The sequence below is a fragment of the Thalassophryne amazonica genome, chromosome 10, assembly GCF_902500255.1.
Source record: "Thalassophryne amazonica chromosome 10, fThaAma1.1, whole genome shotgun sequence".
NCBI lineage: Eukaryota > Metazoa > Chordata > Actinopteri > Batrachoidiformes > Batrachoididae > Thalassophryne > Thalassophryne amazonica.
The window spans coordinates 23,074,842-23,321,074 of NC_047112.1; the positions used below are offsets into that span (position 1 = coordinate 23,074,842).

The 246,233-nt window shown below is 41.0% G+C and overlaps 1 protein-coding gene and 2 long non-coding RNA genes across 4 annotated transcripts; 2 read left to right on the forward strand and 1 right to left on the reverse strand.

Annotated features, from left to right (window-relative positions):
* The first annotated feature begins 35,084 nt into the window (after positions 1-35,084).
* On the forward strand, positions 35,085-238,164 carry cachd1 (cache domain containing 1). Of its 2 annotated transcripts, none has more exons than XM_034179556.1 (27): positions 35,085-35,681; positions 132,140-132,202; positions 136,841-136,989; positions 155,507-155,613; positions 171,275-171,401; positions 177,217-177,361; positions 177,531-177,747; positions 179,519-179,668; positions 185,136-185,420; positions 185,538-185,687; positions 187,766-187,889; positions 188,159-188,276; positions 189,744-189,912; positions 191,567-191,709; positions 203,048-203,229; positions 204,027-204,137; positions 207,597-207,719; positions 215,010-215,109; positions 217,012-217,128; positions 217,704-217,864; positions 218,057-218,143; positions 218,681-218,797; positions 223,707-223,858; positions 224,286-224,450; positions 225,540-225,617; positions 226,492-226,593; positions 232,000-238,164. In XM_034179556.1, exons 1-27 carry the CDS (start codon positions 35,430-35,432, stop codon positions 232,242-232,244), a joined length of 3,939 nt encoding a protein of 1,312 aa, XP_034035447.1. In that variant the 5' UTR covers positions 35,085-35,429; the 3' UTR covers positions 232,245-238,164. The 2 variants fall into 2 exon arrangements, with proteins under 2 accessions (XP_034035447.1, XP_034035448.1); XM_034179557.1 differs by having other exon boundaries at positions 224,289-224,450.
* LOC117518437 lies at positions 58,344-62,848 on the forward strand. Its single transcript, XR_004562985.1, has 3 exons — positions 58,344-58,356; positions 62,113-62,118; positions 62,733-62,848. It is a non-coding gene; the product is annotated as an uncharacterized LOC117518437 (long non-coding RNA).
* Positions 206,442-224,781, reverse strand: LOC117518438. Its single transcript, XR_004562986.1, has 3 exons — positions 224,702-224,781; positions 211,688-211,693; positions 206,442-206,453 (listed from the first exon to the last, which is right to left on the reverse strand). It is a non-coding gene; the product is annotated as an uncharacterized LOC117518438 (long non-coding RNA).
* Positions 238,165-246,233: the final 8,069 nt, after the last annotated feature.

Sequence of the window (246,233 nt, forward strand, 5' to 3'; positions counted from 1 at the left end):
ATTATTGGTTGAGTTAATAGAATCCAATGGACGCCGACATTGTTTGACATTTACTTTGCAGACCAAACATTCACCACTGTCAAAACAATTCCATTTATTAATCCCTGTAGCTCAAATAATTTGCACCACTTTTTACCAAAATTGGAGCAACTTTAACTTTTGACCCCTGTACAAACTGAAATTGACCTTTGTCACAATTCTAGCTGTTTTCACTCCATAACATTCAGTCACAGATGGTCCAAACTATACCTTTTTGAAATATTTCTGAACAAACAAATGTGGTATAGTCTTTTAATTTTGACTCCTACCTGGCTGCCGATTGAAAATTCAAGTGGCCAAATGGGTTTTTCAAAAGAGTAAAGTCTAAGGAGTATTTTTGCCAAATTTGGTGCTTGTTTCACAATTTGCAGGATTGTCAGTTATCTTCTGCACTAATGATGGATAACTTGGGTCTTAACTTGTAGAAAAGCTGCAACATTGAGGTTGTCCTGTCTTTCTGCACCAGGTAACTATCCTCAGGCATTGGAAGACTTCCAGGAGTGCCTTGCCCTTCAGTTGAAGCACCTGCCTCCCCACAGTCGTCTGCTGGCTGAAACTCATTACCAGGTGGCCACGACCCTGTGCTACATGGATCAGTACAGCCAGGCCATCCAGCACTACAACAGCTCCACAAAAGGTCATCGAGACCCACCTGGGTAAGCCTGGGCTTTCCTCCCACTGTAGACCAGAGTTTTCAGCAAATATATTTTGTGCTGCTTTCATTTTAATGAGATGGCATGACTTCTGTAAAACCCACTTTGTCTGAAACACTGTTACATGACTGCTGCGTCCCTCACGAGCCCTACTGCAGAAGGCAATGAAGGGAGCAGACGTCACAGCCATGAGCTGTGAGGTGGCAGTCAAAGAAGACCAGTTTAAAATAGAGAAGACAGCCCAGGAAGACCAGCACAGGAAAGAGCTGGAACAGAAGGAGGAAATAATTAGAGAAACAGATCAAAAACGCAGATGGAAGGTAAACTGAATGATTTCACAAAAGAAAGTGCAGCCAAAGAAGATCAGTTTCAAAAAGAGAAGTTGGTCCAGGAAGATTGGCACAGCAAAGAGATGGAACACAAAGAGGGAATATGTAGAGAAAAAGAAAGATCCAAAACAGAGCTGGAAGGTAAACAGGCTGATTTCCAGAAAGAGCTGGCAACCAAATGAGACCAGTATAAGAAACAGCTGGAGGCCCAGAAGAACAGTTCTGTATGGAGCTGGAAGCCAATAAAAACTGGCTTCAGAAAGAGTTTGAAGCCAACAACAAGCTGCATGAGGAGGAACTGGAAGCACAGCAGGAAGACTTCCATCTGGAGCTTGAAGCCAAGGACAGAAAGAGCTGGAGGCCCGGGAGGCAAATGTCTGTGAAGAACTTCACATCAAGGAGGACAGTGATGCAAAGTCACTGTCCAGCCAGAAGAACAATGTTCTTATATTGTTGGTGGCATTTTGTATTGTGCTCAGCTCTTGACAGCAAGGTACCTGATAGAGGAGGATGGATGAGAAGCTGGGGGACTTAGAGGAAGAATTCTGTTTTGGGGTTTGAAGCCAAGAACTGGCTTCAGAAAGAGCCCGAGGCCTGGGAGGAACATGAAAAAAATTCAAAAAGCTGAGGAGATCATAAAGGGCTTTGGTAGATTGTGAAAAAAAATGAATAAAATTAAAAAATACAAACATTTGCCCTGCATGTTTTTGCTTGTATTTATCTTATTTTCCATCTTTTTTTCATCTTTCATGATAAAAATTTGAATGTAAGAAATATACAGTGGTGCCTGAATGTCTGTGAAACCTTGAACTATTACATATCGATACCGGTACTGATACTTTTTCATATTTAAGCTTCATAGGATAGAATTTCGCCAAACATTGTACGTGACAACAAAATACTTTATCACAATCAACATTTTTGTTAAAAAAAAAAAAAATCACTCAACACAACTTAAAACAAAATCTGCTGAGGTAGAGGGCTGACAAACCACAATACAACAAAATTAACATACCACAACAAAATTGGCTGGCGCCGCTGAGCCACATGACGGCGCAACAACAAAAGACCAGAGGGGGGAGGGTGCGCTGCTCACTGCTAGCTAGCTGATTCCTGATTTGGTTGTGATTATCATTTTAGCCATTTTGTTCCTGCTGTGTTTTTATTATTACTATTATTATTTTTTGGGTGTGTCCAGCACTTTGGGCAGTTTTTCTGTATTAAATTTGCTATATAAATAAATTTGACATTGACATTGACATTGCTCTGTGTTGTGTGACACAGCGCAGCACTGCTCTTACAGAGAGCAGACTTTGATGAATCTGCGTGCGCAGCGGTCAGTGCGTGCGGGAGAGAAAAAAGCTTGAGTATCGATTTTTTTACACAAGGATTGTTCAATATCAATACCAGCGTTGGTGTTGATATTATCGATATTAGGATCAATCTGCCCACCTCTACTATCTATGACTGAATGTTATGGAGTTATGGGGTAAAAACAGCAAGAATTAGACTATTTGTCCTGAATTTGTTGCTTCTATCACCATTTGCAGGATTGTTTCAGTTATCTGCTGCACTATTATCAGAACTGTGTTGAGTCTGCTGTAGTTCACTGTTAGCTGGAATAGGGTCAGTAGGTTCAGGTTCATTACCACTGGTTGTGAGGAAAGAGCTACACGCGTGGAGGGGTTTTTGTTGTTGCTGTTGTTGTTGTTTAAGTCAGAACATGGGCATCTTAAGAACAAACACATCAGAAATCATATTTGATTTCTTTATGAAATTTTGAATGAAATTTTGGAAACACAAATGGTCAAAAATATGTCTCATTTCTTCTTTCTGGCTCAGGCTCTCTCAAAAAAGAGATGACGTCCCTTTTCAAACTGTAGTTGGTGTAATTAATCACAGTTTTTGGCCATCATCAGTGGACAACACTTTGTTTTACCCTTCATGCTGGTTGCTATGGCATATGTGAATGTTGGAAGACAAGTCGCCTTTTTTCTTTTTTTTTTTTTTTAAAGAAAATATCAAATATGTAATGTCAAAACTGCCTGGTAAGCCTGAGCTGGATGTATCGCTGACAGCTGAAAGTGCTTGTTGTAGAAAAAGCATTCAGCTGATTCAAACATAACTGCTTGTCTGTTGTCCCACAGATACGGACACAGACTGAAAGACACGGCGAGAACAACAGATTCAAATACAGATCCACGTCCCTTTTCTCTGCTTTTCAGGTTTGGAATCATGTGACCCCTCACAAAAAAAAAGGCTCATTGTGCTATGATAACTCTTGCGACATCATCTTAAGTTAAAAATAACTTGTTTGATCAGTGCAAAGAATGATCATTGTTTGCACATTACAGTAAAGACAGTTGGCTCGACATAACTATCCTCAGTCAGTCATGCGATATTTCACTTGTGAGCAAGATCACTTCAGCTGTACTGGCCTGATTTTCACCAAACTTGGTATATGCATGAGGCATCCTGACCCCGAGAAGCCTCTTGACTGTGGGGTCAAAGGTCAAGGTCGCTGTACAGTGAATTTTCCAAACATTTTGTGTGAGCACAATAACTTCTTTCCCAATTGCCCAACTCTTTGCAAATGTGGAATGTTTGCCAGGCATGGTGTCTCCAAGAAACCTATTGATTTTTGGGAGTCAAAAGGTCAGAATCACTGAACTGTACTTTGTAAATGCCCTCTGCCTCACTTGTCTTACTTATCTGTGGTTGGCTTATCAACATTTTTCCAGAGTGCCACGGGTTGGCACAGACAATGCATTTGTTATATCTGAAAAACTGTTTTGTTTTGTTTGTTTGTTTTGGTTGGTACCCTAACCTCGATACCTTCTCTCAGGGAACACACGTTATATGATCAACTAAAGCTACAGGTTCAGAAAGGTAAATAATGGACTCGAATAAATTCCAACTTAGCAAGTTAATCAAGTGTAACACAGGAACAAATTTTGCTAGCCACGCCAAGGTCCTGAAACGAAGACACGGTGAAGAGCAAAAAGATTCTGAGCACTGTAGAGACGAGGAAGGCCCTGACAGGTGTGTCGAGAGGTTCTTCGGGTCAATCTCATAAGTATGCAAGTCCCCATAATGATGTGCTGGACCTTGTTCCTCTGGGAACATAGGTTACATGCGTAACCACCAGTTTCTTTCTGGTCCTCCCTTTTCTTCTATCTATTCTTATCCCTTTTCTCCTTTGTCCCTCTCTTCGGAATGAAGCTGCGTATCTAATAATCTGGCATGTAGGTCTAATGCGTTCCATCTGTGGAGCACAGCAGTAAGACTCCAAGTGCAACGTCTCGTACTCTGTTCACCTCCTCTCCTCTTCCACTCCTTATAAAGTATTTAAAAAGCAGCCTCAGCCCTAAAATCTAATGTCCTGTCCAACATTTACAGTAATCTTTGTCTTTCACAGATTCGTTGCTTTCTCACATACACATTATGCACACGTACATTCAGTGCTTGCTGAAAATCCACAGCAACTCATAAAATCCTGTGTATTTCTAGGAGTGTAACTATGGTCCTGGCTTCCTCCTCGGGTGGGCGTGGTCTGTAGTGTGCTTATTTGTTTGCCCGCACGTCCTTGTTGGCTTCTTTGTTGTTGTCTTTGTCACCTGTCACCTGTCTTTGATTTATCGTCATGTTCCCCTGTCTCTCTGCTGTGTACAGCCTCCTGGTGTGTGCGCTTGCTCTGTATATTCCTCTGTCCCATGTCTTCCGTGTTCCGAGTCTTCTTGCCCTTGAGTTCCTGCGTGTTGACCGTAGTGTTCATGTTTTATTTTGCCCCTGTTAGCACTGTGTCCACTTTTGTTCAGTGTGATTGTTACTTGTGTTTCCGGTATTTATTTTCTATGAATGTGTTGTATTATTTTCTGATAGTATTCATCTTGTAAGATAAGATAAACTTTATTGATCTCACAGAGGAGATTGTATTAGTTCTGGTATTCCTGTCTCGGTTCCACTCTTACACTCTTGTTCCATATTAGTTTCTGTAGGCTTGCACTTGGAGTTATATGGTTTTTGTTATTGCCTCTGTTGTTACCTCCGCCAAGTAGGTTATGTTTTCGGTCGCGTCCGTTTCTTGGTTGGTTGGTTGGTTGGTTTGTTAGCAGGATTACTCAAAAAAAAAATCCTCAACAGATTTCAATGACATTTTTTACCAGGGGTGTATCTTGGCCTAACTTAGAAGTCATTAAATTTTGGTAATGATCCGGAACACGATCCGGATCCAGTAATTTTTTAAAGGATTCTCTATCATTGCAAGATAGGGCCAATTTCAACATTTTTGCATCTAACTTCATGAAGACGGGTCACATAGGCTGAACAAAAATTAAGTTACGACACAACAATAATTTAGCATTTGTTTCTCCTCACTGAATAAACTTGTTATTAGAAAATAAAAAACTTGTGTAGTTCATGCAGTTTCTCTTTATAAATACATTTGCAGAAGATCTAAATCCTCTGGGGTCGACGCCATCGTATACGACGGCTGAGACCAAGCTTTATTAAATTATAAATAACTGTTTAATGATATGAGACAGAAGCTTACTTTTTTTTTTTTTTTTTTTGCTGAAAAGACTTTCAAGTCACTGTCCACCATCTTTGTACTCCTCATAGAAGCTGTGTGATGACATGACCAATGTGAGTGTCCAGTCAGAATTGGTTCGCTGTTACATGGTTTTCCAAAATCCAATTGTAGGGCAGATTCACCTCACGTGACACACCAAAGATTGTTTTTAGGAGTGATGTGTTACTAGTTCATTATAGTTTGCTATGTGTTTTGAATAAATGTGTGTGGAAAATTATTTTCCGCTTTACTTCTTCCTTTCTTATTTCTGATTGTAAACCTTTATTACACTTATAAAACACAACTATAGCATATATATTTTGAAAGTACAGGTTGTCCTGAAAAAAAAAGAGACATAAAACATGATTGTGGGATGCAGGGAGAGCTGTTAACAGCAATAATAAAACATTTATGCCAGGCGAGTGAACTGTCCAAAAAATGCCCTCAGACCCCAGAGAGTTAACCACTGAATCTGAAACATGAGGGTAGATGCATGAAACAACGTGGAATAAGTCTCTTTGCCAAAGGGTATTCCATGTTACATCAGTGACGGCCTTGGCGGAGGTTTGCGGTCTCCAAGTGCTTCTAGTTACTTTTCTGTTGGTGTTTATTGTTTTGTTTTATTACTCGAGTTCGGGTTTTGCTTTCAGTCACCTTATGTTCAGTTAGATTCACGTGTATTCTTCTGTCCCCATTTTCCTGAGTTGTTGCACCTGCCTCTGATTACTTTGTTTGTGTATTCCGGAGGCAAAAGGTTGAGTCCAAGAAGTCATTGAAAGACTAGATCTTAGCCTTGATCCAGGACCATCATGAACCTAGACGTTCCGATTCAAGTGCTGCAGTTATATATCATCTTTGCAGTAAAACTTAGTTTTCCACTTCATGACTGACACTTTGTAAAAATGTAAATGCTGTTTTCACTTGTGTTGATCTACAGCTGAAACATCAAACAGTTTTGGCTTAGCAGAGCTATTATTTTTAACTGTGTTTCTGAGCCAAAGACTTAAAAGCCACTCAAACAGAAAATAATCTGAAAATGAGTGATTCCTCTCAGTGAGACTAGACATTACAAGAGAAGGATGGCTGCGATGGTGATCTTTAAGGAAGACTAATTACACAGCGGACCGCCCAAACTCTGCAGAGTTTATGGCATAATGACTCTTTTCATATGATAGGAATGTGCCGGTAACTTTGAAGGTATAGTTCACCCTAAAACTGAATAACACATTGATGTTATTTATCTGATTTTGGACAGTTCAGCAAAACTTTGATCAGACTTTTGAAGTTTTCTTTGACAGCAGCGGCTCCAGATGTTTTTTTTTTTTTTTTTTTTTTTTTTGGGTGGGGTTAGGTGGGGGTTTTTATTGCTAGGTTGACAAAATCTTTTAGTAATTGTGTGAATAATGTATACAAAAATTCCAATGACCACACAAAGGTGCCAGTACCACGTTCCACACAACTGCTGCTCGATGGGCATCTTCTCTTTTTTTGGACCATTCCCTGTAAACCCTGGAGATGGTTGTGCATGAAAATCCCAGTAGATCAGCAGTTTCTGAAATACTCAGATCAGCCCATCTGGCATCACCAACCATGCCAAGTTCGAAGTCACTTAAATCACCTTTCTTCCCCCATTCTGATGCTTGGTTTGAACTTCAGCAAGCCATCTTCACCACGTCTAGATGGCTAAATCCACTGAGTTGCTGTCATGTGACTGTTGTGAAAGTGTAGGAACACGGACCCACAACAGGGGGCGTTAAATGAATGGGCAATGGATAAGCCAAACAGTAACAATTTAATGTTGTGAAGTGCACAACGGAATACAGTTCTTGGTACTACAAACAATTATATGTTGAGTGACGTGTGGGCAGGCTTGAGGATAGGAGACGTCCGTCTAGAACCGAGCCGGATCCCACACGGCCCTCACCGCCAACGGATCTGAAGAACACCGGAGCAGCCAAGTCCTGGATCCCCAGGTGGCCACTGTCTCCAGCTGTCAGACCTGGTAATGCTGGCAGAGAACAGAAACAGAGTTGATGAGTGTGAGTTCGCAAACTCAGTAATCCCACAGTCTGTGTTCTTTTGGGAGGGAGCACCTCCACCTCCAATCACACACTCGTGCAGCTCCTGTCTAACCACTTATCTGGTTGGAGTGTGAAGCGAAGCCGTCGATGGTCACACCTAACGCCAATCCCTCAGATAAGGCAAACCACAGGAAAACGGCTGCAAAGAAGTTCAGACAATAAGTCAGGGTTCAGACACAGCAGAGAATATTACCTCTTATGGTAGCTGATTTCTCGGCGAGGAGGTGGAGTTGCAGTCCGGCCTTTATGGTGATGGTGATGAGTTGTATGAGTGACAGCTGGTTCTGATAATGAGTGACAGCTGTCACTCCCAGTGGCTCAGACGCCCTCTCATGCTTGAAGCCCGCACTTCAAGCAGGGCGCCATCTGGTGGTGGTGGGCCAGCAGTACCTCCTCTTCAGCGGCCCACACAACAGGGACTGGCTGATTACACCCCTGTAGTCTGTGAGGAGGAAGCGTAGCCCTAAACAGAAGCCCCGTGTACACTGCCAACCCGTTCACATTTCTAACCATTTTTCCCCACTCGGCGACACACCCGCCGAGGATCAAACTCTGGTTATTGGCGACTCTGTTTTGAGAAATGTGAAGTTAGCGACACCAGCAACCATAGTCAATTGTCTTCCGGGGGCCAGAGCAGGCGACATTGAAGGAAATTTGAAACTGCTGGCTAAGGCTAAGCGTAAATTTGATAAGACTGTAATTCACGTCGGCAGTAATGACACCCGGTTACGCCAATCGGAGGTCACTAAAATTAACATTGAATCTGTGTGTAACTTTGCAAAAACAATGTCAGACTCTGTAGTTTTCTCTGGGCCCCTCCCCAATCGGACCGGGAGTGACATGTTTAGCCGCATGTTCTCCTTGAATTGCTGGCTGTCTGAGTGGTGTCCAAAAAATGAGGTGGGCTTCATAGATAATTGGCAAAGCTTCTGGGGAAAACCTGGTCTTGTTAGGAGAGACGGCATCCATCCCACTTTGGATGGAGCAGCTCTCATTTCTAGAAATCTGTCCAATTTTCTTAAATCCTCCAAACCGTGACTATCCAGGGTTGGGACCAGGAAGCAGAGTTGTAGTCTTACACACCTCTCTGCAGCTTCTCTCCCCCTGCCATCCCCTCATTACCCCATTCCCGTAGAGACGGTGCCTGCTCCCAGACCACCAATAACCAGTTAAAATCTATTTAAGCATAAAAATTCAAAAGGAAAAAATAATATAGCACCTTTAACTGCACCACAGACTAAAACAGTTAAATGTGGTCTATTAAACATTAGGTCTCTCTCTTCTAAGTCCCTGTTAGTAAATGATATAATAATTGATCAACATATTGATTTATTCTGCCTAACAGAAACCTGGTTACAGCAGGATCAATATGTTAGTTTAAATGAGTCAACACCCCCGAGTCACACTAACTGCCAGAACGCTCGTAGCACGGGCCAAGGCGGAGGATTAGCAGCAATCTTCCATTCCAGTTTATTAATTAATCAAAAACCCAGACAGAGCTTTAATTCATTTGAAAGCTTGACTCTTAGTCTTGTCCATCCAAATTGGAAGTCCCAAAAACCAGTTTTATTTGTTATTATCTATCGTCCTCCTGGTCGTTACTGTGAGTTTCTCTGTGAATTTTCAGACCTTTTGTCTGACTTAGTGCTTAGCTCAGATAAGATAATTATAGTGGGCGATTTTAACATCCACACAGATGCTGAGAATGACAGCCTCAACACTGCATTTAATCTATTATTAGACTCAATTGGCTTTGCTCAAAATGTAAATGAGTCCACCCACCACTTTAATCATATCTTAGATCTTGTTCTGACTTATGGTATGGAAATTGAAGACTTAACAGTATTCCCTGAAAACTCCCTTCTGTCTGATCATTTCTTAATAACATTTACATTTACTCTGATGGACTACCCAGCAGTGGGGAATAAGTTTCATTACACTAGAAGTCTTTCAGAAAGCGCTGTAACTACGTTTAAGGATATGATTCCTTCTTTATGTTCTCTAATGCCATATACCAACACAGTGCAGAGTAGCTACCTAAACTCTGTGAGTGAGATAGAGTATCTCCTCAATAGTTTTACATCCTCATTGAAGACAACTTTGGATGCTGTAGCTCCTCTGAAAAAGAGAGCCTTAAATCAGAAGTGCCTGACTCCGTGGTATAACTCACAAACTCGCAGCTTAAAGCAGATAACCCATAAGTTGGAGAGGAAATGGCGTCTCACTAATTTAGAAGACCTTCACTTAGCCTGGAAAAAGAGTCTGTTGCTCTATAAAAAAGAACAGAGAAGAATAATAACAACCCCAGGTTTCTTTTCAGCACTGTAGCCAGGCTGACAAAGAGTCAGAGCTCTATTGAGCCGAGTATTCCTTTAACTTTAACTAGTAATGACTTCATGACTTTCTTTGCTAATAAAATTCTAACTATTAGAGAAAAAACTACTCATAACCATCCCAAAGACGTATCGTTATCTTTGGCTGCTTTCAGTGATGCCGGTATTTGGTTAGACTCTTTCTCTCCGATTGTTCTGTCTGAGTTATTTTCATTAGTTACTTCATCCAAACCATCAACATGTTTATTAGACCCCATTCCTACCAGGCTGCTCAAGGAAGCCCTACCATTATTTAATGCTTCGATCTTAAATATGATCAATCTATCTTTGTTAGTTGGCTATGTACCACAGGCTTTTAAGGTGGCATTAATTAAACCATTACTTAAAAAGCCATCACTTGACCCAGCTATCTTAGCTAATTATAGGCCAATCTCCAACCTTCCTTTTCTCTCAAAAATTCTTGAAAGGGTAGTTGTAAAACAGCTAACTGATCATCTGCAGAGGAATGGTCTATTTGAAGAGTTTCAGTCAGGTTTTAGAATTCATCATAGTACAGAAACAGCATTAGTGAAGGTTACAAATGATCTTCTTATGGCCTCGGACAGTGGACTCATCTCTGTGCTTGTTCTGTTAGACCTCAGTGCTGCTTTTGATACTGTTGACCATAAAATTTTATTACAGAGATTAGAGCATGCCATAGGTATTAAAGGCACTGCGCTGCGGTGGTTTGAATCATATTTGTCTAATAGATTACAATTTGTTCATGTAAATGGGGAATCTTCTTCACAGACTAAAGTTAATTATGGAGTTCCACAAGGTTCTGTGCTAGGACCAATTTTATTCACTTTATACATGCTTCCCTTAGGCAGTATTATTAGACGGTATTGCTTAAATTTTCATTGTTACGCAGATGATACCCAGCTTTATCTATCCATGAAGCCAGAGGACACACACCAATTAGCTAAACTGCAGGATTGTCTTACAGACATAAAGACATGGATGACCTCTAATTTCCTGCTTTTAAACTCAGATAAAACTGAAGTTATTGTACTTGGCCCCACAAATCTTAGAAACATGGTGTCTAACCAGATCCTTACTCTGGATGGCATTACCCTGAGCTCTAGTAATACTGTGAGAAATCTTGGAGTCATTTTTGATCAGGATATGTCATTCAAAGCGCATATTAAACAAATATGTAGGACTGCTTTTTTGCATTTACGCAATATCTCTAAAATCAGAAAGGTCTTGTCTCAGAGTGATGCTGAAAAACTAATTCATGCATTTATTTCCTCTAGGCTGGACTATTGTAATTCATTATTATCAGGTTGTCCTAAAAGTTCCCTAAAAAGCCTTCAGTTAATTCAAAATGCTGCAGCTAGAGTACTGACGGGGACTAGAAGGAGAGAGCATATCTCACCCATATTGGCCTCTCTTCATTGGCTTCCTGTTAATTCTAGAATAGAATTTAAAATTCTTCTTCTTACTTATAAGGTTTTGAATAATCAGGTCCCATCTTATCTTAGGGACCTCGTAGTACCATATCACCCCAATAGAGCGCTTCGCTCTCAGACTGCAGGCTTACTTGTAGTTCCTAGGGTTTGTAAGAGTAGAATGGGAGGCAGAGCCTTCAGCTTTCAGGCTCTTCTCCTGTGGAACCAGCTCCCAATTCAGATCAGGGAGACAGACACCCTCTCTACTTTTAAGATTAGGCTTAAAACTTTCCTTTTTGCTAAAGCTTATAGTTAGGGCTGGATCAGGTGACCCTGAACCATCCCTTAGTTATGCTGCTATAGACGTAGACTGCTGGGGGGTTCCCATGATGCACTGTTTCTTTCTCTTTTTGCTCTGTATGCACCACTCTGCATTTAATCATTAGTGATCGATCTCTGCTCCCCTCCACAGCATGTCTTTTTCCTGGTTCTCTCCCTCAGCCCCAACCAGTCCCAGCAGAAGACTGCCCCTCCCTGAGCCTGGTTCTGCTGGAGGTTTCTTCCTGTTAAAAGGGAGTTTTTCCTTCCCACTGTAGCCAAGTGCTTGCTCACAGGGGGTCGTTTTGACCGTTGGGGTTTTACATAATTATTGTATGGCCTTGCCTTACAATATAAAGCGCCTTGGGGCAACTGTTTGTTGTGATTTGGCGCTATATAAAAAAATTGATTGATTGATTGATCTTATCTTAGGGACCTCATAGTACCATATCACCCCAATAGAGCGCTTCGCTCTCAGACTGCAGGCTTACTTGTAGTTCCTAGGGTTTGTAAGAGTAGAATGGGAGGCAGAGCCTTCAGCTTTCAGGCTCCTCTCCTGTGGAACCAGCTCCCAATTCAGATCAGGGAGACAGACACCCTCTCTACTTTTAAGATTAGGCTTAAAACTTTCCTTTTTGCTAAAGCTTATAGTTAGGGCTGGATCAGGTGACCCTGAACCATCCCTTAGTTATGCTGCTATAGACTTAGACTGCTGGGGGGTTCCCATGATGCACTGAGTGTTTCTTTCTCTTTTTGCTCTGTATGCATTTAATCATTAGTGATTGATCTCTGCTCTCTTCCACAGCATGTCTTTTTCCTGGTTCTCTCCCTCAGCCCCAACCAGTCCCAGCAGAAGACTGCCTCCCCCTGAGCCTGGTTCTGCTGGAGGTTTCTTCCTGTTAAAAGGGAGTTTTTCCTTCCCACTGTCGCCAAGTGCTTGCTCACAGGGGTCGTTTTGACCATTAGGATTTTTCCGTAATTATTGTATGGCCTTGCCTTACAATATAAAGCGCCTTGGGGCAGCTGTTTGTTGTGATTTGGCGCTATATAAATAAAGTTGATTTGATTTGATTAGCTATTTGTTTTAACAAACAATTGAATAGGTGTACCTAATAAAGTGGCCGGTGAATGTACATGTTAATTATCATGTGCAATATACAACTAACAACGGCAATTGTTTAAAAATTATGATCACATTTCTTATAGGATACACATGCATTTTTTTTTCCTAATTTTGGAAACTTACAGGCAGAACAACTACACTCAACAAAAAATATAAACGCAACACTTTTGGTTTTGCTCCCATTTTGTATGAGATGAACTCAAAGATATAAAACTTTTTCCACATACACAATATCACCATTTCCCTCAAACTGTTCACAAACCAGTCTAAATCTGTGATAGTGAGCACTTCTCCTTTGCTGAGATAATCCATCCCACCTCACAGGTGTGCCATATCAAGATGCTGATTAGACAGCATGATTAGTGCACAGGTGTGCCTTAGACTGCCCACAATAAAAGGCCACTCTGAAAGGTGAGTTTTATCACACAGCACAATGCCACAGATGTCGCAAGATTTGAGGGAGTGTGCAATTTGCATGCTGACAGCAGGAATGTCAACCAGAGCTGTTGCTCGTGTATTGAATGTTCATTTCTCTACCATAAGCCGTCTCCAAAGGCGTTTCAGAGAATTTGGCAGTACATCCAACCAGCCTCACAACCGCAGACCACGTGTAACCACACCAGCCCAGGACCTCCACATCCAGCATGTTCACCTCCAAGATCGTCTGAGACCAGCCACTCGGACAGCTGCTGAAACAATCGGTTTGCATAACCAAAGAATTTCTGCACAAACTGTCAGAAACCGTCTCAGGGAAGCTCATCTGCATGCTCGTCGTCCTCATCGGGGTCTCGACCTGACTCCAGTTCGTCGTCGTAACCGACTTGAGTGGGCAAATGTTCACATTCGCTGGGGTTTGGCACCCTGGAGAGGTGTTCTCTTCACGGATGAATCCTGGTTCACACTGTTCAGGGCAGATGGCAGACAGCGTGTGTGGCGTCGTGTGGGTGAGCGGTTTTCTGATGTCAATGTTGTGGATCGAGTGGCCCATGGTGGCGGTGGGGTTATGGTATGGGCAGGCGTCTGTTATGGATAAAAAACACAGGTGAATTTTATTGATGGCATATGAATGCACAGAGATACTGTGAGGAGATCCTGAGGCCCATTGTTGTGCCATACATCCAAGAACATCACCTCATGTTGCAGCAGGATAATGCACGGCCCCATGTTGCAAGGATCTGTACACAATTCTTGGAAGCTGAAAATGTCCCAGTTCTTGCATGGCCGGCATACTCACCGGACATGTCACCCATTGAGCATGTTTGGGATGCTCTGGACCGGCGTATACGACAGCGTGTACCAGTTCCTGCCAATATCCAGCAACTTCGCACAGCCATTGAAGAGGAGTGGACCAACATTCCACAGGCCACAATTGACAACCTGATCAACTCTATGCGAGGGAGATGTGTTGCACTGCATGAGGCAAATGGTGGTCACACCAGATACTGACTGGTATCCCCCCCAGTAAAACAAAACTGCACCTTTCCGAGTGGCCTTTTATTGTGGACAGTCTAAGGCACACCTGTGCACTAATCATGGTGTCTAATCAGCATCTTGGTATGGCACACCTGTGAGGTGGGATGGATTATCTCAGCAAAGGAGAAGTGCTCGCTATCACAGATTTAGACTGGTTTGTAAACAATATTTGAGGGAAATGGTGATATTGTGTATGTGGAAAAAGTTTTAGATCTTTGAGTTCATCTCATACAAAATGGGAGCAAAACCAAAAGTGTTGCGTTTATATTTTTGTTGAGTGTACATTGCAGCTGCCTTTAGGTGGCGTTATTCTCCTTCCAGTTGCTATGGAGAGTTGTTTAAAGTTTAAATCACTAGTAAATAAGATATCAAATGAGTTGACTATTCTAAATAAATAAAGAATTATGAAAAAATTGATGTATTACCTTTTATTTTTGGTGCTATATGCCCAGAGAAATTAAGTCATTAACACGGGGAATCGAACCTGATTTTACCTGCTGATGATAAAAGCTCAGAAATATGAACCTCTGTCATATGGTGGCACCCCTTTGAGGGCCTCTGTTGAAATGAAAGGGGGGAAAACTGACTTTTTTACAGTGTGAAATTAGTATTTTTTGTGGACTTAAGCAGAAATGAGGCGATACTTGGTGACACTTTGAAATGACCGATGAGCAGTGAACACATCAGCTTGCAGCTCGTGTCGCTGCGAAGCTCTGATCGCTTCCTCTGTCTCTTATGATGAATTAATGCTGAATTTATGTGGAAATGATTGTTGTACAAAAGCTTCAGATATCGGTCGCTGAGATAGATGATGACTGAAGTGCAGTCATAAGCAGAAATGAGGTGATAAGCGGTGAACCACGGCTAAGGAGGCATGTGTAGTGAAGGCAGAGCGGACCGATTTTTAGGGGGGACCGTTCAGTCGGCGATACCAGCAAGTCTGGAGAAAGCTGACTGAGGAACTTTGTTCTGTGGACAAAAGACAGCGACACACAGTGGAACAATAATTCTACATGGCTCTGTGTGTGAATACAGCAGGAGTGAAATCAGAGACACAACTTTCATGGTATGTAATCATTATTATTAGTCTTATTGAGACGTATGCAATGTTGTTTTTGTTTTGTGAATACACCACAGGTTACAAAGATGTGGAAACGGGCATATGTTGATCGCAAAATACAAGAATTTGATTTGAAAGCCAAATTAAAGCCATGTTAAAACCATATTACATTTGTAGACAAAAAACACAAGCGAACGTAAGACTCAAATATTGACAGGAGACAGACTTAAAAAAACAGATGCTGTATTAAAGACATGCCCACATTGAACAAGAGCCCTGACATACTCTCACGAGTGCCACTAGCTTAGCTTATGGCAAGCTAAAAGTGGACGCTCTCGTTTTGGCCGAACAACTATACAGTTTTTGTATATTCTGTGTTAGTACGTGCCCGCGGCCGATGTGCTTGATGAATTCCTGCGCAAAAACTAGTTCCCAAACAATGCTGTATTTGCGATGACAGTGCGTCTTCAAAAACATCAGGAGTGTATTTGGCACAAGAACTTGTGTGTTTTTACGCCTAAATGATCGCGTAAGTCAATACTGACACCCATCCAGCAGCATCTTCTCATATCGGCAAATTCAGCGCTGGGTCAGGCAAAAGTAGTCTGGTGAGCTATCCCACGATGCCAAAATAGCAGAGATGTTGCTCCAACGAGAGTGGCACGCTGAGCAGGGTGGAGCCCTGACCTTTGGGCTCCCCTGCTTTTTAAGCCTGCGCTCGGCCAACCTCCAAGTGGGTGGGCCTTCCCTACTGGGTGGATCAGTGGAGCTAGTGTTTGTGTTTGACACTGATATGTGGTGACTGCTCGTGTTGTTATCTGAAAGGTATATCTAAAAGTAAAACTGTGTTTTGTCTGTGTAGCGTGTTAAGCAAAGAACAGTATGCATCATGGCCTTCCAGCAGCATGTATCAGGGCCTTCCAGAGGAGATTGGAAGTTAGCCCAAGAACAGGGCCATGAGACATGCTGCCAGTGTTCCAGAGGAGATATGAAGTTATCAAAATAGACCAAGAACATGACTCTGAGACATACTGCTGTCCCCTGTCCCCAAAGCCAGGGGACAGCAGTATGTCTGTCCCCTGTCAGACATACTGCTGACAGGGGACAGACATACAGGGGACAGGTGACAAAGACAACTTTATTTTTTATCAGCTACATCAGGACTCACACAAGTTAAAGAGTTGGAAATTATGATTCATAATGTGGTATATCATTTTTTTAAAAGATGGTGTTGATAGGAGTGAGATATGCCCTCTAACAAGGAAGCAATCCAGTTTTAATCATGCCAGTATACCAATTTAAAAGGAATGATGGAAAAAAAAAATTTAAATTTCAGTTCAATTTTTCTATTTATTTTCATTTATATAGTGCCAAATCACAACAGAGTTGCCTCAAGGTGTTTTACACATGTAAGGTCTAATCTTACTAACCCCCAGAGCAACAGTGGTAAGGAAAAACTCCGTCTGAGGAAGAAACCTCAAGCAGACCAGACTCAAAGCAGACCCTCTGCTTGGGCCATGCTACAGACACAAATTACAGAACAATTCACAAAACGAATATACAGGAAATGCTGTTGGTGCACAGGACAGGAGGGTCTCAAGCACAAATATAACTCCCATCTCTGAATGGAGCTGCACCTTAAACAGAGAGAAAAAAATACAATCAGAGAGAGAAAAGAAGAATCCATCTTGCGCTGTGAAATTGGTCGGTTGAGCATTGTGCCTAAACAATATCTTATGGTACCATAGAAATTGTGGGCATTATAGTGGCAAATCATTTCTGGGTGGCAAGTGTAAATTTTGTGGTGGAGAGGTGGTGTTTTTTGCTTTCTTTTGTTTTGGGTTTTTTTTGCAAAAAGGGGGGACAGCCCCATAAAGTCACTCCCTAGAGCCGCCCATATTCTTACACCAGAACTGGAAACAAAGTATGCAAGACTTCAGGGCTTTTGTTAAATAATCATTCATTTACTTGTACAATTATTATTTGTGGGTGGACGTAAAATGCAACATATGGTTTGAGGAAGATACATTTTGAGCTCTCATCTATTGAAAACTGTGGTCTTATTAATAATAATAACAGTAATAATTGATTTATTTATTTGAATAAAGCTCTGCAGCAGACACCATGAACATTAATTGGAGTAAGTGGGAATAGAAAATGGATGAATAAAACTTGGAATAGTTGATGTAGTAGAACCTTTTTCTTATCTTTTTTGTTTTGTTTCTTCATTGTGCAAATTCTTATTAACCTCAAATATATAATTCTGGTTAATTATGGTCTGCAAGCACTGTGGCGTGAGCTGCACATTTGAATTAATATTTCATTTTGACCTGGATGGAACATGATGTCACAAAATGAGCACGGTGTAGGACAGAGCCCCCGATTGTCCTCTTTCCTCTCATCATCTCCTGTTTCTCACCTCTTTTTGGTTTCTTTCACCCTTTGTGTTTGCACTCAAATGCAACACACAGGATGAATCATTTGTCATCGTCGCTCTCAAACAGCCTGCAGCTTTCTCATCCTGCTCTTTAAGTTTGTTGTGCTGCAAATGTGAACGGAGGTGCACAGTCTGTGTATTTGCACTAAAAAGTGCATGCACCCCTCTCTCACACACACACACACACACACACACACACACACACACACACACACACACACACACACACACACACACACACACACACACACACACAGATGTTAAACTCGGCACTGCACAGAGCCACAGTGCTGCTCTTGAATAGATCCAGAAATAGCATTGGGGTTTGACTTGGAATCATCTTTGTCTTCAAAGAGAAAAATCTGATGGAGCAAAGGGAGGGAGAAGGCAGCACATCTATCTGGTTCTTACATCCAGCGGTAAAAGAGGGCAAAACTTCAAAGAATCATGTTGCTATAGCAACTGTATGGTGCCTGTTTTAAAGCCCCACCCCATCCCACCCCCTGCTCAGACCCACTAATACGAAATGTGTTCAAAGTGATGGCAGCAGACGAGTGGAATCAGCAGTGGGTCCACATTTGATGATGACGTCTGTGGCCTACGGCCAAAAAAGCATTACTGCAGATGGAGAGAAATATAAGAAGGAATGGAGGGCACTCAGAGAGAGCGCACGGCTTCACCAAGACCCAACAGTGTTCTCTGTATTTGGGTTGCGTATTTGGATGAGCTGTTTCATTAAAGTGCACGACAAAACACTGCATTAAAATCGATCTCTGAGCTACGAGTGTGGTGGACCCAGGTGGGGCGCTGGCCTGCTCTCTCTGTGTGGTTTTGGATTTTGTCTGCTTGCTTCCCCTTTGGCTGACCTAGTAGAGTCTTGGTCTCGGGTTCGAGCAATCCGGTGTTCGAATCCCACCGCCATCCCTGTCACAAAAAATAAGACATCCAGCCACAAACTGGCGTTGTTGGCAGGATGTGGCAGTTGACTGGGTAGTCACAGAACATGCTTAAATGCACCCGTGACTTCGGGACAAAGTCAGAAATGGTGGGGAAATATGTAGCAAGGTGAAGTCCGGACTGAAAAGATGTTCCTGCTAGCTTGGCTAGTGGGGAATTGGTTGGTTTTGAGTTTGGTTTTGAGTGCGAGCAAGCTGTTATTCAAATCCCACCGCCGTCCCTGCCACAAAAATAAGTCATCTGGTCACATTTGGTAGGGTAGCTCCACTGTGGTCTCTGTGGTCACCTCTTGTCTCCTGGTGGCACGGGGTAATAATCCTCTCCTGGTGCAGGTCCTACCTTCTGGGGGTCTGTGGTGCCTGTCTTCTTCTCAGATTGTGGACAGTGATAAACTCCTCACGATCATTCAAGTTGTCACACATATCTATTTTCATCTTGCACACTCTGCACATAGATTCATTGCTTTCTCACATTCATGTGCACATGTATGTTCACGTAACACTTCTCTTATATAAAATTTTGCATATTTCAATGATCAATGCTGTTATCATGACCACCTCAGTTGAACATGGTTGGTTGGTTTCTGTTTGCTTTTTATTACATCCCCCAAGGCTGTAATAAAATCATCGGCATTTATTTATTTGTATATCTGTCTGGACAGGATTACGTCAAAACTACTCAACGGATTTTGACGACAATTTCACCACAGATAGATATTACGCCATAGAAGAATCCATTACATTTTGGAGGTGATCCGGATCCGGATTGTGGATCAAATTTCACTTTATATAGACTTTGAAGGATTACTATTAGCAGGATTATGTCAAAACTACTACACGGATTTTGACAAAATTTTCACCACACCTACAGAGTAAAGTTTGTAGTGTTAAATTAACTCTGCATCAAGTGCATATAGTACTATCACATTAAGCTGATCAAAACTAATGGAGATAATTTACACAAAGAGTTAATTTAAGCCTGGGTCCCACTGAATAATGAGCCATGCAGCATGTTTTCTTTGCTACGAGAGGGTTTCTTCAACTATACGGACGAGACAAAAAAAAAAAAAAAAATGAAAGTCCATAAATTATTCTTTTTGCAGCTACAATTGATAGAGCATGAAAAAACAAAGAAATTGACACCAAGATTGTCAAGATTGGTTAAGAAATAAGGAGGTTCTGGTAATTTTAGTCTGTATCTGTATATTTTTTCCTATCGATCACGGCCATTTTCGCATTCTCAAAGACCACATTCTCAATATTGTTAATTTTATAGCCTGAAAACTCACCCAAATCCTTTATTATATTTACCAAGTTAGGAATTGTTTTTTTGAGGGGTTTTTTTTATAGGTAAGAAGAATATAATATCATCAGCAAATAATGAAATCAAGTGATTTATTTTTCCAATATTGATTCCAGCTACCCCCTCATGGCTTTTCACTGCCATGGCCAGTGGTTCCAAGGCTAATGTGAAAAGCAAAGGGGACAAAGGGCGCCCTTGTCTGGTTGAGCGTTCTAGATTAAATATTTTAGATATATTATTATTGGTTAAAATTTGTGCAGTGGGATTTGTATACAACAACTGAATCCATTGTATAAATGTTTCTCCTAGACCGTACCTTGGAAACAGTTCCATAAGATACCGCCATTCTATTCTGTCAAATGCTTGACTTGCATCCACAGCTAGCACTGCAGTGTCTCTTGTATCCTGTTTTTCATATAAAATATTTAAAACCCGCCTAATGTTATGGTACGCTTGTCTCTTTTTAATGAAACCTTGTTGATCGTCAACTATTAATTTTGGCAAATACTTTTCTAATCTTTTGGATAAAGCCTTACATAATATTTTCGTATCACAGCTCATGAGACTAATTCCTCTATATGACGAGCATTCTGTGGATGGTTTGTTTGGTTTCAGAATTAATGTAATTGTAGCTAATCTCAGTGTGTCTGGAAGGACACCTAAATCAAGAGATTCTCTTTACATATTAAGGAGAGGCTGTGTCAACTTATTCTTAAATGTTTTATAAAATTCAACAGGTAACCCATCCGGTCCGGGTGTTTTGCCAATATTCAATTCCCCTATGGCTTCTCCTATATCATGACCTGTGAGTGGGCTGTTAAGTATTGCCCTGTCTTCTTCTGATAATGTTTGAAACTGTAATTTGTTGCAAAATTTATTTTGGGCTTCCTCAGTTGAATTACATTCTGATTGATACAGTAATTTATAAAATGACCTAAAGCTTTCATTTATCTCTTTAGGATCAGTGGTTAATTTCCCTGTAGTTGATTTATTGCTTATAATGGATATGTCAGCTTTTTTTATTTTCCAGGCCAATAATTTGCCTGCCTTTTCTCCTTGGTCATAAAATGCCTGTTTCATCCACATCAAACTTTTAGCAATTTTGTCTGTTGTTAATTTGTCATATTTAGCTCTCATAATCTGTAGTGTCTGTAATTTTTCTGGTTTGTTGCTTTCAGAATATTCATTTTCTAATTCCTTAATTTGTCACTCCATCAATATGAGTTCTTGATTGTGTTTTTCTGCCTTGGTTACTTGTGTAACCAATAATCTCTCCTCTTATACAACCCCTGGCAATAATTATGGAATAACCGGCCTCGGAGGATGTTCATTCAGTTGTTTAATTTTGTAGAAAAAAGCAGATCACAGACATGACACAAAACTAAAGTCATTTCAAATGGCAACTTTCTGGCTTTAAGAAACACTATAAGAAATCAAGAAAAAAAAAAACATTTTGGCAGTCAGTAACGGTTACTTTTTTAGACCAAGCAGAGGGGAAAAAAATATGGACTCACTCAATTCTGAGGAATAAATTATGGAATCACCCTGTAAATTTTCATCCCCAAAACTAACACCTGCATCAAATCAGATCTGCTCATTAGTCTGCATCTAAAAAGGAGTGATCACACCTTGGAGAGCTGTTGCACCAAATGGACTGACATGAATCATGGCTCCAACACGAGAGATGTCAATTGAAACAAAGGAGAGGATTATCAAACTCTTAAAAGAGGGTAAATTATCACGCAATGTTGCAAAAGATGTTGGTTGTTCACAGTCAGCTGTGTCTAAACTCTGGACCAAATACAAACAACATGGGAAGGTTGTTAAAGGCAAACATACTGGTAGACCAAGGAAGACATCAAAGCGTCAAGACAGAAAACTTAAAGCAATATGTCTCAAAAATCAAAAATGCACAACAAAACAAATGAGGAACGAATGGGAGGAAACTGGAGTCAACGTCTGTGACCAAACTGTAAGAAACCGCCTAAAGGAAATGGGATTTACATAGAGAATTATAAAGATGACTGCCTGAAGAGAACATGTAAATTTCCACAGTCATTGATGATATGGGGCTGCATGTCAGGTAAAGGCACTGGGGAGATGGCTGTCATTACATCATCAATAAATGCACAAGTTTACGTTGATATTTTGGACACTTTTCTTATCCCATCAATTGAAATGATGTTTGGGGATGATGAAATCATTTTTCAAGATGATAATGCATCTTGCCATAGAGCAAAAACTGTGTAAACATTCCTTGCAAAAAGACACATAGGGTCCATGTCATGGCCTGCAAATAGTCCGGATCTTAATCCAATTGAAAATCTTTGGTGGAAGTTGAAGAAAATGGTCCATGACAAGGCTCCAACCTGCAAAGCTGATCTGGCAACAGCAATCAAAGTTGGAGCCAGACTGATGAAGAGTACTTTTTGTCACTCATTAAGTCCATGCCTCAGAGACTGCAAGCTGTTAGAAAAGCCAGAGGTGGTGCAACAATACTAGTGATGTATTGGAGCATTCTTTTGTTTTTCATGATTCCATAATTTTTTCCTCAGAATTGAGTGATTCCATATTTTTTTCCCTCTTCTTGGTCTAAAAAAGTAACCATTACTGACTGCCACAATTTGTTTTTCCTGATTTCTTATAGTGTTTCTTAAAGCCAGAAAGTTGCCATTTGAAATTACTTTAGTTTTGTGTCATGTCTGTGATCTGCTTTTTTTCTACAAAATTAAACAACTGAATGAACATCCTCCGAGGCTGGTGATTCCATAATTTTTGTCAGGGGTTGTATAAGCCTTAAAAGCTTCCCATCTTATATACTAGCTGAAGTTTCTTCCTTGTTGCACTCAAAGTAATTTTCTATACATGTTTCAACAAACTTAACAAAATCTGAGTCTCTTAACAAATAAGTTTGGAGTCTCCATCTCTTTGGACATCTTTCCATTTTACCAAATTGAATCTTCATTGAGATTGGTGCATGATCACTTAACACAATGCTGCTGTACCAACATTCTTTTACCTTTGACTGTAGTTCTATTGAGATAAAAAAAAAAAAAAAAAAAAATCAATATGAGAGTGGGTTTTATGTATACTTGAGAAACAAGAATATTGTCTGCTGTCTGGATTAAAGCTCCTCCATACGTCACATATCCTAAATTCCTGAATATATTGATTAAATAGCTTTCTAGTTTTGACATATGTAGTATCCTTTTGAGATGATCTATCCTTTACTGGATCCAAGGTACAGTTAAAATCTCCTCCCATAACATACAGACCTTCTAAGTTAGAAATATTCAAAAATAATTTTTCGAAGAAAGATGGTGAATCCTCATTAGGCCCATACACATTTATAAAATGTATTTTTTGTGATAAAATATTCCCCTGGACAATAATGACTCTCCCCCCGGGTCTGTGATAAGTTTTGATTTTTGGAATGGTATTGATTTGTGTATTAGAATAACAATCCCTCTAGCATGACTCAGAATTGAGTGATTCCATATTTTTTTCTCTCTGCTTGGTCTAAAAAAGTAACCGTTACTGGCTGCCACAATTTTTTTTATAGTATTTCTTAAAGCCTGAAAGTTGCCATTTGAAATGACTTTAGTTTTGTGTCATGTCTGTGATCTGCTTTTTTTCTACATAATTAAACAACTGAATGAACATCTTCCGAGGCCGGTGATTCCATAATTTTTGCCAGGGGTATATGCCCGAGGGTATTTTAGCGTTGCATTATATTTTATGTTATGATGTATATAATTTAAAAATAAACCCAACAAGCAGCGCTGTGAGAGGTGAGGTACCTCCACCAAGACATAGTACATATCTCATATTTAGGGGTAGAGCCAGGATTTGTTTTGTTTTTTTTATTACACTTTTGACATGGAAAGTTGTTTTTTCATATATTTTTCATGTACACACTTATTTAAATTCATTCATTTTCACATTTGTTCATTTCAGTTATTTGTTCTTTCTTTTGTGTAAGTGGGAGAGCCAAGGAATCTGTGATATGAGAGTGGTGCAGAGGATTTTGTCTAATATCCTGACCAAGATTGTGTAATTCAAGTTTTGTAAAACTGTAGCTGACTCGACTGGTTGCACTTGTCCATAAATGGTATTCCTCTCTTGGAGCATATAAATTTTGGACATGTTGTGTCCAAGGGAGGGTCGTGGTGGGTGTCGTTGTCTTTTTAGTCTTTTTTTTTTTAATCTTTTCTTATGTGGTGAAAGTCTGAGTGATTAAAAAAGACCACAAAGAGACCACAGTTTACTTGTGTCTTTCCTGAATCCTGTATTCATCAATGAAAATTTAAAACAGCATTTTTCAACATGTTGAAACATGCTCTATCTCACAGTGTTAAGGAAAGTGGGACATCCTGGATCTCTTAACCTAAAATCACACGTGCTCCAAATGTTAATGGTTTCTTCTTTGGTCCATACCCCACCCTTTCACCAAGTTTCAAGAAAATCCATTTAGTAGTTTTTGCATAATCCTAAAACACAAACTGCACAGATAAACATATAACATTTTTGTGCATTGTGTGACTTCTACATATTCCATCCTTTAAAACCAAATTAAAACAGGGAAATCTGGTAATACCTACAGATGTTCTAGGTATTGTGTTGATGGACTTTGGGATTTTCTTGCAATCGGATCCAAACAGCGGTTAGATGTAGCTTCACATGCCACATCTAACCACTCAACAATCATCCGTGTGTGAAGTGTCTGAAAGCATCTGACTGCCGTGCAAACATCTGATGGAATCTGCAGCCAAAAGATGTAGACAAATGAGCCATTCAAGAGCAAAGCAGGCCTGCAAAGCTGTGTTCATCAACAACATTATGCACGCTTCCAATTCAGTAGCATAGCAATCCATGAAGGGGAAAAAAATGTGTGAACTGAAAATGCACCACTGGTTACTACAATATCCATTTTTATGACTCTGCATTTGGCAGACTCTGCATTTTTATGACTCTGCATAAGGCAAAATAATAATAATAATAATAATAAGGAATGTGTTCTACTGAGTGCCCCCCTAGTTCTGATTATGTGACACGTCTGCTAATAGCTGAAAGGTTTCTTCCAAAATGTTAATAACTTCTCTCGACTGTGGCGATTATTTATCAGCGGCTGAATTGTTCAAGATTGTGAAGAAATTGAACTCAGTTATTGCATAAATGACAAGCAGAGCTCGATATTTTCAATTCTGCTAATTTATACAGCTCCAAATCACAACAGAAGTCACTATAATGTCCCATAAACAAGTAAGGTTTCAACCTTACCCCATGAGTTTCTGTGAAGGCTTTCAGTTGTCCAGGTGGTTTCCATAGTAGAGAAGCTTGAATCTTGAATCAAACATTTTTTTTTTGATTGGAGGTAGAAACCTCAAGCAGGCCATACTCAGTGGGGTGGCCATCTGCTTTGGCCATACTAACAACAAATATGCAAAATGAATAAATAAAATAGTCACAACAAGCAGTGATGAAATGTTGCAGCTAAACAATCATACTACATAGTTCAGTGTTTACAGTGACAGACAGATGGTCTGAATGGGCAACCTGGTGCCAACCACTGGCATCCTGGCCAAACAGATGGCATTAGTTAATCATTGATTACATCAATATCAGATCTGTCATTGAAATGAAAGCATTTCCCGATTCTAACCCCAACCCAATGTAGTGCCAAACCACCTGGTGCCTTGTTACTATGGCCAGCAGTTTTAGACAGGTTGTAGTCATGCAGCAAAGTAGACGAAAATCCCACCTGAGTTCTTTGTATGTGATGTTCCCAAAAAGAATGTTTAAACTGGAGGTACACCAATATCTCTGATCAGTATCGGTCTGATAATGGACAAAATTACTGGGTCGGATATCGGGGGGAGGGGGCAAAGATCTGATCCTAGTCCTCGGTTCCACATCTGAAGCATATTGTGGACTATGTCTATTTCCCTTCAGGGAGTAGAATAGTTGTTTCACAATTTGAGTTTTGTTAGATGCTACGTTGGCAAAGTACAGTAGTGTTCAGAATAATAGTATTGCTATGTGACTAAAAAGATTAATCCAGGTTTTGAGTATATTTCTTATTGTTACACTCAACAAAAATATAAATGCAACACTTTTGGTTTTGCTCCCATTTTGTATGAGATGAACTCAAAGATCTAAAACTTTTTCCACATACACAATATCACCATTTCCCTCAAATATTGTTCACAAACCAGTCTAAATCTGTGATAGTGAGCACATCGCCTTTGCTGAGATAATCCGTCCCACCTCACAGGTGTGCCATATCAAGATGCTGATTAGACACCATGATTAGTGCACAGGTGTGCCTTAGACTCCCCACAATAAAAGGCCACTCTGAAAGGTGCAGTTTTATCACACAGCACAATGCCACAGATGTCTCAAGATTTGAGGGAGCGTGCAACTGGCATGCTGTCAGCAGGAATGTCAACCAGAGCTGTTGCTCGTGTATTGAATGTTCATTTCTCTACCATAAGCTGTCTCCAAAGGCGTTTCAGAGAATTTGGCAGTACATCCAACCAGCCTCACAACCGCAGACCACGTGTAACCACACCAGCCCAGGACCTCCACATCCAGCATGTTCACCTCCAAGATCATCTGAGACCAGCCACTCGGACAGCTGCTGAAACAATCGGTTTGCATAACCAAAGAATTTCAGCACAAACTGTCAGAAACCGTCTCAGGGAAGCTCATCTGCATGCTTGTCGTCCTCATCGGGGTCTCGACCTGACTCCAGTTCATCATCGTAGCAGACTTGAGTGAGCAAATGCTCACATTCGCTGGCATTTGGCATGTTGGAGAGGTGTTCTCCTCACGGATGAATCCCGCTTCACACTGTCCAGGGCAGATGGCAGACAGTGTGTGTGGCGTTGTGTGGGTGAGCGGTTTTCTGATGTGTGTTGTGGATCGAGTGGCCCATGGTGGCGGTGGGGTTATGGTATGGGCAGGTGTCTGTTATGGACGAAGAACACAGGTGCATTTTATTGATGGCATTTTGAATGCACAGAGATACCGTGACGAGATCCTGAGGCCCATTGTTGTGCCATACATCCAAGAACATCACCTCATGTTGCAGCAGGATAATGCACGGCCCCATGTTGCAAGGATCTGTACACAATTCTTGGAAGCTGAAAATGTTCCAGTTCTTGCATGGCCGGCATACTCACCGGACATGTCACCCATTGAGCATGTTTGGGATGCTCTGGACCGGCGTATACGACAGCGTGTACCAGTTCCTGCCAATATCCAGCAACTTCGCACAGCCATTGAAGAGGAGTGGACCAACATTCCACAGGCCACAATTGACAACCTGATCAACTCTATGCGAAGGAGATGTGTTGCACTGCATGAGGCAAATGGTGGTCACACCAGATACTGACTGGTATCCCCCCCAATAAAACAAAACTGCACCTTTCAGAGTGGCCTTTTATTGTGGACAGTCTAAGGCACACCTGTGCACTAATCATGGTGTCTAATCAGCATCCTGGTATGGCACACCTGTGAGGTGGGATGGATTATCTCAGCAAAGGAGAAGTGCTCACTATCACAGACTTAGACTGGTTTGTGAACAATATTTGAGGGAAATGATGATATTGTGTATGTGGAAAAAGTTTTAGATCTTTGAGTTCATCTCATACAAAATGGGAGCAAAACCAAAAGTGTTGCGTTTATATTTTTGTTGAGTACATGGGAAACAAGGTACCAGTAGATTCAGTAGATTCTCACAAATCCAACAAGACCAAGCATTCATGATATGCACACTCTTAAGGCTATGAAATTGGGCTATTAGTAAAAAGTGTGTTCACTTGCCTATTTACTTGCACATTGAAAATGCACATGAAAACATTTCACATTCGTAAATATTTTGCCCAGTTAGAAAATGCCGGCTCACTCTCGATGAAGGAACATTCACGTTAGACATCCAGCGCTGCCACCGCGGACTCTTCTACGGTACTCATACATGGCCCTGTGTTGTTGATCACCTCCTTCATTGGTCTGTCTGCCTGTTTCTGACCAGCTGGATTAGTTGGAAAGTAATAATTTTTGTGCAACTTAGTGAAATTTGAGTGATAATGAAGATCTCAGTACAGATTCTGGAGATATCTGAATCTACTGAATCTACTGGTACCTTGTTTCCCATGTAACAATAAGAAATATACTCAAAACTTGGATTAATCTTTTTAGTCACATAGCACTACTATTATTCTGAACACTACTGTACATTCAAACACTCACTCACTCATCTTCAACCGCTTACTCCAATTAAGGGTTGCGGGGGGCTATAGCCTATCCTAGCAGTCATAGAGTGTGAGGCAGGGTACACCCTGGACAGGACATCAGTCTATCGTAGGGCCACATACAGACAAACACATTCACACCCACACACACACCTACGGAAAATTTAAGGTTTCCAATCCACCTAACCTGCATGTCTTTGGACGTGGGAGGAAGCCGGAGCACCCGAAGGGAACCCATGCAAACACAGGGACAACATGCAAACTCCACACAGAAGGGCCACAGGTGCGAATCAAACCCATGACCTTCTTGCTCTGAGACAACAGTGCTAACCACTAATCCACTGCGCTGCCCTACATTCAAACAAATATATTTTATTAACAGATTGGTTGTTTTGAGATGGGAAAAGGGTATTATTGGATGGGTATTGGCAGGTGAGAAAAAAAATTATTGGCCCAGAACTTGTGATTCTTACATAAACTCGGGAATAGTGTTAATTTTAGCACGGTGTGAGTTGAATTAAATGTGAGGATTTTGCTTTGCGATGCTGAATCATCTGAATTTCTGAAAACAGTCAACTTGGATATACAGATATTTGCTCCGTGAATGTCAGGCAAAAACGGGCACTTTCTGAATGGGCTTTGATGTAAATCGACTGCAGTTCTATGATGTTTTTCATCCGATATAGACACTCAAAATGCTTCACAAAAGTGCTTCACTGCAGACCAAGCTCAACTTGGGGATTAAAGACCTTGGCCAAGGGACCTTGGTCTGATGAAGAATTGAACTGAGGATTCTCTGGTCTGTTGGAAACAGTTTGTACAAAAAGCGGTGATTAAAGTATCTATGTGGGTTTTTCTTGCAATTCTAAGACATACAGGTTGTCTGAGTCGCTGAGTGAGTGTACTAAATTTGGGCTGTTGTGGCCTTTCCAGGATGGACCTCATCAATCACGCTGAGATAGACTCCAACCCACCGCAAACCTCAATAGGGTAAGCAGAAGACAATAGATGGATGGATGCCATGGATAAACAATCTCCCACAAATGACAGGAAGTGGTGGTGCCTTGATGGGCCAGTGCATGGTGAGCTGGAGTTCTCTCACACGTCAGATCCTTAGATTATCAGCGCTGCTGACAAGAAATTGAACAAATCTGTTGAGTATTTTGACTTCTGCAATCAGATATGAAATGTCTGAATGCAGAAGACTATTTTTTTCTTTAGAGTTTTGCCGCAGCAGATTGAAACACTGGAAAAACAGGAAGTGGATTCTTTCTGGAGTGGAGTCTGCTGCAACTCTGTGCCGACTTCTGAGTTACACCAAAACACTCAAAAAGCTCAACTGTGCTAGTTTTTTTTCTTGATGGGTTTGTATGGGTTCTAAAGATGCACTAGCTCAACAGCAGAAAGAATGAGTAATAATAATGATTTGGTTATTTCATTATATAATTTTGGGACAGGATTACAAGGCACAGTTGGGCACTGGAGTGTGTCTAGATTGGTGACCTCAGTATTGCATCTCTGCTTTTTGCGGATGATGTGGTTCTGTTTGCTTAATCACACTGTGACCTCTGATGTGTCCTATACGGGTTTGAGGGTGAGTGTGAAGTGACTGAGATGAGGATCAGCACCTCCAAATCTGAAACCATGGTCCTCTGTCAGAAAAGGGAGGACTGTCCCCTTTGGGTCAGGGGAGCGTTCTTGCCGCAAGTAGAGGAGTTCAAGTATCTAGAGGTCTTGTTCATCTGATAATCTGGGGATGCTGTGAAGGAAAAAACTGAGATAAAAGATGAGACTCTTAATTTACCTGTTAATTTTTCCTATCCTATCACCTCTATCCTCACCTACTATATGGTCATGAATTTTGGGTAATGACTGCAAGAACAAGGTTGCAGAAATAAGTGGTGGAAATCAGGAGCCTTAGTCGTATCCGGGCTTACACTCAGGGACAGGGTGAGAAGCTTGTGTATTTGGGAGGATTTCAGAGTAGAGCTGCTGCTTCTTCCCAATGAAAAGAGCCACCTGAAGTGGTCTGGACATTTTGTGAGGATGCCCCCTGGCTGTTTCCCTAGGGAGGTCTTCCACTGTTTGAGTGTGGTGTACAGCTTTCTAACATTGTTCTAGCAATGAAAGACTTCTGTTCTCTGATATACTTTTTAGAAAGTAAACAATTTTCATGATTTTCTATGTTAAAAGTTCATGTGACAATAGTTTTTAATTTTCTGTTGTACTGCCTCTCTTGGCCGAGGTGTATTGGAGTTTTCCAAGCTAATGTGGGTTCAACAGCCACATGAATGCCAAACTTTGAATGTTTGAATGTAAATTGCATTTTTCAAGCTTGGATTTTCAACAGCGATATAAGAACCGGAGGGGACAGAGGGAACTCCCCCCACCTCCACCCCACCTACACACACACTTATAATAAATACTTATAATAAATCGTATATTACTTTTGTGATGTTTTATGTAATAAATAGCAATCATCATAATAATTAAGGAAAAGGCCATTTGGACAGTACAGATATCCACTGAGACCACCTATCCACTATTCCATGATATGTGTTTCTGGACATATTTGTCATCATGCAGTGCTTGCACTACAGTAAGATCACCTGCTTAAAAAAATGTTCTTCTGCATCTGAACGTTTCTCTGAATCTGCACTAAATCACTCTAAATCGTGAACAATCACAACAAATATATCTGCTTTTTTTTGTAGCAGCAGCATGATTTCATGTAAATTCTTGAGAAATTCATAAAAATTCAAACAAATCTTAGAGTGTTAAAAAATATGATTTTTTATTTTCCTTTTTAATAGCATTATTTCTATTATTAACATTATTATTACATTTGTGCATTACTGATGCTTACACTATCTTGGGAAAGGTGCTTGATATGTGATCGTCTTTCATAAATTTTTGCTGTGCATCTTGTTTATTTTATTATGCAAATCATTTCTTAACAAGATAAGCTAATTTGTCACCAGGCACTGAGACACAAAACTTTTTAGTTTTTCCTGAGAAACAATTTTATTTATTTATTGTTATTGCTCACACAAAGCTGGTTTAACCCACTTACTCAGTCATTACTCAACCAACTACTTTTTTACTGTGCAAACCCTACACTATTTTCAACAAAAATACACTGACCTTGACATAGTTCAGATGATTTGCACATTAATTTACAAATTATGTTTTAAAAAAAGTAGCTAGCACAACTTCTATACTGTTATTTTGATGTAACTCGCCCTATTTTGTAAACTAATTTTAAAAGCTTAAAAAAAATTGCACACACAGTTGGTGGAGTATTGCACACACATACTTGATTGCTAAAAAAATTTAAGCATTACAAAGGAAAAGTTAACGTTTCCTTTAAAGCTACAGTGTGCAGGATGTAGCGTCATCTAGTGGTGAGTTTGCAGATTGCATTATGCTGTTGCTGGTCATGATTTTGTTACCTTCACATTTTCCCATCTTTGGTCACAGGGATTCATACTCCCTTGTTTTCTCTTGTGATGAGGGTTCCCGAACGTGTTCATCTCCATTAGCAACCAGCAGACCGTGCTTTTGTCTTCTGGAATTCACTGCATAATAAAAAAAGATGGAGCATACATGTCACTTTTGGACTAAATCTATAATTCAACTGCACCCTTCCATTTGAAGCAGGTGCTCAAAGTACTTTACAATGATGCCTCACATTCAGCACACTGTGATCAATTTGGGGATTAAAGACCTTGCCCATGTACCCTGAGTGAGTTTCCAGTCTGACAGGTTACCAGACTAAGGATCCTCTGGTCACAAAACGTCTTCTTTACTACTCCGACTGTACTTACATGGTGGTGCAACATGGCAACCACCATGAGGGGGCCCACTCCCGTGTACGTGTGAGGAGCTCATTCTGAGATCACGAAAACACCTCAGTTCATTCTTGCAGGTAATTATAACTACTAACTATGAATTCTTCTTTGTCTTTCGGCTGTTCCCGTTAGGGGTCACCACAGCAGATCAATCGTTTCCATCTCACCCTGTCCTCTGTATCTTCCTCTGTCACACCAACCACCTGCATGTCCTCTCTCAGCACATCCATAAACCTCCTCTTTGGCCTCCCTCTTCTCCTCCTGCCTGGTGGCTCCATCCTCAGCAGCCTTCTCCCTATATACCCTGGGTCCCTCCTCTGCACATGTCCAAACCATCTCAATCTCGCCTCTCTGACTTTGTCTCCAAACCGTCCTACCTGAGCTGTCCCTCTGATATGTTCATTCCTAATCTTGTCCATTCTTGTCACTCCCAAAGAGAATCTCAACATCTTCAGCTCTGCCACCTCCAGCTCTGCCTCCTGTCTTTTTGTTAGTGCCACCGTCTCTAAGCCGTACAACATAGCTGGTCTCACTACTGTCTTGTAAAATTTCCCCTTCACTCTTGCTGATATTTTTCGGTCACAAATCACTCCTGCCACCTTTCTCCACCCACTCCACCCTGCCTGCACTCTCTTCTTCACCTCTCTACCACACTCTCCATTACTTTGAACAGTTGACCCCAAATATTTAAACTCATCTACTTTTGCCACTTCTACTCCTTGTAACTGCACTATTCCACTGGGCTCCCTCCCATTCACACACATGTACTCAGTCTTGCTTCTACTGACTTTCATTCCCCTTCTCTCCAAAGCATATCTCCACCTCTCCAGACTCAACTTGCTCTCTACTCTCACTACAGATCACAATGTCATCTGCAAACATCATAGTCCATGGGGACTCCTGTCTGATCTCATCCGTCAACCTATCCATCACCACTGCAAACAAGAAAGGGCTCAGAGCTGATCCTTGGTGTAATCCCACCTCCACCTTGAATGAGTCTGTCATTCCGACTGCGCATCTCACCGCTGTCACACTATTCTTGTACATGTCCTGCACTACCCTAACATACTTCTCTGCCACTCCAGACTTCCTCATACAATACCACAGCTCTTCTCTTGGCACCCTATCATAAGCTTTTTCTAAGTCCACAAACTCACAATGTAACATCTTTCTGGCCTTCTCTGTACTTCTCCAACAGTATTCTCAGAGCAAACATTGCATCTGTAGTGCTCTTTCTCGGCATGAAACCATATTGCTGCTCACAGATCTTCACCTGTTTTCTAAGCATAGCTTCTACTACTCTTTCCCATAACTTCATGCTGTGGCTGATGAACTTTATACCTCTGTAGTTACTGCAGCTCTGCACATCACCCTTGTTCTTGAAAATAGGAACCAGCACATTTCGTCTCCACTCCTCAGGCATCCTCTCACTTTCCAAGATTTTATTAAACAATCTTGTTAGAAACTCTACTGCCGTCTCTCCTAGACATTTCCATGCCTCCACTGGAATGTCATCTGGACCAACTGCCTTTCCACTCTTCATCCTCTTCATAGCAGCCCTCACTTCTTCCTTACTAATCTCTTGTACTTCCTGATTTACTCTCACCACATCATCCAGCCTTTTCTCTCACTTATTTTCTGCATTCATCAGGACTTCAAAATATTCCCTCCACCTTCTCAGCACACACTCCTCACTTGTCAGCACATTACCATGTGCATCATTTACCACTCTAACCTGCTGCACATCCTTTCCAGCTCTGTCCGTTTGTCTGGCCAATAAGGTACAAGTCCTTTTCTTCTTCCTTACTATTTAACTTCTTGTACAGCTTGCAATATGCCTTTTCCTTCACTTTTGCCACTTCTCTTTTCGCCTTACGCCGCATCTCCTTGTACTCCTGTCTACTTTCTTCATCTCTCCGGCTATCCCAAAACTTATTTGCCAACCTCTTTCTCCTTATGCTTTCCTGGACCTCTTTAGTCCACCACCAAGTCTCCTTGTCTTCCTTCCACTGTCCAGATGTCATACCCAGTACTGCCCTAGCTGTCTCCCTCACTACATCTGCAGTACTTTTGCAGTTGTCAAAAATTGCTTCCCCTCTAATCAGTGCTTCTCTCACCTGCTCGCTAAATTTCACACAACAGTCTTCCTCCTCAGCTTCCACCATCTGATCCTTTGTTGAGCTCACTCTCTTCTTCTTCTTTACCTTTAAAGTCATCCTACAAACAACCATCCTATGCTGTCTAGTGACACTCTTTCCTGCCACCACCTTACAGTCTCTGATTTCTTTTAGCTTGCATCTCCTATAAAAAATGTAGTCCACCTGTGTGCACCTTCCTCCACTCTTATATGTTACCCTGTGCTCCTCCCTTTTCTTAAAGTAGGTATTCACCACAGCCATTTCCATCCTTTTTGCAAAATCAACTACCATCTGTCCTTCCCCATTCCTATCCTTGATACCATATCTACCCATTACTTCCTCATCACCTCTGTTCCCTTCACCAACATGCCCATTGAAGTCTGCTCCTATCACCACTCTTTCATGCTTGGGCACACTCTCCACCACCTCATCTAACACACTCCAGAAATCTTCTTTCTCCTTCATCTCACAACCTACCTGTGGGGCATATGCACTGATGATATTCATCATCACCCCTTCAATTTCCAACTTCGCGCTCATCACCCTGTGACTACTAACATAACTATTAACTATGAATACTATATTTAATTTCTGCTGACAAACGCCCCTAAATCCTACATAGTCTAATTTTATAATCGCTTACATGGCCATGAATTTAAGTGAGTATTTTTCCAAGCAGCACCTGAAGGCATCACGTAATCCAGCTCCACAGATCCGGACTCTGTTTCCACGCCTCCTACTTTCACCTCCATTGTGGCGACTCCTGCTCAAACACTTTACAGACTTCTAGGAGTTGTAGCGGATGTTCGAGGACTGAACGGAGACACCACACAAGTCTGTTATTTTTTATTATTATTGTTTTATTCTGACTTCTTGGCATGGATTTGCTTACTCACTCTGGAGCTCACCGATGTGGAATAGTTCCTGCCGCGGGGGATTTTGGGATTTTATACAGAAGAGACAGAGGACACGGACCCAGCACTGTAAAGTTGTAAAAGTAGTTTTTTTTTTCTTCCCTTTCAAGTTTATTTTAGTTTACTTTAATTTTGTGTTTGTTCGGCGTGTCGACCTGCAGTCATCATGGCGAAGGGGGCAGCGGCGGCGCTCGCGCCTCTGACGCCGCGTTCAGGCGCTGCTCTCCGGGACGAAGCCGTCGAGTGTAGCCGCGGCCGCCGCCGGGCTTTGTCGTGGTACTTCGTTTTAATCTTTTCGACTTTTTCTTGTGGATATTGCAAAGCTGAGACAGAGTTTTCCATCCTGGAAGAAGCGCAAGTGTTGGCCGAGCAAATGAAAAAACTGTCCTCACAGGAGCTGGGAGTGTTTACTATGCAGGTAAACAAACAAACAAACAAACAAACAAAAAATGGTATTCACTGTCCCCAATTTTTTATTTAATTTTTTTAACACGCAGAAAAATAAACGGAAACTTTACCGTGAACGTTATGTTTTTACAAAACAAGCGTGTTGCCAGTGTTGCAGACAGTGCAACAAGATGCGCTTCAAAGTTATTTTGTACAAACACGCTGCAGCTTTGCTTTATTTTCACGTTATTTCTGATGTTTTTTGGTTTTGCTATTGTCTCTGCCCTGATGCAGTGGTGGTATTTAAAAAAAAACTCCCCTATCTTCACTATTTGCATGATTTTGATTTGATTTCTTCGGACTGCACTACAAAATCAGGTCATATGAACATGTTCCACTCTGCAGATAAAAAGCTAGTAATTGTGTGGCTTCGTCTTTTACCTTTATGTGGATACTGAATATTGAATATGATGCAGTAAATCAGGGTCGTGCAAATATTCTGCTTTTTCTGTTTTACATCATTGTAAACTGCAGCTATTTTGGTTGTTGGCTGTTAATTGAATGCTGCAGCAAATTTCAGTTATTCCTGTGGCATTTTCAGTTGAATGTAGTATTACAAAGGACTGCTGCTCTGGTATTGGATTAAGAGAGCTCATATTTGGTGTTTGCGTTTCTCGAGATATTTTATTTTGTTCAATCTGGAGTTCCAGTACTGAGCGAGACATTCAGAAATGTGTAGAGATGTTGCATGATTCTGAAAATGGCCAGATAAAAATGTTGGAAGTTTTTCAAATTTTAGGACTTTTTGTGCATTTCCCAGAAATTAAACCTTAATTGTTACTGCAGGGTTGGTCTTCTTTAGGAGTTTAGAAATGTGCAGCACCGTTTTGCAAGTGCCGGCCAGTTTCACTGTTGAAACGATGTCGTCCACCTTTTGATACTGTACAGAACAGACCCACCCTAACTGCTTGACTGCCATTAAAATCTGCATCTGCACCAGGACCGAGACATGCAGGTAAATGGCTGCCTCTACATACAGCCTCTGAGCATTTAAACAGGAAAATCATATGCATATCTAATCTCCTATCTGTGGGATAGGAGTTCCACTCCCAAAATGTAGACCTAGGTTTGAGTCCCAGTGTATACTTGTACCTGTCTGTGTCATTGGACAAGACACATACTGTGCTTTGCAGCAGTCCACCCAGCTAAAATGGGTCCTAAGTTTGGTTTGGGAAGTGAACTGTGTCAGACTGGTGTCGTGACTATGGGGAACTCAAGACTGATGGGTATTAGGGCTTGTATAGGTCTTATATCAGGAGAAATGTATGTTATACAGTTATACTCACCAAAGCCTGATCGTTATATATCAGTTAGTTGACAATATTGGTTAATTTGAACCTTTTACAAACATATAATATAGCCTTTATTGTCATTGTACATATACACACCAAAATTTATCCTCTGCATTTAACCCATCCCAGTTACAGTTAAACACCATCCAGTTACTAGGAGCAGTGGGCAGCCACAGTCCGGTGCCTGGGGGCCAACTCCAGATGTAGAGATATTGCCTTGGTCAGGGGCAGAGATAGGAGCAGACCCTAAATAAGCATGGTTTGATTGTGGGAGGAAACTGGAGTCCTCAAAATAAATCCACACAGACACAGGGAGAACATGCAGACTCCACACAGAAAGGATGGGAAGCGATCCCACGACTTTCTTACTGTGAGGCACCAGTGCTAACCATTAAGTCACCATCCCTCCAAAAACCTGAGGCTTGAACTCACGACCTTCAGGTTATGAGACTGACGCGTTGCCAAACTGCGCCAGCGAGGCTCATGTTGACTCACTGTTAAAAATTTAAACTTCACAGAACTGAAGGGTGGATTTGCTGTAATAATTCAGACCCTGAGTAGAGAGTAAGAGTAGAATGGGAGGCAGAGCCTTCAGCTTTCAGGCTCCTCTCCTGTGGAACCAGCTCCCAATTCAGATCAGGGAGACAGACACCCTCTCTACTTTTAAGATTAGGCTTAAAACTTTCCTTTTTGCTAAAGCTTATAGTTAGGGCTGGATCAGGTGACCCTGAACCATCCCTTAGTTATGCTGCTATAGACGTAGACTGCTGGGGGGTTCCCATGATGCACTGTTTCTTTCTCTTTTTGCTCTGTATGCACCACTCTGCATTTAATCATTAGTGATCGATCTCTGCTCCCCTCCACAGCATGTCTTTTTCCTGGTTCTCTCCCTCAGCCCCAACCAGTCCCAGCAGAAGACTGCCCCTCCCTGAGCCTGGTTCTGCTGGAGGTTTCTTCCTGTTAAAAGGGAGTTTTTTCCTTCCCACTGTAGCCAAGTGCTTGCTCACAGGGGGTCGTTTTGACCGTTGGGGTTTTACATAATTATTGTATGGCCTTGCCTTACAATATAAAGCGCCTTGGGGCAACTGTTTGTTGTGATTTGGCGCTATATAAAAAGATTGATTGATTGATTGATTGACCCTGATTGATTATCAGTTCTTGTATTACCACCTCTGTGAGTGCAATGACGTGACTCAAACATATCCATCTGCGCAGAGCTGCGTTGAGTCACCAAATGGCAGGAGGTGCCATGGGGTGTGAGCGTGGTGTTTAGCACTTAAGAGGCAGGCGCTCACAAGCCCCCTAACACAGAGGCGAGACAGCGGTTGGGGGCCGACTCCAAATGGTTTTTCATCTTTTTTGCTTCCACACTGAGCCGCCTTCATCCGAGCCCTGGGAGTGGGCTTTGAGGGACGCCTCTGATCCACCTTTGTCACAGCTAATCTCTCACTGAGCTGCAGTTTGTGCGCCTTCACTGTCACTCCTGTTCTTCCATCATTGTCTTTGTATTTTATTTTGGTCGTCTTCTTCTTTATTGTTTGCTTGTAACCACACACATTTTAAAACGATCTTCTCTCTTTTGCTGCTTCTTTCTCATTATTGTTGTCTTCACACCATTGTTTATGCCCCACACTCCCTCGCAAACTTAAATTTGGATGTTTATTTAAGCTCTTGTCTGCTCAACTCTTAATCTGTTTGGTGCATTTCAGTGACACTTTACATAGCTGTAGCACACCATATGAAGATTTGCATGAAGGAAAATAATGCCAGTAGGACATTGTCAAGGGGAGATAACTGGAATTTTGGGTTTGGTGCATCTTGTGATATTCAGTTTTGTAACTGCAACTCCTCTTCAACCACTTTATGGATTTCAGTGAAACTTCACACAACGGCAGCACACCATATGAAGATATGCATGAAGAAAAATAATTACAGTCTGGCTTTTTTTCAAAGGAAATGATTGCATTTTTATTGCGTTATGCATAATTGTTTTCAGTTACATTTGCAATGGTTGACCAGTTTATTTTAGGTGCTTCATCACAAAAGTGTTACCACCATGCATGCAATTAAATAGCATGGTGGGCGTTTAGAGGTCAATTTAGTGATCGCGTTCACTGATGTCTGGTTGTTGTTATTCTGTCTTTAGCCATTCGGCGTTTCCCATGATGCCCCTGGCGGCTGCCTGCGCTTCACAGAATGCACCGCAGTGCCAGCAGAGTTCCACTGTCTCAAAGCGCATGTAAACAGTAGCAAAGCAAGAATGTGGATGGCGTTAATTTTGTGAGTTCACGGGCGATTATGATGATTATACGCTCTCCCAAGTTGAGAGGGTTATCTAGAGGAGGTGTAGCACCTGTGATGGACTTCTGCTGTGCCCCGATGTTGTTTTGTTGTCCATACTTCACAAGATGTGTTTACACTGTGAGTGCTGAGCTCCTGACATGGAACTCTGCTGAAACTGAGCTCTCGTGTGAGTCACGGACTGTGAAGCGACGTGAAATTCACAACAGCGAAACACCGAATAATGCAGCAGTATTGCTTTTAGTGATTTACACTTTACACAAGGTACTAGAATTTAACTCTTCTTTCACATCAATCAGATCTCAGTCACGATCAAGAGCCTCGATATTTATTAGAGCCTGACTGATATGTTTTTTTTTGTTGTTGTTTTTTTTTATTTGGGTGGTGGTGGGGGGGGGGGGGCTGATACAATGTAGATATTAGGGAGTAAAAAATTTCAGATATCATAACTGTTGATTATATACATAAAACATGGCAGTGTTTCCTAATATTTTATTATCAAACCCTTATGACAAAGAAATGTAAGTGAGGCATTATGTTTTACACTTTAAAAATGAACTTCATTCCAAATAGCTATAAATATAATCAACGTGCATCATGCTGCCTTCAATCGATTCAATCACTTTCTGTTACGGATCAGCATTTACCTAAAATAGTCTTCTTATCTCCTTTGGCCCACACAGCTGGCAACGTAGTGACTTCCTGTCTTCTTGTTGCTGTGAAACGCCCACTCTGATTGAAAATGAATGGCACCTGGTCAGTTTTGATATTTGTTTTTATTTATTTGATTAAAATGCTTTTCGAAAGAAACTTTCCTTTCAATGTTTTTGACTTCTTATTTATGGTGAAATTTCAGATTGCAGATGAAAGAATTCTTATCTTAATTCTATTTTTAAACCAGGGTGGTTATATTTTCCATTGGCTTTTTTTGTGTCTGTTTAGCTGTCATCAAAGAAATTCTGAACACATGATGCTAATAAAACTGCATCTCCTTCAAAATCTAATCACATCCAGTGTTTACTTTTTACCCTGAGGATTCACCCCAAGATACAGATTCCACGGTAATTTAAAGTTGAAGCATTTGTTTGAGAAACTCTCAAAAGCCAACTGGAACAAATCAACAATATGTCCTTTTCAGAGGCTTTTACATTCCTTTATGAACATATAATATTCAAATTGAACCTTGTGCTTCTCACACATGCAAAAAAAAAAAAAAAAAAAAAAAAATGATGCAGGACTTGTTTATATGTAATGCATGTGATTGCATTGTTAATGGTTTTATGTAGCAGGTAGTGAGGGCGTGCAATAGTTTCATAGTATTTGTGATACTACCAAAGCATATTTGTGATTACCAACACGAGGGCATAGTTTTAGGATTGACAGCTTTGTGGTTAACGCATGAAGAGTTCAGTGATGTGATGTGCACCTTGCTGTTATTTATGGTATGTTAATCTTACATAAACAGGATTTTTGTTCAGTGAGATGGAATGATTAGGGGAAAGAATTTGGATAAGCACACTAATTACCTACAACAACAGATGAGCAGAACTGATCGACCCAGCTCTTACCTGACTTTTAGTGTACTTTCTCAAAATTTCAGTCCGGGCAGCCTGCAGCTTTGCTCCGGAAACCCTTTGGGCCAACAGGGCTTGAAATAGTACGTGCATGTGCTAGTTTGTGCACGTATTATTTAGGGCTGAAACGATTCATCGAGTAATTCGATTACAAAAAATGTTCGAGGCAATTCTTGCCTCGAGACTTCGTTTAAAGCTGTAGTACATATGCCAGGCCTGTATGTGGTGCTGTAGCGCTCCCACAAAAACCACAGAAGAAGACCATCGCGCTAATCAATGTAGCAGGCGATGCTACAAGTTTACAAAGCCACACGCTGAGTAAAATAAAGCCTTTTACGAGAAAGAGTCCGCGCAGATCGTCTGAAACTGACTTATTGGGCATTTATAAATGAGTGCCGAACTCTTTACTTAACTTGCCAGCGAGCAATGCTCACACGTTTATTCTGCAAGAGACAAATGTGGGTGTTACAACACAGAATGACGTGTAATTATGTACAATAGCTATACAGTGACCCATTAACAGATATTTATCAGTAACATGTACTACAACTATATTCCTATAATTTAAAGTGAAGCAGTGTGTTTGTATATATTATTTAAAAAAAACATGTTTTGCTCCACTAGCCGTTCTCCACGTCCGCAGATGAAGCGAAAGGACGCGCACTTTAAATGAGTCATATTTAATGATTTAAAAGGCTGTGTTATTCGCCAAGTATCCACAGAAAACAAAGAATTTGACGTTGGTTTGAGCTACACTCTGTACAGCATGTATAAATATACACTAAACACTGAATAAATCACAGTAATAAAAAGTGCAAATGAAATATGCAATAAGAAGGAAAAAAGAATGCACACTGAAGATTTCAAAGACTGCCTGGGCTTATGGTTTGGCAAAGCTCTAAAACTCTTAATATGAAAAAATTAATAACCCGGCAAAACAGAGAGAGGGAACACCCTAAACTTAAAAATCTGCATGATGGCACAGCAACATTGTGCCACTGCTTTAGGGAGAGCCCTTCCACTACTGATATTATTTAAAAACACAAAGGTACTTTTTATCCGATTACTATAATATTCGATAATCGATAGAATATTCGATTCCAAAAATATTCGATAGCTGCAGCCCTAGTATTATTCAAGCGGTGCATGTAATTTTATACTGCACTTGCACTGGTGCAAGTAACTTTATCCAAGTTTTATCAACTATAAGACCAGTAGAACAAACCAATAAAGGAATAAATAAGGAAAAAAAAACAATTTCCAGTGTGTTGTCTTCATCTTCCCTGCGTTTTATGACTCTCACACACGGAGTGAGTTGCTGTGCTCTATTTGTTGTGGAAAGCCGACAAACGTCGCAAGCGGTGCGCATGTGAAAAACAAAAAACAAAAACTGGCTGCCGCTGTGGTTCCTTTACGGAACCCGGGAGAGGTCACTTAGTGATATTTTTTTCTGGCCATGATAATTTGTATGCACGTTTTCCTTTAATTGAGCCCATGAATTAATAAAACATGCTCTCAAATTAATAAAATGTGCGCACGTTTTCTGGCCGTGATAATTCGTGCTCGCGTTTTGATGGCCGTGATCATTTGTGCGCACGTTTTCCTTTAATTGAGCCCTCGAATTAATAAAAGGTGAGCACGTTTTCCTTTCATTCAAAATGAACTCCATAATATGACCTAAATTGTCATCCTCACGATGGGGAGACGCTTCACCCTCAGCATTCTTTTTAATGTGCTTAAACTCCAGATGATGCCATGCTGGGCAGCTGGAGTTCTTGTGGCCTTGTGTGCCCAAACCATGATACACCCTGACCAGATCCATTTCTAATGGGGAAATGTATTACACTGTCTGCTGGTTTGTTGACTAATAGTCAACATTTATGTGTCAAGACAATATTGAATAATTGAGTGCACGTTTTACAAATTGTGGCCATGTTTAAGTAGATCGTGCCCTTGTTTTACTCAAACGATGCTTAAAACATGCGCACAATATAATAAAATGTGTGCACAATATAATAAAATGAGCGCACAATATAATAAAACGTGTGCACATTCTCTCCACATGCAAAACATTTTGCGATGACACTTCCAGGGCTCTGTAGTTCCTTGCTCTCTCTCCCCTCAAACTCATAATTGTGGTATAAACCAGTCACTAATAATCTTCATGGACGATTCGTTCGCACGCGCACGTGGAAAAAAAAAACTGTCTGCCACCGCTGCTGCTGCTCTCCCCTCAAACTCTCCCCAGAGAGGAAGAGTCTGACACATCAGAGGAGGAGTTTTAAGGTTGATATAAGACTGACTTTTGTTTTTTTTGTGCAAGTAATTTTGTTACTAGCACCAGTGCACGTAGGTTAAAAAATGTATTTCGACCCATCCATCCATCCATTTTCTTCCGCTTTATCCGGAATTGGGTCGCGGGGGCAGCAGCTCAAGCAAAGCCGCCCAGACCTCCCGATCCACACACACACACCTCCCCCAGCTCCTCCGGGGGAACCCCAAGGCGTTCCCAAACCAGCCGAGAGATGTAGTCCCTCCAGCGTGTCCTGGGTCTTCCCCGGGGCCTCCTCCCAGTGGGACGTGCCAGGAACACCTCTCCAGCGAGGCGTCCAGGGGGCATCCAGAAAAGATGCCCGAGCCACCTCAACTGACTCCTTTCGACGTGGAGGAGCAGCGGCTCGACTCCGGCTCCTCCCGAGTGACCGAGCTCCTCACCCTATCTCTAAGGGAGCGCCCAGCCACCCTGCGGAGGAAACTCATCTCGGCCGCTTGTACTCGCGATCTCGTTCTTTCGGTCATGAGCCAAATCTCATGACCATAGGTGAGGATCGGAACGTAGATCGATCGGTAAATCGAGAGCCTTGCCCCCCCTACTCAGCTCTCTCTTCACCACGACGGTCCGATACAGCGACCGCATCACTGCAGATGCTGCACCGATCCGTCTATCGATCTCACGCTCCATCCGTCCCTCACTCGTGAACAAGACCCCGAGATACTTAAACTCCTCCACTTGAGGCAAGGACACTCCACCGACCTGAAGAGGGCAAAGCACCTTTTTCCGGTCGAGAACCATGGCCTCGGATTTGGAGGTGCTGATTTTCATCCCGGATGCCTCACACTCGGCTGCAAACCGCCCCAGTGCACGCTGAAGGTCCTGATTTGACGAAGCCAACAGAACCACATCGTCCGCAAACAGCAGAGACGAGATTGTGTGGTTCCCAAACCAGACCCCTCTACACCCCTGGCTGCGCCTAGAAATTCTGTCCATAAAAATAATGAACAGAACCGGTGACAAGGGGCAGCCCTGGCGGAGGCCAACGTGCACTGGAAACAGGTTTGACTTACTACCGGCAATGCGAACCAAGCTCCTGCTGCGGTCTTACAGGGACCGGATAGCCCTTAGCAAAGGACCCCGGACCCCGTACTCCCACAGCACTCCCCACAGGGTGCCCCGAGGGACACGGTCGAACGCCTTCTCCAGATCCACAAAACACATTTGGACTGGTTGGGCGAACTCCCATGAACCCTCGAGCACCTGATGGAGCGTGTAGAGCTGGTCCAGGGTGCCGCGACCAGGACGAAAACCACACTGCTCCTCCTGAATCCGAGGTTCGACCATCGGTCGAATTCTCCTCTCCAGTACTCTGGAATAGACCTTACCGGGTCCTTACTGGAAATACTGGCCAGGGTCGACCCCTGGCCAGTATTTCCAAACCAAAATCTTACCCTTCAGTAAGTATAACAGAGGCTGCCAGAGTTACTATGTTGCCACCTAGTGAGTAAAAATTAGGGATGTGAATCTTACAACAACTCACGATTCAATTCGATTCAGATTCTTGGGGGTGACGATTTGATTCAGAATCGATTTTTGTTTGAAAGAGCTCTGAGAAATAGTTGTATTTCTTAAAAAATGTTTAAGAAATACAGCTTTACAAGGTTAATCAAGTGATTCTGAAGATGTAAATTTACTTATCTGCTTTGCTCGTTCAGAGTTGGCTGTCAGTTTCGTGAAACGATGGAGTTGTGCGCTGGTCAGTAGTCGGCTGAGACTGCTGCTTCCGCTTCTTTTAGCTCCGGATGGATGGCGTAAGATTTCTCCATGTAATGTGGAGTTGCGTCAGGAAGGGGCATCCGGCGTAAAACCTGTGCCATTCAACATGCAGATCCACCTTGGATTTGCTGTGGCGACCCCAAGTGCAAACAAGGGAGCAGCCGAAGGGACTTACTGTTAAATAAGTGATGAAGGAGAGAAAAATTGTTTCCCTAGCACATTTTTTAAAAATTCCCCGCTAATCCGATTAATCGTGTTGAAACCCCATCAGATTAATCGATTACCCAAATAATCGTTGGTTGCAGCCCTAGTAGCATGTGGGCTCGAGGATTTGAAGTGTTTAACTTTCATTTTGCAAATTTTGCACACTGCATAAGCCATGTCAAGCTCCTTCTTACGCAGGAAATAATAAAATCCAAAATGCGCCCAAACATTTGCCTTCAGCAAAGAAGGTGCTGGCTGAATTAGCTCTTCGTCCACCATGCTAAGCTGCAGCTCACGAATGTTTGAAGCACGTTGGACCCTCCCCTCGTGGGGACACTGCAGTACGGAAGCCGTTGCCTGACAAACAATACACTCAACGAGTAAGCAAGAAAATGTTTAAAAAAATGCTTTTTAAAAATCTATTCTTGGACATTTTGGATCAATTCAGAATCTTAATAAATAAGAATCGCAATTTGGACGTGAATCGACTCTATTCTACTCTTCTTTTTTAGATATTTAGATAACCTTAGTATACACTAGTAGAGTTCTACTTTAGAATTGCAATATATTATAGAAGACATACCTTACTGAATTTTCATGTCTTATCCGGGCAACTAGTCAACACACAAAATCCAACATGGCTTCCGGTGTACTGCTATCAAACTTAACATTCCTGTCATTTCTTGACGATTTAGCCAGTGTATGCTGATTGTATTAAAAATGCTGGCATATGCGGGCATAGGGCTAATAAGTTATGGGTATGTTTTTATAAGTTAAGAGCACGCTGATTTACATTGTAATACGCCGAGTACCTTGAAAAATTTTGGGCTTGTACAATATTTTTGACGTATGACTCATACGACCAATTGAGGGGTGGAGCGGGGGCCATCAGACCGCGACCGGCATCTTAAAAGTTGAAAGTGCTTTATTCATTCATGAAAATTCAGTAAGGTATATCTTATATATTATATTCCAATTCTAAGGTGGAACTATGCCAGTACGAGGTCTATTAGAAAAGTATCCGACCTTATTTTTTTTCAAAAACTATATGGATTTGAATCACGTGTGATTACATCAGACATGCTTGAACCCTCGTGGGCATGCAAGAGTTTTTTCACGCCTGTCGGTTACGTCATTCGCCTGTGGGCAGTCTTTGAGTGAGGAGTCGCCCACCCTCTCATCGTTTTTTTCATTGTTTAGGAATGGCTCAGAGACTGCTGCTTTGTTTGATCAAATTTTTTTCAAAACTGTAAGGCACAACTGAGTGGACACCATTCAATAAATTCAGCTGGTTTTCGGTAAAAATTTTAACGGCTGATGAGAGATTTTGGTCTGGTAGTGTCGCCGTAAGGACGGCCCACGGCGCCTGACGGTGATCTGCGCTTCGAGGCGGCAGCGTCTCGCCGTTTCAAGTTGAAAACTTCCACATTTCAGGCTCTGTTGACCCAGTAAGTCGTCAGAGAACAGAGAACCTTCAGAAGAAGTCGGCATGAGGAGTTTATTCGGACATTCCATTGTTAACGGACATTTTGTAATGAAAGAACGTGCGGGCAGAGTTGCACGTCGGGCCGGACCCGACCGCGGGGGGTCGCAACAGGAAAAACACCTCCGTTGGAAACCTTAACGGGCAAGTTGGAACATGCCCAAGCTGTTAAACAATTTCTCAGTTACTCACTTGTTGAAAGCCATCAAAAGCCGCCTGAATTTTACAAATGTTTTCAACACGGAGGTGTTTTTCCTGTCGCGGCGCACACAGATTCGCCGAGTCGTCACGGAAACGACTTTGCGAATTTGCACGCTCATCTTTCGTTACAAAATGTCCTTAAACAGTGGAATGTCCGCATAAAGTCCTCATGCCGGCCTCTTCTGAATCTTCTCTGTTCTCTCACGACGTCCTGGGTGAATTAAGCCTTAAATTAGGATGTTTTCAGGTCGAAACAGGCCGACGATGGCGCCTGGAAGCGCTGCACGACGTCCTGCTCCGTGGGAAGTCCTTACAGCGACAGAAACACCCCATAATCTCTCATCAGCCGTTAAACTTTTCACCGAAAACCAGCTTAATTTCTCGAATAGTGTCCACTCGGATATTCCTCACAGGTCCAGAAAAAATTTTGATAAAGCAACGCGCGCCGTCTCAAGCAGCGTGTGAAACAAAGGAATTCAGCCGAGAGGGCGGGACCACATCTCACTCAAGGCTTGCCCACAGGGAAATGACATCACCGACACGCGTGAAAAAACTCACGCATGCGCACGAGGGTTCAAGCATGATTGGTGTAATCGCATGTCATTCAAATCCATATAGTTAAAAAAAAAAAAGGGTCGGTTTATTACCTAGTAGACCTCGTATACAAAGGTATATCTAAAAAGGAAGATTAAAATAGGAGAGTAGAAAAGAGTAGAGTAGAGCCACTTAGGTGCCTAGTCTTGAGAACCAGGGTGGTAGGTTAAAAAGCTTTTTTATCCCATGGGAACTCTCCCTACCCACCCAAGCAGCTCAAGAAAAAGGTATATATAATATAATAAGTAATAAGACATAAGAAGGATAAGACATCACAGGAGAAGATTGTTATCAAACACAAAGGAACCAACTATTTTGTAAGCTACAATGAACGTTGCTAAGGCTGGCTAGATAAGCTAACGTTAGCTGCTAGGTATAACTAATTGTACCCCACTCCTCCAATATTTACTTAAATATAATAATATTAAAAGGGGGGGAACAAGAAAAAGTAAAGTGTGCAGAAATGTATATGGAGACATAAGTACATATATTTGCAGAAAAGAGAAAAATGGCGGGCGTTTTAATCACCAAACCTGACATCTTGTTGTTTCTTCTTCTTCTGCTATATTTTTAACACAGTATTCAGTAGCTTCGCCCTCGTGTGGGAACATATGTAATTACAGTTGATCATCCCAGTAACCACTTAAAGCATTAAACTAGCATATATATATATATATATATATAGTGAATGAGTATGAGACAGCCTAATAGATAATTAATAGCTAATAGGCTAAGCTATAATTGTAGCAGTATAACTGTATAAACAAAGACTCAGATATAATATGTTATAGGTTTATCTAAGGTTTACCCTATTTGTTAGGTTATGGTTAGCTAATCTAGGTAGAAGAAATTCCATCTTCTACATGTTTTTTAATGGGAACCCCAAACTTAGATATTATTTCTTGATGTCTGTTAGAAAATCTTTTGAACTGAAGAACCAATTTGTTACACAGAAACCCTTGTTTAACTAATCTACTAGTAAGTTTATGGTGTCTAGTGGAAAAACTTTGTTAATTATCACAGATTAAATTACTCCATTGCCTCCATGTGGAGCGTAGATGCCACCTGCAAACAAAAGGGTTTTGCCGGTGGTAGAAACACAAACAAAGCCAGACTTAACTCTTCTGACCCTCTCACTACACCGTGCAGTACTCACCTGAATCACTCGGTGGAAATGGGGCTGGCAGCGTATGCTGACTAAATCGTCAAGGTATGACAGGACCCTTACCAGGAAACAACTGCAAAAATTCAAATAGGACAGGAGTACATGCATGCAATAAAAGCATTCATAGAACATGCAGAGGGGCAGATATGGGGAACTTGGTGAGCATGATCATGAGAAGTCTGAACTAAGTAGAGAACCTGACACGCCACATACACAGGTAAAGATACAGCTTTTTCAGTTGCTTGTATGTGACGCACATTCTGTAGCTTCACAGAAGAAATCCGTCCTGTCTGGGAACCACTAACACCAGTAAATCACTTTAAACACACACCAGATAAAAAAACTGTAGATTGACGTGATCACATATAGCGTGGCATGTCAGCCTTTTTCCCAGAATGCATTATGGTGACGTGAATTTTTACCCACTAGGCGGCAACAATAAAAGCATATACTTCTGAAAATACAAATACTGGCAAACAGACTCATGATTTCTTAGAAGAATGCCCTCTGTGATTTTTAGTTTTGTTAACTTTTTAAGGGAGTCATGTTGTGAAAAATCCAATTTTTATTTACAAATTTGCATGTAAAACTCCTAAAAATCCTAAATGCATGTCTCATACAGCTAAGACACTGTGCAGCAAGGCAACATCAAGCCTAATTTTTAACTTCTGTGGTATATATGTCCCCAATTAAAGATGTATTTAATCAGAGAGATGGTCATCTTCACACTTTTGGACCAACTTTAAGTAATCTGTAGTCTTAATCTGCTTCTAATGATCTGGATCGAGAGCTGCAGCAGTGTATATTTGTCCGTATTTACTTATTTTCACGTCCTTATTAACATTATTCTTGCAAATATGTATTCGTTTTGCTTAAATATTTGATCTTGGCCAAAGTTATCGGGTATCACGACTAACTACAAGCACTGAATATGGACTTTGCGTGAATATACAGACTGATTTAGAGATGTGCGTCCAGTAAAAACACTTCTGCGTTTGGAATGAAGCCACTACAGGATTCCGTGGTCACCTGTTCTGCTCCTCAATGTGGTCTTACTCACAGTCTGTCAGGTGTGCAAATTAAACTTGAGATTTTATCTTCCTGAACTTATTTCTCTGTATCTGTAGTGCAGTGCAGGATGCGGTGATTTATTTTTTTGTAGCAGGTGAGATGTGTATTGAGTGGAATATCACATTTCTGGAGCCTGCTGGCATTGGTAGTCCCCCTCTCTGGTGTTTGGCAGTGTTATTTTTGGTTATGCAGACATCAACATTCAGATTTCAGTTGCAGAGTACCATCTTGGAGAACATCTTGAAGCTCATGTTATCAAGTGCACTTCCCAGCCTCTCTTTGTAAAACCGTAATTTTAAGCCTCTCAACCCCGCCCATCATTCTGTCTGATGTGTAATTTGAGGATAGCTTTGTCAGGGCTTCTGAGTCACTGGGTCAGCTCTGTTTAAACTGTCATTGAGCATCTGGAGACAACAGGTTCTGTGGTTGACACTGTTTAACCCCTTTATGACTTATAGGTAGGGATGCACCGATCCACAATTTTCACTTCCGATCTGATCCTGATACCTGAATTTGTATATCTACCGATACAGATACTTTTCTGATCCGATACCAGATCTCTGTTTGCTTTAACATTATTATTGTCATCATTATTAATTTTATATGAGGATTTTCTTAAAAAGGAGACCTGAAAGTGAGCTACAATTTGCCAGAAGGTGTATCAAAGATGAAAACCTATATTTGATGTTTTGGTGAAAGAATTAAGTACTTTTATTTTTTATAGACTTTTATTGCCATATTTTTTATAGACTTAAAGAGAAGAGACAGCACTCTCTCTCTCTCTCTCTCTCTCTCTCTCTCCCTCTCTCTCTCTGTCTCACTCTCTCTCTCCCTCTCTCTGTCTGTCTCCCTCTCTCTCTGTCTGTCTCCCTCTCTCTCCCTCTCACTCTCTCTCTCCCTCTCTCTGCCTGTCTCTCTTCTCTGCCTGTCTCCTCTTCTCCTCTCTGCTCCTCTCTGGTCTGTCTCTCTCTCACTCTTTCTGCCTGTCTCTCTCTCTCCTGTCTCTCACTCTGCTGTCTGCTCTCTTGCTCTGATTCCTCTCCTCGTCTGTCTCGTATCTTTTTCTTGCCTCTCAAACAAGCCGGTTTTCATGCTGTGCAAACCGTTGAACTTTTGGGGAACACGACGCATTTCAACTGTAAAAACAACAAACAAAAAAGTATCATCAGCCGGACACTCGCGCACAGGATTTTAATGGAGAATTTTTTTCCCTTTCAGCAGACAGAATCTCTGCTTCGGCTCTCCTTCTCGGCTGCACCGCTTGAGCTGGTTGGCTTTCATCGCATTTTACAGCCTTGAGACAGTGAAGTGGCTAACTTTTTTAGCAGGACATTTTCAGCAACAGTTCAGTTAATTTTTCGGAAATATCCGTGCTCGACAAACAGACAATTTGAAACCTGAGAGCTGGGCAGGAAACTTGCTGCTAACCACAGCTAGAACACCTGCGGAAGAGAGGCTCTCTCAAACAGCCCGGCTTCAGAAAACCGAAAACCTCCCTCTTCCCGCTCTGCAGCAAACAAGCAGAGAGCAAACAACAGCAGTTGAGAGGATTTACAGTGGCTCTTCTGTGGTATCGGAAATGGTCGTGGGCTGGATTGGTATTTTCTGATATGTGAATTACGTCGGTATCGGAACCTGATGCTGATCCGGGATCGGAACGGTCCCATCCCTACTTATAGGTGTGGTTCAGCAATTACATAGCTGAAAGCAAATCCTCATTACTAATGAATATATGATGTAGGAGTCATTTACTATGTATCAATTGATACATTTTTATATATATGCATCATTTTATGGGTTTTTTCCTCTTGAAGAGGCTGCCTTTTTTTAAGAGGGACGACTTATACTCTGAACAAATATCGTTAGCTCATGCAGGTATGCTGGGCGGTTGAGAGCTAACAGACACCTGAATGCATCAGTTAGGACCAGGGTTGAGGATCACCACTCTGGACAGTGCACTCAAAAATGTTAATGATGACACTGATACTATACATTTCCAGCTCTTTTCCATTTAAAGCACCAGCCACACAAACATCTTTTGTTTTAGTGACCTCAAAATGTTTTTTTCTTCACATGCATCACTTCACTGTATTTAGTATTTTTGCTTCCAGACTTTATTATCCACTGTTAAGACAGCTTGCTGATAACATGCATAACATGACCATTGTATGCAATGGAAAAGATCCAACTGACAGCAGAGGGGAGGATTGCAAGATGATGCATGACTTTCAGTGCGACAGGAAAACTGTAAACTTTGCTTTTCATGAAACTGTCAAAAAACATTACAGTGCCATATCTTGTTGGCAGACGTATGTGTCCTAATGGAATATTTTTCTTGGACTTCTTTCAATTACAGGTTTCACTTACATTTTTTTTTTATCTTCTTACCCTGGCTCTCTACGTTTGCAGCTCTGTGTATGACTTACACCCTTTCTTTTTCTGGGTTTATAAGAAAGCGGCCTGCAGACACCAGGTCGAGGGGAGCTTGAGGATATCCAGCAGGACATCAGAATTCCTGCTATGTTCTCTGCAGTCCACCTTCAATCTTTTCTGCCTTCATAGTGCAGTGCCTGCTTGCAGTCCACATGCACATCATCCCTGGGTGTATGCTCAAATTGCCAGGGTTACTATGAAGTTCACACACCTATTAATATGTGAGATGTTGTTTAATTTGTCTTTGTTGCCTTTGTTTTTGCCTGCACTAATTTCTTGAGCACTCCCTCGTCACTCCTGTGCCCTATATGTCCCCTAATATTAACATTAGGTAAATTTATGTATAATGCACTGGGCAGGAGTGGTGGCCAAGTGGTTAGTGTGCTTCATTTTAGTGTGGAAGGGTCCCTGCCATATTTCTCCATGTAATATGGAGTTGTGTCGGGAAGGGCATCCGGCATAACACTTGTGCCAAATCAGCATGCAGACGCACCTTGGATCTGCTGTGGCGACCCTGAGTGAAAATGAGGGAGCAGTTGAAGAGAATTACTTTTATGTAGAATGCACTGCAGTGGTCCAGTCTGGCAAGAAACATCCATGTGGTTTTGCCATTATTTATTTATTTATTTAAATAAGCATACGACATTCACCAACAAAGTCTATGTGTGTTTTACAGATTATGAAACATGTAGGTATTTAACCCACATTCACCAAGTGGTTCTGGTTGCTGATGAAGTATGTGTGTCTCAGTTCATTCAAGACATTATTGTTATTGTGCACGTCCAGACTGCTCTGTCCAGTATGTGGAGGGGTTTTAAATGGAAATGCATTGCGATCGGACAGGTCATTTTGTCCGATGTGAGCAAAAATCTGTTATACAGAATCCGTTATACAGTGGTCCCTCGCTATAATGTGGTTCACCTTTTGTCGTCTGAGAGTTTCGCAGATTTTTTTAGTCCAATTTTGCATGCTTTTTTTTTTTTTTTACAGTGCATTGTGTTCTGTGTCCTCATCAAGCAGGCCGGTCACGGCACCACGAAGGCAGACCACGCGCATTGTGTTCTGCGTGTCTGTTTATAAGAATCTTCTCGCCCAGAAGAAAAAAGAGCACCAACAACTACCCATAACTGTGTTCTTCACTCGGAAAAAGACACCTGCACTCAGGTGTCACTCAGTGGAAAAAGACGCTGCAGCGGAGCGGCACCAGGACGAAGAGGCACGATCAGAGGAACTGTGAAATATTGGTCAGTCACTATTAATAATTTCTTATGTGTCCATCCTCGTAGGTTGATTGTTAAAATTAAATTTGTTAGTTCTAAAAGCCATCATAATTATTTATAGGAAAACGTTCTATTTTTATTTCTCAAACAAATGTTTGGGCCTGAAAACAGGTTGGTCTTATTTTTCTACAAGGTTTGAACTTTGAGAGTGTTTACACACAAGAGAAAAGTGAGAAAATGTTAATGCCTGTTTGAGAAAAGTGTATAAAGTGTGTAGTGAGGGGTTTTACAGCCTTAAAACGTCTATAATAATTGTAAAAAAATAATGCTGACTACCTCGCGGATTTCGCCTATCGCTGGCTATTTTTTAATGTAACTCCCGCGATAAATGAGGGACCACTGTATACAGTATTTATTTAGTGGAAAACCATATAAAAACACTGAGACCTTTGGCCGGTGAGTGTGAGTATCTGGTTTATACGATGACGGTTTAGGTTTACTACTCAGGCTTTTATTACCAAGATGTCATCAGTAACCTGACTGATGACCACATTCTGCACCATCCAGCCGCAAAGAAGCTGTAGGCATCCAAACTTTTATATGCTTTCAGGGCTTCTCCTGTGTAGGGTGATGGAGTGTTGATAAAGTAGTTGAAAAAGTCTGGATATTGCACGTCTGGCTTCCACTCAAAATCAATAAATGTGGTGAACTTCTGAGGGAAATATTGTAGGGATCCATGTTGATTCTCTGTATTTTCTCTAAATACCTCTTCTGATCTTCAAAATCGAGAGCTTTGGCTACATCGGACAAATTAGCTTGGCTGTCCACCCGTGATCCAGCATTGGCCGTGCTATGGTGTACATTAACCTACCATCCCTGGTTCTCAAGACCAGGCACCTAAGTGGCTCTACTTTACTCTATTCTACTCTTCCTTTTTTAGATATTTAGATATACCTTAGTATATACTAGTAGAGTTCTACCTTAGAAATGGAATATATTCTAGAAGACATACCTTACTGAATTTTCATGGAGCTTGCCGTCCAGTATGGCTGTATACACAAAACCGTGTGTTGCGTGAGACATTACTGCACACTATCTATTGGTTGTGTACCATTAACCTCTTGAACCCTGGTAGGAAACATGGAGTAACTGCACATTGTGTTTAATGCTTGATCCTTTTTAATACCCCATGTTTCCCCTCTGCATTCAACATAATACAAGTTGTGCCCAACACATAAAAATGTGTGCAAATTTTTTGAAAACTGTCCGTGGTCTTTTTGCTCACGTCATCAGAGCTGCAGGTGCTTTGCTTTAGTCAGCTGTTAGGCATTGAATGGCAATGGCAGAACTCATTTTGAGTTCAACAATAAATCGTAACATGCTGCAGCGCTTTACGAGCCCATTGAGGTCTTGCTGGACTATCTCCAGCTCTTCTTTTTCCATTTTAATGTGCTTCCCCGCCTTTTGTAACTGTTGTTGCAGAGTTTAAAAAAATAAAAATCTTTCTTGCTTACAGTCTTTGGATTTGTGATGACTGCTGGTTCTGCTGACACATTAATACTTTAAGTCCAAGCTGTGCTGTTTGTGTTTTATATCAATAATTTTCCATTTTAGTTTTGTAGGAATTACATTCTGCATTTCACCGAGTTTGAATAATGTGATTTTAATCCTTTTTAGAGTTCAAACTGTCACATTTGAAATTTGGAGATTCACTTTGCTTATTTATTTATTTAGGTCTTTTTAAGTTCACTTACGTAAACTGAGGCTCTCTGCCAAAGAGCTGCGAAGTCCCAGAGGGCTGTTTTTTAAAACTTGGAACAGTTTTCACATCATTCCTAAATATTCTTTGACTTCTCTAAAGCTTTGGCCAAGAATTAGAAGCAGCTCACAGTTTCTTTTCGAACATATTTTATTTGACTTGGCTGCATCTGCTTCTTACAGTTTCTAAATTTGCTATCGGCTATCTACTGCATCATTAGTCAGGGATTTATTTATTTTTAACACCTGCAAACTAGCTGTTTTGTTGACTTTGGGCTTGAGGCTTGATAAGTGTTTAGCACAGAGAGAAAATACTTTCAAAGTCACTTTTTCTTTCTTTTTTGAGCATTTGAACCACATGCATTGCTCGCATTCATTTTAAGCAAATGCCTTAATTTTTATTTATTTATTTTTGGCATAGCCTTTTGCAGTTCAAGCTTCGGCAGGCACAGAGCATCAAACTGTTGTTCTTTTTCCTTTCTGCACCAGCTGTTGCGGTTTAAAATTTGTATGTGCAGCCTTAGCCAGATCATTTATCAGCCCTCTTTTTGAGCTGTTTCCCATATTTCTCAAACGTCTTTCTCTTTGGCCTTGGCTGTAATTGGTTTTGCAGGTTTTTGCAGCCTGTTGGGTCTTTTTACCTCCGCCCAACTTTATTGGCAGAGGTTATGTTTTCACCCGTTTGTTTGTTTATCTGTTTCTGAACAGCCTGTAACCCACAGTTTTTCATATATTGTTATGAAAGTTTTAGAGGATTTATATCCTGATAGGTAGTTTTCAAGGTCATGGGTCAAAGGTCAAGGTCAGGAAAAATCTTGGAAAATTGGAAAAATCCCTGTCCTTTAACATTGAATGAAATTAATTAAATATATACTCCTGACATTTGATCACATCTAATTTGGCTCATCTCAGTGACAAATATCTGAAGCTTTTGTACAACAATCATTGCCACATAAATTCAGCATTATTTCATCATAAAAGGCGGCGGAAGCGATCAGAGCACCACAGCTCAACAAGCTGCTACCTGATGCGTTCACTGCGCGTTGGCAATTTCAGAGTGTCACGGAATTTCGCAGAGTTTCTGCTTAAAACGACCTAATTTCTGCTTAAAACTGACTTTAGAATCATTTAAGAGGTTTTACCTTGTCTTCTGATGGTTAATAATCGCATTAATCCATTTGATCGCTTTGGGTGAAGAGACTGTCTTAGAAGAGCGACAGAGCTCCGAAATGACGCACGTGCACATGCAAAAGGCGGACTTATTTTTAAGGGCGGATTGTTCATTCTGCGACACAGGAATTAGTAACTTCAAAGCGAATCACTGTTTTAAGTCCAGTGACACCGCTTTCCAAACGTTGTAATACAAACAATAACCAACAATCAACCAAAACGTTTTTTCCTCCCAAAATGAGACGTCCTGCATTCTTTATGAATTACATTGATGCTGACGTGCAGTGTCACTGAAGTCAGCTCGGAGGTAACGGAGTGATATCCATTGGCTTGACTTCTGCTTCAGCTGAGCGAGTTCCTGTGTGTGATTTACGTGTTGGCATCAGAATTTTGGCTCTCTGTTGGGACTGTTTACACAGAGACTGCTACCTGCTGCTTTGGACTTGAATTAACAGTCTTTTTCAAGACTTTTTTAACTTTTTTACCTTTTTACTTTTTTTTAAATTTTTTTTACTGTGCTCCAACGCCTAAGGAAGACCTCTAACGGTCGAAACATCGCGACGGAGCACTTTTATCAGCTAACTTTCATCAGCGTTGGCAAGCTAACTAGCTTGCTAACGCTTTCGTTTTTATTTTTTTTATTTTTTTTTTATTTTATTTATTTATTTATTTTTTCTCTTTTAGCACTGTTGTGCGTTATCTGTGCTGCTCCACAGCGTGTTTAGTTGATTTTTATTTTATTTTAGCACCGTTGTCGTGCGTTCGCTGTTGTCGTGCGTTGCCTGTGCTGCTTCATGGCCTGTTTGGTGCCTTGATTGGGGCACTCCTTCTGCTGAATCACCTTTAAATTATTTACACATTATTCACTTTGCGTGTTTTTAGGAATCCGCTAGGTTAGCGTAGCTACTAGCTCTTAGCTGATTTAGCATGGCGGCTTCTCCTGTCTCTCCCACACTTTTCTGCTCTGGGTGTGAAATGTTTAGTTATTCCTCGGCCTCCTTTAGCAGTAACGGTACTTGTAATAAGTGCAGCTTATTCGTAGCTTTGGAGGCCAGGCTGGGCGAATTGGAGACTCGGCTCCGCACCGTGGAAAATTCTACAGCTAGCCAGGCCCCTGTAGTCGGTGCGGACCAAGGTAGCTTAGCCGCCGCTAGTTCCCCCCTGGCAGATCCCGGGCAGTCGGGAAAGCAGGCTGACTGGGTGACTGTGAGGAGGAAGCGTAGTCCTAAACAGAAGCCCCGTGTACACCGTCACCCGTTCACATCTCTAACCGTTTTTCCCCACTCGACGATACACTCGCCGAGGATCAAACTCTGGTTATTGGCGACTCTGTTTTGAGAATGTGAAGTTAGCGACACCAGCAACCATTGTCAATTGTCTTCCGGGGGCCAGAGCAGGCGACATCGAAGGACATTTGAAATTGCTGGCTAAGGCTAAGCGTAAATTTGGTAAGATTGTAATTCACGTCGGCAGTAATGACACTCGGTTACGCCAATCGGAGGTCACTAAAATTAACATTAAATCGGTGTGTAACTTTGCAAAAACAATGTCGGACTCTGTAGTTTTCTCTGGGCCCCTCCCCAATCAGACCGGGAGTGACATGTTTAGCCGCATGTTCTCCTTGAATTGCTGGCTGTCTGAGTGGTGTCCAAAAATGAGGTGGGCTTCATTGATAATTGGCAAAGCTTCTGGGGAAAACCTGGTCTTGTTAGGAGAGACGGCATCCATCCCACTTTAGATGGAGCAGCTCTCATTTCTAGAAATCTGGCCAATTTTCTTGGATCCTCCAAACTGTGACTGTCCAGCGTTGGGACCAGGAGGCAGAGCTGTGGTCTTATACACCTCTCTGCAGCTTCTCTCCCCCTGCCATCCCCTCATTACCCCATCCCCGTAGAGACGGTGCCTGCTCCCAGACCACCAATAACCAGCAAAAATCTATTTAAGCATAAAAATTCAAAAGAAAAAATAATATAGTACCTTCAATTGCACCACAGACTAAAACAGTTAAATGTGGTCTATTAAACATTAGGTCTCTCTCTTCTAAGTCCCTGTTGGTAAATGATATAATAATTGATCAACGTATTGATTTATTCTGCCTAACAGAAACCTGGTTACAGCAGGATGAATATGTTAGTTTAAATGAGTCAACACCCCGAGTCACACTAACTGTCAGAATGCTCGTAGCACGGGCCGTGGCGGAGGATTAGCAGCAATCTTCCATTCCAGCTTATTAATTAATCAAAAACCTAGACAGAGCTTTAATTCATTTGAAAGCTTGTCTCTTAGTCTTGTCCATCCAAATTGGAAGTCCCAAAAACCAGTTTTATTGTTATTATCTATCGTCCACCTGGTCGTTACTGTGAGTTTCTCTGTGAATTTTCTGACCTTTTGTCTGACTTAGTGCTTAGCTCAGATAAGATAATTATAGTGGGCGATTTTAATATCCACACAGATGCTGAGACTGACAGCCTCAACACTGCATTTAATCTATTATTAGACTCTATCGGCTTTGCTCAAAAAGTAAATGAGTCCACCCACCACTTTAATCATATCTTAGATCTTGTTCTGACTTATGGTATGGAAATAGAAGACTTAACAGTATTCCCTGAAAACTCCCTTCTGTCTGATCATTTTTTAATAACATTTACATTTACCCTGATGGACTACCCTGCAGTGGGGAATAAGTTTCATTACACTATAACTAGGTTAACTGTAACTAGGTTTAAGGATATGATTCCTTCGTTATGTTCTCTAATGTCATATACCAACACAGAGCAGAGTAGCTACCTAAACTCTGTAAGGGAGTTAGAGTATCTCGTCAATAGTTTTACATCCTCTTTGAAGACAACTTTGGATGCTGTAGCTCCTCTGAAAAAGAGAGCTTTAAATCAGAAGTGTCTGACCTCCGTGGTATAACTCACAAACTCGTAGCTTAAAGCAGATAACCCGTAAGTTGGAGAGGAAATGGCGTCTCACTAATTTAGAAGATCTTCACTTAGCCTGGAAAAAGAGTTTGTTGCTCTATAAAAAGCCCTCCGTAAAGCTAGGACATCTTTCTACTCATCACTAATTGAAGAAAATAAGAATAACCTCAGGTTTCTTTTCAGCACTGTAGCTAGGCTGACAAAGAGTCAGAGCTCTATTGAGCTGAGTATTCCATTAACTTTAACTAGTAATGACTTCATGACTTTCTTTGCTAACAAAATTTTGACTATTAGAGAAAAAATTACTCATAACCATCCCAAAGATGTATCGTTATCTTTGGCTGCTTTCAGTGATGCCGGTATTTGGTTAGACTCTTTCTCTCCGGTTGTTCTGTCTGAGTTATTTTCATTGGTTGCTTCGTCCAAACCATCGGCCATGTTTATTGGACCCCATTCCTGCCAGGCTGCTCAAGGAAGTCCTACCATTATTTAATGCTTCAATCTTAAATATGATCAATCTATCTTTGTTAGTTGGTTATGTACCACAGGCCTTAAGGTGGCAGTAATTAAACCATTACTTAAAAAGCCATCACTTGACCCAGCTATCTTAGCTAATTATAGGCCAATTTCCAACCTTCCTTTTCTCTCAAAGATTCTTGAGAGGGTAGTTGTAAAACAATTCAGAATCTTAATAAATAAGAATCGCAATTTGGACGTGAATCGACTCTATTCTACTCTTCTTTTTTAGATATTTAGATAACCTTAGTATACACTAGTAGAGTTCTACTTTAGAATTGCAATATATTATAGAAGACATACCTTACTGAATTTTCATGTCTTATCCGGGCAACTAGTCAACACACAAAATCCAACATGGCTTCCGGTGTACTGCTATCAAACTTAACATTCCTGTCATTTCTTGACGATTTAGCCAGTGTATGCTGATTGTATTAAAAATGCTGGCATATGCGGGCATAGGGCTAATAAGTTATGGGTATGTTTTATAAGTTAAGAGCACGCTGATTTACATTGTAATACGCCGAGTACCTTGAAAATTTTGGGCTTGTACAATATTTTTGACGTATGACTCATACGACCAATTGAGGGGTGGAGCGGGGGCCATCAGACCGCGACCGGCATCTTAAAAGTTGAAAGTGCTTTATTCATTCATGAAAATTCAGTAAGGTATATCTTATATATTATATTCCAATTCTAAGGTGGAACTATGCCAGTACGAGGTCTATTAGAAAAGTATCCGACCTTATTTTTTTTTCAAAAACTATATGGATTTGAATCACGTGTGATTACATCAGACATGCTTGAACCCTCGTGGGCATGCAAGAGTTTTTTCACGCCTGTCGGTTACGTCATTCGCCTGTGGGCAGTCTTTGAGTGAGGAGTCGCCCACCCTCTCATCGTTTTTTTCATTGTTTAGGAATGGCTCAGAGACTGCTGCTTTGTTTGATCAAATTTTTTCAAAACTGTAAGGCACAACTGAGTGGACACCATTCAATAAATTCAGCTGGTTTTCGGTAAAAATTTTAACGGCTGATGAGAGATTTTGGTCTGGTAGTGTCGCCGTAAGGACGGCCCACGGCGCCTGACGGTGATCTGCGCTTCGAGGCGGCAGCGTCTCGCCGTTTCAAGTTGAAAACTTCCACATTTCAGGCTCTGTTGACCCAGTAAGTCGTCAGAGAACAGAGAACCTTCAGAAGAAGTCGGCATGAGGAGTTTATTCGGACATTCCATTGTTAACGGACATTTTGTAATGAAAGAACGTGCGGGCAGAGTTGCACGTCGGGCCGGACCCGACCGCGGGGGGTCGCAACAGGAAAAACACCTCCGTTGGAAACCTTAACGGGCAAGTTGGAACATGCCCAAGCTGTTAAACAATTTCTCAGTTACTCACTTGTTGAAAGCCATCAAAAGCCGCCTGAATTTTACAAATGTTTTCAACACGGAGGTGTTTTTCCTGTCGCGGCGCACACAGATTCGCCGAGTCGTCACGGAAACGACTTTGCGAATTTGCACGCTCATCTTTCGTTACAAAATGTCCTTAAACAGTGGAATGTCCGCATAAAGTCCTCATGCCGGCCTCTTCTGAATCTTCTCTGTTCTCTCACTACGTCCTGGGTGAATTAAGCCCTAAATTAGGATGTTTTCAGGTCGAAACAGGCCGACGATGGCGCCTGGAAGCGCTGCACGACGTCCTGCTCCGTGGGAAGTCCTTACAGTGACAGAAACACCCCATAATCTCTCATCAGCCGTTAAACTTTTCACCGAAAACCAGCTTAATTTCTCGAATAGTGTCCACTCGGATATTCCTCACAGGTCCAGAAAAAATTTTGATAAAGCAACGCGCGCCGTCTCAAGCAGCGTGTGAAACAAAGGAATTCAGCCGAGAGGGCGGGACCACATCTCACTCAAGGCTTGCCCACAGGGAAATGACATCACCGACACGCGTGAAAAAACTCACGCATGCGCACGAGGGTTCAAGCATGATTGGTGTAATCGCATGTCATTCAAATCCATATAGTTAAAAAAAAAAAAAGGGTCGGTTTATTACCTAGTAGACCTCGTATACAAAGGTATATCTAAAAAGGAAGATTAAAATAGGAGAGTAGAAAAGAGTAGAGTAGAGCCACTTAGGTGCCTAGTCTTGAGAACCAGGGTGGTAGGTTAAAAAGCTTTTTTATCCCATGGGAACTCTCCCTACCCACCCAAGCAGCTCAAGAAAAAGGTATATATAATATAATAAGTAATAAGACATAAGAAGGATAAGACATCACAGGAGAAGATTGTTATCAAACACAAAGGAACCAACTATTTTGTAAGCTACAATGAACGTTGCTAAGGCTGGCTAGATAAGCTAACGTTAGCTGCTAGGTATAACTAATTGTACCCCACTCCTCCAATATTTACTTAAATATAATAATATTAAAAGGGGGGGAACAAGAAAAGTAAAGTGTGCAGAAATGTATATGGAGACATAAGTACATATATTTGCAGAAAAGAGAAAAATGGCGGGCGTTTTAATCACCAAACCTGACATCTTGTTGTTTCTTCTTCTTCTGCTATATTTTTAACACAGTATTCAGTAGCTTCGCCCTCGTGTGGGAACATATGTAATTACAGCTGATCATCCCAGTAACCACTTAAAGCATTAAACTAGCATATATATATATATATATATATATATATATATAGTGAATGAGTATGAGACAGCCTAATAGATAATTAATAGCTAATAGGCTAAGCTATAATTGTAGCAGTATAACTGTATAAACAAAGACTCAGATATAATATGTTATAGGTTTTATCTAAGGTTTACCCTATTTGTTAGGTTATGGTTAGCTAATCTAGGTAGAAGAAATTCCATCTTCTACATGTTTTTTAATGGGAACCCCAAACTTAGATATTATTTCTTGATGTCTGTTAGAAAATCTTTTGAACTGAAGAACCAATTTGTTACACAGAAACCCTTGTTTAACTAATCTACTAGTAAGTTTATGGTGTCTAGTGGAAAAACTTTGTTAATTATCACAGATTAAATTACTCCATTGCCTCCATGTGGAGCGTAGATGCCACCTGCCAAACAAAAGGGTTTTGCCGGTGGTAGAAACACAAACAAAGCCAGACTTAACTCTTCTGACCCTCTCACTACACCGTGCAGTACTCACCTGAATCACTCGGTGGAAATGGGGCTGGCAGCGTATGCTGACTAAATCGTCAAGGTATGACAGGACCCTTACCAGGAAACAACTGCAAAAAATTCAAAATAGGACAGGAGTACATGCATGCAATAAAAGCATTCATAGAACATGCAGAGGGGCAGATATGGGGAACTTGGTGAGCATGATCATGAGAAGTCTGAACTAAGTAGAGAACCTGACACGCCACATACACAGGTAAAGATACAGCTTTTTCAGTTGCTTGTATGTGACGCACATTCTGTAGCTTCACAGAAGAAATCCGTCCTGTCTGGGAACCACTAACACCAGTAAATCACTTTAAACACACACCAGATAAAAAAACTGTAGATTGACGTGATCACATATAGCGTGGCATGTCAGCCTTTTTCCCAGAATGCATTATGGTGACGTGAATTTTTACCCACTAGGCGGCAACAATAAAAAGCATATACTTCTGAAAAATACAAATACTGGCAAACAGACTCATGGATTTCTTAGAAGAATGCCCTCTGTGATTTTTAGTTTTGTTAACTTTTTAAGGGAGTCATGTTGTGAAAAATCCAATTTTTATTTACAAATTTGCATGTAAAACTCCTAAAAATCCTAAATGCATGTCTCTACAGCTAGACACTGTTGCAGCAAGCAAACATCAAGCCTAATTTTTAACTTCTGTGGTATATATGTCCCCAATTAAAGATGTATTTAATCAGAGAGATGGTCATCTTCACACTTTTGGACCAACTTTAAGTAATCTGTAGTCTTAATCTGCTTCTAATGATCTGGATCGAGAGCTGCAGCAGTGTATATTTGTCCGTATTTACTTATTTTCACGTCCTTATTAAATTATTCTTGCAAATATGTATTCGTTTTGCTTAAATATTTGATCTTGGCCAAAGTTATCGGGTTATCACGACGAACTACAAGCACTGAATATGTGACTTGGCGTGAATATAAAGACTGATTTAAGAGATGTGCGTCCAGTAAAAACACTTCTGATGTTGGAATGAAGCCACTACAGGATTCCGTGGTCACCTGTTCTGCTCCTCAAATGTGGTCTTACTCACAGTCTGCAGGTGTGCAAATTAAACTTGAGATTTTATCTTCCTGAACTTATTTTCTCTGTATCTGTTAGTGCAGTGCAGGATGCGGTGATTTATTTTTTTTGTAGCAGGTTAGATGTGTATTTGAGTGAATATCACATTTTCTGGAGCCTGCTGGCATTGGTTATCCCCCTCTCTGGTGTTTTGGCAGTGTTATTTTTGGTTATGCAGACATCAACATTCAGATTTCAGTGCAGTACCATCTTGGAGAACATCTGAAGCTCATGTTATCAAGTGCACTTCCCAGCCTCTCTTTGTAAAACCGTAATTTTAAGCCTCTCAACCCCGCCCATCATTCTGTCTGATGTGTAATTTGAGGATAGCTTTGTCAGGGCTTCTGAGTCACTGGGTCAGCTCTGTTTAAACTGTCATTGAGCATCTGGAGACAACAGGTTCTGTGGTTGACACTGTTTAACCCCTTTATGACTTATAGGTAGGGATGCACCGATCCACAATTTTTCACTTCCGATCTGATCCTGATACCTGAATTTGTATATCTACCGATACAGATACTTTTCTGATCCGATACCAGATCTCTGTTTGCTTTAACATTATTATTGTCATCATTATTAATTTTATATGAGGATTTTCTTAAAAAGGAGACCTGAAAGTTGAGCTACAATTTGCCAGAAGGTGTATCAAAGATGAAAACCTATATTTGATGTTTTGGTGAAAGAATTAAGTACTTTTATTTTTTATAGACTTTTATTGCCATATTTTTTATAGACTTAAAGAGAAGAGACAGCACTCTCTCTCTCTCTCTCTCTCTCTCCCTCTCTCTCTCTGTCTCACTCTCTCTCTCCCTCTCTCTGTCTGTCTCCCTCTCTCTCTGTCTGTCTCCCTCTCTCTCCCTCTCACTCTCTCTCTCCCTCTCTCTGCCTGTCTCTCTTTCTGCCTGTCTCTCTCTCTCTCTCTCCCTCTCTGTGTCTGTCTCTCTCTCCCTCTTTCTGCCTGTCTCTCTCTCTCTCTCTGTCTCTCACTCTCTGTCTGTCTCTTGCTTGATTCCTCTCTCTCTGTCTGTCTCTTTTTCTTCCTCTCAAACAGCGGTTTTCATGCTGTGCAAACGTTGAACTTTTGGGGAACACGAAGCATTTCAACTGTAAAACAAACAAACAAAAAAGTATCATCAGCGACACTCGCGCACAGGATTTTAATGGAGAATTTTTTTCCCTTTCAGCAGACAGAATCTCTGTTCGGCTCCTCCTTCTCGGCTGCACGCTGAGCTGGCTTTCATAGCATTTTACAGCCTTGAGACAGTGAAGTGGCTAACTTTTTAGCAGACATTTTCAGCAACAGTTCAGTTAATTTTTCGGAAAATCCGTGCTCGACAAACAGACAATTTGAACCTGAGAGCTGGGCAGAAACTTGCTGCTAACCACAGCTAGAACACTGCGGAAGAGAGCTCTCTCAAACAGCCCGGCTTCAGAAAACCGAAAACCTCCCTCTTCCCGCTCTGCAGCAAACAAGCAGAGAGCAAACAACAGCAGTTGAGAGGATTTACAGTGGCTCTTCTGTGGTATCGGAAAATGTCGTGGGCTGGATTGGTATTTTCTGATATGTGAATTACGTCGGTATCGGAACCTGATGCTGATCCGGGATCGGAACGGTCCCATCCCTACTTATAGGTGTGGTTCAGCAATTACATAGCTGAAAGCAAATCCTCATTACTAATGAATATATGATGTAGGAGTCATTTACTATGTATCAATTGATACATTTTTATATATATGCATCATTTTATGGGTTTTTCCTCTTGAAGAGGCTGCCTTTTTTTAAGAGGGACGACTTATACTCTGAAAAATATCGTAGCTCATGCAGGTATGCTGGGCCGGTTGAGAGCTAACAGACACCTGAATGCATCAGTTAGGACCAGGGTTGAGGATCACCACTCTGGACAGTGCACTCAAAAATGTTAATGATGACACTGATATTATACATTTCCAGCTCTTTTCCATTTAAAGCACCAGCCACACAAACATCTTTTGTTTTAGTGACCTCAAAATGTTTTTTCTTCACATGCATCACTTCACTGTATTTAGTATTTTTGCTTCCAGACTTTATTATCCACTGTTAAGACAGCTTGCTGATAACATGCATAACATGACCATTTTATGCAATGGAAAAAGATCCAACTGACAGCAGAGGGGAGGATTGCAAGATGATGCATGACTTTCAGTGCGACAGGAAAACTGTAAACTTTGCTTTTCATGAAACTTGTCAAAAAACATTACAGTGCATATCTTGTTGGCAGACGTATGTGTCCTAATGAATATTTTTCTTGGACTTCTTTCAATTACAGGTTTCACTTACATTTTTTTTTTATCTTCTTACCCTTGGCTCTCTACGTTTGCAGCTCTGTGTATGACTTACACCCTTTCTTTTTCTGGGTTTATAAGAAAGCGGCTGCAGACACCAGGTCGAGGGGAGCTTGAGGATATCCAGCAGGACATCAGAATTCCTGCTATGTTCTCTGCAGTCCACCTTCAAATCTTTTCTGCCTTCATAGTGCAGTGCCTGCTTGCAGTCCACATGCACATCATCCCTGGGTGTATGCTCAAATTGCCAGGGTTACTATGAAGTTCACACACCTATTAATATGTGAGATGTTGTTTAATTTGTCTTTGTTGCCTTTGTTTTTGCCTGCACTAATTTCTTGAGCACTCCCTCGTCACTCCTGTGCCCTATATGTCCCCTAATATTAACATTAGGTAAATTTATGTATAATGCACTGGGCAGGAGTGGTGGCCAAGTGGTTAGTGTGCTTCATTTTAGTGTGGAAGGGTCCCTGCCATATTTCTCCATGTAATATGGAGTTGTGTCGGGAAGGGCATCCGGCATAACACTTGTGCCAAATCAGCATGCAGACGCACCTTGGATCTGCTGTGGCGACCCTGAGTGAAAATGAGGGAGCAGTTGAAGAGAATTACTTTTATGTAGAATGCACTGCAGTGGTCCAGTCTGGCAAGAAACATCCATGTGGTTTTGCCATTATTTATTTATTTATTTAAATAAGCATACGACATTCACCAACAAAGTCTATGTGTGTTTTACAGATTATGAAACATGTAGGTATTTAACCCACATTCACCAAGTGGTTCTGGTTGCTGATGAAGTATGTGTGTCTCAGTTCATTCAAGACATTATTGTTATTGTGCACGTCCAGACTGCTCTGTCCAGTATGTGGAGGGGTTTTAAATGGAAATGCATTGCGATCGGACAGGTCATTTTGTCCGATGTGAGCAAAAATCTGTTATACAGAATCCGTTATACAGTGGTCCCTAGCTATAATGTGGTTCACCTTTTGTCGTCTGAGAGTTTCGCAGATTTTTTTTAGTCCAATTTTGCATGCTTTTTTTTTTTTTTACAGTGCATTGTGTTCTGTGTCCTCATCAAGCAGGCCGGTCACGGCACCACGAAGGCAGACCACGCGCATTGTGTTCTGCGTGTCTGTTTATAAGAATCTTCTCGCCCAGAAGAAAAAGAGCACCAACAACTACCCATAACTGTGTTCTTCACTCGGAAAAAGACACCTGCACTCAGGTGTCACTCAGTGGAAAAAGACGCTGCAGCGGAGCGGCACCAGGACGAAGAGGCACGATCAGAGGAACTGTGAAATATTGGTCAGTCACTATTAATAATTTCTTATGTGTCCATCCTCGTAGGTTGATTGTTAAAATTAAATTTGTTAGTTCTAAAAGCCATCATAATTATTTATAGGAAAACGTTCTATTTTTATTTCTCAAACAAATGTTTGGGCCTGAAAACAGGTTGGTCTTATTTTTCTACAAGGTTTGAACTTTGAGAGTGTTTACACACAAGAGAAAAGTGAGAAAATGTTAATGCCTGTTTGAGAAAAGTGTATAAAGTGTGTAGTGAGGGGTTTTACAGCCTTAAAACGTCTATAATAATTGTAAAAAAATAATGCTGACTACCTCGCGGATTTCGCCTATCGCTGGCTATTTTTTTAATGTAACTCCCGCGATAAATGAGGGACCACTGTATACAGTATTTATTTAGTGGAAAACCATATAAAAACACTGAGACCTTTGGCCGGTGAGTGTGAGTATCTGGTTTATACGATGACGGTTTAGGTTTACTACTCAGGCTTTTATTACCAAGATGTCATCAGTAACCTGACTGATGACCACATTCTGCACCCATCCAGCCGCAAAGAAGCTGTAGGCATCCAAACTTTTATATGCTTTCAGGGCTTCTCCTGTGTAGGGTGATGGAGTGTTGATAAAGTAGTTGAAAAAGTCTGGATATTGCACGTCTGGCTTCCACTCAAAATCAATAAATGTGGTGAACTTCTGAGGGAATATTGTAGGGATCCATGTTGATTCTCTGTATTTTCTCTAAATACCTCTTCTGATCTTCAAAATCGAGAGCTTTGGCTACATCGGACAAATTAGCTTGGCTGTCCACCCGTGATCCAGCATTGGCCGTGCTATGGTGTACATTAACCTACCATCCCTGGTTCTCAAGACCAGGCACCTAAGTGGCTCTACTTTACTCTATTCTACTCTTCCTTTTTTAGATATTTAGATATACCTTAGTATATACTAGTAGAGTTCTACCTTAGAAATGGAATATATTCTAGAAGACATACCTTACTGAATTTTCATGGAGCTTGCCATCCAGTATGGCTGTATACACAAAACCGTGTGTTGCGTGAGACATTACTGCACACTATCTATTGGTTGTGTACCATTAACCTCTTGAACCCTGGTAGGAAACATGGAGTAACTGCACATTGTGTTTAATGCTTGATCCTTTTTAATACCCCATGTTTCCCCTCTGCATTCAACATAATACAAGTTGTGCCCAACACATAAAAATGTGTGCAAATTTTTTGAAAACTGTCCGTGGTCTTTTTGCTCACGTCATCAGAGCTGCAGGTGCTTTGCATTAGTCAGCCGTTAGGCATTGAATGGCAATGGCAGAACTCATTTTGAGTTCAACAATAAATCGTAACATGCTGCAGCGCTTTACGAGCCCATTGAGGTCTTGCTGGACTATCTCCAGCTCTTCTTTTTCCATTTTAATGTGCTTCCCCGCCTTTTGTAACTGTTGTTGCAGAGTTTAAAAAAATAAAAATCTTTCTTGCTTACAGTCTTTGGATTTGTGATGACTGCTGGTTCTGCTGACACATTAATACTTTAAGTCCAAGCTGTGCTGTTTGTGTTTTATATCAATAATTTTCCATTTTAGTTTTGTAGGAATTACATTCTGCATTTCACCGAGTTTGAATAATGTGATTTTAATCCTTTTTAGAGTTCAAACTGTCACATTTGAAATTTGGAGATTCACTTTGCTTATTTATTTATTTAGGTCTTTTTAAGTTCACTTACGTAAACTGAGGCTCTCTGCCAAAGAGCTGCGAAGTCCCAGAGGGCTGTTTTTAAAACTTGGAACAGTTTTCACATCATTCCTAAATATTCTTTGACTTCTCTAAAGCTTTGGCCAAGAATTAGAAGCAGCTCACAGTTTCTTTTCGAACATATTTTATTTGACTTGGCTGCATCTGCTTCTTACAGTTTCTAAATTTGCTATCGGCTATCTACTGCATCATTAGTCAGGGATTTATTTATTTTTAACACCTGCAAACTAGCTGTTTTGTTGACTTTGGGCTTGAGGCTTGATAAGTGTTTAGCACAGAGAGAAAATACTTTCAAAGTCACTTTTTCTTTCTTTTTTGAGCATTTGAACCACATGCATTGCTCGCATTCATTTTAAGCAAATGCCTTAATTTTTATTTATTTATTTTTTGGCATAGCCTTTTGCAGTTCAAGCTTCGGCAGGCACAGAGCATCAAACTGTTGTTCTTTTTCCTTTCTGCACCAGCTGTTGCGGTTTAAAATTTGTATGTGCAGCCTTAGCCAGATCATTTATCAGCCCTCTTTTTGAGCTGTTTCCCATATTTCTCAAACGTCTTTCTCTTTGGCCTTGGCTGTAATTGGTTTTGCAGTGTTTTTGCAGCCTGTTGGGTCTTTTTACCTCCGCCCAACTTTATTGGCAGAGGTTATGTTTTCACCCGTTTGTTTGTTTATCTGTTTCTGAACAGCCTGTAACCCACAGTTTTTCATATATTGTTATGAAAGTTTTAGAGGATTTATATCCTGATAGGTAGTTTTCAAGGTCATGGGTCAAAGGTCAAGGTCAGGAAAAATCTTGGAAAATTGGAAAAATCCCTGTCCTTTAACATTGAATGAAATTAATTAAATATATACTCCTGACATTTGATCACATCTAATTTGGCTCATCTCAGTGACAAATATCTGAAGCTTTTGTACAACAATCATTGCCACATAAATTCAGCATTATTTCATCATAAAAGGCGGCGGAAGCGATCAGAGCACCACAGCTCAACAAGCTGCTACCTGATGCGTTCACTGCGCGTTGGCAATTTCAGAGTGTCACGGAATTTCGCAGAGTTTCTGCTTAAAACGACCTAATTTCTGCTTAAAACTGACTTTAGAATCATTTAAGAGGTTTTACCTTGTCTTCTGATGGTTAATAATCGCATTAATCCATTTGATCGCTTTGGGTGAAGAGACTGTCTTAGAAGAGCGACAGAGCTCCGAAATGACGCACGTGCACATGCAAAAGGCGGACTTATTTTTAAGGGCGGATTGTTCATTCTGCGACACAGGAATTAGTAACTTCAAAGCGAATCACTGTTTTAAGTCCAGTGACACCGCTTTCCAAACGTTGTAATACAAACAATAACCAACAATCAACCAAAACGTTTTTTCCTCCCAAAATGAGACGTCCTGCATTCTTTATGAATTACATTGATGCTGACGTGCAGTGTCACTGAAGTCAGCTCGGAGGTAACGGAGTGATATCCATTGGCTTGACTTCTGCTTCAGCTGAGCGAGTTCCTGTGTGTGATTTACGTGTTGGCATCAGAATTTTGGCTCTCTGTTGGGACTGTTTACACAGAGACTGCTACCTGCTGCTTTGGACTTGAATTAACAGTCTTTTTCAAGACTTTCTTTACTTTTTTACCTTTTTAGTTTTTTTTAAATTTTTTTTTACTGTGCTCCAACGCCTAAGGAAGACCTCTAACGGTCGAAACATCGCGACGGAGCACTTTTATCAGCTAACTTTCATCAGCGTTGGCAAGCTAACTAGCTTGCTAACGCTTTCGTTTTTATTTTTTTTTTTATTTTATTTATTTATTTTTTCTCTTTTAGCACTGTTGTGCGTTATCTGTGCTGCTCCACAGCGTGTTTAGTTGATTTTTATTTTATTTTAGCACCGTTGTCGTGCGTTCGCTGTTGTCGTGCGTTGCCTGTGCTGCTTCATGGCCTGTTTGGTGCCTTGATTGGGGCACTCCTTCTGCTGAATCACCTTTAAATTATTTACACATTATTCACTTTGCGTGTTTTTAGGAATCCGCTAGGTTAGCGTAGCTACTAGCTCTTAGCTGATTTAGCATGGCGGCTTCTCCTGTCTCTCCCACACTTTTCTGCTCTGGGTGTGAAATGTTTAGTTATTCCTCGGCCTCCTTTAGCAGTAACGGTACTTGTAATAAGTGCAGCTTATTCGTAGCTTTGGAGGCCAGGCTGGGCGAATTGGAGACTCGGCTCCGCACCGTGGAAAATTCTACAGCTAGCCAGGCCCCTGTAGTCGGTGCGGACCAAGGTAGCTTAGCCGCCGCTAGTTCCCCCCTGGCAGATCCCGGGCAGTCGGGAAAGCAGGCTGACTGGGTGACTGTGAGGAGGAAGCGTAGTCCTAAACAGAAGCCCCGTGTACACCGTCAACCCGTTCACATCTCTAACCGTTTTTCCCCACTCGACGATACACTCGCCGAGGATCAAACTCTGGTTATTGGCGACTCTGTTTTGAGAAATGTGAAGTTAGCGACACCAGCAACCATTGTCAATTGTCTTCCGGGGGCCAGAGCAGGCGACATCGAAGGACATTTGAAATTGCTGGCTAAGGCTAAGCGTAAATTTGGTAAGATTGTAATTCACGTCGGCAGTAATGACACTCGGTTACGCCAATCGGAGGTCACTAAAATTAACATTAAATCGGTGTGTAACTTTGCAAAAACAATGTCGGACTCTGTAGTTTTCTCTGGGCCCCTCCCCAATCAGACCGGGAGTGACATGTTTAGCCGCATGTTCTCCTTGAATTGCTGGCTGTCTGAGTGGTGTCCAAAAAATGAGGTGGGCTTCATTGATAATTGGCAAAGCTTCTGGGGAAAACCTGGTCTTGTTAGGAGAGACGGCATCCATCCCACTTTAGATGGAGCAGCTCTCATTTCTAGAAATCTGGCCAATTTTCTTGGATCTTCCAAACTGTGACTGTCCAGCGTTGGGACCAGGAGGCAGAGCTGTGGTCTTATACACCTCTCTGCAGCTTCTCTCCCCCTGCCATCCCCTCATTACCCCATCCCCGTAGAGACGGTGCCTGCTCCCAGACCACCAATAACCAGCAAAAATCTATTTAAGCATAAAAATTCAAAAAGAAAAAATAATATAGTACCTTCAATTGCACCACAGACTAAAACAGTTAAATGTGGTCTATTAAACATTAGGTCTCTCTCTTCTAAGTCCCTGTTGGTAAATGATATAATAATTGATCAACGTATTGATTTATTCTGCCTAACAGAAACCTGGTTACAGCAGGATGAATATGTTAGTTTAAATGAGTCAACACCCCCGAGTCACACTAACTGTCAGAATGCTCGTAGCACGGGCCGTGGCGGAGGATTAGCAGCAATCTTCCATTCCAGCTTATTAATTAATCAAAAACCTAGACAGAGCTTTAATTCATTTGAAAGCTTGTCTCTTAGTCTTGTCCATCCAAATTGGAAGTCCCAAAAACCAGTTTTATTTGTTATTATCTATCGTCCACCTGGTCGTTACTGTGAGTTTCTCTGTGAATTTTCTGACCTTTTGTCTGACTTAGTGCTTAGCTCAGATAAGATAATTATAGTGGGCGATTTTAATATCCACACAGATGCTGAGACTGACAGCCTCAACACTGCATTTAATCTATTATTAGACTCTATCGGCTTTGCTCAAAAAGTAAATGAGTCCACCCACCACTTTAATCATATCTTAGATCTTGTTCTGACTTATGGTATGGAAATAGAAGACTTAACAGTATTCCCTGAAAACTCCCTTCTGTCTGATCATTTTTTAATAACATTTACATTTACCCTGATGGACTACCCTGCAGTGGGGAATAAGTTTCATTACACTATAACTAGGTTAACTGTAACTAGGTTTAAGGATATGATTCCTTCGTTATGTTCTCTAATGTCATATACCAACACAGAGCAGAGTAGCTACCTAAACTCTGTAAGGGAGTTAGAGTATCTCGTCAATAGTTTTACATCCTCTTTGAAGACAACTTTGGATGCTGTAGCTCCTCTGAAAAAGAGAGCTTTAAATCAGAAGTGTCTGACTCCGTGGTATAACTCACAAACTCGTAGCTTAAAGCAGATAACCCGTAAGTTGGAGAGGAAATGGCGTCTCACTAATTTAGAAGATCTTCACTTAGCCTGGAAAAAGAGTTTGTTGCTCTATAAAAAAGCCCTCCGTAAAGCTAGGACATCTTTCTACTCATCACTAATTGAAGAAAATAAGAATAACCTCAGGTTTCTTTTCAGCACTGTAGCTAGGCTGACAAAGAGTCAGAGCTCTATTGAGCTGAGTATTCCATTAACTTTAACTAGTAATGACTTCATGACTTTCTTTGCTAACAAAATTTTGACTATTAGAGAAAAAATTACTCATAACCATCCCAAAGATGTATCGTTATCTTTGGCTGCTTTCAGTGATGCCGGTATTTGGTTAGACTCTTTCTCTCCGGTTGTTCTGTCTGAGTTATTTTCATTGGTTGCTTCGTCCAAACCATCGGCATGTTTATTGGACCCCATTCCTGCCAGGCTGCTCAAGGAAGTCCTACCATTATTTAATGCTTCAATCTTAAATATGATCAATCTATCTTTGTTAGTTGGTTATGTACCACAGGCCTTTAAGGTGGCAGTAATTAAACCATTACTTAAAAAGCCATCACTTGACCCAGCTATCTTAGCTAATTATAGGCCAATTTCCAACCTTCCTTTTCTCTCAAAGATTCTTGAGAGGGTAGTTGTAAAACAGCTAACTGATCACCTGCAGAGGAATGGTCTATTTGAAGAGTTTCAGTCAGGTTTTAGAATTCATCATAGTACAGAAACAGCATTAGTGAAGGTTACAAATGATCTTCTTATGGCTTCGGACAGTGGACTTATCTCTGTGCTTGTTCTGTTGGACCTCAGTGCTGCTTTTGATACTATTGACCATAAAATTTTATTACAGAGATTAGAGCATGTCATAGGTATTAAAGGCACTGCGCTGCGGTGGTTTGAATCATATTTGTCTAATAGATTACAGTTTGTTCATGTAAATGGGGAATCTTCTTCACAGACTAAAGTTAATTATGGAGTTCCACAAGGTTCTGTGCTAGGACCAATTTTATTCACTTTATACATGCTTCCCTTAGGCAGTATTATTAGACGGTATTGCTTAAATTTTCATTGTTACGCAGATGATACCCAGCTTTATCTATCCATGAAGCCAGAGGATACACACCAATTAGCTAAACTGCAGGATTGTCTTACAGACATAAAGACATGGATGACCTCTAATTTCCTGCTTTTAAACTCAGATAAAACTGAAGTTATTGTACTTGGCCCCACAAATCTTAGAAGCATGGTGTCTAACCAGATCGTTACTCTGGATGGCATTTCCCTGATCTCTAGTAATACTGTGAGAAATCTTGGAGTCATTTTTGATCAGGATATGTCATTCAAAGCGCATATTAAACAAATATGTAGGACTGCCTTTTTGCATTTACGCAGTATCTCTAAAATCAGAAAGGTCTTGTCTCAGAGTGATGCTGAAAAACTAATTCATGCATTTATTTCCTCTAGGCTGGACTATTGTAATTCATTATTATCAGGTTGTCCTAAAAGTTCCCTAAAAAGCCTTCAGTTAATTCAAAATGCTGCAGCTAGAGTACTGACAGGGACTAGAAGGAGAGAGCATATCTCACCCATATTGGCCTCTCTTCATTGGCTTCCTGTTAATTCTAGAATAGAATTTAAAATTCTTCTTCTTACTTATAAGGTTTTGAATAATCAGGTCCCATCTTATCTTAGGGACCTCGTAGTACCATATTACCCCATTAGAGCGCTTCGCTCTCAGACTGCGGGCTTACTTGTAGTTCCTAGGGTTTGTAAGAGTAGAATGGGAGGCAGAGCCTTCAGCTTTCAGGCTCCTCTCCTGTGGAACCAGCTCCCAATTCAGATCAGGGAGACAGATGCCCTCTCTACTTTTAAGATTAGGCTTAAAACTTTCCTTTTCGCTAAGGCTTATAGTTAAGGCTGGATCGGGTGACCCTGGACCATCCCTTGGTTATGCTGCTTTAGACGTAGATTGTGGGGGGTTTCCCATGATGCACTGTTTCTTTCTCTTTTTGCTCCGTATGCATCACTCTGCATTTAATCATTAGTGATCGATCTCTGCCCCCCTTCACGGCATGTCTTTTTCCTGGTTTTTTCCCTCAGCCCCAACCAGTCTCAGCAGAAGACTGCCCCTCCCTGAGCCTGGTTCTGCTGGAGGTTTCTTCCTGTTAAAAGGGAGTTTTTCCTTCCCACTGTTGCCAAGTGCTTGCTCATAGGTGGTCGTTTTGACCGTTGGGGTTTTTCATAATTATTGTATGGCCTTGCCTTACAATATGGAGCGCCTTGGGGCAACTGTTTGTTGTGATTTGGCGCTATATAAGAAAAAAGTTGAAGTTGATTGAGTTGATATCCATGTCATTAATGTCTGAAAGGAAACGCTTTTGACAAAAACTACAGATTTTGTTTATTTCTATTTATGTCCAGAGATCAAGGATCCACCATGTAGAGTTTATTTATGTCTAGAGATCAAGGATCTAATGACCAGTTTCATATTTATTTACTTTAAGGCTCAATCATATGTTATTGACATAGAAAACCTGTAAGGCCTACTTTTAGTACACAGAAAATTCACAAGAGGTAAGACAAGGCAAGATAAAATGTTATCAGTGCCCATCCCTATACATGCACATACGTTTGTATGTTTTCAACATGCCATTATCATGACAGCTACAGTAAATGACCTTATGTTCATTTCCAGGTACAACCTGGTTGATTTCTTCTGGTAAAGCCCCATTTACACTATGGAAGTTCTAGTCGAATTAAATTAACTGTTCTTAGTCCAGTCTGAACATAGATTGATGAAGAGAAAAAGCAAGCAAAACAAAAAACAGTTAAACGTGCTGAACAAGTATGGTCAGATGCCAGTTATAACCTAGTAAACATGAGAAAGGGGAAATTTTTGCAAATGTGCAATGTGGTCTGATAAGGAGTGATACATATATGGAGAAGAAACTGTGCCGGAAGTACAACATGGATGCTGTAATTGTTATGATAAAGGAAGGTCACTTAAAACAATTGGTCAATTGGTACCTCAGTGGGAAAGGTGTTGGGCTACCACTATGGACAAGACACTTCATCTCGATTGTCCCAGTCGACCCAGCTATAAAAGGTTGATGGATGTGTAAATGGAACACACCAGACTGAGGGGACGGCAATGATTAGTTCAGGGACTAATGGAAAATGTGTACTACTTCTTGTCCTGAGGATCAGGTTTGTGAAACAGATTTAGATATTGGGTCTGTTTCAGTTCTAATTGTGGCCACCAAATGGCAGAGTTTCTGAAACTCATTAGACATAATAATGTCATAAAAACTTGAGGGATTTTATGAATCTTGCTGTGGCTAAGGTTTTGCACAAGTTCAAGGTTGAGCTCTGTGTTTCCAGGTGTATGTTGACATCCAAACATACACCTCAGAAAGATGAAGGCCATCCATGTTTATGCCATGAGATTTTTCAGCTGAAGAAGTAACAGATGCATGATTTTATGCGATGGGGCAATCGGCAGTTTATTCACATTTGATTTGACTGTACCTTTAATTCTGCAAATTGCATTTTTTTTACCTACTTCTTACATTTAGTATATGTTAAATTTCATGTCTGTTTTCTCCATATCTTCATATATCACAGTCCTGCAGGGTTTTAATGGTTAATGCTTTTCTGTTGAATATTCTGCTTATTAACGAGGAGGACTAATTAACTGGCTGTGGTTAATCAGCCTCTTCTCACGTATTTAAATGATTCTTCTTTCCTCTGTTACTTTTTTCACTCTTTATCTCACATCCACTGCCACTCGCTCTCTCATGTCTTTTTATATAGTCTCCCTCTCACACGCTCGTGCACACACCCCCACACACACAAATGCACTCCATGAGAGAGACAAAGGGATAATTATTGGTGGTCTGGGCTTTGTTTCATTATTTTTTTCCCCCTTCTTCTTTCAGGGTTACTTGGTTAGCTCCAACAGGACTGACCTGGTAGTGTGAGCCAAAGGACCTCAGGCCACCCTTTAACAAGTCAGTCCCTTCACTCCCCACAATGAAGGAGACTCAAAAAGAACTCTCCCTGAAAGACAGAAAGAAAGCAAAAGAGGTGGTGGTGGTGGGGGGGGGGGATTGTTGTGATGGGTGAGAAGCAGTGAGCAAAATGCCCGATTGGGAGGGCAGGAAGAGTGGTGGGACCAGTTCCCTCCCCCATGTATTAGTAGGGCTCCCATCCCCCCCTTCATGCACACATGTGCCTGCACAGTCCTCCAGTAGAGGCTTTGCATTGCCAATGAAGGCAGAGTTGGATCTCCTACTGTGGAGAAGGAGATCACACTGCTTTTTATGCCTTTCTTCTGTTTTTTTTTTTTTTTTCCCCCACCCACCCACCCTCACACCTCACTTTATGCTTCTCTCCATGGAGTCTGTGCTGCAGTAAAATGGCATGTTTTCATGCCGGTTTGCAGTTTTGCGAGGTACATGGGTTTGGTGATGGTCTGTTTTGTACATACTGCATAGTAAAGTTTTGGGGATTTCTTTAAGACAGTAAATGTATAAAGGATAATGTTAAAAGCAGGAGGTAGGAATTAAAATTTGTTGGTGGAGGTGATAGACAACTCCCGGCCCCCCAAAAAACATGTATTGTGGTTTTTCCAGACAAATGCATGCACATGCAGTACATTACAGTCACAGCATTTTACACTCTGGTTCTGATGGTGAAGGATGACGTTTCTTCTTCACGCTACAACATCCTCCCAAACTCACATGGTTGTGGAGATCAGTCGTAAAGAATAATTTTATCGCTTAAGGCCCCCTGACACTTGCACAACTTTGATGCACGCACTTGCACGCACTGTCGTGCAGGAGAGTAAACTCGTTAACGGGTGTAGACTGAACGTGAGAGGGGCGCCTGCGCGTGCAATTGCACAAAGAGAATTTTGAAATGTTCAGAAAAATCTTTCATGCATAAATGTTGTGGAACAAACATGAAGTGGTAGTCAATGTTGCATGATCTACTTGACAACACTATGTACAGCTCGTCAAGTCGAGTAAAGAAGTGAACACTGCGAGTGGTTGCATCAGCACACCGCATCACTGCGCAGCTCATCTGTACGATTATAACGAGATGTTAAATCTATCGTAAATGTACTTTTACAGCTGCACACAAGAAGGAAAGAACATGCAACTGTTTTACCAAGCCATTACAAAATAAACATGACAAATAATTACCTTTTTAGACGGCTCCAAATGCGTTCTCCCCGTCATTCAGTACGCATGAGAAAAGCTGCAGCTGGAGCGCTGCTCTGTGAGTCAGGAAGCGATTCGAGCCGTTTTCAACAGCCAGCTCGAAGAGAAAATGATTAATTCACTACTAAATAATGATTCTACAGATGCAGCGTTTGGCGCACAGCGTTTGGCGGCCAGTGGAACAAACATCCAGCTGGACAGTGCATGGATCAAAGTCGTTCAAGTGTCAGAAAAACTTTAGAAAGCAACAATTGAGAGTCTCTGAATATTCACATCAGACTATTTCTTGCATGTTGTAGCAACTTGAAAGACACCCCCTCACACCGCTGTGTGGCAGAGATACCATCTGCAGCAAAACGTAAATCTGATCAATACTGACCTAGCTTATGTTGGCAAGTTTTTTTTTTTTTTAACTTTTTAAAAATCAGGCTTGTGTTACAAAAGCACATCCTTAGTGTTTCACATTGGCATGTTATGAAATCAGCACAGTGTTAAATCAGGCCACAATGTGTTAAACTTCAAAATCTACATCAAATGGAGTTGTAGGTTAGTGGTTAGCCGAGCTGGTAGTGGCAACACCGCACACAACAGACCGTGCCTTTTGAAAGTTAACCAATTTAAACTTTTGCTACTTGCTCCTCTGGCAGTAGTTGTGATAATTCTTAGTTTTTGACATCACTTTGCTGTTAGAGTGGCACCACTGTAACTTTCAAACATGCATGTTTTGGTTTAGCTGCTGTTTTTTTGGGGGGGGGGGGGGGGGGCTCTGTTCAGACAGCTTTAGGAAGTGGGACCATAATTTGTGTAATATCAGGGTTTTTTTCTTAACGGGGAAATAGGGGCACTTTTCCTCTTTGTTTTGGCTGCGCGCCCCCTTGTCAAAATCCCCCCCCCCCCAAAAAAATCATTTATTTATTGATTTTAAGGGTTATTCCTAGCATACAGCATTCCACTGAGTGATCAATTCTTCCATAAATACATAACATTGATGCCAGGAAATAGCAAGCCTGCTTGTAATAAACACAGGGATTAACGTTCTCCGTTGCTGTGATGAATTTCCGTCAATTGGGCTTCCCAAAGGCAGGGTTTGTGCTGATGCAAAATCAAGGTCTGTGACAACTTGTGTATTTACTTGCTCTTACTTAGTTGCTGTACTGGTCCTTCAAGAAGCCTCAGAATGCCCCATTTTGACCTCAAATTTTCCAAAGCTCCACTCCTCCCCTTCTGCACCATCCCCCTGCTCGGTTGCTCGACTCCCTCACATCTGGTGTCACCCCGTTGCTAAATTTTTTCCTTGAAAAACCCATGAATATGGTTTTTGATAGGTGATGTAGTTTTGAATTAATTTTGTGCACCTGTATGTTTGACCACTTTTATTATGTGAACATGTAAGAGAATTTTTAATGGAGAAATTGCCGTCCTCCCTGGTAAAAGTTTACCAGCCTGGTATTGAACCTGTCCTATTAACGTAATAAGTTATTGCGGTATTTCCAAACATGACTTCACAGAATCAAACTGTGGCCACTCTGATTGCATTAAGTGCATGTCTGAAAGGAGCTTTTGTTGTTGCTGAGTGCAGCAAACATCTCGCACTGACTGTTCCAACCATTAAGAACACAAGTGGGCTCTTGTGTAAAACACTTGACCCCAAAATGATCTGATAGACCTGCTCAGTGACATTACGAGACATCAGCAGACTGTTTCAGTGCATTTTACACCGTCCTAGTCACAATTATTGGCACAGATGAATGCTAAGTACAGAATTTAAAATATGTTCAGAAATAAATTAAACTTAATCGGTTTTGCTTTGATAGAATATTGAATAAAATACCCAAAGCATCATGATGTTTTTCCATGCTAGAAGATTGACATAATAGACACTAAAGCACACAAATCATCAACGAGTATTTTGATTATCATTTAATTGTGTTGAGTCATTTTTTGTTTTAAATATCCAAATTTTTTGACTTCAGCTTCTTAAATGTGAATATTTTCTGGTTGGTTTTGCTAGCTGCTTTAGTCCTACCTGGCAGTTAACTGGATCATGGTTTGATTTTGAGTTTGGAAATATTCTGGTTTTTACAATAAGCTGCTGCAGTGTGTTTGTATGTTATGAAAATGGGGCAGCTTTTCTAAAGGGTTTAGGAATAGTGGCAGTCATCATTATTATTATTAGGGGTCAGGCAATTGTTTGTGCTGATATTAAAGATTTTTATGGCCATCTGTATTGGCCATTTTTAAAGCTGATTTGCCAGTTTCATTTTAATATGTTACTTTGGCAACTACAGTTGTAACTTTGTGTTATTTAGCAATGTCCTGCCCACAGCACTACCTGATTTGTTAAGACATCATGAGTTCAGCCTGTCAATGCTGTAGCTAGTGTCGCACAGACAGGCATGAAAGAATACAGCAGAGTGCAGACTTGAGCTGTGTGCATGAAAGTTTTGTATTAATAGTTATTCTAAATTTTGACTTTTTTTTTTTTTTTTTTTTTTACATTTTTAATCATGGGTAAATATCCATTTCAAATACCTATAATTGGCCTCATACATTAGAAATAATCGGTATCTGCCTTGAATAGCCGTAGCGGCTGAGCCCTAATTATTATTGTTTTTATGTAATGCATTAAAAAGGTTGTTGTTCCAGAAAGACATTTTATTGAAAATTATTTTCTTTGCCTTTGTTGGTCTCACAATTTATTTACAGATTTTTTTTTAACTCCCTATCTGCATTAGTATCGGTCCCACCCCAAAAAAAAATCTGTTTCAGTTGGGCTCCACTAAACAGGCATTCAACTCGGGCAGACAGACCCACCTGGTCTGTTTTCTGTGGAATGGTGTGACCGAAATACTGAAAAGGTTCATAAAAAATAAATAAATTCTGACCAAAAGGCAACAAGTTGCGATACCTACTTTAGATGTTGAGATTGATATTTCTTCCTTTATCTCTTCCAGTTATTTCATCATTTTTCTGCTCACTGTTCCTGTCTCTCTGTGCAATTGTTGTCCGTGGGTGGTGGTATGTGAAACGTTGTCCTTTTGTCTACTGCTCATTCACTGGCTTTGAAGATGAGTCGGGACATGACCTCGGCTAATGAGTTGAACTTTGGCCCTTCTGCATCAGTTTCTCAAAGAAGAGACCGGTTGGGAGATGAAAAGTAATGCAGCGATTTTATTCTTGTTTGGAAAATGGCATGGGGGAGAAATGTGATATAGCCTATTAATTAGGGGGCGGCAAGGAGTTTCACTGCTTTGAAAAATGGAAGACAGATGTGCATAGAATGACACTTGTGTTGTAGTGTTCTTAACACATGTAAACGCCATAAGACACACATATATGTATATATGTATGTGTGTGTGTGTGTATATATATATATATATATATATATATATATATATATATATATATATATATATAATATACACACACACACACACTTTTCTGCAGCGTTGGAACGGCGTCCGTGAAGAAATGACGCTGCACTTGGGCTGTTCCTGCTGTTTCCGAGGGTGTGAAAATAATTTCTCTACATTGATTGTGGACCCGCTGGTTCTGATTTTGAAGCAGGTCCACAATTTATTAAGACATTTAAAGACATTTAAAGGCGTCAATCATAATGACCAGGACTCTTGTCTGTCTGAAAAAAGAATTCCTGCTGTTTAATACACACGGTCATACTTTTTTTTTCTTTCGTTCCTCATAACGTGTCTATTCCGTGGCACAGCGCATGAAGGTTCTCTGGTGTAGACTTACTTTTCAGTCTTTTTCACCAGCACTTGCGTGGCTGTGGGAAAAGACCGACTGAAAAGTCAGTCTGCGCGGCTGCGGGAGAAGTTTTCCTGCAGCGTGCCACACAGCCAGCGCTGTAGGGGAGACAGGACCATTTATCCATCCATCCATCCATCCATCTTCTTCCGCTTTATTCGGGACCATTTTGAGGGACCATTTAACCCCTGAAAATTTTAAAATTTATAGCTCTCTGAAACCCTATTACCTGCATTTTGAGGGCCACATTTTGTGAAGTAAAGCCATGTTTTTTTTTTTTTTTTTTTAATCTTTTTTGCAGCCTTACTTTAAAGCCAAAAGAAATGAGGCATCAGGCCAAAACATGGAAGCCTGTAGAAATGTACCTGTGTCAGGGCCAGTGAACCAGGTACCTCTGGTTCCCTCTTTTGGCTGCCCTTCAGCATGTTTGTAAAATAAAAATACAAGTCTGTCATTCTGGGAGGGGGTATTGGTCCATGCCGTCAGTCTTATAGCCATCATTATTAACTACCAATACTTCATCAATTTGCTGTCAGATGTCAATAAAATACTAGGATTAATATGTTGCATTTTAACTAGACAATTAGGTAACAGCGCAAAAATGGTTTTAATAACACTAACCCGAAATCAAAATCGAATTGAATCGAACTGAATCGAATCGAAATAATCAATTCTGAATCTTAAGAATCGGAATCGAATTGATTCTTGAAATTTGCATCAATACCCAGCTCTAATATATAATATGATATGAATGTTGCTGTAAATGCCTACAAACAATATGCTTGATGTATTTTTGCCAGTGATGGTAGCATAGATGTTTGTGTAGATTTCTGTCAGTGCTACTCATGTTCTGCTTTTTGCATTATATGCTCTAATGGTATAGAGTTAGTATTATTGCACAGGATTGAAATATGTGACGTTAGATAACACAGGTAATAGCTGTGCAATTTGTGTGCTGTTTGTAAACTAAACTTGTGCAACATTTGAGTCTTAATTTCACTGCAGCAAAACAATAAGTCCTCATAGGTTGTGTCAAACATTCACAGACTTTAAATCCACTGATAGTGTAGACTGGTGTGGCACTAACACATGTGACAGCACATCGTTGTAATATGGTCCCCCCCAATCAAATTTGATCTGAATTTGTGACCTCGATATGAAGATAAGTGTTTAATTTGTAAAATCTGACTTAACAGCTTGCATCTTTTCAAATGCACAAATACAGTTGGTTGCAAATGTGAAGACTTCTGATTGTTGGCAGCTTACTTTCTGGCATTATGAGTAGCCTTTAAGTTGAGACATGCTCTTGTGTGTTTAAAACTGCCTGGCACAGCGGTGCCGATGGTAATGCTGTGAACAAACCATGACATTTTCCAGACAGATTAGTCCCTCAATGTGGGGCCAGTGTGTCTGATGCTGAGCTCTGTGCAGGGGAAAAAAAAAACTGAGTAACTGTGTGTCTGTGTGCATTCTCATGCTTACTCATTTGTTAGCATTCTTTGTTTTTGTACCCCTTTTCCTGTTTGTGAGTAGGGATTTGTTTAAACCCTTTCAGAATGTTTTAGAGTAAGCAGAGAAACCAAACTAGTAGATGGTGGGGTCACCTTGACACCAACACTCTGGTGCAGTGATCCAATAAGAAATGTGGTGATATGACCAAATTCTTTTAAAAAAAATAGTATACTCAATTTGGCCCATTCTGAGGGAACACTGCCATTATCATTGGGTCACTGTAATGGCATTTTTGTGTTGTACATAAATGTTGTTTTGTGAAGTTTTTATTTCTTAGAGCCACCTACGGTGATATTAACTTCTATCTCCATGCTTTTCTGAAACTAGTAATGTCCTTGGCTGGTCACAACTAGGGTTGTAAACAGAGGGGGAAAACTCTGGCTTCAGAAAGTAAAATCCCTACTATGTATTGCTTCTACCTGTGCACCTAAAACAGGTGATCTCAATAGGGCAGCGCAGTCTTGTTTGGGGACGGGCATTAAAGGGGTAAAATATGACGCATATGACATAATTTCTCTAATTCCGGGGTACAAACCATGGCCTTTTCAATGGGGTTTTGGACAAATTACATGCAAACAAAGTGAAAATGCAAAGAAAAAGTGCCATTGCTGAAATGCCCGAAAACAAAACCGTACAACATTTATCTGTGTGAAGTTATGTTATGTATATATTAAATGGAGGTCCCCGTAAGTGGTCAAATCATGCGAAATCACGGGGTGTTCAAACAAGACTACGGCCTCCGATAATTAGCTCATCCACCTGCCTGAAGAGTTGAACTAATTGCAATCAGCTGGTTTATTAGGAAGATGGAAAAAATATGTGGTTGGGCTTTTTCTTTCTGAAGCCGGAGTTTTCCGCCTCTGGTTGTCACAATACTTAGTATCGAGTTTCAAACTCAATACTGATACTTAGATACTCGATACCATAGGAGGAATAACAAAAAATTAAGATATATGTACACACACCATTATGTGGAGGAAGTGTGTCTGTGTGTGTAAGTGTGCACATTCTCTTAGGTTGCAGTGGTGTTGTTAAGTCTGGAGGAACCGAACACCATACCACTGGTGGTATCAATTGCACTGGAAATGACTGTCTAGTCTGATACAGATTTGTAGTATCTGAGTATAGATTTTATTTGTTAACTTATATTTTGGGACAGCGCTTGCTGCTAAAACGCTACTTTCAAAATGTCTTCAAATTTGGTGACATTGAGGTCCAGGAACTCCTTACCCTTATCCAGCACAAACTCACTAAAAACCTCCAAATATTTCCATCCACAGTGTACTCAAAATCTTCATATTTCCATGGCACATATTATATGTCATACAATGATGCTGTCTTTGCCTCCATTCTGGAATGTCAACATGCCATCTAAAAATTACTTTTTGTTTCACTGTAAACAAGCAAGGGTGGAATTGTGAAGCGTCGTCTTAACGGCTGCAAAGCAGGAACTTTACAGTCTGGATGCACAATAAGGGTTTTAATCAGTACTGGACTCAACACAACACCCATTACACCATTTCTGCTGGACCAGGGACTTTCTGTATGTCTCATATTTCTGCGTTCACACTGTTTCTTGTCAAAAAATAAATAAATAAATAAAACCCCTCAGTTTTGTGGTTCAGCTCAAATCCAAAAATGGAGCATTGTGCCTCAGAAGAGAGACACAATTTAGCAGCTCATGCAGATTAAATGAGCTGTCTCTCATCCTCGCTCCATGAGGTATTAACAAATGCTGACATGAGAGTTATGTGCATTCAGCACAGAAGAAGGGAAGAAGATAAAATGGAGAAGAAAGCCTCAAATTGACTGATCTCAGCTGTGACAAAAACAAACAAAAAACAAAACCTTATCAACATTAAAAAGGAAATGTCACAGCTTTGTCTGATTAACCTGTTAATATCAGCATGCAAGAAAAGGATGCATCTGTGAGTGCATGTGGTATTTGCCACCATTATTGACCCTGAAAATTGAGGTTTGCAGATTTAAATAAATAAATAAATAAAAGGAACTCTTAAAACTCCTGTTTTAAGATGTTAAATTTTACAGTTAAAAGTACAGCAGACGCCACGTGAATACATCAAAAATAAAATTAAGTAAATAAATAAATAAATAAAAGGAACTCTTAAAACTCCTGTTTTAAGATGTTAAATTTTACAGTTAAAAGTACAGCAGACACCAAGTGGATGCATCCAAAAATAAAATGAAGTAAGCAAGCAAGTAAGTAAATAAATAATTAAAAGGAACTCTTAAAAATCCTGTTTTAAGATGTTAACTTTTACAGTTAAAAGTACAGCAGACACCAAGCGGATACTTCCAAAAATAAAGTGAAGTAAATAAATAAATAAGGCCTGTTTCTGTTCTTGATGTCTCAAATGGGAAAGAACAGCCACAGGTCTCTCACCGCTTTCTCCTCACTCACAGTCCATGTGGGCGGGGCCTTACTATATGCAGTGTACGCCACAGAAGTAAGGGGAAAAAACCCAACGTACTTTCAGGACTAATTCTGCTTTTATCAAAGGTGTATTGACAACTACACGTACAGAATTGTGATTTTTGGGAATGTGTTACATAAAATTCAGCCATATTAAGTAAATTGAAGATAAACGTTTTAAGAGTTTTCTACAATTTCGTCCCCTTTAAAGTTCACACAAAACGTTTGATAGTATTATTCATGATTTTATATACTAAGGAGAAAGTAGCATGGCTTTCAATGGAAAAACAAAAAGATGATCAGATTTCTGGACAATGTTTCTGTGATTTGCAACACATAATAGCAGAGTGGAAACAGCACCAAATCAAATCAATTTTATTTATATAGCGCCAAATCACAACAAACAGTTGCCCCAAGGCGCTCAGCATATCATGGGAGTAGCGACTTGCTGTTATAGTGGACCCAGAGTGAAAACGTTCCAAAGACTGATCAAAGCCACATACCTGAGCGCCTGCATTTATGATAGAAATCAGCGAGTCAGAGTCTACAAAAACAAAACCTCACACAGAGTGGTCAAATGAGTTCAAACTAAGGAACGCAGGATAATGAGAAAATTGTGTGGTTATTTTTTATTTCTTCTTTTTTTAATGGCAGTTTTGAATATTTATCCATATTAAAAGGCCATAAATGATAATGTGTGTTTACATTGCATTACTAAAGCTGCACAATGATGTGTGGTCACAGATTGGATTATTTTTCATATCGCTAAAATAAACAGGGGGTGGGGTGGGGTAGGGGATGAGACAATGACTTTGCTTTCCAAGCAGTGCACCTCTTGGCAAAACGTGGGGGAAACATCTATTTCCCCCAAACCCCACCCCTGGAGCTCAGAAAACTCCAGGACATCTCTGCTGCGCCCATGCTTGGCTCAGGGAGGTCAGGACAGTACAGGGACAATGCAGTGCGCAGTCTGTCCTCAGTCTCTGAAATTTATAATTCATTCTTTCTGCGCTTGGAGACCAATATGTATTGAGTCTGCACCAGGCTGCCTCGAGCCAAGATGAACACAAGGCAGCAGGGGCTGTCTGCTTCTAACATGCTCTGTACAAATGAATGTACAACTGTTTTTTCTCCGTTCACGTAAACACACATCTAGTTTGATTTCATTGGAACTCTGCATCCAGATTTACACAGTTAGGTAAACTTCACATTTAATCCATGTGTGTGCTGACCTGTGATTGGGGAGGGGGGGGAAACCACATCACGGATCAACCCTGATGTGGTAACATTACACCACACCTGCATGTTAGCCACACGCTGAAACATAAATGAACAATTTCTAAATGGATCCGTATCAGGGCTGGTTTAAAAAAAAAAGTAATTTTTTCTAAAAAGTCTCTTTTTATTTAAATAGACTTTTATTGATTTAAATCAACTTTCAACTTTTTTTCATTTTTATTTATTTCGCCCTTCTAAATGAGACTATACAAATAATATCATTACTTATAATCTTTATCGACATGTTAAAACATAAAGGTTCTCATACAACATGCACAAATACCATTAAATAATGGTACTGATTTTATATTTTGGTGATGTTCTAAGTACTGATTTCTAAAAAAAAAAAAAAAAAGTTTTTTTTTTAATGACTTTATTTATTTACAGTGATGTAAATCAACTAATTTAAATCAGCTGATTTAAATCATACTAGCCCTGATCGGCATTAACTTTGTAATTGAATTAGCAGCATAGAATCTGGTCACTGGCTGCAGCCTGCAGAGCTGAGTGACAGAGCTGTGATGCAATGAAGGTGATAACTGATCTGCCACAATGGAAAATTTTCAAGTTGCGCCGCCATCTTGACACCGAGACTTCCGGTTAGTGAGCTTCTCGCTCATGTGTTTGGTGTTATTAGAAACAGCTTGTTATGACGCCTCACGGAGCGGCTGACCGAATGGATGTTATGATGCCTCATGGAGCGGCTGACTAGCGGATGTTATGACGCCTCACGGAGCAGCTGATGGATCGGATGTTATAATGCCTCGCAGAGCGACTAACCGATCAGATGTTATGACGCCTCATGGAGCGACTGACCGATCTGTTGTTATGACGCCTCATGGAGCGAATAATGCTGCGTTTACACATAACGACGGCACGTCATGAATGCCACGAAGTATATATTCTTGGCCGCTGATCACAAATGTGATGATTCGAGGCAGAGGCATCAGGTGTCCTCAGAAACTGTTGCAACCTGTTACCACGCGTTATGATTAATGGTACGTGTTGCTGGAGAATTATCAGGAGCCATTACGCATGGTCAAGAATAATGTTCTGCATTGTTTTGCACTGTCGCGCGTAACAGCGCATCGTTAAGTTCTGTCACATTGTGAATGAAGCGAATTGTCTCCACACACATGCCCATATTCATCCAGCCATCAGTTGATGAAAAATTCAGATCGCTCCAGTTTTTCCTCAACAGCACAGCAGAAGAACTTTGTGACTGCATGCTTAGTTGGGCTTTGTGCCATGGAGTGGCGCAGAGAGGAGGAAGAGACGGAGAGAGAGCCAGATGTGTGGCTTCACGCGTCTCTCGTCTCGCTCGTTTTCCCAAACATCAGGCACATGCAGCAGGTGGAACACCTGCAGGAGCACGTTGAGGAGCATTGGAACGAAACATCAGGCACATGCAGCAGGTGGAACACCTGCAGGAGCACGTTGAGGAGCATTGGAACGAAACTTTTAGCCGACTTGGCGTCACTGTCCTCCTTCAGCATACTGCAGCAAGCAGTAAGACTGAATGCGGTGCAGCAGGGTTTAATTCTGCGCACGTCAGAGAAGAACGCTGCCACGCTCTATTAAGGATCATCACTAATCAAGACAGATGAACACGCTCAGTTGCGACCGCCACGACATCAGGCGAAATGAGGGTGGTGCGTGACATTCGTGGAAGATTTTTGACGCAGATATGACATTCGTAACGTGTCTTGCCTATGTGTAAACGCAGCATAACCGATCGAAGCTGGACTCTGGTTAAATGATGTCCCCAGAAGTCAACTTAAGTTCAGATTTCTTGTTTCGTTTTGGCTTCGGTATCTTTCGTTAGTGCCGTGTGACCGAGGCTTTACATTCCTTACTAGGAAAGTTCAGTGACCAAAATACCAACATTCTGGCCGCAGTGAACATGTTTTCACTATTATTTGATTTCTTTGTGTGACTGACATCGTTATTCAAGCATTGAAAAGGCTATTCCTGCCTCCACATAACTAGCAATGAGAAAGTCTCTTGACAGTTCTTGTTGCTGAACGAAACCTCGTCTCGCTAACTGGACAGAGATTGTGACGTCAGCACGCATGCGCGTAGGTGCTGCTCTGTCGCAACTTGAAAATCCCCCATTCAGATGTTGCAGATCATCTTAAAAAATGTTTTGTCTTTTCTGTCTAAAGGATAAGAAGATATTTTCAAAACTGTCACTGGTAGACAGCAAGCTATGGTCAATAAAAAGGCAGAGACACAAACACGGAGCCATTTCCAGTAAATGAGACACTTTGATGTACACATTTTGCCAGAGTATTGCCATGTTTGACTAAGTGAGGCAGTGCAGAGATGGGGCGCCTGAAAAACTATTCTAGATTTCTGTCACATTCCTACAGTCTGGACTCATTTGTCAACATTTACTGATAGTCTTCCTGTATGAGTAAGAAGGAGGTAGATAAGAGCAGAAAGGGAAAAACAATATACTGCATCAACAATTTGAGCTACTTTTTTACAGACACCTTGTTGAAGACATTACAGTTAGTGAAATGCAGGAATTTTACCAAATAATTTGAAAGGTTTTATTAGGAAAGAACTGATCATTCTAAAATTAAGTTGATTTTTATAGGGAGATGCATTTGCTTATAAAATAATAATTACAATGATAAAAGCGCTATAATTATCTTTTACTTTGACATACAGAGCTCACTAGCAACAAATTATGTGTATAGTGAAATGTTTATACTGAAGTAACAGACCTGCAGAGCTCTCTTGAAGGATAGGAACTTTTGTGTCTCAAGCAATCATCTCTGCTTGTTGCAGATGATGTGGCTTTGTTGGCTTCATTAGTCTGTGGCCTCTGATATACACTGGGCAGACTCTCAGTTTACCAGCAGAACTACCCTCCTGTCCATGCCTATGGTCATGAACTTTGGGTAATGACCAGAAGACCAAGGTGGTATATACAATAGCGGAAATGAGATTTCAGAATCAAGTAACTGGGCTTACACTCAGGGACAGGGTGTGAAGATGGAATATCCGAGAGGCACTCAAAGTAGAGTCTGTGCTTCTTTGCATCGAAAGGAGCCAGCTGAGACAATTTGGGCATTTGTTGAGGATACTAAGTGGTTGTCTCCCTAGGAAGGCCTTTCAAGCATGTCCAATTGGGAGGAAGTTCCCAGGATATGCTGGCTTGAGAATACCTCAGCATCCGCCAGGAAGACTTGGAGGACTTGGCTGAGGATAGCAAAATGTGCCCCGTGCACATGTGTGGGGCTGAAATTATCACTCAGCTGCGTGTGTGTGTGTGTGTGTGTGTGTGTGTGTGTGTGTATACATAAAGGCTGTGTGAGCCATTAAGCACATGTGCAAGGCCACTGCACACCTTTGGTGAAAGTTTGTTGGCAGAGGGCCAAGCAGTCACATCATACGTCAGATGCAGCCTGTCCAGTGAACCTTAATTTACAACTCTGTACACCGTGATGTCAATTGGATTATCACATGGGATTTAATTTTTACAGCCGGGGTGAGGCTTTTAACCACAGCAGGGGTCGAAATACATTTTTTTAACCTACTTGCACTGGTGCTAGTAACAAAAAATGACTTGGACCAAAAAAAGTTACTGCACAACCCAAAGTCAGTCTTATATCAACCTTAAAACTCCTCCTCTGATGTGTCAGACTCTTCCTGTCTAGGGAGAGTTTAAGGGGAGAGCAGCAGCAGCAGCATCAGTGGCAGACAGTTTTTTTTGTTGTTTTTTTCACGTGCGCGCGTGAACGAATCATCCATGAAGATTATTGGCAACTGGTTTATAACACAATTATGACAGAATTTGAGGGGAGAGAGAGCAAGGAACTACGGAGCCCTGGAAGTGTCATCGCAAAATGTTTTGCATGTGGAGAGAATGTGCGCGCGTTTTATTATATTGTGCGCACGTTTTATTATATTGTGTGCGCGTTTTAAGCATCGTTTGAGTAAAACAAGGACACGATCTACTTAAATTTGGCCACAATTTGTAAAACGTGCACTCAATGATTCAGTATTGTCTATCAATCAATCAATCAATTTTTTTTTTATATAGCGCCAAATCACAACAAACAGTTGCCCCAAGGCGCTTTATATTGTAAGGCAAGGCCATACAATAATTATGTAAAACCCCAACGGTCAAAACGACCCCCTGTGAGCAAGCACTTGGCTACAGTGGGAAGGAAAAACTCCCTTTTAACAGGAAGAAACCTCCAGCAGAACCAGGCTCAGGGAGGGGCAGTCTTCTGCTGGGACTGGTTGGGGCTGAGGGAGAGAACCAGGAAAAAGACATGCTGTGGAGGGGAGCAGAGATCGATCACTAATGATTAAATGCAGAGTGGTGCATACAGAGCAAAAAGAGAAAGAAACAGTGCATCATGGGAACCCCCCAGCAGTCTACGTCTATAGCAGCATAACTAAGGGATGGTTCAGGGTCACCTGATCCAGCCCTAACTATAAGCTTTAGCAAAAAGGAAAGTTTTAAGCCTATCTTAAAAGTAGAGAGGGTGTCTGTCTCCCTGATCTGAATTGGGAGCTGGTTCCACAGGAGAGGAGCCTGAAAGCTGAAGGCTCTGCCTCCCATTCTACTCTTACAAATCCTAGGAACTACAAGTAAGCCTGCAGTCTGAGAGCGAAGCGCTCTATTGGGGTGATATGGTACTACGAGGTCCCTAAGATAAGATGGGACCTGATTATTCAAAACCTTATAAGTAAGAAGAAGAATTTTAAATTCTATTCTAGAATTAACAGGAAGCCAATGAAGAGAGGCCAATATGGGTGAGATATGCTCTCTCCTTCTAGTCCCCGTTAGTACTCTAGCTGCAGCATTTTGAATTAACTGAAGGCTTTTTAGGGAACTTTTAGGACAACCTGATAATAATGAATTACAATAGTCCAGCCTAGAGGAAATAAATGCATGAATTAGTTTTTCAGCATCACTCTGAGACAAGACCTTTCTGATTTTAGAGATATTGCGTAAATGCAAAAAAGCAGTCCTACATATTTGTTTAATATGCGCTTTGAATGACATATCCTGATCAAAAATGACTCCAAGATTTCTCACAGTATTACTAGAGGTCAGGGTAATGCCATCCAGAGTAAGGATCTGGTTAGACACCATGTTTCTAAGATTTGTGGGGCCAAGTACAATAACTTCAGTTTTATCTGAGTTTAAAAGCAGGAAATTAGAGGTCATCCATGTCTTTATGTCTGTAAGACAATCCTGCAGTTTAGCTAATTGGTGTGTGTCCTCTGGCTTCATGGATAGATAAAGCTGGGTATCATCTGCGTAACAATGAAAATTTAAGCAATATCGTCTAATAATACTGCCTAAGGGAAGCATGTATAAAGTGAATAAAATTGGTCCTAGCACAGAACCTTGTGGAACTCCATAATTAACTTTAGTCTGTGAAGAAGATTCCCCATTTACATGAACAAATTGTAATCTATTAGACAAATATGATTCAAACCACCGCAGCGCAGTGCCTTTAATACCTATGGCATGCTCTAATCTCTGTAATAAAATTTTATGGTCAACAGTATCAAAAGCAGCACTGAGGTCTAACAGAACAAGCACAGAGATGAGTCCACTGTCCGAGGCCATAAGAAGATCATTTGTAACCTTCACTAATGCTGTTTCTGTACTATGATGAATTCTAAAACCTGACTGAAACTCTTCAAATAGACCATTCCTCTGCAGATGATCAGTTAGCTGTTTTACAACTACCCTTTCAAGAGTTTTTGAGAGAAAAGGAAGGTTGGAGATTGGCCTATAATTAGCTAAGATAGCTGGGTCAAGTGATGGCTTTTTAAGTAATGGTTTAATTACTGCCACCTTAAAAGCCTGTGGTACATAGCCAACTAACAAAGATAGATTGATCATATTTAAGATCGAAGCATTAAATAATGGTAGGGCTTCCTTGAGCAGCCTGGTAGGAATGGGGTCTAATAGACATGTTGATGGTTTGGATGAAGTAACTAATGAAAATAACTCAGACAGAACAATCGGAGAGAAAGAGTCTAACCAAATACCGGCATCACTGAAAGCAGCCAAAGATAACGATACGTCTTTGGGATGGTTATGAGTAATTTTTTCTCTAATAGTTAAAATTTTGTTAGCAAAGAAAGTCATGAAGTCATTACTAGTTAAAGTTAATGGAATACTCAGCTCAATAGAGCTCTGACTCTTTGTCAGCCTGGCTACAGTGCTGAAAAGAAACCTGGGGTTGTTCTTATTTTCTTCAATTAGTGACGAGTAGAAAGATGTCCTAGCTTTACGGAGGGCTTTTTTTATAGAGCAACAGACTCTTTTTCCAGGCTAAGTGAAGATCTTCTAAATTAGTGAGACGCCATTTCCTCTCCAACTTACGGGTTATCTGCTTTAAGCTACGAGTTTGTGAGTTATACCACGGAGTCAGGCACTTCTGATTTAAAGCTCTCTTTTTCAGAGGAGCTACAGCATCCCAAGTTGTCTTCAATGAGGATGTAAAACTATTGACAAGATACTCTATCTCACTTACAGAGTTTAGGTAGCTACTCTGCACTGTGTTGGTATATGGCATTAGAGAACATAAAGAAGGAATCATATCCTTAAACCTAGTTACAGCGCTTTCTGAAAGACTTCTAGTGTAATGAAACTTATTCCCCACTGCTGGGTAGTCCATCAGAGTAAATGTAAATGTTATTAAGAAATGATCAGACAGAAGGGAGTTTTCAGGGAATACTGTTAAGTCTTCTATTTCCATGCCATAAGTCAGAACAAGATCTAAGATATGATTAAAGTGGTGGGTGGACTCATTTACATTTTGAGCAAAGCCAATAGAGTCTAATAATAGATTAAATGCAGTGTTGAGGCTGTCATTCTCAGCATCTGTGTGGATGTTAAAATCGCCCACTATAATTATCTTATCTGAGCTAAGCACTAAGTCAGACAAAAGGTCTGAAAACTGACAGAGAAACTCACAGTAACGACCAGGTGGACGATAGATAATAACAAATAAAACTGGTTTTTGGGACTTCCAATTTGAATGGACAAGACTAAGAGTCAAGCTTTCAAATGAATTAAAGCTCTGTCTGGGTTTTTGATTAATTAATAAGCTGGAATGGAAGATTGCTGCTAATCCTCCGCCTCGGCCCGTGCTACGAGCATTCTGACAGTTAGTGTGACTCGGGGGTGTTGACTCATTTAAACTAACATATTTATCCTGCTGTAACCAGGTTTCTGTAAGGCAGAATAAATCAATATGTTGATCAATTATTATATCATTTACCAACAGGGACTTAGAAGAGAGAGACCTAATGTTTAATAGACCACATTTAACTGTTTTAGTCTGTGGTGCAGTTGAAGGTGCCATATTATTTTTTTCTTTTTGAATTTTTATGCTTAAATAGATTTTTGCTGGTTATTGGTGGTCTGGGAGCAGACACCGTCTCTACGGGGATGGGGTAATGAGGGGATGGCAGGGGGAGAGAAGCTGCAGAGAGGTGTGTAAGACTACAACTCTGCATCCTGGTCCCAACCCTGGATAGTCACGGTTTGGAGGATTTAAGAAAATTGGCCAGATTTCTAGAAATGAGAGCTGCTCCATCCAAAGTGGGATGGATGCCGTCTCTCCTAACAAGACCAGGTTTTCCCCAGAAGCTTTGCCAATTACCTATGAAGCCCACCTCATTTTTTGGACACCACTCAGACAGCCAGCAATTCAAGGAGAACATGCGGCTAAACATGTCACTCCCGGTCCGATTGGGGAGGGGCCCAGAGAAAACTACAGAGTCCGACATTGTTTTTGCAAAGTTACACACCGATTCAATGTTAATTTTAGTGACCTCCGATTGGCGTAACCGGGTGTCATTACTGCCGACGTGAATTACAATCTTACCAAATTTACGCTTAGCCTTAGCCAGCAATTTCAAATTTCCTTCAATGTCGCCTGCTCTGGCCCCCGGAAGACAATTGACTATGGTTGCTGGTGTCGCTAACTTCACATTTCTCAAAACAGAGTCGCCAATAACCAGAGTTTGATCCTCAGCGGGTGTGTCGCCGAGTTGGGAAAAACGGTTAGAAATGTGAATGGGTTGGCGGTGTACACGGGGCTTCTGTTTAGGGCTACGCTTCCTCCTCACAGTCACCCAGTCGGCCTGCTTTCCCGGCTGCTCGGGATCTGCCAGAGGGGAACTAACGGCGGCTAAGCTACGTTGGTCCGCACCGACTACAGGGGCCTGGCTAGCTGTAGAATTTTCCACGGTGCGGAGCCGAGTCTCCAATTCCCCCAGCCTGGCCTCCAAAGCTATGAATAAGCTACACTTATTACAAGTACCGTTATTGCTAAAGGAGGCCGAGGAATAACTAAACATTTCACACCCAGAGCAGAAAAGTGCAGGAGAGACAGGAGAAGCCGCCATGCTAAACCGGCTAAGAGCTAGTAGCTGCGCTAAGCTAGCGGATTCCTAAAAACACGCAAAGTGAATAATGTGTAAATAATTTAGAGGTGATTCAGCAGAAGGAGTGCTTTAGTTAAGGCACGTGAAGATTACACTGTGAAACAAATCGTTATCTAGTTAACTAGCTCAATCTAACTGCGCAGATTAAACAGCTAACAGATGCAGCAAAACACCGCTGTGCTCCGGAACAGGAAGTGATACAATACCGCAGTGAGAGCCAACCACCAGTAGAGGCAAGCAAGAGCAAGCAAAAAGACAGAATCGTATGTTGCAGACGTCTAGACACATAAATGTTGGCTATTGGCCAACAAATCAGGAGACAGTGTAATACATTTCCCCATTAGAAATGGATCTGGTCAGGGTGTATCATCATGGTTTGGGCACACAAGGACATACAGAGAACTCCAGCTGCCCAGCATGGCATCATCTGGAGGATGATGCCATGAAAAAAGATGCTGAGGGCGAAGCGTCTCCCCGTCGTGAGGATGACAATTTAGGTCATATTATGGAGTTCATTTTGAACGAAAGGAAAACGTGCACACATTTTATTAATTCGAGGGCTCAATTAAAGGAAAATGTTCGCACGAATTATCACGGCCAGGAAAACGTGCGCACGTTTTATTAATTTGAGAGCACGTTTTATTAATTTGTGGGCTCAATTAAAGGAGAACGTGTGCACAAGTTATCATGGCCAGAAAAAAATATCACTTTAAGTGACCTCTCCCGGGTTCCGTAAGGAACCGCAGCTGCAGCCAGTTTTTTTTTTTTCCATGTGCGTGTGCCACTGGCGACGTTTGTCAGCTTTCCACAACACATAGAGCACAGCAACTCGCTCCGTGTGTGAGAGTCATAAAACACAGGGAAGACGAAGACAACACACTGGAAATTATTTTTTTCCTTATTTATTCCTTTATTGGTTCATTCTACTGGTGCTTATAGTTGATCAAACTTGGATAAAGTTACTTGCACCAGTGCATGTGCAGTAGAAAATTACGTGCACTGCTCCAATAATACATGCACAAACTAGCACATGCACATACTATTTCGAGCCCTGCCACAGGCTGTGGTTTGGTTCCTGTGAGCTCTGCACTGTATGGATGGATCGTGGTTCTGTGCTGGAAGGTGAGTTTCATGTGTAATAACGTTGACGCGGCCTGGGATATACAGTTCCACATCTACGAGTTTATATGGTGATCAGGTAATAATATGCATATTACAGCGGTGAGATCCATTCAGCTCCGTGTCTGACATGTACTATGACGCATTACTGCGCAGAAGACCACGGAGAGGTGCAGCGGCACACGGTACATTCGGTTTGGTTGTGCGCTGTTCATGTTCACTGTATATGATAAATGTGTTCCACATACATGTTATTACATATCAACATTTCCTTTGCCCTGCCTGGCCGGGGTCCAGTGGAGGTGGACATCCCACAACATGCCGGCAGGATTTGCTGTGGCCTATCAATCTCAGAGCTCAATCAGTCATGATCAGATTATTTCTGATGCTGTTTTGATGCCGTCAGAATATGTAGACTGCGATCACATGATGTAAAAACTGCATATAGACTGCCGTCAGATGGGCGTTCCATCTCGATGGCGCCAAGAATGTTTTAAACATGTGCAACACACTCATTACAGGTGAGCGAATGGGACCAAATGTGTAGATGTTCATAGACTTCCGTCCATTGGTCTTTGGACCGCAAGTCAATATTTCCCAGTTGTGCCCAGATGTCATTCTGCCGCATTTCAGTCTCAGTCGGCGTGTGTGTGATGGGGGTGTTAATTAATTCCGCCAACAAAGTTGAAGGAGGTTATGTTTTCGCCTCTGTTTGTTTGTTTTTTCTGTCTGTCTGTCTGTCTGTTTGTGAACAGCCTGGAGCCCACAGTTTTTTACTGAAGATTCACATCCTGATAAGCAAGTGGTGATTCGGTTTTCAAGGTTATAGGTCAAAGTCAGGAAAAATCTTGGAAAATTGGAAAAATCCATATCTTTAATGTTGAACAAATGTTCAAAAATTCATACCGCTATAAAAAAAGATCAAATTTCTTTCATATTTGAGAGCCTTATATAGGAAGGTATCCTTTATATCCAGATTACAGATTTTGCGGTCATTTAAATTTAACATTGAAAACCCCAGTTTAATGTATGTTTTACATTATATCTTAAACAAACATGCCCCATTGCCCCAATCACTCTCATATTTGAAAGTGGGGTGCAGACTGGCACTCACTCTCACCTGGCAATGTTTGATCTGGATCTGATATGGATTGTGTATTTTGTTGACATTTGAATTTAATATGGAATAACCCATTTAATGTACATTTTGCATTCTATCTCAATCAAAAGTGCCTCAGTCTCTCATTTTTCTGTTATGGATTTACCTACACCACCAAAATTGGATGGAGGTTTCAATTTAATGCCTGTTTGTCTTCCAGTTAGTTGGAAACCAAGTGATAAAAGCAATGAGAAATTGTGCTTAGCAGAGATGACCAATGTTCTGTGAAAATTATCTGAAAAAGAATTCAGAAAAAAGTTGAAAAAGATCTTGATACCACAAAAAAAAAACTTCAAGTCACGAACTAAATATATACTCCTGACATTTGATCACATCTAATTTAGCTTATGAAAAGCCACTTCTAACAGGACGTTGATGTTGAAATTTTTTTCCAAGGTAAAATTTTGTCGAATTGGAAACTAGTGTTGGCGGAGGCTTGTGCTCTATGAGTCCGTTGCTCTAGGACGGACTATGTCCTGAACAAGTTTTTTCATTCATTTTTTTGCTCCAATCAAACTAAATTAACATTAATTATTTGTTTATACCAAGACTTGATCCGATATTTATGTTTACTTAAATAATACACTTGCATGGGGCATGTTGCTGGTATAACAAAGGCAACCCAGTGTATATAGTTAACAACTAAATAGCTCTGTAATGCAGTAAAAAACTAAACCTGCAAGCCAAGCTGATTCATGTTTTTTTTTTAAAGGTAAACAAACTGATTTTTTTTTAAATTTTGTTTTGTGACTCTTATCAACTCCCCGTAGTGCAGCATTGTAGTAATATTTTCTTCTAATATTCTCAGAGAAGTCTTGCAAGTTGGCAAGCTGTGGTTAAGATTCCCCACAACTTTGGTGTGATGTATTCATAGACAGTCATGGTCAAACCACGTATTTGAGAACGTCTGTGACATGACAAATTTTGTTGTGATTAATTTGAGTTACTGGTTTACCGTGATTCCAATACAAATTCAATCATTCAGTTGTATAGCATGCCAGCAACATACAGTATTGCTCCCTTTGCAGTGTACGCAGTGAATGAACACAGGGAAAAGTCAAGCCTTGTTTGGACCAACACAGGCCGGCACAGTATCAATCTTTATGGCAGTAATGATTAACTAGATGCAAGATTTGTGTTGGCTAGTCTGCGTGCTAAAGGAGGAGAGCTGTGGTGAGGAAGGGAAAACCAGCTCTGTCTAACTTACACAAATGCATAGACAGTCATATAGATGCATACAAAAACTAATTATGGTACATTTCCACAAAACACTGCTTACATTTACATCCTTAAACAAATCATACACAAAGACCTTCTGAAATATTCCATTTATGCACTCACACATGAATTAAAGCAGGAAAGTTTATGAGTCCAGACTCACTTGTGGCAGGAAACCACAATGCCAAAGTACACACATAAAATACATGCACATACAAATAATCTCCTTTTTTGTTTGTGCCATTTTGCTGCAAAAGTCATAAAATCACAAGTACAAGCTTCATGAAAGTCAAAAACAAAGTAGATGAAAGTCTCCACAAAAAATGAAGAGCAAATAAACATGAAAAAGTGCCAAATATGAAAGTATAAGGAAGTAAATAAAGGAAAGAACTAGAAGCTACTCTCGGGCCAATAGTCTACTCTTCTTTACACATTTTGTGACACATTTCTCTCTCTCTCTTTCTCTCTCTCTCTCTCTCTCTCTCTCTCTCTCTCTGTCACTCACTCACTCACTCACTCACTCACTCACTCACTCACTCACTCACTCACTCACTCACTCTCACACACACACACACACACACACACACACACACACACACACACACACACACACATATACATATACATACTGTGTGTGTATATATATACGAGGTCTGTCAATAAAGTATAGGTCCTTTTTATTTTTTTCAAAAACTATATGGATTTCATTCATATGTTTTTACGTCAGACATGCTTGAACCCTCGTGCGCATGCGCGTGTTTTTCCACGCCTGTCGGTGACGTCATTCGCCTGTGAGCACTCCTTGTGGGAGGAGTCGTCCAGCCCCTCGACGGAATTCCTTTGCCTGAGAAGTTGCTGAGAGACTGGCGCTTTGTTTGATCAAAATGTTTTCTAAACCTGTGAGACACATCGAAGTGGACACGGTTCGAAAAATTAAGCTGGTTTTTGGTGAAAATTTTAACGGCTGATGACAGATTTTGAGGTGATACTGTCACTTTAAGGACTTCCCACAGAGCGAGACGTCGTGCAGCACTCCCAGGCACCGTCGTCAGCCTCTTTCAAGCTGAAAACCTCCACATTTCAGGCTCTATTGATCCAGGACGTCGTGAGAGAACAGAGAAGTTTCAGAAGAAGTCGGTTTCAGCATTTTATCCGGATATTCCACTGTTAAAGGAAATTTTTTTAATGAAAGACGTGCGGGCGGATTGCAGCGTCGGCTCGCAGCCGCTGCGACGCTCCTTAAGGACAAGTTGGAACATGTCCAGCTGTTAAACAATTTCTCATATACTCACTCCACTGAAAGCCATCAAAAGCCGCCTGGATTTTACAAATGGTTATCAACACGGAGGTGTTTTTCCTGTGCCGCCGCACCGCGCCGGCTGTGTCCCGACGCGCGGACCCGTCCGCACGTCTTTCATTAAAAAAATCTCCTTTAATAGTGGAATATCCGGATAAAATGCTGAAACCGACTTCTGAAACTTCTCTGTTCTCTCACGACGTCCTGGATCAATAGAGCCTGAAATGTGGAGGTTTTCAGCTTGAAACAAGCTGACGACGGCGCCTGGGACCGCTGCACAACGTCTCGCTCCGTGGGAAGTCCTTAAAGCGACAGTATCACCTCAAAATCTCTCATCAGCCGTTAAAATTTTCACCGAAAACCAGCTTAATTTTTCGAACCGTGTCCACTTCGATGTGTCTCACAGGTTTAGAAAAAATTTTGATCAAACAAAGCGCCAGTCTCTCAGCAACTTCTCAGACAAAGGAATTCCGACGAGGGGCTGGACGACTCCTCCCACAAGGAGTGCTCACAGGTGAATGACGTCACCGACAGGCGTGGAAAAACTCACACATGCGCACGAGGGTTCAAGCATGTCTGACGTAAAAACATATGAATGAAATCCATATAGTTTTTGAAAAAAATAAAAAGGACCTATACTTTATTGACAGCCCTCGTATATATGACAGTGTGTCTTATTTCAGATCTCCCTCGATTCTGCAGTTACAGTTAGTGTTTATTTTCTGTGTAGTTAGATGTGTTGAAGGTCTTGGTCCTTGGAACATTTTGGTGGCACTGTAGTATGTGAGAAGAATATACTGTACACAACACAGCTTTGAAGTGAGCTCCCACACAGCACCATAAACTGTAACTTTGTACTGTAACTCTGTTGTAAATTCTACCTAAACCCTTTTGCGCAAATCACCGATCCCTCCAAGCGTGAACAAAGTTGAAATTCTATCGGCAAATTGATGACTTAGCTAAATATGAGGAGGGGAGCTGAAACCTTTTGCTGATTTTTAACACGTAGCAACTGGGGCAGCATGACATCAAATGAAATCAGTATTTCATTTAAGGGACAATGGCAGCATAGTGGCACTATGTCCACGTGGGTTTCCTATGGGCACTCTGGTTTACTCCCACAATCAAAAACCTGTTTATTTAGGGTCTGCTCCTGTCTCTTCCCCTGACCAAGACAGCATCTCTACATCTGGAGTTGATCCCCGGGCCGTGGACTGTGGCTGCCCACTGCTCCCAGTGGTTGGATTGTGTCTAACTGTACTTAGGATGGGTTATGCTGCGTTGACACATAGGCAGGACACGTTACGAATATCATATTTGTGTCATTCTTGACACATTCCTGATGTTCTTAATGTGAATAGGAATAGGATTCTTAACAGTGCGTGACATTCGTGATATTTGTGGAGCACATTTTTGGCTGTCAAAAAAATCTTCCACAAATGTCACGCACCACCCTCATTTCATCTCATGTCGTGGAGTTCGCAACTGAGCGTGTTGATCTGTCTTGATTAGTGGTGATCATTAATGGAACCTGACAGCGTTCATAGTAGTTGCTATGATGGTTCATGGAGCCCATACTGTCACGTGTTGTTACGAGTTGACATGGAAACTGTCACGTTTTGACACGAAGTGTAACGCGGCATCGTATTTCACATCTGGCTCGCTCCTTCTCCTCCTCCTCCTTTCTGCGCCACTCCATGGCACAGAGTCCAACTAAGCCTGCAACCACAAAGTTCTTCTGCTGTGTATTAATCTGGATTTTGAGGAGCAATCTGGAGCGATCTGAATTGTTTAGCAGCTGGTGGTAGGAAGACTTTGCGGGGTGTGTGGAGACAATATGCCAAATTCTCAACATTCCTGAGAGATTGTGACAGAATTTAACGATTCGCTGTTGCGTGTAACAGCGCGGGACAATATTCTTGACCGTGCGTAATGGCTTGTAATAATTCACCAGCAACACGTGCGATTAATGCTAACACATCTTAACAGGTTGCGACAGTTCCAGGGGCACCTGATGCCTCTACTCTGAATCATCACATTTGTGATCAGTGGCCAAAATGTATACTTCGTAGTATTCGTGACTCATCGTCGTTATGTGTAAATACACCATTAAATGCAAAGGACAAATTTTGTTATATGAATGTACAATGACAATAAAGGCCCTTATTATTATTGTATTATTGTTATTATCTTTCATGTGAACTGGCCGACCCAGTCAACAATTGTGTCTAAAAGATAATACAAAAATACCTGACCATCTCCCTCCCCCTCCCTCCCCAATCAAGTGCCAAGTAATCCTCTCTGCGAAATTAATAACAATGTCAAAAGCCCTACTTGGCAATGTTGGAAACATTTCAGAGAAACATAGGGTCTGAGGTCCACTGGTTCTGGTGATACCATAACAGGGTACAGATGATACTCCCTCTCAACAGGCAGCCAGTTCCACTCATCTTATTTCGCCAGCTGAGGCTGGTACCCATTAACAGGTGAGAGGACTGGGATAGTGCAAATGAAGTGTCTTGCCCAAGGACAAACATGCGAATCAACCCCATGTCTACTTATTGGTAGCCCAACTCCTTGTCCCATTCAGTTAAATGCTCTGTAATGTTAAAGAAAGTGAAATAATTCCTGGATCTGACCCACAATTTTGCTCCACACTAAACCTGAATGGGTTAGTAAAATCAATCCATGTTTCAGGAAAATTGGCCTGGTAGTTTTTGAGTAATTCAGCCAATAGAAAAACCCAGAAAAAAACACCAATGAAAACATATCCTCATTTGAGAACAGACAGTAAAAACACATAGCTGACACTTAAGCTCTTAGGTGTTTCGTATGATCAGTATTAGTGTGGGAATGAACTCCAACCTGGCTGTCAGACATACCAATAAATTTATCAGAAATTTTGGCAAACTGAAGAGCTGAATATTACTACTGTAAGTTCCCCAGGTGTGCCTGAGTGAGCAGAGCCAGCTCTTGTAAGCCACAGTAAATACACAGCACACTTACCTCCAACTCTGGATGAAAAACACACAGGCTATATTGTCTGCAGCCAAATTCAGAGCTAAATTTAAGCAGTGTACCGTATATGTGTGCAATATTGCTGTAGTGTAGCAGACACGTACAAAGTGCATTTTTTCTTTAAATTTAAAATGGCATATCCAGCACTGTTGGAGAAAGAAAACTATCAGAAGTACTGAATCAAATCTAAATTATATATGAAAATACATCTCTTGAACATGGAGTATTCGTGCAGAATATACAGTAGTGTTCAGAATAATAGTAGTGCTATGTGACTAAAAAGATTAATCCAGGTTTTGAGTATATTTCTTATTGTTACATGGGAAACAAGGTACCAGTAGATTCAGTAGATTCTCACAAATCCAACAAGACCAAGCATTCATGATATGCACACTCTTAAGGCTATGAAATTGGGCTAGTAGTAAAAAAAAGTAGAAAAGGGGGTGTTCACAATAATAGTAGCATCTGCTGTTGATGCTACCAACTCAACTGTTATGTTCAAACTGCTTTTTTTTTTAGCAATCCTGTGAATCACTAAACTAGTATTTAGTTGTGTAACCACAGTTTTTCATGATTTCTTCACATCTGCGAGGCGTTAATTTTGTTGGTTTGGAACTAAGATTTTGCTCATTTACTAGTGTGCTTGGGGTCATTGTCTTGTTGAAACACCCATTTCAAGGGCATGTCCTCTTCAGCATAAGGCAGCATGTCCTCTTCAAGTATTCTGACATATCCAAACTGATCCATGATACCTGGTATGCGATATATAGGCCCAACGCCATAGTAGGAGAAACATGCCCATATCATGATGCTTGCACCACCATGCTTCACTGTCTTCACTGTGAACCGTGGCTTGAATTCAGAGTTTGGGGGTCGTCTCACAAACTGTCTGTGGCCCTTGGACCCAAAAAGAACAATTTTACTCTCATCAGTCCACAGACTATTCCTCCATTTCTCTTTAGGCCAGTTGATGTGTTCTTTGGCAAATTGTAACTTCTTCTGCACATGTCTTTTATTTAACAGAGGAACTTTGCGGGGGATTCTTGCAAATAAATTAGCTTCACACAGGCGTCTTCTAACTGTCACAGCACTTACAGGTAACTCCAGACTGTCTTTGATCATCCTGGAGCTGATCAGTGGGTGAGCCTTTGCCATTCTGGTTATTCTTCTATCCATTTTGATGGTTGTTTTTTTGTTTTTGTTTTCCGTTTTCTTTTAAAGCATTGGAGACCATTGTAGATGTACAGCCTATAATTTTTTGCACCTGTGTACAAGTTTTCCCCTCTCCAATCAACTTTTTAATCAAACTATGCTGTTCTTCTGAACAGTGTCTTGAACGTCCCATTTTCCTCAGGCTTTCAAAGTGAAAAGCATGTTCAACAGGTGCTGGCTTCAATTTTAAATAGGGGATACCTGATTTACACCTGTTTGTTCCACAAAACTGATGATTTCACTGACTGAATCCCACACTACTATTATTGTGAACTTTTCTACTTTTTTTTTTTACTAATAGCCCAATTTCATAGCCTCATGAGTGTGCATATCATGAATGCTTGGTCTTGTTGGATTTGTGAGAATCTACTGAATCTACTGGTACCTTGTTTCCCATGTAACAATAAGAAATATACTCAAAACCTGGATTAATCTTTTTAGTCACATAGCACTACTATTATTCTGAACACTACTGTAGCTGTGCTTAAGAAGGAAAATGTCATCTCCGTTTCACAAATTTCTGTTGGTACACAAGTCTTTGTGTCTGTCTTGGTGTATAGACCCAAATCCATTATGGTATTAGGCCTCCAAGGTCCAAGGTGGAATGGAACCAAAATAGGCCCGCTTTCCCTGCAAGAACTTGTGGGCCTTTTTAGAGTGTCTGACACTTTTGCTTATGTTTCTACCGACAGGAACGCTTCTGAAGTGATTAAGTGGAGCCTTATTCAGGGCCAGGCAAGTCTCTCCTGCAGGTTATGTAATGTTGGCCAGCCCTGGAATGCCGCTGGGCAGGGCTCATTGCTGATTGATCGAACTCATGCACAAAAAGGTGACAACAGCACAAGTGGCATTTGTAAAAGTGAAGGTAAACATAAACAAGCAGAACAACCACATTGGAGAGAAAAGCCGACAGATGGACTAACAGGGAGGTACAGGTGAGCGCCAAGGTGCATATCCACCAAGGTTTTGTATCATATCGGCTTTTTGTCCACACATAATCAGCATTTTTAGAGCCCCAAACCCCTACTTTTTGAAAATGGATCCTACTAGTGCAGCAGTTAAGGGATAGAATCGTGCACTTTTTTACAAAAGCACCAAACTTTGTCCAGGGACCCTTTAGGTTATATTAAGTCATGTCAAAGTGGGAGACATTTGATTTTAGCCCTGTATCCTGCTTTTTTTAAAAGGGTGTTTGCATGGTTATAATACAGTGTATATTTTGCTATTCATATGGCAATACGATCATATGGTTATTATGTAGGGGCCAGTGATCAAGATTGGACATTGTTAAGCTGTAGAGAATGGCTACTGCAACTAGTGCAAAGCTATACTGAGCTTATGTGATCATGCATCGTCCGTCGTGTGGCGTCATATGTCGTCGTACATCCTTATACATTAGCAGGGTGGTATGTTTCAAAATGGAAAGAGGTACAGGACTCATTTCAGGCCTATAGGGATCTTTAACAGGCCTCTACCTCTGAGACATAAAATTAGGTCACTGTGATCTTCCTAGCATGAAAGCTGTAAGTAAGTCCCTTCGTCTGCTGAGAGTAGTTCATTAAAAATATTCATGAAACATTTGTGCATATCTAGGAAGTTTGCCAACCAGGTATTTACAATGTTTTCAGTTAAAAAATATGGTGATAATTGTCTTAATACCAATAACATAAAATAACAACAACAACAACAATAATAATAATGGTTTTGGCCATAAAAACAAAATTGATTTCTTGTAATTAATAAAAAAGCATTTCTTTCCGTTCAAACACTGTTGTTATTTTAGAGTGTAAATATGTTAGAGTGCATGAGTAGCATCTTTCCTTTGCCCTATGCTCGCAAACAGCTATATTGCATAGGTATATTGATATTCACAATGAGTTAGACAATATTTAGTCACTTTCCCTAGATTAACGCTTTTTCTAAGAGTGTAAGCACACTGAAGTACATTCGAAGCATCCCTACTTAGCCTTAATACATTTTTCATAACCTTTTTATTTATGAACTTAAAAAGACATTTGGATAAGAGTTTGTCATGAATTATATGCTGTAGAAGGCTGAAAATGGTTATTCTCTTAAACCCAAGTTTTTAGAGTGTCGACGTTTATGGATTCAATGTCTCCCGATCTTATATACTTCAGGACACTATAAAGTACCTCTGATAAAGTTTTGGCGCTTTTGTATAAAAGTGCATGATTCCCCTAAAATTTGTCCCTTAGCCTCTGGACTATACAGTGGATAAATCTCAAACTGTGCCTTTTGCATTTTTGTCTGTACAACCAGTACACAACTTTTGCGAAACAACGTCATCATCTTATTTTGTGTTTGTATACAGAGCGCAAGCTTTATGTGCATGCTCTACATCTCTGCTTTTTTTGGGCACATTACAGCGCCTCATACAGGCCTAGCATATATACTACAGCGTTTTTTTTCAGTGGGTTCATGTGTACATAGATATTTCTTGAAAACATGTTGTGTTTATGGAACACTTTTGAAAACGACAGAGATAAAGATCATATAGGTGAAGTTCTGTTTCCGTGTGGACAAGGCCTGAGTCTTTGGGTCAGAAAACATAATTATAATCATAATAAATCAAATCAATTTTATTTATATAGCGCCAAATCACAACAAACAGTTGCCCCAAGGTGCTTTATATTGTAAGGCAAAAGCCATACAATAATTACAGAAAAACCCCAACGGTCAAAACGACCCCCTATGAGCAAGCACTTGGCGACAGTGGGAAGGAAATGGATATGAAGAAAATTGTAGTAGTGTATAATAAATATCCAAAATTAAAATGTCATTTAATTTTGTGGTGAATGGAGAAAAACTTGTTGGTTCATCCTTATAATAATACACTTGTAATTGTCAAATTGTTTAATAAACATGAAGCATTGTTTCACTCCCAAGAACTAGACCAGAGTTCCACCACCCTGTTCTTTCTGCTCTATCGCTCTCTGTTCCTGTTCTCTCGTCTTTCTCTTCTTGTTGTGCACCCCTTAATCCAGCCTGACCTCATCACATGTGGAAAGCATTATATCCTGTCTGTTGGAGAGGGAGAACAAACATCCCAGACTGAGACTAAAAAGCTCTTGGGTAGGTGTAGGGGGTGTTGGGAAGACTGTCAAAATCTGCTCGGGTGTGCCTCTCCGCCTGTTTTTTGACCCTGACACTGTTTGAACAAAAAGGGTTCTTGTTACTTCACAACCACAGCACCCAAAAGCTGACATGTTTGACTCTCCCAGCCCAATGGGCTCTAGGAGCCCCAGGTTGAATGAGCACGAGGGAGATGAAGACATCCAGTTAGAGTTCACTAAAGTTAAAAGCATTGGTCCTTTGCCCACCTGCACATCTGTTCTGTCTGTATGTGTTCGACACACTTCTTTGATTTCCTGTCACCTTTTGAGCTTTTTATACGAGGTTTATTATAAAACTAACCGGCAGTTTTATAAAAAAAAAAACTATATGGATTTGAATCACGTTCGATTACACCAGACATGCTTGAACCCTCGTGCGCATGCGTGAGTTTTTTCACGCGTCGGTGACGTCATCCGCCTGTGGGCAGGCTTTGGGTGAGCACTGGTCCTTTGTCTGAGACGCTGCTGGAGACGGTGCGCGTTGCTTTATCAAATTTTTTTCAGGACCTGTGAAGGATATCCGAGTGGACACTATTCGAGAAATTCAGCTGGTTCTCGGTGAAAAGTTTAACGGCTGATGAGAGATTGTGGAGTTTCTTTCGCTTTAAGGACAGCTCACAAAGTGGATTGGCGCGGCGCGGTCGGAGGTGGCGTCCGTCTGGCTGTTTCGAGCTTAAAACATTTAAGGCTCTGTTCACCCAGGACGTCGTGAGAGAACAGAGAAGATTCAGAAGAGGCCAGCATGAGGAGTTTATGTGGACATTCCACTGTTAAAGGTCATTTTGTAATGAAAGAACGTACGGGCAAATTCACCGAGTCGGTTCCGTGACGACGACGCAAATCCGTCTGCGCTGTGACAGGAAAAACACCTCCGTGTTGAAAACCATTTGTAAAATTCAGGCGGCTTTTGATGGCTTTCAACAAGTGAGTATCTGAGAAATTGTTTAACAGCTGGGCATGTTCCAACTTGTCCGTTAAGGTTTCCAATGGAGGTGTTTTTCCTGTTGCGACCCCCCATGGTCAGGTCCGGCCCGACATGCGAATCTGCCCGCACGTTCTTTCATTACAAAATCTCCTTTAACAGTGGAATGTCCGCATAAACTCCTCATGCCGACTTCTTCTGAAACTTCTCTGTTCTCTGACGACGACCTGGGTGAACAGAGCCTGAAATGTGGAAGTTTTCAGCTTGAAACAGTGAGACGCCGCCGCCTCGGAGCGCAGATCGCCATCAGGCGCCGTGGGCCGTCCTTAAAGCGACACTTACAGACCAAAATCTCTCATCAGCCGTTAAAATCTTTACCGAAAACCAGCTGAATTTATCGAATGGTGTCCACTCAGTTGTGCCTTACAGTTTTGAAAAAATTTTGATCAAACAAAGCAGCAGTCTCTGAGCCATTCCTAAACAATGAAAAAATCGACGAGAGGATGGGCCACTCCTCACTCAAAGACTGCCCACAGGCGAATGACGTAACCGACAGGCGTCAAAAAACTCTCGCATGCCCATGAGGGTTCAAGCATGTCTGATGTAATCACACGTGATTCAAATCCATATGATTTTTGAAAAAAAAAAATAAGGTCCGATACTTTTCTAATAGACCTCGTATTTGGTTGCATGTAGTATTGTTGAGTATTGTTCCATGATAAATATGAGTACTAATGCAGTATTTCTATAGAAATTGCAGTTACCCTAAAAAGAAATGACTTTGAATACAGTCTAATTTTAGTAGATTCTCTCTGAAAGATATCAAGTTTAGTCTCACTCTCATGAACAAGGATATGTTATTTGGGGTCCACTCGAGCTGTGATGCAGTAGTGGATTTTAAATTTATTTATTTTTCCAGATGAATGTCTGAAGAAGAAGCATACAGGCTTGGGCAGCACCTATAGAATATTTTTGAAATCAAGTATTCTAGCAATTACGAGGTCTGTCAATAAAGTATAGGTCCTTTTTATTTTTTTCAAAAACTATATGGATTTCATTCATATGTTTTTACGTCAGACATGCTTGAACCCTCGAGCGCATGTGTGAGTTTTTCCATGCCTGTCGGTGACGTCATTCACCTGTGAGTTTCATTACACTAGAAGTCTTTCAGAAAGCGCTGTAACTAGGTTTAAGGATATGATTCCTTCTTTATGTTCTCTAATGCCATATAACAACACAGTGCAGAGTAGCTACCTAAACTCTGTAAGGGAGATAGAGTATCTCGTCAATAGTTTTACATCCTCATTGAAGACAACTTTGGATGCTGTAGCTCCTCTGAAAAAGAGAGCTTTAAATCAGAAGTGTCTGACTCCGTGGTATAACTCACAAACTCGTAGCTTAAAGCAGATAACCCGTAAGTTGGAGAGGAAATGGCGTCTCACTAATTTAGAAGATCTTCACTTAGCCTGGAAAAAGAGTCTGTTGCTCTATAAAAAAAGCCCTCCGTAAAGCTAGGACATCTTTCTACTCATCACTAATTGAAGAAAATAAGAACAACCCCAGGTTTCTTTTCAGCACTGTAGCCAGGCTGACAAAGAGTCAGAGCTCTATTGAGCTGAGTATTCCATTAACTTTAACTAGTAATGACTTCATGACTTTCTTTGCTAACAAAATTTTAACTATTAGAGAAAAAATTACTCATAACCATCCCAAAGACGTATCGTTATCTTTGGCTGCTTTCAGTGATGCCGGTATTTGGTTAGACTCTTTCTCTCCGATTGTTCTGTCTGAGTTATTTTCATTAGTTACTTCATCCAAACCATCAACATGTTTATTAGACCCCATTCCTACCAGGCTGCTCAAGGAAGCCCTACCATTATTTAATGCTTCGATCTTAAATATGATCAATCTATCTTTGTTAGTTGGCTATGTACCACAGGCTTTTAAGGTGGCAGCAATTAAACCATTACTTAAAAAGCCATCACTTGACCCAGCTATCTTAGCTAATTATAGGCCAATCTCCAACCTTCCTTTTCTCTCAAAAATTCTTGAAAGGGTAGTTGTAAAACAGCTAACTGATCATCTGCAGAGGAATGGTCTATTTGAAGAGTTTCAGTCAGGTTTTAGAATTCATCATAGTACAGAAACAGCATTAGTGAAGGTTACAAATGATCTTCTTATGGCCTCGGACAGTGGACTCATCTCTGTGCTTGTTCTGTTAGACCTCAGTGCTGCTTTTGATACTGTTGACCATAAAATTTTATTACAGAGATTAGAGCATGCCATAGGTATTAAAGGCACGGCGCTGCGGTGGTTTGAATCATATTTGTCTAATAGATTACAATTTGTTCATGTAAATGGGGAATCTTCTTCACAGACTAAAGTTAATTATGGAGTTCCACAAGGTTCTGTGCTAGCACCAATTTTATTCACTTTATATATGCTTCCCTTAGGCAGTATTATTAGACGGTATTGCTTAAATTTTCATTGTTACGCAGATGATACCCAGCTTTATCTATCCATGAAGCCAGAGGACACACACCAATTAGCTAAACTGCAGGATTGTCTTACAGACATAAAGACATGGATGACCTCTAATTTCCTGCTTTTAAACTCAGATAAAACTGAAGTTATTGTACTTGGCCCCACAAATCTTAGAAACATGGTGTCTAACCAGATCCTTACTCTGGATGGCATTACCCTGACCTCTAGTAATACTGTGAGAAATCTTGGAGTCATTTTTGATCAGGATATGTCATTCAAAGCGCATATTAAACAAATATGTAGGACTGCTTTTTTGCATTTACGCAATATCTCTAAAATCAGAAAGGTCTTGTCTCAGAGTGATGCTGAAAAACTAATTCATGCATTTATTTCCTCTAGGCTGGACTATTGTAATTCATTATTATCAGGTTGTCCTAAAAGTTCTCTAAAAAGCCTTCAGTTAATTCAAAATGCTGCAGCTAGAGTACTGACGGGGACTAGAAGGAGAGAGCATATCTCACCCATATTGGCCTCTCTTCATTGGCTTCCTGTTAATTCTAGAATAGAATTTAAAATTCTTCTTCTTACTTATAAGGTTTTGAATAATCAGGTCCCATCTTATCTTAGGGACCTCGTAGTACCATATCACCCCAATAGAGCGCTTCGCTCTCAGACTGCAGGCTTACTTGTAGTTCCTAGGGTTTGTAAGAGTAGAATGGGAGGCAGAGCCTTCAGCTTTCAGGCTCCTCTCCTGTGGAACCAGCTCCCAATTCAGATCAGGGAGACAGACACCCTCTCTACTTTTAAGATTAGGCTTAAAACTTTCCTTTTTGCTAAAGCTTATAGTTAGGGCTGGATCAGGTGACCCTGAACCATCCCTTAGTTATGCTGCTATAGACGTAGACTGCTGGGGGGTTCCCATGATGCACTGTTTCTTTCTCTTTTTGCTCTGTATGCACCACTCTGCATTTAATCATTAGTGATCGATCTCTGCTCCCCTCCACAGCATGTCTTTTTCCTGGTTCTCTCCCTCAGCCCCAACCAGTCCCAGCAGAAGACTGCCCCTCCCTGAGCCTGGTTCTGCTGGAGGTTTCTTCCTGTTAAAAGGGAGTTTTTCCTTCCCACTGTAGCCAAGTGCTTGCTCACAGGGGGTCGTTTTGACCGTTGGGGTTTTACATAATTATTGTATGGCCTTGCCTTACAATATAAAGCGCCTTGGGGCAACTGTTTGTTGTGATTTGGCGCTATATAAAAAAATTGATTGATTGATTGATTGATTGAGCACTCCTTGTGGGAGGAGTCGTCCAGCCCCTCGTCAGAATTCCTTTGTCTGAGAAGTTGCTGAGAGACTGGCGCTTTGTTTGATCAAAATTTTTTCTAAACCTATGAGACACATCGAAGTGGACACGGTTCGAAAAATTAAGCTGGTTTTCGGTGAAAATTTTAACGGCTGATGAGAGATTTTGAGGTGATACTGTCGCTTTAAGGACTTCCCACTGTGCGAGACGTCGCGCAGTGCTCTCAGGCGCCGTCGTCAGCCTGTTTCAAGCTGAAAACCTCCACATTTCAGGCTCTATTGATCCAGGACGTCGTGAGAGAACAGAGAAGTTTCAGAAGAAGTCGGTTTCAGCATTTTATCCAGATATTCCACTGTTAAAGGAGATTTTTTTAATGAAAGACGTGCGGGCGGATTGCAGCGTCGGCTCGCAGCCGCCGCGACGCTCCGCCACAGGAAAAACACCTCCGTTGGAAGCCTTAAGGACAAGTTGGAACATGTCCAGCTGTTAAACAATTTCTCATATACTCACTCCACTGAAAGCCATCAAAAGCCACCTGGATTTTACAAATGGTTATCAACACGGAGGTGTTTTTCCTGTGCCGCCGCACCGCGCCGGCTGTGTCCCCACACGCGGACCCGTTGCCTTGCCAGCGGAGGGAGAGGAAAATGTGTCACACTGGGGGACCTTTAAATCTTATCTGATTGAGTTCAAATTTGGTCTGCACCTATAAAACCCCAAGTGGAACAAAAACAACCTGTAGCCCGAAGTCTCTCACAACTTTTATTTTTTCACTATACGTATAACATGAACAGCCCTAGTGCTTTTGTTACTGAAGAAAAGTTGCCTGACCCTGACTTCATAGACGATGCTGTGATCTTTGTGGAACCAATAGTTCCCTGATTGCAGGACTTGAGACGTTAAGTGAAGAATCTTAGTGTCTGGGTTTGTGGTTGCCCTGGATCAAGATGAAGATGCAGGCTTTTATTGGCTTCTTGGACTCAGCCCATCACAAGTGTATCTGTACATGGTGAAGTGCTGAACTCGACATCTACTTCTCTGGCCAGTGACATTCATGTCTCTGGGTCCTGGTTTTTGACATGGAAGAACTTATGGAGTCATGAGGTCACTGGACAGAAGTGGTTGGTGATACTGATATTTTTGCAGAATGAAGGTCCAAGACTTTAGGATCCTGGTGTTTTCTGTTTCACTGTATGGTTTTGAGTCTTGTATGCTATTCAGTGACCTAAAGCAACAACTGGATGTCATTGGTACTAGGTCTCTTCAGAAATTTCTTGTGTACTGCTGGAATGACTTCAGCATTGACCTTTTGGCCATGTGGTGTGTTTTTCTGTGTATGATCCAGCGCACAAGTGCCTGAGTGTTGAGGACCCCAGTGGCTGGAGAAGGCCAAGGGGGTGCCTACCTTTCACCTGGCTGCGACAGATACTTGTAGATAGTTATTTTGGAGATATTTTTGGAGATATGGGGTTGTCTGCATGGGGGGTTGACATCCAGGGCCCAAGGCATTTCTGTGATGTCATGGATGCATCAAAGCGCAGCACCAGTACATGCTCTCAAACTGGACTTGACTCATTATACAATATAAAACCCCCATTTATCCTCCCTCTCACTCGGGCACATCAGAGCTGCCTGGATTGCTGTCTGTCACTGTGAGATTTTGTGGTCATCACTAACACAGTGTTTATATACTGTGAAAATGTTAATTGGAAAATGAACTGCATTTCTGTACTGTCTTTTTTTTTTTTTTTCATCTGATCCAGACTCTCAAAGCGCTTCATAATAAAGCCTCACAGTCACCCATTCACACACACTCGCACATCGATGAAGTTGTCAGTGCTTTACTTAGTTTCAATGTCCATGAAGGGTTCAGCTTTTTTGGCACAGTGAGATTTTGCATTCAGTCTTTCCAGTAAGTGCACTTTTCAGCTTTTAGACATAGTTTGTTTGTCCATATAGGTTTCTCTGGTTAGATGCTACCATTGCCAGCTTCGCCTTTTTTGCATTACAAATATAGGAGAGTGTTGTCTGCAGCAAGTTTTGAAAGGTGCATGTTGTATGTTTATTATTGCTTTGGGAGCCAAGACGTATTTTTGTGGCTGCAGTCTAAAAGTAATTTTCACAGGTGACACAAATCCTTTTTCTCTAACACCCACTGCACACAGATAATTGAGATGTAGAATATGTTGAATCAAGAACGGGATGTTCCAAGTTGTTGATGGGCAGTTTTCACACAAAGGTACATCCCTCACTAACTGTGCAGGTGGGGACTTTGGAGCTGGTGCCTCAGGTTTTCTCATAGTTAGATTTACATAAACTAGTGTAGGAAGTTTGTATTCCTCTAGAAAATTGGGAGCCTAAGTAAATTTTTCATGGATGGTCATATGAGGCTGTGTTTGAAGGTGGGATATACAAAGAGGTACTTAATCTTTACATAGTTTTAACAGACAAAGTGTACATTTGTTCAGACATGGTTGATATTGAGATTCAAAGAGAGAATATATATAGAGATATATATACACACTTAGATATATAGGAAGGAATAAACACAGTGTACATGAACCACAAACATATGGATGCGAATACAGTAGTTATTGATAATGTGAGTCAGGGACATTTATGCTTGTTGTGAAATGTGTGGGTTGATTGCTAATGCTGCGTTTACACATAATGACGACAAGTCATGAATGCCACGAAGTATGCATTCTTGGCCGCTGATCACGAATGTAATGATTCGGGGCAGAGGCATCAGGTCTCCTCAGGAACTGCTGCAACCTGTTACCATGCATTACGATTAATGGCGCGTGTTGCTGGAGAATTATCAGGAACCATTACGCACGGTCAAGAATAGTGTTCCGCCGCTTCGTTAAGTTCTGTCAGGCTGTGATCGAGATGAATTGTCTCCGCACACACACCCATATTCATCCAACCGAATTCAGATCGCTCCAGTTTTTCAGAAGAACTTTGTAACTGCATGCGTAGTTGGGCTCTGTGCCATGGAGTGGCGTAGAGAGGAGGAGGAGGAGACGGACAGAGCCAGATGTGTGGCTTCATGCGGCTCTCGTCCTGCGCCTTTTCCCAAACATCAGGCACATGCAGCAGGTGGAGCACCTGCAGGAGCACGCTGAAGAGCATTGAAATGAGACTTTTAGCCGACTTGGTGTCAGCAATCAAACTGAATGCGGTGCAGCAGGGTTTAATTGTGCGTGCGCTTCTTCCTCCGCCGGACTGGAGGAGGTGCAAAGATGTCTGGCTGCACGTGAGTCTCCTCTCGCTCCTCTGGTTCCTCTGGCTCAGACTCGTTCTCCCGCTCATCGGTTACAACAGCAGGTGGAACACCCGCAGGAGCGTCCTGAGGAGCTTCAACAGGAACTGTGGAACAACACTTGGCTGACTTTGCGTCACTGTTCCTCTTCGGCATACTGCATCAAACTGAATGCTGTGGAGCCGAGTTTAATTGTGCGCACGTGACAGAAAACTGATTTGTTGTGGCGCACAGTGAAATGTGACGCCGTGTTGCAAGTCGTGTCAAAACTTGACAGTTTCCGTGTCACTTCGTAATAATACGTGACAGTTTGGGCTCCAAGAACCATCACAGGAACCACTACGAACGTTGTCATGTTCTATTAAGGGTCACTACTCATCAAGACAGATCAACATGCTCAGTTGCGACCTCCACGATCTGAGACAAAATGAGGGTGGTGTGTGACATTTGTGGAAGATTTTTTGACAGGCAAAAACATGCTCCACGAATATCAAGAATATCACGCATCAACATGCACTATTAAGAAACCTATTCAGATGCGTTAAGTCACATTAGGAATGTCAGGAATGTGTCACGAATGACAGAAAAATGACATTTGTAATGCGTCTTGCTTATGTGTAAATGCACCTTAACTCTTGTGTTTTCATATGTTTTGGTTTTTAGCAAGAACACTGTAGGGAGTTGAACCCCATTCCACTAATGTGAAAGTACCACTACTGGTGCGTTTTGCTTTTTTGGCCATTGGGGAAAAGCGAAAACAGTTAAGCAGCAGCATGATTTTTGAAAGTATTTTGAAGGCTCAATCTAGTTAGATTTCTTTTTTGAGGTAAAGTAAAGGGTGGAATATTGTAATAAGTATGAATTTATTTAGGTGATCTGCAGACAGTCTGGCAACAGCATTTGTTTTCAAATGTAGGCTGCATTTTAATGGACTTCTTACCAACATGGAAGTACATGTGTTGGCATATTGTTGCAAAATCAGTAAACTTTAAGAGTGGTGTCACTTGTAATGCCCACCCTTTGTGCTGACTAAAGCTTACTTCTCACTTTTGTATAGAGTTATATTTCTGCAATACTTCACTTCCATATGTCATGCCTGGCAAATCACTTTGCTTTTGTCAAGCTCATTTTTGTCATTGCCATTTATGAACCCAGAATGGTAGCAGATAGTAGCTTTAAGCAGTTTGGGCATTTTCCTGCTAGTGTGAAATAGAATGGCATTACTATATCAGGTTTGTTGTCCGTTCAGTATGTGAGAGGGGAAGTGTCTGCAGAGTGGCAGAAGGCTGCTGGGCGTAAGACTGAAGATTCAAGAGGCTAAATGAAAGTTCGTGATGAACTTTTCCAGTGTCCAGAAGGTAACAGAAGAGTAGGACAGAGACGCCATGGAGGATGTCATCTAGGAAGTACTAATGTTACGGTGTTAATCAAAATAAAGGTTTCAAAATAAAGGTTTTGAAAATGAATCCCCCAAATTTTCATATTAAAGGTGGATGCACATCATTGTGCCATCCGCAAGCCATATCCAAAAGCTGAGGCCGATCTGACAAACAGTCAGAGATATGTGAGCCACATAGACACTCACAGACACGTCTTGCTTTATAGATAGATTAAATTGAAGACCCTCAGCAGCCTTTTAACAGTTGGCAGGCCACTGACCAGTCATTTAATTAGCCAACCTGCTGCACTGAGTTGCAATAGAGAATCATTTAATTAGCAGGGATTAGGCTAACCATCCCTTAGTTATGCTGCTATAGACTTAAACTGCTAGGGGGTTCCCATGAAGCACTGAGTGTTTCTTTCTCTTTTTGCTCTGTATGCACCACTCTGCATTTAATCATTAGTGATTGATCTCTGCTCCCCTCCACAGCATGTCTTTTTCCTGGTTCTCTCCCTCAGCCCCAACCAGTCCCAGCAGAAGACTGCCCCTCCCTGAGCCTGGTTCTGCTGGAGGTTTCTTCCTGTTAAAAGGGAGTTTTACCTTCCCACTGTCGCCAAGTGCTTGCTCACAGGGGGTCGTTTTGACCGTTGGGGTTTTTCCCTAATTATTGTATGGCTTTGCCTTACAATATAAAGCGCCTTGGGGCAACTGTTTGTTGTGATTTGGCGCTATATAAATAAAATTGATTTGATTTGTTTTTATTTACATTTTACACAACGTCCCAACTTCATTGGAAATGGGATTGTACTTTTCGTTATTGACATTGTATTGACTCGGTTTTGGGTTGGATCATGGGCATCCCCTTGACCTATTCCAGCTGCTGGTGTCCTCAACACTACTCCTACTCTACTCCCAACAGCTCCTCCTAAAGCATATACTTGAATACCATACAGAAATGGAGTGTTAAGTATCTTAAGGGTTTAAGGTCAGAACTGGTATGATTGAATCATTTAAAAATTCAGAATGTAGATGTAGATCAGGCATCTACATGTCTGTTTAGAACTTTTGATGGGAAATGTTGAAAACACTCGCTGTATTTTTGTGGACAACGATGATGAAAGGTTTTTAAAATGCTGTAACCTTTATCCTTGGCTGTAAAGTAAATATTCAGATTATTACTATTGTTGTTATTTTTGTGTTGTGAAAAGCATAAACTGAGCCCCGTGTTCTCCCTCACTGTTTCACTACCAGTTGCTTGTTGGTGACTCTGCTTTGTAGCGTTCCGGGGGAAGAGATTTGGTCGCGTTTGGGGATGGAAATGGAAAAATGGTTGAGGGGAGGGGAAAAAAAGTGTGTGTGGGGGGGGTGGGGGGGCATCACATCAGAGGCAAAGCTCTGAAGCCTTATCCTCAGCTCCGGCCCTTTGTAGTGCAATGAGTGGAAGGCTGGCTGGGGGCAGGGAGGGAAGAGGAAAGAAGAAGCGAAGGAAGGGGATAAAGCACTGAAGGGATAGAAGTTTAGCTGTAGACTGGAAATATGGGGGAAGCAGCAGTTGGTGTCTCCTGGGATTTAGGCTTTTACTAAAGCCCTACAGCTCCAAAACATCTCCACTGATGTCTGGAGCCTGGATGTGAAAGTGTGCCTTTCTCCTATAGGTAGGCTGGCTACAATCTGGCAGATTTTGGATTATCAAAAAAGACTGATGGACTCACTTCAGTGAGGAAAAGGGAGATGGGCGGGGTCTTGTGCCGTGATTGGCCAGGTGTGCGGTGGTGTCAGTGTGGCACCAGGTGTCTTTTTATCTTCTGTGTCTTACTTGGCGATGAACTTGCACAGTTCTCAACAGTGAAAGAAGACTGATCACATTGAAAATGTGTTGGACCCAAAACTTCATCTTTTAGACAAGAACGTGCATGCATAGACTGTCACTCCCCACATTTAACGTGTCTTTTTTATTCTTTCCCTTCCTATCTGTCTTATTACCTTCATCTTTCCAGAGTTAGTGCCTTCTTTTTCACGTTTTCCAAAGGTGTCAATGCTTTAGAAGCAAAGACCAAAAAAACAAAACAAAGAAAACCCAAACAAACAAACAAAAAAAACAACCAAAACCTTTCAGTTTATAGACCACAGTGTTTCATGTAATTCTCTTTTATATGTGCAGGACTTCCAAACACAGCTTTCTGTTTTGTATTTTGCACATGATGTTTGCATTAGCTGCATTTTTTTCACACTATCACGTGAATCTCTGTTATTGTTTGAAGGTCTATGTGTGAATTTCATTTGTCCTCCTTTCCTACTTGCATGGTTAATAACACTCCATTCATTCTTTTTAGTATGGTCACTGAGTTGGGTTTTACTGAGGTTTCTTCTTATAATATTATAATAATAATAGCATTGGAAGAGGTTTTTTTTTTTCCTTCTTTTTCTTACCTCACCTTGTCATCATTGTGCTTGTTTATGGGGTGAGTAAGGTGTAGACCTTTCTTGTGTATAGCACTTTGAGGTAACTTGTGTTTTGGAGCTGTTTAAATAAATTTAGTTGAATTGAAAAGTTGTCTAATGTGACTCATTTATATGGCCAACTCTGACGGCATGTTCTTTAATTTTTTTTAATTTTTGTAACTTGTGTTTTTTTTAATTATAGCTTCTCCTTACTCTGTTTAATCTGTTATCCTGATGTGTTCCAGATAACCTCTTAATCTTCATTTGTTGCCTGTCAAGATATAAAATCTCTGTTTTTGGGCTGCTGTCATGAGCAGTGCTTTTGGAATGTATCCACTATTTTTCACTGAGAGTTAAAGAGGCACTTTAAAGGTGAAGAGTCTCTTGCAATAGTTTATAGCAATCCTGAGAGTGCCTTACAGAAGAGGTGAAGAGGCCGGCCCAATTAAAAGGACTCCGTAACCACAGAGCATTCCTGCGGTTAAACCATTATAACAAGATGAGGAAACCAAAATGATGAAGGGATAAACTGTTTTTTCACAGCACTTCATGTTTTAAATAAAATCTGACATTGTGTGTAAAAGCCCACGAAGTGCTCTGGGTCTGTTACAAGATTGCACATAGATCGTCAGGTGTCAGTGTCCTCTCAAATAAAAGCATTTTAAATTTTTTTTTAGATAAAATTCTGTTTGATTAACACATAATAAATCGCAAGAACAGCCCATAGAAGGGCTACTTTTGTGGCAGAAGCAACAAGCTTGTTTACATGGTAGAATGTCATTAAATCTCCAATCCAAGACCGAGACCAGAGCTCCTCGTTACTGACTGCTTCAGCGAGTGACGATGTCAGCCCTAATGTTTTGTTAGTTGTTTTTTCATCTTTGTGTTCTATAGGGGGTTGAGTGATACTCTGAAGAAACACATTTGACAACGTTTGTAGTTGTAAATTATTTTTCACTCTTGATGAATGTATAGCAGGCCAAATTATATACACTATAGAGTGACTCGCTGTGAAGTAATTTATGGCAAACCCTGAGTGACAGATCAGTGTTTAACTTGTAGTACGATAAGCCTGGCAGACCATAATGCTAATTTCAGTTAATTTTTTCAATTTATTTTCATTTATATAACACCAAATCACAACAGCGTTGCCTCAAGGCGCTTCACACAAGTAAGGTCTAACCTTACTAACCCCCAGAGCAGCAGTGGTAAGGAAAACTCCCTCTGAGGAAGAAACCTCAAGCAGACTAGACTCAAAGGGGTGACCCTCTGCTTGGGCCATGCTACGGACATAAATTACAGAACAATTTACAAAACGAATATACAGGGAATGCAGTTGGTGCACAGGACAGGAGGGTCTCAAGCACAAATACCACCCCCATCTCTGGATGGAGCCGCACCTTAAACAGAGAGAAAAAACAGAATCGGGCATCAGAAAGACAAGAAATACAGTATAATTTGCCAGCATAAAACAACAAGAAAAACAGGAAATACTAAGGTGATCGTCGGCCACTAGCCCTAAGCTTCACTAAAAGCCCCAGAATTTAGGTAAAGTTTAGGCCGCGGCACACTCCGTTTCCTAATAAAATTATTTAAAAGAGTAAAATGCGTAAAAAACTATACTATGCCAGTATACTAGCCATACGAAAGGGTAAATAAGTGCGTCTTAAGTCTGGACTTGAAACTCTCCACATCTTAATAATATAGTTCAGTAAAAATGTAACGCAGACAAAGGGTGTGGTCGGCTTGTCAAAGCTTACCGTAATAGCATCTTCATGCCAAACTGCAAATTCTGTGAGCAGAATCCACATCATTACTTTCATATGGTACCTTAAATGAATCCATTTCCGCAATATCAAAAGCCATGGTCTCAAAACCACTAAAATTTTTCATTATACCGTCCCTACGGTATGACCGGGTTATGAGAATTCTTGACAGGGAGAGCGGAGGCAGCCGCTGCTGCCCCTTCCCCCTGCCGCGCACCTCTGTCTTTGTTTACAAACAGGCAGCTAACGTTAGCTAGCTCTGCATCATGGCTGATGGAGGCGAAGCCTGCACTGAACTTTTCCCTTCATCTAAAAGGACCAATACCTACACAGATTGCATGGAAGAAGTAAACTTTATCCCATCTTTGAAACCAGTGAGAAGTACAAGCGATGGACTCGAGTCGTGCTTGTGGTCGACAAAATTTCTCCCACAAACATGTCAAGAAGGACAAATACATCTATTCCAAGCACTTTGTTGGTGAAGCTGGGCCAATATTGAGCATCCGGAGTTCCGGACCTTATTCCAGCCACGTTTCTCCCTAAGCAAGTAAGTCATATTTCCCACGGGGCAGATGCTACATGTCTAAAAGAGAGACTATTATTTAGGTATTTTCTCTAAATTTATCAGTGGTATAGTGCTTGTAGCAGTAGACATTGTGTCAATTAGTGCACCTGAACTACGTACGCTTCATATGCAAATAGCCATAATGTTGTTAAAGCACATTTTAAAGCTATACATAATACTGTGAAACCGTAAAACCGCTGTATTTTTGCCCACGTTTATCGTACCGTCCAAATCTCATACCGGCCCATGCCTAGGCACAAATCTGGGTACATTTCAGCTGCTTTGAATGTCCCAAAGAGCACAGTGGCCTCCATCTTCCACTGCCCGTCTAAACTGAGTGATTGGGGGAGAAGGGCCTTTGTCAGGGAGGTGACCAACAACCCAATGGTTACTCTGTCAGAGCTCAACCATTCCTGTTTGGAGAGAGGAGAACCTTACAGAAGGACACCCATCCCTACAGCAATCCACCAATCAGGCCTGTATGGTAGAGTGGCCAGATGGAAGCCACTCCTTAGTTAAAGGCACATGGCAGCCCAGCTGGAGTTTGCCAAAAAGCGCCTGAAGGACTCTCAGACCATGAGAAACAAAATTCTCTGGTCTGATGAGACAAAGATTGAACTCTTTGGTGTGAATGCCAGGCGTCATTTTTGGAGGAAATCAAGCACCATCCCTACAGTGAAGCATGGTGGTGTCAGCATCATGCTGTGGGGATGTTTTTCAGTTGCAGGAACTGGGAGACTAGTCAGGATTGAGGGAAAGATGAATGCAGCAATGTATAGAGACATCCTGGATGAAAACCTGCTCCAGAGCACTCTTGACCTCAGACTGGGGTGACGGTTCATCTTTCAGCAGGACAATGACCCTAAGCACACAGCCAAGATATCAAACGAGTGGCTTCAGGACAACTCTGTAAATGTCCTTGAGTGGCCCAGCCAGAGCCCAGACCTGAATCCGATTGAATCTCTCTGGAGAGATCTGAAAATGGCTGTGCACCGACACTTCCCTTCCAACCTGATGCAGCTTGAGAGATGCTGCAAAGAGGAATGGACAAAACTGCCCAAAGATAGCTGCATCAAGCTTGTGGCATCATATTCAAGAAGACTTGAGTCTGTAATCACTGCCATCAACAGAGTATTAAGCCAAGGGTCTGAATACTTATGTACAAGTGATTTCTTAGCTTTTTTATTTTTAATAAATTTGCAAAAAATTCAAAAAAAATTTCATATTGTCATTATGGGGTGTTGTGAGTAGAATTTTTAGGGGAAAAATTAATTTACTTAATTTTGGAATAAGGCTGTAACATAAAATATGGAAAAAGTGAAGCACTGTAAATACTTTCCGGCTGCACTGTAGCTAAAGTAAGCATTGTGCTGCCGAAAAGGGGAAAAAAGCTGCAGTGTGTGGGATGACAACTGAACATTTATCGCCAGATGTCTGAAGCCAGGAAACACAGGTGAAGAGAATAGGAAAGACAGAACTGTAGGTGAAAGGTGAGCACAGACTGAGAGCGGTAGATGAGAGAGAAGGTGGAGAGGAGAGGGAGGAGGCGGAAGAAGAAGGAAGGTCGAGTGCAAACCTTCAAAATAAAGGCAAATTGCGTCAATCTGGCTGGGACCCAAGAGTGGTTGTAGAGCCTCAAATACAATTGTGGTCAAAAGTTTAAATGCACTCATCATGGTAATTTGGGGTTTTAATGATGTCTTTGAACTGTTCTTTTGGCAGGGTGGAATAATTGTACAGCATTCACCAATAATGGCTTCAAAAATAAAAATTGGGTACACAAATTGGAATTTATTTTGGATCTCCTTTAATTCACACAAGCCCAAACTTATAAATACATACACCCCAAGTAATACTTCGACCAGATGCTTTTGTTTAATTTAAATGAGTGAAGTTTTTTCCTTGTTGCTTTTGTGTTTTTGTGCCTTGCATTTTTCCACTCTATGCACTTCATGGTTTAAATTTTTCTTTTTTCTTTTTTTTTTTGGTGTGTACCATCAGGCCTGAAAAAAAAATTCTAGGGGTACGTAATATTGCAGATCCAGGTAGTAGTATCTGTTTTGTCTGTTAATCTAATGCTATAAGTGGGAGTTGGTAAATAAATTTAAGGCTGAATAGCGGCTAAGAATTCAGTCAGACATTTCTTCTGAAATGCGCAGTTGCTTTTTCACGTATCTCATCAAACAAAGGGATTACAATAACCCTTGTTTAAAGAATATATTTTGTGAGCTCTTACAGGGTTCAATCATTCCTGTGAGCCAGTCAGCTGTAGTTAGGATTAAGCTCAAAGTGGATGGATTTAAAAAGTGGCCTAATGAGACCAAGGCCCCTGCTCTGTGATCAGTGGGCGTGGGCATTCCTCATGAGCTTAGTGCTCATGAGGAATGCCTCATTCTAAAGCATGTATTCATCAAACACATTTACCTGTTGAGAGCAAATGTGTTTGATGAATACATGCTTTAGAGTGCATTTGATGGACTTGAAGTTGTAACAAAACAAATCTTGCATATCATTCCAGTTACTTCAATGTTCACTGAAGAGGATGGGTATGTGCATGCCACACTCTGGCGCTGCAGAATATTTATTTATTTATTTTTAACTTTGTATACCAGTTCAATAAAAGAGGCTGAGGATTTGTAGTGTTACTGTGTAGGTGCAGGATCTGTGCTGCCTGAACTTCCATGCATTTGTCCACACTTGCCTTTGTGTTCGTGTGCATCTGTGGAAGTGTTTGTGTGTACGTCATTGTTTGATTTTTGGGGTCATGGGAGGTCATATGCTGATGGTGGCCCAGGCAACCTCAAGCCTCTCAGGTTTCAGAGTCAAACATTCCTCGCTGGCTGCTCCATAGCTGTGAAAACCGCAAAGCAGCTCCAACAACAAACACTCCAGGCACTGGGGGAAAGACGGCTAACCTGTGGCTAATCAATGGCACAAGTTTGTCTCTCCAACTTAAATGTTTGTTTCCAAATTTTCAGGCATGCTTGCTTAATGGAAAAACTTACTGTTGCATTCCTTTTTTTGTGATAATGTAGTGCAGTTTTGAAACTGTTCCTGTTAAGCTGAGTTGTATGTTTGTTTATTTCAGTTTCACTGTTCGACTTTTTTTTTCCGCTATAGGAAGGGTATGTCTGTTTTTGGGTTTGGGCTTTATCAGTACCTCACTATTGAAATAAGCAACTGTGTTGAAGGCAAATATTGTAGGTTGTCCGGGGAAGGTGTGTGTGTGTGTGTGTGTGTGTGTGTGTGTGTGTGTGTGTGTGTGTGTGTGTGTGTGTGTGTGTGTGTGTGTGTGTGTGTGTGTGTGTGTGTGTACAGAAGCTATTGCTGTAGAATTTTTATGTATGCTTTGGCTGCATTGCTTTTTATGGCACACTAAGCAGCTGGGACAGTTAAAATATTTATTTAGATTTAGTTAAACTATTGTATATACAGGGATTCACCTGGTAAAAAATGTGAATTGGCCAGTGTTTGCTCGGTGCTGAGCACAATGGGCTTTTTGCAATTTGAATGGGCCATTTGCCATGCGATTCACACGTTTTTCTTCTGTTTAATGATATATGATTAATCATCATCATCATCATAATCATCATGGGTTGGGGTAAATACAAACCTTGGTAAAAGTACTTAAGATTCTTGATTATCCAATGCACTCATATAAAAACAGAGTTTATTATATAAAGCTTGACTTAGCATTTAAAAGGGTGTAATGTTTCATAATGGAACAGAGAAATGTTTAGTAATTTACAAAGAAATAGTCATATAGTCAACATCCATCTTAGAATTACAGGCTATGAAATAATATCAGCATAAGTTAGTTATTCTGAGTTATTGTACCAATAATAAAGATGCCCCATTAACAATAACTTAATGAGTCATGAAAATAAGGAACTTTTGTCTGTGGTTTTGATTGCAAACAAAGTGCCCAATGTTTTACAGAATATTTTAAAATGCTTAATTGTTGCATTTATTGGCTACATGTAAAAATCATAGAAAGTACAAAAAAGAGACAAGGAGCAAAACTGATCTGAGTTTATAACTGTAACTCTTTTTTCTTTTTTAAACAAGAGATGAGGATGTTCCCATTTCTAATGAGAAGACGACAAGAATAATTTCATTTCATAGCACTTTATGGATAAATGCAGTCATCCTACATAGCGATCAGAATTCATTCAGGTCAGCGGTCCTGATCAGCACACAAAATCAGACTTATGTAAAGTTTGACATTAATCTGCGGTTCACACCACAGAAAAATGTCAAGGACTGATTTAAACATTAAATTGTCGATGCAGCTTTTGGATGCATTAGAGGTCTGTGTGTTACAAAATGTCAGTCAGCTTTATTTATTTCCACATTTACACAGCCAATGGCCGCCCAGGCAAAACAATAAAAAATAATAAAACGATAAACAACAACACAGTGGAATAAAACTGATAAGACCCAATAGAAGTGATTTGATTCAAAGACCAAGATGAACAGGTGAGACTTGAGACGCGTTTTAAAACCTGAAAGGCTAGTCACAGTCCACACTGTGAAAGGTAGCGTGTTCCACAAAGTGGGGCCCACAACCACAAAGGCTCAATCTCCTCTAGTTTTTAGGAAGGCTCGAGGAACGCCCAGAAGCATCTGATTCACCGACCTTAGGGCTCTGGAGGGCTGGTGCAATCTAATAAGGTCAGACAAGTATTTTGGGGCCAGCCCAGGCAGAGACGTAAAAAACAAATAAACGTATCTTAAAATCAATCCTGTACCTAACCGAAAGCCAGTGAAGGGAAGAGAGCACGGGAGTTACGTGCTCAGGCTTATTTGTCCCAGTTAGGAGATGAGCGGCTGCATCCTGCACAAGCTGAAGGCGGATAAGCTGTGACTCAGTGCCAACATACAAGGAGTTACAATGTTCTAAGTGCGACATAATAAAAGCATGGATCACTTTTTAAAGGTCTTTCTGGCTTAGATAAGATTTAACTTTGGATAAAAGCCTCAACTGAAAAAAACAAGACTTGACCACTGAGCTAACTTGTTTATCTAATTTAAATGCACCATCAATAATCACACCAAGATGCCTAGCGAGGGATCATATGTAAGGTGCTAGTGGTCCTAAGGAGCTGGTAAGGCCCTGGACCATGTCAGGGCGACCGAACAGGACATCCTCTGTTTTGTTTTAATTTTTATTTTAAGAAGTCAATCCACGTTTTAATGTCACTCGTGGAGTGAAGCACAGCCTGAAGAGAATCTTTAGAAAAGACCTTCAATGGCAAATATACCTCAACATCATCAGCGAAGCAGTGAAAAGGAAGATCATGCTTCCTAAAAATTGACCCCAGGGGTAGCATATAGAGGGAAAACAATAAAGGCCCAAGAATTGACCACTGAGGGACTCTGCAGGTCAGAGGGGCCACTGAGGAAGAGAACTGCCCCAAATGCACAGAGAAGGATCTGTCTGAAAGTTACAATTTAAACCGACTCAAAACAGTGCCTTCAATGCCGACAGTGTTTGAGGTGTGACAGGAGAATTGTGTGCTCCACTGTGTCAAATGCTGCTGTCAGATCAAGAAGAATTAAAAAGGCACAGTTACCAGAATCAAGGTTCAATAAAAGACCATTAAACAATTTTAAAAGTGCAGTTTCAGTACTGTGAAGAGGCTTAAAACCAGACTAAAGCAATTCACAATTCAGAAATTCTTGGAGTTGGCTAAGAACGACTTTCTCTAAAACCTCAGAAATAAAAGGAAGTTTAAAAATTTGGCCTGAAATTAGACAACACCAAGGGATCCAAATTTTTCTTTTTGAAAAGAGGCTGCACTATGGCTTGCTTGAAGGAGGATGGAACATATCCAGAGCTCAGACACCTATTAATAAGGAGGAAAAAAGACTCAACTGCGCCAAAAACCTCTTTAAATAAATGGGATGGAATGCTCTCAGATGGACAGTAAGAAGGACGTAAGTGTTCTGCTATTTCAGTAAATGTAGAGAGTGAGACAGGCTCAAACTGGTGAAAGACAGCTGAGCTTACTGAGGGGGTCCTGAGCAGACTGAGGGAGTGGGAATCTAAGAGCGGAAAGCTTATCGATAAAGAAATGCAAAACATTTTCACACAGAAAAAATGCACCATTTTATTTGGATAACAATGTTAATCACAGGCTTGGGTGAATGGTGCACTAGCTCCACGATATGATAAATATTGTGATACACCTGTTGCATTTCGATACATGTCACATAATTACCCTGCTGTTCACACTAATTATGTAGAAAGTAATCTGTGGTAGATCTTTAGGCTTAAAGAAGCATATTATTCTCAAGTGAAAATTGTAAGACTTGATGTTATCGGTTTCCTATTTTTAGATTTTATGAGTCATTTTTTATTCTTCTGCGGGAGATCTTTTTTGTAATTGACTTTTTGCCGTATTGCAATACTCAAAACAAACAAACAAACAAACAAACAAATCATGCAATTCAGTTCAGGCTGTGTTGTATGGTTCCACCCCAAGCTGACATGGTTGGAAAAATAGGTAAATTTAAAGTCAACTTGTGGGTAGGGTATGTACAGTAGTGTTCAGAATAATAGTAGTGCTATGTGACTAAAAAGATTAATCCAGGTTTTGAGTATATTTCTTATTGTTACATGGGAAACAAGGTACCAGTAGATTCAGTGGATTCTCACAAATCCAACAAGACCAAGCATTCATGATATACACACTCTTAAGGCTATGAAATTGGGCTATTAGTAAAAAAAAAAAAGGAGAAAAGGGGGTGTTCACAATAATAGTAGCATCTGCTGTTGAAATGTTCAAACTGCTTTTTTAGCAATCCTGTGAATCACTAAACTAGTATTTAGTTGTATAACCACAGTTTTTCATGATTTCTTCACATCTGCGAGGCATTTTTGTTGGTTTGGAACCAAGATTTTGCTTGTTTACTAGTGTGCTTGGGGTCATTGTCTTTTTGAAACACCCATTTCAAGGGCATGTCCTGTTCAGCATAAGGCAACATGACCTCTTCATGTATTTTGACATATCCAAACTGATCCATGATACCTGGTATGCGATATATAGACCCAACACCATAGTAGGAGAAACATGCCCATATCATGATGCTTGAACCACCATGCTTCATTGTCTTCACTGTGAACTGTGGCTTGAATTCAGAGTTTGGGGGTCGTCTCACAAACTGTCTGCGGCCCTTGGACCCAAAAAGAACAATTTTACTCTCATCAGTCCACAAAATATTCCACCATTTCTCTTTAGGCCAGTTATTTAACAGAGGGACTTTGCGGGGGATTCTTGCAAATAAATTAGCTTCACACAGGCGTCTTCTAACTGTCACACCACTTATGCTGCTTTTACACATAACGACGACAAGTCACGAATGCCACGAAGTACACATTCTTGGCCGTTGATCACGAATGTGACGATTCGGGGCAGAGGCGTCAGGTGTCCTCAGGAACTGCTGCAACCTGTTACCACGCGTTACGATTAATGGCATGTGTTTCTGGAGAATTATCAGGAACCATTACGCATGGTCAAGAATAGTGTTCCGCGCTATTGCGTGTAACAGCGCATCGTTAAGTTCTGTCACGTTGTGAACAAGGTGAATTGTCTCCACACACACACCATATTCATCCAACCGAATTCAGATTGCTCCAGTTTTTCAGAAGAACTTTGTGACTGCATGCATATTTGGGCTCTGTGCCATGGAGTGGCGCATAGAGGAGGAGGACAGAGCCAGATGTGTGGCTTCATGTGGCTGTCGTCTCGTGCATTTTCCCAAACATCAGGCACATGCAGCAGGTGGAACACCTGCAGGAGTGCGCTGAAGAGCACTGAAATTAGACTTTTAGCCGACTTGGTGTAAGCAGTCAAACTGAATGCGGTGCAGCAGGGTTTAATTGTGCGCACGCTTCTTCCTCCGCTGGACTGGAGGAGGTGCAAAGATGTCTGGCTGCACATGAGTCTCCTCTCGCTCCTCTGGTTCCTCTGGTTGCTCAGACCTGTTCTCCCGCTCATCGGTTACAACAGCAGGTGGAACACCTGCAGGAGCATCCTGAGGAGCTTCAGCAGGAACTGTGGAACGACATTTGGAGCCGAGTTTAATTGTGCGCATGTGACAGAAAACTGATTTGTCGTGGCGCGCAGTGAAATGTGATGCTGCGTTACAAGTTGTGTCAAAACTTGACAGTTTCTGTTTCACTTCGTAATAACGCGTGACAGTTTGGGCTCCAAGAACTATCACAGGAACCACTACGAACGTTGTCACGTTCTATTAAGGATCATTACTCATCAAGACGGATCAATACTCTGAGTTGTGACCTCCACGACGTGAGACGAAATGATGGTGGTGTGTGACATTCGTGGAAGATTTTTTGACAGGCAAAAACATGCTCCACGAATATCAAGAATATCACGCATCAACACGCACTATTAAGAAACCTATTCAGATGCGTTAAGTCACATTAAGAATGTCAGGAATATGTCACGAATGACAGAAAAATGACATTCGTAAGGCGTCTTGGTTATGTGTAAACGCACCTTTCCAGGTAACTCCAGACTGTCTTTGATCATCCTGAAGCTGATCAGTGGGTGAGCCTTTGCCATTCTGGTTATTCTTCTATCTATTTTGATGGTTGTTTTCCGTTGTCTTCCACACATCTCTGGTTTTTTGTCTATTTTAAAGCATTGGAGATCATTGTAGATGAATTGCCTATAATTTTTTGCACCTGCATATACGTTTTCCCCTGTCCAATCAACTTTTTAATCAAACTACGCTGTTCTTCTGAACAATGTCTTGAACGTCCCATTTTCCTCAGGCTTTCAAAGAGAAAAGCATGTTCAACAGGTGCTGGCTTCATCCTTAAATAGGGGACACCTGATTCACACCTGTTTGTTCCACAAAATTGATGAACTCACTGACTGAATGCCACACTACTATTATTGCGAACACCCCCTTTTCTACTTTTGTTTTAACTAATAGCCCAATTTCATAGCCTTAAGAGTGTGCATATCATGAATGCTTGGTCTTGTTGGATTTGTGAGAATCTACTGAATCTACTGGTACCTTGTTTCCCATGTAACAATAAGAAATATACTCAAAACCTGGATTAATCTTTTTAGTCACATAGCACTACTGTTATTCTGAACACTACTGTATGATTCACACGACAGGTTAAATCTGCGCTGCCATGTGTTTATTCAGTAAATCAGATTCATTTTGTCAGGCTTTCATAAATTTTAGCTCAGAGAAGAGCTTGTGATTTGTTTGGCATCTTCATGAAATATCATGTTTGGATTCATTTTGTTCCAGAGATGATAAACTTTCCATTTATACTGTCTTGCATTTTGCTGAGAAATACTACATTGTTTCCCTGCACCCTACATGGGATTGTGTGAAATCCTTCAGTGTATCAAAAAATTTCCTTTTTAAAAATTCAGTATTATCCTTAAAAATGTCAGACATGAGCGATAAAAGTTTTATAGTGCTTGGGTGGTTTTGGAGTGAATACTTGGTGATTTTAGTAAACATGTAGGTTGTAGCTTCTCAGTGGAAAAGTGTTTTTGAACTTGTCTCAACATTCTATTCGAAAGCCTTTATGTGATATCATTCCATCATTATAATGACAATGGGAGCTACCTGAAAATGAAATCTGCAGGATTGCATTGGTGGAAGTCTGCCAGTGCTTCTTCTCAAGTGATGAGTTCCCGTTATTGGCTTAAAATGTTTAGCATTCCTCCTAATCTAACCCTGTTTTCTCATCTTTACCCTCCCTCCCTTGGTTTCCCTCCACTGTGTCTCTACAGAGGATTTTCAGTTCATTCGTGTACACCGAGAAGACATCAAACGGAGAGACAGAAGTGCAGCAGGTGAGTAACAAAGGCTTCTCTTTCCTCTGTGTGCACACACGCGCATGCACATCTGCCTGTCAGTGTGTGCATGTGTCATGGATGGTGTCTGTTTGTGTTCAGTTCAGCAAGAAACGGTGATATTTATTCACACACAAACGCACACACATACTCACACAAATGCACTAGCCATCAGCGGAAAAAGGGGGTTTATTAAAATTCTGCAGCTGCCGTCTCATTGGCTTTGAAGTTTTGTGTCTGTTTTTCCACTTGTCTATCTCTCCGCCTGCTCACAATATGACTGCAGAGCTGCTCCCTGACAGAATAAGGCTTGAAAGAGATAAACAGAACAGGGCCACAAATGGGAGACACATTCCAAATAACTCTTAGTCCACTCGTGAAAATTTATGTGTGCTATGTTATTCTTACAGTAAAGGAAAATGCACCTTTTTTTTTGGTGCCAGATATATCCAGACTCTTAAGTGTGTGTGTGTGTGCGTGCACAGGCAGTGTTTCTGTGAGTTTATGCCGGGCCTTTTGGAAAAGTGTTACGTAAACACCAGACTAGTAAACTGCCACCAGTGAGAACACACAGGTGGATTTTTGTTTGCATTTCTCCAGTGATTGTCTTTCGGTGTGTATCTGTCACCTTGCAGCTATTTAGCATTTCAAAGGTGACTCAGTCGGGTCTGTCGCTTCACTGTTTCTTCACCTTCATAGAATTATGGGCAATTGTGTAACTCGCTAGCAAAATACTTTCTCGAACAACACTTGGGTGTTTCTGTCCTCAAGAAAATTGTAATTTACTTAATAATTTTTTGCAGCTTGCATGAGCGATGTCCTCATCCAATCACAGTCACTGAAATTAGGGGTGATGAAGGCGTGTTTTTTTTGTTTTTTTTAATTCATCAGTAGTCACAGAGGTTTTCAGATTCAAACATTCCTTCTGTAACCTTATCTTTATTAATCTCAACCCAACACCCCAAAGTAAATTTTGGTCTTACTATAAATTATTCTGCCAGTGACTGTGGTTTAATGTTGCCAGACTGGACCCCAGGTTGCACCCTTTCTGCCTCGTCCTGTTCTGTGGCTGGACTGACCGCACCAGGCACTGTGAGCCATATGACTCTGTTACAGGAGAGAAGAGCTCTGTGTTTGGTTGGAGTGTGGCTAATCTATAGATTGCTTGTTGGAATGTGCGGTTTGGCGTTGCTTTCTGCAGACTGTAACGTTAGCTTTAACTTGCACGATTAGAAGTTTCTGGTTTCTTTTTTGTCACTGTAACAGTCACGTCTTGCGCTTTCCCGTCTCCCTCCCTCCAGCAATGGAAACAACCTTCTGCTGAACACTGGTCCGTTTTCCCCTTTTAATACTAAGGCCACTGGAGCTAATTGCCGTGCACGGTCAGTGCTATGAGGGTTGGGGGTATACTTAACTTTATGTTCCTGTGTCAGTGTGCACATGGGCGGCGAGTGTGTGTTCTTTGTGGTGGAGTCAGAATAATTGCGGGCTGAGCCGCAGGCTCTTGTTAAACCCCTAATAGGAATGGCGACTGGCTGATTAGGTGTGTAAGCGGTCAGTGGGTCGCGGTACATTTCCCTGTTCCTGGACTGAATCACAGCCCTTTTTTTTGCAGCCACCCGTAATTATGGCATGTGAATAAAAGGTGTCCAGTTACTGTGGAAATAGGTCTTTTTCCCAGTTGGATAACTTCGGAAAGTATTCAGACCACTTCAGGTTTTCTACTTTTTTCAGTTCACACAGTGGTCTCTAACACACTGATGATTGTCATCGTAGTAAACCGGAAAATTTGAACATTCAGACTGTTTGCTGTCACATGGATCAGGTGCACCATTTCTCCTTTAATGATTCTTGAGCTTGTCATACTTCACTGAAGCACTCTCATGTCAGATGGTTGTGGTAATAATAAAGTAAGGCCCGTGTAAGTACGCTTTAGGGTCTGTCTGACCTTTATTCATTCTATCCATCAATGGTTACCTTAAAACATAAACATTAAATTAAACTTTGTATTTGCAAGGTACTTTGGCAACAGAAAGCAAGAAGAACCTTTTGTGAAGCTCATCTGGCGCTCTGGTTATTATTAATGTCCTCCAAGGGTCTGCTGTCCCACTAGTTATTAGTTTCTCAAAAGGTGCTGTAAAACCATTTTGAACGAGAACTGTGATTTGTGTGCTCAACCAGAACTTAGTACTTCAGTGGGAGACAGACAAAATAAAATGTATGAAGGGCTGTATGCACATAGCCAGCATTAAAGGCACTATAAAGGATTTATTGCTGCTGGATGTTGCGCAAACACCAGCGTCACAAAACAAACCACCAACTTCCCTTTGTCCACAACTCCCCCTGTCCTGAGCTGAAGTATTCAAATTCATTCATTCATCTATCTATCTTCTACTGCTTAGTCCAATTAAGGGTCATGGGGGGCTGGAGCCTATCCCAGCAGCCATAGAGCGGGAGGCGGGGTACACCCAGGACAGGACGCCAGTTTGTCGCAGGCCACAAACAGACACACCCACACACACACCAGCGGACAATTTAAAGATCCCAATCCACCTAACCCGCATGTCTTTGGATGTGGGAGGAAACCGGAGCACCTGGAGAAAACCCACGCAAACACGGGGAGAACATGCAAGCTCCACACAGAAAGGCCACGGGAATTGAACCCATGACCTTCTCGCTGTGAGGCAACAGTGCTAACCACTAAGTCACCGTGCTGCCCAAATATTCAAATTATTTACGGTAAAGTTGAAATAATTAACAAATTAGTAAATGGACATGAAATGAATCAGTGGCAGTTTTGAAAAGCAAAAATTTCAAGCACTGCCATTCTTTTGTTTTCTGTTTTCTAATATAATATCTGCGGCCTTGTTCTGCACTATATAATTTGTTGTTGTTATAGGTAGGCGTGGTGGCCAAATGGTTAGTGCACTTGGTTTCAGTGCGGAAGGTTCTCGGTTTTAACTCTACCCCTTCCACATTTCTCCATGCAATGTGGAGTTGCATCAGGAAGGGCATCCCATGTAAAACTTGTGCCAATTCATTCTTAATCACGCAGCTCATTACCAGTGCGCATCAGTCTTGCTTTGCTTCATAAGCTCAGTGCCAACACACAGTGATAACAGGCAGCGTCTGACTATCACAGTCAGTGCTGCAGTGATTGAAGTTTTAAAAACATGTTTCACTCTCCTTTGCTTCAACTATGTACCAAGTCCATTTCTGATGCATGGCACGTGATTAGGGATGGGTATTGATAAGATTTTATCGATCCAATTCCTTATCAATTCCCTTATTGATACCTCTTGTGAATTTTCTGTGTACTAAAAGTAGGCTTTACAGGTCTTCTATGTCAACAACATTTTATTGAGTCTTAAAGTAAATAAACATGAAATTGGTCACTGGATCCTTAGACTCTGGACATAAACAGAAATAAAATCTGTAGATTTGTCATGAATGTCTTTCCATGCCTCTGAGCTGAGCTCTTGCAGCTGGCTGTGCTGCACGTCAGGATGTAATTCATAAAGAATGCAAGACGTCTCATTTTGGGATGAAAAAACATTTTAGTTGATTTGTAGTTTCTTGTCTGTATTACAGCATTTGGAAAGAGGTGTCATTTTATTTAAAGCAGCAATTCGTTTTGAAGTTATCTCTGTCTCGGCAGAGAGCGGAGCAGCGTTTGGAGCTGTGCCAACGGAACGGAGGATGATTCTCATTTCTTGACTGCAATAAGACAAGAGTCCCAGTTAGTGACTTTAATTCACACAAAAGTGACTCATAATTGACATATTTAAATGGCTTTGAGAGGGCTTAAGAAGCGGACTTTTCACTTCTGAAGAGCAGCGAATCAAAGAACCAACGAGCCAGCGGATCGAAGCATTGCTTCATTGGTTCATGCTTCAAAGTGGAGTCGTGCTACAGAAGCAGTTGATTACAGACCCGCTGCAATCAGCGTAGAGAATTGATCATTTTCCCTACAAACATACTCAAAAACAACGGCTGCTCTGAAGGACCGATAAGGGAATCATTAAGCACAAAGATTTTTGATGTCAGTGGATCGAATCATTTCTTAACGATACCCAAAAAGAACCGGTTCTCAGTACCCAACCCTACCCGTGATGTAAAGGCCAATCAGGTAGCGATCTCCTTGTCATGACCGTTTTCCTCCTGGTAACAGAGACAACACAGGTGCGTAGCCAGAGGAGTGAGGCAGCGGAAACCCCCTCCCCTCCAAACCTAAGAATAAAAGGCCACTTTTGACAACATTATAGAATTTTCACATATAATAATAATCATAATAATAATAATGAGAATTCATGTATTTTTAACAACTAAAGCATTCTTTAATTGATTTTACTGAGTGTGCTAGTTTTACTACTGCTATGCTGTCATAAATGGAATTGATGAGCCACATAAAAATGTTTGCTTAAATTTCCAAAAAATAAACGGTGCCTTTTCATGCCAAGGTTGCATCAGAGGGCTCCAAATGTGCTTCAGTGTTTCAAACGTCCTACTGAACTCAGCATTTACGTGAGAAATTCACTTTTCATGTACTAACTGTGGAACTGTCTGAAGAACAAGGTTTAATTTCAGTTTAACCTCTAATCACTGCCTTTCAGACATGTCTGTACTTCTTTTTTGCAGTTGGCTAAGAAGATTCGTGAGAAGTTTAACCGCTACCTGGATGTGGTGAACAGGAATAAACAGGTGGTGGAGGCTTCATACACTGCTCACCTCACTTCCCCTCTCACTGCTATACAGGACTGCTGTTCCATACCAGCATCCATGATGGAGTGAGTACACAAAAATCACATTCCTCACTCACACACTTGCTCAAGAAAACGGTATAACATGAGATTCTATGTAAATCCCTGTTGTTAAAACATACACAAAACATTCTATAGCTTGTCTTTTAAGTTTTCTTTGCAAAAACATAGTATATATCATTCTTGCATTAGTTGGGATATGCATGAAAATCACATAATTTACAGCTTTTACAATTTTTGTTTTTTTGGTTTCATCACACTCACTCTGATTCCATCACCAAAAAATGTTTGTTTTTTCCTGCAAATGACATAATTTACACGGACACTTGAGCATGCCAATCTGCAAACTCTGGTGTCCGCTTTGTTTCACATGTTCCTGTTAAAAGGGAGTTTTTCCTTCCCACTGTCGCCAAGTGCTTGCTCACAGGGGGTCGTTTTGACCATTGGGGTTTTTCCGTAATTATTGTATGGCCTTGCCTTACAATATAAGGCGCCTTGGGGCAACTGTTTGTTGTGATTTGGCGCTATATAAATAAAATTGATTTGATTTGATTTTGATTTGACATGTTGCCTGGTGAGACTGCATTGGCCACAATTTTTCCCGAGCTCACCAGTGCATCTGTGTCTCGTGGAAACCAGCCTTACATTGTAGACCCACCCATTCCAGCAGCCAAAAAAGCCGAGCTGAGCGAGAGCAAGCTGCTTTCATTTTTAATCTACACAGCAGCAGCTGTCTGCAGCCCTCAGTCTTCTCCCTACTCTCTTTCTGTCTCGCCCACTCCCCTTTATCTGCCAATGTCATCACGTTTTGCTCTTTGAAGATTTTGCAGAACAGACTTCATGCAAGGTCATCTGTCGTTGCTTCAGTACTGCAGTTGGAGACTGCCTGGATAATGGTTACCAACCATGTGAAGCCAAATCATTCACGGAACACGCAGTACATAAAACGTGCTACTGCTCAAGCTCAGGCAAAATTTGCTGAGAAAAATTGAAGTCCTGAGTATGAAGGATGAAATGGCGCCGGTTGCAGCGAGGTTGAACGTTTGGACATAGCAATTTGAATGTGAATGCTGAAGATAAAAGGATCTTCCAAAGGGAGAGAAAATGCACACAGCTTTCTTGCTTTCAGTTTTTTGAGGCGCATGGAGGAATTTTCTGTGGTGTTCTCTTCTCGAGAGCTGTCAGCCTATCAGAAACTGCCCGAGAACCCAAGTATCTCTTCGGTTTGTTATGTCTTAGTTTTTAACAGTCTCAAAATAGAAGGTATATGATGCCAGTATTTTCCCTTCCTCAGTCTGTGGACAAGATAAGAGAAGCTGAGCCTCATTCCAAGGCATCAGCACAGAAAAACTATAGAATTATTTTGGCATGCTGATGTAGAAAGCATATTTGTGCATATGTGTAGAGATATTGCCACTTTGGCAAAAATGTATATTAACCTGAATGTTCCTCAAACTGTTCTGACCCATGAGTCTACACAAACCATAGCAACAACTATGGTAGGAGGAGCTCACTGCATCAGAATTTCCACTTTCCTTAGCAAGAACTACACAGATATTCACATTTCAAAGAAATGGCAAAAGCATTGCCATGGGGAGTTGTTGCAATGAGAACATGTTTAGTATCTCAACATATTATGGAGGGATTTTATCAAAATAATTTGCCAGGGTCTGTTTTGGCAGTGAGAAAAAGTGAGTAGATTTTGGGAATGATTGGCATTCAGATTCTAGATTCCCTCCCCATACCCCCCATGATTCTTTTGTTGGGAAGCACAGTGGTGCCAAACTGTTTGCCTCTCGAAAAACCCAAAAAACACCATGACAAAAACGGGAGCAGCCAAGGGAAAGTCTTGTTGAGAAATAGTCTTCAGGGTTGACTCTTCTTTACCTAAATGTAAAGTGTGTGATGTTGATTGTGGAAATGTGCCTCAAGTTTTTTTTAGAGTTCAGGATTGTGAACCCTGGATCGTGCTGTGTACTATGACAGTCTGCTGCAGTTTAGGAGCAAATCCATCTTCACTTTGGTTTGCAGAAAACAATTGAGCCAAACGGTGCATCCAGAAGGTATCTCGTTTTCCACATTTTATGTTACAGCCTTATTCCAAAATGGATGAAATTCATTATTTTCCTCAAAATTTTACATGCAGTACCCCATAATGACAATGTGGAAAAAGTTTTGTTTTGTTTTTAGACTTTTGCAAATTTATTAAAATAATTAAAAAAAAACCCTAAGAAATCATATGTACATAAGTATTCACAGCCTTTGTCACAAAGCTCAAAATTGAGCTCAGGTGCATCCTGTTTCCACTGACCATCCTTGAGATGTTTCTGCAGCTTAATTAGAGTCCACCTGGTGTAAATTCAGTTTATTGGACATAATTTGGAAAGGCACACACCTGTCTACATATAAGGTCCCACAGTTGACAGTGAACGTCAGAGCACAAACCAAGCATGAAGTCAAAGGAATTGTCTGTAGACCCCTGAGACAGGATTGTTTCGAGGTACAAATCTGTGGAAGGGTATCAAAACATTTCTGCTGCTTTGAAGGTCCCAATGAGCACAGTGTGCTCCATCAGTTCAGATCCACCAGGACTCTTCCTAGAGCTGGCTGCCCTCTAAACTGAACAATCAGGGGAGAAGAGCCTTATTCAGCCTTATTCAGGGAGGTGACCAAGAACTCGATGGTCACTCTATCAGAGCTTCAACATTCCAGTATGAACTCTTTGGCATGAATGCCAGGCATCATATTTGGAGGAAACCACTCACCATTCCCACAATGAAGCATGGTGTTGGCAGCATCATGCTGTAAGATGTTTTTCAGTGGCAGGAACTGGGAGACTACTCAGGATTGAGGGAAAGATGAATGCAGCAATGTAGAGAGACATCCTGCTCCAGAGCGCTCTTGACCTCAGACTGGGGTGACAGTTCAGCTTTCAGCAGGACAATGACCCTAAGCACATAGCCAAGATGTCAAAGGAGTGGCTTCAGGACAACTCTGTGGATGTCCTTGAGTGGCCCAGCCAGCAAAGTGTAGACCTGAATCTGACTGAACAACTCTGGAGAGATCTGAAAATGGCTGTACACCGACACTCCCCATTCAACTTGATGGAGCTTGAGGGATGCTGCAAAGAGGAACGGGCAAAACATATTCAAGAGGACTTGAGGCTGTAATTGCTGCCACAGGTTAATCAACGAAGTATTAAGCAAAGGGTCTGAATACTTATGTACATGTGATTTCTTATTTTTTCATAATTAATAAATTTGCAAAAATTTCAAAATAACTTTTTTCAATATTGTCATTATGGGGTGTTGTGAGTAGACGTTTGAGGGGGAATATGACTTTACTCCATTTTGGAATAAGCCTGTAACGTAACAAAATGTGGAAAAAGTGAAGTGCTGTGAATACTTTCCGGATGCTTTGTAGTGCCCAATACCGCTGTTCCACTAGAAAATGCTTTTGAATAACTTATTAGATTGTTAAAAGAGCTGCAATGAAACGGCAAGGTATTGGGTTCAAACTAGGGCCAGGGGTGGAGAATGGCTAATGGCATACTACTAGTAATGCATGAGTTAAAAAAACAAACTGAGTCATAGTTGGCCCCACTGCCAACTATGACTCATAGGTTTTTTAAAACCTATATTTATCCTCCCAACTCCTGTAATTTTTTAAATCCAACTTATATTGTGTTTTATAATGGGCCATGAAATATCTAAATAGTTTTAGTAGTTGTTCTAGTTGTTGTCACCTAAAATTGTGCCAGCATTATTTTTATTTTAATTGCATATATGCGTTGTGGAGCTGGAGCGCATGGTGCACATGGTTTGTCCCACTGAACCCAAATAACAAGTAAATTGGAAATCCACATGAACAACCTGAGAGCAAGTGCCGCACATGTTTTCAGCAGTGCAACAAAGTTCATCCAATAACTCAACACACGTTCCTGTTTTAATTTTTCTGGCACAGGTGCTTTAGTACACCTCAAGAAATGCACATGCATTGTGATGAAGTGCACCTTGCTGGGGTGGGGGCTGTTGTGTCCGATGACACAAACACACAAGCAAGCAGGCTTCACATCTTGACCTTTCACAATAAAAGCCCTTGGACACATCCAACTGCTACAACAACAATAACAATAATAATAATTAATTATCATTATTATTTCTGTAACACTTGCTGAGTTATATACAGTGCACTTCCCAAAATAAAATACAATGAAACGCAAAAATTTAATGAATGAATGAATCCATAGTTTCTACAGGTTTCAGTAAGTGTGAGGATAATCTTCAAACTTGAATTGCAAAAAAAGTAATATTTTTTTAAACTAGAAGCACTCAGAGATTGCAAACCTCCGCCAAGGCCATGGGGTCACTGATGCCATAACATCTACACGCCGTGGAATCATTGAACCTAAAAAAGTCTAACGATGTTTGCTCAGCAGTAAAAAAAAGTTTCATCTGCTGTGACTGGATAACATGTATCCTTAGTGCTTGGCATCACAGTTTATTGCAACTTGCACCTTTCCCAGAAGCTACTGTCATCTGAGCACTGATATTGATATTGCATGTGCTTATAGACAAAAACAAATAAGAGACAAAATTCAATTTATTATTCAACTAAACTGCAAATATATGAATTTTTTAACATTTATGAAACACTTCTCTAAACAAGGCCATAGGGTCACTGACCCTAAAGAGATTCCCTCCTTGGCACAGTGATCTATTTCTTTTTGTCTCTTTCTCTAAAATTGTATATAATGATCATTAGATTATTAATATATAAACAAAAATAAATTTAAGAAATATTATAATTTGAAAACAAATGCACCTGAACGTGATGTCAGCTGCAACTGCTTAATGCTAACTTTTAACATTGAAAATGCCATAGACATGCTAACGCATTAGCATCGGGATCCGGATCGTGATCTGGATCACCACTAAAATGTAATCACTTGTTCCTCTTGTCATTTCCAACCACTCCACAAAATTTCATCAAAATCCGTTCAAAAAGTTTTGAGTTATCCTGCTGACAAACAGACAGACAAACAAACAAACGCGACCGAAAACATAACCTCCTTGGCGGAGGTAATTATGTTTAAAATTTATTTTAACTTACTTTTATTTATTTATTTAATTTATTTTTGTTGTTGCTGTTGAATAATAAGTACCAGTTGCTGTTGTGGTTGAAACTATGTATAGGAAACGTATTCAAAAGAAAGCAGCAAAAGTTGCAGAAATACATCATGTACATTTGTGAAGAGATTTCATGCCTCTGTAGTCCGACTGTGTCCTTCAGTGGGTTTAGACATCAGCTGCTCCTGGGGTCTCAGCTGGGTCAGCCAGCGTACAGGAGGATCAGATATTTCACAGGGTGTCCAAGTCTGCTGGCTGTTAAGCTACTGAGCTATCAGTTCACAAAGAGGCCAGTGAGGGCAGCATTTAGCGTCTGTTGGTATGCTTTAATCACAGTTCAGTTTCTCAGCCAGTCTGTACCTGAAAATAGCGAATGTACTGTCCGTCTCTTTCGTGTATTTCTGTTTATATTTTTATCACGGGATCTCCAGGTGCTCCTTTCAACAGTTCCACTCGTGCGGCTGTAAATGTGAGAAGTGTGTTGGGGAGCTGTCCAGATGCCTCTTAATGGTCTCATTTTTCCAGTAGTTTAGAGGAGATAAGCTTTAAATTGGGTGTGCAAGATAAACACTACTTGCACGATCACAGTACATCAAGAGGAAAACAAACAACTGCCGAAATAAAATAGAAACCAGAGAAACTGAGATCTGAGGTGTGACTGTTATGGTAGAGTGGAAACAAATAAGACAAGGTGTCTCTAAAGATAGCACCATTACAGCTCTGTTTCCAGGCACCCTGTGGAGCTCACACATTTTTAGTTGGGAATATGTTAAAACTCTGACCTGCATTTTTGAGAAATAAAAAGTTTGTACCGTTGCACGCTTAGGAAGTACTTACACTTGGCAAGCCGTATCGTGTGCAAGCATGGTACGGCTTAACTGTGCCTGGGCCCCCTTGCAGAGGCGGTCAGGAGCACAGTTCAGTTGGACTCGGGTGCAGTACTCAGTGTAGTGTGGTTGCGAGTGGTGCTGTAGCATGGATCTTGGATGCAGGATTCCATTTAACAATTATGACTCATTTCTGATGCATAAATAGTACAGTCTTCATTTAAGAGCATTTGGGTTAAAAACTAATCTGGTTTCTTACCTTACTGATAAATGTGAATTGTTGTCCTACTCAACTGCTGCCTAAATCTTGCCGTGTGCTGCGCGATTGATTGCTAAATCCTGTATTGAATAATTTTATCATGTTAAGTATGCAAGAGTCTATCAAGTCTTAAAAAATGACTCAAAGCAGGCTACAAAGCCAGTAACGTTTCAGATTGCATTATTGTGTTATTCAAGCCATAGTGGCATATCTGAATTTTTTTTTCTCCCAATAAAGTTACTTTTTAAGTACTGCAAATTATACTGCTGCTCGTGGGCACTTTCATCTTTTTCCTTTCTACTCGTTCTGTGGCAGATTTTTTTGTGTTTACATTGGCTAGTTTTAGTGGCTATTCGGCTGCCATTGCTTCAAAAACCTGGCAACTCTGTGTGGGACTTTGCCGTTTTTGAAAACAAATGTCAAGTTGACATTAAACGTGCTCGGGTCCGGACTGTTTAGTGCAATGTGAACGCAGGCCAGCAGGGGAGTGGGGAGGAGGTACCATCATGCTCGGACATGGTACAAAGCAACTGGGCCTAATGTTAGTACACCCCTAGTCATTGTTACTTAAATAATGCTGAAAGAACTAGTTGTTTTATTATTACCTTTTGACTGACAGTCACGGAACTTGAAGCAGGGGCGAGTCATGGCTTAAGGAGGAATCTATTAACCTTTAGTATGGATGAGGTTGTCTCTGCCCCACTGCCAATAACAGTTTGTAGCATTGCATTTCTCTGCACTTCAGTCTCTTATTAAATTAGAGGGGTTCATTTGAGCACATGCCCCACAACCTTGTCAACTATATTAAGATTCCAACCCTTCAGCCATATGTTTAGATAAATTTATTGCTGGCAGATATGGAGTATTGATTAATATTGGGTTGGCAGAGGGGAAAGAAAAAACCCATTCAAGATCTACACCAAATTATAGTGAGTTCTTTCTTGGCGCAGCCACTGCAAAATTTACATATATATATATATATATATATATATATATATATATATATATATATAGTTGAGTTTTTGAGTTATTCTTGTGAGAAATTAATGAAGCCAACCAGTCAGACGCAAGCTGAAACATAACCTCTTTGGCAGAGGTAACACAAATTTCTAATACCATGACTCACGAATAAAACAAAGTTTAAAGACATCATGTTCTCATAGCGCTCATGCCAAGCTCCTGTTTCTCAAACAGCATTCTGGATATCTGACCTACTGGCAGATTTACAATCCAGAGCAAGAGTATATGTGGCACCAGTAAGAGTGTGAGAGGTTTCTCCAACTTAGTGTTTCAGATCAAGCTGATCTTTTTCATTCATAGTCAGCAACATGATGATGACTCTGTTTGCACATCACAGAAAGTGGGATGGCAAAATACCAGGCAGGTTGGGGTGGGGGGTTGTTTAAATGACCTTAACAGATGTAAAAGCTCGTCCACGAGAAGAATTTATCTGTTTCCACAACATGCGTTTTTTAATGTCAACCCCCTTGTCCTTCTCCCTCTACTCTGGCCTCCCTCGTGCTTTCCTGCCCTTTTTAATTTTCTTTGCTTCATTCTATCCACATAGTTGAACTGACTTTTTGTTATTTCCTTTCTTTCATTTGCTCTCTACTGGCAGATTGATACATATTTCATACAACATTTGACACGTCGACTGAGCGTGGAATGAACACGTTTGACACCACATATGTGCGCGTGCATGCACACACACACACACACACACACAAAATGCATTCAGACACAAGCAGACACAAGTAAAAGTTTATTTCTTTGGTCAGATTCCTCTTTCTATTTTGCCGTGACTCTTACAAAAACTTGCATCATTAAATTTGAGTCTAGTCAATGCATAGATGATGCCCCCCCCCCACTATGAGCTATTTAATCCAGCTGGCATTTTGACAGTACATTAATGTACAGCACAGTGCACTCACATAAAGCACTGTGCATTTGCTTTGGATAATTTGTTTTGAAAACCACATTTATTTATTTATTTTATTTTATTAATCAGTATTTGTAGTGCATCACCTTGTTCAACAAACCGGAATTTTTTTCCACACCTCATTAAAATCTCTGATCTGAAGCCTTCTCCCCCCCCCCCCCCCCCCCCCATAGTTCTGTAGTACATGCACGTACACTTTTTTGATTCTCAGTTCAAAGCATGTGCAAATGCATTTTTAATTTATTTATTTAATTTAAATCTGGCTCCGATCTTTCTGCACACATCCTCTTTGCAAAGTGCACTGAAGGAGAATAGTAATGACTTTGGCCTTATGGGACTTTAAATGATTGAAGTCCAAACACAGCCAGTACATCACAGAATCTGTCAATCACACCAGGCTGGTGCCAGGCCTGCAAGTAGAGGGAGCTAAAGAGAGAGAGCGTGTGTGTGTGTGTGTGTGTGTGTGTGTGTGTGTGTGTGTGTGTGTGTGTGTGTGTGTGTGTGTGTGTGTGTGTGTGTGTGTGTGTGTGTGTGTGTGTGTGTGTGTGTGTGTGTGTGTTACTCAGCAGAGGGGGGGGGGGTGCAGGATGGAAGGATCAAAGCGCACAGCCTTGGTGCAGTGCAGAACGGACTGCTCTTGTGCGTACCTCCCATTTGTAAGCTTTTTGTCAAATAAGGGCTGTGTTTTACCATCAGCGTGCACACATTCATGTCCTTGGTGTGTTATGAAATAATGCCTTGCATCATATAGCATAAATAAGACCAATTACGTCATAGAAAAATGTTGCGTCTCATGTAAAGCCGTTTGCAGAAATGCCACTGGTTGAAGGTCTGCTGATTGAAACACATGTTGCTTTTGTTGACACCTCTTAAACACTTTTGGGTGCCAGCATTCTTGAGGCTAACACACCCGTGTTACTGCACCACATCGGGCACATTACACCGGGGCTCCATCTCGTGAGCGTTTACAAGGCCAACCGTTAAAGGCAGTGCAGGCGAGTAGCAGTGCTGGGAATTATATATGACTGTATGATTTTTCTAAACCAGTGTTCCTGATGACACTAAAGTTCTTCTGGTCTGATCCCTTTGGCCAGTACAGAACTGTAATCAGAGATGTAGGCTGGTGGCTAAGAGTGAAGCACACCCCAGATTCCTGATCGCTCCTGCTTCAAAGATGGCACAGAGCCTAAATGTGATGTTGTATTAAAAACCTTTTCTGCTCGACGCCACCATGAAGCTGATGCAACAGACAAAAGTTGCGCTGTGCTTAGTTTCTTGAGTCATATTCACAAAAGTCTTCTTGTGTCTTCTCTCAATCCATTTTTGAGAGCCGTCTGTTGTTTTTGGGCTTTTGACCATTTGGGCTTTTGATTTATTTTGATCCTCATCTTGCATTTGATGTCTGATTCTGATTCCTTTGATTCTGGAATCAGATTGCTGACTAATTCTGTGATCAGAATCTTCATCTCATTTCCTTTGATTATGAATATTGAATCAAGGAGATGAACATAAGGAGAACAATGTCTATCAAAGGCAAAGTATTCAACAATCAGGATCAAAGCTCAGCAACCGGGATCGACATCTAGTTCCAAAGGTCAGCATTTGGACCAAATTTAAGCAAAACAGATCAAGGAGCAAAGGTCAGCAATTAGGAACAAAGGCCAGAGAGCATGATCAGATATCAGTAATCTGATATCAATAATCAGGATCAAAGGTGAGGATTCAGGATCCCGCAGTTATCTGTCCATAGGTGTACTCTGATCCAGGTGGTGGACAAGTATGCGTTTTTGGTTAAAAGCCATGTTTAATTAAATGTCTCTGAGCCTCTGGGTGATGAAAGTGAAACATTTGCAGAAAAACTTTAATTCTTTGCATCTTTAAATTGATAGAATAAATGAAAATTGTAGACCATCAAGCAAACAGTCAAATTGTACTTCAGCCATCATTTCTGTTAGTTTAGAAGAGAATTCAACTGATTTTAAATATATAAAGATATTACTTGTAATCTCCTGTTTCCATCTCTGTGCTCTGGAGATGTTAAATGATCACTGGAGAGAGTGACAATTTAAGCTTTAGAGTGATCTCTATATAGTTTGACATAGTCAAATTCATATTGTCTCTGAAACCACAGGAACTGGGGACATGACATTCAGCCACTCATGCTCATGTTTTCTGAATCTGCTGTTTTTCTAACCTACCATTTTGTGGCTAAAAGAGTAGGCCTCCAAGTCATATGTGCACGTAATTCAAACTTTACTCCTGGTTTACAGATTTATGAGTGCAATTTTCTTACCTTCCTACACAAGGCTGGACATAAATACAATAGCAAATTGTCTCATGTTAATGGCATAACTGCAAAAGAGAAGATATTATTGTCCTTACTTGCTTATTTATTTATTGCAGCTAAGTAGCTCAGGAAGCCAATGCAGAAATGCCAAACCTGCAGTTCCTTGAATGGCTACGTCAGGTTGTCTGCAAAAGCGAGTCAGTGCCTGTAGAATATCTTGTTAAAATGTTCATCTTTACAACATATATATTCATGTTTACACTCTGGTACAAAAAAAAATAGTTTAGGTCCCTGTAGCTAGCCCCCCCCCCCCCCCCCCCCCCCCCCACACACACACACACTTCCGGACTGTACATCTCTGAGCGTGGCGCTAATTTCAAGAAGTAGCAACAACAGCGTGGGGCAGTTTGTGTACAAGTTGCTACAAGGACAAACAAGGATTTTAGAGGCATGTTTGTGGTGAGGACGAGGCTGTTAAAAGCCCATTATCTGAGTACCTGGCAGCTACAAGGACAGGACAGGCTGTTTTGGACAGGCTCAGCCTTCTTGCGAACACAATCCCACCTGCTTTGTGCGACAGACGCTGTATATAAAATAATTATTTTGCAGTCGATTCATCATTTTCTGTCAGAGTTTAGATGTTAAAAAAACACCTCTAATTGCTTCTGGAATCACAGAGGACATTTGGAGCTTTTTTTCCTCTCTCTGTCTCTTGTGCTGAGGTGGAGAACATACTTGGAACAGCCTAAAAGGTAATTATTTGCAATGTTTATGTTGTAATAGCTTGGTAAAACAGTTGCATGTTCATTCCTTCCTTATAAGCAGCTGTAAAAGTAAGTTTATGATAGATTTAACATCTTGTTATAATGGATCAGAGGAGGCTCACTCTGAGCGCACTGACGCAATGACTCACGCTCAAGACAAGCATTACGCAGAATGCAAGCTCACAAAAGAGCGATTTTGCAGACATTAACAGACGAACACAAAGTTGAATCACGTGTCAAAATGACCGTAAAGCAGCGGAAGAAATAAATCCAGCGAGAAGACGCGCAGAGGCGACTGTCCAGGAACCCCTGGTTCGGTTCTAGCTGGTCTGGTGCATTTACTGACTCTGGAATACAGGTGAACAGCAGCCTGGTGCAGGACGCACACCACCCGGACCAAACCCATGCCAAAATGTGCACCAATGTCACGTTACATGGTGCTACACGGTGCTACATGGATCATATGTGGCTTTACATGGATCATATGCGGCGACACCAGCCATTCGAGGCTGGACGGGGCTCAAATGACGGGTTGGTCGTGGCTCACTAGAGGCTGATACGTGGCACATGCGAGGTACAGAGAGGCACATAGAGGCTTCTTCATAGCGGACACGTGATGGCTTAAAATGTGGATCATTCTTCGAATAGTCGCTGACACACCCATGCATGGCTCATTATTCATGGCTTATTATTCGATGAGACCGAGGCTTATTTGGTGTGTGGTTATTTCTACTGATAGACAATCTAAGACTTCTGCACTCTGGTATTACTGTTGAGTGCAACGTCAGTGTTAATTAATTTGTATGTTACCACCATTAGCACTAACTAGCAGGTATTGATGGGTTGGTGATGTTAGCTACCCTGATAGTGTCACGGTTATTAAGGCTATATGTCAGTCATAGTTTTTAATCCTCGTACACACATCACCTGTTATAAGAGCCACCACCCAGTCTGCAAAAATATGCATTAATAAACACGATTGTTAGTTTTGTCACCTGTTGTTGTTGTTGTTTAGTCAAATGTCCTTATCGGTTTTAGTCATACTTAGTCATTCACATACCATTTTTATTTATTCAAGTTTTAGTTGATTAATGTGGTTATTTTAGTCTAGTTTTAGTCAAAATAGAACTGAATGTATTGTAGTCTTGCTTCATTTAAGTCATTGTAGTATTTGATTAAAAAAACAATACGATTATTTCTGATTAAAATTTCAGTCAAGATAGTGTTTCACACATCTGAAATACCGAATGTTATAATTACCCGACAGAATACACTCGTTGAATGATTGAAGGTTTATGGCATTTTTATTCCCCAATATTTAAAATCCATAAGGTACAATTAGACATTTGGTTTTCTTGTCAATCTCATGATATTTATAGTGGGACCAGATATCAAGCCTTTTATTCCTTCCTGGCACGTTGGTCACGAGATCTGTTCGCTCCAGGTAGTTTTGTATTGCAGCCACAAGGTGGCAGAAGTAGTGCAGGAAATACAGTGGCTGGTGGTGGATTCTGAATGCAAAACATTTTGGAAAGATTTTGAAAGTGTAAGCGCTTGGAGATAAAAATGAAGAGAGCTTTTGTTTCAGTTTTTATTTCATCTCAAATGTTTTAGTCTCGTCTTTTGTGTTAACAATAATGCATGTTAATATTGTCTTTGTCTGTGTTTTAGAACACTGACGCCGTCTCATCGTCTCATCTTGGTCATGAAAACAATGGTCAGTGACAAATATATTTTGTCTCATCTAATGCAATTAGGGAATAAAGGGCCTTTCACACTGAACGCGTCAGGCGTGTCAGAATCGTCAAAAATTGGTCTAAAAAGCATTATTTTCAATGAGACGCGTTGCTTTTTAGACCAGAAGTGTCGTGTCAAAAGCCGAGCTAAACTGACGCTTCTGACGGGAGCGCGCATTGCCGCTTGTTTAATATAAGGAACCTTGGACATTTATTTTTTGACAAATAATGTACCAGACTTAAAAAATGTACAAGTTTCCATGTTATTTTATTTATATCTCATTTCAACCAGAAACAGACACTAAATAAATACCAATGTTTATTATAAATGCAACAGGAAATAATTTAACAATGACTGCAGTGTGATTGTAAAGTAGGATTTCTGTGACATATACCTCATGATGAATTTTTTTTATATAGTCATTTAAACTTGTAATTTCGTCAAAATATGTAATTGCCTTTAATGTTGTTATCAGGACAGAGTCATTTCTAAAATATGAATTTGAGGACAATGGTGCCTCATGCGTACGCCGATATTTGAGCGTATATGGGGTGTACGCCAAAACGGCTGCGCTACTTGGCATTTATCAATGTGGTCGTTGGCGTACGCTGCACTGAAAATATACACCAGGTCGAGAGGTGGTGTAAATTATACACCAAAATGAACCAGCGCTGGAATCCACATAAAAATGTAAATGATCAACATGATAAACAGTGCCATTATACCAATCAATGCATATGTTAGATAAATAACACTTTCCTGATTATACTACATAATAATCAATACAAATCCCGCTTTTGTTGGTCTCGAGCACGATCCGTGGCCACAGCGCTGACTGCAAAGAAAGCGCTGCTTGCCTTTTTCTCCAGACTTCGAGCCTGGAGCCAGAGCAGCGCTGAGCTTAACTTTATGTGGTGTGATCGTTTTAGACAATGAAATTGATAATTACAACTGTAGTGTTCTCATTCCCTTCGCCCGTGCTGCAGTCAGGTTGTGTTATCTCCATTCGTTTGTCACAATAAAATAAATAAAGAAATACATTTTAAGAATAAAGAAATCCGAAAAATTAGGCGTGTCTTATTAATTGAGCGAGCAAATATCCACATGTCAAGAATTATTGACATGTGAAAAAAGAATACAGTGGTCAATCGCTATAACGTGGTTCACCTTTCACAGCCTCGTCGTTTCGCGGATTTCTTTAGTCCAATTTTGCATGCTTTTTTTTACAGTGCATTGTGGTCTGTTTATAAGAATCTTCTCGCCCAGAAGAAAAAAGAGTGCCAACAACTACTCATAACTGTGTTTGTCACTCGGAAACAGACACCTGCAGCCAGGTGTGAGTGGAAAAAGGCAGGGCGTCAGGACGCAGAGGCGCGATCTGTGAAATACTGGTCAGTCATTATTAATAATTTCTTATGTGTCCAACCTTGTACATTGATCGTTAAAATTAAATTCGTTAGATCTAAAAGCCATCGTAATTATTTATAGGAAAACGTTCTATTTTTATTTCTCAAACAAATGTTTGGGCCTGAAAACAGTTTGGTCTTATTTTTCTAATAAGGTTTGAACTTTGAGAGAAAAGTGAGAAAATGTTCATGCCTGATTGAGAAAGTGTATAAAGTGGTTTTACAGCTTTGAAGCCCAATAAAGATATAAATTTAAAGTCCAATAAGGCCCAATAAGTGGAGAGCTTCTACCTGTGCAAATGTCTTTTGACTTTGATTTGTGGACATTTTTAATGATCCGTTCATTTGTTGTTAACATATAAAATGAAACAGCTTTTTAAAAAATAATAAAATAGTTGGTGTTCAAAGAGCCTTTTATTTAGAAACAGGTGATGTTATGCTGGATTCTCGGGACCAGATGAAGGTCTCTTCTGCAGCTTTGAACTCTAGTGGTGTTGCTGAAGACACTTTTGTCCTATTTTGAAGAGCAGAGATGTTTACTTTCGACTGGACTTCGTGGTGTTCAGCTCATCAGTGGAAGTTTGGTGGTCTGCACAGCAAATGTTCCTGATTGGGACAAATAAAAATATTTCTTTAAATATAAAGAAACACTAAACATTTTATATATAAAAAAGGAAAAGAAAAAAACCCGGCAAAAAACAAAACAAAAAAAAAAAAACGATGGAAAAAATGCCTGAAAAAATAAGGTATTTAAAGTTGAGCTTTTGTGGTGTCTGAAAAAAGCTGTAGCTTTATTTGGTAAAAATAAGAAAGACTGAGCCATCTACAAATTAAAGCGTTCACTCAGATCATCTGTGCTAAAAGGCTAAGCTAACGTTAACGGATCAATAAACCTTCACAGCAGTGCAGAAACATCACGTTTTACTTTTATTTTATCCTCACCTCGATAAAGCTGCAGAACTAACCTCCGTTGGGCAAACTGGGACTTCGCATATATCCAAAAAGTGGGAGATTTTGGACTGAGTGGGTCTGCTCCATCACCCCGGCTGCCTGCCTCGGTCTGCCCAGTGATGATGCCTGAAGGCCAGCGCATTGGAAACGCATCGGCCTGGCGTTACGACGCGTTGGGGGGCGTTAAAGCGTCGCGCTGAAGCTTTCAGTGTGAAAGGCCCTTAACCCTGTTGTGCCTGATGATTTGCGGACGTTTATGCTGGTTATACGGTCGCAAATTGAGTTTTACTGGTGACCCGTTAGCGAACCCGGTAAAAAGGAGTTTTACTGGCGACGCATTAGCAGAGCCGGCAAAACAGATATTTGTGACAATATAACAGCATGAACGTCCACAAATCAACAGACACAAGGGGGTTATTCCCATTCTAATCCAATTCCATCATTTGCACGGTTTATTTTTCTGTAGCTCATTCGGTCGATGAGGCTTACCGGGAGGCAGCGTCGCTCCAACAGCTGTCAGGGCGCAGAGTAATCCATCAAATTCCATTAACTTTAACTAGTAATGACTTCATGACTTTCTTTGCTAACAAAGTTTTAACTATTAGAGAAAAAATTACTCATAACCATCCCAAAGACGTATCGTTATCTTTGGCTGCTTTCAGTGATGCCGGTATTTGGTTAGACTCTTTCTCTCCGATTGTTCTGTCTGAGTTATTTTCATTAGTTACTTCATCCAAACCATCAACATGTCTATTAGACCCCATTCCTACCAGGCTGCTCAAGGAAGCCCTACCATTATTTAATGCTTCGATCTTAAATATGATCAATCTATCTTTGTTAGTTGGCTATGTACCACAGGCTTTTAAGGTGGCAGTAATTAAACCATTACTTAAAAAGCCATCACTTGACCCAGCTATCTTAGCTAATTATAGGCCAATCTCCAACCTTCCTTTTCTCTCAAAAATTCTTGAAAGGGTAGTTGTAAAACAGCTAACTGATCATCTGCAGAGGAATGGTCTATTTGAAGAGTTTCAGTCAGGTTTTAGAATTCATCATAGTACAGAAACAGCATTAATGAAGGTTACAAATGATCTTCTTATGGCCTCAGACAGTGGACTCATTTCTGTGCTTGTTCTGTTAGACCTCAGTGCTGCTTTTGATACTGTTGACCATAAAATTTTATTACAGAGATTAGAGCATGCCATAGGTATTAAAGGCACTGCGCTGCGGTGGTTTGAATCATATTTGTCTAATAGATTACAATTTGTTCATGTAAATGGGGAATCTTCTTCACAGACTAAGGTTAATTATGGAGTTCCACAAGGTTCTGTGCTAGGACCAATTTTATTCACTTTATACATGCTTCCCTTAGGCAGTATTATTAGACGGTATTGCTTAAATTTTCATTGTTACGCAGATGATACCCAGCTTTATCTATCCATGAAGCCAGAGGACACACACCAATTAGCTAAACTGCAGGATTGTCTTACAGACATAAAGACATGGATGACCTCTAATTTCCTGCTTTTAAACTCAGATAAAACTGAAGTTATTGTACTTGGCCCCACAAATCTTAGAAACATGGTGTCTAACCAGATCCTTACTCTGGATGGCATTACCCTGACCTCTAGTAATACTGTGAGAAATCTTGGAGTCATTTTTGATCAGGATATGTCATTCAAAGCGCATATTAAACAAATATGTAGGACTGCTTTTTTGCATTTACGCAATATCTCTAAAATTAGAAAGGTCTTGTCTCAGAGTGATGCTGAAAAACTAATTCATGCATTTATTTCCTCTAGGCTGGACTATTGTAATTCATTATTATCAGGTTGTCCTAAAAGTTCCCTGAAAAGCCTTCAGTTAATTCAAAATGCTGCAGCTAGAGTACTAACGGGGACTAGAAGGAGAGAGCATATCTCACCCATATTGGCCTCTCTTCATTGGCTTCCTGTTAATTCTAGAATAGAATTTAAAATTCTTCTTCTTACTTATAAGGTTTTGAATAATCAGGTCCCATCTTATCTTAGGGACCTCGTAGTACCATATCACCCCAATAGAGCGCTTCGCTTTCAGACTGCAGGCTTACTTGTAGTTCCTAGAGTTTGTAAGAGTAGAATGGGAGGCAGAGCCTTCAGCTTTCAGGCTCCTCTCCTGTGGAACCAGCTCCCAATTCAGATCAGGGAGACAGACACCCTCTCTACTTTTAAGATTAGGCTTAAAACTTTCGTTTTTGCTAAAGCTTATAGTTAGGGCTGGATCAGGTGACCCTGAACCATCCCTTAGTTATGCTGCTATAGACTTAGACTGCTGGGGGGTTCCCATGATGCACTGTTTCTTTCTCTTTTTGCTCTGTATGCACCACTCTGCATTTAATCATTAGTGATCGATCTCTGCTCCCCTCCACAGCATGTCTTTTTCCTGGTTCTCTTCCTCAGCCCCAACCAGTCCCAGCAGAAGACTGCCCCTCCCTGAGCCTGGTTCTGCTGGAGGTTTCTTCCTGTTAAAAGGGAGTTTTTCCTTCCCACTGTAGCCAAGTGCTTGCTCACAGGGGGTCGTTTTGACCGTTGGGGTTTTACATAATTATTGTATGGCCTTGCCTTACAATATAAAGCGCCTTGGGGCAACTGTTTGTTGTGATCTGGCGCTATATAAAAAAAAATTGAATTGAATTGAATTGAATCAAATGTGAAAATCCATCAAATGTGAAACGGTAATTCTGTTTCAGAATCAATCAATCAATCCACATCAATACATTCGTATGGTAGCTTACATTCACCCATTTCAGCAGCGGCATCGATAATCAACTTTCTCTCGCTCTCAGCTAACACCGCCATTATGACATCTGTGTAGCAGTACGCGCGGCAGGTGTTCCGTCGAGATGTGCGTCTCGTCGCATAAATCGAGAGTTCCACATCCTGACAGTATTGCTCATGCGCATTTGCGCGGAGGGCTGGCCTCTACAGGAATGACATCTCGTCAGAACACCAGTCATGGTGTTAATTAAATTTCACATTTAATTTTTCTCAATTATTTTCCTAATAGTTTATGTTTCTACATGGACGTCAGCACGATGAGCTTCAGCTATGGTCAAACGTGGTTTTATTGGATATTGAAGCTGGGCAGTTGCAGATCTTTTGCTGCACCAACAATCACTGAGGCTGGGCAGTTGCAGATGTTTTGCTGCACCAACAATCACTGAGTGACCGCATGTTTTCTAACGTTCTGTCTTTGTGTTTGTTCAGGTTTGATGGAAACTTCAATACCAATGTATCCAAAACCATCTGCTGTGACAGGCTTTCCCCGACCGTCAACAGCCGAGCTTTCAACCCTGGACGGGACCTCAACTCAGGTTTGTTGGCGTTGTGCTGTGCAGTCATACATGTGTACAAAAAATCAGTGCACGAGCTACACACCAAATGAAATGCAGCGCTGTTCTATAATGTGAAGTGAAGTACTGACTCACACCATTCAAAAACTGGAATCCATTTTTTATGGCATTCTGCATGCTAGCAGCTGACCTAACCACGATTGCCATGACAACCAGCTTTTAATATGCTGTTAACCCTTTTTATATTGTAAAATGTTAAAGCGGAAGGTTGATCTGAGATGGAAATAATGAGCTATGCCTGTTCCAGGCATGGGGAAAGTATTTTTTTTTAAATCTTCTGTGCTCCCGTGTTCTCGTTTCGTCCCTTTTCTGCTCTTTAATTTAAAAAAGATTTTGTATTGCATCAGATGAAATGGAGTCTGACTTTGAACTGTGTTCTCTGGTAGTGCATTTTTTTTTTTTAAATCAGCCTCTCGTTATGTGCTCCGTCGGTTTTTCTTTTCCATCCTGACTTTAACTCACATGAAAATCTCATCAGCTGTCATGATTCAACATATATGTTGTTTCTTTTTATATATGTTATTTGAGTTCATAAATGTAGCTTACAACATCTTTGTAAATCATGTGAAAGTGAGCAAGGGAAGACTGATGCTCTAGAGTGCACGTTGTAATGTTAGCGTGTAAAACCCATGTGTGTCTGCTCAGCATATGTCGGCCTGCATTTGATTAGGAAAAAAGTGGACTGAGTTTATTGAAAACCAGCCAAAGGCCAACTTTCCCTCTTTTTTCCCCTTTGTTTGACCTATCTTTTAAACTTTAAGCTTCAGTTTAACAGACACTTTGTACACTAAGGTCCATCACTGAATATATCCCCCTGCAAACAAAAAATTGGAGGTTACATAGGAATCACCTTGTCTGCCCATCCATACTGTATGTTTTGGAGTATATGTCACATCAAATCAAATCGATTTTATTTATATAGCACCAAATCACAACAAACAGTCGCCCCAAGGCGCTTTATATTGTAAGGCAAAAGCCATACAATAAATACAGAAACCCCCAACGGTCAAAACAACCCCCTATGAGCAAGCACTTGGCGACAGTGGGAAGGAAAACTCCCTTTTAACAGGAAGAAACCTCTAGCAGAACCAGGCTCAGGGAGGGGCAGTCTTCTGCTGGGACTGGTTGGGGCTGAGGGGAGAGAATCAGGAAAAAGACATGCTGTGGAAGAGAGCAGAGATCAATCACTAATGATTAAAAGCAGAGTGGTGCATACAGAGCAAAAAGAGGTGAATAAAAAGAAACACTGGGTGCATCATGGGAACCCCACAGCAGTCTAAGTCTATAGCAGCATAACTAAGGGATGGTTCAGGGTCACCTGATCCAGCCCTAACTATAAGCTTTTTCAAAAAGGAAAGTTTTAAGCTTAATCTTAAAAGTAGAGAGGGTGTCTGTCTCCCTAATCCGAATTGGGAGCTGGTTCCACAGGAGAGGAGCCTGAAAGCTGAAGGCTCTGCCTCCCATTCTACTCTTACAAAGCCTAGGAACTACAAGTAAGCCTGCAGTCTGAGAGCGAAGCGCTCTATTGGGGTGATATGGTATTGTGAGGTCCCTAAGATAAGATGGGACCTGATTATTCAAAACCTTATAAGTAAGAAGAAGAATTTTAAATTCTATTCTGGAATTAACAGAGAGCCAATGAAGAGAAGCCAATATGGGTGAAATATGCTCTCTCCTTCTAGTCCCTGTCAGTACTCTAGCTGTAGCATTTTGAATTAACTGAAGGCTTTTCAGGGAACTTTTAGGACAGCCTGATAATAATGAATTACAATAGTCCAGCCTAGAAGAAATAAATGCATTAATTAGCTTTTCAGCATCACTCTGAGACAAGACCTTTATAATTTTAGCGATATTGCGCAAATGCAAAAAAGCAGTCCTACATATTTGCTTAATATGCGCATTGAAGGACATATCCTGATCAAAAATGACTCCAAGATTTCTCACAGTATTACTGGAGGTCAGGGTAATGCCATCCAGAGTAAGGATCTGGTTAGACACCATGTTTCTAAGATTTGTGGGGCCAAGTACAATAACTTCAATTTTATCTGAATTTAAAAGCAGGAAATTAGAGGTCATCCATGTCTTTATGTCTGAAAGTCATTCCTGCAGTTTAACTAATTGGTGTGTCCCCTCTGGCTTCATGGATAGATAAAGCTGGGTATCATTTGCGTAACAATGAAAATTTAAGCAATGCTTTCTAATAATACTGCCTAAGGGAAGCATGTATAAAGTGAATAAAATCGGTCCTAGCACAGAACCTTGTGGAACTCCATAATTAACCTTAGTCCGTGAGGAAGACTCCCCATTTACATGAACAAATTGTAATCTATTAGATAAATATGATTCAAACCACTGCAGCGCAGTGTCTTAAATACCTATGGCATGCTCTAATCCAGGGGTGGCCAAGTTCGGTCCTCGAGAGCCACATTCCTGACACTCTTAGTTGTCTCCCTGCTCCAACACACCTGAATCCAATGAAAGACTCGTTAGCAGACTTTTAATGAGCCTTTCATTGGATTCAGGTGTGTTGGAGCAGGGAGACAACTAAGAGTGTCAGGAATGTGGCTCTCGAAGACCGAACTTGGCCACCCCTGCTCTAATCTCTGTAATAAAATTTCATGGTCAACAATATCAAAAGCTGCACTGAGGTCTAACAGGATGAGCACAGAGATGAGTCCATTGTCTGAGGCCATAAGAAAATCATTTGTAACCTTCACTAATGCTGTTTCTGTACTATGTACTAATTCTGAAACCTGACTGAAACTCTTCAAATAGACCATTCCTCTGCAGATGGTCAGTTAGCTGTTTTACAACTACCCTTTCAAGAATTTTTGAGAGAAAAGTAAGGTTGGAGATTGGCCTATAATTAGCTGAGATAGCTGGGTCAAGTGATGGCTTTTTAAGTAATCGTTTAATTACTGCCACCTTAAAAGCCTGTGGTACATAGCCAACTAATATAGGTAGATTGATCATATTTAAGATCGAAGCATAAATTAACAGTAGGGCTTCCTTGAGCAGCGTGGTAGGAATGGGGTCTAATAGACATGTTGATGGTTTGGAGGAAGTGACTAATGAAAGTAACTCAGACAGAACAATCAGAGAGAAAGAGTCTAGCCAAATACCAGCATTACTGAAAGCAGTCGAACATAAAGATATGTCTTTGGGATGGTTATGAATAATTTTTTCTCTCATAGTTAAAATTTTATTTGCAAAGAAAGTCATGAAGTCATTACTAGTTAAAGGAATACTCGGGTCAATAGAGCTCTGACTCTTTTTGTCAGCCTGGCTACAGTGTTGTAAAGAAACCTGGGGTTGTTCTTATTTTCTTCAATTACTGATGATGAGTAAGATGTACTAGCTTTACGGAGGGCTTTTTTATAGAGCAACAGACTCTTTTTCCAGGCTAAATGAAGATCTTCTAAATTAGTGAGACGCCATTTCCTCTCCAGCTTATGGGTTATCTGCTTTAAGCTGCGAGTTTGTGAGTTATACCACGGAGTCAGGCACTTCTGATTTAAGGCTCTCTTTTTCAGAGGAGCTACAGCATCCAAAGTTGTGCTCAATGAGGGTGTAAATCTATTGACGAGATAATCTATCTCACAGAGTTTAGGTAGCTACTCTGCACTGTATTGGTATATGGCATTGAAGAACATAACAAAGAAGGAATCATATCCTTAAACCTAGTTACAGCGCTTTCAGAAAGACTTCTACTGTAATGAAACTTATTCCCCACTGCTGGGTAGTCCATTAAAGTAAATGTAAATGTTATTAAGAAATGATCAGACAAAAAGGGGTTTTCAGGGAATACTGTTAAGTCTTCAATTTCTATGCCATATGTCAGAACAAGATCTAAAGTATGATTAAAGTGGTGGGTGGACTCATTTACATTTTGAGCGAAGCCAACTGAGTCTAATAATAGATTAAATGCAGTGTTGAGGCTGTCATTCTCAGCATCTATGTGGATGTTAAAATCACCCACTATAATTATCTTATCTGAGCTAGGCACTAAGTCAGACAAATGGTCTGAAAAATCACAAAGAAACTTACAGTAATGACCAGGTGGACGATAGATAATAACAAATAAAACTGGTTTTTGAGACTTCCAATTTGGATGGACAAGACTAAGAGTCAAGCTTTCAAATGAATTAAAGCTCTGTCTGGGTCTTTGATTAATTAATAAGCTGGAGTGGAAGATTGCTGCTACTCCTCCTCCTTGGCCCGTGCTTCGAGCATTTTGACAGTTAGTGTGACTCGGGGGTGTTGACTCATTTAAACTAACATATTCATCCTGCTGTAACCAGGTTTCTGTAAGGCAGAATAAATCAATATGTTGATCAATTATTATATCATTTACTAACAGGGACTTAGAAGAGAGAGACCTAATGTTTAATAAACCACATTTAACTGTTTTAGTCTGTGGTGCAGTTGAAGGTGCTATATTATTTTTTCTTTTTGAATTTTTATGCTTAAATAGATTTTTACTGGTTATTGGTGGTCTGGGAGCAGGCACCGTCTCTACGGGGATGGGGTATTGGGGGGATGGCAGGGGGAGAGAAGCTGCAGAGAGGTGACTACAACTCTGCTTCCTTATCCCAACCCTGGACAGTCACGATTTGGAGGGTTTAATAAAACTGGCCAGATTACTAGAGATGAGAGCTGCTCCATCCAAAGTGGGATGGATGCGGTTTCTCCTAACAAGACCAAGTTTTCCCCAGAAACTTTGCCAATTATCTATGAAGCCCACCTCATTTTTGGACACCACTCAGACAGACAGCAATTCAAGGAGAGCATGCGGCTAAACATGTCACTCCCAGTCCGATTGGGGAGGGGCACAGAGAAAACTACAGAGTCCGACATTGTTTTTGCAAAGTTACAAACCAATTCAATATTAAATTTAGTGACCTCCGATTGGCGTAACCGAGTGTCATTACTGCCGATGTGAATTACAATCTTACCAAATTTACGCTTAGCCTTAGCCAGCAGTTTCAAATTTCCTTCAGTGTCGCCTGCTCTGGCCCCCGGAAGACATTTGACTATGGTTGCTGGTGTCGCTAACTTCACATTTCTCAAAACAGAGTCGCCAATAACCAGAGTTTGATCCTTGGCGGGTGTGTCGCCAAGTGGGGAAAAACGGTTAGAGATGTGAACGGGTTGGTGGTGTACAGGGGGCTTCTGTTTAGAACTATGCTTCTTCCTCACAGTCACCCAGCCGTCCTGCTTTCCCGGCTGCTCGGGATCTGCTGGGAGACAGCTAATGGCGGCTAAGCTACCTTGGTCCACACCAACTACAGGGGCCTGGCTAGTTGTAGGATTTTCCAAGGTGCGGAGCCGAGTCTCCAATTCGCCCAGCCTGGCCTCCAAAGCTACAAACAAGCTACACTTATTACAAGTACCGTTACTGCTAAAGGAGGCCGAGGAATAACTAAACATTTCACACCCATCGCAGAAAAGTGCGGGAGAGACAGGAGAAGCTGCCATGCTAAACCAGCTAAGAGCTCGTAGCTGCGCTAAGCTAGCAGATTCCTAAAAACACACAAAGTGAATAATGTGAAAATAATTTAGAGGTGATTCAGCAGAGAGGGTGCTTTAGTTAAGGCACGTGAAGATTACACTGTGAAATAAATCGTTATCTAGATCAATCTAACTACACAGATTAAGCAGCTAACAGATACAGCAAAACACAGCTGTGCTCCGGAACAGGAAGTGATACAATCCTGCAGTGAGAGCCAGCCACCAGTAGAGTGCAGTCTGACGATTTCTGACGTCTCAGATATATAATACATCAGCGTATAAGTTGCATCTTTCCAAAAATGCATCATGAAGATGAGAAAAAAAACCTAAATAAGTTGCATTGGTCCATCAGCCTGATATATTTTTGAAATGAATGTAATCAGGGCATTATTTATTTATAACACAGACACTACATTAGTGAGTAGAAGCTAACGGGCTCACTAATATTGTATGATGGACAACTCAAGCATACATAAACTGCTTCTTGTCACTACTGAACAGACAAACATCAAGAATTAGCAAAACATCTACAAGGTCACCTGACTAATTGCAAATTTTTGTTGAGTATGACATCTTTAAAAAATTAGAGTTAGCGTTACCTTACTGTGCAGGGGGTGGTGGCCAAGCAGTACGTTTGTTTCCAGTGCAGAAGGTTCCCTGTTCAAGGCCACCCCTGTCCATTCTCCATGTAATGTGGAGTTGTGTCAGGAAGGGCATCCGGTGTAACACTTGTGCTAAGTCAACATGCAGATCCACCTTGAGAGATCTGCTTGGCCCCAAGTGAAAACAAGGGAGAAACTGAAGGGACTTACTTTATAGCTAGTCTTACCTTAGCCTAGCTGTCATCCTTGTTGCGCTTACAGCTGTTTCATAAATTGCAAACAAATGAATTGCAGAGTAGTACAAAGGTTATTCTTCCTCTTTATTCAAGAATGCAGTTTTTTTAGTTTGAGAGCAAGAATTATTAATCTTGCCCATTATCTAATGCCCACCATGTCCTCCGCATTCAGATCATATTACTATCATTATTAGTAATAATGATGATAATAATAATATTTTACGGAGGTTGGCATCCAGCTTGATGGTGCATTACTTTGACCTTCTGGTCCAGAGTGTGGCTCAGACGGTACCTCATTGAAATCGCCATACGGGAATAGCTTGTCACGTGTGTGCAGGTTGCCATCTTGGGGCCAAAAATGATAATGCAGTATTTTTTCACATAACTCATAATACTGCACCATAAACCATCAGTTTGGGTATTGTCTATATTTTGCAGGAATTAAATATTTACACACACATATTTTATGCTTTGTTTTTTTTATTATTTAATGTATATCATAATGTAGAACTTTGCTTTTGCTTTGGGATTAAAGAACATAAATTGTAAATGGAAAGTGTCAAACTCCTGTGTTACAGTGAAGTGGCATCAAGTCAAGCTCACTGAACCATTGCCTGCATATTTTGATGACCATGGACATGTGACTGATATATTAAGGGTTTTCTGTGATGCCTATGTTCGGAACATAATCAGTCAGGTCTGGGATCATGCACTGCTGTGGCACGTCACCACATCCACCCACAGTGCAGAAACAAGAAGTGTTCTTTTGTGGCGTTAAGCATCGTCAGGAGTTTTACAGTGGCTGTAATGTCAGTCCTACAGACTGAAGGACCACCTACAGGCCCAGATGCACTTTAACAAAATGCTTTTGGGTTTTTATCTCATTTGGTCCAGGAAATAAACCTCTCTTATTTCTCTATCTGAAAAGCCTCTTTTAGTCTTTATAATCAACGTGTGGTCCTTTTCCCTCTCGCATTTGCACTGTTCATCCTCTGCCTTCCCATTGCTACTCCCTTTTCTTCCAGACATCTCAGCCTGCTCCCCTCAGAGCACACCATTCATAATAATTGCCATTGCTGTCACTGGGGTTTTATTTTCCAGTCATGGTGAGTTCAGGTTACCCCTCTGCCCCCGTCTCATTTCCTCGTCCCTCACACTCAGCTCTCCTTGACCCCGATGGTCTTGCCATATTCATTCTCTCCCATTTGTCTCAGCTCCGTTTAAACAAGAAACTAGAGAGGGAAGGGTGAGAGGGTGAGGGATAATTGAGAGGGAGAGAATGATGAATGGAGGAGAAAAGAGGAGGGGTGAGAGCTGATTGAAATGGAGTTATTGTATCAAGCCTGCATTGTGTTCTTTCCGTTTTTACTCCTTTTTGTTCCATTTGCTTTTTTTGGGAGGCAGGGCAAAGCATAGCGGATGTGGGATGCAGCCGTAATAATAACAGCATATAGGTGTGAAAAGACAGATGAATGTGGACCGAGATACTGTGTAATATTAAGACATTTATTCATCTTATGTACACAAATATTGGCGTACAAGATCGTATCCATTTCTCTGGAGTAGAACTCTCCTGCAGTTTGTTATTGCGTCTTTATTCTTCTCTTCATCCACCTTCCCTTTGGCCCTAATATGCTATAATGTAGATAAAAATCACACTCAGCACTGTGCATGGAGGTTTCTGGCTGTTCTAACGTCTGTTGCTCTTTATACGTTTGAGGCTCGTAGAACAGCGGATGCGGAGTGTTTGTGGATCGGGGCTGATTTCAGGTTGGAGTCCTGAAAACAATTTTGCATTGTTGATCTGTTGAGTTGTTTAGTTTTGAAGTATGACAGGCTGCAAAGTGGAACTGGGCCAAAAGGTTCATGCAAGAACATCAAGCAAGCCAACTTTAGCATGTATACGAGGTCTCTTAGATAATAAACCGACCCTTTTATTTTTTTTTTAACTATATGGATTTGAATGACATGCGATTACACCAATCATGCTTGAACCCTCGTGCGCATGCGTGAGTTTTTTCACGCGTGTCGGTGACGTCATTTCCCTGTGGGCAGGCCTTGAGTGAGATGTGGTCCCGCCCTCTCGGCTGAATTCCTTTGTTTCACACGCTGCTCGAGACGGCGCGCGTTGCTTTATCAAAAAATTTTTCTGGACCTGTGAGGAATATCCGAGTGGACACTATTCGAGAAATTAAGATGGTTTTCTGTGAAAAGTTTAACGGCTGATGAGAGATTATGGGGTGTTTCTGTCGGTGTAAGGACTTCCCACGGAGCGGGACGTCCTGCAGCGCTTCCAGGCGCTGTCGTCGGCCTGTTTCGAGGTGAAAACATCTTAATTTAAGGCTTAATTCACCCAGGACATCGTGAGAGAACAGAGAAGATTCAGAAGAGGCCGGCATGAGGAATTTATGCGGACATTCCACTGTTTAAGGACATTTTTTTAATGAAAGACGTACGCGCAAATTCGCCGAGTCGTTTCCGTGACGACTCGGCAAATCTGTGTGCACCGCAACAGGAAAAACACCTCCGTGTTGAAAACCATTTGTAGAATTCAGGCGGCTTTTAATGGCTTTCAACAAGTGAGTAACTGAGAAATTGTTTAACAGCTTGGGCATGTTCCAACTTGCCCGTTAAGATTTCCAACGGAGGTGTTTTTCCTGCCACGACCCCCCGCGGTCGGGTCCAGCCCGACATGCGACTCTGCCCGCACGTTCTTTCATTACAAAATGACCGTTAACAATGGAATCTCCGAATAAACTCCTCATGCCGACTTCTTCTGAAAGTTCTCTGTTCTCTGACGACTTACTGCGTCAACAGAGCCTGAAATGTGGAAGTTTTCAACTTGAAATGGCGAGACGCTGCCGCCTCAAAGCGCAGATCGCCGTCAGGCGCCGTGGACCGTCCTTAAAGCGACACTACCAGACCAAAATCTCTCATCAGCCGTTAAAATTTTTTACCGAAAACCAGCTGAATTTATTGAATGGTGTCCACTCAGTTGTGCCTTACAGTTTTGAAAAAATTTTTTATCAAACAAAGCAACAGTCTCTGAGCCATTCCTAAACAATGAAAAAAATCGACGAGCGGGTGGACGACTCCTCACTCAAAGACTGCCCACAGGCGAATGACGTAACCGACAGGCGTGAAAAAACTCTCGCATGCCCACGAGGGTTCAAGCATGTCTGATGTAATCACACGTGATTCAAATCCATATGGTTTTTGAAAAAAATAATAAGGTCGGATACTTTTCTAATAGACCTCGTACATCAGTAAGTAAGTCCCTTCGACTGCTTCCTTGTTTTCACTCGGGGTCACCATAGCAGACCCAAGGTGGGTGTGCATGCTGATTTAGCACAAGGGAACCTTCTGCACTGAAACCAAGCGTACTAACCACCTGAACACCACCCCTGCCAGCGTGTCTACATCAATAACCAACCAGTCTCATTTCAACCGCTGCTTAATATTGTGGGATTTGACCACTTTTGGGGACAGCCTGCACAAACGCAGCATCACTTCTAACAAAACAGTGGTGTACTGTTTTGTTTTCGGCTGCAATCACTGAAGCAGTAGTGAATAGTGCAGTTTTTTCCAGCTCCCAGTTGAGATGGGAAGACAAGGCAAATGAGAGAGGTTGTGTCGGTAAGTTTTAGCGAGATTTAATTTGAATAATAATGTCCCCGGAAGTACGTCATATGCGTCATATGCTCTGTCATTTAACCCTTGTATCACTCATCCTCAAATTAGACTACTGTTCCCTATTATTTATTTTATTATCTCTCACACACACACACACACACACACACACACACACACACACACACACACACACACACACACACACACACACACACACACACACACACACACACACACACACACACACACACACACACACACACACAAGTTTCACATGTATAGAAAAGTGTCCAAACTTTTGACTGGTACTGTATAAGATATATAAGAAACACTAAAATATTCCATGGTTGCACTGCTTCATAAAGTTCCCTGAAAGTAAAAAAAAGTAAGTCCCTTCGGCTGCTCCCTTGTTTGCACTCGGGGTCACCACAGCAAAGCCAAGGTGGATCTGCATGTTGGAATTGGCACAGGTTAAAAGTATGCACTTAAAAAAAACCTCTTGTTTTACAAAGTCCTATGCACTTAAAAGAAACCTCTTGTTTTACAAAGTCCATGTACCATGTCCATGTACCATTTGTTATATTAACCCTCTGGGGCCGACACCGTCGTATACAATGGCAAAGACCAAGCTTTACTAAATTATAAATAACTTTTGAATGATATGAGATAGAAACTTACTTTTTTTTTCTTTTTTGCTGAAAAGTTAACTCTGCGGACTTTCGAGCCAGCCATTGGCCATCTTTGTACTCCTCATAGAAGCTGTGTGATGACGTGCACAATGTGAGTGTCCAATCGGAATTGGCTCACCGTCACATGGTTTTCCAAAATCCAATCGTAGGGCAGATTTACTTCACGTGAAAAGCCAAAGATCGTTTTCAGGAGTGATATGTTACTTGTTGGCCCATTTGAATAGCCCCCTGGGTGCTCCAATGAGTACATACTTTTAGTACATACTCAGTGCGCCCTGCACCATTATGCACAGCTATCAGTGAAAGCAGAAGCAGACGGAGATCCTCTGATGACAGTCTCACGTGCTCAAACAAAGAGTGTGTAACTGTCAGGATTGCTCCACTAGTTTGCATGTGAATGTTACAGGATAACTCTGTTGCTTTCTCTGCGTAAAGCACTGTTAACCATATCAATGGACAACAAAACGCATAGATCATTTTGTATATATTGTTCAAAATGTGCATTTGTGTTTATTGTTTGAACCTTTTGTTGTACAGTCTTTCACACAAGACCTCAAATTACCTTTATAAAGTGTCAAAACAGTTGTTTATTATAGTTTGCTGTGTGTTTTGAATAAATGTGTGTGGAAAATTATTTTTCGCTATTTTTGATAGTAAACCTTTATTACACTTATAAAACACAACAAAACCATATATATTCTGAAAGCACAGGTTGTCCTGAAAAAAAGAGACGTAAAACGTGATTGCGGGATGCAGGGTGAGCTGTTAACACCAATAATAAAACATTTATGCCAATCGAGTGACCTGTCCAGAAAATGCTCTTGGAACCCAGAGGGTTAAATGATCAGATTAAGCACAATGTTTTGTTGTTTTGGTGGTGGTGGATGGGTTAAAAAAAATTGCGAGAAAACATTAGGTCAAACAACCTACATACAGCCTGGAATTGCCACATACAGTGAGGCAAATAAGTATTTGCTCCACTGTCAGTTTTGCAAGTTTTCCCACCCAGAAAGACTGAGAAGTCTGTATTTTTTATGGTGGGTACACTTCAACTGTGAGAGACAGAATCAAAAAAAAATTCAGGAAATCACATTGTATGATTTTTAAATAATTAATTTGCATTGCATTCTGTCTCTCACAGTTGAAGTGTACCTTTGATAAAAATTACAGACCTCTTTAGTCTTTGTAGGTGGGAAAACCTGCAAAATTGGCAGTAGATCAAGTACTTACTTGCCTCACTATATTTAGTAACTTAAACTTTCTGGGTTGTTGATTGTTGGGAAATTTCCCTGGTAATCTTTAAAACCTTTAAAATCTCTACCCTTACCAAAAAATAGTACTGATAAGTATATAAAAAGTAAACTAGAAGTATACTTGAAACATACTTGCATATACTACTTTTTGGTAAGGGTAGATACTGCTGTCTACAGAAAAAAAAAAGTTTTTGTTTTTTTTTTTGTATTTTTCACTTTAAATCAATATTCCATTGATGACAGTATGACTGAAAATAAAATTTCATTATATTTGGCAAATGTTCATTTTCTTTCAGTAAGCTCACCCACATTTAGCCATTTCCTCTTAAAATATCAAAATAGAAATGTTACACTTTTCTATGACCCTCCCAAACATGTACTCATCATTCTGAACATTTTGAATACCCTGGAAAATCTATAGCTGCTGCAGTTTGGAAAATACAGCTGTATTTGAAGTAACACTCGGGACAAAAAAAGGGCGTGGTCATTTTCGGGCTGTTTGTCCCGGATAGAGATGTTGGCACATATCCCAAGTTGTTCCTTGGGGTCATATTAGTCTAGAACAGTTGAGTTATCGTCTCCTAAAATATGTGCATACATGTCTCAGCTGGGTCCTCTACTATTGGAGGAATCCATTTTTACACTTGGTGCATTCAAATTGTCTCATTAAAAACTACAACAAAAAAAATTAAAGTGCAAACTCTCTCTCATCTTCAACCACTTATCCAAGATTGGGTTGCGGAAACTTCAAGTGCATTGTAATTTTATTTGAAAATTGAACACAACTTTTATCTAACACAAAATTGGGAAAAATGTTAGTTTTATTTAAGTATTCCTACTTTTTAAATTATTGAATCCATGTTGCACAATTGTCTTCATCTGTGTTCAGTATTCCCGGCATTATTGTGTTACAGCTGAATAACACTTCTTTAGTGAAAGTTAAAACAAACACATAAAAAAACACCTTTTTGCCACATTAGCTGACTATCCTGACAGTGAACACATGTTGGGGACACATGGTCCAAAGAACCTTGTGAAACATGTTGATGCTGCATAATCCTATGTGGTAAATATGGCAAAATTTGGAGTGGACGACTGTGCTAGAACTGTTAGTCCCATTGTCAAAGCCTTGGATTCTTAGATTATTACACTAAATGATTCTGATGTTTATGCAGCATCACAGACACCCAATTCTTTCTTGCAGGATATATTTATCTTTATATAAGTATGATGATGCAGATGTAAGTGTGTCATTTGGAGATAATATAAGGATGTAGAAAATGGGCTCCTGTTACTTCTCCATCTGTTTGTGGTAAGATCTTAAGTGTCGGCAGAGCAGAGTGCCGCTTTTTGACAGATTTATAGAGAGCTCTTCTTCCACTATCAACACATCTGGGTGGTTCCTGTTTACATGAGCCTCAGAGATGGATGGAATGGCTGTGCACTGATGATGTGTGACGGGCGAGTGTGGAGTGCAACAATGTGGGGACCTGCTGTTCCTCAAAAGCAGGAAATACTGCATAAATCTAGACATAGATGCATGTTTGCATTGTTAATGGTTTTTTGTTGTTATTGCTTTTATTATTTTTTTAACACTTAGATGATTTCAATGTTAGAAGTATTTTATTACTGCAAACCCTCCCTGCATCAATGTTCAGATTTTTTTTTCTTCTTCTCCATTTTGATGTCTTTCAACTTTCATAGGAGAAAAAGACGTCTGCCCTTAATGTTGCTTTAAGCTTGGAGCAGGTTGTTTTTAGAAGGTGATTAATTCAGCATGATCACAAGCCAAAAACCACGTCATGGGACTATTTAAAACAAGCTGACACACAGAAATGGCAGTTACAGTGTCTGGCAAAGACTCCAGACTTAATTACCAAAATTGAACAAAATTGAAATCCTACTCCAGGCTACGGAAATCTCTCTCCAAATAACACCAAATAGCCAGTTAAATGACAAAACCTTGCAACTGATAATGACAGAGAACAGGGAACAATATTTATTACAAGTTTTGTAGTTGCACGCAAAAACAAAGTTAACTTTGTGTAATTTATTAAAATCAAACCAGCCCGTCTTAAAGAGGTTATTGCACTGGATCTGGGGGGGGAGGGGGGGGGGGGGGGGGGCTCTACTTTGGTTTATGTCCACATAATGATAAAATCAAAAACATCAGTGGTCTCATTTGGGTAGTAATAGAGTTCAAAGAAACAAATCAGAAATGTAAAATGCTGTGCAAATATTTGTGGCACACTAGAATTTGGATGAAAATGTAATTTTGATGAATAGAAGACCAAATTTGAAATTTCTCCACATTTCTATCACAACAAACAAGTAGGATTACTGGTATTTAGTTAGCGTTTAGCTTTTTGATTTGTCAGTGTACTCCCTGGTATATGACAACACAAAGGCAGGTGTCAACAGTTGTTTTTTTTAAAAGGAAAAAGTGCAGTTTGATCTTATTTTAACTTGCAGGAAACCACCTTAAAAGAAATTATGTTTATTAATTTATTAAATTTTTTTAACCCTAAACACTGACATCAGGAGGTGTCCACCCATGCCTTGGATAGCTGCTTGACATGGTATCCGGGGGTTAGTGTTCTAGGGTTCAGATGAAGCTAACTTTATTTTTATTTATAAATGTGAGTTTAGCAGCTTTGGTAATCCATGCAGTGTTTATTGTGCATGTATATCGTGCATTTCACTGGAAATTCCTGTATTTTTGTGAACTCTTGGGGAATTGTGGGGACTGAATTTGCAGCAGCTAGTTTGTACTCTTGCATTCAAAATTAGCTTTACCAGTTATGTTTGTGTTATTTTAATGAATCCTAATTCAGTGACTACCCTCTGTTCCTCCTTTATGTGCCCCATCTTTTTGAGAAAGGATCTTTGTGGGATACACTGTTGACTTTTCGACCCAGTAGAAATCTGCCTTGGCTAGGGTCAAATACATGAGTACAGCTTCCCTGCAGAAGTTGTTAAGGTTGTTATTGCAGCTTGCTTTGCAGGCACAGAATCACAGAACATAATGACACTGGTTGAAACCCTTAAATTAACTCCAGCATCAACTTTTTTTCCTCCCCCAGGGTGTGTTAAACTTATTTTGTGAGATATAGGAAGGCATTTGTGGGTCAGTCAGTCAGAAATCATTTTATACATTAATTGTGCTCATGGTGGGGATGAATCAAAATTGTTCAAGATAGAAAGTCTTGAGAATCATGAGTTAGTCCATATTGATAAAAATGTTCCTGAAGATGACAGCTCATTTATTGTCTACACAGCATATTTGGGCAATTAGGTCCAAGTTGGTGCAGGTTTTCCTTGCTACCTCAGCAGGTGGTTTTACTGATCAGATCCTTCCCTAAATTCAGGTGATGGTCTAGTGGTTAAGTGTTGGACTTGAGACCAGAGGATCCTTGGTTCAAATCCCAGTCTGACTGGAAACTCACTAAGGGCCCTTGGGCAAAGTTCTTAATCCCCTAGTTGCTCCCGGTGTGTAGTGGGCGCCTTGTATGGCAGCACCCTGGCACTGGGGTAAATGTGAGGCATTATTGTAAAGTGCTTTGAGCGTCTGATGCAGGTGGAAAAATGCTATATAAATGCAGTCCATTTACCATTTAAATTTCTGTTCTGATCATCTGTACCCTCCCCCCATACACACACCTTTGTTCACTCTCTCCTTCTCTGTCTCTCCTCTGCAGTGTTGGCAGACAACCTGAAGTCAAATCCAGGTATAAAGTGGCAGTATTTCAGCTCCGAGGAGGGCATCTTCACTGTCTTCCCTGCCCACAAGTTCCACTGTAAAGGGAACTACGAGCATCGGAGCAGGTATGAAAAACCTTTCCATGTTTTAAATCTTTTGATTTTGTTGCATTGTTAATCAGCTGTTGAAACATAATTTGTTTGGCAACCGAGAGGATGTCTCAGAACACAGAATGCTCTTTGTCTTTCCCAATTAGTTCAGGGGTTAACGCAGTCTCAAGGTGCACTGAGACGAGTATGGCTGTGACTCACTCAGTAGCACAAACATCGTTGTGACGATCCCACCCGCTGTGTTCACAGCTGGCACCGTTCTTTGTTCCACCAGCTGCCACGTGCTCTGCGCTGGACGTATATAAAATAATTATTTTGTGGCGGATTAATCATTTTTTTCTGCTAATTGGCCATTGAAAATGGCTCTAATTGCATCCTTAATCACAGAGGAGGCTGCAGCCGGAGCCATTTGCACATGTGCGCGCCTAACTACCTGCAGAAACCATTTTGAAATCTCTAAAAAGGTATTTATTTGTCATGTTTACATCATCATGGCTTGATAAAACAGTTGTGTGTTCTTTCCTTCTTGTGTGCAGCTGTTAAAGTGTGTTTATGACAGATTTAACTTCTTGTTATAATCGTTCAGACGAGCTGCGCTCTGATGTGATCTGCTGACGTCACCAATTGCTCTGTTCACTTCTTTACTCCACTTGACAAGCTGCAGGTAGTGTTGGAGAGTAGATCACACCACACAGCATGACATTTGTCCGTGGAAGATTTTTTGAACATTTCAAAATTCTCTGTGCGCAATAGCACGCACCGGCGCCCCTCTCGCATCCTGTCTGTACTCGTATACTCTCCAGCATGACAGAGTTCGTGCTAGTGCGTGAGTCAAAGGCATGCTTGTGTCAGTGTACCTTCAGGCTTGCTCTGGCTTCCTCCCGCATCCAAAGACATGCAGGTTAGGTAGATTGGAAACTTTAAAAATTGTCCATAGGTGTGCATACAGGTGTGAATGTGTTTGTTTGTCTATATGTGGTCCTGGGACAGACTGCCGTCCTGTCCAGGGTGTACCCTGCCTCATGCTCCATGGCTGCTGGGATGGGCTCCAGCCACCCGTGACCCTTAATTGGACTAAACTGTTGAAGATGACTCAGTGTGAGTGAAACAACACTCCCTCTGGATGTGTTTTAATTTCAGCTTTTCTGTTCCTCGCATACCTGAACTAGCCATGCATGCACATTTAGTGCATGTGAGTTCTACCCTGTAAGGCCATTACCCATCCCCACATTTATAAAAAGACAGTAGTACTATATATATATATATATATATATATATATATATATATATATATATATATATATATATATACAAGGGCTGTCAATAAAGTATAGGTCCTTTTTATTTTTTTTCAAAAACTATATGGATTTCATTCATATGTTTTTACGTCAGACATGCTTGAACCCTCGTGCGCATGCATGAGTTTTTCCATGCCTGTCGGTGACGTCATCCGCCTGTGAGCACTCCTTGTGGGAGGAGTTGTCCAGCCCCTCGTCGGAATTCCTTTGTCTGAGAAGTTGCTGAGAGACTGGCGCTTTGTTTGATCAAAGTTTTTTCTAAACCTGTGAGGCACATCGAAGTGGACACGGTTTGAAAAATTAAGCTGGTTTTCGGTGAAAATTTTAACGGCTGATGAGAGATTTTGAGGTGATACTGTCGCTTTAAGGACTTCCCACGCAGTGGGACGACGCACAGCGCTCCCAGGCGCCGTCGTCAGCCTGTTTCAAGCTGAAAACCTCCACATTTCAGGCTCTATTGATCCAGGACGTCGTGAGAGAACAGAGAAGTTTCAGAAGAAGTCGGTTTCAGCATTTTATCCAAATATTCCATTGTTAAAGGAGATTTTTTTTAATGAAAGACGTGCGGACGGATTGCAGCGTCGGCTCGCAACCACCGCGACGCTCCGCCACAGGAAAAACACCTCTGTTGGAAGCCTTAAGGACAAGTTGGAACATGCCCAACTGTTAAACAATTTCTCAGATACTCACTCCACTGAAAGCCATCAAAAGCCGCCTGGATTTTACAAATGGTTATCAACACGGAGGTGTTTTTCCTGTGCCGCCGCACCGCGCTGGCTGCATCCCGACGCGCGGACCCGTCTGCACGTCTTTCATTAAAAAAATCTCCTTTAACAGTGGAATATCCGGATAAAATGCTGAAACCGACTTCTTCTAAAACTTCTCTGTTCTCTCACGACGTCCTGGATCAATAGAGCCTGAAATGTGGAGGTTTTCAGCTTGAAACAGGCTGACGACGGCGCCTGGGAGCGCTGCGTGACGTCCCACTGCGTGGGAAGTCCTTAAAGCGACAGTATCACCTCAAAATCTCTCATCAGCCGTTAAAGTTTTCACCGAAAACCAGCTTAATTTTTCGAACCGTGTCCACTTCGATGTGCCTCACAGGTTTAGAAAAAATTTTGATCAAACAAAGCGCCAGTCTCTCAGCAACTTCTCAGACAAAGGAATTCCGACGAGGGGCTGGACGACTCCTCCCACAAGGAGTGCTCACAGGCGAATGACGTCACCGACAGGCGTGGAAAAACTGGCCAGGCCCTTGAAATGCTTCTTATGGAGCCCCTCCTTAGTTGCCCTGGCTGTGTGTTTGGGGTCATTGTCATGCTGGAAGACCCAGCCATGACCCATCTTTAATGCTCTTACTCAGGGAAGGAGGTTGTTTGCCAAAATCTTGCAATACATGACCCCATCCATCCTCCCTTCAATACGGTGCAGTCGTCCTATCCCCTTTGCAGAAGAGCACCCCCAGAGTATGATGTTTCCACCCCCATGCTTCACGGTTGGGATGGTTTTCTTGGGGTTGTTCTCATCCTCTAAACATGGGAAGTAGAGTTGATTCCAGAAAGCTCTATTCTGCTCTCATCTGACCACATCACCTTCTCCCATGCCTCCTCTGGATCATCCAGATGGTCACTGGTGAACTTCAAACGGGCCTGGACATGTGCTGGCTTGAGCAGGGGAACCTTGCTGCCCTGCAGGATTTTAAACCATGACAGCATCATGCGTTACTAATGTAATCTTTGTGACTGTGGTCCCAGCTCTCTTCAGGTCATTGACCAGATCCTCCTGTGTAGTTCTGAGCTTTCTCAGAATCATCCTTACCCCACAAAGTGAGATCTTGCATGGAATCCCAGACCGAGGGAGGTTGACAGTCATCTTGTGCTTCTTCCACTTTGTAATAAATAATCATAACAGTTATTGTCTTCTACCAAGCTGCTTGCCTGTTGTCCTGTAGTCCATCCCAGCCTTGTGCAGGTCTACAGTTTTGTCCCTGGTGTCCTTAGACAGCTCTTTGGTCTTGGCTATGGTGGACAGGTTGGAGTGTGATTGATTGAGTGTGTGAACAGGTGTCTTTTATACAGGTAACAAGTTCAAACAGGTGCAATTAATACAGGTAAAGAGTGCAGAATAAGAGGGCTTCTTAAAGAAAAATGAACAGGTCTGTGTGAGCCAGAATTCTTGCTGGTTGGTAGGGGATCAAATACTTATTTGCAGCAGTAACATACAAATAAATTATTTAAAAAAATCCTACATTGTGATTTCCGGATATTTTTTTTTAGATTATGTCTCTCACAGTGGACATGCACCTAAGATGAAAATTTCAGACCCTTCCATGATTTCTAAGTGGGAGATCTTGCAAAACCGCAGGGTGTTCAAATACTTATTTTCCTCACTGTACTTCATACTGCGATTACTGGTTGTACAAAGGCTGTGACATTTAGCAGCTCTTACTAGTTTTTTTTAAGGTGCCCAGTGGGTGACAGGAATAAGACCATCTGATTCAGTTTGTTTTCCCTTTAAATCAGTTTTAAATCCATTTCATGACTGTGGAACTGATTGGGCTCATTTTTCACTGTGCAGCTGCAGCTATAAACCACATTTGAATGTGTTGGCTATCGTTTTTGTATGTTCGGATGACAGTGAGGCACCAAATGCATTGGATTTTATGAGGTCAGCCACCAAGAAACTGTAATTTAGCTCAGGCACACATCAGAGCAGTGCATTTGTACTTGTAAATTTCGTCTTTTTTGATGCTGCAGCTTTGCATTGTGCAACTCACTTCCCAGACCGGAGTTGATGCCAAAATGTGACGTAACTGCCTTTATCTTACTCACCCCTTTCCTCCTCTTTCTCACTCCTCCTCCCTGCCAGTTGCTGTGGAGTGGCACATGGGGCATGGTGTTGGCGTGCTGCCCTGGCCACACATGCCTTTGGCAGGAATCTGGCTCTGTAGCTAAAGCCTGTTGGAATTTCACACCTCCACTGTTGTGGTGTTTTGTGACCACTGTTGAAAGACATGTCTTTCTTCATTTTTTTTTCTTTCCTTCTTTCTTTTTTGTGTACGTATCTTCTTGTCACATTTTGCACTGGTTCTCCTCTTTTATTTCTTGGTCTTCGGGTCAGTCAGCTGGTGTACATTCATGAGAGAAATGATGCCCGAATGAGGTTTTTAAAATTTTTTTTTAGTCCCCTACAGCAGACCACACACGCTCAGTCTCTATCCACCACTCCACATCCAACAAATATTGCGGATAACACACATGTACAGAGATAAAACAGTCAAATTTTGTCGAGCCATTCAAATCCATACTAAAGGCCCATCTAGTCTCCTTCTTGTATGGCTAGCATATCGGTGTAGCATGGAATTATGTTTCCTCTCCTTTTAAATCATATTATTAGCAATGAAACAGGTCTCAGCCTCACTATATCTAAATTTTGGGTCTGTTAATGAAGCACAGAGTAGTTGCCAGCGACCACTTTAGTAATCTCTCTGCTTCCTTCTTGATCTACTGCTGATGAACTAATGCCTTATGAGCAGTAATTTCCGGTAAACCGATTCTGTTCTTTTTCACTCTGAGTTGCTGTTGCTGAGATCACTGAGGCTGGCACTGCTTCCAGAGGACTAGACTAACCTGACATTGGCATTTGACGTCTGTTATCAGAAGTATTAAAGAGCTGAAACAAGAGTCTCTGCAAGCTGGACCATTTGTACCTTAATAGGGCACCGCAGACTCATTTGAACCCTGCATGATATTGCGGGAGTTGACCACTCCCATTGTGTAATATGTACACAGCATAACTTCACACGGACAAATGGTGTTCTGTTGTGTTTTTGGCTGCAATCACCAAAGCAGTCACAAAAAGTTTTTTTTTTTCCAATCCCAGTGTTGAAGGGAAGACGAAGTGAGTGGGAGATGTCGTGTCGGTGTTAGCCTACACAGCTAACCAGAGTAGCTACGCTCTCTCACCTGCAAAACCGCCTCAGCGTGTTTGAGCTCCGGGTCATAAACAAACCGCAACGCATGTCCACTTTCCCACCGCATCATCACTTTTTCCTTGCATTTTCACTTTGTTTGCGTGTAATTTCCCAAAAAACCCATTGAAAATGCTGTGATTTTCCCACTGTAAGTAGAGAAATTACATCATATGCGTCATATTTTACCCCTTTAGCGCCCGTCTTCAAACAAGACTGCAGTGCCCAATAACCGACTGCTCTCTGCAATCAGCTGCATAGTTGGCTTTTGGTAAATTATTTTTGAATCTCATAAGTTAAGAGTTGCCTCCAACTAAATGCACACAGATCTTCACTGTTCCAAAACTTTGGACTGTCTACTCAAAACATCCACTCACTTTTTTTTTTCCCTTTTTGTAATAGTGGATCTGTCTGAAAAAGTATCCAGGGGTCGTTGGACCTGTCTTTAGAGCGAGAATTGTTGGATAATTTCTTTGTTATACTTCAAAGTTTCCAACTGTATCCATATGGCTTTAAATGTTAGTGAAGTTGAGTTTAATCATTCCTGCATGTTTTTCTGCAGGCCCGTTTATGTGTCTGCAGTACGTCCACAGTCCAAACACATTGTGGTGATGGTGGACCATGGTGCATCTGTAACTGACACACAGCTTCAAATTGCCAGAGACTCGGCACTGGTCATCCTCAATGCAGTAGATGAACACGACAAGGTCAGTGATGCCAGCAGATAGCAGCGGTTACAATATCAATGGTTAGATCTCTGTATATTAGATAAGACTCTCAGTAGACTCAATAAGTGCCATACTGAACTTCTAACCTGCTTTTAGTGACACCAGTGCCATGCCTTATTCATTTTCTCTCTTTGCTGCTCCTCTCCAGATCTCTGTTCTTTCAGTGGCAGAGACAGTCCGCTCCTGTTCTCTAGACCAGTGTTACAAGAGTCTGCTGTCTCCAGCTACCAGTGAAACCAAGAGGAAGATGAGCACCTTCATTTCCAACATCAAGGCCTCTGATGGTGCGACCCAGCATGCAGCAGGATTCCAGAAGGCCTTCCAGCTGCTCCGGAACACCACCACCATCAGCAAGCATAGTGCCAGTAAGGAAGAAACTAGATATATTTGTTCATTGAGACCAAGGGCCATTAACCTGGTCTTATTCTTTAAACAGTGAAACTAATGAATTTGTTAAATATATGTTCTAAGCTTGTATCATTTATATATATTTGGCTGAAACCCATTTGAACTTTTGAAATACACAGCATAAAGGCTGCATAGGCATTCATTTCATGAGTGCTGTTTCATATTTCATTGAGAAACTGTTGCACAGAGACCTATCTAAGAAACCCATGTAAACAATTTCAGTAATTTAGTAGACAAAATTGCTGTAGTATGTCAGTCCATTATAATGACAGTGTAAGACAAGTTGGTAAACTAGTGTGGCTGCTACCCAGTAATTAAACTCAGCCACATGGGGTGTGCATCCAGTACACTCTTGAGTGCCAGTCCTAAGCCAGGATAAATGAGGAGGCTTGCGTTTGGAAGGGCATCCAGCGTAAAACAAGTCAACCCAAACATGGAGAGTACAAATCGAATTTCCATACTGGATTGGTCGAGGCCCGGGTTAACAACGACCGTCACCTGTGCCGTTGCCCAAAAGGGTCACTCAGTCACTCACTCATCTTCATCTGCTTATCCAGGATCAGGTCGCGGGGGCAACAGCTCTAGCAGGGGACCCCAGACTTCCCTTTCCCGGGCCACATTGACCACCTCTGACTTGGGGATCCTGAGGCATTCCCAGGCCAGTGTGGAGATATAATCTTTCCACCTAGTCCTGGGTCTTCCCCAGGGTCTCCTCCCAGATGGACGTGCCTGGAACACCTCCCTAGAGAGGTGCCCAGGGGGCATCCTTACCAGATGCCTGAACCACCTCAGCTGGCTCCTTTCAATGGGGCCCAACAGGGTGTCGGCGGAAATTGGGATACTGCTGGGTGAAGAAGAAGAAGAGGGGGAGAAAGTGTCCACAGATAGCGAGAGAAGAGGAAAACTAGAAAGGTGGAAGTGAGAGTTGGGACTTTGAATGTTGGCAGTATGACTGGTAAAGAGAGAGAGCTGGCTGATATGATGGAGAGGAGAAAGATAGACATGTGTGCAAAAGACCAAGGGGAAGGGGGAATAAGGCCAGGAGCATAAGAGGTGGATTCAACCACTCCCCCTCAATCTGCTTAACAATATTTTGTTAATTTCTACAGGACTTGTCAATTGCCTTAGCAGACCAAAACCAAAGGCGTAAGGGCCAAATGTGACCCATGAGCCCCAATTCGGGATGCACTTCTCACATTTGACTGTTGAAAGTGCAGAAAGACAAGAGGAAGATGTTTGTGCTGTGATGTGAACATCTTTAATGTAACTGCTGTGAAACAATCATGAAATGCTTTGTTTTTATGATTAACGGCGTTGTTTTCGACCTCTGCATTCACACTGTACTTCTCTTATGGAAGGGTTGTTGTCACATTTTCTACCAAATCAGCAAGTAGATGTGGCAACCACAAGCAAAAATCATGAGAACCAAAAGAAATTAGTTATTGAAATTTGCTCCCATGGTGGAGGTCTCACAATGGAGGTAAGTCTAACAACACCACAGGCTGCTGTTGCTTTTTTCCAGACAGTTTGCTGGTGAAGGCTAATAACAAAGTTCATTCTACCCGTTCATGTGATATAGACAAAATCCATGCTGTCGGAGAAAGTCATGCTGCTCTATTTGATAAGCCGTTATACCATTGTGTGTCATACAGTTTGTCTGCTGTCTTTTGGACATCCTCTTTTTGTGTGGTTAGTTGATAGTTGTTGTGTGTTTCTGCCCTGAATCAGCCACAGACACGGTCATTATTTACCTTTCATCTGGTATCACATCTCGAGAATCATCAGAGCTGGAGAAGAGAGCAACACTCAGTGTGGTGAGAGAGGAGAACCGACACCTCAACAACTCTGTCATGATCCTCACCTACGCGCTCATGAACGGTACGGCACGATGACATCACTTTCATTGTTTTCTGTTCGACAGAAAAAAGTCACATTTTAAAGACTGCTGTGCCAGCAAGCCATTCAGTGTGCCCTTTTTATTCAATGTAGATCATAACTTCTATAATTATATTTAAGTCAGAAATTACAAATGAAAACAGAGAAGCAGAGCTTTCCCTAATATATAGTAAACGGTCTTCCAATCAAATCCTCAGGCATATTTCTAAAACACTATTTTAATACAATAAGTATTACTCTTACATACTGCTATTACATCCGCCAAGGTCGTCATAAAATCATCAGCGTTTATGTTTTTATTTTTCTGTCTGTTAGCAGGATTACATCAAAACTACTGCACGGATTTTGGCGAGATTTTCACCACAGATAGATATTAGGCCATGGAAGACTCAGTTAAATTTTGGATCTGGATTCTGGATTAAGATTTCTCTTTATATAGGTTTTTATGGATTACTTCAAAACTGCTTCACAGATTCTCAGCAAATTTGTACCACAGATAGATATTAGGGCATGGGAAGTGATCTGGATCCTAATTCTGGATCAGGATTTCAATTTTATACACATCACTTTGTCAGATTTTGAGGATTATGTCAAAAGTACTTAACGGATTTGCATCAAATTCTCACCACACATTGGTGTTAGGCCTTGGAAGACTCCATTAAATTTTGCATGCGATCTGGATCAGGATTTCACTTAGACTTTTAAGGATTATGTAAAAACTACATGGATATGACATCATCAATCAATCAATCAATCAATTTTTTTATATAGCGCCAAATCACAACAAACAGTTGCCCCAAGGCGCTTTATATTGTAAGGCAAGGCCATACAATAATTATGTAAAACCCCAACGGTCAAAACGACCCCCTGTGAGCAAGCACTTGGCTACAGTGGGAAGGAAAAACTCCCTTTTAACAGGAAGAAACCTCCAGCAGAACCAGGCTCAGGGAGGGGCAGTCTTCTGCTGGGACTGGTTGGGGCTCATGATGTAAAAACAAGATCAGGAAGACAGTATTTTGTTTCAGCTTGTGAGTTAAATATCACATTGCAACATCTTGATCAATCGGACCATTCTGGATCAGTATGCAATTCTTGCATTGTGTTGTGGAATCCGGATCCAGGTAAAGTCCGGGTCACGATGTGAATCGCATATCTGTTATTTTGAGTCCTTGTCAGCCTTTGGTGGACGTCAGAAATCTCAGATTGCTCTTGTTCTTAAGTACTTTGTACAGTTTAAGATGTTCCTTTTTTATGATACATCTTTGTTGAAAAATGTCTTACTTGTGTTACTTATTGGATGCTTTTATGATACAAAAGGAATAAATCCTGTGTTCCTGTTATGTGTGGGTGTATGCAAATGTTTCAGGCAAAATAAATAAATGAATACACAAAAAAAAATTTAACCTCTTCACCAGCCAGTGTATATAAATGCATAGAAATAAGTTAAATTCCTGATAGGACTGGGTGATGTCATCTTAATTAGAAAATCACAATGTCACAATGAACGATAAAATCGGGAGCAGCACAGATGTGTGATTGCTGCATCTCCATCCAGGCAGGAAAAGTGTTCTTGATTTCTCTGATTAATTTTTTTATTTTTTTTTTATCTGTGGACAATGTGAAAAATAGATGTTTTCTTGCAGCCAAGCAGCACAGTATCTCCCTAAAGGGCATTAAGCTGAGGCGTGCTTTGAGCTCCCGCCTCGTTTCAGGCCGTGCATGGCTCACAGACTGTCTGGCGCACCTCAGCCTTTTCACATATGCAATAAAGAGTCGCCCCTATCCATCATTGGTGCATTGTCTGGCTGAAACTCTTTAAAGTACAGGGATCAAATAAATATATATTTACATGGTAGCAGGGATGATGAAATTAGTATGTTTGTGGCAGGGTGGGGGGTGTGGCATCACAATGTTGGCTCCATTTCGTGATGTTATCGATGGCAATTCCATCATCCAAATGCCCAGCTCTCACATCTCCCCACTTGACCAGTGATCTCCTCACATACGCTGCCCGTCTGTCTGTCACACCAACGTCTGAATGTGACACAAATCTGTCGTGTTACCAGCTCATCTCCAAATCTTCAGACAGTCTCCACATTCACTCTGTCCTCGCTGTGACCTTTGCACAAAGACAGTGGACAATCAAATGCAATAAGCAAAAAAAGACTGAAGCTTAGTAAGCTGCTCAGAAAACTAGACAAAAACTGTCCACTTGTTTAAGTGTGTCTTAGTTGCTGCTGTCTGGAAGCTTCCTTTTCTTCTTTGACTGTCCTTGTTCAGCCTTCTGTCTCATCTGCTCATCATCTTCTGCACACTCGCACTAATCTGTGCTGTGCATGCTTTAGTCCACGTTAAAACAAATGATTTTCTCATTGGAGAATGGAAATGAGGTACATCTAAGAGAGCAGAGAGTGAGACTTCAAAGGGTACTCTGCTCACTGTGTACATGACTGACGGAGGACCTCGCCTCTTTTAAGAGCTCCAGGATGAAAAGGATGCAGACATCTATCGATCTCAGAGATTATTAGCATTGCATATTCAGGGAGAAAAAACATTTGTTTTGTTGCTGTTGCAGATGGCTAACGGACCTACTGTGGGTGTTGTTCCTGTATCCCCTGCCAAATGTGGAGTGCTTATTGTTCAAGATGATCAGCAGTCCCTTTGCTGTATAATTCACTGTCTGTGTTGGTCAGCGTGCACTGATGAGATGCCCATTAACCCTGAAACAGTCTAAGGTTGCCTTAATTTGTCATGTCCAGATATTGGTTAGAAACGATGGAAATTTAATTTGTAGGGTACATATGCAATTGATTTAATACAGTACTTCACAATCAGTTCCATGAGTATTTGGAAACAGTTTTTTGCTTTTTTGCCTCTGTACATCACCACCATGGAGTTGAAACAAAACCATCACTATATGCTTATAGTATAGACTTATAGCTTTAATTCAAAGTGTTTAACAAAAATATTACTTTAACCATTTAGGAATTACAGCCATTTGTATGCACAGCCCCTCTGTTCTCAGTGCCCATACGCAATTACACAAATGAAATATCAGGATTATTTTTAATGTAAATCATCACTTACATACAGCCAGTTTTCCTTAGATAAATCAGGGGGTGAAGATGTGAACATTTCCAAGTCACTGAATATGTCTTGACTTCATTTACACCAATCATTAAGAAGTAAAAACAGTATGGTACTGTATGGTAAATCTGTCTTTAGTCGGCAGTTCTCAAAAATTGAGTGATCATGGAAGACAGACTACTGAGGGAAGCCACCTAGTTACAGGCTTCTGTGGCTGTGATTTGAGAAACTGCATTGTGCAACTTTTGTCCCTTTCATCACCTGTTATACAGCTTCATGGTAGAGTGGAACAGAGAAGGATTTTCTTAAAAAGGAAATGTCAAATTTCAGTTACCATGTGCCAGAAGGCACATGGGAGACGTAACCTAAATTTGATCTGTCTTCTTATACAACCCCAGTTCCAGTGAAGTTGGGGCATTGTGTAAAATGTAAATAAAAACAGAATACAATGATTTGTAAATCCTCTTCAACCTATATTCAATCGAATACACCACAAAGACAAGATATTTAAAAGATTCAAACCCAGGTCTACATATTGGCAGACCAGCTCCACTGAGCTACCTGCTCTAACTGTCTATAAAAATGGTTATAATTCCAGAATAGTTAATGCGGTACTTTTTGTTAAATCTCTTGAATTAAAGCTGAAAGTCTACACTGGAAACACTAATTGGTCTTTTAATTTCAACTCTGTTAAAATGGCATACAGAGACAAAATCACAAAAAGTGAAACTTTCCAAATAGTTATGGATCCAACTTTACGCAACATGCAGGTTTTTATCATTGATGCACCTCATTTGTCAGCTCTCATTATTGTGCATAAGATATTTATATTCTTGATGTAATCATAAAGTTTTAAAATGTTTTGTTAAAAATGTGGTGTTAGAAATCCTCCACAGTGGAAATAAGTCATGAAATTGTCAGTCTTGGCAGGTGTGTGTGTGTTTGTGTGTGATACTCTTGCATACTTACTCTCTAAAATTCCGAGATCAAATGAGACATTTTTTTTAAACACTGCAGTAATATTTTTATGTGACTATCATCTCATTAATCTGTCAAATGGACACTCCCTCAGAAGTCAAAGAGATCAGTAACTAGTTAATTTAAGAAGATATTTCACCTTTATGTCTGTTGTTGCTTCAGTCAAGCCAAGTGTTTGCATTACACGGGATTCTGCTGTAATCCAGTCGCTGAGTGGATCCTGGCAGGAATTCTGTTCCGTATCTTTCCCAATAGGTTACGGGCACCCAGATGTTCCAGATGGCAGCTGGAGGGGCCAATCATGGATATAAAGTCTCCTCGGAATTACCTTTAGATGCAGAAAATCCTAAAATGTGCATGAACATTTGAGCTGTATGTTTCTTTTAAACCAATGGTTTTATTTGGGTCAGGAACTCGGGGATTGAAAGACAAAGCTGTGACAGATGTGTAGGATTATATGAATAATTCCTATTAGGAAAAACATAATTGCACACAAGGTTGCAGGTATGGAATATTTCTGACCTGGAATCAATTTTCTTCTAATCTAAGGAAGAAATTCATGATTCCAGCTCCTGTTTGAGAGTAAGGGTGCAGTTTTTTCCACCTAATTAAATGACTCATTTTTCCACTAGGGGGGATGGGAACAGTAAGTTTTTTTAATAAATAAAAATTTCAACTGTGACCTGTCTGTGTCCTCGTACGAGACACTTGATCTGCATCGTCTCAGTCCACCCTGCTGTAAATGGGTACTCGCTTTCACTGGGTTTTTGAAATCCAATTCAAAGAAATTCCGTCATTGTCCTTTTACCCAGCTATACTAAAATACGTAATGGAGCCTAATAATCATGAAATGGGGGTAAAAAGTAACAAAATGGAGCAGACTGACCCAGACTGACTCCAAATATGATTCAATTAATTACTTTTATTTAATTATTTTTAAGTTAGAAGAATTAGAAGTAGCAAAATGGAGCAGACTGACTCCAAATATGATTCAATTAAGTACTTTTATTAAGTTTTTTTTTTCTAGCTAAATGGAGCAAAATGGGGACTGATAATAATGAAATGGGGTAAAACTTAACGAAATGGAGCAGACTGACCCATTGACTGAAGTTTCATCTCTCGAATGCCAGATGACGCACCTGCCCCTACTACATCTACTGAGCGCATCTCACAAAAAAAAAAAAAACAAAAGCTAAACAATTAAATAAAAGTAATTATTTGGAGTCAGTTTGTTTCACTCTGCTCCATTTTGTTACATTTTACCCCCCATTTCGTGATTATCAGTCCCCATTTTGCCCCATTTTCCTCCAGTTTGCCCATTTTGTATTTTAGTATGGCCCCTCCTGTCAATGAACTCAATCTTGATCTTCTTCCCTCCTTTCAGAGGGAGTAACCGGCTTGAAGGAGTTGGCCTTCCTGAGGGACCTCGCAGAGCAGAATTCGATGAAGTACGGCTTTGACCGAGTGGTGGACAGAGACCGTGCTCTTGCGGCTTCCTCGTCTGGTTCTGTAGGTGCTTCCTTGTTGCCAGTAGTGAAGGGAAGTATGATGGTACTGAACCAGCTCAGCAACCTGGAGACAACGGTTGGCCGCTTCTACATTAACCTTCCTAATCGTATGATTGATCTGGCTCGCTTCAGCCTGCCGTACTCTGACCCTCTGGGAGACGGTACGTAATTTAGTCCCAAATAGACCAAATTGGACTAATGCTGATTGATATTTAGCTTTGGCTCTGATTCGTTGTCATAATTAAACTAACCTGATCTGTTGCATGAACTTGGTTCAGGCTTTATCATGACTGTGAGTCGGCCATGTTATTTTGGCAACCTGCTCCTGGGTGTTGTTGGCGTAGATGTGAACCTGGCCTACATCTTAGAGGATGTCACATACTACCAAGACTCACTGGCTTCATACACCTTTCTCATTGATAACAAAGGTAAGTAAGCTAATCTGTTCTAATCCAATCACTTTTATCAGATGTCTCATTTGTCTAGATAAACACCATCCCATGTTACCCACACTGTGTATAAAAGAACCTCTTTATTCCAACTCATCTTTAAAAAAAGATGGACCTGTAGTCACCAACTAATCATACATTTTATTTCCACATAAAAAAGAATTACACTTTGTAAGGACTTTGTTTCAAGGAAAGCAATTAAATCTAGACTTGAGTCTCCATAAGGTGCTCCTTGCCCAGTCACTCTGATCACACCCACAGAAGTCTGTTACTCCTTCAGAGTTGTCACAGGTGTCTTAGTGGTGTCCCTCCCTTTCTTGCGTGGTCAGTTTTTGATAATTGCCTATTCCAGACAGATTTGCCCTGCAGTACCACAGATTGTATTTCTTAATGACTGATGTCAGTTAAATCCAGGACATATTCAGTGACTTGGAAATGTTCATGAATCCATCCCCTCACTTGTCTAAAGAACACTGGCTGTAAAAGTGATGACTTCCTGTAAAGTCATTGTTGTGTACATATTCATTTTTGTTAGTTCACTATGTGAAAGTATTTTGTTTTGTTGTTGAATAACTTTGATTCATTTGCATTTGTTTCTGAACATATTTTACTCTGCGTACAGTGATTTTTATTCTTCTGCAGTTTTGCTGACAGGCCTGTGCATGCTTTACAAACCACTAAAATATTAAAATGCATACTGTACATTCTCAGCCAGTCACATGATCATACTAGAAACAGAAACTAGCTGAACTTAGATCGTCAGGATCACCTGAAATGGGAAGAGGCGTAAGGTTGGATGGAGCTTAAAAGATGAAGGAATGAAAGTCAGCTGAAGAAGACAGATCCAAGTCTTTTTATGTTTAAATGTTTAGAACGAGTGCAGCCAGCGGTACACTTTTGCAGCTGTGTGACTTTTATTCCTCTGCTGTGACATTTGCAAAGTCTTTTTCTCCTCTCCCTCAGACGTTTTGTTATTTTAATAAACACTCCTACAAATTATAACTTATTAGTGCAGCCTGCTTATTAGTGAAATTTGCTCAACACCAACAAATGGCTCCTATTAACATGATTAACCACCATCCAAACCAGCTGCTGCCAATTATAATGTCTTTAAATACATGCTTTGAGACCTGCAGGCAAAAATAGTAAATGAGTCATTAGCATATTATAGTTTCTCACATGTGATGTTTAAAGGTTGGATGCAGATTGGTTAGAATTACAAATAAAAACCTGGATGCTTCAGTGGACTGGGTATAGTTTGATGTAAATTACAATGCAGATACATACTGCGAAAATGTTTATTTTTCGCTTTTTAATAGGTCTCATATTTAGCTGTATTTATTGAGACATATTTTTAATCTTTTAAAATTGCTTACATACTGGCCTAGACTAGACTGTGAAAATGGCAGATGAGTTAGTTCATCCCACCTTTGTGTAAGCAGTAATTCAAAAACAAATAAACTTATCTGGTAAGTCACCACATTAAAAGAGCAGATAATGAGGACAAAGTCATTCAGCGATGGTTAACGTTTATGCATCATATCACACAAAAACAAATAAACAAACTGAAAAAAAGGGGTGGGGGTGACCCCCTTTTGTTTTGCCTGTGTAACATCCCATAGACGTGGCTGTCACATGCTGGATGGATTATGCAAAATTAGGAACAGCTGTGGTACTTGCATGTACTGGTAGATAAGTTAGAATTTTGGTAGAGACACTTTTAAGTGGATAAATACAGGATGAAATATAGAACAAAATGTAGAAAAAGTAAAACCAAAGAATGGATAGAATGTGTGGCTGGGGATGATATTTATCAATGCTGCAGATTAATGATAGCAAACTCAAAATGCTGTTCATAATGTTTTGAACCCTTTATTTATTTATTGTTACTGCTGAGTTTGGAAGATTTTCCCAAATTATGGATTGAAAGGAAAATATTCTGTCTTGTGCTAAATAGTGTCTTATCAAATTACAAAAAAAAACACAAAAAAAAACTGTTGATGTATTAAAAGTAAATAAATTAATGGATGCAAATGATGCCAAATGTTTATCTACAGGTTACACCCTCATGCACCCGTCACTGACGCGACCCTACCTGATGACTGAGCCGCCGCTGCACACAGACATTATCCACTACGAGAATATCCCAAGATTCCCTGCAGTCCGACAGAATATTCTCAGGTGAGGAAAGATTTTTGTGTTGGGAGATGTCTCTGTGAGTGATAAACTGGACAATGAATTTAGAACAGAATTATCTGCAGGCATGGGCACATACACAGAAGATTAATGTGTGTGTGTGTGTGTGTGTGTGTGTGTGTGTGTGTGTGTGTGTGTGTGTGTGTGTGTGTGTGTGTGTGTGTGTGTGTGTGTGTGTGTGTGTGTGTGTGTGTGTGTGTGTGTGTGTGTGTGTGTGTGTGTGTGTGTGTGTGTGTGTGTGTGTGTGTTTGTAGCCTCCCTTTGGGCAGTCAGATCATTTCTGTTCCAGTAAACTCCTCTCTGTCTTGGCACACCAACCGACTCAGGGACAACAAAAAAGACGCGTACAACGTTAGCTACGCCTGGAAACTGGTAGGTGGAGCTTTGGACGACTGAGGCTCAACATCTGATTTTTATTTATGTACTTTCACTCCACAGTTCAGAATGTGAGTCAATATTCTGAATGGATTTGCACAATTTGGGAAAACTAGGTGCAAAGGTTCACTTTCTGATTGAATTGTCAGGCGTGCATGCTGCAAAATCACCGCAGTGTTTCAATGCAGTATTGCAAAGAGGAGGCGAATGACCAGTGAAGCACGGTAATCTTAAAATAATGTAGAAGAAGGTAAAAAAATAGTAATAATAGTAAAAATGTTGTAACTGCTGTACCTTTAAACCACAACATGGACTCTGGGTCATTATCATCGTTTCAAAATACACACTGAACTACTGTTTCTCTTCCCCCATTTTCCTCTGAATAGTTGTCAGAAAGCAGTGTAGAGATGAATGATTTCACTTTTTCTTCACCAAACCTCTACCTCCCTAAAGTCATTTTGATGTAAAAAAGTAAATAAATTAATAAATTAATGTGCTCCTGCACACAGAATATGTCTCTTCTTCCAGTCAGGGTCCCACATCCAGAAGTGTTTTGATTTAAGGGAAACAAACCAATATTCCAGCATGTTTGGCCTTATTTCTGTGTGACATTTAGATTATTTTGGCAGGAGAAAAATGTCACACAAACATGGACATTTAATTTCTAGCTCTTTTTTATCTATTGACATTTAGTTGTTTTTTATATATATATATATAGGAGTTTAAACACATTCTTTTTGTCCTGTCTTTGGCAGTTGTCTCTTTAAAAAAAATTACTTCAGAGAGTCAGAACAGTTGCATTTGAATCTGTTGCATTTCTCAGGTCATTCTGGACAGGTAAAGTCCAGCATATCATATTATTATTATTATTATTATTATTATTATTTGTGAGAAAATGGTCTTTTTTATTCCTCTGACTGGACTGTCTGTGTTCTTTCAGAGCTACTGTTCATTGCTTTAGCATAAAAAGCTTTGACAGCCGGGATTGGAGGAGTTCAGTGTTTCATTTAATGTATTGAATCACTTGTTACAGCAGATATTTATCTTTTCTAGAAGATGTCAGTGTGATGACTGACTCCAAGCACTGTTAATCAAGACAAATCGGCATGTTTGTGCAATGTCATTGTGTATTCAAGTTTGCGTTAAGCTCACAGGAGCTGAGTACAGAAGCGATACCTTCACACTGCATCTTAACTGATCAGGACACTGCGGCTGTAAATGTAATAACTGGCTTATTTCTGCAGAGACTGTACATGTAAATTATCCCTGAAGAAATCAAATTTGAAATTTATGCACATTCAAGATCATAGATCTCACTGGTGGCCGGTCTGAAGAAGATAGGAAACCAGACACTTCCATGTAGTATATTTTTGTAGAGTTCATATATAGAATTGGGCAGTTCATGATTTAAATTTCACATTTCTACTAAACGCATCATCAATGAATCCACGTGTTGTGTTGTAGGTTCAGGACACCTCGTTCATCCTGTGCATCGTGTACATGCAACCAGAGATCCCAGTTAAGCAGCTGAAGAACCTGAACACGGCTCCAAGCTCCAAGCTGCTCTACCACCGTTTGGACCTGCTGGGTCAGCCCAGCTCCTGTTTGCACTTCAAACAGCTCGCCACCGTTGGTATGGACAGGCTCAAACACGCAACCCTCTGTGATGACTTTTTCATGAAAATAAATTCTTTTAACACTGTTCTAGTTGCCTCCCTGGAAATGTAGATAGATACTATGTGATGCCTTGAAGTGAAACTGAAGTTGGAATGTCTTTAAACTTCTACACTGTGTCGTTTTTCTGAGCCAAAATGGGATGCAGTGCTTCAGGTCAGAAGATTGTGACTTTGAGTTTAAACTCTGGGAGTGTGGAGTCTCAACAGAGTGGTGCAGAGACTGGAGTTACTCTCCACCCACACTTCAGTCTGTAGCGTTACTAAATCAGCCTTCAGCAAATGAATAAATCCAGTGCAGTTTTGAAAATAGAAACTGATTTTTTTCTTCTTCTTCTTTTCAAGTGACTAGTCATGCATTCACCTTCTGTTCCTGATTGGTGCACTTCATGATAGGATGGGATGATTTATTACCTCAAATTGTATTTGAGTGATTGCAAATGTTGTTCTCACCCCCCAGGTATGCAGGGCATGTTGTCAAGAAACAGCAGACAGACAGCTACTTGGAATAAAAAAAAGCAGAAATATTTTGTAAAATGTACATGTTCAAGCTGGTTCTACACCGTGCATTTATCAGAATTCTCCTACTAGCTTGCTATGTAGTAGACAAAAAGCAATATGGCACAATCTGTAGAATGTCCAAATACTCAGTAGGCATTTAGTAGTAGTTGAAGTATACCTGGATGATCTACTCCCTCTATAGTGCACAAAGGGACAACACTAGTCTATCCCATGATGCAGCTGGAACCTGGTAGCTGAAGAAGAATAACTTCCCCAGAACGTCCATGCATGGCACTGGGGTCCTCAACACTCACAAGTATTTGTATGTAGGATGGCTGTGATGGCCAGCATCTTCTCGGGGATCCCAAAATTCTCCAGATGTCTCAGAGAGAAGAGTAATAAATTGATTGTTATTGTAGCAGGCATAAAAATCTCACAGTACACTGCTTCTTGTGTCCACTGAATAGACATTTTTGTGGTTCCTTGCAGTGTAAATGTTTGCAAATTCTTTTGTAAAATATTTGTTAAACATAATAGTCTTACCTTCCTTAGCCTAGCTGTCCTGCTCATTGCTGTTTTTGTTGTTTCACACAGACCAAATAAGGTGGAGTGCTGAAAAGTATGAAAATTTTCTCTTTTTTCAAAAGGGTGATTGTTCAGTTTGAGAGCATGATTTATTAAATTCACTTGTTTTTGTAAGATGCAGAGCATCTCTTTCATTCAGGTCAGATCTCCTTGTTTTATAGTGGTTGGCATCCAGCTTAATGGTTTATTACCACCACTTTCTACTGTGGAGTGTGACTCACAGTACATCATTCAGAATACAGGAGCAGCTTGTCGTGCTATCTTGTGGCTGTAGATGATGATGCAGTTGCATTGCATAATAAGTTGCTTTGTAATATAAGTCGCAGGACCCCACCCCCCAAAAATTAGTAACATTCCCCACAGGAACTTATAGTTCAGGAAATATAATTTTTTATCAAGTGTTACAAGAAAATTAGTGAATGCATGAACAGGGGATGTGATTTGAGACACTGCATATGATTTTTGTATCTGTGCAGATAAGTCACTGATAAGCTTCTCTGACTCTCCGGCTTCCTTCTTCTGTCCCAGAGTCTCCCACTGTGATGCTGGCAGCTGGTAGTTTCTCCTCTCCCTATGAGCACCTCAGTCAGCCAGAAACAAAGCGTATGGTGGAGCACTACACCGCCTACCTGAGTGATAACACCAGGCTCATAGCCAACCCAGGACTCAAGGTATGCAAGTACACAATCATGGGAACTGATATGTAGCTCACTGTAAATCCAGCCCTGAAGGTGCAAACAAACACAAGGAGATAGTTTAGCTGACAAACACACGGCATACAGCCGCCCCTGTGATCCAGTTACACACATTGATATTCATATTTCTTCATGCATGTATGCATAAACAAACATGCACATACATCCCCTAGCAAAAATTATGGAACCAGTGCACTTAGTGGGTGTTCACTCGCATCTATTTCATGGCAAATAAACAAATCACAGATGTGACACACAACTGTTCAGTAACATTTCTGCTCCCTTAAACATTCCTCAAACAAATTAAAACTTAATTAATGGCATGTATGTTTGTTTTTTCCCCTCAAATCAAGTAGAGAAAAAAATTAATCACCTCACAATTTGCATTTCTAAAACAAACACTAGCTACTAAGAAATCAGCTGAATAAAAGGGAAAATGGTAAAATAAATAAATAAATAAATGAAGCACAAATCATGAAACAGAAGAAAGTGAGGATACAGCCGAGTAATGATTGAATGAAGTGGCCAGTGCAGAGTTACGAATGAATCGTAACTCTGCATTGGCCAAGGCCATGATGCTCGAACCTTTGCCTCATGGCGTTCTCATGGAACATATATAGATGACTGCCTGAAGGAAACAAATGTTTGTGTTTGTCACGATTTATCAACTGTTCATACAGACAGATTTGTGCGTAAACCATGCGTATGAACATTTCTATGCAAAGTATGGAATTTACAAACTTAGACTTTGGAATGTGTGGAAATATACACGCAGCTCTGACCATGCGTATGCACAGCATCTTATTGGCATAAGATGCTGTGCTATGTGAACAGGGAAACTGTAGCTAGAAAGCATTATTGCCGTCACAGCATGCAACCTCATCCACAGACGTCCTTTAATTTCCTTGATTTAGTAATTGGCATTAATGTCTAGTTACGAACAGACGTGTAGCCTCATTGGGGTCAAAACGTACAAAAAACATGTAGGTGAGCTAAACATCAGCGTTTGTCTTCAATCACAGCAACAAGCAATTTGATCTCCACTTACTGTGACTCCAAGGCCTGAAGCAAATGGTTTTACTCCTGGAATTTTATATTAAAAATGGGCGCACATTATTTTTGCTGCCCAAATTTTATTAGGAGAAATTTCATCTTATTAAAGATAGCATCAGTGGAGCATAAAGGATTCTGGGACAACTGTAGCAGAAACAGTTGTCAGTTTATTCTGTTAATTTGAAAATTTTATGCTGGTTGTTGTGGTGAGCTTGTTAAAGATTGTTAAAGTTATGTCCATTAGTGAATGTGTTGTCTAAGAAGTAACATATGACACCATGGGGGGATGGTCATTATGAATGGTTGGGTTCAAAACTGCTTACTCATCATCACCACTGAGTGTTGCCACTCGCTGCATTTATTATTGTTAAATTATTATTATTATTATTAGCATCCCAGTGCTCTGACCACAAACAAGCACTTCAATCTCACTTTCACTAAAGTTTGTTTTCTTCACTTGCTCGGCTGTTATTCAGGTAAGGAACTCAAGCAGTTGTCATTTTTTGGACCCATATGTGATTAACTGAGGGTGTTTTATGAATGCAGATGACCATGAACATGCACATACATGATGATTTAGAATATGTGGGATTAATCAGCAGTTGATAAGCTGATGCTTAGGGCCCCGTCACACTTTCAATTTCAATTTTCAATTTATTTTCATTTATACAGCACCAAATCACAACAGAGTTGCCTCAAAGCGCTTCACACAGGTAAGGTCTAACCTTACCAATCCCCAGAGCAACAGTGGTAAGGAAAAACTCCCTCTGGGGAAGAAACCTCAAGCAGACCAGACTCAAAGGGGTGACCCTCTGCTTGGGCCATGCTACAAACATAAATTACAGAACAATTCACAGAACAATTCATGGATGAATATACAAAAAATGCTATTGGCGCACAGGACAGGATGATCGTCAACACGAATACAACTCCCATCTCTGGATGGAGCAGCACCTTAAACAGAGAAAAAACAGAATCAGGCATCAGAAAGACAAAAAATACTGTATAATTTGCCAGCATTAAACAACAAGAAAAACAGAGAAATACTAAGGTGATCGCTGGCCACGTGCCCTAAACTTCACTAAAAGACCCAGAATTTAGGTAAAGTTGAGGCTGCAGCCCACTCCAATTACTAATAAATGAATTAAAAGAGTAAAAAGTGTAAAACAAAACTGTACCAGTATGCTAGCCATATGAAAGGGAAAATAAGTGCGTCTTAAGTCTGAACTTGAAAGTCTCCACAGAATCTGACTGGTTTATTGACGTAGGGAGATCATTCCACAGAACAGGGGCACGATAAGAGAAAGCTCTGTGACCCGCAGACTTCTTATTCACCTTAGGGACACAAAGTAGTCCTGCACCCTGAGAACGTAAAGCCCGGGCCGGTACGTTTAATTAGGTCAGCTAGGTAGGGAAGTGCCAGTCCATGAATAATTTTATAGGTTAGTAGCAGAACCTTTAAAATCTGATCTCACTGGGACAGGAAGCCAGTGAAGAGACACCAAAATGGGTGTAATGTGGTCAGACTTTCTGCTTCATGTCAAAAGTCTGGCTGCAGCATTTTGAACCAATTGGAGACCCCTAATGCTAGACTGCGGTAAACCACAAAATAGAACATTGCAGTAGTCCAGTCTAGAAGAGATAAACACATGGGTCAGGGTCTCAGCATCAGCCATAGACAGGATGGGACGAATCTTCGCTATATTTCGCAGGTGGAAGAAAGCAGTCCTAGTAATATTTCTCATGTAGAGGCCAAAGCTTCTTCACTTTGTCAGTGTGATGTATGACACACGAGCCGAGGCTGAGCGTTAACCGGTCAAATTGATGCCGATGTCTCACTGGACCAAGAACCATCATTTCAGTCTTATCAGAGTTTAAAAGTAGGAAGTTTCTAGACATCCAACTTCTCACTGCTGAAAGGCAATCTTCTAAGGATTTTATGTGAACGAGATTACCAGCAGTTATCGGCATGTATAACTGAGTATCATCTGCATAGCAGTGAAAGGTAATCCCAAAACGCTGCAATATGTGCCCAAGGGGTGGTATATAAAGGGAGAAAAGCAGGGGGCCTAAGAAAGACCCCTGTGGAACCCCAAATTTCATGTCACTAAGGTTAGAGGTAGTGTTACTGTACAAAACACAGTGAGAACGACTGGTCAAGTATGACGTCAGCCATGCAAGGGCACTCCCAGTAATCCCAAAATGATTTTCCAGCCTATCAAGAAGCATATGTTGATCCACTGTATCAAATGCAGCACTGAGATCTAACAGCAACAGAACCGTAGTGGTGTCCGAATCCATTGTAAGCAGAAGATCATTCGCCACTTGAGTGAGAGCCGTCTCTGTGGAATGATATTTTCTAAAGCAGACTGCAGTGGCTCAAAGAGATTATTCTCAGTAAGATAGTCTACGAGCTGCCGTGACACCACTTTTTCCAGAATTTTAGAGAAAAATGATAGATTTGATATCGGCCGATAGTTTGTCAATACACTAGGGTCAAGATTAGGTTTCTTAAGTAATGGTTTAATCACTGCAGATTTGAAACATTTAGGAACAGATCCAGAAGTTAAAGAAAGATTAATAATTTCCAGCACAGTTGGCCCAAGAGTGGGCCACAGGTCCTTAAACAGTTTTGTTGGTATAGGATCAAATAAACAGGTTGTGCTTTTTGTTGACATTACGAGTTTTGTCAGCATGCCTAGTGAGATACTGTCAAATTCTGTAAATCTAGGTAATACCTCAGTAGTGGCGCCCACATCAATAGCAGGGTGTAGTGGCTGGATTAAGGCATGCTGGGATATGTTTAACCTGATGTCTTCTATTTTCTTCCCAAAGTAATCCAGGAAATCTTGTGCTGTAAAAGGAGAGCGAACTACAGGTGGTTGTCCATGCAAAAGTGTTGCCACCATGTCGAACAAGAACTTTGAGTTATGCTTGTTTTTGTTTATCAAATCAGAGTAGTAAGTCTGCTTTGTAGCCAATAATGCATGCTTATAGTCTAAGATAGCATCACGCCACGCAAGGTGAAATACTTCTAATTTTGAACGACGCCATTTCCGTTCTAGACCTCTTGCTTTATGCTTGCGGTCACGCAGATAATCATTGAACCAAGGTGACTGTGATTTGGGGGAGCGCGGTTTTAACACAGGTGGTGCAATCATGTCGAGTGTAGTTTTGAGCACTGCATTTAAACTATCCACAAGTCTGTCTACTGACGGTATTTGTCAGATGTGAAGCTAAGACATCAGGCAGTCTAGCTTCGAGTTCAGTCTTAGTTGAGGAGTTGATGCATCGCCATAATGATATATAAGGTTGTTCCACTAAACACGGCAGCGAAACTGTAAACTTAATAAGTGAGTGATCAGACACCACTGATGTAAGAGGCATGATGTCAGTATTCGTGACAGCAATACCACGTGCGAGAACCAGATCCAGGGTATTTCCACTAATGTGCATCGAATTCCGAATGCATTGCTGAAATCCATTGCATCCACAATTTCTATAAATGATTTGCAGAGGGGATCAGAAGGCTTATTTATATGAATGTTAAAGTCACCAATGATCAGAATGTTATCTACACTAGTTGACAAGTTAGATATGAACGCACCAAATTCATCTAAGAATTCAGAATATGGACCAGGAGGCCTATATACAGTGACAGAGTAATACGACTGATTTTTATTCTTCTGACCTTGTCAATGTGTAATATCCTGAGCAGAGTGGAGAATCAGATGCTCAAACGAGTGATATTTGTAACCCCCAACAGCTAATAAGCTAAACCTAGATTTATAAATAAGAGCAACACCCCCGCCTTGCTTCGCATCACGAGGGACGTGACTAAATGTATATGCTGGTGGGCAGGCCTTATTTAAGGGGAGGACAGGTGTAGGTTTAAGCCAGGTTTCACATAGCCCAGTCATATCTAAGTGATGATCAATAATTAGATCATTGATCAACAATGATTTTGAGGACAGTGTGTTAATGAGACCCAGTCTAAGGACATCAGTGGGGTTGACAGTTGAACTGTTTGGGTTTAGGTGTGGTTCCAGAGTAGCATATATAAGATGCCTAGAAATAGGTTTAGGTTTAAGACATTCCACGCACGTTAATCTTTGCTATTGCTGGAACAACCACTGGGCCATCCTCAATTTCAACATCATCCAATATAGTAATGGGTATTAAGTTTGGAAAGCATATCCCTCTATGATTTTTATAGACACGACTACGGAAGCAGGCCACAGTCTCAACTTGTTGAAATTCCCTCCCTGGCAAATCAATCAATCAATCAACTTTTTTCTTGTATAGCGCCAAATCACAACAAACAGTTGCCCCAAGGCGCTCCACATTGCAAGGCAAGGCCATACAATAATTATGAAACACAGTCTACGTCTAAAGCAACATAACCAAGGGATGGTCCAGGGTCACCCGATCCAGCCCTAACTATAAGCCTTAGCGAAAAGGAAAGTTTTAAGCCTAATCTTAAAAGTAGAGAGGGTATCTGTCTCCCTGATCTGAATTGGGAGCTGGTTCCACAGGAGAGGAGCCTGAAAGCTGAAGGCTCTGCCTCCCATTCTACTCTTACAAACCCTAGGAACTACAAGTAAGCCCGCAGTCTGAGAGCGAAGCGCTCTAATGGGGTAATATGGTACTATGAGGTCCCTAAGATAAGATGGGACCTGATTATTCAAAACCTTATAAGTAAGAAGAAGAATTTTAAATTCTATTCTAGCATTAACAGGAAGCCAATGAAGGGAGGCCAACACGGGTGAGATATGCTCTCTCCTGCTAGTCCCCGTCAGTACTCTAGCTGCAGCATTCTGAACCAACTGAAGGCTTTTTAGGGAACTTTTAGGACAACCTGATAATAATGAATTACAATAGTCCAGCCTAGAGGAAACAAATACATGAATTAGTTTTTCAGCATCACTCTGAGACAAGACCTTTCTGATTTTAGAGATATTGCGTAAATGCAAAAAGGCAGTCCTACATATTTGTTTAATATGCGCTTTGAATGACATATCCTGATCAAAAATAACTCCAAGATTTCTCACAGTATTACTAGAGATCAGGGAAATGCCATCCAGAGTAACGATCTGGTTAGACACCATGCTTCTAAGATTTGTGGGGCCAAGTACAATAACTTCAGTTTTATCTGAGTTTAAAAGCAGGAAATTAGAGGTCATCCATGTCTTTATGTCTGTAAGACAATCCTGCAGTTTAGCTAATTGGTGCGTATCCTCTGGCTTCATGGATAGATAAAGCTGGGTATCATCTGCGTAACAATGAAAATTTAAGCAATACCGTCTAATAATACTGCCCAAGGGAAGCATGTATAAAGTGAATAAAATTGGTCCTAGCACAGAACCTTGTGGAACTCCATAATTAACTTTAGTCTGTGAAGAAGATTCCCCATTTACATGAACAAACTGTAATCTATTAGACAAATATGATTCAAACCACCGCAGCGCAATGCCTTTAATACCTATGACATGCTCTAATCTCTGTAATAAAATTTTATGGTCAACAGTATCAAAAGCAGCACTGAGGTCCAACAGAACAAGCACAGAGATAAGTCCACTGTCCGAAGCCATAAGAAGATCATTTGTAACCTTCACTAATGCTGTTTCTGTACTATGATGAATTCTAAAACCTGACTGAAACTCTTCAAATAGACCATTCCTCTGCAGGTGATCAGTTAGCTGTTTTACAACTACCCTCTCAAGAATCTTTGAGAGAAAAGGAAGGTTGGAGATTGGCCTATAATTAGCTAAGATAGCTGGGTCAAGTGATGGCTTTTTAAGTAATGGTTTAATTACTGCCACCTTAAAGGCCTGTGGTACATAACCAACTAACAAAGATAGATTGATCATATTTAAGATTGAAGCATTAAATAATGGTAGGACTTCCTTGAGCAGCCTGGCAGGAATGGGGTCTAATAAGCATGTTGATGGTTTGGATGAAGTAACTAATGAAAATAACTCAGACAGAACAATCGGAGAGAAAGAGTCTAACCAAATACCGGCATCACTGAAAGCAGCCAAAGATAACGATACATCTTTGGGATGGTTATGAGTAATTTTTTCTCTAATAGTCAAAATTTTGTTAGCAAAGAAAGTCATGAAGTCATTACTAGTTAAAGTTAATGGAATACTCAGCTCAATAGAGCTCTGACTCTTTGTCAGCCTGGCTACAGTGCTGAAAAGAAACCTGGGGTTGTTCTTATTTTCTTCAATTAGTGATGAGTAGAAAGATGTCCTAGCTTCACGAAGGGCTTTCTTATAGAGCAACAAACTCTTTTTCCAGGCTAAGTGAAGATCTTCTAAATTAGTGAGACGCCATTTCCTCTCCAACTTACGGGTTATCTGCTTTAAGCTACGAGTTTGTGAGTTATACCACGGAGTCAGACACTTCTGATTTAAAGCTCTCTTTTTCAGAGGAGCTACATCATCCAAAGTTGTCTTCAATGAGGATGTAAAACTATTGACAAGATACTCTAACTCCCTTACAGAGTTTAGGTAGCTACTCTGCTCTGTGTTGGTATATGACATTAGAGAACATAAAGAAGGAATCATATCCTTAAACCTAGTTACAGCGCTTTCTGAAAGACTTCTAGTGTAATGAAACTTATTCCCCACTGCAGGGTAGTCCATCAGGGTAAATGTAAATGTTATTAAAAAATGATCAGACAAAAGGGAGTTTTCAGGGAATACTGTTAAGTCTTCTATTTCCATACCATAAGTCAGAACAAGATCTAAAATATGATTAAAGTGGTGGGTGGACTCATTTACTTTTTGAGCAAAGCCGATAGAGTCTAATAATAGATTAAATGCAGTGTTGAGGCTGTCATTCTCAGCATCTGTGTGGATGTTAAAATCGCCCACTATAATTATCTTATCTGAGCTAAGCACTAAGTCAGACAAAAGGTCTGAAAATTCACAGAGAAACTCACAGTAACGACCAGGTGGACGATAGATAATAACAAATAAAACTGGTTTTTGGGACTTCCAATTTGGATGGACAAGACTAAGAGACAAGCTTTCAAATGAATTAAAGCTCTGTCTAGGTTTTTGATTAATTAATAAGCTGGAATGGAAGATTGCTGCTAATCCTCCGCCCCGGCCCGTGCTACGAGCATTCTGACAGTTAGTGTGACTCGGGGGTGTTGACTCATTTAAACTAACATATTCATCCTGCTGTAACCAAGTTTCTGTTAGGCAGAATAATCAATACGTTGATCAATTATTATATCATTTACCAACAGGGACTTAGAAGAAAGAGACCTAATGTTTAATAGACCACATTTAACTGTTTTAGTCTGTGGTGCAATTGAAGGTGCTATATTATTTTTTCTTTTTGAATTTTTATGCTTAAATAGATTTTTGCTAGTTATTGGTGGTCTGGGAGCAGGCACCGTCTCTACGGGGATGGGGTAATAGGAAATAAATGCAAATAAACTGCACTATCACCATAGTGGATTTTCTGCACTAAATTCCCCGCTAAGCTAATGGATTTCACACCCACATTTGTCATAAGCCTTGCAGGGTCTCTAATCACCTGCTCCGTGGCCTGCTGTAGATTCCTAATGTTACCCTCCCTGTAGAGCTCTATCTATGTTCGCAAACAAGATAGCGGCGCCTTCCCCAGTAGGGTGGAGGCCGTCCGGCATCAACAAGCCACGGTGCCCCAGAACGAAGGCCAGTTATCAGTAAAGCTAAAGCCTTGTTGTCTACAAAACTGCACCAGCCACCTATTTAATGATGTCAGCCTGCTAAATGCCTCATCAGTACCCCGGGAGGGGACGGGACCAGAGACTATTAATCGATGCCGACAATTAGTACGAATGAGCATGAGCCAGACCTAATCAGGTGGAATGTAAAAAAACAAAAAAACAAAAACACAATTTGTGCCACATCTGACAGGGAATAAGAATTACTGAGGACATCTGCCTGAACCCTATACCAAACCCGATACCCAGACTGCGCTCCGACCCGCCCCGACTGATTCATCCACACATGTGGCAGGTGCGATGTGGTGGTTGCACATGTGCCGGGTGTGTGTATAAACCCTGGCCCAACCTGAACCAGCAGTAAGGATCCAAAGAGTCATATACAAAAGTCCTGATTCATCAGGGACCTTCCACACAGAACTGTCAGCCATTCCAACGGTGATTACTTGCTTTATTTACATTGTAGTGCCTTGGTAAACTGTTGGATTGTCAGTCCTTCTAATGGTTTAAGAGATGTATCTGTCATTATATGTTTATTGCAAGTGTGACAGACCGTTCAGCAGCACACGTGGGTCCGCCGCTCAGAGACACGCTGACGTAGTGCGCAGCCGTCTGACCGGGCTGTTACAGCAATGATAACATAATATTACAGATAGAACTTCTAAATCATGAGGTGGACTGACAATATATCTGTTATATGATGCATATTGCAGCTATGACAGGTCATTCAGCTGCTTGCGCTGATCCACGGCTGTGTGACGCATATGGACTCACAGCGACACCCATTATTTATTTATTATTATTTTTTTGGTGTGATTGCTCAATGTTCACATCTACTTCATAAAATGACTGCATGCCACAGACTTTGCACATTACAATATTTCCTTTGTGCACCCCAGACAGGATGCACGGGAGTGCAGTCCGGGACATGATGGCAGGATTAGACCGTGGCGACTTTCTCTCGAATGTGATCAAACTGTTTCAAATACTGTTTTGATGCCTTACGAATATTTAGAACGCAGTCAGATTGCAGTTAGAGTCTACTTCGACTGCCATACAATATTTTTTCACCTCTACTTTTTCGTACACGAGTTAAACATTCATGCCGGCCACACAAATTTGACAGATTGTTTGGAATGCACGCAGAATACTGTTGAAGGGTTTCAGTTGCGCCTTGACTTTGCCCGATTGGAGGTCGAATTTTCATTCAGACGGCATTCGGGCTCATTCGGCCTGCAGTGTGACGGGAGTATTACTGATGTGCGTGCCCACAGTTTAATGAATGATAGATTTAAGGGTTTCTTTTAATGCTAGTCAGAATGAAACTTAAGCCCTGGTCCCACCAAACAGTGAAGGATGAATAATGAGCCACGCAGCTTGTTTTTTTTTTTTTTTTTTTTTTGAGGGTTTATTCAACTATTGTGGGAGAATGGTGGCTCTGAGTGGCTCTTAGAGGCACTATCATGTGCATTCGTGCACTGATGTCATGCTACACGGCACTGCGTGGCTCTGCGTGGCTCATACGAGCCATTCGAGGTGCTAATAACTGGTCTGTCGTGGCTCACTAGAGGCTGCTATGTGGCACATGCGGGGTAGAAGCACATAGAGGCACCATAGTAGTGGATGCATGATAGATGAAAACGTGGGTGATTCTTTGAATAATCACTACAAACCCATGCGTGGCTCATTATTCATGGCTTATTATTTGGTGGGACCGAGGCTTTAAGACCAACATTACAGCAACCATGCATTACACCTAACTAGTTGAAAGTGTCCCTCCTCTGAGCATTCTGGAAACACACTAAAGAGATTTCTTGGTTCCGCTATGTTGCCAGTCACAGGTTTAAATGCACTTTCCCAAGTTTTGACTGGCAATGGAGATTAAAACAATAATTTTGCACAAATTTCCCCCTTAACGTTACATTTTACAATTCCCTAAACTATATCTTTTCAGGTTTCTCAATGAAATGGACTCTCTTCTAAATGACGGTCTGCATCTTTAAGAAAGGGAGGACCCCCCCGTGGTTTTGGCATGCTGTGTGCATTCCTTCTGAAGGGAGTCGGAGTTTGAACTCTTAAGCTCCAGTTCCCAGGCTACTCTTAACGGCCCCCTCCAGTGACCCTATCACTCTTTTCAAACTTGGATGATGTTCCAAAACTGTGATCGTAGAATCTGATTATTTTTGTCGAGGTGGTTTTTTGTTTTTTGGGGTGGTGTTGGAGATCACTGGTATCCATTCACTGTCAAATAATTGCTTTTTGCAGCCTGACATTTTGGAATGTGTTTGTCACACTTACGTAAGTGAAAGTTAAAAATGACGGTTGATCATCTTTCCAGTATTAGAATAATTTTAGATGTTCTAATCCCACCTGTATCCTCCATTCCCAAAGTTTGGTGACTCATGTCATATTTAAGTCCACGTATATTTCAGTCCAGACACAGATTAAAAGTCTTTCTTTGCTCGTTGTTCCTCCCTCCTTCCATCACTTTCACTCTTTGTCCCTCCCTGTCCCCCTTCATTTTCCCCTCCACAGTCCTCCGTCAGGAATGAGGTTATGGCGACCAGTCACGTCACGGATGAGTGGATGACACTAATGGAAATGAGTAGCCTTAACTGCTACATTGTGCGTCGTTACATAGCAACACCCAGTGGGGTGCTCCGGATTTACCCAGGATCACTGATGGACAAAGCCTTTGACCCGACCCGTAGACAATGGTGAGGCTTATTTTAGAGGGTGTGAAGGGGGAGAAGTGTGCATGTTTTAAAGAGGAGGTGTGAGATGGGTCGGACAGCATTAAAGGCAAAGAGTGTGTGTACAAACTAAAGTTGCTCTTTGTGCTTTTGGATAATCTCCACCCTTTGTTGATCACAGGTAGAATGAATACTTTTTGTTTTTACTAATATTGTTTTTTTCTTTTCTCCTTAGTCACTGAAAAGTTAAAGGTCCAGTTCACTATTTCGCAACACTCATTATATTAATACATTGTAAGCAGTCAAACATCTGAGTGGATGATACTGTGAACAACTGCGACTCAAACTGGGAATCAACAGGCTCAACTTTCCACTCAATTTGAATATGAAGTAGTTTCTTAATTTCACATTTTGGATTTGGGATGATGGCGTAACAACTCTAATTACGGCTTTGTGTCAGTCGAGATGCTGGGGATGCTTATCTTTTTATTTGGGTTATCTTGTGTTACTGAGAAAATTAAACTTCATCCACTAGGACGAAACGGCGGGAAGTGACTCACTTTGATTTTGCTGTCATTGACTTGCTTTGATGATGACACATTTTTGAGACAGACACATTATTGTGCTGTAGCAAGTGTGGGTGAGTGCGGAGACTATCACAGACTAGCTCATCTCTCTAACAGGGCCATAATTTCATCGTTTGACAAAAGGTATTCCTGCTGCGATCAAATAAAAATCTGGCATAATGTGGCTTTTACAGGGCTCCTCTGTTTTTTGCTCTTTTTTTTCTCTCATCACATACATGCTGTGATGATTTGCAGGTACCAGCATGCCGTGGCTAACCCCGGCCTCATCACCTTCACGGGGCCGTACTTAGATGTGGGCGGGGCTGGTTATGTTGTCACCATCAGCCACACTATCCATGCATCCAGGTAAGAAGTCTGGTTGCAGTATTGCAGACAGCATCATTCAGCTTAACGAGGAGACTTTCCTTCATCACCCTCTGTTTAAACAGAGCACTGTTCTGTTCTGCAAGTTTTACTGTTTGTGACAGATGTGAGGAATGTTTACTGTGATGTAAAGTTGTGCCGGTAAAAATCTTTTGCTGCGTTCATGGCAAGAACGAAGATCTCTTGAAATATAAATATAAGAAGCACTGTTTGGAACAATCAATTTTTCATTTTGATGTGACTTCTTTTTATGGGTTCATTTAACGTGGGAATGTCATTGCACGCCCACAAACACATGGTTCTTGGCAGATCCTTAGTCTGGTCCGATGGCGATCGGGGTCTGAGGACCTGCTGCAGCCTTCCTCCACCTTCACAGCTGTTGGGGTACAAGCCATCACCTCCTCTGCCTGATCTGCCATTGAAGACTACTTGTTTCATGAGAGCCCCGTTAGCCGTCTCATGTTCAGGGTTCGTTTTGGACCTTCATGGCTGCCGTAGCAGCCATGGGGCACACAAGGTCCACACTGTATTTCAGCTCAACACATAATCTCCTACTTGAACAGTTCCCCAAGTGTCACAGTGTGGACCAATGGTTCATTTTGTTTTTTTGTTCGCATGATAATTTTAGCATATTGACAAATCTACTCAGGTTACTAATATGACAGGTTAGTGCCGCCACTTCCTTGTCCTGAACTTTCTCCAAATGCAATGAGACTTGTACACCTATGTCACAGGTCAAAATTTAACCCATAAAATCTTTATATATATATATATATATATATATATATATACAAGAGGTCTGTCAATAAAGTATAGGTCCTTTTTATTTTTTTCAAAAACTATATGGATTTCATTCATATGTTTTTACGTCAGACATGCTTGAACCCTTGTGCGCATGCGTGAGTTTTTCCACGCCTGTCGGTGACGTCTTTCGCCTGTGAGCACTCCTTGTGGGAGGAGTCGTCCAGCCCCTCGTCGGAATTCCTTTGTCTGAGAAGTTGCTGAGAGACTGGCGCTTTGTTTGATCAAAGTTTTTTCTAAACCTGTGAGACACATCGAAGTGGACACGGTTCGAAAAATTAAGCTGGTTTTCAGTGAAAATTTTAACGGCTGATGAGAGATTTTGAGGTGATACTGTTGCTTTAAGGACTTCCCACGGTGAGAGACGTCGCGCAGCGCTCTCAGGCGCCGTCGTCAGCCTGTTTCAAGCTGAAAACCTCCACATTTCAGGCTCTATTGATCCAGGACGTCGTGAGAGAACAGAGAAGTTTCAGAAGAAGTCGGTTTCAGCATTTTATCCGGATATTCCACTGTTAAAGGAGATTTTTTTTTAATGAAAGACGTGCGGATGGATTGCAGCGTCGGCTTGCAGCCGCCGCGACGCTCCGCCACAGGAAAAACACCTCTGTTGGAAGACTTAAGGACAAGTTGGAACATGTCCAGCTGTTAAACAATTTATCATATACTCACTCCACTGAAAGCCATCAAAAGCTGCCTGGTTTTTACAAATGGTTATCAACACGGAGGTGTTTTTCCTGTGCCGCAGCACCGCGCCAGCTGCGTCCCGTCCGCACGTCTTTCATTAAAAAAATCTCCTTTAACAATGGAATATCCGGATAAAATGCTGAAACCGACTTCTTTTGAAACTTCTCTGTTCTCTCACAACGTCCTGGATCAATAGAGCCTGAAATGTGGAGGTTTTCAGCTTGAAACAGGCTGACGACGGCACCTGAGAGTGCTGCGCGACGTCTCGCACTGTGGGAAGTCCTTAAAGCGACAGTATCACCTCAAAATCTCTCATCAGCCGTTAAAATTTTCACTGAAAACCAGATTAATTTTTCGAACCGTGTCCACTTCGATGTGTCTCACAGGTTTAGAAAAAATTTTGATCAAACAAAGCGCCAGTCTCTCAGCAACTTCTCAGACAAAGGAATTCCGAAGAGGGGCTGGACGACTCCTCCCACAAGGAGTGCTCACAGGCGAATGACGTCACCGACAGGTGTGGAAAAACTCACGCATGCGCACGAGGGTTCAAGCATGTCTGACGTAAAAACATATGAATGAAATCCATATAGTTTTTGAAAAAAATAAAAAGGACCTATACTTTGACAGCCCTCGTATATATATTTGTTCTTTACTGTCAGAGGTGCTGAGTTTGCAATTGTCCTTGTTCGAGACTAAGATCTGGGCTTTCAGTGACTTCCTGGACATGGTCACCAGAAGTGTATCTACCAGTATAGGCCATGAAAATGTTGAACTTGAAGAGACATTCACTTATCTCTGCTGTCATATTCATGTCTCTGAGTCCTTGGACTTTGAGATCAGGAGATGCCAGAGTAGAGCTCACAGGGTCATAAGGTTACTGGACAGAGGTGTTTGGTGATGCCATTACCTTTGCTGGAGTGCGACCCCAGCAACGGGAAAAGGCCAACAAAGTGACACTCACATTTCACCTGGCTCCGGCAGGTAGACGGTTACTTTCGAGAAGTGGGGATGGACCGTTTGTCATCCACAAGTCTAGTCTGTTCTATAGTGTTGGAAATGGGCCCCTGCTGCACCAGTACATGTTCCCAAAACTGACCTGCTGCTTTTGCAAGACATTATTCTGTGATGTTTCAAAGCTGCATATGTTACTTAATTTGAATTAGTGAACAGCTCCATAAAATGTGTTCATAAAATTAATAACGACTAGCATTAGCATGTCATGTTTTAGTATTCATGTGTGACTTTCAAAAAAAATCCATGGCTAATCTCTGGAAGCCTCACAGCTCAGTTCCAGAGGCTGTTCTGCCACCTGCTGATAGGTAGATGGAAATGATAGTGGAATGGAAATCACATGTGATACAGAGGCAGAGTTTTGGTGTTGTTAGTAACATAGAGGATTTAAGACCTTGTTGTGAGAACTTCTGCTGTCTTCCCAGAAGTCACTTTGTCCACATTTGACTGTCTGTTAACATGATATATTTGACAGTTTTGCCACAGGGTTGTTAAGTGTCAGAATATCCTTCAACCAAATGTTCTGGGTCCAGTCCCAGGCATCTTCATGCATCTACTGTGCCAAAGTGCCCCCAAGCAAGTCAGTGTTTGTGTGTGTGTGTGTGTGTGTGTGTGTGTGTGTACCAGCTTCTCGAGCTCTACTGTGGAGGCGAAAAAGCCAAATGAGAACTCGAGTATTACGTTGCTGGCTTTGGCCTGCCATCGCACAAGTGATTACAGAATGTTTTCAGCACAGCCCCTTTAGCCGCTGAAACTGGAGCCGACATTAAAGCGTTTGTGTTTCTCCCTCATTCAGTCCAAAATACAGCAACAGTGGTTAGTGCGGTAACAAAAAGGATTCTGTTTTTTTAAGCATTTAGATTATTGGGCAACAGTTTTGTCAACTCAATGCACAAACACAACAAACTTTTTTATTTCTTTATTTTTTCCATCTTCTCACTCTAGCTCTCAGATGGCGCCTGGTTACGCAGTTGCAGTGATGGGGATAGACTTTACCTTACGTTACTTCTATAAGGTTCTGCTGGACCTCCTGCCCATCTGCAACCAGGACAAAGGCAACAAGATCAGGTCAGTGAAGGATGGCGCACTGTATCAGACGATATCCTGCTGCTTTTGTTGTTGGTCACTTTGTCAATAAATACAAAGTCCATTGATACTAGGGATGTCCCAGTCTAATTTTTTGTTGCAGCTCCCGACCAGAGTCATTTAATACAGAATGCTCGAGCTGATACTTGACTCCCTAGATAACACGCTTGCACAGGGCACACTGTAGGCACATTAAAGTCAATCCCATATATGTCTGATAATTAAACTGCAGTGCATTAAGAAAAAAGTACCTGTAATCCAATGATTTTTACATTTTTAACAAAATAAACAACATTTTTTTTTTCTTTTTGTGGCTGTTATCAATGTCACTTGGTGCAAAATTGTAATATTTGCATTCACTTCAAAGAAAAGGGGGATGTGATGATTATGGTACTTTACTTCTCACCACTAGGTGTCAGTAATGTTACTAAATGGGACAAGACATAAGAAAAGGACTTGTCCTGTTCATGTCAGAAATGTGTCAAAGTATTGCCAGCCACCACAGAACTCTACAGAAGAAGAACAGGTAGTATAAGGGGAAAAAAATACTGCATTAAAAAAATCTCCTCAGAGTCAGAATTGAAAACAAGTGAAGAAAATTCCCCTTTTAATGGATGGTTTGAAGGTAGAGGACAGCCTGAAGTTAACAGGAACTGTTGACAGCAGTTGGTGCCCTTTCAGGTGACGCTTCAGACCAGTGGTTCTCAGTCTTTTTACTGTGAGTACCACCTTAGAAAATATTTGGTTTTCCAAGTAGTACCATTACAACCGGAATTAAAATAATTGAATTAAACTCAATTAATTTAAATAGAACCATATCACAACATAGTCACCCAAAGGCACAGCTCAAAATAGCAGAAAGCAGTTTGGATTGCTAAGATTTAGATCAGTTTAAACTAAAGTTGATGGATTAAAGTATTTTACAGTGGTGGTGGTCAGAACTATGTCTGGCAATATAGAAGAACTGATTGCTCTTGCATACACAGCATCAGTCCGTCAGGTTAATGTACTGTTTTGCAAAGGAGTTCAGGGGAAATTTGTTTTCATTTCTTGTTTTGTTTTTTGGAAGACACAGGGTTATTTAACAGAATGTGATTCTGGTCAGAATTTACTTCCTGTTCCATACTCCAGTCCAGTGGTGGTGGTAATGCACCCATGAATTATTTGCCAACCGCCATTAAATAGAAAGAAGAAGAAGAATTCATTGAAATGTATTGACAGTGATATCCCTCGTACATGTAACATAACAGGTCCAACACTCGTGGGAGATTTCTGCCAATTTAGAATTGCTCTCCATCACATCTGTTAAGGTAGAAACTGATCGGTATCTGAAGCATGTTTTAGCAGAGTCTGATTGTTATGAAGCATTGCTTCATTTCACTTCGCTTATAAACCCAAGTCCAATTCTGTTGAAGCATTGCTTCATTTCACTTCGCTTATAGACCCAAGTCCAATTCTTATTAAGCATTGGTTAATTTTGCTTACAGTAGAAATTCTGTGTCAGATCAAGTATTGAAGCCATGAAGCCTTTAAATGTTTCATTATGAATCGTCTGCTCCATCAGTTGTATTGATTCAGTGAAATGTTATTTAGTTATCCTTAACTGTATTTGAAATAAAGCAACTGACTTAATTACACCATAAAAAAAAACAAGTTTGATTGTAAAGATCTACATACATGTCCGGAACATGCAGTGACCCTCTTTGTGGGGTCCTGGTGCCTCCATGTCTTTGTGCTGATGTGACTGGATCTGGATATTTTAATTTCCCATCATTCTGGGACCCGTTGACTTTTTGTCTTATTTTTGGAAAGAATGTTCCAGGACTTCTGAAGTGGTGTAATCTAGTCTTTCTGTTTGTCAAGCGTGCCACAAGGTTACATCTGTGGTAAACCTTCAGTATTTACTCTGGAGAAGTATTCAAGTTGAATGTTGACTTTGACAAAAACCTAATTGCTGGAGGGTGCTGGTCTGATCTGACCAGCTGTTATGAAGTGGTTTCAACCAGGAAAATAGTTCCTTTCTCTTCTACATCTGTCCTTTTGGCGTTCCTCGGATCTAAAGCCTGTTTGATTTTTAAGAAGCTGTTCAGTAGTTACTCTGGTCTCACTTTAACCTTACTGTCTTCATGTTGGGCTTTATATTGCAACAGCAATGTATTTCACTTGCATCCAAAATATAATTTTAGATTTTAGTAGGACTGCTCCTTTCTTTCCACATAGTTTCTCTAGGTTTTTACCCTTACTTTTTGTTTGCCTGCATCATTTCTTCTTCATCCCCTCTTCATAGGTGGAATTTTTTTTTCTTTCCTCTGTCTTTCTCTCTGCTTGGCTCCTGGTCTTCCCATTGATGTTCGGGCCCAGCAGGGTGCTGGTCAGAATGATTAGGATGGAAGCATAATTGGACCATACTGTATTGCACAGATCAGTCAAGTTGAAACGAGCATTTAGAAGTAATACATCCTATAAAAAGTCCATCGGACTGGTGCTGATCTCCAGATGCCGTAATGAGAAGCAGATGATAGTCTGACTCCCCCTGTACGGGACATTTGACCATCACAGATTACATACTTGCCCAGCCAGTGCTCATCCCCATTTATAGATTAAGTGTGTTGTCCCAGGACAGACAACTAGGGAGTAACCCTTTTGTGTCTGATGATTTGCAGACGTTCATGCTGGTTATACGGTTGCAAATTGAGCTTTGTAACTGAGCTTTGTAAAAAGGAGTTTTAAGGCTATTTGCGACCGTATAACAACATGAACATCTGCAAATCATCAGACACAAGGGGGTTAATCCCATTCTAATTCATTTGCACGGTATATTTTTCTGTAGTTAATTCGGTCAGCAAGGCTTACCATCAGACAGTGTCGCTCCAGCAGTGGTCGGGGCTCAGAGTAATCCATCAAACTTGAAAATCCATCAAATCCATCAAATGTGAAATGGTAATTCTGTATCAGAATCCACATCGATACTTTCATATGGTATCTTAAATTCACCAATTTCAGTGGCGACAGTACGCAAAAATCTCTCTCGCTCTTAGCTAACAGTGCTAACAGCGCGCATGCTGGTGTTCTGTCAAATTGTGTCCCGTCGCATAAATCGACAGTCCCAACAATACTGCGCATGCGCGCGCAGTTGCGTGCTCCGTGCAACTGCGCATGCGTGCTAGTGTTAATTTTGTCGTCCATTTTTCAATTTAGCCTTAGTCTTAGTTTTGTGTCAAAGTTCACTCTTAGTCTTAGTCACATTTAATCATTCACATATCATTTTTATTAGTTCTATTTTAGTCAACCAAAATCTCAGTTTTAGTCAAACGAGAACTCAAGGTATTTTAGTTGAGTTTTAGTCAAAACATGTTTGTCTTTTTCTATTTATTCAGAGATTATTTTTGTTTATTCATTCCACCTGACTTGTGTTCCACAGCTGAAATATTGATTAAATGTCTGGAATAGCAAACATCTTGAAAGAACTGAATTGAATGAATGAATCTTCAATGCAACTTTGCTAAAAGTGCCTTGTTTGTTGATTCAATGCACATTTGCAAATGATGCACTTGTTCTGAAGTTTTACGCCCCCTCTTTTGAGGCGCTTATGATGGAAGTTGGTTCCTCGAATAAATTTTATTGCATATTGATTTATCGCCCTCCAGGTCATGCTGGGACTTTTCTTAAGGATTTTACTGATTTTTTAACATGTATAATTTGTCTGGAAAAGGTTTTGATTATTGGTGATTTTAATTTACACATTGATGATGACACTTCCAGCCCAGCTAGGGAACTTATATCAATGGTTGAGGCTTTTAATTTTAAGCAGTACGTGTCAGGCCCCACCCACACTAAAGGTCACACTTTGGATTTAGTTTTTGCATTGGGCTTGCATATTGCCAATGTGTGTGTGGAGGATGTTTTTCTGAGTGACCATTGCTGTGTTTTCTTTGATCTGATGGCCCCACCTGAGCCTAGATCAGTACCTACTAGGGTGGAGAGGAGGATTATCACAGACGCAGTTGCTATGCAGTTCCGTGATAAATTTGACCCTTTACTTTTTAGTGAATTTACTGAAATTGATGGCTTTATGCACTGTTTTAACAGCCATTGTGCTATTATTTTGGATCAGATAGCACCACTTAAAGCTAATAAGGTTTCCTGTGGCCGATTCTGTCCTTGGATCAATGATGCAATTATGAATCAAAGGAGATTATGTCGCCAGATTGAACGTTTATGGAAATCAACAAAATTGGAGGTCCACAGGCTACATTTAAGAGATCTAATATCCTCCTTAAATAAGATGTTAGAGGAGGCCAGGGAAAGCTATTTTTATCAGCTGATTGCCTCAAATAAGAGAAATCCCAAAGTGCTCTTTGACACAATCAGCTCTATTGTGTCACCTGCTGCTGCTGTAACTCCTGTTCTTCCTAAAACAAGTAGTGATGAGTTCCTTAATTTCTTCATTGACAAAGTCAGAGTCATAAAAGATAGTTTGCCGCTCTCATTGCCCTCTTGTTGTGATTCCCGGTATTTGGGACCTCCCACTCAATGCTGGACCTCTTTTAAGCTTGTTACAATTGAGGACATTCTATCTGTCATCAACATAATGAAACCAACCTCTGGTATTTTGGATGTAGTTCCTTTTAGATTGTTTATGAATGTTTTTGACTCTATTGGGCCTTGTATTGTTAAAATTTTCAATATGTCCTTGTCGACTGGTGTGTTTCCTTGTTCTTTTAAACATGCTGTTGTGGAACCACGACTAAAGAAAGCAGGATTGGACTCTATGGAACTGAAGAACTTTAGGCCAATATCAAAGACCCCCTTTTTGGCTAAAGTCTTGGAAAAGGTGGTCTGTGTCCAACTTAAATCATTTTTGCAGACTAACAACATCTATGACACATTTCAGTCCGGATACCGTGAGTTTCATTCCACTGAAACTGCCCTGTTGAAGGTGGCTAGTGACATTATGATGGCCGCTGATAGTGGTAAATGTTCTGTGCTGGTTTTATTGGATCTGTCATCTGCATTCGATACCGTTGACCATGGCATTTTGATTAATAGATTGCGGGATACGGTTGGCATGTCGGGTTCTGTATTAGAGTGGTTTAGCTCTTACTTGGTTGGTAGAACTTTTAGTGTTTCTGTGAACAATGTGATGTCTGAATCTGCTGATCTTTTGTGGGGTGTCCCGCAGGGCTCAGTCCTGGGTCCGATTTTGTTCCTGCTGTATATCCTTCCTCTTGGTAAGCTGATCCAGCAGTTCTGTGATGTGTCCTACCATTTGTATGCCGATGACTTGCAGCTGTACTGTTCTTTTAAGACAACTGAAGCACAGAAAATTTGTTCTCTCATTAGTTGTCTCACTAAAATTACAGAATGGCTTACTGAAAACAGCCTGCAGTTGAATTCTAATAAGACTGAGATATTGATTGTAGCTCCAGATAGTGCTGTGTCTGTCATTAAGAATCACCTTGGTAATCTGAGCAGCTCTGTTAAAGGCAGCCTGCGTAACCTGGGTGTCATTTTGGATGGAGGGATGTCTTTGGAACATCACACCAGGCAGCTCGTTAAGAACTGTTTTCTCCAAATTCGTAACATTTCCAAATTACGCAAAATGGTGGCTTTTAATGAGCTAGAGATGATTGTGCATGCATTTGTTTCTTCACGACTTGATTATTGTAACAGTCTCTTTACATGCCTCAGTAAGAAAGAGCTGGCCCGCCTGCAGGTAGTGCAAAATTCTGCTGCACGACTTCTTACCCGCGCCCACAGGAGAATGCATATTACTCCTGTCCTCAAGTCTTTACATTGGCTCCCTGTTTTTTACAGGATAAATTACAAAATCCTCGTGCTGACCTTTAGAGCTCTACATGGACAGGCACCGGAATACATTAAGGACCTGATCCAGCCTTATGTTTCCAGCAGGAGTTTGAGGTCTTCCAATCAGAACCTGCTGATGGTTCCCCGAACTTGTTTTAAAACTCGAGGGGACAGATATTTTAAAGCTGTGGCACCTCGCCTCTGGAATGAGCTTCCCTGTTCTCTTCGCTCACTAGACTCTGTGGATGTTTTTAGACAGCAACTAAAGACACATTTTTTTAAACTGGCATTTTAGTGTCAATTTATTTTATTGTTCTATATTTGTATGTGTTGTTTTTATTGTCTATTTATATCGTGTGAAGCACTTTGTGACCTTGGTCTGTGAAAAGTGCTATATAAATAAAGCTTACTTAAATAAAGCTTACTTATATTTATTAGAAACACCAACAAAATAAAATAAAATAAAAACTGGTGTTAAATAATATGTCTCTTACAGCTAGCATAGCCGAGCAGAGACAGATTAAAATGTAATTTAAAACTTAAAAGGATAGACCTACTGTAGGCCTGTTTAGACCTGAGCAGACACAGGTTCAAATAAAATACAAACTTAAAATAAAAAATAAAATCTACATGGTGGATCCTTGATCTCTGGACATACATAGAAATAAACAAAATCTGTAGTTTTTGTCAAAAGCGTTTCCTTTCAGACATGGCATTACTCTCACTCCATACATAGCCTCTGAGCTGAAGTCAACTGCACTGCACGTCAGGATGTAATTTAAAAAGAACGCAGGACGTCTCATTTTTGGGAGGAAAAAAAAATGTTTTGGTTGATTGTAATTTATTGTTTGGACAGGGGTGTTATTTGGTTTAAAACGGAAATTCTCATCAGAGAATCAGAGAGAGGTGTGCAGCGTTTGGAGCGGTACAAACGGAATGGAGGACGATTTAATTTTTTATTTCTTGCAAAACATTTTCATCTCATTTTTCTTAGTCAACAGTAACGCACATTTACACAGTTTTAGTCAGTGTTTTTAGAACATTGGTGTCGTCTTGTCTTAGTCATGGGAAAAACCGAACTTATACACGCAACTGCTAATGCATATGCATTAGCAGTTGCGTGGAGGACAGGAATGATATTCGACAGGAATGATATTCGACAGGAATGACATCTTGTCATAACACCGGTCAGGGAGTGAAGTAATACATCCAAATGTGAAATGGTCAAATATTTTGCCACCATTACCCCGATATTATACGGTTTGAAATCTCACACGATTAACCAATCAGATTTGCGGAAAAAATGTAATTGGATTAGAATGTGAAATGCGCATTTGGAATGAAACCCCAGTTTATAGTCGTTTAACTTCTGTCCCACAGAGCCACTTGCTCTGTGGTCAAGTTAGGAGATAGTTCATAAAAATCAGTAGATGTAATGTTGACGTTTTGGTGTGCACACTGCAGGTGCTTTATCATGGAGGACAGGGGGTACCTGGTTGCCCACCCCACTTTGATTGACCCCAAAGGTCATGCTCCTGCAGAACAACAGCACATCACACACAAGGTAACGCACCAAGCATCATAAACACATCAACAGATTGTACATGAATTAAGCAGTTCATGTCAAACATGAAACTGAATTTTTTTAATCCTATAAATAAATAAATAAATAAATAAATACGGTTGTAATCAAAGCTTAGTTATCAGAATGTTTTTTTTAAGTCTGTGTAAGATACAGACTGTCATTTTCATTCGTATAAACTACACTCAACAAAAATATAAACGCAACACTTTTGGTTTTGCTCCCATTTTGTATGAGATGAACTCAAAGATCTAAAACTTCTTCCACATACACAATATCACCATTTCCCTCAAATATTGTTCACAAACCAGTCTAAATCTGTGATAGTGAGCACTTCTCCTTTGCTGAGATAATCCATCCCACCTCACAGGTGTGCCATACCAAGATGCTGATTAGACACCATGATTAGTGCACAGGTGTGCCTTAGACTGCCCACAATAAAAGGTCACTCTGAAAGGTGCAGTTTTATCACACAGCACAATGCCACAGATGTCGCAAGAGTTGAGGGAGCGTGCAATTGGCATACTGACAGCAGGAATGTCAACCAGAGCTGTTGCTTGTGTATTGAATGTTCATTTCTCTACCATAAGCCGTCTCCAAAGGTGTTTCAGAGAATTTGGCAGTACATCCAACCACCCTCACAACCGCAGACCACGTGTAACCACACCAGCCCAGGACGTCCACATCCAGCATGTTCACCTCCAAGATCGTCTGAGACCAGCCACTCGGACAGCTGCTGAAACAATCGGTTTGCATAACCAAAGAATTTCTGCACAAACTGTCAGAAACCCTCTCAGGGAAGCTCATCTGCATGCTCGTCGTCCTCATCGGGGTCTCGACCTGACTCCAGTTCGTCGTCGTAACCGACTTGAGTGGGCGAATGCTCACATTCGCTGGTGTTTGGCACGTTGGAGAGGTGTTCTCTTCACGGATGAATCCCGGTTCACACTGTTCAGGGCAGATGGCAGACAGCGTGTGTGGCGTCGTGTGGGTGAGCGGTTTTCTGATGTCAATGTTGTGGATCGAGTGGCCCAAGGTGGCGGTGGGGTTATGGTATGGGCAGGCGTCTGTTATGGACGAAGAACACAGGTGCATTTTATTGATGGCAATTTGAATGCACAGAGATACCGTGACGAGATCCTGAGGCCTATTGTTGTGCCAACATCCAAGAACATCACCTCATGTTGCAGCAGGATAATGCACGGCCCCATGTTGCAAGGATCTGTACACAATTCTTGGAAGCTGAAAATGTCCCAGTTCTTGCATGGCCGGCATACTCACCGGACATGTCACCCATTGAGCATGTTTGGGATGCTCTGGACCGGCGTATACAACAGCGTGTACCAGTTCCTGCCAATATCCGGCAACTTCGCACAGCCATTGAAGAGGAGTGGACCAACATTCCACAGGCCACAATTGACAACCTGATCAACTCTATGCGAAGGAGATGTGTTGCACTGCATGAGGCAAATGGTGGTCACACCAGATACTGACTGGTGTGTCCCCCCCCCCCCCCCCCCCCAATAAAACAAAACTGCACCTTTCAGAGTGGCCTTTTATTGTGGGCAGTCTAAGGCACACCTGTGCACTAATCATGGTGTCTAATCAGCATCTTGATATGGCACACCTGTGAGGTGGGATGGATTATCTCAGCAAAGGAGAAGTGCTCACTATCACAGATTTAGACTGGTTTGTGAACAATATTTGAGGGAAATGGTGATATTGTGTATGTGGAAAAAGTTTTAGAGCTTTGAGTTCATCTCATACAAAATGAGAGCAAAACCAAAAGTGTTGCATTTATATTTTTGTTGAGTATATAAACGTGGCTTCCATTAGGCCGATGTCTGGCTTTCATTCCTCACTTTGTACTTTTTTTTATGCTAGGAGCCGTTGGTGGCGAATGACATCCTGAACCATCCCAACTTCGTAAAGAAGAATCTCTGCAACAGCTTCAGTGACCGCACCGTGCAGCGCTTCTATAAGTTCAACACCAGCATAGTGGTGCGTCACTGGAACTGAATCCAAAAACTAATTCAAGCCAGACCTGCCCAGTTATGTGCCATGAAGAGCAAAGAGGGCATGGGGTTTTGTTTTGTTTTTTTTCCTCCCCAGTAACCTTCCCTTGGTGATTTCACTGATGAACTATGTGTTGTTTTGTTTGTTTTGAATGGAGGAGCTCATCAGTGAAATCACCTGTTGAAGTGACTGGCTGGTTGTAATTGGTTGGTCCTTCATGCACGTGGTTCTGTGTTCCTGCTATAGACAGAGCTGCCTTTTCCCAGCAATCTATGGCAGCGTAACATTGCCATGTTGTGGCCATCTGTAGAATTGCCAACATAAAATGTCTGCTGTGATTGTGCTGCTAGTCAGTGTTCAAATGTCTTTAATAGTTATTGTAGATAATTCACTGCACAGTGTAATTATACCTGACTTATGCTTTACCTTTTAAGAAATTTTAGTAGATTGTGAGGTAACGTAGTAAATTACTTGGTAGAAAAATGTAGAAAGCTAACTAGCTGTTTAAACTCTCAGTAGGATGACAGCTTGGTCTCACGTGCTTCTTCTCACTCTCTCAGGGGGATCTGACCAACTTGGTCCACGGTAGCCATTGTTCCAAATACCGGCTGACCCGGATCCCGGGCACCAACGCCTTCGCCGGTATCGTCAATGAGACATGTGACTCACTGGCGTTTTGTGCCTGCAGCACCGTGGACCGTCTTTGTCTCAACTGCCACAGGTTTCTCCTTCTGACTCTCACCCGGTGTCGATCGGTTGTGCTCCGTGCACGATCACACTATGTAATGTTTTGTAGGTGCTGTATGTAGACTAATGGACGTGTGTCTACTTTTCTTATGTGATGACTTTCTGATTGTTTTAAGAAGCTGCTTTGATCGATGAATTGTTTCTGACCTCTTCATTTCTTGACCAGAATGGAGCAGAATGAGTGTGAGTGTCCATGTGAGTGCCCCCTGGAGGTCAATGAGTGTACAGGCAACCTCACTGCCGCTGAAAACAGGTCAGTCATCTCTTAATGCTAAAAGTCACCTCTGTGGGATCTGTTGTCTTAAAACGCTTCTGAATTTATTGAGTTTAATTTGCCTTTTTATGATTACTGTTATATAAATTATAAAATTAACCCCTTTGTTTCTGGTGTAAAGGTTTGTGGGCTTTAACATTTCTCTCTGGTGTGTTCGGTCTTTCTTTTTTTGACACTTTATTGTTGTCAGTGCCTCTTGCCTCGCTTTGTCTTCCTTCACCCACATATTTTCATCAGCCATCATCCTCTTTTCACGGTGCGTCAATGTTTCAAATGCCAGTCCCTCCTTGATTTCACAAAGACGTATAATTATCATTTTCCTCAGACTGTGTTTGTGTCGTGGACGTTGATTTTTGTACTTTCAGAGCTGCTTTACATTAACTGACATGCTGCAGCTGCTGCTTTTCCAGTTAATGTGTTATGCTGTCCTTAATGTTGTCTTTCTGTTTTTAATGTGCTCTCCCCCCAACATGCATTTTCTGTTCACGTTTTAATGACTGTGTGCATGTTAAACAGGAACCCGAGCTGTGAGGTGCACCAGGAGCCAGTCAGCCTGAATGTGATCGATCCCAGCCTGCATGACAATTTACTCCAGTGTATCAACACCCGCTGCAGCCAACGATACACCAGCAGGTACAGACTGAACACACACATTAATATGACAGAACCAGAAAAAAATACCTCCATCAACTGACATGTAGTGATGTGCTTTCACATGAAATGAGACAAAATGCATTGTTCAGTTATAGCATCTGGCGGGTGAGAAGTAAGCAGAGAAAGCTCAGAGGTGCACAGTGCGTTGGTGGTGGTGAGTTAGCAACAAGCAGCTTCAGCCTTATGGCCCAGTCACACAGCACACGACGATTCCTGAACGAAGGGAAAAAGTAAAAAAAAGTCACAATTCGTTGAGAAAAGGTGGACGAAAGAGCTTTATCACCGAACAGCCTGCGAAGCAAGAGTGCAAAAGGGACGAAAGAGGAACTTAATAAAACCGAAGCTCACGATCTTGACGCTTTCATGAAACATGCCTGGAGCCACAGCTGGAGCAGTGTGTGTCTGCATCTCTGAGTTCCAGGACTCGGCACTGGGATGGAGCTCATAGCGCCTGAGTCCTGGAGAAACTGCAAACAGAAGCTGTGGAGATCTGTGTGCACGTCAGTGGACCACCTGCTCCGGTTCCTTGTCCAGAACAAAAGAGGGATCATCTCCTTCATCATCAGAATCCTCACTGCCTGTCACTGCCACTCACTGCTGCGCGCTCCAAAAAAAACAAAAAAATAACAGTATTATGTTCTAAGCCATATATATTGATTTATAACAGAAAACTGTCAAAAGGGAGAATAAATATAAATATAAGTGTAAAGATGATTGAATATATCAGAGCAGTAAATTAATCAGTGCGTGTGAACGTGCGCATTGACTCACATGTGCGGTTATTTCGACCAGCTGATCACTGATCCACAACGTGAATTCTTCCTTCCAGAACAGCTCTTTATATCATCATTTTGATTCATCTGCCTGTTGCCACATGTACAGAAGGACTGGATTGTCATTCCTACACTCATATTGTTATATTTAACACAAAATAATAAGCGCACGCAGGAGCTGCTCCTGCTGCTGCATTTAAGTACCGTCGGAAATTACACAACGTTTTTGTTGTTTCAAATTCAACAGTTGCTTGTGGCAAAATAATTAATTATATCCACACAAGAGATTAATTCTGGCCTATGTAAGGTGCCTGAGCCCATTGAAGCTGACCCCCCACACAGATAAAAAAAAAAAAACAAGCAAGCAAGCAGGCCGAGTTTGCCCTGTAATTTCCAACGGTACATGAAGCAGCAGCAGCCTCAGCGTTCAGAAACCGGCTTCTGCACTGTGTGAAAACACTCCGCTGTTCCAACGAAGTCAAATTAAACAATAATGTTACAAAAACTAAACAAACAATTAAAAAACGTCAAGAACGACAGCAAAACGAGACACAGATGAATTGAGGTTTTCGTTGCCCTTGTTCTAATTTTTCAACAGTTTAAAAATCCTGACGAAGTGCGAGCTGCAGGAATGAAGCTGCGCGAAAGTTAAATGATGCCAACGACAGTCAACGAAAGTCCAGATTTCTTGTTTCGTCAGGGCTTCGTCACCCTTCGTTAAGTGCCATGTGACTGGGCCTTTAGTGGCCTCCAGAACGCTGCTGCAAATGACATGCAGAGAAAAGGCCAACTTAACAACAAGCACAGACAACATTTCCATTAAAAATACTACAGAAATGAATTAACTGCAAACTGATAGTAAAAGATGCATATATGAGAACCTAAAATTTGAAAGAGAGAATTTAGTGGATCCTCTGACTTAGTGACTCCATCAGTCCTATGCAGAGGAAAACATGTTGTGGATTTTTATTTTCACTTGTAAAATTGTAAAAACAAATTAATAATAATAATAATAAATTTGATCTCCAATAAGGAAGAAAAAAATTCATCAGGGTAATGAAACATTACCATAAAACTTTATAGGCAGAAAGCAGCAGCGCTAAAGCTACAAGCTGTAAGGTTTTTCCTGCATAGAGAAATGTGATGCGGCCGCCTCATTAAAATTATGTACCGCCTCACTCTGTTGGCTTCAACATTGGAATTTGCCCAAGTAAAAATATTTTCATGATGCTTGCCTGGTCAGTCACAAATCTTTGTTTCTTTTGTTCAATGACGTCTTTGTTGTCTCACGGCCTGAACATCCCTTACAGACGTCCATCGTATTAGTTTGATCAGCATACACAGTAGCAGAACATGTATGCTGCCACCTCTGCTTCATTTTCAACCTGGAAAAAAATCCTGTAGCTGGGTAATTCATTGAATGGGGGAAACTAATTCACTTAAGCCCTGTGACAGACTGCCATCCTGTCCAGGGTGTACCCCGCCTCACACCCTGTGACTGCTGGGATTGGCTCCAGCCCCCTAAACTTGATTGGCGTAAGATGGTGTAGACAATGAAAGAATAATTCACTTAGGGGTATTTATCAAGGAAAAATATCAATCTGTAACTGGAAACAGGCTGTAAAATGTGACGATTCGTGATTTATTTGTATCATGCAAATTGCAAGCTGAATAGAACCTTGCAAAATATCGTTTTCTGGCTCCGAGACAAAGTGTTTTTAGTTACAGTTCTCATCGTTGCTGTAGCTTCTTTTAATCTATGTATCTAATTACACAGATACTTTATGACTTGTACTTTATCTTTAAATTGGTAGTTTTTCCAGATATGCAGCACGCGGACAGGCGAGTGCAGACTAATAAAAATTGTCCCGCCCAATATCAATGGAAAATAAAGCAGTCTACCTGTTTTAACCAGATCAGTATAGTGTTAGGCCTCGTATCCATGTAGATTTTTTTGTTTCCCCCCTGAGTAGCAGCATCTTTTTTTTTTTCAGTTGTTCTAAATAATGAGGGAGCATTATGCAGCCACCTCAAGGAAAAAGTGTCATACCCAGCGGGTTTTTTTTTTTTTTAAGGGCACTCTGCTTTCACTTGAAAATCTCTAATCTTTTCACAAAGGTGCTGTGACGTACTGCAGTACCATTTTAAGTGAACTGTCACTCAATCAATCAATCAATCAATTTTATTTATATAGCGCCAAATCACAACAAACAGTTGCCCCAAGGCGCTTTATATTGTAAGGCAAGGCCATACAATAATTACGTAAAAACCCCAATGGTCAAAACGACCCCCTGTGAGCAAGCACTTGGCGACAGTGGGAAGGAAAAACTCCCTTTTAACAGGAAGAAACCTCCAGCAGAACCAGGCTCAGGGAGGGGCAGTCTTCTGCTGGGACTGGTTGGGGCTGAGGGAGAGAACCAGGAAAAAGACATGCTGTGGAGGGGAGCAGAGATCAATCACTAATGATTAAATGCAGAGTGGTGCATACAGAGCAAAAGGAGAAAGAAACACTCAGTGCATCATGGGAACCCCCCAGCAGTCTAAGTCTATAGCAGCATAACTAAGGGATGGTTCAGGGTCACCTGATCCAGCCCTAACTATAAGCTTTAGCAAAAAGGAAAGTTTTAAGCCTAATCTTAAAAGTAGAGAGGGTGTCTGTCTCCCTGATCTGAATTGGGAGCTGGTTCCACAGGAGAGGAGCCTGAAAGCTGAAGGCTCTGCCTCCCATTCTACTCTTACAAACCCTAGGAACTACAAGTAAGCCTGCAGTCTGAGAGCGAAGCGCTCTATTGGGGTGATATGGTACTATGAGGTCCCTAAGATAAGATGGGACCTGATTATTCAAAACCTTATAAGTAAGAAGAAGAATTTTAAATTCTATTCTAGAATTAACAGGAAGCTAATGAAGAGAGGCCAATATGGGTGAGATATGCTCTCTCCTTCTAGTCCCCGTTAGTACTCTAGCTGCAGCATTTTGAATTAACTGAAGGCTTTTCAGGGAACTTTTAGGACAACCTGATAATAATGAATTACAATAGTCCAGCCTAGAGGAAATAAATGCATGAATTAGTTTTTCAGCATCACTCTGAGACAAGACCTTTCTAATTTTAGAGATATTGCGTAAATGCAAAAAAGCAGTCCTACATATTTGTTTAATATGCGCATTGAATGACATATCCTGATCAAAAATGACTCCAAGATATCTCACAGTATTACTAGAGGTCAGGGTAATGCCATCCAGAGTAAGGATCTGGTTAGACACCATGTTTCTAAGATTTGTGGGGCCAAGTACAATAACTTCAGTTTTATCTGAATTTAAAAGCAGGAAATTAGAGGTCATCCATGGCTTTATGTCTGTAAGACAATCCTGCAGTTTAGCTAATTGGTGTGTGTCCTCTGGCTTCATGGATAGATAAAGCTGGGTATCATCTGCGTAACAATGAAAATTTAAGCAATGCCGTCTAATAATACTGTCTAAGGGAAGCATGTATAAAGTGAATAAAATTTGTCCTAGCACAGAACCTTGTGGAACTCCATAATTAACCTTAGTCTGTGAAGAAGATTCCCCATGTACATGAACAAATTGTAATCTATTAGATAAATATGATAGACTCACACAGAAGCAGAATTTTGTTTTTGCTGTCTGTCTACAGTCAGCTGACATGTCACACTAAATCTCACACACAAAATCACTCACCATATCTACATAAGTCATCTGTGATCACAAATTGGACAGACACTAGGTTCTTGCTGAGGGTGAGTGCTTTTTATCGTCGTACATTATAAGGTAGTTGTTCACTGTTTAAGCACTGGCATGAAGCCCTTCTGGACATTGTCAGCATGTTGAAAATTAAATAAATAAGTAAAACCAAACATGTTGTATGAACACAGAGCCTGACATCAGAGTGTTCTGTAGGGTATTTTTTGTGAACCAGGTAGAAACAGGAAGCAGTCCTGCAGAATTTTAACAAGCCATAATACTCAGATCTTGAAAAACAATGTTGAGCAGTGTAATAAAAATATCACAATTTGTGAATTTTTATGGAAAACGTGGAAGCTTTTTTGTGTGTGTTTTAAGTGCTCTTTGAAAATTGCATTTCTGTGTCCTGTTTCAGTGACTGTTTTGGCGTGTTGGACTGTGAGTGGTGCATGGTGGACAGTGATGGAAAAACCCACCTGGACAAGCCGTACTGCGCCCTGCAAAAGGAGTGCTTTGGAGGCATCGTTGGAGCCAAGAGTCCCTACATGGACAGCATGGGACTGATGGGTAAGTCAGACCTTAAGAAGACAATCCTCTCTTTTAAGTCTGGTTGCAGGAACTAAAGGTGATTTTTTTTTTTCCCCCCTGAACAATGCTTTCTTGGATATGTGTATCAGTGTTATGGCTCAGACTGATAGCCTTTGGACATTTCATTTTATTTGACAATGTTAATTTGTGAAATATCGTAAAAATATGATACAAAAATTCGTCTTGTCCTCGGGTGTAGAAATCTTACATGTGGTGTCAGTTTCTTCACAAGAAATGAGTGTGTGCTTGCAGTTAGCACCCTTACGGTGGTAGTTTTTGCTGAAAATATAGAAGCGGAGTAGGAAATGTGCTGTATCGCAGCGTGAATTGGCATCTGGCGCTTCTTGTCTCTTGTTGAAATCTTTTGTAGTTTTTTTGTTAAAGGACTCTCACTTTATTTTCTCAGCAGATGAGGAAGTGTCATCTCTGAACATGATCAAGAGCGCTCCAGTGGGTCCAGTAGCTGGGGGCATTATGGGCTGCATCATGGTGTTGGTTCTGGCCGTGTACGCGTACAGACACCAGATCCACAGACGCTCACATCAGCACATGTCACCGCTGGCAGCACAGGGTAGGAGTGCTTTTACATGATTATTGTTTGGGATGAACTGTTATGACATTAAGCAACGCTGTGGGAGCTGGTAAATTATTGGCACCTTTCGCTTAAGTTGCTCGCAACGTAAAGTACACCCCTGGGTATTGAAAGAAAATACAGCAGAAAAAGAAAATGCATACACAAGTCCAGGAGGTTTGTTAACTTGTCCTTATCCTTAAACATGCCGAAGGAAGAAACAACGTTTGGAAGACAATCAGTGTATTAACCCTCTCAGGCTCAAATTAATTTTTAGTAACAGGAAAAATCAGATATTTAGCTGTTGCAAATCTGCAGCACCTGCCTTGAGAAGGTTAAAGTATAAAGTCAGTTTTTGACATCCTTAGTCATAGTAAAAATTTTATCAATGAAACATTTTACTCCTCTTTAATGATGAAACAGCTGCTGCATGATGTAAGTCTTTAGCGTTAGTAAGTCTTTAGCGTTATTGACAAAAGCATCAAATACTATTTTAAAGCTGACTGTAACTCTTCGGTTTGGCAGACATGCCCTCTTAAAACATGCTCTGGATCCAGACATGTTTGTGGATTGTGGTTTTAGTTGAAATGTGACTGATAACATGGCGCCGCTGGGCTGAGCGCTCATATGCCATCTTTGCGACAGAGTTGCTGAACAGGCAAGAAGACATTGATAATCAAGACTCCATCACCAAATACAAAAAAACAACTCAAAAGCTAACAGTTTTAGTTGAAGATTTGTTGCATAAGAACTGCAAGACAGTTTCCGCATCGCCCTCTGATGGTCACAGTGGGAATGGCACATGTGCCACCAGTGTGTTGTCTTAGTCCTGTGGAGGAAGAGAATCTAGTTTTATAGCTGCAGTTTGCACAGTGCGTTCTCACGTGCAGTCTCTCAGGAATTGTCAAGTCCAAAATTAACGTCTGGCTAAATAAGTCCGCAGACATACAGTTATTTATCGTCTGAAGAGCTGAAAGGAATTTCATCCACTTCTTTTACTCACAAAGCATTTTTACTTGTTGTATCTGCTCACACTCTGCATTTTTAAGTTGATGCCTTATGTGCATCTCGTGGTTGTTTTCCCTTCAGAAATGTCAGTGAGAATGTCCAACCTGGATAATGAACGAGATGAGAGGGATGAAGACAGCCATGAGGACAGAGGAATCAGTAAGTCTTGTTACCCTTGTCGAGGAATTTACGTTTTATCCTGCATCTGCTGCTTTGCTATTCAAACGTTACTGACATTAGCTACTAAATAATAACAGTCGTGATTATAAAGTGACAGTTAATGTATAACAAAAACAAAACACCACCCCAGTAATAATAATTAGCGGTAGTGTTTTGTTTTTCTTTGAATAGGTGTCTCTATAGACCCTGTTGAGCGCCTTGGGGCAACTGTTTGTTGTGATTTGGCGCTATATAAGAAAAAAGTTGATTGATTGAGTTGATTGTTCATTCATGTGACCTTCAGAACTCCTGCCATGTTGCTCAATGCACAAATGGGCTCACCACATCATAATAACTCACGACCAAGTAACATCAATCAAAGCTTGAAACGGAGCCTAACTGAACCTATAGTGCCCCTATCTGAACCCAGGAGGAAATATGTTCATTTCTATAACATCAGACATAAATGAAATGTGGTCTGAAATCACTTGAGGATAAAGAAAGACACAGAATTATTTAAATTGTAGATTGAATTTTTGTTTAACTCACAGTTAACTCATCAGTTTTTACAACTATTGTATAGAAAAAGAACAAATGATCACATATGAAGAAAGTGTTAATTTATCTCAACAACTGTGGTTTGTACAGGTCAAAACATTCAAGAGAGAAGGTTCAGATGAGAGAATACTGAAGAGATGGATTAATGTTTTTTTTTTCGTGGCAGTGAACCTTTTCAGATGATGATCATGTGATCTAATGGAATCAACTCCCGTGGGGATCTATAGTACAATTCAAGCCCATAGTGCAACTTGACACTTCACACAAAAACGTGAAAGTGATAGAAGAAGATAATATGTGCTTGTGTTCCTTCCAGTCAGTAACACACGATTCATTGCTGCCGTGATCGAGAGACACACGCACACTCCAGAACGGAGGCGGAGATACTGGGGGCGCTCGGGGACAGAGAGTGACCACGGTAAGGTTTTGAGTCGATGTTCACACTCAGAAACAGTATTTTATTTTGTGCTGTCGTGGAGGACGTCAGCACTGATGGAAAAAGAAACTGAGCAGGTTGTATCTGCCAGCACTGCTGTGTCAAAGGAAAACCACTTATAGAATTCCTGTTTCTTAATAATTGCCTTCCAAAAACACCAGCCATGCTTCTGTAAGTGGAATTCTTGTTTCACATGAGCCCTACAGATTGAGAATCATGCGAGAGTTTGAAATCCATCAACTCTGAATGCTTTAAAAATGCAGCCTGGTCAATAAATAGTTGATGCTTTTGTAGACTCTAAATTGTCCATCGCAGATGTCACGAGACTTGAGACTCTTGGGTGTTGACTCGTGAATATCAGGCATCTTCTTATCCAGAGTGAGTAGCTCCACGAGAGACCTCCAGTGGGTGTAAAAAACAAACAAACCCTGAACTAAAGGCCCACCTCTATAGGGCTGTGTGTTTCTGCCTTTTTCTCAGTCCAGCGCCATACACGCTTCCGTGGGTTGTGTGGGGCACCTTGGTGTTTGACATTGTAAGACAATGGAGCAATAATGACAGAGAAAGCGATTTTATCAGACTTTTTCTTTCACAGCATTGAATTTGGAATAAGAATCATACCTGCAAGTGTCTCGTCTGGGGAGTGCTTGAAATATTTGAAGTATTGTTATTGGGCAACTCAAGGATGAAATTACTTGATAGCTCTCTGGTTGTCTTGTGTCAGAAGACATGACAAATGCTATCACCTTTAAAAATTCTGTCCTGTTTTATTAATATCGTAATGTAACCATCACATCCTGATGGCTGACTATGTGAGGACTCAACTTTATACCAGTCCAGGAGAATGACATGCCAACTCTCAAATGTAAGAAGAGTTTTCATACAAGTCTTGGGCCGTGCACTGGTGCCACACTTTGCCACATTCATGACAACAAGTGATATTCCTCATTTTAGTCTGAGTCACCGCTTGCAGAATATCCCAGAGAGCAGCCTGGCAAAGTGGATCAAACACTTTGCGAATATTTTAACATAGGCTGAAAAGAAGCACTGCCCATATTCATGCTTCCATTTTATGTGTACTTGTAGGGCTAGAATGTAGCCAGTCTTTGACTTCTTGGGCATCAAGCCAAACTATTCCAGCTGATGAGCAGCTGGTACTGAATCTTTTTAAGAATAATGCAAGCACCTTCCCTGGCACAGAGAGCAGTGTGATACCCCTATAATAGTTGCAGTTCTTGTGATCATCATTTTCTTTCCAGTTTGGGACAAGAAGTCCATTCTTCCAGTCTGTAAGAATGATGTTCATCTGCCAGATTGAAGCAAAAACTGTTTGCAATGCTGAGAGGATGCCTGGAGGAGCTTAGCTCTAATACCACAGATCTCCCCCCCCCTGGAGTATCTTTGAGAGCTGCGTATGTTACCTGAAAGAGTTTGTAGACATTTCAGTTTGATCTGATGCTGCTCTGACACAGGATACGTACACACTGGCAGCTTCACCCACACTGGGTTTTATCACCTATGTGTACATCGCTTCCTTCTGGGTAAAAGTGTCCTTTGTTGCACAAGGGATGATGCTATTAAAAAAGGTGAATATGAAGAGAAACGGATGTGTAACATAGAAAATCGCTGGTACAGTGGAGTGGACAACAGTGTGTGGAAAAACTAGTCCAGACAAATTATTGTTGACTAGTTTTAAAATTTGTAAAAAAAGATGACGATTTAGAGCTTCATCTGAGAATCAGAGGCTTTACAGCAACACTGGAAACATTAAAGTTGCATGTTGCACAAGTTGGAATAAAGGTGAAAAAAAAAATCAAAAATAAAAGTGGAGTACGAGTAGAAAAAATGCAAAGCTGATGAAAGGGATGAAATCTTAGTGAAATGGAAGAGCATGAGGACAGAGCCAATGAGATTGTGCACCAGGGATTAGAACAAATTAATTACTGAGGTGAAGATTTAAAGTTATTTCTCCTCTGCTCAAAGGTGCACTCAGTCACACTGCTGAAAGGCGTGATAATAAACACACACACACAGGCTATGTGCATCACAACATCACACTGTAAAATATATCGAAGTCACAATAATGGTTTTGCCAGTGATGCAGTATTGTCCATACTGCATATACGTATACACAGTGATGGGCACAGTTCCAATAATCCGATAACCGATAAACCGATTTTCATTATCGGATTATCTTTTTAGATAACTTTAAAAACCATTATCGTATTAATTATGCTGCGATAAATTTTTGTCCAATAATTTTTAGACCGATAACATGGTAAATAAAGATGAACAGCTACAAACATTTCTAAAATTTAAAATCAGTTGAGCACCTACCTGTTAAATGTTTCATAGCTGATGTGTAGTTCTACCCTCTGCAAAACAGAGAAGAGCTGCTTCTAGAAGAAACCGCTATATCCTCTGCAGTCAAAGGAGAACTGGAGAGCTTTCTTTTCTCACACCAAGGATTACAAAGGAGGCAGAGATGGAAATGCGTTTGTTGGCAAACTTGTAAAATTCAGGGAAAAGTGAGTAGTGCGCCCCTATTGGTGGTACGTGAGTACTTATATGTGATAGGGATAATTCTGGGTAAATTGGGGAACCTTTGGTTTGGTATTTAAGGGCCTAACTGTAGAAGAACCAGGGGCTTATTGCTTTTAAGAATATGAAAAAACAAAGTAGAGATCTATGATCAAGCAGACACACACACACACACACAAAAAAGATTTTAGGATATGAAGTACCGTGTCATCATGTATTGTCAGTGCCGTCAAGGTCAACCAGGGGGCAGTGGCCTACACTTTGGGAAATCACTGATTTACTGTGTAAAATGACATAAAAATACATGGGGGAAAAAAACTTTCCTTTTCTGACAGATGAAGTCATATTCAGTTTATCTTAAACTATATATATATATATATATATATATATATATATATATATATATATATATATATATAATTTTTGAAAAAAGTGAAACATGGTGGCAGCTGTGAATGAAGCTGTAGCCACTCAAAGCTCTGCATTTTTAGTGGATAAGCAGCTTGTTAAATTGATGACCATTTTTCTGAGAAGTGATTAATTGCTGAACTGTCACATTTAGGAGACAGAAGAAAAATCAAAGTGCGTGCTCACCCCCCCACCCCCCCCCCCCCCCCAAATTCAAAATGGCAGTGTCCTATTTATTTATGAGCGACTCTGGTTTAGCAGCAGCAGATTAGTGTTTCTCCCGTGCAGCAGGTTGTTGTTTCACAGCCTAAAACAGGTTTATCTCCAGATGAGCACCCAAATATTTTTTGTTCTTGGATTTACAACATCTGGTTCAGATGGATTTCATGGTGAAACCCAGTTAGGACATGAAACGGCGTGACGACTCTTGAGTTAAAAAAAAACAACAACAACAAATATATAAGGTTATAAATAGTGCTAACCTATTAATAAGCAGAGTAACTCCATTATTGTAATTACCATGAAGTTAAAGCAGATTTGCAGGTAATATGTGCAGTCATTTCCTGATTTCTCCATATTATTTGTTATTACTACAGTTTCATGTGTTATAGCTCGAAGCTCAGTGTTATTTGCTTATTTTGTGACCCACTAATCCCATTTCTGTGTGACAGCAGAGCTGCCCTCCCACTGCTCCAGTTACCAATATATCCTGACTGCACCCGTCTCTTGATTCTTCTGTCTGCAGGCGGAACATTTGTACAATATGTACAGCAAACTAATCATTAATATTGATGCTTCATTTTCAAACTGCTTGAGAAAGCTGAGAAACATACGGATGAAAAATACCCAGCGGGTTCATGTGACTGTCATTGAGCCATCAGAGATCATTTTTAGAAAAACGCGTCCCCATGCAGGTTACTGTGTAGAACGTCTGTCACTGCAAGTTGCTGCCTTTGCAACGGACATCATGTTTTGTCCTCCAAGTGTTTGTGTGTCTCTGGATAGAAAAACCTGTATGTAACTGTGATTCATTGGATCAATTTTTATGTCTTTCCTCTATCAGCATTTTATTCCTGTCATTATTGAGAACTGGATAACTGTCTAACAAGGTACACTTAATACTTACACCACAGGGGGAACTTGCCACTAGCTTTAGGGAGGGTCCACTAGTCCTAGTATTAAGGAGAGCATGTTGAAGTTGTTTTTCCATTTATGGTAGGCAGTATGTTGCATTAAAGTAGCTTAAGGAATGTTCCAAACAATAATAATAATTAAAAAAAACATTTAATTATGGTGAATTGCCATTATTTGTTGATTTTCAGTCCACAGATTTAGAGACAGCAGTACAATTAAAGGTGATTAATGGTGTATGTCAACAGAATCATATATTTTATTCTCGTAAACTGAACAAAACTGGATCTTGTTTGTTAGCTATTTGAAAGTATTACCTTTATATGTGAACTTTAAAATCAGTTTTGTGGTTGTAACATATGTAACATACACCATCACATAATATAAAGAGGTTAGGACCAGTGGTATACCTGGTCCATAGGTATATCTGGTGAGTAGTCAGGGTGATTATGACCTCTAACTGGAGTCTGTCACTTGTTATTATGTTGATGTTTTGTATTAATAATGTTTGTGATCTTTCATGCTCTTACTTTTTGTAAGGTGACCTTGGGTGACTTGAAGGGCGCCTCCAAATAACATGTATTATTATTACACACACACACACAGAGTTGATACTTGCACCTTAGGTACCACCTGGGGGGTGAAGATGCAGTAATTAGATTTTACAGTTGGTGCATATATAGTCTGTGGGATTTTTTTAATTTCATTTGAGTGTATAAACATAGCTCATTAACAATACCTGGTATATACTCACTTAAAAATACCCAGGCACTAGATGAGCAGATTACAATGTATGGTCATTTGGTTTACATATGTGTATATTAATGAGGATAAAGTTGTTTTATTATTATTAGTTTGTTTTTGTGAAGATAATAGCACTAACAATATATAGCTGACACTTGAAACTTACACCATACATCCTTCTAAATAACACATGAGCTAATAATGGTTGGCTGGTGCATACATTTGTATGTTACTTTATTAATTTTTGTCTTTTTGGATGGAAAAATGATGACTCATCATTAGCCATGCATACACTTGACACTCATGCCATAGGTACACCCCGGGGACTAGATAAACAGATTATATTGTAGAGGTGTTTGATTTATGTTTTTGTGGTTATTGAGGTTAATTTTATATTTCATCAGTCATTACTAAAAAGGACTCTGGGTAAAACAAGCTCACATGAGGTCCCAACCCTAAGGCTGCATCAAGGTCACAAACACTTTGTGTCAGTTGTGGGCGGAGTCTGCTGTTCAGGATTAAAACTATATATGTCCACTAATACCACTTTGTGTGTACCTGCAGGATACAGCACCATGAGTCCACAGGAGGACAGCGAGAATCCACCCGGCAACAACGACCCGCTCTCGGCTGGCGTTGACGTCGGTAATCATGACGATGACCTGGAGCTGGACACGCCTCCACAGACGGCTGCGCTGCTTAGCCACAAATTCCACCCATACCGCCACACGCACTCGCATCACCACCCGTTGCACACGCATCACCTGCAGGCCGCGGTCACCGTGCACAGCGTGGACGCAGAGTGCTGATCCCCGGAGTGGGAGGGGCCCTCCTTCCAGGGAGGAACTTTTTACATAATAGACTATTTTTTTTAAACAACAGTAGTGCCGGATTAGACGGCGCACCGGAGAACTCTCAGGCTGAATGACGGCGGAGAGAGTGGCCATCAGTGGATTTTAAGTTTCATATGGATGTTGTCTACATGGTCTTGTTTTGACGCCATCGCCGCCAATCTTTTCGTTCCTTCAGCCCATTTCACCGTCTGGCAGTTTGACAGCCACAGCTAACCACCAGACGAAGGCCAGTACCCATCAGGAAGTGGGAACGTTTTTATCTTCTGAAGGCGTTTCAGAATCTAAAAGAGCACAAAAATGCTTTCATCAAGGAGAGGACATAACTGGGTGTTAAAAGCCTCGATGGACGAGAAGCCTGTTTTTTATACTCTGGATCATTTTTGGAACCAGTGTTTAATTGACTGAGAATGGCATCTGGAGCCTGAGGACATCTTTGGACACGGAGATATCGTCTTCAGATGATTCTGCACAGTGAAAACTGACGATTACCTCTGCAGAATAAAAAAACTAAACAAAAAACTTGTTGTCCAGCAGAGACATGAAGCTGCTGTGAAGTTCTAGTCCAGCTTTACTTGCCATGTCTTTGCAGCTGGAAACTCAAAACGTTGGTTTTCTCTGCAAATGTCTGCCTTTAGCCACAGCTGCTGCCCGTACACACCAGGATTTTGGATTTTTATTCATAAATGTCTTTTAACTGGACAGAAGGCAAACAGGGAAGAAAAAAAAGCCCTGTTTTTCTCTTATTTAATAGGAGGTAGACAGGTGGGGGGGCAAACCAGACAGTAGGCCAGTAACAGGACTATATCCCAGACGTCATAGCTGTTGTCAAAAATTTACAAAATGTATTTGGGGGGGGCTCGAAACCCAACATAATGGTTTCTCACCACTGGTTTTGATCAACCAACAGTCCAAAATATAAAGTTTGGTTTTGACAACCAGTCAAAACCAGCTAATCTCAACTTGAGTCCATTTACATCCAGTGTAATTTAGTTTACAGTTGTTCTTGAGCAGTGTAAGGTCAAAGTATCAAAGCACTTTAAAGTTGTCTGTCTTTGGTACAGAACAGTTTAAATTCAACCAGTTGAACCAGATTATCTGTGATCACATTAAAAAGTTTTTTTATTTCTCAAAACAGAAAGAGGAGAAAATCCTTACAGGGGAAGTTTGATTCTATTTTCGGCACCCTTCTGTATTGAATTAGAACGTCACACCGGCTACATCATGTGACGACACGGAGAAAAGCTAAAAACACATGCGCTAAACTACTTCTTATCACCACGGAACAGACAGAGATGCCATTAGAAGTGTCTGGAAGCACGGCAACAATCCCTACGGAGGTAAACGTGTGCACGTTTACCTCCGTTTACCTCACCAAATATAAAGAAACTTTTAAAAAGAGGGATTATACAACGGCAATGGCAACCAGGCCATTAGGCAGCACTGTGCTCCAACGGGTCATGGCAGCTCGATCGGCATTAAAGGGCACGAGTCCCTCATCCCCGTCCAATCACATTATGTAGCCGGTTAACCCCTGATGTTGTTCGCTTTCAGAATGAACACTGCGCTGATTAAATCAAGTTGTTGTCCCAAATGAAAAGTTTAACCCCAAACACATCCAACAATTGGGCCCAGGTAGAAAAATGTCAACCTCTCTCACTGTTATGCATCTCTAAACATCACGACTGATAACTGTAATAAATCAGCACTTGAACATCACAGTTGCCCACGAATGCGATCCAGCACACAGTTTGATGATGTACTACATCAGTATGTTACTGTGTCACACGTGCTAAAACAACTGTAGCACGCCTGCAGTGTAACTTCAGCACAACCTCAAGAAAACCTCCCTGTGATGTCACAGCACGTACGACAAGTATGTCCAAGTTCATAATGGAAAAAAGGAGTTTTCTAAAGTACAGACAATGTTTCCAACTATGAACTTCCAGGATTCATAGTAGCTGTGAGAGTGAAACTCCATAAAATTTGCTCTATTTTCTTGATAAGTTATTTTAAGTTACAGTGTGTAGAATTTAGGGGTGTGAATTATCCCAAATGGAATATAACATTCATAAGCATTTGTTCATTTGTAATTACTTGCAGAAGCAGATTGACGTGTTTTCATGAGCTCAAAATGAACTCTTTATATGCCCCATTATGGAGGCTGCCATGTTGCACCACCATGTTGGTGCAGTAGCCCCTTTTGCTTTTATTCTTCTCCATCTCTGCAGCGGCGCTCTGCATTGCTGCGTAACCTCTCTGAGCACCTCACTGTAGCCTGATGTGCACCTCCCAAAAATTTAAACTACACATCAAAATGATGGGGAGACCGCAAGGGCTGTGATTGGTCACTTTTCCGGTTTCACTCCTTCCTCTCCTATCGTATTTAAAAGTTTTTACAGTGCGCACACTGATTACATCTCGTATCAAATAGAGGAACATTTGGCAGAAAAGTCCGCAAATATGACCAACTTTACAAAACAGAGTCAAAAACTACAAAGACACTCAAGTGACCCGCAGTTGATAGAGGGAAATTACACGTAATGTTGGTTTGTGTGTCGGTGATTGTGGAAATTGATGTGGAAAAATGAAAAAAAAAAAAAGACCAGGGACAGTGGCGGAGCAGTCTTGCCTTGCTCTCCATGTCACACCCCCTACTATTCCAGGGGTAATTGCTTTACAACACCCACCAGTGCGATGGAGAACTTTGAAAGGGTCATGTCCACGTTGATGTCGTTGCATGGCAACGGAATTACAGAGTTGTAGAAGCACAAGATTGATTGAATAATAAAGATTGTGCATGTTGCATGAATCTCTGTGACCAAAGGTGAGAAAAACATGAAGAGAAACAAAATCATGACTGGCAATGGCATAATGCAATCTGCAACCTCACCACTAGATGGCTCTAAATCCTACACACTGTAGCTTTAAACAACCAAATGGTTCTGTTCATGAAGGACACTTCTCTGTTGAATGGTTAAATGATTGATCTTTTCAGACACTGATTGGGTTTTTTTTGTTGTTGTTGTTCTTTTGCTGCACCCGTCTGTCAAAGTTGAGAATAATAAGCTTTAATCTCACCGCACGTCGCAGTGTTTTAGGAAGACATGACGTGATCACATCAGTCATTGACGTAGGTTTGTTTGTTTGTGTGTCAGACCCGTCGTGGACATGTCCTCTGTATCGGTAGCCCTTTTCGGCCTCCTGGGGACAGGGGAGAGAAACTAACAGCAGTTTTAGAGATTTGCTGCATCAGGACAAGAAGCTTGCAGAGATCCTGAGGGATTCACAGACGGAGAACAATGTCTTAGGGACAGAATGTTGTGTTTTTGCACCTCTGAGGCTGAGCTGATGCTGTAAGTAAAATCCATGTGCTGGATCTTGTGCAAAGCAAATTTAATTTCCATTTCCGACTCAGGACGACGACGTTGTCTCCTCCTGGTCATAACGGTGATATGCTGCTGCTGCTGACGCCTGTGATTAACCAATCAGAGCGACCACACTCCACAAATGCATCGTTTATAGATGGCATTAAAGAAGACAGTTGAAATTATTCCAAGTGACTTATTTCTTTATTGTGATGACCTGGTCTGTTACTTCTTTTTTTAGAGAGAGAGAGATTCATTATGAAGTGTAAATACAAAAATCACAAATATCTATCTGTAATGTATGCTCCATTTTTATTTTTATTTTAAATGTTTGTCAGTTTCAGATATTTGGGTTGATGTCATCTGTTCGTGGTGTCTCACTCCATTTTCGATGCCTTGGATGTTTTTCAGGTCCATATTGGATGGAAGTCAGTAACAGACACTTGTTTCAGAGATTTCTTACTGTTCAATGTTTTATTGTTTGTCTTCAGAATGGCGTGTTTTAAAATGCAAACCGGCAGTTTTGACCAAAATAATGAGGCCACGGTAGATTTTTGGTTGTGTGAGCTGTGCGATGGTTCTAGACTGTAAAACGTTTTCATTTACAGTTCCTTCCTGCAGTGGAATTCCACCAACATTTGCATGTGAGCTCAAGACCTTTCAAATGTGAAAGTGCAAATTAAGCAACTGTGCTGAGACAAAAAGAATTGTTTTTTTTTTGGTAACGTGTTCAGAGGGTGAATTATCCTGTCATCTTCAATAGAATGATTATGCGATCAGATCGTTTACAGTGAGAGGATTATTCATGTACAGCCAGACTGTAAGTATTTGGATCACAATGTGATTTTTGTAGTTTTGCTTCTGTTAGAAGTCCTTAATCCCCAAGTTGCTCCCGGTGTGCAGTTGACTGCCTTGCATGGCGGCACGCTGGCACCAGTGAGTGTGAATGGGTGAGAGAGGCCTCATTGTAAAGCACTTTGAGCGCATGCATCACATGATAGAAATGCACTCCATTTAACAAAAATACTGCATTAACTACTCTGGGCAGTGTGGTGGCTTCCAAAACAGAAGGTCCTCAGTTCAAGATCATTCAGTTCAAGACCATTCTTCATATAATGTGGAGATGTGAAAGGAACGGCATCCGGCGTAAAACGAGTCAAATTAACATGCAGATCTGCCATACACCAAAAAAAAAAAGAGAGAAGCCAAAAGAAATTGTTACTTAGAAATTAAGTATATGCAGTCCTTAAATTTTCAAGGGCCATAGGTAATTGGACAAACTAAATATCAGGATTACTGTACTTTTGCAGCCAGGTTTATTTAGACAAGTCAGGGGATGGATACTTGAATATTTCCAAGTCACTGAATGTGTCTTGAACTTCATTTACATCAGTCATTTATAAAAAAAAAAAAAAAAAACCCTGTTAAAAAAAAATAAATAAATAAAAGTTTGATAAATCTGTATGAAGTAGCCAATTCTCACACCAATATGTAAGAAGTAGATGAGTGAGGGAAGCCAACAAGACATGCAGACAACTCTGAAGGGTTTACCAAACAGTACCAATTTTGTAGTGATAGAAGAAAATGAATGACATACTCAGTGACTTGTCTAAAGGAAACTGGCTTTATTGACAATAAATTTTATATTTAATTTATTCATTCATTCATTCATTCATTTTCAGCCACTTATCTGGGTCTGGGTCATGGTGGCAGCAGAGAAAGTAACTCGTTTCACAGTTCTCTATCCTTGGCCACGTCATGTAACTCTTCCAGGGAGATCCAAAGGCGTTCCCAAGCCAGCTGGGAAATATAATCTCTCTAGCGCTGGCTCTTCCCTGGGGCCTCCTCCTGGTTGGACTTGCCTGAAAGACCTCCTTAGGGAGACCGCCAGGGTGCATCCTCACTAAACTACGGGTTACACCCAGTACGCTTTTGTGGGACACAGCCCTTAGAAGGACCAAAACCTATGTATAAAAAAAAATAAAATGGGTGTAATTCTTAAATAGTTAATAAAGTATTCACGTTAAACTCTTGGTCTAAAGCTGAAAGTTTTCACTACAAAAACAGAGCTTCATTTTGACTCCTCTGTTTGGTGTACAGAAGCAACAAACCTCCCCGCCACTGTCCAAATACTTACGGTCCTGACTGCATATCCATTTCCTGTCAAAATCTAAACACTGGCCTATCTATAAATTCACACTCACGTTAAATACATCTTGTAGGATTTTTCTGGGCAATTTCCACTTCAAATACTCTCTGAGTCTGACTTGGCTTAACCCCCGATTTTCAATTTTGTTGATACAGAAATTTGTTTTGTTTGTTTTTGTCCCTGCAGAGTGTCTTAAATGGTATTTTCCAGCTGTTGTTTATGTGTGTATGTGCAGAACACTCTGAGTCACATAATGTACTGAAGGAATGTGTACATCACCCACTCATGTATCATATAAAGTTATCAAATTGAGAATTATTGCAATGTGACTGTGATAAAGTCTGTTTTACATATAAAATGACTGTTTTTATTTCTTCTATTTATGTCAAGTGTATCGTTTGGTTTGTTCGGAGCGTTTAGAACAATGTCTGCTCTCAGACCATGGTACATATTTGTTCTTTCCAAAACAATTTTTAGGGGGTGGGAGGGCTTCCACTGGCCTTGGCCTTTGACACAACTGTGATTAAAATAACTGGAGTTGGCTTATATGACATACATGTCAAGCTTGATCCTTATTGGGTATGTACAGCAGATGCTATCACTCAATTCTGATTTAAAAAAAAGTCCCAGTGAAGCGCCTGTTGGGTAGCAGGTGAGAGGGAGGAGAGAAAAATGTCTGTAATCTGCTGTTGCTGTGTTGCCTCAAGTAAGCAACAAGGATAAATGAAGACATATTTTACACTCTGAGGTCATATTTGCTTGCACGGTTGACCTGCTGGCTTTGAAATGTCAGCAGCAACAAACACCAGGAACCTGCTGACCTCACGTCATGAAGTATTTTGGTTGTTGGTATTTAGGCCCAAATGATGCTAATGTCAGCTTTTATTTGCCAGTGGGGTCATTCTGTTCTTCCTGTAGGAGGTCATGGAATAAGTCACCTAAAAAAAAAAAAAAAAAAAAACAGGGGGATTGGCTATTGGACGCTTCCTCGTCCTGTTTTTAGGTGTGTGTGTGTGTGTGTGTGTGAGAGAGATAGTTCTCCAGCCTAATTTAGTCTCAAAGGTTCATATGGGGACATTAAGGACAGCTACATTTCACAGAGCTACTCGGTGTAGGATTTTTTTTTGGGGGGGGGGGGGGTGCTTGTTCATAATAGGTAAGTCTTTTGCAGTCCCCGAGGTCCAATGGGCCTGGACACTGCAATTTGAAATGGATGAGTCTACAACTCTCCCTGGATGGGACGCCAATCCATTGTACCAAGGCTGCTAACCAATTGGAAGGGTGGGCTGAGATGGTAAAGCTGACAGGTCTTTTCTTGAAACACCCACTTGGAATCAGACCCTTTTCTAAATTTGGTATTCCACCTCCTATCCCACAACCCAGGGAAATCCGACTGCTTAATTAAAACAAAGCAAATTAAAGTGCACCCTAGCTGTTCATAAGATGACCCATAAAACCTGCACAGAAAAGGGATTTTAGTGTTGCTCATAATTTACTGGAATTCTTCCATTGATCATAAAAGGTACCTTGAAAGATTCATGGGCTAGGAAGGAGGTGGGTTAATTAAATAGCACATATTTATTTCAAACCTTTTGATTACTAATTGTATTTTCTTCCAGATAAGGCTGTAGCAGTTGTTTCATGGAAAACATTCAAGAAGATATTTGTGTCAAATATCAGCAGAAAAGTTGCACTCCTGAGGACATTCATGCCGGTGTGTTTGGATGATTATCCTCCAGCACTGATCATGTTCATCACATGGTGAGATGTTAGGCCATTGGCGAACAATCAGATATCCAATTCTATTGGAATCTTCTGTGATGGAATTATGAACATTATTAATGCAGAACTGGGTGTGACAAAGGTATCTGCTGATGTATCAAAAGCTTACAAAGTCATATCAAAGGAAAACATAGGAGTGTTCTGAGACAGTTCTAGCCTATGCAGTGGAACCACGAGTCTTCACACACTCCAAAGACCCAATTTTTTGTCTCTAGGGGTTGTGTTGGACTACAATGGGCAAATCATGCATAGTATGCAAATAATGAATATGAGTTCAATGGTACAAATATTTCATGAGGTGACAGCTGGAATGTTCCTTTGCCTCATTGAATGGAACATTCCAGCTGTCACCTCATGAAATATTTGTACCATTGGAAGAATTAATAAAAATTCATTACTTGTTTCATATTATGGCTAAAACAGATCCTTGTCACTTGATATTTTATTAATTTATAAACAACAGAAAAGGGACTTACATTTTAGTGTCCCACTGGTGCTTAACAGTCCAACACAAACTTTAAATTGGAGTCCAAAATAGCAATGGTGTAGTCCATAATGCCATCAACTGACTTCTTATACTAACAAAACCGACCCCCTCCTGGACCCCCTGCAGTTTGCCTACAGAGCCAACAGGTCTGTAGACGATGCCATAAACGTGGCCCTGCACTCCATCCTGCAGCACCTGGACTCCCCAGGAACCTACGCTAGGATCCTGTTTGTGGACTTCAGCTCTGCATTCAACACCATCCTTACAGCTTTGCTCCAAGACAAGCTTTCTCTGCTCCACGTGCCCGACTCCACCTGCAGGTGGATCACAGACTTCCTGACGGACCGGAGTCAGCATGTGAGGCTGGGAAAGAATGTCTCGAACACCTGGGCTCTCAGCACAGGATCTCCACAGGGCTGTGTCCTTTCCCCTCTGCTCTTCTCCCTCTACACTAACTGCTGCACCTCCAGCCACGACTCCGTAAAGCTCATCAAGTTTGCGGATGACACCACCCTCATCGGACTCATTTCGGATGGGGATGAATCTGCCTACACGAGGGAGGTGGACCGGCTGGTGACCTGGTGCAGCAGCAACAACTTGGAGCTCAACGCCCAGAAAACAGTGGAGATGATCGTGGACTTCAGGAAAGCCACAGCCCCCCCGCCCTCCCTCACCCTCACCAACAGCCCCATCACCATTGTGGACTGTCACCGCTTCCTCGGCACCACCATCACCCAGGACCTCAAGTGGGAGTCAACCATCAGCTCCCTCATCAAGAAGGCCCAGCAGAGGATGTACTTCCTGCGGCAGCTGAAGAAGGCCAAGCTGCCTGTCCAGCTGATGGTGCAGTTCTACACGGCCATCATCAAGTCCATCCTCTGCTTCTCCATCACGGTGTGGTACGCCGGGGCCACAGCCAGGGACAGACACAGACTGCAGCGCATTGTGGCCTCTGCTGAGAAGGTGATCGGCTGTAGCCTTCCATCTCTCCACGACTTGCACGTCTCCAGGACTCGGGGCCGAGCAGGTCGGATCACAGCCGACCCTTCTTACCCTGCACACAGTCTATTCAAACCACTCCCCTCGGGCAGGAGGCTACGGTCCATCCGGACCAGAACCTCCTGCCATAAGAACAGTTTCTTCCCCTCTGCCGTTAGACTCATGAACTCCTCATAACTCAGTCACCTTAACCTTAACTCTGTCACTTTATCATTTTATCACGGGTCACTTTAGACAATGTACTTTGGTTTTAATTACACTCCTCCTACTGCACTGTTTTTTTCAGTTCCTCTTTCTTTCTGTTTTTCTGTTGCATACAGCCTTTCATATTTCATATGTCATTTTTTATCTTATATTTTGTCTTATTTTGGCACATATTGTATATTTTATCTTAGCATTTTATATTGCTCTCTGTTTAATGTTGCACCATTATATCAAAGCAAATTCCTAGTCTGTGAATCCTGTTCATTGGCAATGGCAATAAACTTCTTCTGATTATGATTCTGAAAAGAAAGAAAAAAAAGACTTTGTGTAGTTCCTCAGTCCAGTGAAAAATCACGTCAGAAATTTGTACAGCTTTTCATCCAAACAGCTCTTCATGCCTCCAGATGGCTTACAGCATAGTGGGTTTGTTTATTTGTTTTTTTTTTTGGGGGGGGGGGGGGTCAATTAGCTCCTTCAAATCATCGTCCGCCAGCAAAAAAAAAAACAAAAAAAAAAAAACAACTCTGCAATGTCTAGCTAAACACTGCCCCTGGTAGTGTGAGCATGCGCAGTGGTCGGGGCGTGCAATAGCACATTTCATATAGCACCAAAATTGCACGCTAAAAAAGAACTATTGCATGGTCAATGAAACAATGACACAATGGCAAATGTAATGAATAATCCATGTCACGTGACATATAACCCACCAATCAAATGACAAGGATCCACTCAACCGTTATATAAACTCTAATACACCCTATTACCAAGACTGTTGCATTTGGCTATCAAACTCCAGAGAAAGCTCAAGAAGATGGCCTTGTTTAATTATGATAATGCCCCAGCTAACAAGTGTGAGGTTGCCATAGCTGTTATTCCTCAATATGGCTGTTGGTCAACCACCATTACAATCCTGATTTGACACTCAGACTTCCATCTGTTTCCAAATACTAAAATCCTCTATTAACTTTTTTTCTGAAAGAACAAAGAACCATTTCCAACTTCTGTTTGTATAAATTTTAATTTACTATTTAAATCTGAGCAAAAGCTTTTCCAGTCCCATAAAAATCCACACAAACTAAGTCGTGGCTGCTATCTTCATAAACTGGATATGGTTCCTGCACTACAGTGAATTTAAAAATAAATAAATAAAGTTTCATGCTATTGGTCATGTGTTGTGTAATTTTGTGGGTTGAAGAAGAAAGTGTTTCCGCCTGAAAGTCCTCAGTTATTTATGAGGTGTTTGTGTAGATACTATATCTCCTGCCAAGTGAGCTGAGAAACAACCACAGATGGAGCGATGAGAGAAAAAGAGGCTGCTTGGGTTTGAGGGAAGGGACATTGTGCTGCTCAAGTGGCTTGGCTGTATTTTTTTTAAACAAAGAAGGAAACAAGTGAAATGAGAATGTGAAATATTACATCACTTCTTAATGCACACCCATGGTGGGCACAGCTAACCAAAAAGTTCAATCTCATAACGCTAAACCCATAGCCTAAATCATTTAGCTAGCTTTTAACATTAGCAAGCTACCGATATGTGCTAATCGCTAGATTTTGATATGCATTTAGCGTTGTTTAGGATTTTTTTTCCCGCTTCTTTCTAAAACCCTGAAAATTACACTTAAATAACTGAAATTTTCAGTTTTTGACATAGGAAAGTACCTATGTAATTTTGTCTGCTTTCGTGGTGTTTTGTGTATTTAGGTAAGAAGTACTGCTCAATATATACAAAGTCTGTCATTCTAGCTACAGCAACTTTCTGATGTTCAAAATTATTGAAATATGTATCAAAGTAGGCAGCCAAGTTATCCAGATTTCATACTTGGACTAACAAGCAAATCCACGTCATATATTGAGAATAGATGACCAGGTTAACCAACGCTAGTTCAAAGTGCACATCCGCTTCAATTGCTCAAAGCTTTTATTGCTATATTTGATGCCCAATCTTGTCAAATTCAGTGGATATAAATCAAAACCAATAAATAACAATAACTGATAGCAAAGATTATATATTGGTCCACATTAAAGAAAATGACCCTAATATATCAAGAACACCATGCTACATAAATAATTACATGAATAGATGAACAGTATTTTCCATTCAACATACACGCACCTTTTAACTCGCATGCCGCGTGGTTGACCTGTTTGGACTGTAATTAAAGTGCACCCTAGCCAGCCCCTACTATGTAGTGAGTAAAGTGTGATGCTTGCTACTTGACTGACCCGAGTACCACGTGAACTGTGAAAATAAGAGCTCCAGTGAGCAGATCGTGATCTACTATATAAGACTGACCGAGTATAGGGAAGCGTAGGATGACTTTCTTAGTCTGCTGCCATTTCGACCTGGACCCGAATAAGCGGCAGAACATAAATGAATGAAATGGGCTTTTTAAGGCTTAATGGCCTCAGGGTCTATGGGTTATCTCCAACTATGAGAAACATTAAAGGTATTTAGTGACCAAAATTAGCTTGCTTAAAAGTTGCACAATAAGACCCCTTTAACACTAATAGGAAGACAAGAAGGCAGACGGGCAGGCAGAACCTGCAGGGAAAGATTGATTGCACCCTCTGGGGGCTGATGGGTAAAATCAGTTGTTGTTACTTTCTGATTGACATGTTCCAGGCTTTCGCATATTTTGAGTTCCCAACTCAGCCCAAGAAAATACTCAAATCGCATTGTGAAGCAGGTTCATACATTCAGATTTGACCGCCGCTGCCTCATGTTCGCATTATAGCAGAATTGTCAGAGGTCAGATTTTCTTGTGGTATAAACCTTATGTGAAAAATAATTAGTGGGCTGAATACACTTCAGAATAATAACACTTTACCGTATCATTATAGTTCTTTCAAAAAATAAGGTTTGCAGTTGCTGTTGAATCGATGGTGTCTCCTCGGGGTGGGTAATGAAACCAGAGAGGTGCATGCTGGGTTCTTACTGTAGTTTACCGTGCGTTGGTGGAGAAGCAGTTGAGCACCACTGAGAGCTGAGGGACAGAAGAGCTCGCTCCCCTGACTCTCTCGCTCTCCATCTGTCTCCGCATCTCATAAACCTTGTCAATTTGTCAAACTTCATTCACACCTCCTCTGTGCACGTCAGTCTTCTACGTCTTTTTCACTGTCACTGCCTCTCCTCCTGCTCTCCCAAGCTGTCTCCTTGCCAGGGACAGGCTGTGAATTAGAGCACTGAGCTCGGTGTCCATGCACCCTCGGGTCATTTCAGTGAGTCCCTCGCTGCCAACTAGCACAGCAGACGTGCACCAGCAGCATATTTTTGTGCATCCCGCAGTCCCACTTTCTCGCATCCAAGTCTTACGCACAATTACCAACACATTTAAATGTGTGTGAGACAGAAAACACTTCTCCTGTAATGCATGTTGTGGCAACAAATTTGTGATAAATCCTTTGAAATAAATGCAGTAGTATTATATCACCTTTCTGAGGAGGTGCTCTGTTTCCACAGAGAATTTAATTGGAAAAAGACAAATGTATTGTCAGAGCAGGTGGCTCGGTGTGATAGGAGTTGGACTGCATTTATATAGCACTTTTCCATCTGAATCAGAAGCTCAATGTGCTTTACAGTGATGCCTCACATTCACCCATTCACACACACATACACACACCGGTGTGAGGGTGCTGCCATGCAAGGCACACCGGGAGCAACGTAAGGATTAAGGACTTTGCCCAAGGGCCCTTAGTGATTGTCTGGTCTGGCTGTGGTTTCAACCAGGGTTCCTCTGGTCTTAAGTCCAATCCTGGACCATCACCTCCCTACCAATCCTTGCATCCTTGATCAAGATACTTCATCTGTATTGTTCCAGTCCACCCAGCTGTACAACCCCAATTCCAATGAAGTTGGGACGTTGCGTAAAATGTAAATAAAAACAGAATGCAGTGATTTGGAAATCCTCTTCAACATATATTCAATTGAATACACCACAAAGACAAGATATTTAATGTTCAAACTGATAAACTTTATTGTTTTTGTGTAAATATTTGCTCATTTTGAAACGGATGCCTGCAACACGTTTCAAAAAAGTTGGGACAGTGGTATGGTTACCACTGTGTTACATCACCTTTCCTTTTAACAACACTCAAAAAGCGTTTGGGAACTGAGGACAATAACTGTTGAAGCTTTGTAGGTGGAATTCTTTCCCATTCTTACTTGATGTGCGACTTCAGTTGTTCAACAGTCCGGGGTCTCCGTTGTCGTATTTTGCACTTCATAATGTGCCACACATTTTCAATGGTCGACAGGTCTGGACTGCAAGCAGGCCAGTCTAGTAACACGTGCAGAATGTGGCTTGGCAATGTCTTGCTGAAATAAGCAGGGACGTCCCTGAAAAAGACGTTGCTTGGATGGCAGCATCTGTTGCTCCAAAACCTGGATGTACCTTTCAGCATTGATGGTGCCATCACAGATGTGTAACTTGCCCTTCCATGGGCACTAACACACCCCCATACCATCACAGATGCTGGCTTTTGAACTCTGCGCTGGTAACAATCTGGATGATCTTTTTCATCTTTTGTCTGGAGGACACGACATCCATGATTTCCAAAAACAATTTGAAATGTGGACTCATCAGACCACAGCACACTTTTACACCTTGCGTCTGTCCATTTCAAATGAGCTCGGGCCCAGAGAAGGCGGCGGTGTTTCTGGATGTTGTTGATGTATGGCTTTCGCTTTGCATGGTAGAGTTTCAACTTGCACTTGTAGATGTAGTGACGAACTGTGTTAACTGACAATGGCTTTCTGAAGTGTTCCTGAGCCCACACGGTACGATCCTTTACACAATGATGTTGTTTTTTAATGCAGTGCCGCCTGAGGGATCGAAGGTCACGGACATTCAATGTTGGTTTTCGGCCTTGCCGCTTACGTGTAGAATGTTCTCCAGATTCTCTGAATCTTCTGATTATATTATAGACTGTAGATGATGGAATCCCTAAATTTCTTGCAA

Excerpts from the sequence above, each read along its gene's own strand:
- cachd1 (XM_034179556.1), top strand. The coding sequence starts at position 35,430 with ATGGCGAAGGGGGCAGCGGCGGCGCTCGCGCCTCTGACGCCGCGTTCA. Across the intron at positions 155,614-171,274 it reads TGGACGGGACCTCAACTCAG|TGTTGGCAGACAACCTGAAG; the intron begins GTTTGTTGGCGT and ends TCTCCTCTGCAG. Across the intron at positions 179,669-185,135 it reads CACCTACGCGCTCATGAACG|AGGGAGTAACCGGCTTGAAG; the intron begins GTACGGCACGAT and ends CCCTCCTTTCAG.